The sequence below is a fragment of the Macrosteles quadrilineatus genome, unplaced genomic scaffold (assembly GCF_028750875.1).
Source record: "Macrosteles quadrilineatus isolate MER2022 unplaced genomic scaffold, UCM_ALF_1.0 Scaffold_2__2_contigs__length_208266976, whole genome shotgun sequence".
Lineage (NCBI taxonomy): Eukaryota > Metazoa > Arthropoda > Insecta > Hemiptera > Cicadellidae > Macrosteles > Macrosteles quadrilineatus.
The window spans coordinates 201,590,231-201,878,588 of record NW_026542595.1 but is presented as its reverse complement, the minus strand read 5'-3'; the positions used below and the strand labels follow the sequence as shown (position 1 = coordinate 201,878,588).

General features: G+C 33.3%; 2 protein-coding genes across 2 annotated transcripts; one reads left to right on the top strand and one right to left on the bottom strand.

The window, feature by feature from the left end:
- Positions 1–75,391: 75,391 nt before the first annotated feature.
- LOC128985280 (uncharacterized) lies at positions 75,392–211,687 on the bottom strand. The gene is made up of 5 exons (XM_054404671.1): positions 211,582–211,687; positions 206,138–206,203; positions 160,679–160,807; positions 95,842–95,977; positions 75,392–75,754 (listed from the first exon to the last, which is right to left on the bottom strand). Exons 3-5 carry the CDS (start codon positions 160,804–160,806, stop codon positions 75,392–75,394), a joined length of 627 nt encoding a protein of 208 aa, XP_054260646.1. The 5' UTR covers position 160,807; positions 206,138–206,203; positions 211,582–211,687.
- On the top strand, positions 161,567–171,525 carry LOC128985279 (uncharacterized). Its single transcript, XM_054404670.1, has 4 exons — positions 161,567–161,655; positions 164,183–164,405; positions 164,459–165,086; positions 171,464–171,525. The coding sequence occupies exons 1-4, from the start codon at positions 161,567–161,569 to the stop codon at positions 171,523–171,525; spliced, it is 1,002 nt and encodes a 333-aa protein (XP_054260645.1).
- Positions 211,688–288,358: the final 76,671 nt, after the last annotated feature.

The following is a 288,358-nucleotide window of genomic DNA, read 5'->3' as shown; positions in this document are numbered from 1 at the left end:
CATCAACCGAAAAGTATTTATCACAACAAACCACTATTATCCCTGAAGGATATAAATAATGAAGCGTGACAGGCGGGGATTCAGGCAATATGGTAATGTTGTCTCCCCTTCCTTGACAACATCCTTATCACCAGTTCTTATCAGTGTACGAAGACATCAGTTACACCACGGTCCCCTTCTGTAGGACCAAAGAAAATCCCTCATTTTATTTTTGCCAACAGCAACTATGAGGAGAAATTTTATATGGCCTTTGAATGTGTCCTCATTTTATGGTTTAAACAAAAACGTTAAAACCCCAAGAGTTCTGTTTACGTAGTTGGTCATCTATACAATAAAACTTAAATCTTTTAGGAAAAAAACAGAGATAAATTAACAATATCTAGATATAAAGATTAACACATTATACAATCAACATTGAAATATTTTAAGAATATCTACACTCCACTATTTAAAGTGTATTTATGATTTAGAGGACCACCAGATAATTCAGGATGAAGGCAGGCCTAAGTGTAATAAAACAGAACATATGTTACATGTATCCATTTTATACTATTTTTATCTATAACTAATATTCAATTTAGTAAAAGCAAAACATATAACCATGATCATGAAATTGTTGTGTATCTTGCTTGAGGAAATAATATATGAATAAATATTATTACACTTAATACCTTCGTACTAGAGCGATTAGTGATTTTTACTTTTGGATGATATAATAAATGAAATCATAACAAATTTTGACTTGTGATAGAAAAGCTACAATTTATATTAAAGATAAGTTAGGTTTACGATTGCCAAAGAATTGTCCTGTAACTAGTGACTATTTGGTACATAATCAATGCTACATCTTGAAAATATATTTAAATAAAAAAAAACTTAATGGTGATACCAGTGCAACTTGACAAAACACGTAACAATTAATAAACATAATTATATTTTACCAATGGCTCCAAAAAAGTTACTTTGAAACAATGCCTCACCGATCATCAGATTTGCGCCCCTTCTGCAGTTAAGGGATTCGGTTATTTAATTACTAAAAGCATCATTCCGCAATCAAAGGCACATTACTGAACCGGAAACCGGCAGCTGAGGCATCACTTCCGGTGGCGCGCCAACGCGGGAACCATCCCCTGGATAACGTCCTTATTTAATTCTTCTCCATTTATTTTACCACTTCCGTCCGATTTTATTTGAATATAGTATTCCTTGCAGGCGAAAATGTATATCTCAACAGGGTCGATTTTAATTTGTCTCTTACTAGTAAATTACACGTAGAGGAAATAAAATGAAAAAAATGTAGGAAATATTATCTAAATATAAAAAAAACTCCTAATTCCTCATCTGTTTTTGAACAAAAAAAAACACTATCTGCGTAAACGAAATTTCAATTCCTGGATAGAGCATGCGACAAACAAGTTAATTTATACAGTTTGATTTACCTATAAAATGAAGTTGAACGGTACTATAGACTAATATTACCATTGAAAACCTGTGAAATATATCCATTAGGCACAACAAACAGGACATATCTAAATTCCGCACACGTTGGGGCTGATTTTGTATTCAACGAAAGCCGAGACCAAAGCGAAATGGAAAGGCTTTCAGAGCTCTAGACCCTTAGCTTGACCCATTCCTGGATTATGAAAATAAACAAAAATATACATTTTTTGTGTGAAAAATTTAACGTCTATTGACTGACCTTTGATTTATATACTGTTTAATGTGTTTTTCCTAAATTGATTTTATTAAGAAACTTAAAGCAAAGTAAAATGCATTCACAAAAGAAAATATTTTGTGAAGTAACTAAAATGCAGGACGGTAGAAGTAGGCCTAACATCCTTGGGTAAATTTGTGAAAAATATTTAAAGTACTTTTCCTAAATAAACGTCCGTTAACACCCCAAGAGAGTTCCATAATTCAGTTTGGAAGGATTTGATTCGGGTATTTTTAGGGGATGTTAGAAAAAGAAACTATTATACATTTTCACCTAATTTGTCAAGATTAAGTTTTAACTATAGTATGCCTAGCCTTTCATCTATCTCGATATCTACGTGTGAATATTGTACAGCAGGATTTAACCAGGGTGAAATAAAAATATACTTAAGTTAAACCTATTGAATAATATTTACAATTTTTTATATTTTCGGTATGCAAAAAGAAGGTGAAGCATTGGATCGTCGTGAAACTTTACCACGTTCACCTAAGAAGTCCCAGTTTGCATGCGAAAACCCCCTAACAGGATCAAAGCCTGTATAACTCAAACAAAACATTTGAAAGGGTCCTGGGTCAACAAAGAGCCCCCGCCTACTTGATTACCTAGAAGAAGGAAACTGTGTAAAAGGCTACTTTCAATAGACTGGCCGTGCAGTGGAAATGCATTGTTTGGGGATTTAATAACTAAAAATTTTTTTAAAAATACGTGAAAAATTTAAAATAAATATATAATTTGGCATAGAAACCATTGGTGTAAATATATAATATTAATTGACTAACATATTAAAACACATGATTTGTCAAACTGGCTGAGACTTTACAAAAAAAATACATTATTCAAATAATTATTATTGTGAGAAAGACCACTGTTTTTTTAACCGATTAGTCACAATGAAACAAAGAGTATTACAATGAAAATATACATTGGAATCAATGAAAATGAAGTTTTAGTACAAAAAAGAAAGTTAAATTTTTCTAAAACAAATTTTTGTTTAAGTTTTTACCAAATAAAGTGATTACTTCACAATATCGAAACTAATGCACATTTAATTCACCCTGTCTATGGTTCATATCTAAAGCTTAACTTTTAACAGTCATATAAATTGATCACGTCAGTTTTTAGTCTAGGGAGAGTAGGAAATCAGTGTGCATATAAACTATATAAATAATCAGTATGAAACCTTTTTAATTCATCTTGTAAAAAATTTAAAAGGCCAAAATTATTATGTTTAACAGATGGAAAATGAGCTTTGCATATATAAGTTTAGTTTAACTGTGTACCTGAGATAAAAACAAATATTAACAAATGAAAAATGTAAGTAAAATAATCATTATAACAAAACTAAAAAAAAAAAACTAAATAAAAACATTGATGTTTGTAGTACTATTGATATTTGAAAAAAAAAATACATAGCAGTTTCACCAATTGACTAATTAAAGTTATTCGAAACTAAAATATGGTACAGACTAGCAGCATTTTCATTTCGTATTAAAATATAACCAATTATGTGTCTAACAGTATTTAAGAAGTAAAAAAATAAGCAAAAACATTTATATTATTTTAATATATATTTAAAAACTAAAATGTTATTTATACAAATCTATACCAGCAAAAATATTTTTTCATGATATAATCTACATGGTGGAATTCTACCAGAAATCTACTTTCGGTGTCTGAATTTGTGCAAACGTCACCCCAGGCTGTAACCTAAGATCTTATCAGTTCCTTATCAAAGAGCTTTCTTGTAACCCCTCTAGAATGTAAACTCTAACCCTAAAGCCTTCTGATTATAGTAAAGATCCTTTTACCTTTACAATTGGAATACGTAAGTAGATTCTTATCCATAGTAAAAAATAAATTAAAGGTGTCAAGGCTTATCAATTTGAAATTTGCAATAGGGTTGATGTGAGTTAGAATATAAAAATAAATCAACGGACGTACTTCTTCATAACATAAGACAGTGTTATGAAGGCAGTTGAATCGTATACTGGAACTAGGAATGTTTTAATCATAAACGTACTTACAAAATGCTGACTAAGACTGTTCAGATAAGCATGATTTTTCTTACCTGGAACAATAAGTATATCGTGAACATCAATAATATCATATAATTATCTATAAATAATTGGGTGTTGTGGTTAGATTATTGAGAGAAAACACAGTTATAATAAAATTTTTTTGTCCTACGATGCTAGGCACGAGTCTGGAGTTGTTTTTCCCATTACTTCAGGCTAGACCTAAGAGATACGGCATTATCACATAGATATAACCCATTGGTGAATTGACGGGATTTGAACCCGGGACCCCACGAACCGGAGTCCCGCGCTCTAACCACTAGACCAGCTCGCTCCCCCACAGATATACCTTACGACGTGTTTAAACATTTTCTTCAAACAGATTCATTCCGAGACACGGTAATGAATCAATTGAACAAAACTAAAATAATAATATAAGAACAGAATGTTTCTTGATGAAAATGTTACTACAAAAGAGTGCGTGAGAAATGAGTGACAAACGGACTGAGAGACTGAGACTGTGACAAATGTTGCGTTACAATCAGAGACTGATAACTACAAACATGTGGAATAGCGTGGAAACATGCGGTAATGGCGAACTATCGTGAACTTGTAGAGTGACCACGTTGAGTGAATGTAGAGTGAAATTAGTTCGAAATAAGTTAGAAACTATTAGACTGAGTGACTATTATTGAGACAAGTGCTAAGTTATAAATAGCGACTGATAACCATTTGCGTAATAATAGTGTGTAGAAGAAAGGACCAGTTGTAAAAGCTCCCTCTATCTCAAAATTCTTTTACCATTTAAGTGCGAAAATAGTTATAAACAGTTATACATAATACATCGACATTTCAAATACACATTATCAAGAACGATATTACGTACATTATTAATATAATTTCGTTGGCTACATTATGATTTGGTCAAAACTTCATTATGTATACTGAATCAAAACCGCTGGTTCAAAGTGTTAGAATTTCTAACTAAAACTAATTACGAATAGCAAAGAATATAATTTTCGCTAATGTACTTCTTTAACTATTGGGATCCGTGAAAGTAAAAATATTCCAATTTAGTTTCTAATAAGAATGAGCGTATGTTATGTGGAATTTACGTTCAAGAATTCACCGCCATAAAAGAATGAAGTAATTACTCCCAACGTGGTAACCGAAGGAATAAATTACTTAATTATTAAAAGTGATTATGGTGCAGCCGATTAGATTCTATATTTGACGAGCTTGTTTAGAGGCTTGTGGAAATGAGAGTTATTAAATTGTATGAGATACGCGTCAATTAGCATAATTGACAGAGCACTGGGCGCTATATATATAGCGCTGGTGAACCGATTGCAGCAACGTTTACAGCATACCAGAAATAGCATAGCAGAAATATTTGGGTAAAAAAAAATCATTGTAAGAAAGAAATGGTAATAAATAATGTAAGTTAAGTTAAAAATACCTTAATTGTAACAGTCGAAAAGCTTCATAACAGGTTGTAGGGCTATCGCTTTCTAGTGTTTCCTTGGTGAACATAATTTTATTTTCACAGAAAAATAGTTTATCACCTTTAAAAGATTATGAAATAAACATTTTCCAAGCATAATTATTACTCTTTCGCAACAGGGTGTTAAACTTGTAATGCAATTTACGTAGAAATAAACATTCACATAAAACGGATGAAAATATATATTAATGCTAATTTAAAAAAGTTTTGCGTAGTATAATCATGACAGTCTGAAATAGGCAGACATTCATGAAAATTGATATTTATTTATCACTATCAATTCTGAGTTTGAATTATTTAACAACTCATTCTAATTACTCTTAATTGTATGTACTCTAATTGTACTCTCTGTATGTATGTGTCATACATGTTTGCTTAACAAATACAATCATTTATTGAAACCAATTATTGAAACGAAATTAATATTTGTCCATGTAATTATTAATGTTACTATTGCAATTCTAATAAATATCAATTATTTACAATGCGTAGTTTTAGCGTAGTGATTACAAAACATTACAAAAAAATTATTTTTTAATAGGTTGATCGATGAAATTCAATTAGTTCTCATTAGTTTCACATCACACAAATTGTATTTCATATTATAACAATATTCGTGGACTTTACAACCCTCATACACATATCGTGCCAGACTGCTAAGCCATTAACGTTGTCATTAGGCTGTTACTTTTATGGTAGGGTTTATGAGAGTAATAATCTCCACAAAAAGCGGTGAGGCTTCACATTAAAGCCTAACAATGGGGCAAACAATATGAACAGTATTGTTGTACACAATTTTGCTGTAGTGGATTAATTTTTAACTCCACCAACGTTGAGGTCTTTCCCATGTTATTAAAAGAATATATCAGTTGACACAGTTTCATTTGTTACAATTAGTTTTCTTCTGACAAACACAGTCCTCACAGTCTACTTTTTTATGAGCTACGTTTGTCGTGAGTTCTTATACACAAAAAAATATTTAAGTTGTTCTAACTTCTAATTGTATTCAACTATCTATAAGTTCCTTTCAAGTACGATAGTAAAATTAACAATATAAATTCAGCTGAAGTAATAATTTGCCGTTTGGCATATATCACGCTTTGAAATTGGGTAATTTTCATTGCACATCTGTTAAATTTGATGGTATACTATCAATCACATGTCACTGTAGTTAGGTTCTATAAATCATTTGTTCATCATTCATCGTATTCTATCATTTGTTGGTTTCAATCATTTATCGTATTCATTCATAACTCTTATATAATGCTGTACGCAATGGGTAAAAAGTAAAAGTCCCAAGGGTTGAACTCATTAGTGTAAAATGATTAAAACTATTTTAGATGGGTAGAAGCGTGTTATCGACGTTGGATTTTGTGCTAAAGTTAGATTTTATATACTGGAGAGCAAGAAAGCTTTATGATAAGGAAAAGATAAGAACTTATGTTACATATAATGGTGGAAATTGTGCAAGAATCCGAAATCGAAATGAGATGTCTTGTAGAAATCTTTATCGCTGATTTTCATCGAACAACCTTTTGTCCTGCGACCAAAGCCCGATACGAGCAATTATTTATTCCATCTCGAGACATGAAGCTTGATTCCACAATTTATATTCATCTAACTTTTCCAACGAGGGATAACTGTTTCTATGTAATTATACATTGAAGTCAAATCGGATATCTACTGCACGGTAGTACTGTATATTGTTTTTCAAAATAGTAAGTTTATACAGGGTGAGTCTTCTAAGCTGTCCTAAACAGATTACAGACGAACGGCTTTACATACAGAGATTAAACAAAACTTTCCCCACTAATTCATACCTAAGAACAACGTAAAAATATGTTTACAATTTTTTAAATACAGGGTGTTCAAGAAACTGGGGGTCATGGGTTATAATCGCAGAGTTTCCAAACGTAAACATAAGCCATGTTATGCATTAAACTAGACGAACAATTTAGTGAAAACGAAACTCCTTGATCTTGGTCCGTTTCAAAATGGAAAATATTGATATTTACAAAATGCCCTGTATCTTGGAAACCACTAAACTTATTTTCGTTTTGTTTGAAAATTCTTTATTCTCGTCGTTTCAGCTTTAATTTTATATACGACAAGTCAAAATTTTAAAAACTAAATATTTTTCAATGATTTGAATTTTTTTTTAAGCTGGTAACCTTGTAAATGAAAAAATTTAAATGACAACATATGTAAAAAAATAAAATCATTGAAAAAATATTTAGTTTATGAAGTTTTGACTTGTCATATATCAAATTAAAGCTGAAAACACGAGGATTAAGAATTTTCAAACAGAACGAAAATAAGTTAAGTGGTTTCCAAGGTACGGGATATTCTGTAAATATCAACATTTTCCATAAAATGGCCGCCATTTTGAAACGGACAAAGATAAATGAGTTCCGTTTTCACTAAATTGTTTGTCTAGTCTAGAGCTTTAAAATGATGCATTACATGACATATGTTAACATATGAAAACTCTGAGATTCGAAACCATGACCCCCCGATTCTCGAACATCCTGTATTTTAAAAATGGTAAGAACATTTTTACGTTGTTCCTTGGGTATGAATTAATGGGGAAAAGTTTTGTTTCATCTCTGTGTGTCAAGCCATTCGTCTGTAATCTTTTTAGGGCAGCTTAGAAGACTCACCCTGTACACCAAGTACATCCATAAGTACTGATATTCTTACATACATTAAATATGTATAATCATTGTAACTATGTAGTTTTGTTTGATCACATGTAAAACTGACTTTTCTTGGATAAAACAACATCTTTGGAATTATTATGTATTGTTGGAGGAACTTTAGCATCCCAAACCGGCTTCGCCTCAAACGCGTATTTCGCTGTCACTCCAAAATTGACATAGAGGGCTGCGCGTATACCCCATGGCGTCAGTGAGGGTTAACTAAATATGTCAACACAGCACATCTCCTCGTATTTTGTTAGTACAATGTACAAAAAATATTGATCATTCATAAATACATGTGAGATTTAAAACCAATATAAAACATTCTATTGGAAATGTAGCATGTAATATTTTAATTTTCAATCAAATTATGAAATACTTATTATGAAAAATACATTTTTAACGGTGAAACATAGTTCGGTTTACGTTATTACCAGTATTAGGTTATTAAAAACGTTGTACAACTTCAAGTAAAGTGAGTAACAAAGCTGGAGACTCCAACATTATCTAAACTAACATAGGGTACTGGACGTACATAATATACCTCCTCTGCTGTACCGAACTTTGCTTCATACACTTGCTGATTTGTAGGCACTTATATGACCCGTTTGGGTGGTAGTAAAAGAGCAAGATCTTCTCCGTTCGAAATAATCTGAGGTTATGTTTTATGATTTGAAACTGGACCTAACTGGTGTATATTATTGCTCTGTGTATGATCAGTATTGCGTAAAAACTAGTCTTAATCAGTAACAACGTTACCATAAGAGTCTGACCTACTCTACAACGATTGTCATTCATATCTGGGTTTAAATTGAATTTGCACGTTAACATTTGTTAAACAGAAATGTTAATTCAACTTGTGAAGGTGAAATAATTTACAGGGAAAAATTAAATTATGTGATTAGTAGACGGCAACAATATGTGTCACTTAATACCATTAGCCTGGCAAGGTGGGACCCTGGTTTTATTGATGTCTTCGTACACTGATAAGAACGGGTGATAAGGATGTTGTCAAGGAAGGGTAGACAGCATTACCATATTGACTTTGTACCTTCCTAACGCTTCTTTATTTACATCCATTTATATTCTTTAGAGAGGATAACGATTATGAAAAAAACAATTTTGATTAGACATTTGCTTAAATCTTCTTTTAATGAATTAATATAACAAAACAATTAATTGTTTTATTTATTATTTACATTTTACATAAGTGGTAGGTGAGTTGTACAGCTTTTTTTTATGGACATGTGTATAAAATGCCCATGCATTTGATAATAACGTTCTAAAATGTATTAACTTCAAAAATATTAACTCTACCATTAACTTAATGCACCGTATACTAGATGATTTAAGGATATAAAACAATGGATTGTTCGGATTTCAACTGTACATCTAATTGATTCCAATCAAAATGCTTGACTCACTAAACTGAAAATACAGTTCTCTATATGGGATTACAAAAATGATTAACCATGTGGAACAGACAAATTTTATTTCACAGTACTGTACATCGTTACTATTCTGTTATTCAACGAGTTAAATAATTTTACAACTTATGTAGTGAAAAACACGAAATATATTTTTTTCATGTTAAGGAATTTTTAATCAGAATTAATAAGCCTTGTCATTCTGTCTCAAAGTTAATGAATGTTCTATAATGAATCTCAAAGCAGGCAAGCTTAATTTTCCCCACGTCCAAGCTGATTTTGTATTCAAGCAAAGGACGGTGGACCAAAGCAAAACGGAAAGACTCTAAAAGCTCAAAGGGCCTCATTGCCTCAGCGTAGTGAAGCTGAATCATAGTGAAAGGACCAATGTTATCAGCCAGAAATTAATCTTAATCAACATATTTAACAGCGTGGTTGCGTTTACTTCTTGGTTTAGTTAACGTTTTTCATCATACTCAATGATTGACTTAATAATTGGGATGTTGCCAACTTAACTTCGAAGAAAAGTTAAAGCTTTTGGATGATTGAAAACTAACCTAGATGTCCCACGCTATGTGGAATATCATTATTTTTAAATGGGGCTCGCGGCCTCTTTCATGTATCTCAAGTTTGTGTAAGAAGCTTATTAAACAAATCAAGAGGGCTGTCTGTTTAGTGTACCAACTGATAAATTACTAACTGACTGATATTTTAAATAGTGATATCACTACTTAGGATTCGCAGTTCATCGTGCTACCGACTAGCCAAAATGCCTTGCCGAAATAGTCTAAGCTGATTTAGGTCAGGAAAAATTAAAAGTTACCCGCAATCTGAATTTATATTGTGTTTAAAATAAGCATACATAACGTGATTTACGCTTTTGAAATCAATCGTAATAAAGATACGATCAGCAAATCTTTCGTCGGTTTCAAAAGTTATCTGAGTATGTTTTGCTTTCCTCGATCAGTAAACATTTCCGAATGAATTCAAATTCTCCACCGTATGACAGATTCCACTCCCTGGAGGTTTCAATGATTTAAATTGAGAAGACTTAACTCGTGGATTTTTGCCAGGGGTGTCTTTTTCCCCATGCCTAAAAACCGGAAGTAAATGGAACGAGTTGCGGGTTTCCCCTCTGCTAGGCGCAACTGATTTAGTTACTGATCCGTTTTAAATTACAATTTGAATTCCACTGGTGGAACAGACTACACATAAATATTTAGAGGAAATTACACTTGAAACTGCAATTAAATATTAGGTTTTAACTAACTTTCCCAGATAAGTAAAACAAAAAGTGTACTTAAAAACTCAGGCGTCGGACATTTGATTTATTACTTAACCAATACATTTTTTATACTGTATTTGAGAAATCATGTGTTTGGAAACTAATAAAGGACGTTTAATTGTAAAGTATTGTCAAGTACGAAACAAATCAGCAACAAATCATTGATAAAATAAAATTATTACCTTATCTAACCACAGTTGTTGGTATGACGACAAGTTTCATTCTTTAGGATTTCATCAGATCATTTTGTATGCAACCACATCATCAATGTATTATACATTGTGGCATGTGAATAGATTCTTCAAACCACTGTTACAATTACAATAATTGAAAATTGTCGTGTTGATAAAATAGTTAAAATGGAATAAAAATTGATAAAACTAATTATAACTGTACAGGCTGGCCAGCACTGTCTATCTCTGCATTAACAAAATAAAACTGACAGAATCATGATGTTTCTTCTTCTCTCCAGTGCCATCTGTATTTAAGTTTGTTTTGTTCTGCTTATTTTATTCTTTTTGATTTTAGTATCTTGTCAATATACGTATCGAATATAATATTGACTGGATAGAATTCTGATGGTATAAAATTTTACATAGATAGAGTTTTTTAACTTTGTAGATGATGAATTCTTCTTTAACATCGAGCTTAAACTTTTTGGTAATACTTCAACTATTTCCATTTTCTCAATAATAGATGTATAGTTGTGCGATTCCGATATTAAATGTATTAAATATATTAAATATATCAAACTACATACTATAATATTTATTAAAATACAACACCATCTAATTAATTGAGCGATTATTGTATTTTCTCACAAATGAACATATTAAGCTAATCAATATACTAATGTTAGCATCTTAAAATGAGTCAATAATACTTATCAATGCATGCAATTGCATTTGCAACAATAAAAACGCAAACATGTCAGATGCATATTTAAGTTATTTTCTACTTTATGGTTGTTTTAACGCGTTCGTACATTAATTTGCGTGAGGCATGGGTGACAGACGGACTGAGAGACTGTGACTGTGACAAATGTAGCGTTACAATCAGAGACTGATAACTAAATACATGTGGAATAGCGTGGAAACATGCGGTAATGGTCTATCGTGACATTTACATTTATCAAGCTATTAAGTGTTGATTCTCAGAAAAATGTACAAAAGCAAAGAAATCAACAAATGTTATTAACCTATAACCTGTTGAGTTAAATGCACTTTATAGTATTTTTTTACAAATAAAAGCTTTATCGGTTATGAGCCAAAGTTTTTTTTAAGGTTCACTTACAAAAATTTTAAAAATGTAATTAGGCCTTCATTTATACCTTATTTTGAAACAAAGCTAATACATAGAAAACTAAAATACTCAATATCTCTAAAATATAACCAGAGGATGTCTCCTGTTTGAGATCCTAAATTTTTATATTGTTAATGTGGCAGTGCTTTTGTAGGAAGATTCTTGTGATGAATGCTGTATCTATGGAAAATGTAATGATTTTAAGTCATTGATCTTACTTTAACAAAATTAACATTGTTTTAAAGCCATTTCTATTGAAATAATCATATTTAATTAGTTTTCCTTAACGGCTATAACGTATTTACAAATAATTGTTATCAAGGATATTTATTTTTATTCCCATAAAAATGGGACATAAGTCAATAATACCTGCTGTCTGAAGAAATATAAACACTTATAGTATCTCCAAATGTTTTCTCTTTCCCTTGTCCTACAGATCCTATATCTGTAGGATCTTGGTATAATCATTAAATCATATTAAAAAAAAATAAATACATATTAAACTTATTTTAAACCAAGTAATTATGAAAATTCTCGAGTTATACAGGTACCAGAACTAACAGTTCTGAAATACTAACAACACATTATAGTAACATCCAATAGTAACAGCTAATTTCAGTTTGTTTTAGCTAATACTGTATATTATATAGTAGAATAATAATTATTATTTTTAGACTCGACTTCCTCTGTTTATAGTCATTAACTGACTGAAATAGTAACAGCTGATTCAGTTTCAGTACTGTTAATTTGGGCTAATCTTGCTTTGGCTAATCTATATATTAATAGGCAAGCATGTTTCTTTAAAACCTTTTTTCTCAGCTCGTGTGTATCGTAGGGGAAATCTACGCATACCGTTAGAAAGCTATTTTCCTGTAGGTGTGCAGAATCCCTTTATAAATTAAAATAGGCTCAAAAATAAGCACAAAAAATGAATTTGAAATTTTAAAAAATTAACATGGGTCTTATGGGTTGCTATGGTGATGACGAAATAACAACAAAATATAAATAGAAATTCAAAACAAATGGAAGACATTCCAATCACATGTTTTATTTACAGTGTGTGGTGAAAATAGGGAAGTTTGCACCAAACATACTTTTGGTCGATTTTTCGACCACGGGGCGTGCTCTCGTAATATTGAATTTACACTTGCAAATATTTTTACTATTCAGCTATTGTACGTTTCGGCCACTCAAACTTTAGTATGTGAGGCAATCACGTGATGATAGCATGACGTCATCCATCATCTGTCACAGAAAGGGTGGAAGCGCACGCGACAACCACGAATATCATAACTAACAGCTGATCTTTAACGCACTGTATTAAGGAACGCGGCAGCGTTCCGCCCGAAACGGCACACGGAAGATTTCTCAGGTGCCGTTTGACGTCACTAACTGCTGACGTCACTTTGAGGGAACACCAATACCGCAACGATACGGATATGAGCCATCGGCCTCGGTGGTTTTGTGGTTAGCGTGGCGGGCTGATAATTCGGACGTGCCGGGTTCGAATCCCGCCAGTAGCACTAACTTTTGTCAACAATTTTTTTCATTTCAGCAAGTTTGGTTGGTTTGGTTAGGTTATGACAGTTTAATTTTATAATTTAAAAAAATATAAAATTGAATTTAAGGCATTTATCATTTTATTTTATGAACAAAACTATTTTTTAGATTAGTAGTGCTTCATTCGATTTTTCCTTTATCAGCACTTTTGGTTAGTTTGGTTAGGTTATGACAGTTTAATTTAATAATAGAAAAATTATAAAATTGTCTGTTTCTTCAGACGCAGCAGTTAGTGACGTCAGCAGTTAGTGACGTCAAACGGCACCTGAGAAATCTTCCGTGTGCCCCACCGGCGTTCCGCCCCGCCAAGTCCCCCAGCGGTACACAGCTGCTGCAGTGTATATATACATGACGTGACAAAGTGGCTTTTTTACTCGTCTATAGCTCTGAAGAAACAAAAGCTATTAAAATAATTGTTCATCCACTGGATAGGGGCAATCATTCTTGGCAAAATAAAAAAAAGAATTTAAAAAAAGGTTGTGTTTGAGCCAAGAAAAACTAGTTTGAAAATTCACAAATTTTCCGTGTTCTCCTTCTTCTCCTTAAATGTTGACGGACCTACAGCCCAAACCACTGGCTCAATTTTAATGTTTTTTATGTTGTTTGAAAGCCCTTAGCGTGTAGATGTGCCTTTTGAGGGTCACAAGTCGGTGCGTTGACCCATAAACCCTTGGCAAGCCCTCAAAGTACGATTTTGGCCCATTTAAATAACATGGGATTAAAATCAAAACAAAAGAAGGATCAGCTGCGATTAAATCTCAATTAATTTAAAATGTTAGAGAAATTCATAGGATCAGCTGAAAAATTATTTTAAAACTTTTATAAAGTATTTTTTTCAGGTATACCGAATGATTTGAGCTACTTACTATATAAAATTACTTAGAGCAGTGATATTCCCCGATACTTTCCATTGAAAAATGCAGTGTACCGATGGTACACTGGTACAGCAGCTCGTCATTTTTAACAGTTTAATACTACTTATCAAAACATATGAAACCTAGGAACTTGAAACTTAGTACTAGTACTAAGGTTAGTTTTAACATTGTTTCTTCATAATATTGCCAAAATTTATTTAACTAAATAAGGTTAGTTTTATGTTTTGATACACTAAAACAAATAAAACAATCGGGAAAATCCGTCTACGTATGTTAAACAAGCAAAAAAGTGAATGTAAAAAGTGATATGTAAATTTAGGATAAAAATGAGTTTTTCAATATTTGTTTTGCCTTATGCTATTTCTAACAAACCTAATCTGTTTGATTACATTTTTACTTCTCTAATAAGGGCTCAATTTACACTAGTCTTTAGATATACGGGTTTAATTATCGGAACACTTATGTAACACCAATGCATTTTATGTGTAGTTGTGCCCTGGTCTACAGGGTGATTGATATAAGTGTGCCAGCGGTTTTATTCGAAAACTATAAGAGATATCAAAAAAAGTTAAATGGTAAGTGCCTTGGATTTTTTATTAAAAAAATTATGGTCAAGTCAAAAAAAATATTTTATCCGCCATTTTTCCAATATGGCCGCCAACTTCGATTTTTCTTATGGAACACCCTGTATTTTATGATGTATTCTGGTAGAACAAGTTATTTTAAGACGATTTTATTCTTGTGATTTTTTTTATAAACCTAACCGTTTTAAAGATAATAATGGTTAAAGTTGTGAAATTTTGAATGGTTTTCGAGCAAAACAGCTGGCATGCTTTCTTAGGCCTTTATCGAAACTCTTTCTCATGCAGAAATTTCAAAACTTTAACCATTATTATCTTTAAAACGGTAAGGTTTATGAAAAAAATCACAAGAATAAAATCGTCTTAAAATTACCTTTTCTACCAGAATACATCATAAAATACAGGGTGTTCCGTAAGAAAAATCAAAGTTGGCGGCCATATTGGAAAAATGGCGGCTAAAATAAATTTTTTGACTTGACTACAATTTTTTAAATAAAAAATCCAAGGCACTTACCATTTAACTTTTTTTGATATCTCTTATAGTTTTTGAATAAAACGGCTGGCACACTTATATCAATCACCCTGTATATATAAGAGAAAAGAGGATTTTTATTTTAACTGTTAATTTTCTACAAAAATAAATACAATCTAACAAAAAACCACTAAGTGGTAACACTTCCCCCGCCAAGTCAGCAACCCAAAAAAGACAATAAATCACCACTTTTCCGCCAAGTAAAACAATGTAATGTATGTAAGTTTGGTCACTTGGCGGCAGACTTTTGCTTGATCACTTTAAAAAAAATACCATAAAATTAGTTTCATTGAGCAAGTATCTCTCCCAATAGTACATTGCTAGATGAGAGCTTATTTTACAAAATTTGACCTTATTTGTGTCACATTTCATAAAATCATAGTAGTGATGGTTTTATATTTACTGATTACCTCGAAATTATTATACTTAGTTGGACTAATTAATTAGAGAAGTTGATTTGTGAAATTATCCACCAACGTAACTTTAATAAAAAAAAAATAAAAAAACAAGCAAAAGTCTGCCGCCAAGTTGCCAAACTTACATACATTACATTGTTTTACTTGGCGGAAAAGTGGTGATTTATTGTCTTTTTTGGGTTGCTGACTTGGCGGGGGAAGTGTTACCACTTAGTGGTTGGTTTTTTGTTAGATAGTAAACACTGGATGTGCGCATTTGGCGTTAGTTGCAGAAAGTAGACTTATCAATCTGATTGTAAAATCTGAATACAGTGTTATGTGTGTTTTAAGTAGGATTAGGTTTTAGGACGCTGATGCTGACTAAATGTTTTCTAACTTGTTTTGAAATTTAATTAAGTGAGTTTCATGTTTTGCCAAGTCGAAGAACAATTTGTAGTTAACATATCAACGTTCGATTTGGTAATTATGATTTAAGTTGGTGAATTAATAAGAAAAGTAAACTACCTTAATCCAAACCATAGGGATAATAATCTACTAGAAGTATGTTAAATAGATGATAGAACCATTGACTATGCAGTATGAAGTCTATGATAGAACCATTGCTTTTAGATTTCGCAAGTTAAATTGTCCTTATTTTGTATTCTTACGCACGTTTTGATGGACGATTCATATATCCAGACGCTTTTGGATGCGATGATGATAATGACTAAATATAATTCTCATAATTGTGTTTCATCCTAATTGTTAGAGTAGACTCATTACTTATTTCAAAGAAGAAGTGGATGTTTACATATGGACAGGTTTATTTGGTGAGTATACTTTGTTTAGGAGTTGTTAAAATAAAAAGGTAAATATGTTAACAATCCAGTATTCACATATCAAACATAAATATACCTCAAGAGATATTTTTCTTCTTCTGATCCTTAATAAAACCATAAGGAAGAATGTATTATCTTATGGTGAAATTGAACTACAAAAGCATCGAGAGAAATGAAGTATTCACATATTCTTATGCCAAAGGGTTATATCGTTATATTGGTCAATTACGCTTTTGATACCTCAACGTGGTTCACTTTAGGGAATCAATTTATTTATACGTGAATAGTAAAAGAGTGAAATGAAACCCTGTTCATAACCAAATGTTGTCCTTTAATATAGAAAACGCCCTAAAACCCTGTCTGGAGTTGTTTATGACTTAATTGCCTACAATAGATCGCCATTACCGCATGTTTGCATGCTATTCCACATTTTTGTAACTATCGGTCTCGAATTATAACGCAACGTTTGTCAGAGTCTTATTCATTTAGTGCTCTGTCACTATTTACTGAAGAGTATTTATATTTACAAGTACTAGGGGCAAAGTTACTCAAATCTTGGTATTTTCTCGGTATGAAGGGATATTACTGGGGTTTTTAGAGCCTAGATAATTTGAAACAGGCTTTATAATATCATAGATTAAAGAGTGTCTACCCTCTGTTTTTACATGTTTTTAAGATGTTTTCTAAATAATATGAATCAAAATGAAATTGTTTGAGTACACGTTTTAGATATACTTTAATATACAAAGTTTAGATACTTAACTATTTAGAACTTAGTTTTTAAATATTCATGATTATTTTCCAAGAAAAACATTTTACCATGCCAATCCTTTTCCATCGAGACTAACAACAACGTGAAATAAAATATATGTTTAAGATAAAAGTGCCTTAGTACAACTTTAATTTTATTTGTACACTCAAAATTATCTCTTGGTACGAATTTCTTATATTATACGTTGTACACATTATCCAAACAGTACCAAAGCCATGTGAGTGTTATGGCAGAGCAGAAAGCTTTTAAGGTTAATTTGGCCTTGTGTTGGGTATTGGCCTCGGACCAAACTACATTACCAAGGGTCTTATCCACCTCTTGCAATGGGTCCTCCTAGTCATGTGCAATATTATAAATGTAAACTTCAATCTTTTACTTACTTTAATACTTTACTTGAAATGCGACCATATGAAAGTAGGTATTTTAAGCCAAATATGAAGGGAGATGAGTGTAGGATGAGTGGCGTGATCTCCTATAAGGCCAACAAGTTTCTTAGACAAGACTGTTAATTAATAGCCTATACAACAGCCTATACTAAGGGACCTACAGTTTATAGTGAAATCCGAACCAGATTTTTGCCTTGTAATTTACTAATTGGTCTAATAATTAGGATAGTACTGCGGATAGTCGTACGAATCACTATTACGTACGTTAATCCACACCAGAGAGTATCGCATCCACAGATCATGCCTATAAATATCCACAATTCGTGACCTCCAAGTAGCTGGATTACGAACACCACGGTCATACTCCGCCTACAAAACCATCAAGCCTCGGCACAATCGACACGTTTTAAGGATATAATAGGTGTTACCACAACAACCGCTAATTGTAGTTTCCTCAACGAGACTAATCCAAAAGTAGAAAAACAACCAAATTGTTTTCTTTAGAAAGTTAAATAGCCGTTTCCCTTTGCGAGTTGCTACAGCGCGGTTATTTATGGTATTTCTTGTGATAATTCGCGCCAGTTGGTCGTGCCAGCTTCAGTTAATTATCTGTAGTTTTGGAGATGTCGTTTGTTGTCTCGAATTTGCATCGAGCAACTTTGTGACTTACTTTAAGATTAATGCAAATCAAACGGTGCACGTCTGTTGAAAGGATAATTAAGTAGACATTTGCTTACTTTATCTTGCATAGAGACACCAAGTAAGAACAAAATAGTAAAGTAAATGAATAAAATAAGATGCTATACTATCAATTTCAACGAGTTAATGAAGTCTTTTGTTATTTCTTACTACACTGTTTTTATTAGCACACTTGTTTTTACAGACTGCCAGTTGACTGACATTGGATATACTCGTACACTATGAGGTAAATTGTTCACCTTTTTATGTAGAGAGCTGTCAACAATTAATCAGTATAAGTACTTAAGGTATTATTACTGTATTAGCAATACATTCTCTTGTGCACACTCACGTGCGAGGAAATCTTTAGGTACATGCAATTTTACAATGTTGTTACTGGCAGTATTCACTGTCGATAACAATACACAAATACAATAAATAATCATAGCATATAATATTACAACAATGGCAGAGCAATCTTTTTAACACATGCTACAAAGAACAATAAAATAATAACTCATTCAGTTACTTTTTTACTTAGAACTAGCAGTTAGCTACGTGGCATGGCAACAGAAAGTAATTTGAATAAGCCCTTTAAGGATACCTCACCTAAGTAAATTGGTATTTTTTAGGAATGTAAACAAACCGAACTAAGGAAAATTTTATTTTATTTTTGTTTTTGTAGGAACAATAGGTTTTTACTTTATAAACCTCTACTTGAGAACTTTCAAAGATCAGGTGGTAAAGTCGTTTAACGCGTAGTTCCATGCGTTAAGTATCAATCTTCATTATAAATGTTTTCATTATCGATCCAGTAGGTTTTGTGACTTTGAAAGACACAAAAAAAGACTTTCAAAAAAATTACGCCAATTTACCCATGGTAAATAAAAACTTCTGAAGGGTACATATTTTATAACAAACGACACGACAAAAATAACTGCATAAACGAAGATACATTTTGAAAATACTTTACTCCAGAACTTTGACTACTCGCATGTGGTTTCCACTCGTACTGCAGTTTTGATGGGTGCTGAAACCACTTTGTAAATGAAGTCATAAAAAGATGGTATGATAAGTTGCTGCCATCAGGCTCAGCTGAGAAAACGCATAACATAACACGTCGTACAGGAACTTTGGTACAATATCGGTGTTTAAGACTTGCTCTTTAAAAATCGTTATGTTCGAGGAAAACTCGCTGATAAAATATCCAGTTTCACAATTTATAATAATTAATAATAAGACGTTTTACAAAATATTGTCAAAATTATAATGTTGAACAGTAAAACTTAATTTAGATAGTTATTAGGTCATAATAACCTATACAGTTAGCCTAGCCTATACATGTTGTTTCACTGCTCGAGAAATTGAAGATATTCCATAGGAATTTTGTGAATTCACTTCGAAATATGTATCGCAGCTAAACACAAAAATGTATAATGAGTGATGTTGAAGATTATGATGAGTGAACAAACTATGAGTATTGAATGAATGAAATGGCAGCACTGTTACTGACCAAGATCAGCTGTTTATTAGTAATTGATTAGTCTTATAGAAATTTAATAATCTAGGACACATGGATCCAGTGTCACCAAATTACCACCATTTATGAAATTATGACTTCTCTCAGGATTGGATTAGTAACTACCCTGCTGTAATTTAGTACATCAAACATCAGACACTTGGAAATGGTTTTGGAATAATACTGTATGTACTTTTATTTGTGTGCTTAAATAATGACACAAATAACATTACCGATGAGGGTTGTACAGGTAACAAAAATTAGTTAACCAATAAGTCAATACGTAAAATAATGTTGACCACATGAACTATTTTATTAAACCAAAATTGCACTTTTTCCCAACAGGAATGTGAACCATATACGTTATCACTTACACACAATAAATGTTGTATGTAGGTTTATTTCACGACGCAAACTCATCCATTTACATTACCTTAAGCGAGAAGTGGCGTGCTAGAAGGGCGGTTCTAGATTACCGATAACAGGCTTATCACGAACATGTTATAGGGCTATAACAGTGCATAAACATTAAACAAGTTTTATTGAAATGTGGTCCTTTTGTTGTGGTCTTTACGTAAGCAAATAGTAGATTTTAATTAAAAAGGGGTATAAAGAAATGAATTTGATCTCATGAACTATGATAAGGTGCAAATGATATGCAAATGATAAGTGACGATAACATTAAAGTACGAAATAACGTTATAGACGTTTTATTACTGCATGGTGATGATAAATTTTATAAATGTTTGTTTCAAACATTTTTCAAACCAATATTGAACATTGTTTTGGTTACATTTCAAACTGCCCTTAACTGTACTCTATCAATTTTATCATCCTCAGGGGTCAGGTAAAGACGACAGTTTTTTTGTGTGATGTTTTGTTAATTGATGAGTCAAAACATTACACAATTTCGACTTGGTAAACAAATTTATTTAACCTTATACTTTTTATTGTAATTTAGCCAGTTAAAACAGTATTTTAACAACTATTGTATTGTAAACCAATATATTTTTTAAAGTATTTGCTCTTATGATGGTATTCTTCCTTTGTTGCACATGTCAGAATATAACACACCAATAAATAAAGTACACAATTTACCCTGGAATAACTAAAGATTGCAATCAGGGAATTATGACAACGACAGGGTGTCAAAAAAGTCCCGGAAGAGTGAAATATTATAATACTTGATAAGATTAGAGATACATTATTTACTGATGTAATACTGAGTTACCAAACATAAACGTTTGTTTATCACATTATTCAGTAATACCTTCCCAGAGCCGCTAGAAGTCACAAGAAAATGTTAAATGTAAGCATAGCGTTTATATGCCCATCAAATAAAAGAACCGTTTTGATAAAATATGATACCGCACACTTTAACTCAAACGGACAACAGAAACAAAAATAGCAGGCGTTCAAACGTTTATCTTATTTGAAATATGAGAAAATCATGGAAAGGGTTTTACAAAGATTGTAACCAAAGCAGAATTTATCCAAGCGTTGCAACGTTACCTGTTGTGTCGGTGATAAAAGTCACTTGCCTCTGTTGAACGGAAGGAAACAATGCGTGGTGACGCATAGAAACACTCTCATTTTGGCGGGAAATTGGCGGAAATATTGGCGGGATGTTTGCATCCGCGGGTATTACTTGGTGCCAAATGTCGCTCCTTCTGTCATATCATATGTAAGCTGTTTGAAACGTGCGGGTGTAAAAGTATTGTTATGGAAGACGTATCAGAATATAAATTAGTTAGAGTTTGAAGAAAAATGTTTCTTGTATTTTTATGGGAATTGTTTTTACCATATAACACAATTTAGTTGTTTCAAATTTATGATCACGAGAATTTCCAGTTTAAAACTAGGGAATTGTGTTTAAGTATATATTTTTGGGTGGCATTTATGTATTAGTTTATAAACATGTTTATGAATGCATCACTGGCAATCTTAATGTTATACTGTATAACGTATGGACAGTTTCACGGAATCACGGAAATCGGAGAAGCTGAATAACTCTATTTAAGTTTTAAAATGTCATTATTTCTATTTACTTGATACTTTATGCATAGATTAAAAGCTTGATGTCTTCATCTTTGACCAACGTAGCTGTATCGATTACGCGAGTTTTGTTAGCTGGAAAAGATCGCCAATGTTGCCTTCGAAATAATCTTTCAAAGAATAATAATCTCTAATAAAGGAACAGGGACTTAATATTGAATATATTTTTGAGATTCATGTATTTACGTACAAACATATAGTTCTTCTTATTTATAATTTTAGGACAAACAGTTATACATTTTTCGTGCCATTCAAAAATATTTATCAATATTTCTCTACTCAATTTTAGTTTGGAGTTCAATCTATTACACTTAATATAATTCAGAAGTCAAAAAAATGCTTTTGATATACCTCTGCCTTTACCATTGCGTGAGGCATGAGTGACAGACGGACTGAGAGACTGTGACTGTGACAAATGTAGCGTTACAATCAGAGACTGATAACTACAAACATGTGGAATAGCGTGGAAACATGCGGTAATGGCGATCTATCGTGAACTCACTTGTGGCTTTCCTATTTCCTTAGGCAAATGGTATTGCCTAATTTTATATGAAATTTAATTAAACCGGTTGGGTTGTTTACTAAATAAATGACAATGTTTACGAAGTTTTAATACAAAAGTAGATTCTTTGAGTGGCTATAATGTATTGAACAATTCTGTGTAACATTGTTGTTGACTATAATCAGCTGTTTAGTTAGTTAGGACCACAATTATTAATAGCCCGATGATCATCTATCGACGGGCTCAGCTTGTATCCGTCAAAAAGCTACTGTCTTTTTACAGGAACGATCCAACGACCTTTTGATTATTTGGTGAACACTGTAAACCCTTAAGATGTAAGCAAAAATTGATACAGTCTGTAGCACCCATAATATTCGATTCCATTCAACCCAAACACATTTTGTCAAAGGTTTTTTGTAAGTAATCTACTGTATTGCTTGCATTGATTTGAACGTGTGACATGTTCCCATACGCGTGTACAGTGCGTGTTAGCCTATAATTATTCTGTCTGTTACGGTAACTGCCTACAATAACTCCATCTCAACAGTCCACTGAGTCGAGATAAGAAGGCATTGTTAACGGCGTTCTTGTCCAAAGAGAGGAGGTCGTTAGAAATGAAATGTTTACGTTCAAAGCTGTAGGATGTTTAATTAGCTACAAATTGTTTTGCCTCAAGAGTGTATATGAAAGTGTAGAGAGAAATGAGTTTTGGGTTTTAAGAGGACATTTTGACTCGCTTATGTTTGAATTTGAAACATGCAACCAAAAATAATTTGAAATACAAATTATTTTTGGTTGTATGTAAAGTAGAAGATTGGTTTTTTGGGTCGAAGTAGACTTCGGGGGACTGTGTCGTATGTATAAGTCATTAGCCAACGTTTTGTATGTTGTAGCAAATCATATTTTTAAAGAACAAACATGAATAAGATATACAACTAATAACACTTGTAATAACATATTAACAATTACCCTTTTGACTAACGAGTCGGTAAATACATGTAAAAGATGTTAAGTTGCGATCGATTTATTTAGACACTCCAATCATCATCAGACCCAATAGGCAAATGCCTACTATACATTTGCCTATTGGGTCTGATAATGATGCCTACTATACATTTGCTTATTTGGTCTGATGATGATTGGAGTATCCAATCGAAATCTTATCACCACTTAACTTCTTTTACATGTATTTATACCGTCTTGTTAGTAAACAGTATAATTGTAAATATATTTTAAAAGTGTTTTTAGACATATATCTTTCTTTTTTTTGGAAATTTAATACTGTAACAAGTAGGATACTGATTAAGAAATTATTAAAAATATTTTTTTGACACACGCTACAATTTAAATTTATACATTTAAACATTTTCCCTCATCAAACTCATAAAACATTGAACTATTTTCAAGTATGTAAATTTTTACAAGGGCTGTTATAGTAACAGTATTTGATTATACATTTGAAATACAAACTTCACCAATATTTTTAGAATTTTTAATTTTATTGAGGCTTTTTGCGAACTACGCTGGCATCATCAGACACATCATACACATCACACAACTATTTATAATAAATATAAAAATATTTGATTAGCTCATTCTGTATAATACATGTAACAAGTTTTACTATTTATTTTTTTTAATTGCAAAAAAATATTATTGCACCAATCAATATCGTGAAAAAATTCTTTCATAATTATTGGTCGTAAATTGCCAAAGATACCTATAGTCTTTTACTCAATTCAGCTATATATCAAGATGCTTACTTGAATATCAATTATCAGAATCAAAATACCACCAGGAATGTTTTAATACGTGTAACTCATAAACACCTACACTAAACAACAAAAATTTACCTATGGCAGTTAAATTAAACATTTTATACTGTACATTTTATATTTTGGCAACATGCTAATACTATCAGAACAACAAAAACCAACTTGTGAACACGTGAATAGCTAAGCTACACAGAACACGGTGTATCAGTTTTATACAAACATCCAAACTTGCAGCTCATGAGAGTGTAATCATTCACCCTACACGACCCATGTTCCTCCCATTACGTGTGTTTAGGTGGTGACAGTGATGGATAGTGTATTCCTGAGATAGTCATTATTTTTCATGAAATCATAGCTTCAAGAATTTTAACAAAATGATTTTTCAGAAACTAAAACAATTTTGTTTTTACAGTGACTGAAACATTATAATATTTTAAATAATGGATATATTATGCTACATTTGAATGCATGAGAGCAGTTTCCGATTGATACTATTGAGAAACGAGGGTGCAATTAAGTCACACGGAATAATAATAGTCCTACGTCAATTTTTTCTACGGTCTTGATCTCGGTGGAAATAGTATTATTGTACAGGGTGTCTCAGACCACCCGGCCGGCTTGTATAGCTCCAATATGAAAGCAAATGGAAACCTAATTGCAACTGGAACCCCCTATTTTGACCCCAAGGAATTCAGCTAAATTATTTTCAACCCCAAAAAAACACCCCAAAGGGCAGATTTTGGGGGTTGGGGGTGGTTTTTGGGAAATTTTCAAATGTAAAGGGGGGTCATGTTATACCTCTTTTTAAAGGTCCTATAGTCCTGAGTATTTTAGTGGAAAAAGATTTAAATTATCTACATCCCTATTTACAGGGTGTTCAAAAACGTACAAAAAATAGACCTTTGAACTACTTTTCACTGTAAAGAGGTGGAATTTCGTGGGGAGTTCAAATTTTGATAACACTCTAATTGCTAAATGAGCTTTCAAAAAACTCTGGTTTCAACCCTTTTGCTATCTTTTTACTTATGTTACGCATTTTCAAACTTTTTGAAGTTTCAAAAGCTGTTATCTCAAAAATTTCAAACGGCAACATGGGTTTCATTACAAACCACATTGTAGCCCTTACAATTTGCTATAATTTTTGTATTTAATGTTTTTTGGTATCTTCATTGGTTGAAGAGATATAACGAAATTAGTGTATTTTAATGTTTTATTAAATGGTATTCAAAGTGTTTGCTGTTGCAAATGTACACCTCTAGGTCTCAATTAAAACAAATCTTGTCTAAAAAAATAAAATAGTACTCAGATTGTTGATCTTGGAAGAGTGATAAAGGTAAGAACACAACTGCAAATATTCTTAGTTATTTTACAATTCCATGGCTCTAATAGTGCTTTGAATGAATAATTTGTTTGAGTCAGCATTAATAGCCTACATACCGATGGACTTCTACAAATGCTTAAATTGCCTTCCATTTTGTTCCATGCAAACCCCAACTCTGTTTATGCACGTAGTACTTCTTCTCCACTATTATGGTACTGTATTGCTATTTTACTACCGCAGGTGCATTCACCTCTCGTACAGATCCAGTAAGTTCCTTATAATTTGTTTTATCTGATCAAACGTGACCAGTTTCACGCACACGCTCATTGATTTCATGATGATTTTTTTTTATTTACCAGTAGCATTTATAGACATTATTCATTCAAAGCACTATTAGAATTTTGTAAATAGTAAAATAACTAAGAATATTTGCAGTTGTGTTTTTTCCTTTATTAATCCTCCAAGTTTAACAATCTGGGTAGTATTTTAATTTTTTAACATAATTAGTTTTAATTGAGACCTAGAGGTGTACATTTGCAACAGCAAACACTTTGAATACCATTTAATAAAACATTAAAATACACTAATTTCGCTATATCTCTTTAACCAATGAAGATACCAAAAAACATTAAATACAAAAATTATTGCAAATTTCAAGGGCTACAATGTGGTTTGTAATGAAACCCATGTTGCCATTTGAAATTTTTGAGATAACAGCTTTTGAAACTTCAAAAAGTTTGAAAATGCGTAACATAAGTAAAAAGATAGCAAAAGGGTTAAAACCAGAGTTTTTTGAAAGCTCATTTATTAATTAAAGAGTTGTAAAAATTTGAACCCCCCACGAAATTCCACCTCTTTACAGTGAAAAGTAGTTCAAAGGTCTATTTTTTGTACGTTTTTGAACACCCTGTAAATAGGAATGAAGATAATTTAAATCTTTTTCCACAAAAATACTCAGGATTATAGGACCTTTAAAAAGAGGTATAACACGACCCCCCTTTACATTTGAAAATTTCCCAAAAACCACCCCCACCCCCCAAAATCTGCCCTTTGGGGTGTTTTTTTGGGGTTGAAAATAATTTAGCTGAACTCCTTGGGGTCAAAATAGGGGGTTCCAGTTGCAATTAGGTTTCCATTTGCTTTCATATTGGAGCTATACAAGCCGGCCGGGTGGTCTGAGACACCCTGTATTATTATTTGAAATATACATGTAACCGTTAATCTTGATGGTTCGTTTGATTTAGCAAAAACTTTCTCAAGTTCAAACACTTCATAATAGACTTAGGTTTCATCGCTAGACTAAAAGTTACACTTTGCATACAAGCTGAGGTTTAAACGGCGAGGCAAAGCTGAAGAAGACAATAAAAAAGGTTGGAAGACAGTGGTTATAACTTGTAGGCCATGTGTTTAAAAAATTTGTTTCGTCATAATGCATAATTTTTTGCACACCTCTTTACATCTGAAAATATCAGCTGATTTGTATCCAAACAATTTTTGTTAACTCTCATACGGCTTCCAATAGGGTCACTTTTTTAGCAATTGGCTGATGCAGAGATATTTGATTATTTCTTTAATATTTCTTTAGTTTATTATTATTTAGTAATTGTTAAGTTTTTTTCAAGCTCATTTCTTGTTATTAAAAAAAACAATAGGTTAAACAACTCTATGACTTTCTTAGACTCAAGTCATACCATAGACACCTCTACAGTAGACAGAGAAGAGATTTATTACAAGTGTTATTCTTCATGTTATATATATAAAAAAATCACCATTACTGTATAAGAAATCTCGAGGACATCATTAATATAATTGGCTCGATCCGGCGGCGGTGACAGAACTGATAAGCTTGAGTAATTGTTGCCGGATATGGAAATGAGAGAACATTGAACTTTAGACTAGTTGCTCTTATAAACACGGAGATGTTGTAGGTGTGTTACAAAGGTAAAGCTTCGTTATGAAACGTCTTAAACGTTTTTAATTCATCATTGCTCTTTAATAGTTTTGGTAAGTGGATCTTAGTAAACCCTCACATTTAACGTCACAACGATAAAAGTGCTCTCTATTTTAACAACAGTTTTTTTTTAGGTAGTTTTTATTCATTTTTTGATAACATTTCTGCCATTATAATTGTGCATTATAGTTTATAGTCATTGTATGTACAAAACGGGTTTCTTTTTCAAATCGAGCTATTGTCGTTAGTTTTGGATTTGTCATAATAAACTCAATTTTATTATATTTTATCTTTATAATTTAATTCATAATTTCACTGTTGCAGTTTCAGTAAATTCAGTTGTTAGAAAAGATGTACTCCGTTTCACTTACGAGTAAATTAGTACTGAACTTATATAATAGGTAATTAAGTAGTTAAATAATTATATAGTAAATAGTATAAGTGTAAATATATTATTACAGGTTTTATTAGACGTATATCTTTTAGTTTTTCCAGGTAATTTAATATCACGTACGATGTTGATCAACAAGTTATTCAATAAATAATTATGGTGGAAACTTATTTCTTCACAACAGACGCTTTTCAAGCATAGTACAGTAATTTGCTCCTCTTTGGTGTTTCCCCCACAGAATTTAGACCAAAGAAGTTTTTTTATCACTGTTTATACTAAACGACTCATTAACTTTATTTTCCGTAGAAGGTTCAGTCTCGTAGTCCTACGTTCATTGATTTTTTTTCAACAAAACCTTGAAACTTTATTTTTAACTTTTATTTTATTTCAAGAACTGAACAGAATACAAAACCTAAACCAAAACCTTGGCAGATTAATTTAAATCATTTAAATAATCAGCTGATAAAAGCAAGTAAAAACAATTTTAAATAAAGTAATTGACCAACAATACAGTACATATTTCAGTACCGAACAAAATGTACCCCGCAATATACGCCACTGCTAACAACCCCTATTATTTTTACCCTTAAATCAGTGGTTTTAACGGCCAATTTGACACAGTAGCTGACCAAACAACACGACAGAACATTGAATAACATTGTGCTGTCCTGCAACTGTAATCCCCCCTAATGTAGGGCTGTAATGTCCAAATTGACTGCACTGACCACCCTTGGGATAAAAACACTTTACATATTAAATAGATTAAGGGTACCGCTTTACTACTTATATTGGAGTGTTTTGTAATTTACGTCATGGATTTTGTGGATTACAGGATATTAATTAGTTGTAATATCACAAAGTATTTTAGTTCTAAAAAAATTATACAATTTGAAAGCTGTAATTTGACGAGTTTCCGCTTGAGCTCGTGTTTGGGGCAATGTAGGCCTATTCTGTTCATAAAGATCTTTGGTAATGAACCTATGCTTTCTTTTAACATTTTCCTTTAACTGTAAGCGGGATATATTTCCATAACCCGTATTCAAAATGTGTCTTCATACATTTTAATTCTACGAAAATCAAAGAATTTTTAAATTGCAAAAAGACACATAATTTTGATTTGATTCCTCATAAAATTGTTGAACGACCTAAAAGGATGCTTTGAATCATTGAAATTTTTGCACTACACATAAATGACCATGGTGTAAGTGAAATAAAGAAGTAGGGGACGTTATTTGAAAATAAAGACGGTTCAAAGTTTCAGTCTACCTTCACACTTGTACTGAGTCGATAAATGAATCTCTAATCCAAAGTGGTAAAAAAAGGTTAACTATTAATGTGAAGCGAGATCCTCGATGCGTAGAACCTGTAGGTATATATATTCAATGGTAGAACACCCCTCCCCCCTTTTTACTGATGTAAAGATATAATCGCAGTTTACAGTTTATATAAATGATAAGTTTGAAATGATTTCCACAAGTTATGTGCTTGTGTACGTTTCTCAGCAGATACTGCGTTTCTCACTGCTGATGTCTCGTTGCAAGTTGTACTTCCCCGGGACATTTCAATTAGCTTCTGCAACTGCACGCGATCTTACGAGTTATAGCTTACAGATGATTGCTTTTTGCTATCTTTACCTTGCAGTCGGTGCTTGCCTCATGTCATATTTTCTTACTAGTCCAAATGTTTTACCTGGCTTAGAAAACTGTTCACTAACAGGGCAATTATTTATTAATAAAATAAACAAATAAAAACGAACTCGATTTTTAGAATGTGTTGAAAACAAATAAAAACGAACTCGATTTTTAGAATGTGTTGAAAGTGTTACCCAACTTGTTTTTAGATCGTAAAGCACTCGTTTGAGTCATACTGCATTCGTATGCATTGCCCAATTAAGCTTAATTGCGTGTAAATATGTTCAATTCATAATTTATTTCATGTATTGTTACCTATCTTGAATGGAAATATTATAATTGGGACAAATATATTGATATGGAATTTTTTTCTGCTTTTAGCGAATATCCCATATAGGGATTAAGCTATTATCGTAGTACTCATGGTAAGCGACCTAGACCCGGGACCGATTTACTATTTCGTTTTGAGGTACCCATAATTCGAGCAAAAATAATCCAATTTTGATGAAATTTGGTATAAACGTGTAAACCTACATTTATTCGAACTAGTTCGCGAACCAGCATGATCGGACTATGGGAACGGGGGTTTGTGGGGTGGAAATAGGGTTTTCCCATTTTTGACCCTAAAAACACAAAATTTCACAATTTCTTTGTGAATCATTTTGTAGGGCTTAAAAATCAAATAACTTAGTATAATGAATCGTTATTGTGCGCCTAATGGTTACGGAGAAAATTCCAAAAAAATGTAAATTTAACATTCACATCTTTTTCTTATGGAGAATAAGTCAACTGTTGTAGTTTGCTTGTTTATGAACATATTTTGATCGAATTTGGAAAAAACATTCATATATTTATTTCTAACTATTAACATTTTACAAAAAATAAAAACACTTTTTACCCTCCATGTTGCAGCAAACCTAAGTCCTCAAACTAATTCTATTTAAATAGGGAATGGATTTGATATTTTAAAGGAGGCATTTTAGTGTAAATCCAATCAGGCTAATGGAAATTCGCTTAGTTTGCAGGATTGCTGCGTTGGGGGTATTTAGAATTTATAATTGGCTTGAGCTTCCGTCAAATTGCATCCTTAGCTTGATTGATTGAATGAACGAGTATTATTAATAAATTGCCATAAATGATAATTTATATCACAGTTAACTTATTTCCCACAACTTACTGGAATACACTTAACTTTTTTAATTCTTATAGTTTATTTTAGTTAATTCGTGGAAATTTATTTAAGTAGCACAAAATGTATTGAGAATTTTAATGATGTTAGCATGCATGCAACATCATTCATTAAAATATGTATGCATTGAATCCCTTACTAAAAGTTACAGTAGTAATATTTTTTTACGCAAAGAAATTATACAGAAATGTTATGGTTTGTTTTGAGTCAGCTATGGAATATTCAGAGGTCTGTACCTGGTTGTTACGTAAGACAACAACACTCCTTATTTCCCTTGGGCTCGTGTTTTTGGACGGAATTACGGTAAATTCATAAAATGTTCCTTACCTCTGAAACATGCAAGATATCCAATTATAGTTGTTAAATTGTAATACCTAATTACATTTATGGTGTGCAATAAATGTAAAAAAATTATTTTATGTTCAGGGTTAAAATGTAGGATCCCTTAAGGTAGCACAAGTAAGTACTGTGAACAATATCTTTGCAGGAAATATATCTATTAATAAAGGGCAGGTTAATTAAAAATGTATTTTTCCAAAATATAAACCACAATTTATTGATACTTTAATAGCCTAAAACGTAGATATAATATCACAGTAGTATCTTATAAATGAAACAGACTGTAAAATAATATTTTTATTTCCAGAGTCAGTCAACGGAGACAAAATTTATTATAAAATCCTCTTGCAATTGTTTCATTCAAGTAAGACAAATTAAGAGAAATGACAATAGGAAAATCACATGTAACAGGCGATTAATCTTGCATGCAGAAGTCCCGCCAATTTTATGCCATTTTCGCGCCAAAACGAGAGAGCTTCTATGTATTACTTTGATTTTGCTCCATTTTTCCCATGGAATCAGGTAAGAACATAAATTTATTGTGATTAGTATTTGCATAACTCAGTTATTAATTTATCATTAATATTTCAATGGGAAATACGCGTCTTTCGAGTTTGGCGATTTAGTAGATTGTCTTCTAGAAAGTATCTATAGTTAATGATTATATAACCCATTAGATGTAGTAAGTGTATTTTTAACAGTACAAGTAGTTTGTGTGCATCTGAACAGTTGTTTTTTCAGCAAATAATGTCATAGTCCTAATTATTAAGTCTACCATATAGGACAATCCTCAAATAAATTAGCTGATAAGAAATATTTAATAACCCATAGAACCCCAACATTTTAAATTAAAACTACTCATTTTTTTCCACCATTGACTATTGTATACAAAAGTTATATTAATATTAAGTTAATATTAATATTAAGTATAATTAAGTTGTATTTATTGTGGATGACTATTGTTGTATTAATAGTCAAAGATTCCACACAATTTAAGTTGGTATAGTCTTTTATCTGCTGTTTTTGTTTAAATGCCGTATTTTCGTTCACCTGTAAACCAATAGCTAATAAAGTATTGACAAAGGTTTCAAATTCATTTAAAAATATTGTGTTTTTTTATATAGCATATTATCTAAACATAGTCCTTTTAAAATAAATCAAAAATATACAGCTCGTTTTAAAACACATTGGGAATTCTTGACTAACTAAAGAAAAAAGTTTACACTTTCGCATATATTAAATTATTCCACTGCTGAGTAGTTAAACCGATTCTCTGTTTACATTTCAAATCCAGACAAGTTTACCAATGTTTTACAGTTCAATCCACATTCGCTTCATGTCCAATTTCATTTCCCACTACAGATTAAATCTACATTCACATACTTGCATACGCGAGTTCGCATGCACAACTGCAATACACCTCGTCATTACTCTGTTTCTTTTCTAGTTTCAGTAGTTTGTTAGCATGGGACGGTAATTGTTTTGATGTATTCGCAGAATACGTTAACTGATAGCCGTCCTATTTAACTGGAATGGGCAACGCTCGCTTAGTGATGATTTGAATAAATTTCCCCGTTCAGCATAAACTTTATTACGTTACTGATATTGTTATAGAGTTGAGTATCCGAAAGGAAATATCATTCTTGAATCATTCTCACTACAGCTTTAATCAGTTTAGTAGTATGATAAAGCGCTATCTTTAGAAATAACACGTCTGTATTTTAAGGAAAGTTTGAATATTTTGAAAAAAATGTCTCCCATAGAAAAGCGCTACGAACTAAGGTAGTATAGTTAGACACAGACCCGGGAACTATTAATATTTTCAATATGCGTTAAGATTTGTATATCAATGTTTAAAAGGTTTGTCGCCACACTATGCGGTAAGTAGCTTCTTTGTGAACGCTTTTCACCAGAGAGTCCTTGTTTACATAAAACGATAAATTTAGCTGGAATATGGTAAATTTTGCGGACAGCTTTGCAGCTCTCCAAGCACAACAATGCTACCTAACCCACGTACAGACTTGTTAACAGAAACAACGCAAATAATTTATTTCGTTAGCTTGACTTATTTCTATTGACGATTGCCATTTTGTAGAGTATTGCAATCGAACGAATTAATTTACTACAGAAGATGTATTGCAATAGAGAATTTGGTGAAATGTCAAATAGAAAAGCTTAGCTAAAATCTTCTGCAAGATAAATTCAAACTGGTAAAAGTATTCCCTTTTTGTGTAGTGAATTATTCGAAATATTACTAAGGTAATGTCAGTCCACATGTCTTAATTAGATAAAGACTAATTGTAAAATCTTGGTATGACGAAAATTATTTTACTCATTCTGGGAAGATTTACTGTACTAATATGAAATAACGTACCACAAACACCCAGTATATACCACGGCTTTGTAGTAAAAATCCGACAAACCGAGAGACTCAAGCACAACGTGCCGGAAGGTATTTACATAGACAGAACAGTACGCGGCGACATTAAACACAACTGTCAGCTGATCAGAGCCACTCAATATTGTCCGGTGATTGGAGGGAATGTCAAGGTCTCATCCTCTATTGTTGTAGATTCTCGGTTGAAGAAGCACAAGTCCCACGGTACTGACTCTGCCACTAGGAGGTCCTGATGACTGCAGAATTGGTCAGCGTCGCGTTTTTGACTCGGGATTTTACATGTGTTCTTCCATAGTTAACTCTAATGTGGGTATTCATATTAATTTGAGATGGGGTCGCCACGTATGTGCGTATTTTTTACCCAAATATGAGTGACGGATTAGTGTAGAATAGAGTGTGATGCCTTGTGTAATTTTGTTACTGACTATCAGCTGTTTCATTAGTCAGAACCATTATTGAAAGCATAACGGTCAAGGATAGCTGGGTTTAGTTTCGAACCATCAAAAAGCTAGGACACACTTTTCTAAGGATCGAACCGGCGACCTTTTGATTGCCAGGCGAGCACTCAGCTACCCAGCAATTTGCGTTCCACAATTGGGCAACTTCGTTAAGTCCTTACGCAAGTTTATAGCAAGATAGCATCGCCCAGAGTATTGCTACGCTAAGCTCCAACATCAGTTCTAGTAGGATATGGGGAGCGAGCTGGCGCAGTGGTTAGAACGCGGGACTTCAGTCCATGAGGTCCTGGGTTCGATCCCCGTCAAGTCACCAATTGGTTTTATCTAAGTGATAATGCCGCAACTCCTAGGTCTAGCCTGAAGTAATGTGACAAACAATCCCAGGCTCGTGCCTAGCGTCCTAGGACAAAAAAGTAGGACATTACACGTTATGTAGGAACGCCAGGTTCTAATCCAATAGTTTCTAGTAAAATAGTATATTCTAACTCCAGTTTATAGCACGATATTAAACGATGTACGATATTGCAACTTATGTTCTAACACATGCTTTCAGTACAATATCACCTAGGTAAGCTCGGTTACAACACAGTCAGTTCTGTTTCTAACACCTTCTAAGTTCTAACAACAAACAAGTTCTATGTTTCTAGGTCTGTTCTACACCACGGGGTTCTAGGTCTACAGTTGAGCTCGCAGACTGTAAACCTACTACTCGCACGTTTCAATTAACTAGACTCGGGAGTTATGGCCGAGGTCTGCAGGTTTATGAGTCGACAGGACATACTGTGACGGTTGTTACATGCCCTACCTGCCCCCGTCCACTACATGCTCCCGGCATGTTACATGCGCTGATGGCATGTCCACTGGATTTATCTCCAGAGTCGTTATGCTGACCAGGACTGTAACGTCCGTAGTTAGGTTTTGTAATGTGTTGAATTTTTAAAAGTTTTTGTTTACAATAGCTTACATCTAGTAGCATAAGTAATTACTTAAAATGTTGGAATTATTGTAAACTATTGATGTACAGAGAAAGAATTGTGGTTTGCAAAGGAATCATGGATATAAAACATGTAGTTAGTGTTTTTTTTTTTTTTTATTATAAATTTCAATTTTACAGACCAAGTACATCAACTATAAAGTGGAAATGGCCGAAATCGAGTTATTATTGATTAGTGATAAATAATGAAAACCGACTTAAAATGGGGTTTTCAATAAATTAAATCCATTTAATACGTTGTCAGGTTTTCTAATGTAAATTTAAGCGAATGTGTTAGTTTAAATGTTCACATACAAAATCCAATATCAGGTTCGACAAATTTAGCCTTTATAGAGTAAACAATACCGTTGACATTTTTAGAGATAAAAATAGATAATGTACTGTATATATTGTGAAATTTCTCTAATGACACAGAATATAAGGTATAATACTTTAGAAAAAGATTACCTGAATACCCACAAAACCCACCTATGATAGTTCATAACAAAAAAACTGCAATCATCTACGACTAGAACCAACATACTCGTATACCTACCATACCTCCCTACCCTGAAATGTATACATCCTGAATCACAATCCCCGAGCCAATCCTTGTGTTATGGAATGTAATATTACGAGCAGAGAGCAGGTAGAGACGGACCCGTTTTAATATGGGCCTGATTGAAAAGTATCGGTTCATTTCGGCCGGTGAATGCTCGTCCGATATTTCCTGATATGCTGTCATTAGACAAGCTAATATTGCCGGAATATTGCCCCTTCTCATGTGCAAACGTGTGTCTTTTGTGTGATTTTAAGGGGAAAATGAAATTCTCTGTGTATTTGTATTCTCCCACATTTGCCTTTTCAATGACTTAATTTTTTTCATAGAGGTTTTTGCATATTAGTTACGTATAAAAAGGTGAATAAATTGATGTAGTATAATCAATAAATTGTTTTAGGATGACGTAAATGAAAATATATATATTAATAATTCATAACACAATTCAATATCCGTTGAACTCCGAGAAACTGTATAGTGACCAAATTTGTCTGTGTGCCGAGTGGTTATTGAGCTCGCGTTCGAGTCTGATGTTCGATGGTTCGATCCCAAGAAAAATGAATTTTGTGCTCAGTTACCCTTTTTAATTTGGCTATTCGGTGCTAAAAAAAAAATTTAAGTTAGATTGCACGAGGAACATGTTGATTATACTACACACAGTAGAAAAAAAACACTGCAATACTAGGCAAACAGCTAGCAAAATTAGTCTGGCATAACTATGTGCACTGTTTTATTTTTTTCAAACAAGCCATTTAGTGCAAGCAGTAATACAACTTAAAACACGATTATAATTTAGGCTATCCTAAAAGACTAAATTCGAAGTGAAATATTACTTAATTAATTCAACAATCCGTACTACAAGGTTCCGAAAGCAATAAGTGAAATCGACAACAACCGACGAATCAATTCACATCTCAACGCGGTGTCTGCTAATCGGTTTTTTATTACAGCATTGTAAAACTGCCCATTACAAGCTTAGTGCCCTAAACAGCCGCTAAGGATATATGGCGCTGCTGTCGCAACCTAACCCATTCTCAGACCCAGATTACAGGGGCGTCTTATTGGTTTATGGTTGATCCCAAGATGAGTTATGGTGCAACAGGTATAATTGGGGGTTTTAATTCGGTTGGTTTTTTTATCGAGGTCTATGTTCGATGTTGGGAAGAGAAGAGGACTGGTAAACCTCAAAAACAAAATGTGTAGATTGGCTGCTGAATAGTGGCGAGTTGTCGGTAAATGTATCAATATGTTGTTTTAGGTTTAAAACAATCTTCTAAAGATATAAAAGTAAAAAAAGCTCTGACTAAACTTGTAATCTGACTCATTGATCAATTCTTCAACCTCCTGCCTAGTATTAATTATGCTTGTTCCTTTTCCGCGTTTTAATTCAAAAATAAATATTTTTCGACGTGCACTGTATTAATTAAGTGCACAAATCCTATAGGTACTAAAACTAGAGTTCGTAAACTTTACACTTAATTTTCTTGTACCTAATATTTATTCTATTCATTTCTGGCTGCATATCTATTCAAACGTACATTTTCAAACTCTTTTTTGCTCATGCATATACCAGTGGGATTTTTAAAAAAGTTAAACATTTTTTTTTTTAGGGAAATCGGTTCAAGCTCATTAAAATTTTAACAGCTATAAACGATTTTTAAGGAGTAACAATTTTATTTAAATTATATGAAAATGAACTCATAAGTATTAATAGAAAGTTTATTTTAAAACTAATTAATGCAGAGTTAATAATTTTTTTAATATAAGCCAAGATTTTACAGCCTGTAAGTAATATCTTTGATTATTAATAGATCCAAAAGTCTTTTGACTTAAGTATCCAAAGGGCAATTGTGACATAATATCAGGAAATACATTTAAAAAAGAAACTCATCATCCAATTTTCACAAATGTCCGCTGTCCAAACAAATTGTTGAACGTGCTGTAAGCAAGATTTTACCACTTCAAGACATCTTTAAAAGGCAGTGCATGGAAAAACGAGGGCGATTTTGATAAACAAGACAAGTCGGCAAAATAAACTTACTTCTAACAATGATTCCACCAATAATAAACATGGATTGAAAATTATTGAAATTAGGCAGTATTTAGATGAAAATTCCAAACTATGTAAAACTATTATTTTTGCATGACATTTCGTTTTATTGGAATCTTTTTATCCATGATGCAGTAAATGCTAACTTCATATAAAGTGTATGATGATCTATGAACCAAAACTTACATTTTGTGGTGCAAAGTTGTTGTCAAGCATACCTGAAACATACATAGTAATTACAAATTTCTGTACAGGAAATGTATATTATGATACATAGTTATTGTTTACCGTATATCTATACTAGAACTAAACAAAAGATTAACAAATAACGAAATACAGTAATACAATGTTATAACATTCCAAATATAAAGCATGTTGATTTATGCATGATAATCATAAAGGTTTGAGAATAAAATTAATGATATACGTCGTAGAAAACACCACCGTAAATAACTGAATAAAGTATAACCATTGTACAAAACTCTCCCAACGTTCCTTGACATTTGGGCAAAAACAAAGCACCCTTGACAATTTCCGAAATAACCAGTTTATCTTGAAAACTAATGCATCCCAATTCATCTCCGTTACATTTGAAAGGAAGTAATTACTTATTTCAAAAAACAACTGAACAGTGATAAAGAGTTTATTAATTGATGTCAGATGATGAGCGAGATCGGTCAACCTGAAGGTCAATCTGGGGTCAACTGAGCGTTGTTACTATGGTAACCGTTATCATAGATCCATTAATATCCGTCGATTAAACGACGGAACGTCAAAACATATTCATTAGCCGAGGGTGAAAATAGCCTTTTAATTAATGTTCACTGGGGTGAGGCGGGTTTCAATATAACTGAGGCTTTGCGTACTAATTGACTTGAAGTGACATGTTTGCGCGGGAAAATTGACAGGAAAAATGGCGGGTAACGGAGGTTCATCTGATAAAACGAGTATTTTCGCTTCGTGCGTGGGGTTGGCGCTTGTTGAAGTTTTGAACTAGGATTTGGGGTTAAAATGTTAATACAACTATTTGTTTTTAATGGAGATTTTTTTATTATGTTAAAGATTATCAATTAGAAATATTTGCTGTTTGAACCAGAGGAGTTTATTAATCAGACAGACAAAAGATTTAAGAATTGTAGTTCAGTTCATCGTTTTATTGAGCTTTAGCCTCCTGATCGCATAAAACTATAAATCGATGTAAATACCTGCCTTTATGTGATCTAGTTGCGTTACGGCAACTAGTTTCGACGCTACACTGGAGTTTTTAGGTCAGTACAGGCATTTGAGCATTAGTGATAATTGTAATAAATAAATGAAGGGAAACGATAAAATAGCTTGAAGATGACTCCAGTGTTGATTCAAAACTAGCTGTCATGACGCAACATCAAGATCACATAAATACATTTATTTACACCAATACAGGGTGATTGATATAAGTGAGCCAGCTGTTTTATTCGAGAACTATAAGAGATATAAAAATAAGTTAAAAGGTAAGTGCCTTGGATTTTTATTTTTTTTATTTTATTCAAGTCGAAAAAAAATATTTTAGCAGCCATTTTCCAATATGGCCACCAACATTGATGTTTCTTAAGGAACACCTTGTATTTTATTATGTATTCCGTCAGAAAATATAATTTTAAGACACTTTTGCTCTTGTGGTTTTTTTCATAAACCTAACCGTTTCAAAGATAGTAATGGTTTAAGTTTTGAAATTTCTGCATGAGAAAGAGTTTTGATAAAGGCCTAAGCAAGCATGCCAGCTGTTTTATTCGAAAACTATTCGAAATTTAAAAACTTAATCATTATTATCTTTAAAACGGTGAGGTTTATGAAAAAAAAAACACACAAGAGTAAAATTGTCTTAAAATTACATTTCCTACCGAAATACATAATAAAATACAGGGTGTTCCATAAGAAAAATCAAAGTTGGTGGCCATATTGGGAGAATGGCGGCTAAAATTTTTTTCGACTTGACTACAATTTTTAAAATAAAAAATCCAAGGCACTTACCATTTAACTTTTTTTTATATATCTTATGGTTTTTGAATAAAACAGCTGGCACGCTTATATCAATCACCCTAATTATGTAGTCGAGTAAAATCTACAAAGCTATAGAGAAATAATGCGGTGCATGCCATTGTTTGGTTGAGAGTGCCAAAGCAAAATTAACCAACTGAGTTGAAATCTTTAACAGAGGTAAATAAACCTCTGAAGCATGTACCCGATCAACACCATTAACAATTCCGATCCATAGAAGATAATAAGGTGGGTGGCCGCTGTACGATGTGCACTGTCATGTCTCCAATAATTCTTCATCGTGGTAAAATGTACTAATCAGGTGATTGTGGTAAATATGAGATCATAAAATATTGTTTAATGATTACTACGTCCACAAATAATTTTATAAATACTGTAATGTTCCAATCCTTTGTATTTGAGATCAAGAAATTGAAACATATTTTGGTATAGCAAATGAATAACTGCAACATGAACAAATTACTAAGTTAATATATTTTAAGCACCTATATACAAGAATAGTTTAAACCCCTCACAGTAAATGATCGTGTTAAGTAAACTCCTACAACTACAATGGTCGTATAGCTATGTAACTAACTATCCGTGAATTATTTTTATTCAATCTAATTTATTGAGTTTTGCGCAAATAGTTATACTGTCATATATTTTGAAAAACATACACCCCTTCCTAAACCAACACAATAACAACTGAGATTTAGATGATTGGTTTTTAGCTTATAGTTTTTGTTTCAGGTATTTTTTAGAGTTTCAAGATCCCATACTAGTATCTTTGAACCAATTTGACAACATTTCACAATAAACAGGACAATAAAGCAAAAGCATTATTATTGTGTTCAGCGGTGGAAGCGGCTTTGCATTTCGCTTCGACAGGTCATTTATCATTCACGTTACTGCTCCAATTTTATGATTCAGTCAGAGTTTTATGACTGCTGCATGTTGAAGTAGCGCAAGGTGCGATCCGAGACAGCAAACGACTCAATACAAACTGACTTCTTGGATGCGTAACTTGCAATTTATTGGACTTATCAAGGATAAGACTAAACGTAAAAGAATATATCTCTGAAATGTCTTTAACGCAGAAACCAGGATGTAATAATCTAGAACATGTAAATGCGTGTGCATGAATGTTTCTATATGCCTACACAACCAAATTGTCTGTGAAACTTCTATGTATGAAGTTCTATGTTTATGAAGTTATATATATATATGTATGGTTCTATGTTTGGTTTGATTCATGTCTTATTCTCGAATTTTGAAATCAAGGTCTCAGATCCTGGTGAATTCAAAATTATAGTGTTAGGCATTTGGAAATCATTTTCCTGTTTTTTTTTTCAAAATCGCAAGGATATTACAATTTAACCTCATTTTATATTCAAGCATTGCTTTTAAAGTCTAGAGTTCGATTTGCATGGGGTGTCTTAGTAACCAAGTAAGGTTACTAGGTAATATGGAAAAACTAAGTAAAACCATTGAATATTACTTTAGTATCCGAAAGTCAATGGTAAAACCAAGAGACTAGAACCATTGACTATATATAGTCAATGCTAGTACACAAGGAGAGTAGACTCAAATTAACACGAAATATAAGTTAAATAATTTGCTACACTAAAATTATGTTATACAGTACTTACTAAACATGACCTTAGTTTACATTTTACATTTGAAAAGTATATATAATTTACATCTTTCGACATTAATAACACATTATCCTCTTATCCACTATTGCCCAATAAAACTGGTTCGAGAGAAAACAGTCCCATTTTTTCAGGGATTTAACTATGTCAAAACACTATTGACTGCCTTTTAAGGAAAGTCCCTTTCCATTAAGAAATCCTAAGGCATTAACCCGGACGATATATTGCTTACGGAGATAATGATAGGTATTAGCTGGCCATATACGGGGACTATTTGTTAGCCGTGCTGGAGCCCGTAATTTTAGCGTGTAGAACACATCCGACCCTGTTAATAGGCTGGTGCATTTCCTTCACCTCTATCTTATCTGGGTCATAAGGTAATGTTGAATGATAGTTGCCTGCGTTGGCCTACGTGGACCACATGACCTTTTTAAAGCTAGGGTATACAGAATTGCTTTAAACACTGTCTTCTCATTTGAAGCGAACACCCTGTTTAAATATACGTTTTTGGGTTTTTTTTCACAAGGGAATAACTACTAGAGTGTATGACAACAGATGATTATTTCTTTCGCTTATACTTTTCGAGTCGTGGTAATCCAAATATTTGAATTCCTCGATAACAGCTGTTCGTTTGTAAAGATGACACAAAATGGATGTCATTTTTTGTTTACAGTGTCCATGAATATAAAATGGTTAAAACTCTTCTTGTTTTAATTAGTTAGCTTAAAAGACAGGAGAAATATGCGTTACGACGGCGAATCTGGTTTAAAAGCATCCCTATGACACTCGCTTACGATTCTGTGGAAAGGAGTAACTTGAGACCCTAGCAATAAATTATCCTATTGTATGATATGAAGAAATATTATACTGACAAATGCATGATAAGAATTTTAATAACCAAATGGACACAAGATTATCTATATATTGATACGCAAGCATGTTTCTTTAAAACCTTTTTCCTAAGCTCGTGTGCATCGCAGGGAAAATCTACGCGTACAGTTAGAAAGACGTTTGCCTGTAGATGTGCAGAATTCATTTATATATAAAAATAATAGCCTAAAAAATAAGCACGAAAAATTAATTTTTAATAAAAAAAATTAACATTGGCGTTATGGGTTGCCATGCTAGTGACAAACTAACAACTAAATATAAACAGAAAATCAAAACAAATTGAAGAAATTCCAATCACATGTTGTATTTACATTGTGGGTTGAGAAATAGAGAAGTCTGCACATTACAAATTTTGGTCGAGTTTTTACCCACTGGACGATCTCTAGTATTATTAAATATTTCCTGTATTAAAATAGGTTTTGAAATAACGTAACCAAAGGTAAAATATGACAAAGCTAAAACATAACTTTTACTTATAATTGTATCTCTCTCTATAAATATCAATTATTAGTAGAAAAATTGCTTACATTCCCTTTAAACGCGTATATTTATTGCAACCCTATCGTAGATAATAGATTACAGGAATAAAACGTTCTCTTTAACAAACGCTGGCCTCGAAACAAATAATAGTTTAACATAACATGTTTACAGACTGATTTTACTAATCCTCAATATGATTAAGTGCACTTTCAGCATTTCTACCAAATTTGTTTAGCATTATTTCTATGCATTCGTACAACATGTGATCTACACGATCACAACAGTAGTATGCTTAACTTTACATAGCATTTCTTTACTGACAAATGCATTCCTTTTTTACGCGTCGGTTAAGAGGCACTCGTTTAGCGCGTTGCATATTGCAACCCGACGGATAGTTTTACACATCCCGCTGTGATTTTACAGCCTCATATCCGAACCGGGTTTTACGATCAATACATTTTATAGTAGCCATAGGCTGATGTTCGGCCTGCAGCTAATACGAACTGACACTTGATGGTTCAGTTAGTCATGATATATGCGGCCAGACAAGACCTATCAAGGTTTCATTGGGAGTGCAGAGTGCACTGACGGTGTACACGGTATTAAAATACATAAATGTGAAACAACGATCTAGAATGTATGTATTTTGTGCGTTAGATGTACATTTGAACAGATATATAACATTTTGTTTACGTTTTAAGTAGTAACCTACCTGGTCAATTCAAGATGGCAGCTAAACATGCTAATGCTCCTAAACATGCCTCTCCGGTAGAAGCTCTCAACAATCTAAAACTAATTTGTTTCCAATGATTGTGTATTTCTTGCGCTCTTAACATATCAGAGCTTGCAATGGATGGAGATAAATTAATGTTTAACTATTATTTAGATGCTATAATGACATGTGAAAAAGACTAATTTACGGATTTTAAAATGATTTGTTAATACTTAAAGAAACAATTACGAAGTTTCAGTTCATACAGAGCATAGTTTGTATCGTTGTAAATATTTTACAGTTTATTTAAATTCGATAAACACTTAAATAATGCCACGATGTTCTTTTTTGTAGGGCCATGTTTACGTGGTAAACAGCTGATTCTCCTTGTACTAAAATAATTGTGTGTGTGTGTATATGCAACTATCGTGTGTTTTGTTTGCCCATATCCCAATGAAATCAAAGCAAAACACTTAAGCAAAGAGTGATGATAGATTTATTGTATTCATCCCTTAAGATACATCATTTTCTGCAACGTGTTCTAAGATTTAACAAGGCCTGGTTTTGACCAATCATTCCTTAGAAAAATCCCTATCTTATCTTCACCTTAAATACGCACTATGATGGTGCTGGATTACTCTCCTAATTCATACCTCAAAACTTTGACCACGCGGCACACCACCTCCAACTCCAACGCACGTAACCATTCAAATCCATTCATTGAGATACAATTTCCCCACTATGTAAACAACCAAGCCAATACCATATCTCATCCGATTGACCCGGTTCTATCGTTTATCCCAAGGTCGGCTCTGCTCCGCCTAGGTTATGAAAGTAACCAGTTTTCGCGGGTGTCGACACATGTGGATTACCGGTGAACTTTGAGCATATTTAGCCCCCGGTGCTGTAGCAGCAGCCACCGCCTTATATGGAGTTACTTTCGCTGCAAAGGTCGCAAACCTGTTGTGAGTTGTGAGAACGCTCATCGTCGATCTGTCGATTACACAATGAGCCCTTTCTAATGGTTTCCCTTATAAGTGATCAGGGGTATCGGTTGAAGAAGGTTGTAGTCGATGTTCCAATGGGATGGAAGGGGATAACTGGGTGTAAGATCTGTTTGTGTAGCAGAGTAAATGTGCGGTACAATCGTTCTCGTAAATAGCATCTAACTGTACCATAGGGAAACGTAAACTAGTAAAATCGATGCGTAAAAAAATATTTTTCATGTCAATGGGTTATTCATGAAATTACCTAGTAGTTAAACCTACGAATTTTCTGGCCAACGTTGTGTATGCATTTCAGTAATCCATGTTTTTTATTTTTTTTTAGCAAAGAAAAATTTTACTACGTTATTCAAGACTCACTGCGTTTAAGCTTGTCCGAAATGGACTACGTATTTACACCAGTTCAATGAAGCGGTATTTTTTCGAAAACTTCCATATCGTAGGACTTCCATATATAAAATATGGGATGGGATGAAATGCAATATTGTTTACAAGTGAAACGTGGTTAATTTTAAGAGAAGATTAATTTAAAACTGTTCCAGACTTTTTACATTATTACTTTAGCGTCTATAACATGGGGGAGATAATCTATTTGAATTTAAAATCCTTGAACGATTTCTAGTTCTTGGTTATCTTGATTGATATCGAACTAAACACGTTCGGTTGTAACTCAGTAAAGATTTGCCAAACCAGCCAAACGGTTCAAATTATAGGACATATTCGCACTTTTACAGCCAGACCTTGGTTTAAGTGATTCTGGGAGAATGTCCTGTCCAGTAATTGACTCTGAGAGCGATTCCTTGTCCACGCGACGTCCTGCCTTGACATGTTCGCTAGACCGTGACGACGGTGGCGCTTCTGGTGAGAACCTGTCACTATTGTGCCTCTGGGACCTTACTGTTGTCTCTCACATTTACCCAGGCCTAAAGGAATTATCTTTTGGTGCTCTACGGTCATCTGAGTCATAACTACTGTGTATTTGCCTTATATTTCAACTACTAGCAACCGCACTTGTCGAAAAATCTAGGGCCAAGATAGTGACCCTCATGTGATCCATGGGAATTCACGGATGAAGAGTCCTACAAAAAAATATAACTTAATATCAAAACAATATATTTTTCTCAAACAAAGTAGCAAAGCCGTTAGTTTGAACGTAAATCACATACAGTTTTAAAAGCTATTGTTTCATAAATGATTTTATCATATTTTAGGACAACAAACAATCTCGAGAAAAAAAATAATTTGGATATATACTGTTTAAAACAAATTTTTCTTCAAAAAAATTAATTTAAATGACTAAACACAAATTTAGGATTAATAATAGGGATCCATTAAGGTACTTATCAAAAAAATATTACAATGAGTAATTAATCTTAATTATTGATTCCCTTTACACATCGCACTTCTGTGTAAGTTTGATCTGGATTTTACAATCGTCAAGTAAATTCTTCTTACTTTCCCCTGTACGTATGTATATAAATTACTGTTCGATTAATTAATACACCAGTTTATACCTCAAAACTCAATCAATTGCCCCGATTGGTCACTGGTCAGTTTACAAATACACGTTTACATGACGTAACCACAGGCCAGGTCCAGTGTTGGCGTCTGAGGTCTGCGTTATTAACAACACCAGCAGTTGATAACAGCTGATTTACATAGTTTAATCGACGCTCGATAACTCTGTTCAGCGACTGACTGATGGACGACTATTAGTCAGAGATATCAGCTGATTGCTGATAGCCAACGGAGGGGTAATTATAAACTGCGACTATCAGCACGGGGGGAACTGGAGTCTGGAGTCAGTTACACATACATTAGCGTTGTCTAGGATAGGTTAGGTACTGATGGTTGAGTTTGTTGGCTATGAGTACATTGTGGTTTGAAACTATTTATTAGTTTTGAATATACATATGAATACATAAATGTACTTTTCCTGCAGTCAGCTGTGGGCTTCATTGCACTGATTATAGTACAGAAAGTTGCTAATTGCTGCATTTCCTTACTTTGACCCCACACCAGTATTTCAACCAAACAACAAAAACCGCGTTTTATTAAGCACGTAATGGGTGTACTCTTGAAAATAGTTTGGCAACAGATACAACAACTACGATCAGCTGGTGCACTTGTTTCCCATTTCGTTCAACGCTTGGATTTAACATAACCTAATCATGTTGTTTACTGTTTGAAAGACTATTTTTTCTAAGCTTTATAGAACTTTAGGAAAAATGAATGTGTAATAATGAGTGCCTTTGCTGCACTCGAGAAAATGTTCTTACACTTCTCGTATACCATGGTCAGTACTACAGAAAACCCTATAAAAATTAAGTATTTTTAAACATATTAGACATCATCTAATACCAAATTTACACAAGGAATCACATAATACAAACTTAACATTATCTTGGGGAGCCCTTAGGAAATTAAAGGCATGACGTCAGTAAGAAGTGACTTGACGAATTTTCGTTTATTTAAACAACTACAAAACTCAAAATTTAAATTTATGGACCGGATTTTCTAAAGATCAAATTTATGACATTCATCTTTACAAGAATGTTTTCTATTCTGATAAAGGTCTTCCTATTACATCCTGTCATCCTTAAAAAAACATGACCCTCATTAAATGTTCGCAAACTTCACCACCATAATCCTGGAAAAAGCTAGCAATAACCTAACCAATTTATAGCTACAACCCCGTCCTTGTTAACCGTCACTTAGTGACAGCACATGATTGCGACACCTTCAAGTGAGCTTCCACTAATAAGTTTAGGTGCAAAGGTGGAAGTTTACGATGCAAGACAGCTAACTAGAGCCCGTACTACTGACCTATCGCATTAACTGCAATAGTTTACTATCGGTCTGTAGTCTGTAGCCACGAGAGCGTTGAGACAGGGTAAAGTTGTAGTCTTCCTACGACCAGCCATAACGAGCTGTGAGGAAGCTATATGTTCAATTAAATATAATTGAGTAATATAGCAGTGGTGGTTGGTTGTTTAGTGGACTTTCAATCTCAAACAAAAGGTATATTATCCACTAGTCAGTACTCTCTTTGAGGTTTTTAGACGGTTCCTAAATGTAAATGTTTAAAAAGCTCAGATACCGGTGGATTTATTTTAATTGTGTTAGTAAAACTAAATCAAACATATCCTAAAGTATGGCCAAGGTATGGTGGACAGTCGGATTTAGTCTTTAGTTATGACCACGTCATTGAACTGAAGAATGGCTTTAGATCCGTTGCGGAAATCCACCTTTGGGGTAGCCATTTCATCAAAACCGTCACGTGGTATTTTCACAAGTTTAACGAAATATGCATTTTACCGAAGACAAACATGCGTAACATGTTTAACATAACATAAGGACATAACCTAGCATGAATAAAACATGAAAGAGTTGGGGGAATTAATCAGATTAATTTAAAGAGAAAAATTCAAAACAGCGAATCAAAACCACTCATTGATAATGCAGTGCCCAATTACTTACTATTGTCTAACATACGTTTTCTGGTGTGGATTTAAAATTAAATTAAACTTTTTTTTGGTGAGTCAAAATAAGCAAAATGTAAATTTACTAAAGTTAAATTAAATTATTAATTACAGTACAACGAACCTCCACATTGTAAAATTAATGTAAACACTGGGTCATATTATTTTGTTTATATGTTAAGACTTAATAAGCTACATCAGCATTTAATATATGTAACCAACCATAATACTAACGGATGAAACATGAAATATACTTAGTTTGGTACCTATTCCGAACACCTTTTACCTACCTCTTTTACCTTGGTCCTCTTCTCCGTAGTCGTAGAGACTAGGGAATCGTCATCTTCTTTTTTTGTTGTGTTAATGTGTGTGTGTATGGTGTAAAGTGGGTTTATTTTAAAGCCTATCTTTGTGGTGAGCAGTGTGCTCTTCAAAGAACTCATCTAATTTGTAGAATGGTTTCTGGACTAAATATTCTTTGAGTGATTTAAAAAAAGGTTTTGGAGATTTGATTTGTTTTATATGTTCTGGGAGAGCATTAAAGATTTTTGACCCCATGATTTGGGGTATTTTGCTGGTTTTTGACAATCTGTGTTGTTGGATATCGAAGTTTGTTTTTGTGTTTCTCAAGCTATATTTGTGGCAGTTTTCCCTAAGCTTTGGGGGGTTTAGTTTTAGGAGGTTTACAACTTCAAGGATGTATAGGTTTGGAACGGTAAGGATTTTGTTTTTAACGAAGTATGGTTTACAATGCTCTTGTGGTTGTAGGTTCTCAATGATTCTTAATGCCATTTTTTGAAGAATTTGGATTATGTAGATGTAACAATCCGCCGCTGTCCCCCAGGCTACTATTCCGAAGCGTAAGTGAGATTCGAAGAGTGCGTAGTAGGCTATTTTAGAAGTATTTTTATCAGTTATAGAGCGTATTCTTCGTATGGCAAAAAGTGAGGAAGATATTTTTTCCCAAGTTTTTCCAGGTGGTTATTCCAGGTCAGGTGTTGATCAATGGTTATGCCCAGGAAAGTTGTATGAGTTGCTGTTGTTATCAATGCTTCTTCGGTTGATAGTTCCTTTACGATAACTAGACTTGTTTGGCACACATAAAACAGCCAATCTGAAGATACAGTATCGGCTAGAACCAGTTCAATTCCCGACACCGTGACAGCTCACTCAAGAGGATTGAAACATGAACAGTTGAACACATCACATATACTCTGAACCTTATTACGCAGGGCTCACAGACGCTGGCGGCGCAACGCTGCGTGCTGCTTGCGCGATCCCTGCGCTGCGCTGTACTGCTGTTATTGCGCATGCGCTATAGTGTCATTATGTGCAGCCACGGCGCTATAATGTATGTAATCAATCTTGACCTCATACGGTACAAAATACTCGCAGATGCTTTTTGATCTTGCTGCCGTTCTGAATTTATATGCCTCTATGGTATTCGAGGTGAATTTAGACATGGTAATCGTTTGTGGGAGTATGGTTTAATTGTGATATGGTAACTGAAAGATCAATATTCGGTGGTCTTGTAATTTTTAATTCAATAACACCCTTCATGAACTATTGGACATCCTACCAAACTTCATTGTGACAAAAACTTCCCATTTTTACTAGTTATGTCAACATTTCAAATTTATCTAAAGATGATTTTTTTCTGTTTTGATGCTTCCATTGAGGCCAATGCCATCTTGAGCACATATTGAGGTGTTTGATACGCAATATTTCCATCATTTTATGAGCAACGTAACAAAACCTAAAAACTGTTACTATCCTTTTGCTATTGAATTATAATTATGTAGATGAGGCATAATCGAATAAATAATGATTTCGATCACATCATAGAAGCCTTTTGTGAAATATACCATAAATTTATAGGCCTACTGTAGAATCAAATAAATTAATTATATGCTCTATTAGATGTTATCACTATTTATTACATGTTTAAAATGCATTTTAACGATGTATAAAATCTGAGTTCTTTCCAGACAATAAAAGTAGACTGTTTTGCATTAGGATGGATCCAAACAGTAATTTATCATTTCATAGTTACGAAAGTCACCGGTTCTGTAAAAAAATGTGCATCTTGAGTAGTTTTAGGAAAATTCCGTTTAATTTGAATGTCCAAGTTTGAAATGTTTGTCAGAAGAAAACCAATTTCTTATGGCAAGCTTTATACAGTATAGTTTGAATATGTTGACAGTTCACATGATAAGAATGAAAAGTATCATGCCCCAGAGCTGCCTTAGTCTCTCTGCAAACAAATGTAAAGATCACATTTACGTCATATGTTAGTGTAAACTTGTTTGAAGAGTAAAAGATAATTGGAGTCTTATTTTCACACTGTCTTCCTTTGTATTTTTGATAATTATAAACTATATTGTTGCTAAATAACTCTGTTTTATCGTTATTGCTAAACAATACAGGAATACAATACTCAGGATTTATTGTTCCTTTACAAGATTTTAAATGGACTGGTGGATTGCAGTGAACTGCTCGGCAGGATAAACTTCCACGTACCAAAAGCAACTAGATCCAGGGACCTCTTTAGTAGACAGCACTCCAGTACAAACTATGCGCAGAACTCCACTATGGTCCGCATCCAAAGACTAGGGAATGTAGTTGCACCACAAGTTGATTTTTTCAATTCTAGTCATAAGTCTTTCAAAAACACTGTAAATGAGCTATTGTGGAAATCCTAGTTACTGGAGACATGTAGTTAGTTAATGTCAGTTGCTTTCTCAATGTTTTTCTCTTTTGTTTTGTTCAACACTATTGCATGTATTAATGTCATTGTAGTCAATTCTCAATTATTTTGTCTGTCTTGTTATATTTATTGCAATCATCACTATGTTCAATTTTCATATTGTATCCATTAAGCAAATATTTATCTTTTGTGTAGTTAAGCATGTACTAACACTATACATACATCTATTATTATCTATTGTAAAAATATGTCATGATGTTAACGCACAACACCAATGTTAGCCATCAAATTTTTCATACGTATTGTCTTGTTAGAATTTATAGCATATTAGCATATTATTGTAAATGGTTGTTACCGTCAAATAAATAAATAAATACAAAGTTTAACTGATTCTACACATACTTCTCCACTCGTTGAGAATGATTTATCCCGCAATCACTTGTACACTTCCCTATGGTGTAACCAGGAAGCTCCGTAGTATTTACCTACTCCGCTTCTCTGGAAGATAACTCCTCAACGTTGTGCGAAGCTTTCTCCCCTACTTGGTATCTTATCTTGGACAAGTCCTACCTGTTCTATTCCTGATCCATTATTTCTTAGACCAGCGCGATCCCAAGCCTGACGAACCGGCCTATAGATTTATCTATTGATAGTCAAGCATGTTGCCGTTACAGACCTGGATAATAATACCTTAGCGATCAGCTACTCAATAGTAGGATCAGAATGATCGGACTATGGGAACAGGTGTTTATGAAGGGTTTTATGGGGTAAAAATGTTTTTTTTTTCATTTTTCACCCTGAAAACATAAAATTTTACAATTTCTTTCCAAACCATTTCGTAGAGCTCAAAAAACAAATAATTTTGTATATTGAAGCATTGTTGTACGCCTAAAGGTTACGGAAAAAATTCCAAAAAAGTGTAAAGTTAAAATTATCATGTTATTCTTATGGAGAATAAATTAACTGTTGTAGCTTGTTTGTATATGGAAAATTTTTAACGATATTTTTAAATTTTGTTTACTTCATACTAAGCTATCAATACTGTATTTTAATAAAACCCCCCAATAGTTTCATCCTTTTAGCAGCAAACCTAAGTGTTCATTAAAATTAATGATATTTAAATAGGAAATAAATCTGAAAATTTTAAGGGAATAATTTTGTGGAATTCCAGCCAGGTAGATGGAAATTCGCTAAGTCTGCAGGTTTGCTGTGGTGGGGGTATTTTCTTCTCTTTTAGAAGTATTGCGTCTTCACTACCTATCATAAGAAGATGCATAAAGTACATTTAGCTATATGTGATTACAGTGAAGGAAAAACACAAAAATCATAATTACAAACTATACACGTACCTATCGGTAATCTGAAAACTGAATGGATTTAAAGAACTGAGATTGTTCTCCTACAAATTTACGTTATTTTGTTTAGTACATGCAACCAAGGAAAACATGGTATATTTACTTTAACAAATACAAAATAGTCCACCTACATTTCCACACTAAATCATCGTTCATAAACGCCATACAGTTTAATGTGGCGATCTTCCAATAATGAACTTAAATGAATTGTTCAACTCGGTGCTCTTAACTGTCGCACTTAAATATCAAGTTAGTTTATGTAAATAATTAGGACATTCTCAATTTTACCTAGAATATGTTTTCAATCTGGCTAAATAAAAATGCGTTTTCACCATAAAAATTACAAGTAGTTTGGCCTATATAATCGATGAATAAAAGTACGCATGCTTTTACTAAAAAGTAACCTAAACTATTAGGCAACTTTTCTAGAAGACTTTCCCACAATTTAACTCTAAAACAAAGTCGTCGTTTTATCTAAGATAAATTTTCTTACCTCAATAAGCCTCCTTAAAAAGTGGGAGTTTTGTATTGATCATCCTTCAAATTAAATTTAAGCCCTCGACCTAACGATTTCAACCATTGTACTGAAAGTTAACCTCCAACCTCACATCTTGTTTTAGTACAATCATTGAATTGAGTTTTGCCAAAACAATAATGGCTGTTAATGACTTATTGAGTGTTTGACCCATGGTGATTTCTATCTCGCCATTGTTCTAGCACCTTTGCTACCCTCGTCAGTTTCGACCGTGGCCTCTTGAGGTGTTTGCCCTTCCAATAGACGACCGCAGCGCTCTAGATTGCAGCGGTAGACTGGCGAGTTACGACGGATGCGACTGACATCTATATATCGGCCTAGTTGGGTATAAATCTACCCCTATCCGCTGCGAGGTGTAATAGGCTACGGTGTAAATAATGGGTACGAGAAAGTAGTACGAGGGCAAAGGTGTAAAATATATTGTAGTGCTGTTTTTCAACATTATTAGTACACCGATTTGATTTCTTGTTTGTTTTTTTTAATAGCAACTTTAACTACCTATTAGGCTATGAATTTTGTTATGTTTTTTTCACTGAAAATAAAACTCGAATAAGAAGTTCCGGGATGAGTTCCTTATGTTTCCTTAGGCCTCAGAGTTTGCATGGATACATGTTTTGAACTATAGTCGCCTAGAGGCTAATAGACCTAGTCATAAATGAAATATTGACTCAGAATTGGGGAAGCGATTTCGATAGGACTAGAAACATCTCCAAGATTGTAGGGTGTTGTTATATATTTTATTTTATTCATACAAAATTGTTCAAGCAACCAAATCGGAATAGTTATCAGCAAAATCTGCCGATACCGTGTATAACACGTCAAACCCAACGGTGTTATTATACATCTAGAACTATTCCCATAACCTTTGCTATAAAACTATATTTTATCTTTGCTTGTTTATATTGATTGTATAAAAAGTGAACGCAAAACTAAATAAAAATAAGATTTTCGTACTTGTACCTTTTTCTGTTCTGTTAATTTATTGTTGAAAATATACAGGTGATATGTAGATATATCTGTAAGTAAGATATGTTGATATCTCTGATATACACAATATGGAATGTCAGTGTATAATGCATACTACAATACACATTCTATGTTTTAGTTTCTACATATGCTACTAATACTACACATGTAATACAGTATTGTAAATTTCACAGGTTATCCAACGGTAGATGTATTAATGGTCTGTTAATTAATCGTAGGCTCTGTTATTATTATATGTCCAATTAATTCAGTTAGACAATTACGATTTCCATACAATACACAGAGAAAATTCAATGCTACAAAACATGCGGGGATAATTCTTTACCACATAACTAACTTAAGAGCTTTCATTTTATGCACAGAGCAGATGAGTGTGATGCCTCATTTCGAGGGGGAAGTCTGTATGAATGAGACAGGGTTGTAAAGCTAATGACTAATGAACAAGATGTATGACTCAACTAATCCTAATGATATTTCCCCAGTATCCTCCAGGCTACAAGATAGGACCTGTTTCGGCTCGTATTGGTCCCTGGAGCACGCTAATGGTTGAATCATTTACCTGGATACATAATATTATTATCTTGGTATTAATCTTTTAGAATAATGACTTAAGTCGGCTTTAGAGTTTGCCTAGATACACGTTTTGAACTTTAAAGTCTAGAGTCAAATGTATATTAACAAACTAAACAGGACCTAAGGTTTATTGGTGTACGAGTAATATTTTAGTAAATTATGCGATTTAATGGTTTGTACTCCTGTTATTTGCTGATGGTTAAAGTTTTGTTTAATGGTTTCCAATATAATAGGATATGGTTTGCAGTGGTGATATAGTGAGCAAAGTAGTACTTTAAGTGAGGGGAAGGATTTTACGCACGTGACTTGTTTTTTATGTTTATTTTAAACACATTACACGTATAGATTAATTTAATCCGCATAGGCTTTGTTGAATATTAATAAACTAAAATAAACTTAACCTAAATTTGGGATTTTTCATTGTCATCCAGGGAGAATAAAATGTAGGGGGCATAGTTTAACTATAACTTTGCTATAAACTAAATATCACAATTTGGGTTTTCAATATGTAAACCATTGGTTAACTGTTGCGTATAGTCTCCTATCACCAAAGAGCATATTAAATTATCAATAAAATAAAATGTAATTTCATTATCTTGATTAGATAATCACACCAGTTTATTACTGTGCCAGTAACTTAGCCAAATATTTTATTTCGCGTGCGAAATCAGACAGATGCACAACGCAGATTTGAAACTTTTATCGTCTCCATGATGCGAGCTGGAGTAAAAACAAATGTTTGTTTGCTTCAGATAATTGCTTGAGGGTGAGAAAAAGTTTTATCTCAAACCCACTAATGTTGGAAAAGTTTAATTTCCAGGGACAGCAAGCTTTAAATTAAACTGATAAAATGTGCGTATGTGGGGTATTTTATGCGTGTGATCTACGGTTTTTGAAATCTCTGAAATATAAGTTTTTATTGCAATATTTATTATTTGTTTTATGAGTTAATTTATTTGTTATTAATGTAAAACCCTGAATACGGATGTTTCATTCAATAAGTTTTGAAGTTAAAGTGGTGAAAATGGAATCAGGAAAAATAAAATTAATGGCCATAGACTACAGTTGTTTTTCCATTGTTAACTCTTCCGCTGATTTTAAGGGGGAAAAGATGCAATGTTTTTTTACGCACCTTAATATTGATTCATTTATTTATATACACATAATGCTATCTTACCTTTTTTAACTTCCAATCGTTGGTCGGTCTAAATCCAGTTGCAAGATTACCCTGTCATATTACAGAGGATGTTCTTATAACGGGTAGCTTCCCGTGCATTTTCTATCCGGAGCATAATTTGCTATTCACGTTTCGGTTTCCGGTTTCTCTCTGAATTTCCGCGTATCAAATTCGCCTAGGATTTATTTCAATAGACGTTGATCACGCTATAGCACTTGTAAAGTTATATTAGTTTTGCAAACCTTTTTTAAAGGAAGAAAATGGTATGATAACGTAGAATTCTATTCGCACAATTGCAAAAAGCAACGATCCATTATTTAGTCAGGTTGTTGAATTTTATAAAATAAATCTATCTTTTAATTTTTATTTAGCCTTTACACTACTCGGTGCTTTCACTAACTATTCAAAATCCTACCCTTTAACTGTAGAAGACGAATATGGCTTGGATGATAAATCATAATAGCGCATTACATGTAATACTAGAAACAATTTTAACTAAGTTCATTCAATACACGCATAATATAAAGACTGATAAAGTATTTATTTTATTTTTTGTAATACCTTACACTGTAGCAAACGAGAAAGACATTTTCTTGTGGGTTCCAAATTAGACATACTTTATTTTATTGTACATATTTTATTTATTGATTACAGTCTATTGTAACTCAAAAATTAAAATTATATCCATATACATTAGTTTACTCCATAAAATACTTGATGGCCGAACTAAACACTCCTTAAAAATACGATTTGTAGTATCGTTACTAAGTTAATATTAGTAACGTTACTAAAAATACGACTACTACTTTTTTGTGACGTTTTGTTTTTAGTTTTCGAAGTTAAATAGTCCCGCGCTCTACCACTAGACCAACTCGCTTCCCCAGTTCACCTAGTAGTAGGGCCATCCAGAAACTTATCTTATTGCTAATGTGATGTCGCCTCAGGCTTATTCTCACCTTCATAACTCGGAGATGACACAGGATACTAAACCTTTCACATTGCCTCCAGCCGCCATGAACTATTTCTAGCTATACATTTAAGGTCAGGGACGTTTAAAATGTTGCACACACCAATTAACATATGGGTCGATGAAGTAGTCAATCAGTCAATTGAGAATATGGCTGATACTTTAGACAACTTATAATGTACGTTTCTGGAAACATGCATGCAATAATCGAGAAACTCAGTTTTACTTTCTTGAAATCTGGTTAATAATAAGACCCATATAAAACAAAATTGGCGAATATTAACAGTTTGTTTACCTCTTTCTAACAGTGATTGGGAATCTTTGGAACCTTTGACATTCTGTTTTTCATCATTTAATATAAATGATCATCGCAAAACGAGAACAGCCCAAACAAGGCAGTTTTTGAGTGGCTAACCATTAGTCATGTGTAGCCTGAGCAAGGCCTGGCAGATTTCATCTTGGGCCACAAACTCCAACTATTATAACTGAACCAAGGCCTCAGAAGTTTAGTATAATTCTTGGCAATGAATTATTATTAGCTGTTTTACATCACTTATAAACAAATAAACTAGATTCATAAATTTAAAATGTAACCTAAACATTCTTATTTCATTTGGTTCAAATGTTGTATCATAGATGAACTCTTCCATTGTAGGGTTACACTTGCATCATTGTAGTGCTGAGGATTATAGGACACTGTTCTTAAAAAGCCTCCCAAAGAATATCCTTTAATATTTGGTTATTGGTTTTTATTTCAAATTCAGTATAGACTAGTTTTGGGTCATTTTTTTGTAAGAGTCGCTATATCGGTATATTTATACTCAAATAATATATATTTGATTAGATAAGTCAAACATAAGAACTAAAGCTGTTACATATTTTAGCCAAATCTGACTTATCTGTGTAATTAGGACCATTATTTATATACATTTTGTGTTGTTTTGTTGATTTATTGTCTCGTTGACTTTATGACTACCAACATCTACTTGCAGGATTATTTTTTAACGTTAACTCAACTAATATTCCCTAGCATTAAACAACAACATAAAATAAAAGCTACCAGTTGAGTTCAATCAATGCATAATGGAGATTACATTTCTTTAATTTCCAAGTTTGAAAGTTATGACAGAATCTCATAATTAACATGCTAAGATCATCAGTACTACCAATGGTATACAGCCTTATGTAATAACAACACCCCATTTATGGAGATATTTCGCCTACAAACGTGGCCAACCTGTTACGGGAAGCACCACTCACGAAGTGGCACAGGAAGTGATTGCTTAACAGTTGGTAGAACTGATACCGGCCGAGCAAAGAGTTGACCATCTACTAGAAAGTCTAGGCTGCCCCGAAATGTAGGTAACACATTTAAAATAGAGAAGAATTAATAGATATTATATTCTCATGTTCAAATCTTTAGCGAGTATTAGAATGAAAATGAATGAACTTCAGCCACATTAAATGAAATTAAATGAAATAATATTTATTTCCCAACTGAAAAATATGATTCGTGGTATTTTACATAATAAATTACACAAACCTTAACTTAAAAATAACTTACCAATATATATTATAACTAAATGGCACAAAGAAAAACAATACCTTATCAAATTATATGGAAATGGTCTACATAGGCAGGCTTGTGCGTAGACATGAGTTGCGGGTAATTTTTTAATGGGAAATTTATTTTTGGAAGTAATTGTTATCACGTTTGTATATAAATTTTGTCTTGCTTGAAACTGGACTACGATATTTTTTTCTAAAACTAAGGAGAAACTAAAGTGCTTCTCAAAAATCAAGTGATAGGTTAAGTGGAGAGGAGTGGTGAGGGGTGTATTAGTTAGTCATTGAAGGTGGTGTATCAGTGATTGTGAGTTGTAGTGTAGGGTCAACGGTCAAATGTCATGTTGTTCGGTTGTCCAAATAATTCCTGCGAGTAAAGAGTTACTTAAGCTCCAAAATGTTCTAATACGAATCTTAGATGTAGGTAACACTTTTGAAGGTAAAGAGTATTATACTGTATATATCCTATCCCCATGTCAACCAAGCTGCAAAGTTGGTGTTATGGCCAGTTTTGTAATGTAATTAAGTTTGTTATTTAGGACAATGACAGTGTGTGCTACTGCCAATTTCTTGTTTCTGTCGACACTAATTTTTTACCTAGCAGAACAAAAATTACTGCAAACTGTAGTACATTTTATACAGCATAAATTATTTAAGGGTTGACAACAATATGAGAATATCTAGTTTTAGAGAAGTGAAACCATTCAATTATCTATATTTCAATTATGTAGTGGCTACAGCAGGTAGGGCCTACATATAAATGTGATATAGTATCAGAATGTAGTTGATTATAGTGTTGAAAAAATGATTGTGTAATACTATAATTGATTATATGCACAAGCTTAATATAATCTAAGCGGTGATCTATAATATATTTCAATTTAAAATTTGCCACTGAAATGTAATTTTTACCGTAGTATCTCAAAGTCAATGAACCTTTCAAACCTCAACAAAATCTTTACCCTTAAAACTCAATGCGTTTACAACAAAAACATTTCTAACTTCCAATATTAAATCAATCCCTCACATTTAATTGCACCTTCACTTCGATGTAAACAAAAGATAACCACCTGCTACAGAGAAAGCGAGGGCGGACTAACCAATGAACCAGCACTAACGAAGACGCAAGTGTGAAAACGATCGAAATGATTAACGGGAACGTAGCCAACAGGTGGCTGCGTTACACAATCCATGTCACTTATATAAGTAATTAAACCCGTACACACTACATGCAGTCGCGGGTAGCGCGTTCGAACCTCGACCTAATTAAAATATGCAAAACCGGTCCGCGTCCCATATCGGGCGAACCGAGTCTACCTAATATTTACCTATCGACGTTTATCTCGAGCATGTAGCCACAAAGAGCAATGTTTACTAGACAATCTGTGTAATAGGTAGGCTATGAGTAGATGTATTGATGAGTATCTCATGGTGGGATAGTATCATGTGTTCAAGCTTTTCTTTCACACGCAATATCATAAGTACATAAGTACAGTAATGAAATAGCGTCCTAAAGGTATTAATAGTTTTAAATCCATATAGGCTATGTGAGTAATGCACATTTAAAAAATTCCATAAAAAAAATTTAAAATTTTTATAAGTAGTAGACGTAGTGTTGTTCAATTTTTGAGTAGTTACGTATGTAGACTGTAAGCTTTACATTTAAAATTATTATTGTCAGAAATTTTACAATTCTTTAAAGCGTCCCATCCTCATGTAGTAGATAAAAAAAATATATTTCTATCACAAGTAATACATTTTATGAACTATTAGAGTTTAGCGTTAAATAACATGCATTTTACGTTTTGGATTTTCAAATTAAGTACTGTCTCAAAACGCATTTGGCAAATTTTACTAGTCAATTTTGCATTATTATATTTTTATATTAATTAATGTATTACATTTTATGGAGAAGCTATCATCTCTACATTCAAGATTAATGTCTAATTCAGTACGTTCAAGAAGTAGGCCTAGTTTTAATTTGAGATTAATAAAGCTAATTTTAGCTTTGCATTCACCAGTTGAGCCACATGAAATATTTTTTACCTACGACCGTTTTTTAAAGTAGCCATTTCAGTTCAGTTCTTAGAATTGAAAAGTTTCACTTAACAGCTGTTTACTTTCATATCAGCATAGTTTCATTTCATATCAGCATAGTTTTTCTCATATCAACACAGGTAACGGACCAATGAGGTTCAAGTATTGAGAGAAAAGAATTAAAATTGTAATGCTTCGAACGTCAACTAATCAGCTGATCAGCTGATCAGTTGACCAATTTAATTGTTGATCTGACTTGTTCCTGTTGATACTCGCGTATTCTTAACCTAAGTTTGTGTAAGTTAAAGGAAGGTAGATTAAACTGATTTAATAATGTCAGTTAGTGAAAGTGAAGTTGACGAGTTGGAAATGAGAGAATAAACTGTTTATAATATTCTATAATATTCGATGCTGAATCTAACTGTAAATTAACTGTTTCACTATAATCATTCAGTTGTCAAAAACAAAATGCAAAATTTTCCTAATTGTACCTGATTCAGTATTTATGGTAAGAATGCTGCTAGCAGAACACATTCCCTGAAAAAGGTAACGTCTTTTTTTAACGAAGTTTTACAAACACGTAATTACAGGAAATCAGCTGATTTTACAATAAGTCGTTGCATCACTTTCCTTTCATTGGCACTGACAATAAACGAAAACATAACCTCTCTAAGAAGTAAAGAGTAGTGATTTTTAGTAATTAAAAACCAGATTGTTAGTAATTAAAAAACTGTCGTAGGTAAAGTAGTGTACGCAACTCGCGTTAATAGTCTTTACGACACTCGTAGAAGTTTTTAAGGCACTCGCCAAGGCTCGTGCCTTAAATTTTCTACTCGTGTCGTAAAGACTAACTTAACGCAATCGTTGCGTAAACTACTATTACGGTTACAAGTATAACAATAGTTTAATCAATAAAGAATTTAAATGCGAATCATAATTGCTGTAAAATATGTTTTAGAAGAGGGTAACATAGCTGTTCCGCCATTTCAATCTTTGCGAAAAAATATTTGTTATGTTTCAAACAAACGTCAATAGAGTTTGTTTCAATTTTAATCTAAAATTTCATTTAGCTGATCATAATATAAACAGTGTAACAAATTCTAGATACCAAAACGAGATAGATGTAAAACTCTGTTGGTAAAATATATACTTCAGGGGAAATATTGTTTTAAAATGTTGTGATGTTTGGTTAGCACAAAGTAGGAACAGAACGAATCAGCTGACAAGATGAATGGGCCACTGCAGGAACAGCGGGTGGTCATATGTTATGTTAATGGATTCCTTTGGAGATCTTCATCTAAATATGCCCAACAGTTCAATAACCAATATTTCTCCAATATGTAACATAGGTTTTATATTTATTGCCATGTTTATACAATTTTCAACCAATATGGAAATCTATTGACTTACCGTGTTTAATAAAAACATATTGTCTTTTGGGTATCTTATTAATATTAAACGTGTGTAAGTTTGTATGTTTGTTTGTTTGTTATGAATATAGCTCACGTTTCCGATTAACATATAGAGCACACAAAAGCTCCAAAACACAAAAGTAGAGCTCGCATAGAGCACAAAGGTTTAGAGTTAACCTTATTAACAAGTTTCTCATGTTAACCTTATGAGTATTCTTATTAAGAAGGAATTGTTTCAACTACTCAAGTAGGTTCTATGATATTAAATAGTATTATAAGGTTATAAAGATCACCAACAGGGTGCAGAACTATTTTTTTTTTATTTATGACAAAGCTAATTGAACCAAGAAGCAACAAAAAGCTGTGATACACAATGAGAATTTTACCTTTTTCTATTGTTTAGGTGCAGTGGTAGAACATTATAGTTATGGTAGATGTATTAAACTAAAGTAAACAGTAAATTAGAAGAACCAAATTTTCATAAACCGTGTCCTCTTCCATTGCAAACGCAAATCGCGAGTACTTACACGCCAACCCCGTGCGAAGGTCGAGTACTCTGCTGGTACCTGATAATTTTAAAAGTGATGGACGAGTAATAAATTGTAATTCCACTAAATCACAATGCCTTGCCATTTTTCTTTAAACACCCAAAACACGGCTTTGGTATTTCATTAAAAGATCGAACTAAATACATATTTTGACATACGCTGAGAACATTAGAAAGATGTATCCTAAAAACTGATCGTCCTAGAATACAACATACATTAGTGTTCAATTCGTTGAAAAAGTATTTGAGTAATTAAAATCTAATTTTAAACCTATCCCTTTTTGTAAAAATGGAAAACGACGGTCATTAACCAAATACAAGCTAAAACCACGAGTTCAAAACTATAAAATACTAGCTGTAACCCGCGGGCTTTGCCCCGTTTAACTTCCTAATTTTCAAGAATATCTCGTTCGCATGGCTCAATCACGTCCTGGTTGAAGTTTGTTCGCTACGCTCACTCACCTTTAGGTTGGAGCTCGTTCGCTGCGCTCACTTGCCTTCAGGTTAGCTCGTTCGCTACGCTAACTCGCCTCCAGGTTGAAGTTCGTTCGCTACGCTCACTCACCTTTTGGTTGCAAATTAGCTGTTGTCATAAATGTAAAAGAAATAATAGTGCTGCACCCTGTTGTAATCCTTGTAACTTTAATGCTATTGAACATCATAGAACAAAATCAACTTGGGTAATTGAAACAGCTGTTAAGATTCAATAATTCCATTTCTCATAAGGTTAACATGGGAAACTCCAGAGCCACTGGGGCGGAGCCCGAAAGGATTTTTGAAATAAGAATATGCCTATATGTTAATCGGGAATGTGAGCTATCATCATGCCAAATTTCAGCCCAATCCGACCAGTATTTTTCGCGTTCACTTGTCACAAACATACATCCATACATCCATACATCCAAACTTTCTCATTTATAATATTAGTAGGATTACTTAAATAAATGTATCAGTAAATCCTTACACTAAGTTATATTTTCTATAAACTATATTTACTCGTACATCAATCATTGTCCTAAGTTTATTTTAAAAGTTTCAATACAATAGATCAGTCGGTGTAATATTAAGTTATATAATTGATGTAATTTGTGTTTCCTATGTATATTTTTAATTTTAGAAAATCTTAACCATAAATAAATGCAATTTTTAAAACTAACTCAGTTTGCAAATTAGTGAACCCTTGCCCTAAATTATGTTCTATAGATTAGTGTACAACTGATGATATGGCCCATTAATCTCTACCCCAATTCAGCCTTATAATCTGCCTTAACATTTATAATATTTTTACTATAGGTAAGATTTTACTTACATTTGCCTGAAGGTGTGAAATATAGTTTATGCAATTGCAAAACGCGTGTTCTATGTATATTTCCGCGTGTGCATGTGTGTATATAAACTGTATATATTTGACAAACATCGTTTTATGAGATTTTTAACACAAGAATGCTGCTGAAGATGAGCTGTAAGTAGCTCGAAATGTGTACAGCATAAACTACGTTTGACACATTCAGGCAAAAGTAAGTAAAATCTGACCTATAGTAAAAATATTAGGTAAGTTTGCACTCAAAAACGTGTTTACTCTTAATAAATATTTATTTTTCTTATATATTAATTTAATTTGTACAATATGTTTCTAAATATATATACAAATATTTCTTCTTGAGTGCTAGGGAAGTATAAATATCAGACAATCTTCACTCAATAAAATTTGTCCAACATATTTAGTCAGTCTGTACAAAAGCAAATTAGTATTCTCTTATTACTCTTCCCTACATACTAGAACAATGTACTGTACATGTAATCAAATCAATTATCAATTAGTAAGGTTGGGTTTGGGTACCACATTGGTGCGCGTATTTTAAGCTAAATATGATTGAATGATGAATTTAGAATGTTGTGAGATGATTTGTGCAGCTTTGTTACAGACTAATATCAGCTGTTTCATCAGTCAGGATCATTAATTGATCAGGGATATCTAGATATCTGGGTCCAGTTTTGAACCATGAAAAAGCTACTGACTTTTCTCAGGACCAAAAACCGGCGAATCTAATCCTCATCCTAAGTCCAACAAACCTCGGTTTGCAATTCAATTGTAAAAACAGTTGGGAACAAACAACAGAATGCACAGGTCCAGTTAGACAAGATGACAAGCAACAGGTGTTTAAAGTCTTGGGTTTGAGGGGGAGGATTTATTATATGTAATTGTAGCCTGACCGGAGCAACTGTACCTACAATTAGATGAGCTTCCTCCCACTCACTCGCGAGTGTGAGAACCTGCGCGCCACGCGATCACGTTTTTTGTGTACTTCCATCACATCCTAGGACGCTAGACTGTAGTCCGGATCCGAAAACAATATTAAGGTGATGCTTAAAGGATTTTGGATCTTTAAAGCCTTTGGAGATTATTAGGGTTTGAACTAGGAACCTCGAATACCAAAGTCTCGTGCTTTGCTAGCGCGATTCCTACGATATTAGCTCTAGACCAATTATACAATATAATAAGATACAGAAATGTTTAAGTCCACGAAAGACACGAGTAGAAAGTTTAAGGCACAAGCCTTGGCGAGTGCCTTAAAAACTTCTACGAGTGTCGTAAAGACTATTAACGCGAGTTGCGTACACTACTTTACCTACGACCGTTTTTTAATTACTAAAAATCTGGTTTTATATTACCAACAAACACTACTCATAACTTCCTAGAGAGGTTATGTTTTCGTTTATTGTCATTGTCACTGAAACTGATGCAACGACTTATTGTATAATCAGCTGATTTCATGTAATTACGTGTTTGTAAAACTTTGTTAAATAATACGTTACATTTTCAGTCAATAGGTTCTGCTAGCAGCATTCTTATCATAAATACTGTATCAGGTACAATTAGGGAAATATTGCATATATTTTTTGACAACTGAATAATATAGTGAAACAGTTAATTTACAGTTAGATCTCAGCATCGAATATGGGGTCCACAACGAGTTGGGTGAAAAAGTGGTTAAGAGGTTTTCAAAATAAACCAGAAGAACATTTTCATTTATCAATTTAACCTTATTTTGTTTCGTCCATTTAATGAATTGCTGGTATGTAATTGCATACCTTTGTTTTGATTGTGGTGGCAAAAGATTAACACAAACAGTTTGTGTTCTCATTTCCATCTCGTCAACATCACTTTCACTAACTGATATTTTAAAATCAACCTTCATTTAACTTGCACCAACTTAGGTTAAGAATACGCGAGTATCAACAGGAACAAGCCGGATCAACAATTAAAATTGTCAACTGATCAGCTGATTAGTTGACGTTCGAAGTATTACAATTGTACTTCTTTTCTCTCAATCCTTGAACCTCATTGGTCCGTTACCCGTGTTGTTATGAGAAAAACTATGCTGTTATGAAATGAAACTATGCTGTTATGAAAACAAACAGCTGTTAAGTGACACTTTTCAATTCTAAGAACTGTACTGAAATGGCTACTTTAAAAAACGGTCGTAGGTAAAATGGTTTTAACACACAAGTTGTGGGTCTGAAGGTTTTTTGCCAATGGAATAAACAATTAGCTAGACTCTAGGAAATCACCTGTATATTCTTCACAATCATGCGAGAAGGCTGTCCAAATCAATACTCGGTTTGTACACATTTTTGGACACTTTTAACCGCATGTCCTAGCATTAATAAGATATACAGTTAATAATAAAATTCCACTTATGAGGTCCAAAACCAACAACTCAGCAGACGCGAGACTTCCCACGGTGTCGACGAGTTCGATACCCATTGTTTATAACTCATGGGTCTATTCCGGTTTTAATTGGAGTCGACGTTTTCACACATCCCCACTGGCAATTACAACTGGCAATTAATACCATCATAAATCTACAAACAAAAAATTAAAACCCAAATAGTATGATTTAAATTGGAAATAGCGTTGAATTAAGTCACCAGCGTGTAACGGTAAGTTGAAATACGTTTTGATTTTGTCATTGTATCCATCCAAGAAGGCAGTTGTAATCGCCTTCCATCCGTAAGGTTTTATAACTAGTGTTTGTCGCATTTTACATATTATTATGTTCCACATTAGGCCTACTACATTACTTATTTTTTTGGAAGAATTGTTTTACAAAATAAGGAAACTTCCTGATTGGCATTATATGTGTTATTGTGTCATTATGCTGGTAGCTAAGTGCTCGCCTAGTAGATAAAAGGTCGCCAGTTCGATTCTGGGAAAAGTGTGTAGCTTGTTCATGGTTCGAAACCAGACCTATCTCTGATCATTGGGATTTCAATTAATAATACTGACTATTGAAACAACTGATCTTAGTAAGTAACAAAGCTACAAGGCATCACGTTTTTCTAGTGGGGCCTTGCTCTAGTATACGTATGCATTGATTCTACACTAATCCATCACACATATTTGGGTTAAATACGCGCATAGGTGGCGTCCCCATCTCCTATGATAATAATAAATTTACGGAAAATAAATTCCATCCATTAATTTGTGATAAAAATAGTAATACAAAACTTGTAACCTGTTTTATTTCCCAAACCAAAGATATACGTAATGTATTATTGAATAAACCCAACCAAATAATTCGTCTTGTGTTCTGAGAATTCTGACTGTTGTCAAAATCATCAATGACATCAATGAAATCACATGACTTTGTGCCATAATAATGCCGAGACTAGGTGCTTCAGTGCCCAATGTAAGTCATATCTACCTTAAGCAGAAACGATAATTCTCAAAGATAGGGTGTGCTTACTTTGCATTAAAAAGCTTAAATTGACAGAACGCCATACGGTAACATGTAATTGTAATTTATCTGATTTAACAATTTAATCGATTATTGGTTTAGTGAATTTAATGTAAGAAATTTGCATAACTATACACGTACGGTAATTAAACCAAGTACAAAACTCAGATATTTTATTAAAGTAACTTAAGTAACTTAACAGATGAACCATAATTAAAATCACGTAACATACATACGTAATAATATAGGTTTGTTTTCGGAGACTAACAATACGTTGTAAATTTGATTTAATCACCTCGCTCTTGTATCACATAATACGGCGTGAATATTTTCTCACATTAATCACATACGTGTGAATGTTGCTGATTCGGCATGCTAATTAAAGCCTAATCTGCATATATTATGTGTGTCCCTTAATGGATTAATAAATTGAATTAATGAGGTGTGGAAAACGAGTGATGTGTTTGAATTACACAAAAATAATGTTTTCTGTTTGGACTGTGAATAAACAGGTTTATATTTTAACGAAAACCTAGATTTACCATTGAAGTAAAAATCTTACATTCTAAGACTACACGTCCAAATTTTCCGGTTGTATTTATTCATCAACGTAATATTTCCGTAATAAAACCATCTTTTACAAACATTTCCCATTATAATCTAAACAAATAAACTAAAAATCCAGTTATATCGCAATATGACTGCCTAAAATATTTTAACCACTGATGATTCTACAAATAATTTATGAACAATTGTTTTCGTTAGGATTTATGGTGAAAATAAGGAAAAAAACATCCCATCAGAACTACATTGGAAAAAGAATCTTTCAAATTCTTTATTTAGAGGCAACTTAGCCCCAAAACAAAATCAATCATTATTAAGTAGTATAATTTTTATAATTATTTGTTAGATGTTTAATCTAAGGCAAATAAATTTGGGAAAAAATAGCAAGGACCTTGAGACAACGTAAGTCAACGTATAATGTCAAACTACTTTAGTTCCATGACAAATAGGTAAAACAGAAACCTTATAACAAAACCAGTGTAGATGAACTATTAATTTGTTGTAACACAGGTACACAGATAGACTAATTCACATGTGTTTAGTGTTTTCCCCTATCTATTTAGCTAGTTTAGCTTAGTTTTCAACAGGAATTTATCATTGACGTCTCTACACTTGAACAGGGTTGCACAATATTTCTCCATCAACTATGGGAAGTTGGTCTGCTCTAGTATCGTGTTTACTATTTAAACAACTTACAGTCTAACCTGTTACTTTCAACCCCCCACCCCAAACTTAATAACAGACTAGTCTGCTATTTACTTTCAAACCCTCCAACTTCCGTGGGAACCAAAACAGTTATTTCATAAACACCCGATGCGTCCCTGTGTTTCTATTAACAGCTGACCCCGATCCCTCTAAACGGCGCTGAATCACCGCGATAACAGTGATCATCTAATCACCAGGATCAACCGTTGAATCGCGTATAAATCTCGTAAACGATCCTCACGAGAGCCAACGAGCCTCATTACATCGTTATGAGGAGGAGGAAATCTTTATGAGGGTCACAATCATAAAAGTAAAGTTTACCTTATACTGATTAAAACTTTCTGTTTATTTAGTAACGAGCACAGAGTAATCGTTGTAATTGGTATGGTTACCAGGACCTGAATCTAGATGTTGGTAAAGCTAGCGTTATGGTGTGGTGGTCACTTTTATACACACCTGCCAAATGTTCAACTTAATTGTGGTAAATATTATATTTTGTTTAAACAGCACTACGTACTAAAAACCGGCCTATAATACAGTATGTCTATATTCATAAGTTGACTAGGCCTAATTATTTTTGTTTTTGTTTTTAGGGAACACAATTAGTGAGGGTAGGGGGAAAGTATCATTCATTATTTGAGGTCAAACTCACGAAAGATACCCTTCCATTCAACTAAAAGTATAAACCAGAAGATTAATATAAGTATGTAGTAAATCAATGGGTGAGACAAAATAATCTTGTTGATTTACCTTTGTATTCTAGGACACTAGGATTAATGATTTTACTCATCATTTTAGGATAGGCTTGGAGGGTTGCGGCATTATTACACAGGCAAATTCATTGGTAAAAGTCGTGATAAAAACTATGACGTCTGCGATCTACCAAGCAGCTTGCTCATACAAAAACTAACTCAAATGATAACAGAGACGTGAACCCAAAACATTGTTGCCATATAATCCGTCGCAATACAGACCAACCACTCATTCACTATATTTATTTCAATTATTTTTTCAAAGTGTGTTTGAGCTAGTGTTTCGATGTGATATATGCATCTTGAATAGGAAACGCACACAGATATATTCCCAAATATCTACCAATTAACCGCATCGGAACTCAACCGGTTCCAACAATCGACCACGGCCAACCAACCGCATTAAGGATCGCGTCTGTTCTGTGATCGCGTGCGGTATTTCGCCGCGGCAGGTTGGCTTGATTCTGTGCAGCATTGTAATCAGCTGTCACAAACCTCTGATTCAACACATCAACATTCCCGCCACAACCTGTTCTTCCGTCTCCGGCTGTAATGAATGGGCGGGTAAAGTAAACGGAGATCGTACGGATAACCTCAACAAGCGCGGAGTAGGTGACTCTGAGAGATGTTAGAGAAATGGTTTGATTTATTTTTTATTATGTGATAACTTGCTTTTAAGTCAAATTGACATGATCCCAAACACTGAATGAGAGTTGGTTCACTTAGAATAATTTAAAATGCAACTGCTAAAATGTATAGTAAACCTAAACACCTTGATAAACTGTTATGTTCATGAAGTTGATAAGAGATCTTTTTTTTAATTTGAATATATACAAATCTATGTTTTTGCAAAGTTTCAATTTCGTATCTCTTACCATTTTTTAAAAAACAATTAATAAGCGAAAAAAACAAAATGGCGGCTGTGTGAGTAACTAAGGACTTTAATAGGTCAATTTAAATATGATATTTGGATTTGTTTCTTACCCGGGAACAATACCCTAAAATATCCGACACGAATTCTGAAACACCCTGTATTTAAGGTCCCAAAAATCCTAATAAGGAGTAAAATTAACAAAACTCTTTACTTAATCCGGTCCTCTTCTACCAATCGGTGTCGAACAATTAACAAAACTCAATGTATTTTATTTACAAGAATACTGAACTGTAATACACTAATTGTTTAAACTAACACACAACAGCTTATCCATATGTCCAATACAGGGCCTTTTTTAGTTATTATTGCATTCAGAAATACATTTAAAGAGTACAAAGTTTGCTCATGCAAGGCGCAAACACAGTTTTAGCATAGGTTGTAATAGTGCATAGTTAGCGAAATTAGCTATACATTTATTCCAGAGTGATGGTAGTTATAGCTGATGCATTGAAGCACAGCAATATTCCTTGGAAATCTTGGATTACAATCGTAGTGTGTTTTTTTCTCTCCTGAGAAAAGAAAATATACCAATTTACAATACCAAAAATATATCCGTGCAACAAATAAAATACATACATTATACTGGCAGTTTTCAACTATCGTGTAATATTATTCAAGACACTTTCATCTCCCAAACAAAGTAGTTTGAAACCCTATTAACTTTATTCACAAACACGGATCCCAAAATATTTTACACGAAACATTATACAAACAACGATTATAAGACAGTAATACATCAAAGCTGATCGGTTGGTCTAGTAAGATATTCCGGACACATCAATATGTTAATCCTCCGGATGTTATCCAGGACCACCAGTACGTCGGTCACAGTCGGTTACTTTATTGCTCATTGTTGTATATTAGATTGCAGCCATTCATACTCCATTCGTAAATTGATACGGTTCCCAGCAAAATAATTAACTAATTATCAATTAGGAAGTTTAGGGTTTTGTTACTGCATTGTCGGATTTCAAATTAAGATAGCGAACGAGTGATATGAGAGTAACAGAATGTAGCGTGCTAGTAAATTTATCTGTGCTTAATTTGGGTTGTAATTTTTAGGTGTGATTTTATTAAACAATTAGGTGTGTAGTTAATTTTTCGGTTAATAGAATAGAATATCTACGGAAATAGTCTTGGAAATATTTATCCAAATAAAATTTTTCGTGATTAAATAAAATATATAGGTTTTTATATACATCAGCGATGAATTTGTGAAGATTTTTGATAGTTTTATACATAGCCTAATTTGCCTCCAGGATTTATTTTTAATATAAAATGAGGTTACAAATCTGTTGTCGTGGATGACTATAGTTTCGGGGTTAAACCCAGATTTTCTAATCTTTCTTCTTCAGTCATCGATCAAAAATACTTCACACTTTAACACATAGGTTGGTATCCTCATTTTATGTCAACTTCGATCGTGTAAAGATTTACATGGTAGGTATTATAGTGTAACAAAATTACACATATCCAAAATATTCACGGTCAAGGTAAAAACTTAAAAGATAGGTCCAACTTTCCTTATTTTGTGTTTTATTACTGGGTTATCCACGTAAACATAATAGGCACCTTAAACTTTACATTAACCATATATAATCTTTTTGTTTCGGTAGCTCTTATTTCTCACCATCTCTTCATCATTAGGTCTTAAACAAGAATGCTTTTCTTCATTTTGCATCTCACAGTAAAAAAGCAACAAAATTTTACACACAAAAGAACAATGACTTGCCACATATAATTGAAAAGGGTATAGAAAGTCTTCTGGTGATATAATTCAAAAGCACACAATGCAGTATGTGAAACGACCAAATAATTTTGAAAATAGGTAAAAAAGCTATTCATCACCCCTTCCCACATTGGGGGTTTTCAACCACCAAATCGAAAATGTAGCAAAAAGAGCTTCTTCAATCTGTCGCCAACCGTCTAAGTGCTCTACAAAGTTTTCAACGAGCGTCGAACTTGTTTTACTACGAGATCGAATAAATCTACGTTAATTGGCAAACTTTATGTTCCCAAGATCAACATCCCTGTGTTGACAGGGTGGGAGTGGGGGGAGGGGGGGAATCAGGACATTTGCTACCCTTAGGATTCAGATTGTAAATAAATTGAACGTCCCATTGCGTTTGTAAACTATCCTGCTTGATTCTAGATGCTGTAGTATATTTTAAAAAAAATTAACGTGATATCTATATTATATTCACATTAAATGTGTCTTTTTGTTCGTGTGATGTGTAATATTATAAAATTAATTGAGACATATTTCACTCTAATATAACTTTTATAGAGAGGATTGGCCCACTAAAAAGCATATTCCCGTTTCGATATCGTCATAGGGTCAACGTTCTGGGATTGAGGTTACACATTTTTAATATCTTTTACTTTCATTGAAAACTAAAAAAAAAATTGAAATAATAACATTTTTGCTTGGTCTACGTTTGCTAAGGTTTTAAAAGCTTGAAAATGCCGATTTAAATAACATATTTCTTATAAATTTCTTTTATTATCCTACTGAGACACCATAGATTGCAAAACTTCGTTTTGTTCCGTAATCAGTGGTAATATAGTGTAAATGTATTTTTAAAGTAACTTCTCTATACAAACTTTTTTATCCGAAGTCATATCATGTTTTTTTAACAGTAAAGCTACTAGTACTAAATAAAAAAAAGGAGGAATACACTCGTAGAAATAGTTCAACTAGTGCATTATGTATCCATGTAATAAAACAGCCTCAGTCACGCAGGGTTTCAGCTCTGGATTGGAACATCACGAAGAAGGAGAAAAAAATTATAAGTTTTTTTTTGCGATTTAAACAATAGCTACAGCTGAACTCTATTAAGAGGTCATAATTTAAGAGATACTTACAGTGTGTTCACAAAATGTTTACTTTTTACACGTAATATTTTGACTATGCAGTATTTAAACATTTGCTAAATTAACTTTTTATAAAACAATGTTCTGTGTTCCGAAAATATCTATAACATTAACACGCACGTTGCACACGTCATATTTGAAAACAAAATTATTATCCAAGTAACCGGAATAGTAGGCCTATACAAAACTATAAATATTTTTAATAAATAACGAAAAACATCCAAAATCCAAACATTTGAGTCCTTGTATAATTTATTTCACTCATTCCCTATAGTAGTGAATGGATTAACCCAAAAAACTTCGTTTTAGTGAGGGATTATTTACATATTAATTTATAATTATAAAAATCACCTAAAATAATACAGATACGATTTATTACCTTTATTTATTCATTATCTCACCTTAAACAAACAACACACCTTACATTTATTAAACATAAAACATATTAAACAAAAAAATATTTTACATTTAAAAACTATCATAATCTATGTTTTGATCGTACAATCCCACTGTGCTACACAGTCTATACTTGCCATATATAATTATAATTGTATCCAGTCGTGTACTACAAGACTCCTAATGACTTAATCACCAACGCATCAGTAAAGTTAATCGCCTTACATTTGATTTTAATAAAGAAAACAAGCTTACATCAATGCACCTTTGGCAGCGCAGCGGTCGGTAGCTGCCCTAGGCGAGTACTGTAGATGTAAAGATCGATTTGAAAATTGACCATAATTAGTGGTAACAAGCCGATTTTGTGCCATGGTGGTCTCAGTGAGAAAGTACCAATAGGTAATTGTCTACCCGTTAACTCTATTGCACCACTGCCAACTATAGATGAGGACTCGGCTTAGTCTGAGATATTTAATAAAGAAATTGGGATGTTATAAACCTAACTGTAAGTAAATAAAGTGCCTAAATTAAATGAGTTGGAAACAAAATAGCAGAATAGTTAGTTAATGTTGGTGCGTAGTGATAAATAGATACCGGTATTATTATATTTTCTAAGTTTTCCGATTTTTTTTTTTTTTGGGTTATGTTAAACCTTCGTCAAAAATAAACCTAGGATATACGATGATTGTTTTAGTGCAGAAAACAAAAAAGAAATTACTTACGATTCAATTTAATAAAACTTAACGAATATAATACACGTATTTAAGTGCTACGTTGGATTTTTTTACCCACCATATAGGACAAAATTCTATGAATATGTATAACAGATAAATGTGCTGTACCTATTCTGTAGGCACCCAGCTAACTGTGTAGAGACAATGTTATCTCAGCCAGTAACAACAATGGATCTAATGAGGTGGTGATGATCTATATCTACAGTGGATGGACATTTCTCCTCAGGGAGTCCCTGGTGTTATACCGAGTCCATTTCCTAAGTATACATTATAAATATTGTTAATTGGATTTTAATATTGTTTACTGATAGAAAATTAAGAATTCTCAAATTTTCAGTAAGATTGCTATTAATTTAGAGGATATTTTGTTATTTTACGGAAATAATTTGTATTACACAAATAAAACACATTTCACGCTAGGAACACTATTTATGAGGAAACTTTGGTAATTACCCTGTGTTTATGTAAAATGTATACACCAATCGTATAAACACTGTATTTGTTACAGATTGTTTTGAACTATTTTAACCAAATAGATAGAATTAAGTAAAACAATAGTACTAAGAATTTTATTCATTTTACTTACAGATCATTTTAAATACATTTGTTTTAAAGATATGTCTTAAGGAATATAGCTCGAAAAAACTTGCAGATCGTTTATAAGACACATTTTAAACTCTCTTTTGAGATGAAAAATTTTATAAATGACAAAATTGTAACAATTGATTGTGTTTGATAAATAATGCGCTGTAAATATAAATGTCGAAAAAATAAAAACAGAACTTTTAGTAGCATGTAGTTTTCGCTTTTAACTTTTGGTTTCAGTATAGGCTTGAAATAACAAGTTTAGATTCATTGAACTTAACTTTAATAACAAAGATGTTTAAAAATTAATTTTGTTTTGTTATGACCGTATTGACCTCCGTACCTAGAATAACACGATAAACTCTGTAGGTAACATTTAATTGCATAACATCGACAAACACGTTTTCATCGGTATATTTGAAAAGTTAAAGCATGTAAAAATATATCCAGCTATATCCAGGATAGTAAATACCAACACTTTGAAAATATAAGATATTGAATAAAGTGTTAAGTAATTTCCGAGAATAATTTGGCAATCGTTTTGATTTGATCTAGCAACACGTTTAAATCAAAACATTGTATGGTGAAAACTTTTTGTATTTTATACTGAGATTAAAGTATAATCATTGTGAGCGTTTATTTATCGTAGTCTCTGGCAAATTTATACAACAATGTTGATGATTTAAATGACAGTTCATAAAAAATACGATGTTCAAAAATTGTCACGAAACATCACATTATTGGCATTTTGGAACCTTTCCTAAATAACTTTTCTAACATTCCTACGAAAACAGTCGAACATGGCTTATTTTGATAAGTTATTGCAGGCAGAAATCAATCAAAAGTTGTTGGGGTTTCTTCGCATATAAAGTACCTTTTTTTTCGAGAGTGTTCCCAGATCAACAACTGTACAATAGTAATTAAAAATTGTCTTTGAGTACGATTTAGTAACGCGATGATGACACCGTCACAATTCCAACTACGTATACATACGTCCAAAAACTAAACTGACATTTTGCTACGTTGCCGAAATAATTGTTCAAACTTCATTAATATGCAACAACAAAAAGATTTGCAGAAATGATTTGCAAAAGATTAAAATTGAATAAAAACCATACCCCCTTTATTAAAACCATTGAAGGTTAAAAACCTTATCGGCTAAGAAAGTTATTAAGTTAAACATAGATGTAGGATACACTCACATTTATTTGTTTACATTTTGGCAAATTTTATAATAAAATTACTCTAGACCATGATCTAAGTGTCAAAATGCATCAGTATTTTTTTTTTTAATTTTTAGCAAATATATACACATAATTATTATCACTTACCTGGCAAAGAAAGCGGCAGCAGCCGAAGCCTGCGCAGGGGTGCCTAGCTGGGTGTGCGACGGGGGCGGCTGACTAGAACTCCTCCTGCGGTCCACGGGCGGGAGTCCACTCAGGGGCCCGTCTATAAACACCTCCCCGACCACGGGCACCGCGCCGGTGATCAGTTGGTGTCGCGAGTACCGCTCCATGGTGGCGCGCGGCCGTCGTGGTTGCAGGTCCTCCACAGTCGGCGCACTACTGGCCGCGGGAGCGACGGGCGGTCGGCTCCTAGGAGGGGACCGGTACAGCTCGGGCTCTGGCGGGGGACGGTACACGCGGCCTAGGGGGAACTCCGGGGCCGTCACTGCGTCTGGGTTCACCTGCAAGTGATAAGAAATAGTAAACATAACATGAGAGTAGTTGGTTAGATTGATTCACCATAACTTGAATGCATCACTAAACCGCACGATCACCGAGTACCCACTTTAAGGTTTACTTTTATTTGTAGTTTATCCATGACACGACATTTTGTGATCTGGTCTATCTACCATCTATCGTTGCCGTTTCGTTTGATAGCCTTGATAGATAAATTGCAGCTGCGTCCAGAATTGAGTTCGTGCGGAATCGAACTAGCGTCTTACGATTTTGAGATGCGTTCCATGTAAACTATATGCCTTTGAAGGTTTCTGTCCTATTCCCGATCTTGAAATTTCTTACGGCTCTACCCTCGGAACTTACCGAATGTTTATTTTTTATTTGTAAAGCCTTCATATTTCTACCGTGCTTTATTTAAGACTGCCATGCAGATTATTAATGATGATTTGTCTAGATCAAAATGAAAATACTCGCTTAACTACATCACAGGCTGTGTTGACTTTCAAAACTATGCGTTTCTTTGTCTTTGATACCATGATAAGTATGATACGTATGAGATGATATGGTTCATGATGTCATCCTTTTTGCTCAGTTTAGTTAAAATATGGTGTATTCCTATTTCAATAATTGATAACAACCCACTTTGCCGGTGCCTCAGTTACTATAGTCAGTGGTAGCCTAAGATCAACATTATAAATGCTACCGTTAATTATATAAAAATATTTAAATCTCTATTATGACACTGTTTAGACAAATATTGAAAACTCCATCTTTGAAAAATCACTAGAAGATATTTCTGGATCAAAAAGCATGAGTTATTCCAGATTTTCACAACTTGTGAACCTACAAAAACTAAAAAACCTTCACAATTCTACCTGTTATAACTTTGTAACCATATTTTTTTCCCTTCAAAGGCATTCGAAACTAGAAAATCCAACGCATCTTCAGTACAAAGCACCACAATCGGTTCCCATGTCGTGGTCTCTGGTACGGAAATAGATGAGTATAATTACGTAGGTAATTAATAACACAGACACGGACAGACTACACGCTCGTGTCCATGAGTGATGACAACTAACTGCCATCGATCTCGTCCAACCTCACCCTCACACTCGCAATGTGTCCAGTAATCTTTAAAGAGGTAATGGGCAAATGAGGGAAATTGCATTTTACAAAAGGTGTATGCATAGGGTAAATAAAAGATTTGAATACTTTAACTTTAAACTTAAATGGTGACCATGCGAAGGGAAAATATTTTAACCCAAGTATGAATGTAGATGAGTGTAGGATGAGTGGCGCGATATTGTAGTCAAAAAGGGACCTACAGTTTATAGTGGAATTCGAACCACGTTTGCCTTGTAATTTATGAATTGGTCGAATTATAAGTATAGTACTGGGGATAGTCGTAGTACTCACGATTACGGACGTTAATCCACACCAGGGAGTATCACAATCAATTTTTAAAAATTATTATTTAATTGTCTTGATTCAAATACAACGGTTAAACATGATTAACTGCCAAAAAAGATCACAGGCACTGAATGAAACATTATTAACACGTTGGGTGCTGATGACGGGAATTCCCGCAATTGCTTAACATTGAAATAAATGCAACTTTTATGTTCAAACATGTCGATAGCACGAATAGTGTTAACAACGTTTTTGTACAAATGAAACATATTTTATTATTATTTTTCTTATTTAGCTGTCTTAAATTGCTACCTGAAAGGAAAATGTTTGTAAAATAATAGAATATACAAGTACAAATAAAGCTGATGAATCATTACATTATTTTAATGAACAATTAATGATTAAATAGCTTATATAGCTTTCAAATGTTTTATAGGCCTAATAGTATTGTTTTAATAATGTTCTTTATTTTTGTTTTTATATTTCCTTAAATAGGTAGTGTATTTTATATTTGAAAAAAAAAACTCTGGAAATAATGAAGTAGAGGTCAACCAGAAGGCCAAGGCTGGCCTTTATTCTTCACTGTGTAGAAGAATAAATTTATCTTTTCTAATTTTTTGACGAAAAATAAGATTTAAGTCCTCTCTAGTCCATCTTTTATGCACTAAGTACCTTTTTTGTAAACGTAAAACAACTTAATTGAAATTTTGAAAAAAATAATTATTATGAGACTAGGAATTATAATTAAGAAATATTTCAGCATCAAATGTAAATTTCAGAAAGTAAATAGATTAGTTCGATAATTTCATTTAAAAATAACGTTATGTAACTCTTAATATTTAGGTATTTTTTAGTCTTTAGATAACATTGAAAATGTTACAAATACACAAACAAAATGATATTAACATTAAACAACTTTTACTGTTACGTAATTTGTTTTCCAAAATAAACCATTTATATTATAAAAACGTTTAATAATTTTTATTTTCAGAAAAAATTACGGAAAATTAATTTTAAGTGCAACAGAAAGGCTATCAAGGGAGCTCAATTATAAAAGCCCTCTAATTGTCTTACGGCTGTAAGCCTCTTAGCTAGGGAAGAGTTTAAAGTTTTTCACTTAAATTGGATGGGAGATGTTGCAGAAGGTTTATTTTAAGAATTGCTGACTTCCAGCATTTCTTTGACGACTGATTGAGAATTACAGAGTGATATTTATTTTCTCTCTCATATTTATTCAATCCAATTTCGCAATACTAAAATATTAAAACATCCCAGAAATACAATTTATACATTATTTCGGCGCACCATAAAAAATAAATTGAAAATTAGTCATTAGTCCAGTCAATGAATGATCCAAAAGTAGGTGTAGAGTGCGTGAGCAGGTAACTAAGCGATTCCTTCAGAAACTTGTTCAGGGGGCTTAGGGTGTTAACATACCAAAAGTCCTGACTCCTAGGTGGTGAGCCAGGGGGTGGAGGGGGGGAAAAGGGGGGGGGAAAGGTACGCATTTTGGGTTTTTTGATTATATCTCAAAAACTATCAACTTTTTGTATACTATAGTAAATTATAAAATTGAAGAAGATTAAATTTTCTACAAGAAAAGTATATAATGTGTTTATTTTGGTTCAACAGATTACGAGTTATAACTTATTTAATTGATATCTTATTAAAATACTCCTTCCATAAGAAATACATGTAAATTAGTATGCGAAATGGGGCGAATCCTATCCGCCCAAAGGAAATATAACTGATATTCTGGAAATCTTGACCAAATTTCCAGTAATTTGACACTTAAATCATGAAATTTTGTCAAAAATTAAAGCGAGGGTGAGCGTTTAAAAATGGGATGATTTAAGGTTTTTTTTTATATTTCCAATAAAAAAACACCAAAACTCGACATTTTGTTACCTCGCCCTCGCCTTAATTTTGGATCAATTTTAATGATTAAAGTGTCAAATTACTGGAAATTTTGTCAAGATTTCCAGAATATCATTTATATTTCCTTTGGGCGGATAAGATTCGCCCTATTTCGCATACTAATTTACATGTATTTCTTATGGAAGGAGTATTTTAATAAGATATCAATTAAATAAGTTATAACTCGTAATCTGTTTGAACCAAAATAAACACATTATATACTTTTCTTGTAGAAAATTTAATCTTCTTCAATTTTATAATTTACTATAGTATACAAAAAGTTGATAGTTTTCGAGATATAATAAAAAAACCCAAAATGCGTACCTTTCTCCCCCCCTTTTTCCCCCCTCCACCCCCTGGCTCACCACCTAGGAGTCAGGACTTTTGGTATGTTAACACCCTAAGCCCCCTAAACAAGTTTCTGAAGGAATCGCTTAGTTACCTGCTCACGCACTCTACACCTCATTCCTTGACTGGACTACATCTTTCTAATCTATTCTCTATCAAGTTTCTTCTTTATCTATACTTATTTAATACGCAAGCACGATTTTTGTGACAATTACTCCTCCGAAACTACTGAACCGATTGGCATGTTTTTGGTGTCATTGGAAAGAGCGTAACGTGAAGTTGTGCAGGAAACTTTCTTTTTAGTTAAATAATTAAAGAATGCGGCCCTGGGGCCCTTTAAAGTTTCGCATTTCTCCTTAAGATTAACATGGGAAAAAAACATTGTTTTGAAACTCCAGCTGTTGTTAGAAATTAAATATTAAATAATTGGTCTCCATGGAAGCATGAGAAAATTCACAATGTTTACATTTGCTTTGACATTTTTTTGTAAACAATCAGAACTGTCAAATGTCTATTTCACAAATTCCGACAGCTGATCCAAAAAATGTATTTTCCTTCCACCATGTAAAACAACTATGTGGTAGGTTTATTTAATCTTAACCTTTATGATAGATTATTTATTATAAATCTATTTCAATGATTATGAAACAGATTTTTCCCGTTGCGAAGCAAAAATTAATTGTGAGAAGAAGAACATAATGTAAAACAGTCAATGTGTAAATTATCTATGTTGTATTAAAAATATGTTTAGTTTTGGATGTTGGTTTGTGTTAAATGATATCGGTTATTAGTTATTGCATTTTTATTCTAAGGATTTGGCATATGAGTAAGCCTATGATAAATAACACCATTTCAGAGTTCTGCCAGTTTTTGCCTAACTCTATCCTGTAGAGTTTAAAGTAGCCTACACCTTATTGTCTAGATATTGGCTAAACAACTTAGGTACGGTAATTTTTAAAAGCTGACGGCCTTTTTACGTTGACTTAAATTGTAAGCTTATCTTTTCCCGTACATGGGCAGATTGATTGTTAAAAATTAACCCTTTAAACTGGAATAGGACTGTCATGTAAATTGTGAGTATTTTTATCAGTTAATAATCTTTTAGTTGACTCTTTTAAAATCATCATAAATTATGAATGTAATTAGTTTTTAAACAAGTTATTTGTTTATAAATAACTCCTGTACTTCTTTGCAATTGCTCGATTTCGAGCAACATGTACACTAGTTATATTTAATAGCTAATTTTTTTATGTATCAATTTATCTTACAATTATTTGTGAGCCTAATTATCTAATTTAGTTTAATTACATCCAAAAGGTAATGTTGGTTTCAAAGAATGGTACGAAATTTTTACGGAGAAAGCTCATCAAAAATCACTTTTTACAGTGCAGGGACATTTTTTTAAGTAGCATTAACAATAGGCACTCATAAGATATTCAAATATTATATTAATTGATTGACTTTGCGTACTAAATTTAAAATTACAATATTTAGCGTTTATAGAAAATATAAGCACCCGAATATCCAATTCAACCAAATGTGACATTTTTTGTATTAACTTTTGCGTATTATTAAATTTTAACCTACTTGGGAGTAGGTGGTTGCTAAAATATTACTATTATCAATTATATATATTATTTAAGATAGGGATGCCACTCTGTGCGTATTTTAACCCAAATATGAGTGAAGGATGAGTGGCGTGATCAGGCTGACATATTCCTTAGACACACCTGTTAATTAATAGTCCATACAGCTAATGGCAACTAAGGGACCTACAGTTTATAGTGGAATCCGAATAACATTTTTCCCTTGGTATTAACAAATGTGTCTAATTATCAGGATAGTACTGTGGATAGTCGTAGGTATTGATAGGTATTAAACTACCATTTATAAAATTGTATACCGCTTAGTTTGTTAAATAATGAAAACATTATTTCTATCCAAACTGTCCAAACAATAACTACAATAAGCTTCTACCACTTATCACTTTAGCTCTAGCTTTAGGCGTAAATTAACAATACGCAAGTGCTAGGGTAAAATTAAGTGTCTTTAAACAAAACAAGTAGTGGATGAGTTCCAATTCCATCAATCAACAATTTGCATGCAACCGATTGTTTAAAATATTTTCCCATCTTTAATCAAGATTTAAGTAAAAAAGGAACAAAGTCTGGACGAGGGTTCAAATCCAAATTTAGCCCTCCGATCGCACATGTAAAAAGTAGATTGTTTTACGCGTATTCGTAGCATATTGTTACGCTGAGTCGTTTTAAACAATTACAAATCCTAATGATGTGAAGTAGCAAAATCATTCAGCTTTTATTTTAACTTGGTCTTTTATCCTCAACTTTGTTATTTCGATCAAATGTTTTATGAGATAGTGATGCCTTGATAACAGAAACATTGTGTTCCTGAGATTAACTACAACTCTGACCACATTTTTAAGTAGTGTATAATCGAAAAAGAATAAAAATAAATACTTTATTGATACACCTATATTTTGCAATTATCAAAGACATATATAAAGCAAATAAAAAAAAATGACATGGGTAAGTAATGAAACATAACCAAAACCCAGCTATAACAGAAGCAGTGGAGTCTGTAATCAGAAGGGCCGTAGACACTCTGGAGACTAAAATGTATTTGCAGGGAAGATGAGTCGTGAAATACAACTGTCAAGGCTTATCACGTTATTTGCAAAGGTTACTGCAAAATACCTCAAAAGTAATAATATCACAAATTTACACACAGTTACGTTTTCCAATAGAATATTTCTGAGAAAGCTATGAAAAATTACATTACGTTTCGAAAGGTTGTAAACAATGCCAAACACTTTAGAAAAAAAAGGGGCTGTTGCCAGAAGTAGAAATTAGATAAAATTATCAAAATTGCGTATTTTTATCACAATTTTCATGCTTACATTATTCACACTGACTATCAATCACCCTGTATATGAATCTTTGCAAGGGCTACGTAAAACCAGATACCTAAAGCCACATTGCTAATGGAAAATACAAACTACCATAAATTATGTCGGATATAATGTTTTAAATGCAGAACGTGTACTAGTATTCATCAAATGCATTACAATCCGCATATTTTATCTAGGAATCCTAATGCTCTGCTCTCAACCTCATGATCCGCCTCTGGAATGACATATCGCATATAAAACCCGCTATTCAATTGTTCTCTGACTGCAAATTGACGCATTGTTTGTTCTCAATAACTTCTCTACTTATCCGGACCGAAGATCAAAAGGATATCAAAGCTGTATAATTCCTCAACAAAAGCGCAGAAACATCCAACACCCTCCTGTGATCGAACTTCTGTTATGATAGAAATTTTCACGGAAAAGGAATCACACTCGTCTTGATTGAAAGTCAACGAGATTCCGTCTTTTGTATGCGGCAGGAACAAAAGAAGGGGAGGATAATCGAAAAGATGTGTTGAATAGGACTGCCATACACAACAACATTGCCGCAAGAAAACACAGAAGTAAATTTATGTTAAAAACTGAATAGTTTGAACTTTCCCAAAAAGTTTAAAACTTCAATAATGTTAGCAAAGGCTTGTCTAGTTATTAGGTCGCTGCAGAAATGAACCTTCCCAACGCCCCTCACCGATTGAATTAGTCATGCTGTCGTTAAGCCTTTATGACAGCGCAAACAGTTTAAAACAATTAAGGCGAATTAATTAACCATAGGGAGTAATTTTGACAACTTAGGGTGCTTGAAGAGATTGGGGTCTTAAGTACGTAATGGATCAAGTTTTAACTATTCTTACTTTACATAACTGTATAAAAAATCTCAAAGAAATGTGTCATATTTGTATACGATTTATCAGGTTTTGAAGTTAGGGTCCTTACCCAGATTTTTAGAAACGTAAAATTTTCACCATCTTGTCGAAAAAATATTTCAAACAATTCTTTTCGGAAATTTAATATTTTTCAGTGAACAATAATTGTTTCCATGCATAGGTTGAAAAACTAAATACCAATGACGTGGTCGATTGTAAATTCAAAATCATTGTAACTTGTGAGTATAAAAAAATCCGGTTAAAAGGAGATTTATCAAACCTACGTTTTAAATTACTAAATAATATATCATAGTAAGATTTTATAGACATAAAATAAGGTTCCACTAACAAATATTTGGTTTCGCTCCAAAAAGTACGCAACAATGAGTTTTACATTTTTAAATGAAAATAAATCTAATATTTGATCAGTAAACAAGTCAAAAAAACAAATATATAACCAGTATGAAACATTTTAATATCATCCCGTTGAGGATATAATAGCCATAATAGTTATAATGCCATAGGAGATGTTTCAAGATAAAACGTATAAACTAGGCTTGTCTGTTGTAAGAACCAAAGAATAATAGGAATACCAATCGTGCTCTTTAAATTAATAATTCATTTAAAATACCTACGATAAAGACTGATTGGCCGATTCGCTATTTGATAAAATAATACACATTTAACATTATAAACTAAAAATAATAATACATTGCAATAGTTCTGTGTACAGTTACACATAAAAAACCAGAAATAATGTTAAACGTCGTTGGATCGAGCCTGCTGCCTCTTTGTTTCCTTTGTGAATGTAAGTTTTCTCTGTACTTTGGCCTGGGCAGTCCGAGAGCTCATAATAAGGTTTCAACTGCCCGAAGTAACTCTCTTTGTTTTCCATTTCCACCTCTCTTTTTGGTAAAAGAGTTACAAAAATGTGTTTTATCTTTAAATTGCATCTTTTTATGCGTAAGTTCAAGATTATTGCGTCTTACAATAGTAATTGCCGAACTAAACAATTAACTTAATATTTTACCTTTAATATTTTATTTGGTTGTCGGCTTACTGTAATAAAATAACATTTTTACCATATATGTTACATTTTTGGTTTTTACAGTTTAAAGTTCAAAAGCAACATTGCAACAATTGTGTCCATACAATTTTCGTTATTTTTACTTTAAGAATGGGATGAAGGTTATTGTTTTTCAACGAAAATAAAACATTTTTATTAGTCTAAATCACAAGATATGGGTTACAAATACAACCCTGTCACTGAGATTTGACTTGTACTGCATTTTACCGCTTTAAACTGAGTTTACTAAAATATTGGTACGCGTTTTTTTGGGAATCAATGTTAGTTTATTTTTAACTTGATAAAACTCTGCTGCCGCCTTACCCCTTCATGCTAAAACCGTTAATAATTTCAAAATTATTCAGCGAGAATAAGAAAATCATTTGATGAATTTTACTCTATGAGTGAAATTAGTGCAAGTACACGTATGTTTTTAAATTTCAACTACGTAGTTTTTAAAATAATATTTTTTGTAATGGGCAAAATCTTTTTTTTTCTTTTGATAGCACGTGCATGTGTATAGTTTCTTGATTTATTAAAGGATTAGTTATTTATTGTTAGTAAATCTTATTAATATTGAACTAAGCCAAATTTCCGTTTATTTACAACCAGCAAATTAAATACAGCGTTCAATGTAGCAAAACTTCATTATTGATTTTTTGCAATTACTAAAACTAACATACATGTTACTATTAAAATAAATACAAGATTATTTTCCGATGATTTCACATTTAATACGATTTGTGTAGACGGAGTTTTGCATTATTTCCAACACACGCCATTATACAGCGGTCTTCGCTACACGTTGTCAGCTCAAATCCGATTATGGCTCGGCCTTTCTTTGTTTTTGTGACAAAGACTAATGCTACCTTAGTGAGGGGACCTCGGAATCCGAAACATATTTCTGCTTTCTGTGTGTATAAATAATTTATCACATAGTCATATTTTAAAGTCAACTAATTGGTATACATCAAATGTATAATCATTGACACTCAGAAAAAGATTATTTTCCCTGAACCTAACATAATATAGTATAATATGAATATAATCAGTCAATGGTTTAAAAATTGTCCGCCGAGTAGACCATGGTGATTGAATCGCGACTCCGACTCCGCCGACTCGGAATCGGGAGTTGAAGAACTGAAGAACGATGAATTAGAACAACTCAATTTCAAGAGTAGCTCAGAAGAACGGGAATAATAAGAGACATTTTTTTTGCCATAGAGTAAAAGCCTGTCGATAACCTGGGACTATTTCATTGTTGACAAAATGAAACTATTTCATTGTCGACGATATGCGACGTCGGTTATTTAGGATGTCGGTAAAGTGGGAATATTTCAGTGTCGACCAAATGGGAATAATATTCAGTTTCGATCAGTTTCTATGGTTGTCGATAAAATGGAACCCACCCACTGTAGATAGATTGTATAAAATATATACATTTTTATACAATTGTGAAGCTCACTGTTACCTCTGTTTCTCTGTAGAGGTAAAAGAAACTCACGAAAAATTTTCCTGACAAAATTTACTTCAAAGGGGGGGGGGGAGATTTAACTTAGTAGCTGCAGAGTACTCGCTAGATGGATGACCTCTAGGATCGTGGAATAAGTGAACACCAGTGCCAGTATGATATTATGATTTAATAAATCTACCTAAGTGTGCACACCCTGAATAAATACATTAAATAAAGATAATTGTTATATAGTGATATTATAAAAATTGAGAATGATAAAATAGTAAATAAAACAGAAATAATATGCTTGAATATGTACACCCTTTTTTAAATCTGTTTCTTATACACAGCTATTTAAAGACAGTTTCTCTTGACACTTAAATTGTATTTATAATATAATTTTGATAATATCATTATACTCCCAGAGGGTAAGGCGTGCCTCAGGTATCCATTTGCTGGTATGCGTTTGCTGATGGTATCCATTTGCTGGTATGCGTGTGATGGTATCCTCATATGCTGGTATGCGTGTGCTTTAATCCATATTCCGCTATCCATACTGGAGGTATCCATATGCCGTTATCCATGTAATGGTATCCATGCCGCTATCTATTTGCTGGTATCCTCAAGCACCACTTATCCTCTGGGAGCTCCGTTTCAATTACCTTTTATGTATACGTATGCCGATTACGAGGTTTACAAATAAAATTGGTTTTGAATAAGACATACAGCTTAGAAGAATTACAATGGACATGCTGAGCATAGCCAAGCATAGCTGTTGTCGATAGTTTTTTTTTTAGGTTTTAAGAAATATTAACGCAATTGAAAACTGTACAGTGTTCGTTTATGTTGTAAAAAGTGATATAATAGATGATTGAACGAAGTGAACGAATCTATGTATCGTGTATAGCGGAGTTGGAGAAAAGTTGTCCGCTTCCGCTTGTCTGTGAGTCCGTGAGCATCCGGTAGTGTGTTCGCATCAAAACTCAAGAACCGTTGCACTTATAGCATTCAAATTTTGCACAAAAAATTATGACACCAGTGGGAAGACACCATTAAAATTCTAGACGATTCCGCTCAGTAGTAATTATAAAACCCTAAAAATACATTTTTAAATTTGTCCCATAAGAATAACATTAGAAGCGCTACCTTATTCTTCTTTTTATTTGTTTAAGTTTTGCGACAAACAAATTTGTTGTAAGACAGAGAGAACGACTTTTACTCTAAGCTCTTTCATTCATGCAGTAAACAGTTTTGGCGTCTATGAATATATATAATTATAATTTAATAAATTTCAGAATAATAAATTGAATTTTACAATATTAGTCGGCAGTTATATACCGTTTATGTTTAGTATTAAAATTCACCTTTAAATTAAAAATATGTATACATTTAGAACTAAGCACTTTTTATAGGTATATAGTCAATGATATAATACAGAAAGCACACAGTTTAACTTATTGCAATATCTATTTTTAGTAGTCGTTATGTCACAAAAATATTTTTTTGAAAAATCTAAAAGATTTAATATTGTAAAAATGATGTAAGATATTGAAAAAAAGATACCTAAACGGTAAATAAAGTTAACTTATTAAAGTTTAACAATTCAGGATCAACGAATGTCACTGATACTTGAATGCTTATGTTGATCACTTAATTATTTATTGATAGATATTGTAAAATGCGGAACATAAGGTGCATGATCCAAGAAAGAAAACATATGAACCCTTGTAAAAATTTCATTTACCTACCGATGTAATCGTTTTTTACATCACAAATTATTGCCGCAAAATCTATACTGTAGTTTCAATTCAACGTCTCATTTGGTACAGTTGTTTTCTCACTGAATATCTTCATGCTCTCTACGGAAACCTATTTTTTTCCAACATGCTTACCGTTCAGTATCACAGCATTTTTATCTTAAATTAACATAAAAGCTATTTTACTAATTGTTTAAGAAAAATGTTTTCCTAGAGAGGTAGATCTTCAGATTTCTGCGGGCTCCGAACCCCCGGACATTATCACCTAGCTAAAAGCCGTTAGCGATTGCTGGGATTCAAACTCTGACCGTGAGGGAAGAAGTCCCGCGATCACTACAACAATCGCTTTCGTGCGATCACATTATTAAATTTAAAAAATTAGACTCCGTCCGTCAATTCCCCATACTACCGAGACGGCCTTTCACTACTTCACCCCCAACATCTTGATTAAAGACTCGAGACAGATGAGAAATGCCCGAGACAATCGGCTGCATACAAAGTGTTGATTGATAACGGTAAAAAACACCCTCCGCCCCTTTATCTCGAAAACTTCAAAGAATTCCAAGACTTTTGGCTTAAAAGCTTTCACTTGTAATGAACATGTCGAATAGTGAATTAAACCTTGGAAGAAAACTGGCTCGCCATTCAACGTTTGAAACAGTAGCTTTTGAATTAAGATTTGCGACTTGAATTAATATTTCCAAGAAAATTAAACGTTGCTTTGGCGACGAAGTCTCTTTTGTAAAAGGTAGATTCATCTGAAAACAATCATTAATTTTGTGCGTGTAGTTTCAGTCCAAATAATATAATTTAATAGATACATTAGGAAATACTCTTTTTACAACTGAACGATTTAAGAGTACAATTCCACTGACGAATTAATACCACGAAGCTATGAACATGTGTGACTTTTAGAAGTTGATAATTCGAAAATATTGGCAGCATTTTAATCGTACTATAAAATACCCCCGCCGCAGCAAACCTGCAGACTAAGCGAATTTCCGTTTGCCTGATTGGATTTACACTAAAATGTCTCCTAACAAATTTCACATTTATTACCTAGTTGAATAGAATTAGGTTAAAGAGTACTTAGGTTTTCTGCAAAAGGGAGGGTAAAAAGTGTGTTTTTTTGTAAAATATTAATAGTTTAGTAAGAAATGAATGTATTTTTCAAATTTGATTTAAATATGTTCATTAACAAGCAAACTATAACAGTTGACTTATTCTCCATAAGAATAACATGGGAATTTTAAATTAAATTTTTTTGGAAATTTTTCCGTAACCATTAGGGGCATAATAACGCTTTAATATACTAAATTATTTGTTTTTAAGCTCTACAAAATTGTTTGGAAAGAAATTGTGCAATTTTTTGGATTTAGGGTCAAAAATGGGAAAACCCTATTTTTACCCCATAAAACCCCCCATAATCCCCCGTTCCCATAGTCCGATCATGCTGGTTCGCGAACTCGTTCGAATAAATGTAGGTTTACACGTTTGTACCAAATTTCATCAAAATCGGATGTTTTTTGCTCGAGTTATCGCACTAACGGACACATATACACGGATGGTGTTTTTGGCCTCTAGGGACCTCAAAACGAAAAAGTAAATCGGTCCCGGGTCTAGGTCTTACCGTGCAACCTACGGTAATAGCTACTTCCCTATAGGGAAATTCGCTAAAAAAACAAAAACAAAACAAAAGTGCCCCTACTCCCCTACAGTCCCTAGCAAACAGTGTTGTGATGTCAGTTTGAGTTATGGTCTTACCACTCGAGGTCTGCGTAACTCGGTTCGATCCCTCGGATTTGAGCTCATTTTTTACTGTTGACAGACAATCTAAATTCAAATGGGGGCAGCTTGCTTAGTCACTCTTCAGGGGGTTTCTTTGGACGTCTTAGACTCCCTGGAAGAATATAAAAATATCGTGTTGAGATGTATATTTGGGTAAAAATCTTTGCGTGAAGGGATTATAGGAAAAGTGACCATAGTGAATAATGAAAATCGTAGACGAATTGCACCGGTAAAACATTGTATTATGTATTTTGTATGTTATTACTTTATCAAAATTTAAGCTAGTGATGGTTACAAAACATGTTCAAATCGACTATCGGTCATTTTTAACGGGGTTTATTTAAAGTACTAAAAAATGTAGGACTTATTGTAAATCTTACTGTAATTTAAAATCCATAATCATCAAACCTAGAAAGTCTCATACAGAGTCAAGACGATTAGCTACTTTATTACACTTCAGGTTTTAAATATATATACAATGACGTACATTTTATGATTAAACGCTTTATTGCGTGGCTTTTGTTAACTATCAAAAGAAACAGAGAAATAATTAAGAACTATCTTTACATTACCGCTGGTTGCTAAAACTAGAAATCATGTAATTAAAATATTTTCATAAAATACTTGCCATACCTTATTTCTATTAAAAATAATACTCAATCTTCAGTGATAATCTGAAAATATTTACACTGTTAATTGATTCATATTTACTTTGAGATATTTGGTAATCGTCTTTTGGAGGAATGCCCAAAAGTGTTTAAGTATTTTCCCATAATTTTTATCGCCCCCTTTTCAGATTCTGGATCCATTAGCTTCAGTAAATGTTCCTAGGATGACTCAGCCCACTTTTAATTTGGTTTTAATTGGGAAACACCCCTTCTCTGCGCGACGTTTAATAGCTGGGGAAGATCACAATGACTTGAAACTGTAAGATGGACGGGTGCGGTTCATACTTGAAATATCAAAGAATCAACACTAATTTTTAACAAAAGTTGTATTCGGTTGTACCAGATTAGGAATGTATGGCTCTGTATATGGCATGCTGTAACTATGAAAATTTATTTACTATAGCTATGAATATTAAAAAATATCACAAAAAGGGGCATTCCAAGATAAAGAATGGAGGCTAATTGCCATAAATTTAAGCTAATAATGGATTTTGAAAAATTTTTGTCAAAATAAAGATATGAAGATAGTTATCAGACGAGTTATTACTATTAATAATATTATTACTATTACCAATTGAGGGAATGCCACCTATGTGCGTATTTCAACCCAATAATATAAGTGAAGGATGTGTGTGGATTGGAGTGTGATGCCTTGTATGGCTTTGTTACTGACTAAGATCAGCTGTTTTATCAGCCATTTATTGAAAGCCCAATATACTTTAATAATACTTTAATACTTTACATTGAAATGGTGACTAATCCAATGATCAGGAACAGCTGGGTCCAGTTTCGAACCACAAAACTTCTCACAATTCTCAGGATCGAACCGGTGACCTTTTGATTACTAGGTGAGCACTGAGCTACCCGGCTATTGAATAGAGAGTCAATATATGTAGCAATGTTACCTCTGTATGAATTCTGCAACTAAATCAACTTTGAATGCTGCAGCGGTTTCCAGAAAAAAATCTAAACTTTTATTAGATAACTATTAATAAAAAACAAATGAGAAAAGTAAAATAGCTTATTCCCTGTATGGGAAGTTTGCTAATAAAGAAATTGAGAAAACCCGATGTAATCTTTTATTTCAGATTCAGCCGGTGAATTTGAAAAATGATCGCGGCGTCTGGATTGGGCCGGATCACAAGCGTCCCCCGCATCGTAACTCAACCTGTCAACGCTAATGTAAGGTGCATGCATCGTGCAGCGGCGATGGAACTGCTGTGAATCAGTCTTCATCTGTGACTGCTCAATATGCTTAATCATGTTAATAGGATGATCTTCGAACGGAATAGTTGTGTCAAGACTTAATATTGGGTGATATCTTTTGAATATATCGTATTAAGATTTGTACGCCTAAACTTTTATTTTTAAGTAGGCATCTAGTGATACAAAGTTGATCAGTTTATTACTGACCGGCTTTATTCCTGGTGTATTCAGTCTTATGTTACTTTTTAAGGATAGAATCAGTCCCAGCTTTCTATGAGACTGAAAAATGTGGCTGAAATGCGTAAAATAGTAATCAGGGACCCAATACCAATGATGAAATGATTGTTTACTATGGTTAGTAATGATTTATTTGAATATATATATATACACTATGTCAATCAGAAACGTCATTCTCGTTATTAGGTTGCTACCACTTGTGAATGAAGTTCATATTGTTTTTTACTTAGTAAAACTACTTATAACGGTAGGAGTATACTACAGTCAAATACAAACAGCATACTTTCCTTTTCTTTCACATAGTTTTTATACTCTTACTAAATGGACACGTGTCTTAAAGTGACTTTATGTTCCTATGAGCTTTTATAGTATGTAAAACAAATAAGGAAAATAGAAATCAGCGTAGCAAGGCCGTGAGACTCAAGTATAATCAATTATAAGGCTGGCTACAAATGGACAGCCTTATATACACATGGAATGACATAATATTAATTAACAATTAATATTAATTTATTTGTTTCTCATGTGACACTATGTTGGTTTACATAAAAAATATCGGATACCTAAAAGCAAACTAGATTTATATTGTAAATTAATTTTTCTTAAAGTGACTATTAATTTGTATGTCCCCCCCTCGCCTCTCTTTTGGAGGAGTAGAACTTTAAACTGTCACCATTCCATATTTCTAATAGGTAATTGTCTTCAGTAGGGATCGCTTTAATGTTAAGAGAACGTTTTATAAACATTCTTTATCCAGACGTTTACACGTTCGTTCATAAGATTTTCACAGCTGTAATATATTTTGTAATAGAACACGAAGAAAAATGTAAGATTCTGTCAAAATAAATGTATTAGGCTACTGACATCTTCCAAAATAGCCTTGTTGGACAGGGGGAATCGGATTACCTTATCGGACTTTGTTTCATAAGTCAAAGAAAAATAAAACCTCCCTCTTGCAAAGAGAAAGTAAACTCAACTTCCATCACAAGTGTTAGTTTGTTTTGATTGGCACCAAAGTAAAAAGATATTTTCAATTAATAATTAATTGTTTTATACGTAATTTCGTGTTATTGCCTACACATGTACACATCTGTAGGTTTTTTATAGAATAACTCTGGTTAAGGTATATGATCTATAATTGCATTTTGAACTAAAATTGTTTATGATTTATATATTCTATAGTTTAAAGTAAGTTGCCCTGTCAGTTTAGTATGGGTAAAAAATGTGCACCAGGAAGCTAACTGTTACCCAGCGGCAAACTTCATCAGTGAACTAAATAGTTTTTCCTAAACTGGCTAAAACTGAAAATTGGGAATAATTTATTTACTTTACAGTATTATATTAGTAAATAAAGGTATACTTTTCATTTTGTAGTCAGTTACAGCTGATGTAAATGGTATTGTCTTCTTGATAATACAACAAATCACACTTCATTGTAGGGGATTGTATGTTGAATTATAAAATAAATTATGCAATTTGTTAAATATCAAAAGCCATTTGTGTAATTTGTTCATGATCAAAACAATAAGTTAGCAAACAACGTTACTGATTTCGGAAATCCTGGCATTGGTAACTCCTTTGCATTATCATAGATAATAAATAAACTGTGGATCAGATTAAAGATATTGAAATATATTGTTTCACTTTTAAAAAACTAACACTTTCTACGTAAGCAAGTTATCTTCAGCAGTGCACACTGTAAATGCTTATCAAATTGTATACAGTTCCCGATAGCACCCTTTAATGCATAACTTTTTTGATTGTTTTGGATAAATTAATAGCCTACAACGAGGCAAAAAAATTAGATTCAACGAAAACATAACATAAGCGTAGATACTTGGTAACAACAACAGGAATTATTAATTATGACTAGTGCGATCCTTATAAATATAGGACTGTAGAAATAAAACAGCCAAAATTGTAAGTTGTAACTTACTCTGTGTCCTGAAAATAATACTCTTTTTAGCCACAAGAAAAAAAACGTGACCAAGTCAAAAGTATAAAAATTCAAACAGCAAGGATTTAATTAAACATGTTTTCATTTCAATAAAATATTTTGCATTACAAAACAGTCTAAAATGAATCATTAAAAAAATATTAGTAACACGATAAAATTGTCAAAACATTCCATGTTCCATGTGTACTCTCTAATAAGTATATTCAGTTCAATCATCATGTTAGGAGGCAAGAGTCGTTATTTCAGTTGTGTTGCTATCCACCTCGTTAATTTTAATAACGTAAGTGACTTTTAACTACAGAACAATCAATAACTCCTCCGCAAGTTTTCAATCACACTTCGCACCCTCCGTCATTCCAGTAAGTGGCAGAGCCGCTTCAATTAACGACAAATTATACAAAACGCACAAACACGGCCCTAGTTTGGGACCTCCCTGCGTCACTCCGTCTATACTGGTGAGGGTGGGTTGGTATAGTAGGCGCCTTCTAGAAAACACATATCTAGGGAGAAAGAACTTAAGTTTGATAAAGAATGTGTTTACTAAGTAACCAAAAAATCATGAGTTATTCACTTCATCGATAATCTTAATAATTGAATAAATTCATCGATTGGAAGCTGTGTTGAATTTGTAATCTGATGAAATTTTGTTATTGTGCTGTCAACCAATTAATTTTTTCTAATGAAATAGTGATGTTAAAGAGTATTGAAATGGAAATTCCAATAATGTGAAATCTTGTCCGATTGTAGGAAAATATAACTTTGCTTACACCTTCTGCGATCACCAATCCTAACGTAACCTTTCTGAACTGTCACCATCGTTGAGTAGCAGTAGCAGTAGACTACATTACCGTAGCACACTTTTAGACTTAATTGTAATTGAATCGATAAACAGTAAGAGAAAAGACGGAACATTACAAAACGAAACACAAAATAAAATACCTGCCTATGTAAAAAAATACTATCTGACGACCTACACTATTGAAATAATTATTTAAATTCAGGCCTATAGTGTTTAATTTTTACTTCCGAAAAATTTACTTTGTTTTATTCGTTTAAAATGGGACGATGGATTAAAATTATAGCTTCCTCACGTTTTAACAGTGTTGCATTACGAAAACTTTAAATCGTAGAGTATAAAAGATTATAAATACAATCTTTTCCAACAAATCCCATGGCTAATTCTGAATTGGGAAGATCAACCCTGATAAATATTGTTTCTTAGTTTCAACCGAAACACGAACAAAGACAATTTTCCGTGTTTCTACATCGTAAATCTAGAGTTCTTAATGACCGTCTGGAAAGAACGAGAAGTAAAAAACAAGATGCATAGTTCTTGCTAAATGCACGGGAATATTTCGCTATTCAGCAGCTCTGTTGGCATTTTCTTGCCCCTACCGTATTATTGCCCTTGTAATAAATCAAGCCATCGATTTCGGGGGTGGACAGAAGAAATAGGGAAGGAAATGAATTTGTCACACGTTGTCGCAAGCACAGCTGGCGCGGACCCCAATTTATGTTTTGGAAACGAGCAAATAATTTGATACATCTTGTCGCGAACTGATTGATTTTCTTTCGCACCATAGAGAAGGAACTGCTATCTTAGAGTTAGCATATTAAACTATTACAAACCACTAACTAACCATTAAACTATTATTCACGCCACTTACTGTAAATAGTGTACTATTTATTTGAAACAGCATAGAACGTGATAGATCATTTTGTAAGAGTGGAAAAGCCCCCCGAGGCTTCTCAAAGATGGTATTAAAATTCAATATGATTCGAGTTTGTTGAGATTAAGCGAAATAATATTCACGTGAGTAATTTAAATAAATCTAGGTTTTCCAGAAATTATAAATAATAAATAATATAACTACTAAACTTGTTAAAGTTATGAACAAGTGTTTAATTAAAATATTGTTTTCCAAAAGGACATTTAAGGAACCAATGAGACTTAGAAGAGAATTCAACTATCTCCCTTTTAGTCCCTTTTGAAGAATAGTTGGTATTTGAAAATAGCCTGCATTACTCTGAAATTGAAAATCTCATGGTGACGGATTAAGAATGTATAAGCTATTATAGTAAATATAAAACACTGTTTTAAAATAACTTGTAAACAAACAACTGTGTTTCATCCAGTTTGGGTAAATATTCAGCAAGGATCTAGGTAAGTCTTCATTGAGTTAAACAGCTCAGATTCTTTATCTGTTAGATTAGAAAAATTATCAAGTTTTTTATTATGGTATGCTATTATTTTTTACCCTGGGTATAGCTAGCCCATGGTTGACACCGGTACTTACCTGATATTTATGTATAAGCATTCAAGCACGTTGTCTAATCCAATAAATCCATTGTTTTTCGATTCCTTAAGCGAATAATCCTTGTTCCAGAAAAATCTTAAGAAATTGTCTTGCACACCTTTTAGCAATCTAAATAATAGACTCAATATTCAAATTGACTAATAAAGTAGCAGAGTCTGATTAGCAGTAGGATTACCTTAGAGAATATTCTTGGGTTTATCCAGGATTTCATTGGATCCGCTTCTTCCTGCAGGAGCTTCTCCGCCATTTGTGCCTTCAGGACTTTCCGTTGAACAGAGGATAGCGCCACCTCCACTCCTGCTTTGGGAGTCCTGAAACATGAGTTAGATATTTAATATTTAAAACTGTTGTTTTTATCTATCGATTTGTACAGGTGAACCCATAACTTATGTAACTACTGGGTTGAAATTTCAATCAAAGATGGATTAGAAATTCGGCCGACACGTGGGCTACGTCATTAACTTAGATTATTTGTCTTCATGGATTAGATGCACAAAATTACTATCAGTCATTTACGGTATGCGTAAAGTGCATTTTGTAGATTGCTATTTTATTTGTCATTGTAACAACTTTATAACTCTTTGGACGGAATAAAGCAATATGTTCCTAGGTATTATGTCCAAGATAGTAAAGATAAGATCATAACAGCTGATACAAAAAAAAAGAAAAAAAAGAAAAAAAACATAAGACAACATCGGTGCAACTGGGCACCACAACATATAACACTACTAGTACCGACTTAATATTTTACCATATGACGAGAGCTTTAATTGTGGTGTCCATAAATTGTGTAATCATACGGTGTCCATAAATTACACAAGTTAAGAAAAGAAAACGTTTTAACTCCATTAATTGCATTTAATTCTCACAATAAAGTTGTGTAGGCGAGCTTATCAGACCAGCAATAAGACGCTCTGTAAATATGCTTCTTAACAAAATTGCGCATAAAGAGGCATTAAGAGCAATTTTATATCTGGCAAATGTAGAGAACAAAACAAAGCATGCTCGTTATCATGCTTTATCTTGTGTTTTAATGTTCTGCAAGTAAACCCCATGAAATTGCTTTTAAAGGCTTTAACTTGCTAAAGTTCCCTATCTTTATACTTATTAGGTTTACTATGAGTGTTATCCTCTTTCCTTAATGAGCCTGCTTTACCGACAAAGGATTTTCTCGTTTAATTATGGATGATAAGAATTAACAGTAATTAATAATGGAAGCAAACAATGTTCTTTTGATTTTAGGCTAATTTGAAACAGTTAATCTAAGATTATGATTATGTAGTGTTTTTTCAAGGGGAAAATGCTTATTGTTACTTGTTTTTAATTAAAGTTGAAATGAAAATTTAATTCTACAATTTATTAAATTTTAAAATAATAGATTAGTTATGACAAAAGTTTAAACTAGGGGTGATCTTTACTTCCAAATTGTGTTCTTTGATAATCGTAAGCCCAGTATTTTTGTTAATATTTTCAATAATTTCAAATACATTTTTGTTATTGTAACAATTCAATATTTTTTTTTCCATAGAATAATTTAATTTTCACCAATTTTTTTTTCTTTTTATTTATATGTCAATCCATATCTTAATGCTCAATCCTCTTAAAACCATGTATACTAATTGTCCAAGCAGACTAATGAGTAAATGATTCAATATAATTTAATATAGGAAACAGCTTTTAATTAGTAAATTCAACTCCCCACTTTGTAAACTCTTATTGTAAATCCCCTTTTTCTACTATCAATTTTTGTACTGTTATTTAATAAAATTAAGTTTCTGTATTGTAAATTTGGAGTTCCCATTGTAGGCCTAAGAGTGATTATATTGTAAATCCCCACCTTGTAAAGAAACGACAAATTAGGTAGAAACAAGTTTACATACACGTGAAAATTGTAAGATAATTTAATCCAAAATTGCATGTGTAAAATTTGCTACTGCAATAGCACCCAACATAAAAATTCTAACAAAAACTAAAATATCTCCTAATTAGGTTAAACCAATCGCCAAATATGTAAATGTTAAACAAAATAGTCCCACAATCTGTATTTACCAAATCAAAAACCTATTATGAAATGTATTTAAAAAACACAAAAACCATGTTTATGTTAAAACGTCTGTACCCTCCTGCCTGAATTCTGACCTGTTTATAAATCTCCTGCAGTAACCAAGAAGAGTTTGAAGTGAATCTCCAGCCGACGTAATTACTTTTATTGCCTTTTTATGTGCGGGATTCCAAAGCTTTCAGAATCATTGCCAAGAACTGCGCTAGCATTGTCGCACGGCTGGACTGGAAATGTAGAGAATGCTCAGTTCTTAAGTAATTGAATTCTTGATACTACGACAATCCGGTCTGTAATATATAATCTGGATTTAATAGGTGTAACGTGAATTTAAAAGGGTACAATTTAATCATCATCAGATCAATGAGCCGAAGTAGGTCCGATTATTACAACGTGCTACTTTAGATGGACCGAAGAGGGTCCGATTATTATAACGTGCTACTTTAGATGGACTGAAGTGGGTCTGATTATCATAACGTGCTACTTTAGATGGGCCGAAGTGGTCCGATTATTATAACGTGCTACTTTAGATGGGCCGATGTGGGGTCCGATTATTATAACGTGCTACTTTAGTTGGGCCGAAGTGGGTCCGATTATTACAACGTGCTACTTTAGATGGGCCGAAGTGGGTCCGATTATCATAACGTGCTACTTTAGATGGGACGAAGTGGGTCCGATTATTATAACGTGTTACTTTATTTAGATGGGGCAGATTCAAAACAAACCATTAACTAATGCTGTGATACCATAACCGAGTGGTTCGGAGCCCAATTATAATAAAGTTACTTCTGTGCGGAGCACTATCACAATATTTGACATTTCCTCCCAAACTATAGTTTTTTTTTTCAATTTTAATTTTGTTGTTTTATTTTGACAATACTTTTTAAATTGTTATATACTTATTAACTTATTTTTAAAACAGTTTTAAACTGGCTTTTATCAACATTAGACAATTGTAAGTGATCACTTAGCCTTATATGTATAACCTCTATACTTAATATTTAGTGTATTTATTTGATTCATTATTCATTGGGGTTTGTTATATACGGCGTTTTATTACATTACTACATGGAGTTATGCAGACAGCTTATGCTAAATTTACATGTATTGTTTTCATCAAATATATTTATACTATTTCTTTTGTCTTCAAAATCAAATAATCGACCGAAAGTACTTTCACAGATTGAAAACTATGTTAATTGGGGGAGCGAGCTGGTCTTAGAGCGCGGGACATCAGTTCCTGAGGCCCGGGCTCAAATCCCACCAAATCTTGGATTTTATCTAAGTGATAGTTCCACAACCCCTAGGTCTAGCCTGAAGTAATGTAAAAAGGCAGTCCCGGACTTGTGCCTAACGTCCTAGGAAAAAAAACTATGTTCATTAGAACATTTTAAACATCCATAATAGTTTACAACTAAAAGAAATAGTGCTCGTTTTATGCAACTGTTAACAACACACATGATCTTCAGAAGCTATGGCCATACTCGTGTATATTTCAGTTGTAATAGACACATAACGGCTTCCAAGGGCATAATGGTAGTGTTGAAATGTGTTATGACCTGGGTATGCAGTAACTCAGACTGTAACACGTTACAACACCACCCTTAGTATTAACTCTTGCTCATGGAGAAGAGGATGACTATAATATTTCTTTGTAAAAATAAAAACATTTAATATAATTTTTCTACGCTAACGGCTAATTCTTGAGTTTCATTGCAAAGCAATCGTTTGAACACTATCATTGAGTATACGCGTTACGTGTATGTATACTCAATGACACTATCCAAAAATATAGAAGTCCTTTTCCAACGCCACTCGGTATATTTACACCTAGTCTATACCGTAATATTTCGAAAGATGTGGTGAATACGTGTGAATGAGAAAACCTTTTCCATTGGCTATAGAATTTGTCTAGTCACACCGTAAAAAATAACTATTTCCTAATCTCAGGGTTAGTGATAAGCGTGTGGTCGGATTTGTAATCGGTGAAAATTGTTTTCTATATGTCTACCTTCTTGTAAGAATATTATAACGGTGAATATATTGTATTTTTGGAAGACATTTATTATATCCATCAACAACAACACTTTACGCCAGTGGAGGAGTCTTCGAGACGACCATGTAGGAAAACGACAAAACCTACCACCAAAACCATCCAAAAACTATTACTAACTAACCAAGTTGGACATATAAAATAACTTGATGAACACCTGCTTCAAGGATTATTATTTACAACATTTTCAATTAGTTAAGGAAAGCTAACTTTACTTTGATGGCACTGCCCATGATTTAATACTGTTCTAGTATTATTATTATCTATAATTATTATTATTGTTTTACTATCGATCTTTAAATTATCATTATCAAGTTAAATGGTTGGTGAACAATGATTAATTTTAATGAACTGTAAAAAGGTTTAAGAGCAATATACTTTTTCAACCACCCTAATACCAAATCATATGTCAAGAATCAAATGATCGTTTGGAAATTGGAAAATGTAAAACCCATCCGGATTGTATTGTAATGATGTAAAATCGGATCTGCCTCCTCTCATTCCTGATGATTTGAAATTGTTATTTCATGATTAGATCCTTATACGACCGAGTATCTTGATGAATACACATGTTATAAATCAGTATTTTTTATAATTAAAAAAATGTATTACAATACAATATCAACCATTTCAAAAGTAATACACGTATTGACAAATTTATATTTTTGTACTGAAAATGAAATAATTTAATTGTGCATTTAAAATACTTATCTTTTAGGTAGTTTAAAGATTTTAGAAAACTATGCATCTTTCAATTCGAGGATATAATTGTCACTAATTAACTAAAAATTTACATCGTGTCTTATTTCCCTTAGAGAATGGTGGTATCAGTATTACATCGTTTTATTTGACTTAGACCAACAACTTTAAGACGAGACTAGGTTCGGGTCTATAAACGAGAATCAAGTCACCTGTGGGCTGTTTTGATAAATAATCATTTTCGTCCTAATGCACAAATTATGTAGATTGCATCACACGCTTCACATAAGTCATATTTTCCCTTTAAAAGTACATTTCCATCAAAAACATGGATTTCTATTGTACATATGATTACATTTTGTTTATAAATCGTAACATTAAAGTAGTTTACGCAACGATCGTGTAAAGATGGTCTTTAAGACACAAGTAGAAACTTATCGAGTAGAAAATTCTCGAGTAGAAAAAAACTTGCTTGGGTTAGCAGTTTAGGTCTATCGCTTGAAAACAACATTGAAAACAACCCCAAGCTCCTAAAATTAACGTTTTTATTTTCCTAACACTCCTTTGAATGATAAAACTTTTTCTAGGAAACAGCTATAGTTATATACATAATTTTAAAACTAATAGGTTATTAAAAATGATAAGTAACAAAAAAATCATTATTACAGATTTTAACTGTGCTATACCATAGCCGTCTGCTATACACAAGTTTGTTAGCGTGTTGATCTACGAAAAAAAGAAGCTATTCCTAAATTCAGTCTTGGGGGGGGGGGGGGGGGTCTTCGGAAAGTCTTTATGTCTAAATTCAACAAGGTAAACTCTAATATTCGTTCACAGACTAACTGTAAATTAATTATTCGGAAACGTTATTACAATGTTCATCCTACTAATATTATAAATGAGAAAGTTTAGATGTATGGATGTATGGATGGATGTATGGATGTATGTTTGTGACAAGTGAACGCGAAAAATACTGGTCGGATTGGGCTGAAATTTGGCATGATGATAGCTCACATTCCCGATTAACATATAGGCATATTCTTATTTCAAAAATCCTTTCGGGCTCCGCCCCAGTGGCTCTGGAGTTTCTCATGTTAACCTTATGAGAAATGGAATTATTGAATCTTAACAGCTGTTTCAATTAAACAAGTTGGTTCTGTTCTGTGATGTTCAATAGCATTAAAGTTACAAGGATTACCAACAGGGTGCAGCACTATTATTTCTTTTACATTTATGACAACAGCTGGAGGCGAGTTAGCGTAGCGAACGAGCTAACCTGAAGGCAAGTGAGCGCAGCGAACGAGCTCCAACCTAACGGTGAGTGAGCGTAGCGAACGAGCTCCAACCCAAAGGTGAGTGAGCGTAGCGAACAAACTTCAACCAGGACGTGATTGAGCCATGCGAACGAGATAATCTTGAAAATTAAGAAATTAAACGGGGCAAAGCCCGCGGGTTACAGCTAGTGGAATATATATTAAACATGTAAAAATACATAGACAAATTTTTCGAACGAAACCGACTGGCGAGTTTGGGACCCCTAGATGTTGTTTAAGGACATTATGTTAAAAAGAGGTAAAACATGGATATATTTTACTCATTTGATTCAGCCCAAATATACAAAAATAGTTGAATATTAAATAACTACTTAACTCCTTTAGACTGATTTGGTAGAGTAGAGTAATACATTATCTTCAAGGGTAAAAACTGAATAATATTACCTCTTAAGTATAAAAATTATTTTTAAAATTTGCTTTTTGCTTTTGAAAATAACAAAAAAACACCATATTTAAGTGTTTCTGGCGTCAACTAACGAAGCTGAGTGATCATTAAATATACTATTCTACTGGTATAAGATTAGTAATGAAAATTTACCACACTTACAACTTTCACGTAAAAAATCATTAGCAACTGTAAGGAAAACAAACAATCCCTACTTACATTTTTACTTACCCTCACTTTGTCGGGACTTCAAAGCATTCATTGTGTAAGGAAGTGTACAAATACATTCCCTTTGAAGTTTGCCTTAAGGGCTTAGAAAGCCCGAGCGTATTCAACAGTGATGCAGTGATAACTTTTAAACAATCAAAATATACAATGGATTCTTTAAGCGATAACTTGTGATTGGTTGTTTTGTGGACTTGATAATAATTAAAATACTCCTTACGCAGGAAATCTGCACACAATGCAAACGTCCATTTACCTGGCTAGATTTTCACTAAAATGCTCCCTTTAACTTGTCACCTTTATTTCCTTTTAGCATACATTTTAATGAGTACTTAGGTTTGCTGCTACAGGGTAAGATGGTGAGATTTTTTATTAAAATGTTGATAGGTAGCTTAGTATAAAATAAATATATTTGCAAAGCTTTATCAAAGTATATCTATAAACCATTAAACTTCAAAAGTTTTATTTTTTCTCCATAAAAATAACATGGAAATTTTAATTTACACTTTTTAGGAAATTTCTCCGTAACCATGAGGCACATAACAAAGCTTCTATATACTAAATTATGTCTTTTGTAGCACTACAAAATGATTTAAGAAGAAATTACAAAATTATATGTGTTTACGGTCAAAAATGGGAAAACACAATTTTTTCCCAATAAACCCCCGTTTCCATTGTCCGATCATGCTGGTTCGCGAACTCGTTTGAATAAACGTAGATCTACAAGCTTGCACCAAATTTGATCAAAATCTGATATTTTTTGTCGAGCTATTGCGCTAACGTACACATATATAATATTTATGAATGAACGGTGTTTTGGCCTCTGTGGAACTTAAAACAAAAAAGCAAATTGGTCCCAGGCCTATGTCTTACCATGAGACCTACGGTAATAGCTTATTCTGTATAGAAAATTTGATAAAACACGCTTTTTTACTTAACACATTGGGAGATCAGTTATGATTCAAGAATTATAAGCAACAGTAGTTATGGTACGTAACCATGAGGTTATAGGTTTACTGACACTAAACTTGCAATTTTAGTTTGAAATCAGTTGGAAATAAAATGTTAAAAGTAAAAAAATAATACGTCTTCAATGTTTCAAACATGTTATAGTCCAGAGTTTGTGCAATGAAATAAAACTAATTTACTGTTTACATGTAGGCCTAGGATTTATTACAATATAAAGTCGCATATTTAATTGGATTGACAATGACTCAATTTATATTAATACCAAAATAATGTAATCTTGTGTTCCGAGAATTTCAAAAAAGTAAAATGCAAGAGAGGGTTTATCTACATGCAATCTGAGTCCAAAAAACGTATTTCAATTGGCAAATCCTCTTAACTTAGAAACGCAATATGATGCGTGATTGACTTTTAGGGGTTCAAATGACGAGATTTCAGCTTGATTTGAGGGGAATATTGACTTCACATATGTGGTTTCTCGATTCACGAAAGTCCTGTTCGGCCAAATATAGTTTTATTGTTGTCAGTGATTTTGTTTGATCTCTTTTGTTAAAACAGTAATTCTAAAGAAAAAACTAATGTATATATTTTTTTGTATTTACTGTGTGTTGAGTAACGTGTGATTTCAGATAAGTAGAATTTTTAAATATGCCTGATATTGTTGACAAACTTTAAACATTTTTTGGTAATCTTAGACATATATTCTCTATCGTAAATTCAAACTAATTCCTACTATTATTAAAACTGATATACTAATCTAGATGTTTAGTGAGACTATTGTTTGTACTGATGATAGGTAATGAAGTAATGTTGTTTTATGTTTCTTAATAGAATTTCCTTAATAAGTTGTTTTATGTGTAATAAATAATATAAGGTTAGCTTACATAAGAAAATGGAATTTTGTATACAGTTGTTTAATGGATTTAGACACATACATTCAAACTATTTTTGTTACTCTGTTATATTGTTTTATGTTGTTACATACTAGCTGGCCCGACAGACGTCGTCCTGTCCTAATGTAGTTTTATGTCAAATGCTCGTTCATTTTCAAGATGAGCTCGTTCGCATCGCTCAATCACATCCTGGTTGAAGTTCGTTTGCTACGCTTACTCATCTTTAGGTTGGAGCTCATTCGCTGCGCTCACTTGCCTTCAGGTTTAGCTCGGTCGCTACGCTCATTCACCTTTGTTTGCAAATTGGCTGTTGTCATAAATTTAGAAAAATAATAGTGTTACGCCCTATTGGTGAACCTATTAACTTTTTAATGCTATTGAACATTACAGAATCCAATTGTTTATAAGAACCAGCTGTTAAGATTCTTTACATCCATTAAAAATAAGTAATCATAAGGTTAACATGGAAGACTGCAGAGCCACTGGGGCGAAGCCCTTTTGACGGATCTGCACAAAAATTCACACAAGCCATCCTTGAATAATGCTTAATAATGCCTGAAAGATTCATTACAATCTGTCGAGTGATTTCGGAGTCCATAACGTTCAAATATATATATATATATATATACAAACTTCCTCTTTTATAAATATAGATATTGTGTTTATTTTTATTTTCGAGGTTTTCTACACCTACCAACGTTTTTTTTAGATAACTGCAATTTTTTTAAGGAGGTTTCATAACCATGTGACTATACTTATTATTCTGGACTGGTTAGTCAGGATAGTCACTTCAAACCATTAAATTCCCTCGATTTCAAAAGGAGTGGCGGGTTTTCAATAATCCACATATCGATATTTCTCATTGCACCATTGTATGTATGGATGTTTGCTGCTATAGTCACAATATAAAAAAGATAACGACCAAAAAACCGGCATACAGAGTATCGCTTCAATCCTTGCCCGTAGGTACGGATCTACCTGATATCTCGTATCTAAAGTAGCAGTTGCTGACGTTTCGACGCACCTGCAGGCACCTAACATTACATTTTGTAGGCTATGCAAGATGTGCATTAAACGATAAAAACTCATTTCTTTAGGAATGAGATTTATAACACGATTATCGTTAATATCCTTCAAATTGCCATTTTAATAAGTTTACTACTATCCCTATCATAATGTTTAACCGATAATGTAGTATTGTTTCACAAATGCTACGTTAATAGTTTAAGACTCCACCACTGGAATATTTTATATAGATACATAAGTGTATTATCTCAGTAACAATCCTGATTTTTATGTCAAGAAGTAAAATAAGAGACCAGTGTATATTAAAGTTGACGACAGGTCTCGGACTTGTACACCAAATTGCATGTTTGCTATAATATACCATAACATATTCTCGTGTCATGAGAGTTTTACAACAGTTTTTGTGATTAAATAGAACGTTGGTAAAATAGTTGCAAATAGTTGAAAACACGTGATGTATGTGTCAATATAAAAAAAAGTTTAAAAACAAAAGAGGAATCAACAAAAAAAGGACATGGTTTGCATTTGCACAGTTTTATTTAACAGTACAACCTAGTCTGTTTATCTTTCATTATTTCTCTGTTTATTTTATGGAGATTCGTTGAAAGAAACTAAATTCTGAATGCATTTGATTCTTTCCACCTTTTTATTTGCAACAAAAATTACTTTATAGGGATATTTATCCTTAAATTATGCTGCATATTGTGTCCTTATTGAATCGCTTTGTTCCAAACTTAACAATTAAATGTCCTATTATTTCAAACAGTTCGATGAAAAACTAATAAGTTATACAAACTACAAAAAAGACACCTCTGTCTTTTTGTGATAAAAGGCATATTTACGTTGCACATAAGTAGCAGTGGACAGTTTGTAAGTCTGCTGCAAGTGCCAGAAAGGATTTGAAGTGAATCTCCAGCCAACGTAATTACTTTTATTGCCTTTTTATGTGCGGGATTCCAAAGCTTTCAGAATCATTGCCAAGAACTGCGCTAGCATTGTCGCACGGCTGGACTGGAAATGCAGAGAATGCTCAGTTCTTAAATGAATGAATTTTTGAGAAGTTAATAATTAATTCTAATCATGTAGTAATATATCAAAATACATAGCGAAAAGAGCAAACTATAGATCCAAAAAACTAAATGTCCATGAACTTAAGAGAGAGTCCGCAATTGAACTTTTAGTTGTTATTCCACTGTTCGAAAATTTCTCCACTGCATATTTTACCTAGGGGCCATTAATTTTAGTTTCTAAAGATTGACTTTTGTAAATGTATATGCCTCTTGTACGGTTAGGGACATCCAATTCAATTTTTTTAGATTCACTTTCAACTTTTATCCCAGCGGTCACATCAATTTTATATTTTTTTTTTAGTTTGGCTGCTTTATCGTGTTTAGAAATTGAGTTATGTCATTAAGTAGTTTAATTGTATACATATGCAAAACTAGCAGAGTACCCGTCCTTCGTACGGGGTTGGCATATAAGTGTAAAATGTTTATTGCAGTTATGCTCAAGCTTTCTGTTTGCTGGGGAAGGACACAGTTTGATAACATTTGCTTCTTTAAATTTAAGGTATACAATAGTACAAGAGTGGTAGGTACACATCTATCATGTTCTACCACTAAACAAATATCAAAAATTCGCAAAATATCACAAATTATTCATAAAATTAAAAACATAAACATAACTTTAATCAATCCTTCTTTGACAGTTCTCATTGCGTATCACAGTTTTTTTTCTGCTTAATTCAAATTATATAAGCTGTTTTCATAAGTGCAAAAAAATAGTGCTGCACTCTGTTGGTAAATCCTATAACTTTTTAATGTTTTTGCATATCATAGAACAAACCTTTTTATTTAAAACAGCTGACTAAATTCTTTTATTCCCTTTAAATACGAATACTCAGAAGGTTAACATGGGGAACTACAGAGCCACTGGGGCATAGCCCTAATGGATTTTTTTTAGATAAGAATATGCCTATTAAGTTAATCGGGAATGTTAGCTATCATCATGCCAAATTTCAGCCAAATCCGGTCAGTAGTTAATGCGTGATTGAACATCAAACAAACAAACAAACAATCAAACACACAAACTTTCACATTTATAATATTAGTAAGAAGTAAGATATATTCACCATAATAAATTTGAATATTTTTTATGTGCAATTGAAATAAATTGTATAAACAATGCTTACAATAATTTAGATTTTGAATTTAATTTTTGCTAACAATAGGAGATACCTTTAAAATAAATTTGAACCACATAATGTGTATTACTGTACAAAGACACCCTTACGAACGATCATTTAGTGCTTGGACCATGTTTCCTGCGAATGTTACCTGTTATTCCGAACTGTTTTCCAATATGATATTCCTCTATAAACATATTTCTAAGGAGGTTGATTGTGAAAATGAGGCACTAGAGTATGCTATGATTTTCCAAAGAAAGTGCACTAAGAAACAGCCTATACTCACGGGACGATGCTTTAATTTTATATAAGATCGACTTCCGGCTTTCTACCTTAGGCAACATTACGTAGGTAAAATACTCACCTTTGTAGCTCCTTTGTTCGTCCAGAATCTGCACAATATTTCTTCCGCATTTGTTTGAATGTGTTAATATAAACTATAAATATTCCTCAAAGTTGATTGGCACGCAAAATGTACAAAATTTACGCAAGTGTTTATTTTATAATAAACTTAGCACTTTTTGCTTCTCATATTATTTAACGTGAAATGCCTTCCGCTGGTAATGTTTCTTCGGTATTTTTGTAACAAGGATAGATCAATAGCTTAAAGCACGTGAAAAATTGAAAATCCTATCCTATACTCTATAACAAGCGCGTGTACGGGCAAATTTTATTTTCTTCCGAGGATTTTAGATTTTTTTTTGTTAAATATGAGTTATTTGGCCACGCTAAACCGAACCAGATCCAACCAGCTCACATCTCACCAAATCTCTCGTAACCACGGCAAAGTCACGCATTGAAGAATGAAAGTAGTAAATTTAGATCTTCTGGCCGAGCAATATGATGAACGACAGGCTGATCATTTTAAGCAGTAGAGTCAAATAATCGCTGCTCGCCGTCAGCGCAGTGAAGTCTGAAATTCCTCAAACCTATTAATTCGCCATGACTGTGGATTAGAGATATTTTATTGAATACGCTTTAGGCCTATGCACCAACATTGCAAGTGGTCAAATTCGAAAATTTTAAATACCGTGCTATTCTTGCTATACTTAATGCTGAAACTGTACAACAACAACAATAATGAACTTATTTGATCTCCTGGTAAACTTAACACTGCCATGACCCTTAACTAAGAAATTACTTACAACATATTTGACAGAATAAGTAGCATGTGATACTAGAATGATCATAGAAAATGTACAATTATCAAATTGTGTCATGTCCTAATGCCAAGTTTAAAAAAATGTTGTCTAAAAAGTCCTTTTTAAGATGAACTATTTTACTAGACAAACTTATACCTACTGTATTGTAAATTATTGTGGGGAGCAAGCTGGTCTAGTGGTAGAGCGCGGGAATGCAATCCCTGATGTCCCAGGTTCAAATCCCGCGAAATCACCAATGGATTTTATCAAAGTGATGATGCCGCAACTCCTAGATCTAGGCTGAAGTAATGTAAAAAAATCCCGGGCTCGTGCATAACGTCTTAGGACAAAGAAAATGTCAATGCCGGGCATAGTGTTTTCTAGTGGTGTAACTAATTAGGCTATCTTCAACTTTAAAATGAATATGATTACAAATATTTGTTGGTGTTTTTGGCGATACTTTTTGATCCCAAGACTACGCTGTTAGGTTAGCAAGATATGCTACCCACTTTTTACCTGCGTCAAATTAAAAAAAATATTATAATAAACATTTACACTTTCGAAAATTAAAACAATTAAGATTATAATGATAGGAAAAACTAAATATTTTCATCGTGAACAAGTTGTATTTACAAAATGTAATGAACACATTCCTAGCTTCCTAAAATTAAATTCTAACCCAGGACGACGGATACGTTTGGAATTCTCAATAACGACATTGTAAGTTGGGAAAGCTTATTGCCGGCACGCAACTGTTATAAGAAAATTTTCAACATCTCTTTATTGTATACAAGAGGTTAAGTTACCTTGATTCTGTCCAAGTAATCCTTAAGTCGTCATTAGTGCGACCGGTTTCGATGTCTATGGCATCATTGTCAAGCTGAACGTAAAAATCGCTCCTAGGAGGTCGTCATGAGTCTTGAAAAACACGTAACACATAACACGTACACAAACAAAAAACGATAAAATGCATGGCCACACAACTAATTTACAACACGGCGGCGGGTACAGGGTGTAGGTCTAGACTATCTCTTTATTACTCAAAATGTACAAGAGCTATGTTTTTGGAGTTAAATTAATTGTTAATTTTGAAAACCCAGGACAGCCTAGGCAGCCCAAGGATTGTATCCTGGCAATTACTATAGAATCTTGCTTGTTTCCCTAAGCAATGTCCATATCTATATATAAAATCCAATTCATGTTTGTTTGTATGTATGTATGTTTGTTTGTTTGTTTGTTTGTCCTTTATGGACTCCGAAACCACTCGACAGATTGTAATGAAACTTTCAGGCATTATTAAGCATTATTCAAGGATGGTTTGTGTGAAGTTTGGTGCAGATCTGTCAAAAGGGCTCCGCCCCAGTGGCTCTGAAGTTTCCAATATTAACCTTATGAGTACTCATATTTAAATGTAATTTAAGAATCTTAACAGCTGGTTAAACTAATCAATATGATTCTGTGGTTTTCAATAGTATTAAAAAGTTAATAGGTTTACCAACAGGGTGCAGCACTATTTTTTTTTTTATTTATGACAACAGCTGATTTGCAACTAAAAGGTGAGTGAGCGTAGCGAACGAACTTCAACCTGGAGGCGAGTTAGCGTAACGAACGAACTCCAACCTGGAGGCGAGTTAGCGTAGCGAACGAGCTAAGCTGCAGGCAAGTGAGCGCAGCGAACGAGCTCCAACCTAAAGGTGAGTGAGCGTAGCGAACGAACTTCAACCAGGACGTGATTGAGCCATGCGAACGAGCTCATCTTGAAAATGAACGAGCTTTTGACATAAACCCGCATTAGGGCAGGACGACGTCTGTCGGGTCAGTTACAGTTTTGTCACTACATTGCGTGGAATCATGAAGTCTTTTGGTTACTTTTACTTTAAGACAATCTAAGACAACCGAAGCGAGCGTATTGGGAAAAGTCTCAATTGCTGTCCTCTGTCTGCCATTGTGTCTGGGACGCAAAAATTCCAATTTACGTAGATCATGATTTAAATAGATTTATTGTATTTCGATAATTCGATGGATTCACTGGAGTGTCTTCAGCCATTATATTTCAGAAATCTATACTATTATATAAAAATCTAATGGTGTCTGTCTGTATGCGTATTACTAATAGGCGCAAAAACTACTGAACCAACTGGGCTTAAACTTTACAAAAATATAGCTACCATACCAAGGACCATTATAGGACTATTCACAATTCGACACTGATCGTTGGCTTTGCCCCTTTGGCTTTAAAGGTCTGAGGTGAGGATTTTAAAAGTAAATATTGATTGGTCTCCATGGCTGCCATGAGAACAAATACAATGTTTGCAATTTGCTATGCCACCCAAATGTAAACAAGCTGAACTGTCAAACCACATTAATTCAAAATTCCACAGCTGACTTATAAATAGTTATATAATATTGTATACAATCATGTGACATGTTTATTTATTCTTATATTTGATGGTTCATTGATTATTGATTTTATGAATTAAGTCAGATTGTATATCTGTTGCTGTATCTAACCCTAATTAATTATTTAAAATCTCGCTAATGTGAATAATGTATTGAAAGATTTTGGTGTACAAAATAGTGAAATTATTAAGTTTATATTTACTTCAATCATTTTAACATTTTTCTACAATTAACATGTGTTTAGAGTAGGGCACACACCTTAAAAATTTAAACTTTTTCTCAAGGAGATAATTAGTTGTATATTTTCACCATTTTGAGAGACATATTGTTCACACCATTTCCTTTTTCACAAATTTTTAAATCATAATTTCTTATTACTACCCATAGATTGGTAAGTTATGGTGTTTTCTAATCCAGAGGTAGCTACTACCTATCTATATTATAACTTTTAACACTTTCTGTAGATTTCACATTCTATTCTAATAATGAACAACTTTTTACAAGCGTTTCATGGTCATTACATGTATATTTTCAACCAAGTTCCTCTTAACCTAACCTACCCTCGACATAAACATTGTTTGAATGACGTTAAATTTCCTTATTCTAAGCTGATATACAAATATTTCAATTTAAAAACAACAATAAAAACCTAAGTTGTATATGCACTTGCCTTTGGTGCATGAATAGTAGGGCTAAGTATATTTCTGTTTGTTTTAGTAGTAAGAGTGTTGATGTTTTACTTTGTTCACATAGTATATAATGAGATATTTTTATAATCAATGCTTAGTGAGCAATGCTTTTTAGAAACAAGATCACATGTTTCATTTAATTCAAACTGTAATATTAACCAGATGTTGTAAATTATTGTTTGTCTATGTTTGATTTTATCATTTAGTAAAAGCTTTGAGTTTTTTATTTCTTTTATTGTTTGAAAATGTTTTTTTATGTAATTAGTAAGTTAAACGTTTTTGATAGGTACATTTATTGAAATTTAATCTTATTTTACTCTTTTTTTCATGTCAGATTTCATAAAGCACCATATACATCAACCCCGGACGAAGGACGGGTCCTCTGCTAGTAAAATATATTTAAATCCCCCAATGTTGTGGGTTTCTGTAAAGTTTACTCCTAATGTTTACTACATACGAAATTCGTGAAATACTAATCATCTGTTTGGATATGGATTCATTTTTCTAATTGCTACTGGTATGTTTACATCAAACATTTTCACAATTACTGCAACCATTTCCGATCACGTATGGTAAGCAAATCCAAATTCAAGTGAGATTATTAACCCGACTTAATAGTGGGTTTAATTTATTGCAAGTACAGTATAATAATGTGTAACGGTAAATTAAATTAAATAACAAGGCATCATCCAGGTCGGGAAGCGGATATTCTGTGTGTATCCAATTGTACCCAAGTTTTGACAACTGGTAAATACCGCGAATCATTGTGGTATAGAACTGGGAAACTTACATTGTTAATATCATCGTCACCTTTAATCGATGATCGAGATTTCCACTCATTAACGGCGTTTCGATGGTTTTTGTATCAAGTTAAAAATCAAAACAAGATCGCGGATGTTGCTGTGATCTAAAAAAATCTTTACGATATCGTCGTGATCTTAACTGAGGTTTGCTGTTGCAGCTAAACTCGCTTTTCTAATATGTCAATCGCTTTTGGTCTAACCAACGAGCACATAGACCTAATATAAATTAAACTGGCCCTGACCGCTATTGAGCTGCCATCGCTGAGCCGTATCACAAATAGGCCTATGGTCCATCTCATATTGGTGCAAAGGTCTTCCCAATTATCCATAACCACATTTCGACGACTATTCTCGGTACAGGTACCTTTACCAAGAACCAGTGATAGAAAGAGTCATTTCTACAACACTAGGCCTAACACACCACTACAATCATCTAATGTAGAACAAGCGCATGTACGGGCAAACTTTTTTTGTCCGAGGATTTTTATTTTTTTCCAATATGGGGTATTTAGCCATGATAAGATTTGAGTTGGTCACAAGGCTCGGAAAAATCCAGTTTCCGTCCTACAGCCCTTGAAAGATAATATCGTCAATACCTTTATAGCTGAAGATAACAGAACAGCTGATAAGATTATTTTTAGCGTCATCATTTTGATTTACGTGTAAACAAAAATAACTTTATTGGTTAGTTTGGATATATTCAATTTGGTTTACATACATTACTGTTAAATGTTTTCAAGGTGAATTTACAAGATTAAGAATGAAATGCGGAAGACCTCCGAAGCGAATATACATAAACCGAAAGGGAGAGAAGCTACAACCGATCGTCAGGAAACAAATTTCACCTCTTCGTCTACAACCGAGTCAGTTCCAACCAGCTCATACATCTCATCAAATGTCTCAAAACCTCGTTTTTTTTTGTCGCGCATCGAAGAATAATGATCATGTCGATCATCTTAAGCAGGAGTCAATGAATCGTCATCGCACTGCAATTCCTCAAGCCTCTAAAGTCGCCATGTCAGCGGATTATGGATATTCACGATTGGGACCGTTTGACGTTGCATGAATGCACATGACGTGTGTCCGAACTGATCCGCGGTCAAGCGTAGTTCTTCAACATCCAAACTGATCCAGAAATCTGGCAGATAAAAAATGGGATCGTTTGGTACCGTACACCCAGTTTGATCCGCCATGCGTTGGGATGGCTCTACTCCCCGTAGCCAAGGTACACACTAAGTATTAAACACACTATTCCGTAGCATTTCATATATATTTTTCATATATTTCAGCTATACTGCTTCAAGTAGTACAGCTTTAAGTTTCTGGTGTATATTTTATTTTAGATTAATCCTATCATGGGTTACATTTGGTAGAAGGCTAAAGAATAAACAAAACTATAATCGACTTGGAATTTATTACAGGTATAAACTTTTGTGCAATCAGGAATATAGTACTTTTCCTATTAACTCCTCAAAAGTAAGACTTATTTTTTGTGACGTACTTTCATCCTTGGATGTGAAGAATTTCATCATAATATTTATTTTTATAAAACAATGCAAAAAATCTTCAAATGATATGTAGCCATCTCTTGTCGCGTATTTTCGTATTAAGCAACCAAGTATCTTGAGGTCGAAATTAAAATCGAGTGCTTTCAAAGCTTTTTTAAAACCTGACGAATTTAAAAACCCTGTATCCTTATCGCTGTACAATTCATAAATTGATTCACACGTTTTAATCATATTCCACAAGGCTTGGAATTCATTATACCCCAGCTTTCCTGAATGGTCTGTATCCATTAGAGCCACCATACTTCTACACAGATCGTATGAATAACCACCCATTGTCTTTACTTGAACACTTTTTTTATTGGTTGTTCCGAAAACTTTGTTGTAAATCAAAGTTGCTGCGTCAAAAAGAAAATGGCCCCAGCCGTCATTATTATCCTCAGCGGGCAAAACTCTTTTCTTCGAGCCAAAATCTAAAATTTTCTTTAAATCTTTCCAATCAACTTCTTTGTTAGGGCCAGACAGCTTTAGAAAATATTTCGTAATTGATTGGTCAATTTTGAACTCTTTAATAGTTTCTAATGGCGTTCGTGACACTGGTGCATCACTGTCTAGCACTTCGTCCGGTGAAAGACCTATTTTAATAGTAGAATCTGAGTCCTTAATTAGCGGCTTCTTTTCAGTATAAATTCTCAATAGAAATTCTCCATTTACTCCGTCTTGCGTATAAGGAATCACGCAATATGCTCCTGGCTTAAACGCATACCTGCCTACTATTTCACGTCGATAGTTGTCTGGGGCGTAGGAGCAAACTGGTTGGTTGCTTTTCAAAAAGTCTTGGTCTAAAGCGGGTTGATTCAAGTTAGAAATACGGTAAACGTTAAACCCGAGTTCTACGTAACTACTGTCCAATGCGGGTGTTTTTCGTAGCAACGCAATCAGCATGGAACACTCGCCGTCGTTGTCACCGTCCAATTCGCTCAGCTTCAACCTTATTTGGGGATTCTCATGCAGGGATTTGGACCCTCCAGCTGTCACACCTTTTATCCAACTACCCTTGACCATATCCAAGTGCCACTGTCCAACTTCTGTGTTCTGTCCGTACGCGCTTAAATATACGTTAGGACTCAAATAGCAAATATCCATAACACCAAAGTTTGACATAAAGTCTGAATATTCCATCACAAATTCTCCATCATTTCGGTTAACCACTGCTAATTCTTTTTTGAGAGATTCAGGAACTTGTTCCCATTCCTTTGATCCGTCGCTCCATGCGCCGTTCCACTCGAAACGTCCCCAAGGATTTCTGAGACGAATCAAAAGAACTTCTCCACGCCCAGGAACACTTACGGTTCTTACGCCAGTTATCGCGTATGAGTGTTCCCTTTGTATATTTCCAGGAGTTGGTCCTTCTTTGGTGGAATCGCTAAGGATTCCACAACTAATGAGCGATCTTCTTGCAAATGCCTTGAGCAAAGTCTTGTCAAATCCTGTAAGGTCATTTCTAAGTCTAATTCGCTCTACTACGCCACCAGTAAAATGCTGCATAACTTCGTACTCTCTCCCCCCTTCGTTTACGTATGCGCCAAACATAAATTTTAAGTACGCCTTTTCTAAGAGAGCCGGCCACAAAACATTGTTTGGTGCTCTAGTTGACGCCAATTTTCCTTTCAGAATAGGGAGGCGGTCATCAATGACTACGTCGTACCATCTTCCGAATCTCCAGAACCGAAAGTGAAATATCCCTGCGTATTTATCATAAAAGCTCTGATCAAAAGGGACCACTTGGTTCACAAGTTCTGGGTGAACTCCCAAGCAAGTCATGGTAGCCTCAAAATGGCAGTTCCCAAATCCTCCTTGGAAGACATCGTGTTGAGTCGGTTCTCCATTGAACAGACAAGGTTCCTCCATTATCTTCCATGGTCGGTGCCACTCGTATTTCTCGTCATACTTGAAATGAGGATCGGAAAATATATAACCTCTTCTCAACAACCAATCTCTTATGTATACAAAATCCTGGTTGTGTAATTTGTATACTGTCTGATCGTCATTTTCTTGCATTTCTTGTTTTTTCCTGGTTATTTTAACTGGAAATGTAAAATTTACTACTTACAATTTTGTGTTTTGGAAACAATGTATTATGTAGGTTAATATGTTTACAGTTACATTTTTAACGTCAGCTGTGTGCTAAAACTGTGTTATCTAGGAAGCGTTTTAAAAACCTAACTTCTTTGCTTAAGGTTACTTAAACAACGGCTGTGTCATACTAATACCATACCACTATAATAACCTTGAACTTTTATTTGACGCTAATCTTAAAATAAATAAACATCCCACGTAGTTTTGCTAATATTACTTTTTTATTTGATTAAGCCAGTTGTGTGGCATTAGAAAATGAAACCATTTTGACGGTTCTGCTTGTTTACATTGAAATGTCATAGCAAAAACTAACATTGTGAGGTTTTTTCATTGCAGCCAGCTAAAGTATAACATACGTTATCTGTTCACGACATTTCCGTTTAGCGAACGCATATTGAAACCGAAGAAATTTTACCTGGAACGCTAAGTGGTGGCCCTACTAGTAGTAGCTTTTCAAGTTGGGTAGATATTTTTGGCCGCTTTTGAGTTTTGAGCATTATTGTTGTGGTTAACACGAATAATTATTTTCAATTTGCGCGTACACTGAAGGTAGTTGAAAGTTTCTATTTAGAGCTGCATAAACAAGACACGGTTACTACTTTCTAGGCATGCATTGTGGATGCGATACTCCCTGGTGTGGATTAACGTCCGCGAGTGAGTACTACGACTATCCGCAGTACTATCCTGATAATTAGACTAATTCGTTAATACCAAGGCAAAAATGTGGTTCGAATTCCACTATAACTGTGGATGCCTTAATTGCCGTTAGTTGTATGGGCTATTAATTAACAGCTGTTATGTCCACCTTAGTCACTAACGAGACTTCAAGATCGCACCACTCATCCTACACTCATCCTTCACTCATATTTGGGTTAAAATACGCACATAGTGGAGTCGCCATCTTATATAATTGAAAATTGATTTAGTTTAGCTTACATTTTACATATCTGTAAATGAAATCCCTCGAAGTTTGGATATTCAGGGGGTCTAACTTCCAATGATTGTTAGGGCCGTTGAAAATAATTAATGTTTGTAAATGAGTCAGTTACAATCATTTCTTCAGATACAATATTTTTTTAGAGTATTTGGAGTTTTCATTTGCAGTTTTTACTAACTATTTTGCCGAGTTTGTGTTTACACTTTAACTTATTTCTAAAGTGCCTAATAGTGTATCAATCCAAGCAGGTATATTCACCTTAATCGAACTAAGATTTATGTATACTAGTGTACCTGTTGCTCGAATTCGAGCAATTGCGAAGCATTACAGGCGTTATTTTAAAACGAATAACAGTCATAATTTCCGATGACTTTTTAAGAGTCGACTCAAAGATTATGGAAATAACTTACTCAAGATGTACACAGCAGTTAGATATAATCAAAATTTTTTGTAAATATCTTCTTTTTTTAAAGCTGACCTTGTTTTTTAGTGTTTTCTACAAATGTTTCCCCACTCATAGCCGCATTAGGTTGTCTAATAACGATTATAAATGAAAAAAAAACATTATTTCTATTTCTTCTACTGTACTTGGTTGTGTTCTATGACTTTCCTGTTTCCATTGTTTGCAAATCGGCTTTTTCAATTATTGCTCAAGAAATGTAGCACAGTGTTAATTCAGTTTTATTTTTAGTATATCAAATTGTCCAGTATTATTCACTTTTTCCATTGTAATTTTAAAAATTACACCAACCAAGTATCGTCTACTACAGATGCAATACGCCAAAGAATATCGTCTACGTCCAATCTCCAAGAAGTGGTAAAAAAGGCAGAAACCAACCCATACAATAGATATTAGTTAACTCCATAAAAAATAATTTTAAGAGTTACTGTGATATTAGGATTTTCCACCGATTTGGTAATAGAACATTATATTGCAAAACATGGCACGATTCAGAAGAAAATCGATTTTAAAATCAGAAAAAAACCATTGCAAATACTTCATTTTGACAAATTTAGTAAATCAGAATTTAAATATTAACAGCTGTTTCATTCAAAAGTAGTGTAAATGTGTGCATATGGTCGTAATGCAAACAAATCTGAAGAGGGAAATTTAAAGGCCTCCGGGGCAGAGCCCCAAGGGAATTTACCTTGTTTCTCTTTTGATGGCTCATCTACAGACCAAGACCTTTCTTTAGAGACCCCTACCAAGTTTCTACGCCCAGCCGTTCTCTGTAATTAGCTGTGACAAAAACCCCGTTTTTCCTCCATAAGAATAACATGGGATGGGAATTTAAAGGCCACTGGGGCAGAGCCCCAAGGGAATTTACCACGTTTCTCTTTTAATGGTTCATCTACAGACCAAGACCTTTCTTTAGAGACCCCTACCGAGTTTCTACACCCAGCCGTTCTCTCAAATTAGCTGTCACAAAGAAAAACAGTTTCAAATTAATATATAGATATCTGAAAAAATTGTGAAACTTGTATTCAACAACAAAAATACACGTATATATCTACAATTTTTCAGTCCATTGAATGTTTACTTTCCATCCTATTGAATACTTTATAAACTTTCGTTTGAACTACATTAAATCTTACATATTTTCCGTTTCTACGCAAAGAATTACACAAAGGAAAATATGTTACATTTTTATCTCCATACACATGAGGTATCAATACACCCCCAACACCTTAACTTAAGCAATTCAAACTTTTGTACTACCCTACTCTTTTAAAGTGAAAAGGAGTGAGTTTTTTTTCTTTTAGTATGTGTTTTACTATTAAGGGGCTATTTGATATTGAAGCTAATATGATAATACATTTCTTATATCTCCATTCATACTTGGATTAAAATACCTACTATGTATGGTCGCCATTTCATCGAACAGTATTAACAGTATTTGTTTTTTATGAATAGAATTACAATTACTTAAATCTATACATTTTCATTTGGTTTGTAACCAACGGGTTTGTACAGGTTGGTTGGGTAGGTTGGTTGGGTTGGTTGGGAGGCATATAATACATGTATGCTCTACTTTCATATGAGGTAAAGACACAGGCAGGTCACAGATACAAATAAAATTTTATTCGGTAATCGATCCTATGTAAACAAGTGAAACGACCTGTACGAACCAGCAACAACATTTCGATAAAACTATTCAAAATAAGGGTAGACTTCCATATCTGTTGGCACCAACAGCCGAATGAAAATATCGATCGATATATCGTTTTTTCGATATATCTTTAGGTTAGTTAGCTAAGGTTAACCTAACCTAACTAACCAAACAATATATCGAATGAAACAATCGAATAATCGATATTTTCATTCGGTTGTTTGTGCCAACAGGTACGGGATTTGTTCTGCTCTTCATTCTGTGTGGGATTTTTCAATATAAAATTACACTGACGTGGACACTAAAAATGAATAACCTGAGATTTAAATTTTCATCCAATTTACCAACGATTAATACTTCAGCTTAAATATGTTAGGACCACTTTCAAAAATGCCTTCCATAATATTTTGTGCCACCTTATTATTCAATAAAGTTACACTCAGAAGCTTAATAAAATGTACAATTCATGAAGTGCTCCCAGTCTCTATTGCTATTGTTTTACGGTTTATGCCTGCGCCAATGCTTGGAACTGTTTCAGTTCTCCAAGCACGTAAGGGCCACTTCAAAGAGAATGTGTTTATACCCTTTCTACACAATGCTTTGAAACTCAATAAAGAAAAGTCTAGGTACAATGCCAATGCTGTTCATGCATTGTGAGTAGTGGATACATAGGGCTGCTGAGGAGTGACGTCACAAGAGCCATGTGGTGCTTAATTGACGGTTAAGCATCTGGTGGTAATGGTGCGTGACCTAGCACGTGGTGTGGTGGGTTACGGTATGGTGACGTCATGCTGACGTGTCAGACCTAGGGTGGATCGATATTTTCAAGGTTATTGTTGTGGTTTAAAAAAAAATCAGCATATCGGTAAAGGGATAAGTACCGATATGCTGATTTTTAAATTCTTTATTGAAAAATCAAAATTGACATACGAGGAATATAATTGTTTTCAAACTTAAACCTAATACAGATCTAAGCTAAACTAAACATTTGGATCATAGAGTTAGGTCTACTACAGTAACAACAGTTGTCAAATTGTCATCCACACATGTCGCAAGCGAAACAGTGTTTGCATTGGTAAGAAGAGTAAATTACGATTTTTTTGTCCATGCATATTATACACTCAAAGTTTGCTTCTTTTATTGGAAACATAGTAGGAATTTTGTTAAATTTGAGAAATTAGCTATATATACGACATAAAACTGTTGGAGATAACTATTTGTACATGTTACCTTTGCAATGTTTGCGATATAATTTGTTGTTAATGAGATGTTGTCTTTAGCTAGTTCCACTACAGACTAATGAGAGACCCATCATACACATTCTTTTATGCTGTTTATGATTGCTATCTGGTATACAGCAAACATTCGCAATTGAAATATTTCCACTTTTGTCTTTGCATTTTATAAGATCGTCAAGTGAAAAGTTTGTTATTATGTACATATTACAAAAAGTGTTTGGATTTTTGGTTTGCAATGTTTCTGTGAGAAAACTTATTAAAAACCACTATTTTATTATGTCACCATTATAAACATAAATCCAGAACTAAACTAAAATATCACTTTAATCCTGCAAGGTGTATCAGCTATTTAACTGGTATGGAAAAGTAATGTACACAGTGTTTCTACTTCTTCGTGAACAGTTGGCGGTACATGCGGGCAGAGCATTGTTCCACTAATTACAACCATGTGCCACATTTGCAACATAGGGCTAGTACCTTATATTTCTAAGACTTGTTTATTCATTCAAATCGTTATGTTTTTGAATGATTTTTAAAATAACAAACATTTGGTATATTGCACATTGCTTAATGTTAGACGTACAAACGATCAAGCTATATAAAAACAAATTTCCCACTCTTTACCCTGTAATTTACTATTTATTTAAAGCAAATGTTAACTCTCATTAAATACTCTTGGTTGTATTGTAATCCAACGTATTTCTGTTTATCGTTTGTCCTTTTGTGAAACTGTTTAAATGTTTTTTTATTGCTATTTGTAGTACAGAAAACTATTCAATTTAACTAATTTCACTGTTAAATATGTTCAAATGTTAGGTAAGGCTTCTTTCACCGTCAACCAGTCTTTCTAGTATATCCATCAATTCCTTGCTAAATATGGATCTTTTTACACTAGATGATATTATATTTATTTGTTCTGGAATGTCTTGATGTAATGCTCTATTGTAGCTCAGATAAGGAATATTATCTGTAGTGGATGAAATAGTGTTATCTTGTATGTTGTTATTATTTAACTTTGAATTGTTGGATTCCATTTGTCTGTCTCTAGTGAAACCACTTTATGCGAGTTTACCAATCAAACAATATAGATGTATTGTTACATGTATTGTATAAACAACCAAGGTGTACAAAATAAAATCCCTTCCTTCAATACTGTTATCTACAATTAATTTTAAAGCAAATTAGCGTTTTTTAGCAAACAATCTTTTACATTATATAAACTTACTGCGAGATATTTATATTAACACTATCACGTAAGCTACATCGTGTCATCAAGAGGTTGTGTACAATCCCTAACAAAATTGTTGACTTGCAAATTGTTTGTTATTTTAAAACCAATTCGGAAAAATATCCTTTTAATTCAAATGAAAACAAAATGAATTGACAAAGCGTGTAGACCAAAACTAATACGGTTACTGGTAATTTCATTGTTTCAACGGTAGCTTCTCCAGTTAGTGAAGATCCCTGTAACGCCCGCATGTGTTTCAACGGTTCGTTCTTCGTGATGTTCCAATCCAGAGAGCTGAAACGTTCAATCACCCCACTGTCATTGAGAAAATACTCTTTACTTGGTTCTTTTACGTTGAAGTAAAACACATCGCAGCAAGCTAGATCTTTAAAGTTTTGTATTCAGAACGTTTCTATCTGGAACATTATAAGGTAAAACTATTTGACCATTGCAAACATTCATTAGTTAATTGTTAAATAGTGAAAGGATAGAAATACGTGGTCTATATGTTAAATCCAATGATTAAACTTAAAAAGCTTTATAGATCTAGATCTATGAGGCATTGTCCTAAGGTAAGCCTACAGTTGAAAGTTACTTCCCACAATGGTTAAAAGTATTTAAAGTACTACCTCAACCTCACAATCCACTTTATTAGGGTTGACATTTTCATTATCAAGGTGCTCTTGTCCTTTTCGTGACATTGAAAAATAAGGAAATTATTGCGTTACCAACAGACATACACACAAAAATACAGAACTTAGTGAGAGAATTTGCTACGTTTAAAGCATAACAAAGTATATATAAAATTTAGGCAAAATAGGCCACGAACTATTGATACATAAATAACGTAAATCGTAAACGATTCATGATGGTTTTCTGAACAAATGTGTTACTTAAATGAGTTATCATTTTCTTAGCATTAACTAACAATTTGGAATCTAGATATAAAAAGCAAAACTTATACAGTTAAGACATCAATTAAAATTGAATACGGTTGTAATACGACTGTATAAAATAAGGTGCAACACCGATGATAACTAATTTTTAAATTACAGTGATGTGTTGGTACGTAAAAATTATTCTTGCTGCTACCAACGATTATAAGGAAAAGAACAAGTACCAAAAACCAACGTTTATAGTTAAGAATTACGACCGACAAATGAAATGCGTTAATCAAGTCTCAAGGTTAGTAAATTCTTGGTTTCGGATTTTCTCGTAAAAGGTTATCAGCAAACAAAGTTATTTCCTATTAATTGCTTTATTCGTAAACAACTTTTAATGTAAACTTATTGATGTCAGTTTGAAAAAACCTTATACAAACAACTGTTTGTTATTTAATAGACTATGTATGTATGCATATTCTCTAAACAATGATTGGTATGTCTTTAAACATCAGAATGAAATATGACAAAAATCACAAAATGCTGGGTTTTTGGACGTTTGTAATTTAATTTCTTAAGTAGGGAGGCCGTGTATACTAGGGAAAAGTACCGGTATCAAGGATTGTCGTCGAAAAGGTTATTATGAATAATTTGGTACGCGTAAGTACCCGAGAGATATTGGTTATGGGCCTAATGGTTGTATGGTGCAGCGATTGCATCATACGGTGAGTATGAACAGAAATGACTAAACAGTTAAGGGTCCGCCAGTTCCTCCAAGTTTGATTGATAAACTTCAACCCGCATTATAGTTCTATCTTTGTCTAAAACCGTTGGCACATGTGCAACGGCCATTTTTCGCAATGGTCATTGTTTGGTTGTTCATTTGTCCAGCTTTTGCAGTGGTCATTGTTTGTCGTTAGTTTGTCCAGCGTATTCCAGTAACCGTTGTTTATGAGTGTATGATAAAACTATATTTTATTATTTATATTGTTTTGTAATTATCATTTTACTATGTTCTTTTAATAATTGTTTTTTAATTATTTATAGTCAGTTTATAATAAACAGTGTAAAGCAAAGTTATATAGTTAACTTGTTTGGAGATAGATTCAATTGTATACTTCAGTTTATAATTTCTGCAGTTCTCCAGACATTTCATTAACACAAGTAAATATTTGTTGTATATAAATAGACATAAGTTTAATAGTTAGATTTTCTTTTTTTTGCTAGAAGCTTTAATATTAAGGTTGGTTATTATTTATTCTACACAATCTAAATGTTATTATTATTATTGCAATGCAAATTTATATTTGAGTAACGAGCTTTTCACATGTTTATTTTTTGTAGCTCTATTCCCTCCTACTGAGTGAAGGTGATTTCTACGAAACACTACTCCTCCATTAATAATGAACGATTTTTTTACAAACGAAGTATCAAAATTAAGAATTTTTTGTGTAGACGCCCTATTTTACCAATTCCTGTAATAAAAGTGCTCAGGCTTAACCCCCACAGGTTATCAAAATCTCAATGTATTTCTTATGAAGAAAATATTATGTTTACTTAAACAGACGAATAATTTGTAATAACTAGCGCAAATGTTGCTCGAAATCGAGCAATTGCAAAGAAGTAAAGTAGTTACAGTATTTTAAAACAAATAACTTATTTAAAAACGAATAAAAGTTATAATTTCCGATGAGTTTAAAAAGACTCAACTCATAGATTACGTACCTAACAGTTCCACACAATCATCATTTCTTGTAAATATTTAATCATTTTTCAAAAGCTGATCTGGGTTTTTAGTGTATTCTACAAATCTTTCCCACTTATAGCCACATTAGGTTGTCCATGTTGATCTTTGTCAATAATAATGTAGTCTACATAGTCCTACCGTGGTACTACCCGTTGTCGTCAGTACGTTTACAAATTTCAGTCAATTTTTATAGCGATAACATTTTTTACAAAGTAGTAAAATATTTTAATTCAATCCTTTCTTTAATGTACCCAATGCGTTTTGTGGAATTGAAAAATAAATAACTTCAATTAAATTATACAGCTGATCAAAAAATGTAAACAATTATGTTCTTCATAAGGATAACACGGGGAACTTTAAAAAAAGCTACTGGGGCTGAGCCCAAGGGGGAATATTTACCAAAAAATGTAAGGCCAGTTTGTAAATCTACGCGACACGCTCTTTCCAATGAGACGTCAATGGATAAAATCGGTTTATAAATGGTTGAGGAGTTCAACCGACAAAAGTTTCATGTAGCGTATTTCGTATTAATTATATAATAATTACAGCTGTTTGTAGTAAACACATGATACACACAAAAACGTGTGTTTTCAGTTTTTGATAACAACTGTATCCGAGTGATTGATTACATCATTTTTGAGTTGGAAATTACGACTGTTATTCGTTTTAAATTAAGGCTTGGAATACATTGCAATTTCTCGAATTCTAGCAATAGGTAGGTACACTAGTATTATATAATATACTTAACATTTGACCGTCATTATTTAAACCTCCTGGTTCAAATGCAAACATATCATATATTTTATCGTTGCTATCATGGTAACTCACAAGTAAAGTTAAATTTCACTGTAAGATTAAGGTGCGCTATCTTTGTACCGGTATAATTTATTCTATGCAATCTTTAGGATTGTTATGCACACCATGCCCGCATTTCATTGGTTGAGTAGACCACGCCCACACCAATAGGGTGACCCTGCGCACTGAAGTGCCCCTCGCATTAATTAGTAAAACCACGCCTACTGTCTATAAAGAGACTGCGCAAGCCATCATTGTTACACAGTTCATCGTTTGATAGTTGAGGTCGAACATCAAAAGGTGAACTGTGTAAAATGTAAGAATTATTGCAATGTCTGACCAACATTGTAATACTTACTTACTATTTACCTGTTAAGTTTAATCGTAAAATATTTATGGCTAGGTTCTAAATTTAAATAATGGAATTGTACACGAAGCCATTCTATCTTAAAAGTTTACGTATATTAACAAATAATAGTGATAGATTATTAAACCTAAACCTTAAACCTAACTTAAACCTAATACAGATCTAAGCTAAACTAAACATTTGGATCATAGAGTTAGGTCTACTACAGTAACAACAGTTGTCAAATTGTCATCCACACATGTCGCAAGCGAAACAGTGTTTGCATTGGTAAGAAGAGTAAATTACGATTTTTTTGTCCATGCATATTATACACTCAAAGTTTGCTTCTTTTATTGGAAACATAGTAGGAATTTTGTTAAATTTGAGAAATTAGCTATATATACGACATAAAACTGTTGGAGATAACTATTTGTACATGTTACCTTTGCAATGTTTGCGATATAATTTGTTGTTAATGAGATGTTGTCTTTAGCTAGTTCCACTACAGACTAATGAGAGACCCATCATACACATTCTTTTATGCTGTTTATGATTGCTATCTGGTATACAGCAAACATTCGCAATTGAAATATTTCCACTTTTGTCTTTGCATTTTATAAGATCGTCAAGTGAAAAGTTTGTTATTATGTACATATTACAAAAAGTGTTTGGATTTTTGGTTTGCAATGTTTCTGTGAGAAAACTTATTAAAAACCACTATTTTATTATGTCACCATTATAAACATAAATCCAGAACTAAACTAAAATATCACTTTAATCCTGCAAGGTGTATCAGCTATTTAACTGGTATGGAAAAGTAATGTACACAGTGTTTCTACTTCTTCGTGAACAGTTGGCGGTACATGCGGGCAGAGCATTGTTCCACTAATTACAACCATGTGCCACATTTGCAACATAGGGCTAGTACCTTATATTTCTAAGACTTGTTTATTCATTCAAATCGTTATGTTTTTGAATGATTTTTAAAATAACAAACATTTGGTATATTGCACATTGCTTAATGTTAGACGTACAAACGATCAAGCTATATAAAAACAAATTTCCCACTCTTTACCCTGTAATTTACTATTTATTTAAAGCAAATGTTGACTCTCATTAAATACTCTTGGTTGTATTGTAATCCAACGTATTTCTGTTTATCGTTTGTCCTTTTGTGAAACTGTTTGAATGTTTTTTTATTGCTAGTTGTAGTACAGAAAACTATTCAATTTAACTAATTTCACTGTTAAATATGTACAAATGTTAGGTAAGCTTTCTTTCACCGTCTTCTAGTCTTTCTAATATATCTATCACTTCATTGCTGAACATGAATCTTTTTACACTGTATGATATTATATAAGCATCGGTTTATGACCTAGCACGTGACCTAGGACATGGTGTAGTGGGTTATGTCATGGTGGCGTGTCAGAGCTAGGGTGGATCGATATTTTCAAGGTCGTTGTTTGGGTTTAAAAAAAATCAGCATATCGGTAGTGGGATGAATACCGATATGCTGATTTTTGTTAATTCTTTATTGAAAATTTAAAATACACACAATATAAGGAATATAGCTGTTTTAAAAACTTAAACCTAATACAGATCTAAACTAAAAACACTTGGATCATAGAAATTATAGGAGCTCTACAGTAACAACAGTTATCGAATCTCCATCCGCATATGTCACAAGCGAAACAGTGTTTGCATGGCAAGAAGAGTAGATTACGATTTTTGTTCATGCATATTATACACTCGATGTTTGATTCTTCTATCGGTGGGGGTACAGCAATGTTGTTTGTTGGAATCCTTTTCTTTTGTAGGGCGTTTCTTTCGGTTCTGGATCTCATTTCGTTGACGAAATCTTGTCCTTTGTGTACCAATACGAACGGACACTTGGGAAACCATTTCGCGTGTTCTTCCCAAGGATCATCGATATCTTGCCAATGGTGTAGTCCACCACCGCAGTAAAAACAAATCGTTTGGTCCTTTTTTCCTGCGTAGAAGAATCCTGCTTCAGCGAGTTCGATTCTACATTCGCTAACAAAACTTCTCGTTCGGGCGTGTATGTACGAGTTGATCCTATCATTTTCTTTTGAATATTCAGGATGTTTTATACACCACGACATGTTACTTCGAGCTCCGATGAGAGTAAAGTGGATAGTAGTAGGTCTCGCATCGTCCTTTTATGCGGTAGGTACCTTATTTTCGTGGAATGAAAACCAGCTTCTGATTGGTTGATTACAGCAGACGTTGCAATGTTCAAGGTCATCCAAAGTAAATTTTAAAAAACAACATATCGGTATTGAAACAAAATACCGATACGATCTAGCTTTTATTTTTCCCATATTTATTTCAAACATTTAGATAAACATATTTACAATAAACATTATTTTGACTACGCTAAATTATTACATTTGCAAAAACTAAACCTAAGATACAAATCAAATGAAGGTGAGGTGTAATGAAGAGGGTTCCCGATGATGGTGGTGTAGAATGCTCCTGTTTTGACTTGTGGTCAGGTCGTAAATTTATGGAGTTATTTCGTACTGAAGGAGTAGATTGATTGTGTTTAGTCTCGTTGCAAAGATTAGGTGTAATGGTGTAGACTTCTGATTGTAGCGGTGGGGTAGAGCACTCCTCGTCGTAGTCAGACCCGTTGTAATCACTAAAGTTCATAAATGGTAAATATTGTCCATGCTCCTTTAAGAATATCCCCCTCGTTTGTTGATGTTCAAATATTAAATTCCAATCTAAATGATCTTTGTAGTTTTCGATAAAACTTTCAGAAAGGTTTTGATATTTACAAATTTCCTTCCAACAGCAGTTGTTGAAAGTAGGAATCATCTCTACGAGTATTTCTTCTGAGAACCGTTGTCTTTTTAAAACGTGAAACCAATTCACCCTGTGAAAGTACATCCTCAACATTTCTATAGTGAAAATGTAGTGCAAAGAAAGAAGTTCCCAGTCCATAAACGTGTCGAAACGTTGCACAAAACTATCGGATAACACTCCGTGAGGAAATCGAGGTTCTTGCGAGATTAAACTCCAAGCACTCACGTTGGTACCCATCGTGTTATCGTGAACCTTAGAGTGTGCAAACTGAACGCTGGAATACTGTGGCAACCCTTTTATGTGATTGTAACAAACTTAGGTGTAGTGATGTTTGCAGATTTAAATTTGAAAATTTAAACCTAGAGATATTTTTTTGTTATTCAGATGATCTGGTTTCATATGGTTTGAGAACCAAAGCTAGCTCATTAAGTAAACGTGTGATGTTACTTCTGTTTAAGCCAATGCTACAACAAACACAAGTATCGGGACCACAAGTTGCATCATCGTTTGACCATGGACATTCCTTATAATGCTCACCATATTTGGACTTTGTTTTTGCTGACAAACCATGCCTATCTATTTTTCTCTGGATTTCAATAATGTTTTTGATTATTCTTTCGAACTTCAGTACAGCTTCTAAATTCCAACTCACCAACCCTAGTGCAGGATGTGTTAAAACTCGATACAATTCGTTGTTCATGATGGGTTTCCTTTAGCTGGTTCTACTTCAGACTGATGAGCGACCGATGTTACACCCCCCTTTTATGTTGTAAAGTTCAAGGTCATCCAAATTTGTTAAAAAAAAACAGCATATCGGTATCAAAACAAATACCGATATGCTGTTTTTTTACTCTTTATTTATTTATTAAATCTTTTACAAAAGTACATTCTACAAACAGAACTTAAATCTAAGGACGTTGTGACATGTGAAGAGATAATTCTGTAGAGTTGTTTCCGCTTGACCCACGAGACACCAGGTACAGGGATCCGGGTTCGATGCTTCTCAGATCTTCATTTTGTAGTAGATGTACAAATCGTTTAGGTAGAAATACTTGAAACTTCGGTTCATCCCCCGAAGTAAATGGTGCATCACTTAAAGAAACCACGATGGCATCCCCGATGGAAGTGTCAATCTTCTTGATATTGTGAATTGTATAATGTTTGTTTTCTTTTAGTTCTGAACACTTTTTAGTAAGTAAACAGTTTGATTTGGACTGTGCGTTGAATTGATCAACAAACGTTTGTAGGAAATGTGAACTCATGATTTATTTAGTTCGTCGTTGTTGCTAGCTTGGAGTCTAGAGTAATACTCATGCATTGTCAAGGTTTGCTCTTCGTATTTATACCCATCGCTACCCCCACCACTCCTCATTGGCTCCAAAAAAGCTGCTAATCGGTATACATTTTTCAATGCGCACTGTGATTGTGTATGTTGTTTGTTTTTTACTAGTCGACATATATTTTCCAACTTGGGAGATTCGAAATTCTTATCCAATATCACGTCGTAAACTTGCCGAGTCGTATATGCTTGTATCCAATTACGTTTTTCTAATCCTCTTGTGTATACAGTTGTAAACTCATTACAAAAATGATACATAATATTTTCGAGACTCTTGTAGTTTGTAAACCCTTCACACCAATCGATACTATGGAAGTATCTCGTAGTCCATTTATTGGTTCTTTTCGTTTTACTGTTGAGATTATTAAATGCGAATGGAGGTTCAAATAGAAATGGAAAGACAATTCCTGTATTTAAATCTAGGAATACTAGTTCCTTTATGATATATTCATTTTTGTTTCCTCGAAAAGCTTGAAATTCCACTACACAAGGTTTTTCTTGAATCTCTTCAACTCTGTCAGCGAAGGAAATCTTCCTCTCCATATCGTTTTAAGATAACAACTGGTTTCCACACCACGGTAGATCCCTTTTTTATAGATCAGGCCGTACAGTTGTCAGCGCGTTGGTGTATATTTAACGTGGGCACCTTCCCCCCAGTAGGCCTACCCCACGTGATGTTAACATATTTGCTGTCCTGTTTACATCGGCTACAGCTTATCTGTTGTTTCCTTTTTTATTTCTTCTATTTTTCTCCGTCTTGCAAATTCATTACACCTTTAACATCACTCGTCTGTTCTGCTACTGTTGAAATTGTTTCGTGGTTTTCCTCCGTCACTTGTTCCTCCGTTACACTCACAGAACTAGATCCTTCTATCTTTTCTTCGTCGATGTTTTCCCTCTGTTCCAACGCGTTAACTTGTCTCCACATTTCCACCTCTTCTGGTATCCGGTTGAATATCGATGTATCCACAGGTCCATGCAATATCTGAACGTCGGGTTGTTTTTCCATCGTTTCCACTAAGTAATCTTTCACGACAGGGGAAGAAAAAACTAGCTGCCTCATGTATCTTGTTATCGATGATGTAGAACAACTCAATAAATAAAATTCAGAATTGGTAAGTAAAATTCTTTCATCGTGTTTGGTTAGCTCCCTAAATCTAACTTGCTGCTCCCCTCGCTGTTTAACAACATCTATCTCGATGTCGCAGTCTGAGAGCCTGATTGCAGTTTTTCTTCCAAACAGATTGTTCTCCAAATAACATTCTATCAAATGCAAATGTTTAATAAACGATTCCCAAGCATTTTCCGAAAACAACAAAGTTTTAGCACCATGGTTCAATAGCACTGTTGGAGAATAATCCAACGGTTTGTACATACCGATAGATATAATTTTTGTCATACATCTTGAAACTGGATATGATATACGAAGAAATACTTCTATCAACTTGTGTAGTGGCATTTCCTCTTCTTGTTTCCTCTTCCTTTTTCCGATTACCTTCGTTACGATGTTGGTGTTTACATCATTTTCTGTACGTGATTCTTCTTCGTTAAAAGATAAAAATTCAGATACTGCTTCTTTACATTGGTTTTTGTTTTTTTCATCTTTTAATAACATTGTTGTTGTTGTATCCGTTGCACACTGCGATGATCCCATCTTTGAAAGCGATGTTTTCCGTACTGAGAGTATGGATAAACTGAAGCTTTCCGATTACTCTGAGTTTTATTTATACCCTCCCGCAACGAGTGTTTCTATCTACAACACTACTTTTACAATTCCTTTTAGAGGTGTGTATGTTACAGTCTTATCATGCAGAATCAAACAATAAGCGGATATTCCTTCGTTTGTATTTTCATTCAACTCCAATTACAACTTTATATCCACGCTTGAAGATTTTACAGATTAATTTTGTTTGGAACAATCTATAACCACGACTGGAGCTTTTGAGACACCTAATTTGTTAGAGATCTTCTTCACTATCCACCACTACGGTCTTAAATTTTGATAGATTTTTTCTTTGTTCACCATCATACAAAGGTGTGATATAGCGTTTTTCCTCATTCCAAACAAACTTTGACCCCCTGTGTGTTATAAGCTTTCCACCAACTCGATATACGTGTGTGCGAAACTTGTAATCTCCACCACGATATGTTGCAAATCCACTCATACTTGTAGCTTTTGCTATTACTACAGGTTTTGAAGGACTATTTACAACCAAATCAAATTCAACATCACCACATTTAAATATATCTTTTTCGAAATCATATGTCAACGTTTGACTGACAGTGCTTACATCATCTTTGTTAATACCTTTGGCTACATGAGTAATTCTTTTATTTTTACCATCGTAGCAACATCCTTCTGGAGGAAAAACAGCTTCCTTGACTTCTTTTACTGTTAACTTAAGGTCATTATTGGAGGATTTCAAGTTTTCAGTTAATGTTGAAAAACCATTACTCATTTCCTGCAGTTTTTCCAACTTTTTATTTAGGTCACTAAGTCTTTCTTCCAATCCTTTCAATTCCAGTTTATTAATATAGTAACGGGTTAAATAACCTCTTGTTACTGCTTGACGTGCGGTTTCAGGATCCGACGAAACCCTAAACCGTTTAGTATCTTCATCGTCATAATCTTCGTATTCATCTTCCAAATCTTTTCTTTCTCGTTTTTGGGTGTACAGAGAGTGGCCAAACTTATCAATAATGTGATGTTTTATCATTGGAGATGTTTACTGTAGAGTATATGTAAACCAAATAAGTATAATCCGAGAACCTAGCAATACTTATACTCCAATAAAAATATTGGACAGATAAGAATGATTTTTCTACTTAAGCTATTTTTAATAAGTGTTTACTTGATCTTGTTCAAATGAAGACAAACTGTTATTCTCTCGTTTCTAAAATCAACTAGTCTGTTATCTTGATCCATAATTTTGAGCGTAATATTACTAATTGTCTGGGTTGTTAATGGCAAGTAAATGACAGGATTAGGTATTTCAACTAGTTTATAGCCGGGTGGTACAGCAGGAAAGAATTGATAAATCACATGAGATTGTTCGTTGTTTAGATATGAGCCTGTCGTTACATTACAAATAACTCTTATTGTGTTTACCTTAAAAATGTCTACAATGTTTTCAGAATAATAACTGATTCCGGGTTTAGCTACAATATTTCCAAATCCTAAAAGTTTTCCAATTGAATTAGGCATAGAAAAATCTACTTCCACAGTACATTTGATCATTGATTGTAAAGTATTGTTGTTAGTTCCTAGTTGAATGTAGTATTTCTTTTCCTTTGTTGTTATTTTGTGAAACTTCTCTTGTATGTAATCTCTTATATCCTGCACCTCATATGCACCTTTTGGAATAGTAATCACTTTATCACCATCAAAATGAAATTGGTTGTTTGTTTCATCAACGTTTGGTATTGAGTTGTACGATTCAAAACTAAGAAGACCTATTTCATATTCATCAATATTTCCTATTTCAATAGGTGGGAAATAATTTACGGAGAGCACTGAGCTCCTACCTGAAAGTGTCAGTGTCTTGGACATAACTGATGACTAATAAGCATAACAATATTTATTTATAGATGGCTAGTGCTTTTACTAAAAAAAATGAAACATAAATTACCACAGATCAACATATCATCTAGTGGTTGTTGTCTATTATAATTATAAAATACGTTCTTGACTGGTTTAAAGTATTTAGAAATATTTTCGAAGTTCCTTTGAAGTTACTGATAATTCTGCTGCTTTTTCTCAAATACTACCATTACTAGAGTAATTTACAAGTTTCCAAGCTTTCTTAGCGAGTAGTAGGGGGGGGGGGGGGTTTACATTCAACATTGTTATTTATAGCAAACAATGAGTGCACTCTACAATAGTTTTAATATTGTTTATTAACTTGGACTATATACATGCTGTTATTTTTACAACATTTCTCAATTTTAAACAATTATCCTCCGATTACGTAGTTTATCAACTAAAGCTACTCATTCGTTTTCCAAAAAAGTATGATCGGCTTCCATAGCTTCATGTATTAATCGCATTAAGTTAATTAATTTGTTTGCATTGTTGTATTATATATTATGTTAGTGTTAGAAGACTCTTTTTAAATAATCCTTCTCCAGAACGAGTTAAAGTCCGGTATCCTCTTTTCTTTTTTCTTCTATAAATTAGATCAATATCGACTTATTACATTGTTCTTCGTTTAACTCTTCTGACTTCTGATGTAAACATTCCAGATATGATATTTGTGTATTTTACAGATCTATTCCTAAGTATTGATAAATTTGAGTTATATGCTTTTTCTGTGAAGGTTTGTTCTACTACAGATATTCTTAAACAAAACTAAAAGACGAAAACAGATTTTATCGGAAATAGCCGAAACAATTATAATAAAGATTTAGTATGTTGTAGCTACCCTTTAAATTCTGAACAAAATAGTAGAACCTTTGATTATATGGGGTGTTTTTTTTAAGTGTGCCACCATTGGGATCTCAGTAACTAATGATTCTACAGCAAACTTTAAATGCGGAAGATTCCCTTGTTTTTAAAGACATTCAAAAATTATTTAATAATATTTTTTGTAAATGGTCACCATTTTCCAATATGGCGGTCAACTTTGAAATTTCTTATAGGACACCCCCCTATATTTTATCATGTCTTCGGATAGAACATGCAATTTAAAAACTTTATCATCATTGACATTTTTTCGATAAACCCACTTGTTTAGGAGTTAAAGCCTATGGAACAATAACTTCCGATGTACATTTTACATCATGTAGCTCCTAAACAAGTAGGTTTGTAGCGAAAATGCGAAGTGTAAGTAAGTCAAATAAGTCCTAAAACTGCACCCACATTCCATAAAGACCATAAAAAACGTTAAAAATATTCATTCTATTATTTCAAAAATGGCGACCATTTTTTGCAAAATGGTGACAAACTTGAAAAGTGGAAAACTGTGTATATTTTATGGTCTTATGTATTTTATGTATAGCATTAACTAATGTTATATGGTCAATGGTAGAACATCCATTCCTGTAACAATTACGGTCCATAAACTATTGTAACTTAAAATTATTATTTTCCTATAAAACTACATGAAATAAAAACAAAAAAAAATGGATTTTGATAAAAACCGTTTATGTTTGAATTACTACATTTGTGATCCTTATGGTATTTAAACAACATGGTGCAACTCCAACATAGTCGCTAGATGTCGATGTAATCGGTAGCAAAACGTATGTATATTTAAAAGAATAACTTATACAAACTGTTGACATTTTGTTTTTAAGACGCAAGAACTACAAAATGATCTATTCTCCACTCTGTATTTTTTTTTAGTCTAGTGTTTTCATAAAATTTATTCAGACGGTTTCGAAAGCAATAAAACGAAAACTATAATATTAGTCAATGTAAATAGTTCAATTTATTGGTAAAAACTGTTTCGGCCTAATTAGGCCTCATCAGGTGGAGATAGACAAACAGCTTAAATATATAAATTGTAAACTGTGTAAATATTGGAAGTTTACAATTTAACATTTAACAGCTGTAAAATGTCACTCACACGACAGTTTTTTTTTTTGTTTTTTTTTGTGTTTTTTGTGTTTTTTTTAATGTAATTGCGAACATAAACCAACAAATTATCTATTACCCGCTCTGCGTTCTTTTCGCTTTAACTTTAGTATCAGTTTTAATCATCATCTACAGTTAAGGATAACACTCCTATGAGTCCAGCATTGACAGTATCGATCATAAAAGTTTGGTATTCCATTAAATCCTCTCGGAGAGACGCATTATATATTCGATCTTCGAATATCGGAGATAATGTTTCTTCACTAAAAATGCCAAATCGAAATATGCATCCAAAAAAAGGAGAACCATGGACTGCCAGGTCAAAGAAACTCTCACATACACCATCCATATTGTAAATCATCTTGTTGATCTGCATTGTAGGTGTAGGTGCCAAAGGGAGAATGATATCATACAGTTTAAGCTGTGCTTTTATACGTAACAGTGGAAGAGAAGGGGGTTGAGAGGAAAATGGGGGGGGGGGGATTAATAGGTATATATGCTATGCAATTGGACGCAACAAGTTTTGCAACGTTTGATGATTTTTAATGCGTTTTACCACAGCTTTAAACTGTTTTAAAATATTTTTTCATTCCCGTATACGTACATTTTATTTGTAATTCAAAAATGGTGTGGTTTAAATAAATATTGTATAAGAAATGAACAACTAAATTTTTTAGGTTCTAATTCCATTTCTATCATCACTCAAAGAATACAAAACCAATACTTGCTAAGCATTTTTACTGCCATGTCAAAAGTAAAAACCCAAATCTTTAATTAAAATACCATCCTATAAAAAAATATCGGTTAAACGTTAATCCAGTATAATGATTCAATGCTTCACTAGAATTGTGATGTCAGTTAACAAAACCTGTATGACAATTATTAGTTATAACATCTTTTAATTAGATGACATACATCTGTCATTAGACCTTAAATGGTGAATGTAGTTTGGATTACTTAAATGTTATTTGTTCCTTTACTATATAAATAGATTCTAGGTCAAGAGTAGATTACTGGTCAAAATAGATTCAAACCAGACTAAAAAAATGTTGACCGAATGAGGTGAATCCATAACACGAACCACGGTGTTCCATCATTCGGTTAAATTTGCACTTACTTTTGCTGCATTAGCCTTACTTTTAACATGGGTATACAAATTATAAATGCTGCAGCAGCAAATGATTATTACTGTTAAAACAGCAAAAGAAAGTTCGACCAATGTCTCTTAATAATTAATTAAAAAATTGGTTAGTTTTTAAGTTACCTCTCTTAATACAAAATTTAAATAAGAATAGCAAACTCTTTCTGCAATATTGAAACACTCCTGATGTTAGTAAAAATTAATAAAAACAAATTTAAATGTTTCTTAAAAAATAGAAAAAATAAGATAAAATATATATGATTAGTCAACTTTTATAGATTAATTTATTGGTAAAAACTGTTTCGGCCTTTTTGGGCCTCTTCAGGCGGAGATAGACAAACAGCTTAAATATATAAATTGTAAACTGCGTAAAATATTGGAAGTTTACAATTTAACATTTAACAGCTGTAAAATGTCACTCACACGACAGTTTTTTTTTGTTTTTTTTGTTTTTTCTACTTTTTTTACATTTTTATACATTTTAAATATTTCATTCTAGTTTCTTGAATTGATTGGCAATCACTATTCAAATTTGAACTTATTATCATTTTTGTCATATTTAAATAATTTGTTTAATAGTTCGTTTGGTTCAGATGTTCTTAATGACTTCGGAAGCTTAATCCATACAGTTTTTTCTGCCGATTGAAATTTTGCATTACCATTTGCGTCGTAATTGACCAATTTATAGATAAAATTTTTATTTAGCTTGTGCAGCTTCTTTACTTTTTTCTGACTGTTATTTACAGCATTGTTTTGTGGAGTACTTGAAAGACTTGTATGTATCATTGTTAATTTTTTTTCAATTTCATTAATCTTCTTTTTCAAATCTTCATTATTGTTTTTAGTTCGAAGCAAATGCTCAACTTTTGACTCCAATTCTTGAGAATGAGTCTGAATGTTTCTTAAGTTTTCATCAATTTTGCTATAATTTGTTTTAGGTTTTTTCTCTTCTTCTTTTTTTGTGTGTATGGTACAGAATTCTCCTCTCGTCCAAGTTTGGCATCTTTCACCTTTCTTAGGTTTTTTCACATAGATGTATTTACAAAGATTTTTTGTTGGTTGAGGGGAAATTACAATAATTTTTCTTTTTTCTTCTACCGGTTTGTCTTTTTTTGAAATTTCATTTGCTTTTTCTTTAGCCCTTTCATTTGTGGATTTAACGTCATCTTCATCTTCAGAAGATGATGATAAAACGAACTCGTTACTTGTAAATTTAGATTTTTTTTTGTCTGATGGTTTTTCTTCTTCTATAGTTACTGCTTCCTCAACAATAATATCAAGTAAATTTTGCACTGATGTGCTAGTTTCTACATCACTAACTTCTAAATCTTCTTCTAATTGAGTTTTCTTCTTTTTAGGAATTGATTCTTCAGCTTGTTCTTGTAGCCTCTTCATTGGTGCTAATACTGGCCTGGGCAATGTTCTTTTTCTAAGGCATGGGTCTTCATCCATTTTTATCGAAATGGAACGCTCTGAAACACAGCACACAATGACAAGAGAGCTACCTATGCTGTGTTATATATGATTCCCTCACTCCCCCCACCCTCAACACAAAGGGTTTTTATAAAATGTAAGGATTAAAACTCACATATTTCAGAAATCATTGTTTATCAAAACATTAGAATTAACTTAACTTATTAACTTATGTAATAGTTTAGTTTATCATTATTTGTTTCTTTTGTCTATAAAATGAATCTAGGTCAAGGTCACTCCAGACTTAAAAAAATAAAACCCGAATGAGGTGGATCCGTAACACAAACCACCGTGTTCCTCATTCGGGTTAAAAGTATTCTTACTTTTGCTGATTTTAACTTTATTTTAAATGATAGTATAATAAACAAATGGTGCACCAGAAAATGTTAATTAACAGCAAAAGAAAGATTACTCAGTGCCCCTAAAAGACTAATATAATTTACTGTAACAGTCGTTTAGTTTTTATTAAATTAGGTAATTTAACTTTATTATATTCGATTTGGATATATAATGTTTTGATAATAGTAATTAAGTTATATCCAAAAGCATAAATGACTAGTATAAATTATATCAAAGAACGCGCATTTGTAAAATAATCCTGATGTTTTTTTATTTGAGAAATTTAAAATCTGTATTTTGTATTTCTAATTTTAGGGTTTTAGACAAGGATTAACACTGTTTCATTCAAAAATAATTTTACTTTTGATGTGAGTTGGAACTATTCATGTTTCAAAGATCACAGTTAACGTACAAACTGCTAGAGCTATGTTTCCACAGAATATTTGCCCACATGAATTATTGTTTTACTTTTTAATTTTGTTAAACAATTTCAAAGATATGTTAGTATTTCTCTATGTTGATAAACCACTGGTCACTAAAAATCGCTAAGGATTTTTTTTAGATCCGCTGGGTTTTAGACAAGGATTAACACTGTTTTACTTTTTAATTTTGTTAAACAATTTCAAAGATATGTTAGTATTTCTCCATGTTGATAAACCACTGGTCACTTAAAATCGCTAAGGATTTTTTTTTTTAGATCCGCTGGGTTTTAGACAAGGATTAACACTGTTTCATTCAAAAATAATTCTACTTTTGATGTGAGTTGGAACTATTCATGTTTCAAAGATCACAGTTAACGTACAAACTGCTAGAGCTACGTTTCCACAGAATATTTCTCACATGAATTATTGTTTTACTTTTTAATTTTGTTAAACAATTTCAAAGATATGTTAGTATTTCTCCATGTTGATAAACCACTGGTCACTTAAAATCGCTAAGGATTTTTTTAGATCCGCTGGGTTTTAGACAAGGATTAACACTGTTTTACTTTTTAATTTTGTTAAACAATTTCAAAGATATGTTAGTGTTTCACCATGTTGATAAACCGCTGGTCACTTAAAATCGCTAAGGATTTTTTTAGATCCGCTGGGTTTTAGACAAGGATTAACACTGTTTCATTCAAAAATAATTCTACTTTTGATGTGAGTTGGAACTATTCATGTTTCAAAGATCACAGTTAACGTACAAACTGCTAGAGCTACGTTTCCACAGAATATTTCTCACATGAATTATTGTTTTACTTTTTAATTTTGTTAAACAATTTCAAAGATATGTTAGTATTTCTCCATGTTGATAAACCACTGGTCACTTAAAATCGCTAAGGATTTTTTTAGATCCGCTGGGTTTTAGACAAGGATTAACACTGTTTTACTTTTTAATTTTGTTAAACAATTTCAAAGATATGTTAGTGTTTCACCATGTTGATAAACCACTGGTCACTTAAAATCGCTAAGGATTTTTTTAGATCCGCTGGGTTTTAGACAAGGATTAACACTGTTTTACTTTTTAATTTTGTTAAACAATTTCAAAGATATGTTAGTGTTTCACCATGTTGATAAACCACTGGTCACTTAAAATCGCTAAGGATTTTTTAGATCCGCTGGGTTTTAGACAAGGATTAACACTGTTTTACTTTTTAATTTTGTTAAACAATTTCAAAGATATGTTAGTATTTCTCCATGTTGATAAACCACTGGTCACTTAAAATCGCTAAGGATTTTTTTAGATCCGCTGGGTTTTAGACAAGGATTAACACTGTTTTACTTTTTAATTTTGTTAAACAATTTCAAAGATATGTTAGTGTTTCACCATGTTGATAAACCACTGGTCACTTAAAATCGCTAAGGATTTTTTTAGATCCGCTGGGTTTTAGACAAGGATTAACACTGTTTTACTTTTTAATTTTGTTAAACAATTTCAAAGATATGTTAGTGTTTCACCATGTTGATAAACCACTGGTCACTAAAAATCGCTAAGGATTTTTTTAGATCCGCTGGGTTTTAGACAAGGATTAACACTGTTTTACTTTTTAATTTTGTTAAACAATTTCAAAGATATGTTAGTGTTTCACCATGTTGATAAACCACTGGTCACTTAAAATCGCTAAGGATTTTTTAGATCCGCTGGGTTTTAGACAAGGATTAACACTGTTTTACTTTTTAATTTTGTTAAACAATTTCATAGATATGTTAGTGTTTCACCATGTTGATAAACCACTGGTCACTTAAAATCGCTAAGGATTTTTTTAGATCCGCTGGGTTTTAGACAAGGATTAACACTGTTTTACTTTTTAATTTAGTTAAACAATTTCAAAGATATGTTAGTATTTCTCCATGTTGATAAACCACTGGTCACTTAAAATCGCTAAGGATTTTTTTAGATCCGCTGGGTTTTAGACAAGGATTAACACTGTTTCATTCAAAAATAATTTAACTTTTGATATGAGTTGAAACTATTCATGTTTCAAAGATCATAGGTCATGTACAAGCTGCTAGAGCTACGTTTCCGCAAAATATTTTCCACATGAATTATAACATCCCTATGCTTTGAATTCTAAAGTTTAAATATTACTTAAACAATTGACATAACAAAAGTACTAATACTAAATAAACTATTAGAAAACCTCATATGCTAAATTAATGTTTGTAAAACATCTTAATAACATTTATAAACTAAACATAGCTTACTTAACTTAATATTACCCATACGATTATTTGTTAGTACTAGCTACCCAAGCACATGCTATCTACAATGCAACATGCAGCTAAGTGTACATTTAGATTTTGCGATCCTCCTTTAATGCTCCTGGTAGGGGAGGGACTTCACCTCAACCAATCAGGATCCAGTGTTTGATAATTATATATTTGTTTCACTATGAACGGTTATATTTTCGCAAATTTCAATTGTAAGACTTGATGAAACTAAACAAATTTTTGTTTGATAGCAATTTAGTTATAAATTCATTTAAAGCATTCTAATTTTTCCATGGGTTGAAGTCCAATCTATCACTATTATTTGTTAATATACGTAAACTTTTAAGATAGAATGGCTTCGTGTACAATTCCATTATTTAAATTTAGAACCTAGCCATAAATATTTTACGATTAAACTTAACAGGTAAATAGTAAGTAAGTATTACAATGTTGGTCAGACATTGCAATAATTCTTACATTTTACACAGTTCACCTTTTGATGTTCGACCTCAACTATCAAACGATGAACTGTGTAACAATGATGGCTTGCGCAGTCTCTTTATAGACAGTAGGCGTGGTTTTACTAATTAATGCGAGGGGCACTTCAGTGCGCAGGGTCACCCTATTGGTGTGGGCGTGGTCTACTCAACCAATGAAATGCGGGCATGGTGTGCATAACAATCCTAAAGATTGCATAGAATAAATTATACCGGTACAAAGATAGCGCACCTTAATCTTACAGTGAAATTTAACTTTACTTGTGAGTTACCATGATAGCAACGATAAAATATATGATATGTTTGCATTTGAACCAGGAGGTTTAAATAATGACGGTCAAATGTTAAGTATATTATATAATACTAGTGTACCTACCTATTGCTAGAATTCGAGAAATTGCAATGTATTCCAAGCCTTAATTTAAAACGAATAACAGTCGTAATTTCCAACTCAAAAATGATGTAATCAATCACTCGGATACAGTTGTTATCAAAAACTGAAAACACACGTTTTTGTGTGTATCATGTGTTTACTACAAACAGCTGTAATTATTATATAATTAATACGAAATACGCTACATGAAACTTTTGTCGGTTGAACTCCTCAACCATTTATAAACCGATTTTATCCATTGACGTCTCATTGGAAAGAGCGTGTCGCGTAGATTTACAAACTGGCCTTACATTTTTTGGTAAATATTCCCCCTTGGGCTCAGCCCCAGTAGCTTTTTTTAAAGTTCCCCGTGTTATCCTTATGAAGAACATAATTGTTTACATTTTTTGATCAGCTGTATAATTTAATTGAAGTTATTTATTTTTCAATTCCACAAAACGCATTGGGTACATTAAAGAAAGGATTGAATTAAAATATTTTACTACTTTGTAAAAAATGTTATCGCTATAAAAATTGACTGAAATTTGTAAACGTACTGACGACAACGGGTAGTACCACGGTAGGACTATGTAGACTACATTATTATTGACAAAGATCAACATGGACAACCTAATGTGGCTATAAGTGGGAAAGATTTGTAGAATACACTAAAAACCCAGATCAGCTTTTGAAAAATGATTAAATATTTACAAGAAATGATGATTGTGTGGAACTGTTAGGTACGTAATCTATGAGTTGAGTCTTTTTAAACTCATCGGAAATTATAACTTTTATTCGTTTTTAAATAAGTTATTTGTTTTAAAATACTGTAACTACTTTACTTCTTTGCAATTGCTCGATTTCGAGCAACATTTGCGCTAGTTATTACAAATTATTCGTCTGTTTAAGTAAACATAATATTTTCTTCATAAGAAATACATTGAGATTTTGATAACCTGTGGGGGTTAAGCCTGAGCACTTTTATTACAGGAATTGGTAAAATAGGGCGTCTACACAAAAAATTCTTAATTTTGATACTTCGTTTGTAAAAAAATCGTTCATTATTAATGGAGGAGTAGTGTTTCGTAGAAATCACCTTCACTCAGTAGGAGGGAATAGAGCTACAAAAAATAAACATGTGAAAAGCTCGTTACTCAAATATAAATTTGCATTGCAATAATAATAATAACATTTAGATTGTGTAGAATAAATAATAACCAACCTTAATATTAAAGCTTCTAGCAAAAAAAAGAAAATCTAACTATTAAACTTATGTCTATTTATATACAACAAATATTTACCTGTGTTAATGAAATGTCTGGAGAACTGCAGAAATTATAAACTGAAGTATACAATTGAATCTATCTCCAAACAAGTTAACTATATAACTTTGCTTTACACTGTTTATTATAAACTGACTATAAATAATTAAAAAACAATTATTAAAAGAACATAGTAAAATGATAATTACAAAACAATATAAATAATAAAATATAGTTTTATCATACACTCATAAACAACGGTTACTGGAATACGCTGGACAAACTAACGACAAACAATGACCACTGCAAAAGCTGGACAAATGAACAACCAAACAATGACCATTGCGAAAAATGGCCGTTGCACATGTGCCAACGGTTTTAGACAAAGATAGAACTATAATGCGGGTTGAAGTTTATCAATCAAACTTGGAGGAACTGGCGGACCCTTAACTGTTTAGTCATTTCTGTTCATACTCACCGTATGATGCAATCGCTGCACCATACAACCATTAGGCCCATAACCAATATCTCTCGGGTACTTACGCGTACCAAATTATTCATAATAACCTTTTCGACGACAATCCTTGATACCGGTACTTTTCCCTAGTATACACGGCCTCCCTACTTAAGAAATTAAATTACAAACGTCCAAAAACCCAGCATTTTGTGATTTTTGTCATATTTCATTCTGATGTTTAAAGACATACCAATCATTGTTTAGAGAATATGCATACATACATAGTCTATTAAATAACAAACAGTTGTTTGTATAAGGTTTTTTCAAACTGACATCAATAAGTTTACATTAAAAGTTGTTTACGAATAAAGCAATTAATAGGAAATAACTTTGTTTGCTGATAACCTTTTACGAGAAAATCCGAAACCAAGAATTTACTAACCTTGAGACTTGATTAACGCATTTCATTTGTCGGTCGTAATTCTTAACTATAAACGTTGGTTTTTGGTACTTGTTCTTTTCCTTATAATCGTTGGTAGCAGCAAGAATAATTTTTACGTACCAACACATCACTGTAATTTAAAAATTAGTTATCATCGGTGTTGCACCTTATTTTATACAGTCGTATTACAACCGTATTCAATTTTAATTGATGTCTTAACTGTATAAGTTTTGCTTTTTATATCTAGATTCCAAATTGTTAGTTAATGCTAAGAAAATGATAACTCATTTAAGTAACACATTTGTTCAGAAAACCATCATGAATCGTTTACGATTTACGTTATTTATGTATCAATAGTTCGTGGCCTATTTTGCCTAAATTTTATATATACTTTGTTATGCTTTAAACGTAGCAAATTCTCTCACTAAGTTCTGTATTTTTGTGTGTATGTCTGTTGGTAACGCAATAATTTCCTTATTTTTCAATGTCACGAAAAGGACAAGAGCACCTTGATAATGAAAATGTCAACCCTAATAAAGTGAATTGTGAGGTTGAGGTAGTACTTTAAATACTTTTAACCATTGTGGGAAGTAACTTTCAACTGTAGGCTTACCTTAGGACAATGCCTCATAGATCTAGATCTATAAAGCTTTTTAAGTTTAATCATTGGATTTAACATATAGACCACGTATTTCTATCCTTTCACTATTTAACAATTAACTAATGAATGTTTGCAATGGTCAAATAGTTTTACCTTATAATGTTCCAGATAGAAACGTTCTGAATACAAAACTTTAAAGATCTAGCTTGCTGCGATGTGTTTTACTTCAACGTAAAAGAACCAAGTAAAGAGTATTTTCTCAATGACAGTGGGGTGATTGAACGTTTCAGCTCTCTGGATTGGAACATCACGAAGAACGAACCGTTGAAACACATGCGGGCGTTACAGGGATCTTCACTAACTGGAGAAGCTACCGTTGAAACAATGAAATTACCAGTAACCGTATTAGTTTTGGTCTACACGCTTTGTCAATTCATTTTGTTTTCATTTGAATTAAAAGGATATTTTTCCGAATTGGTTTTAAAATAACAAACAATTTGCAAGTCAACAATTTTGTTAGGGATTGTACACAACCTCTTGATGACACGATGTAGCTTACGTGATAGTGTTAATATAAATATCTCGCAGTAAGTTTATATAATGTAAAAGATTGTTTGCTAAAAAACGCTAATTTGCTTTAAAATTAATTGTAGATAACAGTATTGAAGGAAGGGATTTTATTTTGTACACCTTGGTTGTTTATACAATACATGTAACAATACATCTATATTGTTTGATTGGTAAACTCGCATAAAGTGGTTTCACTAGAGACAGACAAATGGAATCCAACAATTCAAAGTTAAATAATAACAACATACAAGATAACACTATTTCATCCACTACAGATAATATTCCTTATCTGAGCTACAATAGAGCATTACATCAAGACATTCCAGAACAAATAAATATAATATCATCTAGTGTAAAAAGATCCATATTTAGCAAGGAATTGATGGATATACTAGAAAGACTGGTTGACGGTGAAAGAAGCCTTACCTAACATTTGAACATATTTAACAGTGAAATTAGTTAAATTGAATAGTTTTCTGTACTACAAATAGCAATAAAAAAACATTTAAACAGTTTCACAAAAGGACAAACGATAAACAGAAATACGTTGGATTACAATACAACCAAGAGTATTTAATGAGAGTTAACATTTGCTTTAAATAAATAGTAAATTACAGGGTAAAGAGTGGGAAATTTGTTTTTATATAGCTTGATCGTTTGTACGTCTAACATTAAGCAATGTGCAATATACCAAATGTTTGTTATTTTAAAAATCATTCAAAAACATAACGATTTGAATGAATAAACAAGTCTTAGAAATATAAGGTACTAGCCCTATGTTGCAAATGTGGCACATGGTTGTAATTAGTGGAACAATGCTCTGCCCGCATGTACCGCCAACTGTTCACGAAGAAGTAGAAACACTGTGTACATTACTTTTCCATACCAGTTAAATAGCTGATACACCTTGCAGGATTAAAGTGATATTTTAGTTTAGTTCTGGATTTATGTTTATAATGGTGACATAATAAAATAGTGGTTTTTAATAAGTTTTCTCACAGAAACATTGCAAACCAAAAATCCAAACACTTTTTGTAATATGTACATAATAACAAACTTTTCACTTGACGATCTTATAAAATGCAAAGACAAAAGTGGAAATATTTCAATTGCGAATGTTTGCTGTATACCAGATAGCAATCATAAACAGCATAAAAGAATGTGTATGATGGGTCTCTCATTAGTCTGTAGTGGAACTAGCTAAAGACAACATCTCATTAACAACAAATTATATCGCAAACATTGCAAAGGTAACATGTACAAATAGTTATCTCCAACAGTTTTATGTCGTATATATAGCTAATTTCTCAAATTTAACAAAATTCCTACTATGTTTCCAATAAAAGAAGCAAACTTTGAGTGTATAATATGCATGGACAAAAAAATCGTAATTTACTCTTCTTACCAATGCAAACACTGTTTCGCTTGCGACATGTGTGGATGACAATTTGACAACTGTTGTTACTGTAGTAGACCTAACTCTATGATCCAAATGTTTAGTTTAGCTTAGATCTGTATTAGGTTTAAGTTTGAAAACAATTATATTCCTCGTATGTCAATTTTGATTTTTCAATAAAGAATTTAAAAATCAGCATATCGGTACTTATCCCTTTACCGATATGCTGTTTTTTTTAAACCACAACAATAACCTTGAAAATATCGATCCACCTAACTTTCACACCTCAGCATGTCGTCATCATGACGTCACCATACCGTAACCCACCACACCACGTGCTAGGTCACGCACCATTACCACCAGATGCTTAACCGTCAATTAAGCACCACATGGCTCTTGTGACGTCACTCCCCAGCAGCCCTATGTATCCACTACTATTGTGAAGTAAATAAAAAAACGTTGTTTTAATAAAATTAAGAGTTTATAGCTAAATGGTTGATAAATGTTAAACACAACCTATGTAGGATATCACCACTATAACTAAACATTATATCAAGAATATGTGGTTTTCGTTTTAAGAATTCTTTGTAAATTACAGGTAGTTAAATTAGGTATTACATTCGGGACCACGTAAGTGTGCAGTCGAGGGAGGAGCCTATTTACCATATGGTTTTGAATTAACCAATGACAACCGTGCGGTGTTGCCAAATCTAATCATACCAGCTGAGTTGAAAATATTGCTAAGTATTTTAATTGGTGTTGTCAACAGGCGATGTGGCAACGTCGCACTAGCCTTGTATTGTGATTGGACATATATATCACAGTGATTATGGTGAGCTAAGCAAATCTTCGATCAATTAAGAAAATTTTTATTATGTACCTGCTTTCCTTAATTCGATTCGTCGGGACCACGTAAGTTTGCAGTTGGTGGCAGCCAACCACAAGACGAGGCTAGTGCGACGTTGTCACATCACCCATTGACAACACTAACTAAAATATACAAAGCTATATTTTCAAATCAGCTGGTATTGTTAGATTCGGCAACACCACACCGTTCTCACTGGTTCATTGAAAACCATTATGGTAAATAGGCTCCTCCCTCAACTGCAAACTTATGTGGTCCCGACTAATTATGTTTAGTCCCAATTTATTAATCATATAAATAGCGTACATGGATCTTAATGTTTTAAAAATTCTTTTTGCATACAATAAATGTTATTATATTTTATGCATTCGTCACTTTTTTTCTGTTTAGGAATTTATTTGAATATCTTATTTCTTTAGAAGTCAAAAGTCTTTAACAAATACACATTTCACTCATGTTTGATCGAACAAAATTTTAAATATCATTACTCCTCCGAAACTTGGTTTTTATTTAAAATATAGAAATTGTACAAACAACAAATACAATTCGTAAAACAGCTTAACCCCCCCCCCCCCCCCAACCTTTCGGCATCGGTGTCCTCAGCTTCACCCACGCCCGCGGCGCTACTCGGGTATATTTTGAAGGAATCCCAACTGAAACTGAGACTCTCCTAATGACATTCCCGACATCGCTGAAGTGACGAACGTATAATGTTACCTCGCCTAAGTATTGGCTTGGATTCTCGTTCCTGTGTATGTGTTTTATTGCACATGTCAACTAAATGTGTCTAGACATGTATGCAAATAATGTAATTTACGACATAGTCATGTGGTGGTTTGACTTGTACAATTTTGTCTGAGGGTTATGAGTCGAAGCTTAGTTATCAATCATATATATTTTATAAATACTGTTTTGATCGTTCCCCAACAAAAATTGTGGTTGAAACCTCACAACAAACTAAAACTGTGCAAATAAGATGTTTTTGTTTTTATTAGATTCAGTACTTAAAATTTTTATAGTTTTGTACTGAATGGATTTAAGATAGTAAAGACAATTGTTTAAAATTAGGTAACGGGGAATTTTAGATCAACAAGCTAGTGAAAATATAAAATATTAAAAATTTATTTTTTTAATCGCAATGTGACATAGATTTTTCTCATTTATGTGCACCTACAGATTCGTTGCCACGAAATCATGTCTTAGTTTGACATTGACGAATTACTGGACTTTAACCCGAGTTTACGAGATAAATGTCTCGCTCCCTTACAACTGTAGGCTGCACTCCAATTCATCTAGTATTCCGAATGTCAGAGGATTTTTTCCCAACCACTGCATGAAAATGATCACATTGTCATGTCTATAAACAGTACGCAAAATAGCTCATTTACGCTCTAGATCCGCTAATCAGCTGATTTTAACGTTGGTGTTTCTACACCCACCACAGCTATGGGTCCAGTACGTTAGCTAACAACCGCAAGCTATTTACATAACCTTAAAAATCAAACATCCAAAATGACATTTTATATACATCTGAAAAGTTAATCTGTGTGTTTGTATAAGTTAGTTATGGTGGTTGGAAAAATCGTGCGTGTATTACGAGCACGAACAGCGAAACGGCACACGGAAGATTTCTCAGGTGCCGTTTGACGTCACTAACTGCTGACGTCACTTTGAGGGAACACCAATACCGCAACGATACGGATTTGAGCCGTCGGCCTCGGTGGTATAGTGGATAGCAAGGAGGGCTGATAATCCGGACGTACCGGGTTCAAACCTCACCGGTATCACCAACTTTTTGTCGACAATTTTTTTTCATATCAGCAAGTTTGGTTGGTTTGGTTAGGTTATGACAGTTTAATTTTATAATTTAAACAATTATAAAATTGAATTTTAGGCATTTATAATTTTATTTTATGAACAAAACTATTTTTTTCGATTAGTAAACCTTCATTCGATTTTTCCTTTATCAGCACGTTTGGTTAGTTTGGTTAGGTTATGACAGTTTAATTTAACAATAGAAAAATTATAAAATTGTGTGTTTCTTCAGACGCAGCAGTTAGTGACGTCAAACGGCACCTGAGAAATCTTCCGTGTGCCCCACCGGCACAAACAGTCATTGGCCCTCCTGAATACTCATATAGTTATTTTCTCAAAGTTTCTTTTTTAAATTTATTTGTTCTTTGAAATCACCTAGCTAGTGAATAATTGAATTATGCAATAAGTGACAGGATGTACTACAATGAATTAAAATTTCAAACTATAACATAAACTACGATATAAATGATTACTAACCAATCCTTAAACCTCGTACATGAAATGTTTGCAGACACTGTTATGGATGCAACGACAAAGGGCGACATGTCTACATATGAAATCTGAATCGATTTAAAATTGAATTTGAATCGGAAATCCGCTTAACTTAGATAGCGGCCGCAATATGACGGGTGATTGACTTTTGGGAATCAGATGATGCGACTGTGACTTTACTTTGAGGGTAAATATTTGATTCTTGTGTAAGGATTTCCTCAATGTATTCGACTCACCATAAAACTACATTAAAAAGTATTTTCCTATAAGTACAATGTGTCACTTTGGATACTACAAGTGGACAGATGATCCCTTAGTAAAATATTACTATTTTTAGGCGTGTTTAACATCTAGCTACGATTGAGTGCACAGTAGTCCATCAAATATTTCTCAGTCAGGTTATATTTTAAAATAAATTATTACTTTTGGAAAAATACGAGAGAAAATTTTGGAGCTTACATACGAATGTATGTAGTAATTAAATATTTAAAAAATAACAACTTATAAATATTAAATATAAACGTAAAAAACTGTAATAAGCATTCATTTGATCTAGAAGGAGGTTGATGGATCTACAAGTCTGATTAATTTATGGTTAAAATGTATTGAATAATCAAACGGGTTTTGTTCTAGTATGTTTTGTGCTCCCATTTCTTTTACCTGTTTTTATTTTGATTATTATACATTGGCCTGTGCAAAAGTGTGAATGTATTTTGTTATGAGTCATTTTTCTAATTTAATCATAGCTTAAATAATTTAAATTATTTGCGGTAACCCACTAAACCACTGTTAATATTAATTTATGCGCAATAATTACCTTCTTAGTACCAGTAATACGTTAATAATGAATATTCTTAGTAAAATATAGATGAGTATAAAAGTATGAAGTAGTAAGTATCTAAACTGTATAATATATAGCTGTGACACTGACACATATATTTCTTAAGTCCATTCCACCGCCTACTGCGCCATATTCTGTAACAAAAAGTGCAAATGGCAAAGGTAGGTGTCCAATAGAGGAACAGGAAAGAAGTAAATATTTTATTCAGTTTCCATTTTAGGCTTTCCTTCCATTTGAGTCAGACTTTGCTACAGAAAAATGGGCGGAAAAACATCCACAAGTTATTTTTACTGTATTATCTACAAACAACTGAAAGTAAATACATTGGTATCAACATGTTGTATGTGTGGACTCATTTATGCTATTTAATGACAAAAAGTTCTTTAATTCACCTCATTTTATATTTATGACAAGTTCAAGCAGCGGTTCTACAAGTTAAACATATATTTCATATCACGGTGGTATTACAGCCTCCAAACTTAAGTTTGAGTTTCCAAGTTTGTTCAAACTGAAAGTTGGAATAATACTCAAGTTAAGTTTGGTAGAGTGTATTTCAATGATATCATAACCACGGCTGAAAGTTGGTTTAAGGTATATAGCTTAGCAGTGAACCGCATGCCAAAAGTTAGCAACATAAATGTTAAGCTACGTATATTTGAGACGAGTAATTTTATAAATTTCAACAACAACGATGATGAACTAAGTTTACTTCAGATTAAAATAGCTCTTTCCTTTTACTCTTTCCTTGGTAATGAACTTCAGTTTTATCCAAAAACAAAATTAAATGAAAAACTACAAATGGATGTCCGACAAAAGGTTGACTTGTACAACAATTTAAAACTCTTATTTAGGCGAAACCTATTCAATGCAATATAGTCCATAGCATTTCGCTTTAGCCACTTTCGTTTAACATAACAACAAATTATTTCCTCTAATACAGTTATTTCTTTTCACAAAGCAACAAAAGATCTGTGTGATAAATCTAGATACAAATCTTAAAAAGCTAAATCTTAAAGTGTACTTTTCACGAATACCATACTTAAATATATGTTATCTTTGAAAAGTTATTATTTTTGAATACACTTATGAATTTAAACCTTATGATTTGTCTCAATGACTAAAGAGACTAAGTCACTACAAAAAATTACAATAGTTTTATACGGAAAACCCATATTTTCAATTTATAACTCGACAACTAAACGAGATACGGATAAAGTATAAAATTGAAACTTGCTTGGAATTGTGCAATTAAAAATTTTCTACAATTTGACATACAAGACAGTTGGATGTTTTACTACGTGAGAATTTGTTTATTTGTTTATTTTGTTTTTGTACATTATTATATATTTGCATATAAAATTAAAGGTTAGCTCACAAGGAATGCTACATTTTAATCAGAGAATCTTACTAATCTTACTAATATTATAAATGTGAAAGTTTGTATGTTAGTTTGTTAGTTAGTTAGTTAGTTTGTTTGTTTGTTTGTTAAATCACGCATTAACTACTGGATGGATTGGGCTGAAATTTTAAATGATGATAGTTCACATTTTCGAATATAGAACAATGTAGAACAACAACAACAACAACCACAATACAACAACAACAATATAAAACAATATAGAACAATATAGAACAACAATATAGAACAATATAGAAGAATATAGGCATATTCTTATCTCAAAAATCCTTTCGGGCTCCGCCCCAGTAGCTCTGTAGTTCACCATGTTAACCTTATGAGTATTCATATTTAAAGAGAATTAAAGAATTTAGTCTGCTGTTTCAACTAAACATGTTGGTTTTATGATATGCAAAAGCATTAAAAATTTATAAGATTTACCAACAGGGTGCAAAGCTTGAGTATAACTGCTATAAGCATTTTATACTTAAAATGCCAACTCCGTATGAAGGATGGGTACTCTGTTAGTTATATATTTTTAATAACAAATTATTAGAGTATGTAAAAATACATTTTTAAGTACGCCTACCCTTAGTTGAACAAAGGTTACTTTTATGGATACATTGAAACCAATTATTCTACATTGCATTCTTCATCTTAAATAAGTGTTTGCCGACTTCAGCATTAATATAAGGATACCTGTTGAAGGAAACCATAGGAGGTCTACCTTGTTATCATTATGTTATTGTTTACGTTATGGAACTGTGAACGAGGAGCTTCGAGAAAACCAACACTGTAGCATTGTTGGTTTAGGACCTCACACTGATTAACAGGTAACTCTGTACAGTGAATCTACTGTAGCAAATATACAGTATATATATACCGTAGACCTACATTAAATACAAAAAAAGTTGAAATCAAAAATTAAAATAAGAGCATACGAAAGCTTTTTAGCCTTTTTTATTGCCCTGAGATTTAAAAACCCACATAAAACACTACCTATTAATTTTTTTTTACATTTTGTACACATTTTTTTTATATCTGGATAGCTGAGTGGTTAAAGTACTCGCCTAACGATAAACAAGTCGCCGGTTCGATCCTGAGAATCTCCACTCAAATTTGGATTAAAATACGCAATTAGGTGGCGTTCCATCTCAAAATGATAATGATAAAAATAATACCTGCAGTTTTAGTTTTTCATTTATTAAGTATAGTCAAATATGTATTTTAATTTAGTTTTAGCTTTTAAATGCTATTTCTTGAACGCAAATTGTTAAGTAGGATTACTACACACATGTGTTGCTTGACGGACGAAGGACTATATTTGTCAAGGTTAAACAAATAAAGTTTTAAAAACCAAGAAAAAGTATGAAGTAAAATATACAGAGATAGTAAAATGGCTAAAGCGAATTCGTTTATAAGCCTACTAATGTGAATCTCTAAATAATGAGTTATTAACAACTACAAGAACAACGAGCAAACATTCAAGTATCAAATTAATCAAAATACCGTTATAAACAACGTACGCCTTAGAACTTGGACGCACGTTAAAACTTGTAGGAGTGAAACAAATATCTGAAGGAGGCTGTATAAAGAAGCCAAATAAAATATTCAGACCTTTCCTGTCCCTTGTGGACACCCTGTGTATGCCCTCCCTTTGATGATAGTAAAGTTAAATTTAACCACAAATAGAAGCTGTATGGAGTCAAGAGGATTTTTAATATGTACGTTAAACAAAATTGTTCTAAGATTGCTTAGAATACGTTAGAAAGATGTATTTTAGAATACTTCCTAGGTAAAAAAAAAAATACTTTCGTATTATACCCTTACCTAAACTAAGGGTAATAACCAAACCTAAGGTTGTTTAGGTTATATTAGGAAGATTTTAGTATTTAAACTAATTAAAATCTTATTTGAAAGTCGATTTATCGGTGTGGTTTGTCTATTACGTAAGTAATAATAAGTACCAATTAATTTACTGATAGTGGCAACATAGGCAAACATTAAATTAACCAATGCTAACACGTTTGGCAACCAATTAATATTTTTTGCTATTTAACTGTTATTTAAAACTAATTTTATGTTTTAAATTATCAAAAGGGCCGTCAGGTATCTGGGATAACTATAAGTAGATGATGTTTTCATATTCAAATCAGGTTGATTTTTTTTTTACTCTTGTACGGCTCGTCGATGTATTTGGCCTGACTACAAATTGTATAAAGTTAGACTATATACATCAATGCAGCTTGGTATATTATAACTTGCAGTTTGCTAAGCTTTTTTGAAGCCGTTTGTTGATGGGGATTTATAAACCAATACGTTATCATTAAGTTAGGCTGAGTTTATGTTTATATTTATATTTAATACAAATTATTACATACGTTAAAAGTAGTAATTTAGTTTCAACAATATTTTTTTCTATATAGGTCTAGCCTGTAGTAATGTGAAAAACTATTCCAGGGTCGTGCCTAGCATCCTAGTAAAAAATATATATATATATATATATATATACATACAGTCACTAACGAACAGTCCATAGAGTATTTTGCTAAAGGTCCTTTCTCCTTTGAATATATGGATTATTTAAAGAACTCAACTAATTTTTTATGTAATTCGCATCAATAAAACGCAGGTTTTGTAAAAACGTGTACTACAATAATTTCCCGGGAATGGATTAAGAAAAAAAAACATCTACGATAGCAAACATTATTGAAAGCTAAGAAGGATTTAAAAGGCTTTTCTTGAAAAGTGTGTAATACTTGTTCAAATATTTTCAACGGCTGAAACGTCTGGCAAGAAAGTTATTTATTCATAGTTTAATAGTTTATCACATGCCCATCAAGAAGAAATTAATCAGGATAATAGGACTTATATATATAGGTTTATCCCAAATACATAGTACAAAATTTAGAAATTCTAGTACCTTTGACCATTAAAAATGTTTACCAATTAATGTTTATCCGCCCTTTTCGATAACGTGAGAACGAGACTAGAGCTGCTACCTAGCGACAGATTCCGGAACTGATCCCAGTATCGCCGCAGGCAGAACATCACTGTCCGTAAGCATAAAAACAACACACACCTAAGTTTTTATTTTAAACTGAATAGGTATAATGAAATATGATTGTAGAATTGAGTAGGATGAATTTTAACTGTGTATGTAAAGCATTGCATTGTAAGGGTTTTTACACGTATCCATTTAAAATATAAACTATTAACAATAGTATAGCCTAATTAAGTTATCCACCTTGACAAAAAACAGTCTAGACCAAAGTGGTTTAACTTATGAACAAAGATGTCTTCGAAGCCAGTATTACTAGATAATGTGACTTGGCCTTAAAGAATTTTATGGATCTTACTATGGCAATGATCGTGAAGTGCATAGTTTTTCTATGTCTTTGGGATATCTATATTTTTTTAAAATTTTCTATTGCATTTTTCGCTTGCCTGATGAATTAAAAATTGTATTAGTTTCCATGGTTATAAAACATTTCAGTTTTACGATTACCGTATATCTTGTATTAAGGTTTTCAAATTAAATTATTCTACTCTTAGACATACATAGCATATCTTAAAACGAAATTTTTTATATTTATTCTTTGGTCCAAAGTTTGATTATCTATGTAAATCAATAAGCTATTTCATATATGTTATTTGTTTAACTTAATTTATAAGTATTTTAAAATTAACTTTAAAGTAAAAGTTTTCTGTTATTTCTATATACCCGAGAGAAAATCACGGATAAAGTAGTTTGACAAAAATTACATATTTCGTTCGTGATATTTTTGTTATGCTCTGCTGTGCTTATGATTAAGTGTATACAATCGGGGAAAAGCTAATCTATTATTTTTATTAAAATTAAAAGTCATTAACTTTTATAAAAAGTCGTAGTTTAAAAGCATACTGAAAATGCTATTTAATAACATTCAAGGAGATGTTTTCCTTTAAGTATATTTGGCGATTAAACTCTTCTCCAAACCGTACAAGTGCTGCTCTGTTACGGCAACGCGGCGAACTACCGCGTTATCCTGGTATTGAAAGTACGTCGAATTTTTACCGAACAATAACCATAGAGCATAGAGCACACAGTATACAGGTTTTAATTAGGGTTTAATTTCACAGGTTTAACTTTTAACTTATTTTACTCGAAAACAGTTTTAGATTGAAAACCAATATAAAAAGATTTGGACAATTTGATTCCACACTACGATTTACAATTTTCACATCACATTTAAGATCTAATCGGTTCAGCGTATACAGACCTAAATATAAAGGAAATAGCTCCCCATCCTATCCCCCTGACATTTTTAATATGCAAAACCACGTCTCAGATGTGCATGGGGAACATCACACCATTATATGTAAAATTTGATGAATCTAGGTAGGTTAGGTTAGGAGATTATATTGTGGGATCTGTTAGTCAGTGGTATTTTCAATTTAAGTATAGAGATGATTTATTACTAATTTCTTTATAGATTCATCAGTACTACTGTTCTTTTAATTAGCTGAAAACAATGCTATTCTGTTCTGTGCACTGTTATGTATAAATGGGGTTTTGTTGTTTTCTGTTAATTTTTTTGCTATTTCAACAACTTTTGAAAATATTTACTTTATATGCTTTCATTCCAAAAAGAAACTACGTACAATATATACAATAAATAAATAAATAGGCCTAGCCGCTATCGTTCATTCAAACGTATTCGTTCATGAAAACACATCATAACAATCATCAGATTTTAAAACAAAAATTACGTTACCAAAGTCGACAAGGAAGAGATGGTTATTGTATGTTGCGTTGGTTTAAGGTTACAATATTATTGCCTGGTAATTAAATATTCTATAGCTGGAAAGAAATAATATATGGATCCGGCGACGAAAACCTTGAGTAGTCACTTTTAAATCAAAATATCAAATCTTTATTTACTAAAATGATCGGAGCAATTTTAGATATACAAATTCTGTGCGATTACTAAGTAAGTACATTACAAGTACAGTTACACTATAAGTAAAAGCACTAACAAATTTGCACCAACAATATCATGGCTCATAGACACTTCAAAACAAGAGATTATAGGGGTAGGGACACAGATTTTAACCTATTAACTAAGGCATTAGCTATGAATAATTTCGCTAACGATTGAAATGACGTGTCTTACGTTTCTAAGACGTTTTAAAACAAACATGAGTATTTTTAGTGACACAGTTTTGTGTATCTTCAGAAAAAGCTTCCGTTTCTGTCTACAATGAACCACACTAGTAAAGTAGCGTTTAAGTGAAAACTGGTGATGCAGAAGTAATGGTATTAACTTTCTTCGCAGAATTCTTTCTCCAATAATGTACTGCGAAGATATGTGTCTGGCAAGTATACAATCGATGCGAGTATAATATTTTACCTGTTTCGGAAATAGATTTGAAAAAGATACCACCTAAATATTAGTTTTTTGAACCTCTATCTACCTAAATATAATTTAACCTGAATACCGATTATAAGTATGCTTCTAAAGGTAGGTAAGTGAACCTCAAATCGCCCTTAAAAATCTCTCCAACGTATTTAACAGTAAATCAGATTTCTAATAATTTAGCAAGACACAGTTATAGTATAGAATAATAGCTCCTAAATCTTCTAGCCTACCAAACATACTAACTGAAGCTCCATGTACAAAAATTGATCCAAAGCTACATGTATTAACTTGAATCTTGAACCAAAGATATACTCCTCGTAGTACCTTCTTGGCCATTTCTTCGAACCTCCACAACCTAGTAAGCTATGCTCTAGGCGGAATTGATATGCACATTACCTCAGCCTTAAAGCCGAGAGGGTAACATAATTATCTCATAGTTAAAATCTATTGGAGATTGGCGGGATTTGAACCCGGGATATCTGGGGCCGAAAACTCACGCTCTACCACTTGACCATAATTCTCCCCAACTTTCTCAACAACAGCCACCCAACACCAACAACTTCAGCCCCTAAGCTAAACGAGCAACCCAGTAGCTAAACCACTGACAGCAGGGTTGCTATATATACCCCTGTCACTACCATTCACCCAGATCAGCGTCCGCGGCACCTCTCAGATCTCAGAATAGCCGTCGTTGTTGTTTGAGTTGCTCTGTTTGGTTCCATTATGTCAACTCTCAGGCCCGTGGGTCGGTCTGGTTCACTCCACTTTACACTTCCTAATGAACGCTGATGCCGACAGGAACACGGCGTTTCTAGGCTAAACACTTGGAAATTACGGTCGCTTGAAATAGCTCAAGTTAGGTAGTGTAGCTGTTGGTAGTGATACGAGTGGGAACGATCTAGATCCATGTGTTATTTGTTATTGGGCTGGCATATTGATGTTTTCTAATGAAATGTCAATGTTAGATATTAACAAGGCCGGGCAAAATAGGATCATGCCATTTTTTTTAGGGAGAGGAGGGAATATGCTTTTACGCACACAGGTAGCCAGCCTGTAGTGTGAGACTCCTGAATCTATCACAGACTACTCAATAAAAAAAACCCTCTACTCTGTTGGACACAGACCTGGAATTGTTTGTCACATTACTTCAAGTCAGGCCAACATGTGACCTAAGCCCCAGGGCCCTCAACATTTTTGGCATTTAGATACTTTATGACCTACACCGCATCTTGCCATTAAAAAGAACAACAGTTAAAAAAGTGAGCATTGTAAATGTCATGTACTCGTATTAAAGGCTCTGCAAATAATTGTAGGCACCCTTCAATTCATAACAACCACATAGCAGTGATTAATGGTACACGAACGAATTGACTTTTTTTATTTCTGATTTGGAATTGAAAAGGGGTGCTTAATTGAAAACCATCTCATGTAGCAAACTAACAATAAGGCACTATTTCCAAGAAGAAATTGGGGACTGTCACAAAATGTATTGATGATTAGCGAATATAACCTGTAAACATAAATTACGTCTGCTTATAACATGATAACCACAGAATGAAACGTACTGTCTGAAATTGTGTAAAAGAACTTAATGCGTTTTGTTGCGTCATTATCATCAGTTGTACAATAAACTATCTGTAAATTCCTCTAGACCAGAAAACATACCTACCTGTGAAATGAAAACTAAAATCTATGCTTACTGTTTTATATTTCATGCTGATAAATACGATGGGAATTTTATTAATAAATCCGGGAAAATCTGGTGTAAAAGTCAAACCGCTAAATATAAACCCAAGCCTATTATAACGCACCGTCGCTCCCCGAATTCTCTACGTTCCCAATAACTCAATTGGCTTCATTACACACCTCGTTCATTACCTTTTATCCCACTTCGTTCTATTTCAGAGCTGTTTTACCACGTGAAAAGAGCTTCAATTCCATACAGCGATGTCATTCCACCAGTTTTTGTTTAGTTTGAATTTCTAAAAGCTTAGCATAATTAACAAATAATTATTAAAAATATAAATTGTGAGAGAAAAAAACTATAACCGATAGTGAGAAGTAACTCGTGGAGTAAATATTAATTCATAACGAGATAGAAATATTAGGAATATTTTCAGTTTAGTAATAATTGCTTTGAGTCTCAACATATTTATATTTTGGCACTTCTAAACAAACAAAACAAAAATAATAGAAAAATTCAGGAAAGTAAATATGAAATGGAGCACAAATGAAGAAAATACCATGATTTAAGAGAGAAATCTTGAGATCTATGCTCATTCTTGATATATAACAGTGACTAATTTATATTACGACGATACCTTACATACCTGCCTGTATTACACAGTTCATGTATTAAAAAAAACAAGATTTGATTGGAGCATTATATAATGATAAAAATGTATGTTAAAAGTAGGACCAGGGCATGAAAATATGTTGGTTATGATCCCACAAATTAACTAGATATTCAAACCGATTCAAAAGCATGCAAGAATTATCGGGCGTGTACACTTGTACAGAATATATATAGAACACAAGAATACTTAAACAGAACCGGTATGGATCATAAAAATAAACAAATGGCGTGACTGGCCTGAAAGTAAACATTATTTAACATTGCTTAAAAGGAACTGTTCAAACCATGTTAATGCTATTAGTATAGGATTCGGGCCAGCAACGTCATTTCTTTATGTTTATTTTCATTCACTGTTTCTATACGCCAAATTCATTTTTTCTGTGAAGGAATTGTCTGAACTCAATAATTAATTATGTGAATCAAGAATGGGACATCCACGCAAGTAGTTTTAGTCAAGATCCTCCGAATCAACTAAATTGTACCAGTTTAAGCGGTGGACCAGAAACTTGTGTTTAAAACTCGCCTAGAAAAAAGTATAAACATTCTATATACTGCATGTGACAAACGCAATACCCTTGCTTCGCTACGGAAACTTTCAAATTGGTTGAAATTTGTGATAAATTATATTGTGCCACAATAAATTAGGTTAATGTCACAACTATGATGTTTATATGGTCCGAATTAACCATAGTTAACTTAATTTTTATTCTAACAGCTGATGATTAAATAAATTGCAGACAACTATTGTATTTTAAAATAGTTCTCATCTGCGATAGTGCAAACAAAAACCCAAAACAAATTATTCTTCCTATACGAACTCCATGCTAACTTTGACCTTCTGTGGGGGCGGGGCCCATTGGGAATTTTGTAAAATCGCTTCTTATTGTCTGCCTATGCTACGAGAGGAATATGTATGCAAAATCTCATTCTTCTAGGTGCTATGGTTTGTCCTGTGCGTTGATCGGAATTTCGCATTTATATATAGAGATATATAGTGATATAATATTTTCATTAGAAACTTTTCTAATGAAAAAAATTGTTTTAAGGTTCTTAAGGATGCTTAAGGACTTACCTAGTGTTTGGGGGCGGCATGGGCGAGGGAACCCTGGGAGGCAGGACGGGGATGGGGGTGCCTTTCCTGCGTATCCTTCCAACACCCGCCACCCCGCGCTGTACTCCGGGGGTCTCCACCTGGGCCATCCTGGAACATGACCAAGGACATTAGAATATGCTTCCTCAACAGACATGGAGGTTGAAGCAAACCTAATACCACAGACAACTACCCCACCATTTTATACTTGTAGTATCTTTCAATTACAACTCAAGGCTCTCACCCGAAAAGTTTTCACACATTACGTTGGAAATTCATTGGTGAATTAGTTGGGGAAATATTGGTGAATTCGGGAGTTGAACCTTAGGTTTGGGGGAGCAAAGCTCCGCTCTATACCCTAGACCAGCTCGACCCCTTCCCATGATGCACTATGGGAGAACATTCCATTTAAAGTTTTGGCCAGTTCGACAAAATAGAAAACCTAGTTTAGTTTAGACACCAAAAAATCTCCTCTTTTTTGGCTCGGCAAATATTAAATTTAGTTTTAAATACTGTATGGTAAAAAGTTTAAAATTAATTTATGGTATAACATTGCGAGTTTGAAAAATATACACATCTCTTGTCTGTTGACTTGAGGTTAAATCAGTAGATAGCCAACAAAGGGTCTTAGTACTGAAGTCAGACATCCGAATCTTAAATCTCGTCGTTGTTAGGCTCGTCACACACTGCGTCCGGTCCGGTAAAATCGGATCCGGTGTTTTTCACCGGATCCGGCAAATCTCCACACACTGCATCAGGCGTTCCAGTTCCGGCGACCAGTCAGTCTATGCGAGGACAGCGGTACTGTGAGTTGAAGAAGTTTTTAACCAACAACATAGTTTTAGTTTTGAACCAAATTTCCTTAAAGCAATGAGTGACAGTGACAGTGAAGAAGAGATCTTCGTAGTTGCAGCAGCTCTTGCTTCGGAAGAGGAAGAGCGTCTGCGACAGAAGAGGATGTGGGTGCACAGTATAAACGCGAGTAGAATAAATGAGGGAGAATTTCATACCTTGTTTCCACGTTTGATTGAGGACAACAAAAAGTTTTTTCAGTATTTTCGGATGAGTTATGAGAAATTTATGGAACTTCATTCTCTTATTGAATCATCAATCGTGAGAAAGGATACTAACTTCAGAAAGAGTATATCTACACAAGAGAGATTGGCAGTTACACTTAGGTAACTATATAAATATTAAATAATCCTTCATAAGTATTAAATAATGTACTGTATTTATAATATATTTGTGGAAGAAAATTTGAACTTTAAGGCGAGTATGCTATATTTGACACTTATTTTGTCTGAAATGATTTTAATTTTACAGTTTTGCCATTTAAATATTACTGTTATTCTTTTGTCTATTTCTAAAAATATGTGAAAATAGAGTTTAGGTTGAATGAATAAAGATATCTAGTAGTTAGTAAGTAATAGTTACATATTTATTTATTACAACAGTATCCATACGATTAGTATTGATTTGACTCAAGTAAACAAAGAGCTATAAAGGTTTAACAAAAAAAAATCAATATGATACTAAATTGATAATGTAAACAGAGATACTATCAAAAAACTTTACACGTTGTTGTCATTTAGCATCGTTAGCCACTGTCCAACATTTTCGGTCGTAGAAGGCCCAGGTGATGCCTGCTGTATTGGTCCATTTGAATTGCGGTTGTTGCGATGAATTGGGACGTTGTGCATGTTCATATCAAAACTTTTGGCAGAACTAGTAGTAACACCCGAAGCGGATGAGTTGTTTGAGTAAACAATAGGTTGAGCTCCAACTGATGCGACTGGCGTAAGATTTGTGTAAATATTTTCTCTGGATCGTTCCGCTTCAATCAGATTTTCCATCTCATATTTACTTAACAATGATGACATTTCTGCCTTAATTCGCACTTGATTGAATTTACTGAAAGTTCGGACTGTAGCCTCAGCAGATTTGAAAAACGTTGTCAAGTGATCATCTGCTTGTTTTACCGCTTTTTTCCCCTTATCAGCCAGATAACTCTGCAGTACTTGGGCAGTAGGAGAAGTTGTTATTTCAATTGTTTTCATCCTTTATGTTGCATTTCTGGAAGCTTCTGTGCCAATGTCACCACTGACATCGCTGTCTGAAATCACCTCTGCGGGGTTTAAATTCATTTGTTCTTCTTCGAAGTCATTGTCATCTTGAGTCATTTCCACTGTAGCTTCGCTTAAATTACTCTGCTGTTGGCGGCATAGAGTTAAGTGACCGGAGAGAAAAGACATTTGCTCCTCAAACTTCCAATTTTTTACAGATTTTGCAGCTTGGCCACTTTTAGTCTTCTTCTTCAGCAGAGATTTTCTATAGGAATCTCGTAGGTTATTCCATTTTTTCTTCAAGACATTTGCTGCAACCAATAAACTTCAGTTACGAGTTTTGTATTGAGTAAGTGCTAACCATATGCAAGGAAAAACTTTGTATGACAATTGACATAAGCTTTTAAAAAACGCTCTATTACAGTTATATTTTGTCCGATTTTTTTGATTTTGGTATCGTTTAATAGGGAATAAAAAAAATCTGAATAAAAGTGTTTTTGACATTTTTTCATAAAATTAGCCATTTTTGAGTAGGCCTAATTTAAGTTTAAAAAATTAAAATCGCCGCCAATTTGAAATTTTAAGTTGATTCAAGATGAACTTTTTTTCTAACACTGTTATCAACCTACATACCAATTTTTATAAGGATCGGTTGTAAAAATTCAAAAATAAAAATGTTTATGTAAAATATACAAAATGGCGGATATCTGGTAAACGAACCGATTTTGGAAAAAATATTATTCTTGATTTCCTCTTTATTTTGACCCATAGAACCGTTTCCCGGAGTTTGGCTGTTTACTTACGGGACCCTGTATATATATACAGGGTGATTCATATAAGTGTGCCAGCTGTTTTTTTCGATAACTATTCGAAATGTCACAACTTTAACCATTATTATCTTTGAAACGGTTAGGTTTATGAAAAAAAAAAACACAAGAGTAAAATTATCTTAAAATTATATTTTCTACCGGAATACATCATTAAATACAGGGCGTTTCATAAGAAAAATCAAATTTGGCGGCCGTATTGGAAAAATGGCGGAAAATTTTTTTTTCGACTTGACTACAATAAAAAAAATCCAGGCACTTACCATTTAACTTTTTTTGATATCACTTATAGTTTTCGAATAAAACAGCTGGCACACTAATATCAATCACCCTGTATATACATACATACAATACGTTGTCCTATGGGAATTTTTCACTGGAAAAAGTTATTCTACATGTTTGGATGTGGTTTTAATTTTATATATATATCAAAATTTGAACGAATAGTATAATTAGCCTCTAGGGACATCAAAATGAAAAAAGTATATCGGTCCCAGATTTTGCCATGCCACCTACGGTAATAGCTACTTCCCTACAGGGAAATTTGCTAAACCTTCAATTTTTTTAATATATTATAATAGGACCGTTTTTTTCAGGTTCCTTGGCCATGCGGGAACGTACAGAAGTGTTGCTTTCAGTTACAGGATGGGAGAATCTACAGTTGCGTCTATCGTACACTCCACTTGCAAAGCCATATGGGATGTGTTATCACCTTTTGTAATGCCTCAACCGACCCGTGAAAAGTGGGAAGAAGTGGAAAAAGGTTTTAACGAAAAATGGAACTATCCTAACTGTATTGGAGCGGTTGATGGGAAGCACGTGACTATGGAGAAACCAAAAAACAGTGGTTCTAAGTTTTACAATTTTATAAGAAAGGCTTCAGTGTTGTTTTGCTCGCGTTGGTAGACGCCAACTACAAATTTTTAACTGTTGACGTTGGTGCTTATGGGAAGAACAGCGATGGGGGAATTTTCAAAGAATCTGGGCTAGGGAAAAACTATTATGCTGGACTTTTAAATCTACCCCCTCCAAAACCACTGAACAACTCAAGAATCATCCTTCCTCATGTAATGGTGGCAGACGAAGCATTCCCCCTTCACGTGCATATTATGAGACCTTACCCTGGTACCCAGCTAGGAAATGTGGCAAACAAAGCATATAACTATAGACACAGCCGAGCCCGCAGGGTAGTGGAAAGTGCGTTTGGGATACTGGCGAAGAAGTTCAGAGTATATTCGCAAAAGCTTCAAGTTAACCCCGACCATGTTGATTTGATCGTGTTAGCAACAACATGCCTCCACAACTTCTTGCGAGGGGATGATGAGAATCTGTGGCGCCCAGGAGAACTTGAAGAAGTGGAAGAGTTTCACGGTCTTCAGCCTCTTACCAGAATAGGGTGCAACTCAGCTTTAGACACCTTTGAAATTAGAGATGGTTTCAGGAAATACTTTACTTCGAGAGAGGGGAAAGTGTCTTGGCAAGATGAGAAGATAAGTGCTGGTAAGATAAACTTATAAAACTGCGAGTGCGTGGTTAAAACAATGCCATTCAATACATTAAATAAAGTGGAAGAAGGATTGCCAAGTTTTAAATGGCAGTTTATAATTGTTACATTTTATAAGTAACAGTGACATAAAACTTGATGAAATTCCATGTCTGTAACAAAAATGTAGCTATTTTTAAAGTTAAGCCTTTAATAAACTATTTAACTTAAGCTTATTGCTTACCTGGTTCATTTAATTGTTCACTAATTTCTTCCCAAACATTTTCTTTCATCACAAGGTTGTAGTACTCCTTGTGGCCTAGGTCATATAAAACCGGGTACTCCTGCACTATCACAATCAACTTTTCCTCTAATGACATGCCGGATCCGATTTTACCGGACCGGACGCAGTGTGTGACGAGCCTTTATACTGCCTAGTCTGGTTGTCTGTAGAGTTCCCCCCCCCCCCCTCTGATAGGGGGACGATGTTTGTAAACACTGGCCACGTGCTGAGGTATACAACATATACACATGGCCCCATGCATGGTTCTTTGATACAACGTCACATCGCCCCCACATCAAATTACTTTATGTCACTTAAACATCACATCGCAGCGTGTCCAACGTATCACATATCATCGCACTAACGCCACATTGTACATGTGGCACATTGTACATCGCATAATATGGTAAAACTTATTAAATAACCTGGAATTCAATAAAATCACGTTGTTGATGTAAAGTGTCTCTTGCACTACGCTACAAACTTACTATCTCACTATATTGTAACATCTGAACCCATTCATGCCCATTCTGTCTGGGCATGTGATAGGGGGGAGCTGGTCTAGTTGTACAGCCCAGGGCTTTCGGACCCAAGGTCTCAGGTTCAAATCCCGCCAATCACCAATGTTTCGCGACACTCTCGAACTGGCCGGGAGTAATGTGTAAAAAGGTTCTGGGCTAGAACCAAGCGTCCCAGGATGATAAGGTGGATATTAAAACCCGTTTCTGGAAACATTAGAGAATATTTTTTTAGGATCCGATTTTATAGAATGATAGGTTCTATGTAGCTTAGAGGGGATAACCCTTTCAGGATAAAATGTATAATTAATAATGGAAACAGAACAAAGTGGCAAGTGTCTATCATATTTGCCGACAATCAATTGTAGAATTTTGCAGTTGAGGGTCAAGAGCTGGGCCTGAACATCTGGAGTTGAGAATCTATGTGGAGTTACCTTACCCCCTACGATCTTTGACTATTTTAAAACAGTAATGGGTCTAAATTTATGGATAAATAAAATTGTTGTACAAATATTTAAAAATAGTTTGTGTGACCTCTAAGTTTTAGAGATGTGTTGAACACATTTTGAGCTATAAATATTAAGGCCAACAATAGACTTACCTCTAACGTTAAATGGTAAAGAATGATGTCTAAAGATCACATTATTATTTATTTGACATATTTGACGTTTCAACTAAACAGCCCAGCACCGTATGTTCACGCCAAACCCGAATTTCAACACGAGTTTCAAGCAGATGTTTAGTCGCTGGCATCAGAATGCATCTCTTATCATCAGCTTGATGTCCCCAATCTGATGATCGTTTCCACTTGGATCACTTGAGCCCATCTCGCTAAGAGCTCTTTAAGTGATCTCTCGTCTCGGCGATTTTATAGCCTTAACACTCGGATAAGAGGGCTTTATTGTTTATATCACGCAAAGGCGTGTCCTTCGTGACAATGTTATGAGCCGTGATACAACAACGTTTCGATAAGAAAAGTGGTGTATTATTCAAACACAAATGTTGTGCATTATTTGCCAAATCAACTAGGTTTTAGTGCGTAGAAGCCTTCGTCTAAACTTTGTTAAATGAAATTAAAAAAATAAATGTCAAATGTAGAACAAGTTAAAAATATCAGACCTGTCTTTCCTGCAGCACCATATCAAGAAGTCTTGATTATACAAGATTACACAATTATAAAATGGAGGTTTTACAACAACGTGTTTTAACAAGTTTACGTTTTCATTTGACTATAGATAATCTTCATGTCCTCAGAACTAGCGTTATCTTCAACAACCCGTTGGGCAGTTAAATCTATACTCTTAATACAATTAGGGGGCTTCTCTGTAGCATATTTTTTTCAGCTGTCCTACCCAAACAATTTTCACGATTGATGTGTCATTTTAATGCTTAAAGATCCAGCCCCCCTGCGAATGGTAACGTAAAGGGTAACTTCTTTGTCCCCTTGCGTTTCAATTATTTCTAGAGTTCCCTTTCGAAGGTCTGGTTTCGCTGACAAACTTTCATTATAACGGTTTAAACATCGATTGTAATCTTACAGCTGATCCTTCAGTTGAATGTTTAACCACAGTCAGATTGTAAACAAGAGAATACGAGATCGTTTTTAATAGATTTTAAAAAGGATACAGAACAGTATTGATTATTGTAACCTGATTGGGGTAGGTCTACTATAGAGGTTAATAGAGGTTACTCTATTATGTAGATCTCAAATAAAATGTAATTGATTGTAAATTAGTTGTATTCCAAACAAACATAATCTTTGAAAAGTTAATGGGTAATATATTAAATATAGTTTTGAACTCTATGCACAATTAGCACACAAGTCCCAATTGTACCGATTTACTAGATACTTTCTACGGGTTTACAACTTATTCTGCACAACTTGTAACCCTGATTTATTCTCCAACACAAATCACTTGGTCTTCCCACTTCCTCGACTCCCCCAGTTCCTGTGACCAAGTAGCGTGGAGCAGAACGATCTGTCGGAGCCGCACGCGTGCTAGAGTGCGTAGCCGAATTATACACGCAGACGCGCCCACGCAGCTGGCCACACTTATAGACTAATGTAGCCTGAGATAAAGCCGCAGACGGAGCCTTCGCTGCGCAAGTTTATTGCGCTATAGCGTTATTGTGACGCGCGGTACAGTTTTCTGTAATGCGCAATAAATTTTGTAGACCTCACACGTTCATTGACAATTTATTGTCTACGTCACTGAAAGATTGTAATATGGTTGGAACATTGGTTAGTATAAAAGGTTCAAATTTTGCCGAGGTGTAAAATATCTCTTCGGTAAAATAACGTACTTTTAGTTATTCTTAGGTTAGGTTGAAGGCCAATAGATTTAATTTACAAATGGAGAGGGTTTTTTACAAATACCTTTTTTGTTCACGTTCTTTTCTTTTTGTCGAACACGTTTTGGCATTTTCCAGCTACTTGCGGTTCGTCATTGTTATAGACGGTACGAGAAAGACACATACAATATGAAACATATATTGTATTTCTTCTCACTACTATACTTAGTTCACAAAATTTAGGTGATTTTAGGGAAAGAAATGTATCCCCTCCACTTGAAACAATAGCTCAAAAACTGACGTTTTGCAAAATATCAATCAGCTCACATGTACATTGAGAAAAACACAACTAGGGGGGAACTTCCCTCAAATCTTCTAAATTTTGAGAACAGGCTATAGTAGCGAATATGTTGTCAAAAATGCTGTCAAACCTTGTAATTGGTCTTTTATGACAAAAGTGAACAACATTTTCCATCACGATGCAAATAATAACGATTTAGGCTTCTGTTGAGTACAAAAATGTTTGATTTGCACATAAAATTATTTGTATATAAAATTTGAGTACCCAAGACCATTTGAAGGATTAAAAAATAATAATTTAGTATATGTAAGCGTATTTTTACGGTTAATAATTAAGAAGTAAATTCAAAACAATTGTAAATTTTAAAAGTTATTCTTATGGGGAATATTGTTAAACTTTGTAGTTTGCTTGTTAATTGATATATTTTGACAAATCTTGGCACATTTATTTACTTTAAACTAACATATTAACGTAACATATTAACCTTACCTTATTTAAATAATTGAAAATCAATTTAAGCAAATTGAGATTCGCTTAGTCTACAGGTTTGCTGTCGGAGTATTTTAGAATCACGTTATCTAAATCACAACGTTCATCGTTTATAATTTTATTGATTCAGACATTTGACAGCTCATATTGTTTGGTGCCGAAGTGTAACCTTTCGCACGACCGATGAATCTGAAGGGCTCACTTTTGGAAATGGCGCGGTCGGGACAAAAGGCGCCTCCAAGGACCACATTAGGCCTAAGTAATTGTGGGTGAGAGGGAGAGTCTAATGATGTTCTTACACTTGAGAACGTGTGAATGTATGAACACTTGGGACGCGGGGCAACGCAGTGAAAGCTTGAGTTTAAAATGGAGTATTGTTTTCACGTAATAATTGTACGGGGTTGTTTCGGTTCCTTAGAGACCCCAGTTTTTGTGGGTTATTACGTTTAGTGAGATTTTGAGACAAAAAATGTACCTATTTACAATAATACATTAAGTATACATAGACGTAATACAGATAAGATTATAGTGTATCAATCGGCATAAGAACAGAATATACAATCATATTGTGACAATCAGGGCACGGACTGACTATAAAAATCATTATGTATCGATGAATTCTCGGACTAAAAAAAATCTTATTACGAATCAAAGATCAGTTCACGGTGTGACATAAATCGTGATGTATCGATGCACATGTAAAAAATACAAAAAAAGTATGTACAGTATAATTTTTTTTTTATTCTGTGACTGACACAGCTAACACTCTATAGCTAATCCATCCTAAATGAATCATGAATTCCATTTCATATTCGTTCGCAATTTGTCTTTGATTCCATATTATACCAATTTCTGAGGAAATAATTGAGAATATAAAGGGATTGATTTTTATTTCAAGAAAACCACTTGCTTGGAAACTACTTTAGTATAAAAGGTAAACATAAATAAGGTAAGCATAAATTGATGTAACATCAATTTAAAATCCAAAGTGGTTCTGTATATTTGATACGACAAAACCATAATGTGCCCACCAGCATCAAAGTACCATTCTAAGTTCCATAGTCGACCAGTTCCATAGTCCATTCTATTTGCTTATCATCTTCAGTTTCTTCATTTTCATTCTTTGATTGTCACGTAGCTTGTTAAAACTAATGTATAGTTTAGTAAACATAGTAGTACTAATGTTATGTTTGTTTATTGTTTTTTAATGTATGACTCAAGTTTAATTAATCTCCTACTTTTTATACCCACGCAAAAAGGGCGCAGCTACAAAAGACTTTTTGCATCGTCTACGTTCATATTCTTCTCCCCAAGGTTCATTAGCAAATGACTCAAGTGGTGTGATGTCTCTTGGGCAAAGCATTTACTTGGGAATATTTTAGACGCCTTTATTTCAACGCCAAGGAACCGAAACTTGTAACCGACTGCGATTGAAAAAACCTACAAGAACCAATTCAACAAATTGAGCCCTACTCTGAGAATATAAATTTCACATTATTTCTGCACCGACTAATTTCAGAAAATAGCCTCTTACTATTGCGTAGAGTGAGTGCGTTTTACAACTTTTAAAACTTTGCTTTAGTAGGCACAATTCGTAAAAATCTTATTTCTGTATCTCTCATCCTCCTATATTAAGACTAGTTTAGCTGTTTGTGTTAGCGTTTTATCACGTGATAGAGTGTTTAAATTAGTTGATAATTATTTCTTCTATGGTAGGTAGATCAAAATGGTTCTACCTTTGCCTAAACTACATAGCATTTTACGTTTTGATTATATCTTCTACAAAGGTGAAAAATACTTTACGTACATTAAAATATGAAGTGTTGTTAAAGAAGTGGGTATATGCACAGCTAAGCAATTTCTTCTTATTCAAAACTTAAAGTAAAACATTTAATCCGAATGTATTTCCATTGATCTGTCCTGTTCGATAAAGGGTTTTGTTTTTATCTATCACAAAACCGTTCCATATCTGACAACGTTTCACATAAAGGTCGTTATAACATAATCCTATTTTAACAAGATACGTGACCTTTTTGGAACCGGGTGGTTTAGCTTTTTCCTTAGTGGTTGTTTACAAATTGTAGTACATTACCGCCTTAGTATAACCTCAATCTCTTATCATAAAAAAGGGTTATTACAGTTTCTGTAAATAATTACTAGGTAACTTTTGTAGCCTATGTACGGCAAATTCGTACGGGCTGTATCAAAATGATAAAATAATTTTTTAAATTTTGAAATACATTTTTTTATCAAAATGATAAAATATTTTTTTCCATTTTTTCACTGATACATCCACGGTTTCAGTAATCAATTTCACAAAAACGTGTGACTTTGACAATATTCTATCAAAGACTGTACTATCGCAAGCCTTCATTTTGCAAAGTGATCAAAAGAAGTGTTCGGTCAAACGCCTTAAAAGCCAAGGTCAGTGACAAAGCTGCTGTCAGATTCTAAAGGTCACCTAGGGGTCAGCCACCCACTAAGATGACCTTTGATCTTGACGGCTGACAGCTCACAAGAAAGTAACGTTCAGCATAATGAGGAGCAAACGGTGCTTGGAGAAGACGTCTTGAGGTTGCGATGCCAAGAACAGTTTTATCGAATTGACTGTGGTATATATTTGTCCCTTTATATATATGTTTGAGTAAAACTGCATGACAGTTAGTACTAACTCTATGTCTTATATATAAACATTAAAACACGAAGAGAACGTTAAAACACATAAGATGAGTCACTTGAATTAGTGCTGGTACTGCAGAACAGCGTTGTCGGGTTCAAGTCCTGATGAACCCACTCAAAATAATTAGTACAGTACATTTTTGTATTGTTCCAGTTTTCACCCCACGGTTTTATTGACAAATACGCAAAAACCATAAAAACCAAGTGGATTGAGAATTTCAAGGAAAAATTGCAGCCAACCTAAAAAAAATTTCATTTACGCTTAGTCCAGGTGAACTGGTGGTATGTGGTATGTGAGATAGACCCGGACGACATAAAATACGTTGTGATCGAGATGTTTTATAAATTATGACCAGATGGGGTTCCCCCAGGGGTCGTAAGTAGGAATATTGTCGCCATTCCAGAAGCTGAGTCATATGATTATCATCTCCCACTTCACCCCCCCCCCTCACATAATCCACCCCTCCAACCACCCCTAACCCCTTTCTGTGATTTTATCTCCAATTAAACACATCGTGGCTATCACTCCAATGTTTGTACAGTCTGAGGTTTGCAATCGTCATAATTTTAATTTTCAATATTGATTTTGTTATGAATTTTTCGTGATTTAAAACATATTCGAGATGGATAAAAATCCACTACTAAACACTCAATTTCGGGGTAGGATCATTAAATTTTAAACTAAATATATCTCAAATAATTTTATCAACTACTTTACTGTTAGTATTCATTTGGACGAAGAAAAATTATTAAAAACAGATCCGTGTGATGAAAAAAATAAAAACAATATTTCTACACTATATATTTCTAAGCTCTTTTAAAACCTGTAATTAAAATCTGCAGTTCAAATAGTATCGGTAAATGAAAACTTTTTAAAATCAAAAACTTACTGGAACATGTTCGAAACAATTTAAGGAACGGTAAAAATAATGTACTATTCTCTCCTGGGTATGTATATTTTTTGTTAGATTTATATTAAGCCACCTAACCACCAAATTAACACGTCTAACTAAAACAATATCACAAATTAATAAGTCTACTTCCTAACACAGAGTCCTTATTCGTTCTAACTGAAAATACTATAATCTCTTCCTATGAAACAACAATTTAAAAATTATAATCTCATTTTAAGTATTACTGCAAAATCCTTGCATTAGTTCCAACTCCACTAAAGCTCTAGCAATCTTACTCCTTTAAATGCAATTAGTCCAATTGGCTGCTAATTGATAAAACCTACTAGGCTGCCGATTACTCCTTCAGCTCCATAGAGGACATCCTGTTTTTGTACATGACCCATTACATATCTCTTCAAGACAATTATTCACTTAGTTTCAAATTCACAGTTTGACATAGGCTTCGTAAAAAACATCCCATGCCTCTTAGAGAGAGAAAAGAGAGTTACAACAGTGCAAAACTAAATAAATAAATCCTAAAGTGCGTTTTATGAGAACACATTTAAAATTAATGTACCAGATTCATTAATAAACACTAATTATTTTCAACGGTCCTAACAATCTAATTTCATTAAAAAATTAATTCCACTGCATATCCACATTTCGAGGGGTTTCATTTATAGAGGTAAAACGTGTGTAAAACTAAACTACATCACTTTTGTACAGAATTTACAAGAGACTGGAACCGCTTTGTGAAAAATAATCCTACCATGAAAAAAATGCAGGATCATGTTTGCATATAAAATGAAGGTTGCCTCAGTGTTTCTAATATTTTTAATCAATTAGGCATTTTAAACTTTATAAAACTTTAACATACGTCATTAATCTCCCATTACCTTAGTTAAGACACACACCCACCAGTTACAGTCAGCATGCTTCACTTCAGAATTATGACGCACAACACGCTACTAAAGGGACCTCTAGTTTCACAAATCCCCTAAAAGATGTGGCATTTATGTTACCCTCTAAATAGTTCCACCAATGTAGTAACTATGGGCACAGTTATTCTTAGATTCGTGTTGACTCCAATGTATGCGGTTGTATCATTATACAACAGGATGGTTATAATAATTATATTCTATTTACAAGGTTGAAACAAGATGATTGACAGTCTAAAAAATACACACTTAACAATTAATTATTAATTAATTGTACAAAGCAAATGAGTTTAAACTTAGCCTATAGTTATTTTTACATTGTTAAGTAAACCAATAAATATTTACCGTTCAAAAGCAACACGTTGACTTTTTGAAGCTTGAGTGATGCAAGACGATATCAAATCGTGAATGTTAAAAAATTAACCCACAGTGAAATAACCATCACTGCGACTTTTTTAGTATCTGTCAAGTGTTTTTATTTAATACAAATCCAGGCAATTTAGTAAGTCTTAATTAGAGTAGTAAAAATCACAGTAAATCTTATCGAGTTGAAGAGTTACAAAACAAATAACTACGATTTGATTTAACAAAACAAAATTGTATAATATAGCTCAAAAATAACTTTGAAAAAAAAAGTGCAATCTTATCAAAATTAACTTCCACAGTGTATCGACTGGTTTTAGTATAGGTTTTTATCGGCACGACCTCCCCCACTAACTTCAGTATTTCACAAATACAGTACAAACGTTGTAAATCTTGGATATAAACAATCACGCCACGTATATTTCGCACATGTGTTTTTTAACTCAATCTCCATTTTTACCGTTTCTTTAGATAGCTGTCCTGGTCATTTCACTATCTAATGTTTCTTAATGTCGCCTTCCTGCAGAATCAAACCAGCAGCCTCAAAACTCTAAAGCGATCACTATAACCATCCAGAGTCCAAACAATGTAATACACATAATACATATACAATGTTACTATGTTACTACTATGTACTATGTTACTATGTTATGGATACATATACTATGTTTACTAGATCAAACCATAACACAAGTAACCTAAAGTGTGACTCAGTCCATATCTATGTTTTTTGTGCGGGGGTTTTGACCTTTATCAGTAAACAAACTTCAGTGACCCGTAGAACCGGTCTGGTACATGTCGTTAAAACCACTGTCATCAAAATAGTGACAGAATTGATATAGTTGATTTTTAACCGACTTTTATTAATAACCAAACTGATAAAGACACTCGAAACTTATCAGGCAGGCATAGAATTAATTTCGAAAAACCTATTGGAAATTAGACCTATAGCCTAAGTTTTTAACTATTTCGGGAACGCTTAAATTCTTATATTTATTTGTTTAAAAGCGTTACATCAATTACAAATGCACTTAGAAAGTACCATTTACACGTTACTGAAAACTGATTGACATTAACAGTGCAATCTCTATCTATAATGCGGCCACCTTCAGCATTGGTATACTACAAAAGATTGCACTGTAGATGTATTTTCTGTGATCATTAGCAAAATGTAAAACGTATTTTTTATTACACTACTATATACCAGAAAACAACTAAATCTGAACAGAATCAACGTATTATTAGTTTTTGTTTAGGACTATCAAAATAGCTTAAAATCTCCACAACATACAATGCGAGAAAAAATTAACTGTACATCCCTATGAATTCAAACTTTAACCCTGACAATAGCCTATAAACGTATACCTTAAAAACGTTAAGAGCTCCCTTATCACAGAAACTTCAGGAAATGGCAGAACCCAAACATTATGCACCAAGGTATACAAGTCTGATGACCTAGTTGTAGTGTTATCAACAACAAAGGAAAGCATAGTGTGAACAAAACATAATACTGTTCCTGAATGTAATTCAGAGTTTTAGTCGCCTCATTCGACCCCTAGAAGCATCGGTTCACCCAGATAAACAAAACATAATATTAGACATTGTTAAAATAATAATACAGCATATCGTTAATAATTGCACAATGCAATTTTGCTGTTCCAATATGAACATAAGTGTTAGTATAATGTGTTCACTGAATGCGAGAGATAAGGTTTAAACAACACGATCAGCAAATTAGTTAAATGTTCATATACAATTAGGTATATTGTGTCTGCCGTAACGAATAAATACCTAACCTCTTTACTTTTATCAACATGTAACTTTTCCATACTTGACTTATTGTACTTTAAAAACCATCTGGTGTACTATTTCTGTTACAACTTTTTGTGAATCATTTTTGATATTGTTTCCATTACATTAATGGTTACTTCACCATATTTTAGTTCATTTTATACGAAATTTGGAAAAACTCGGCGTTGCAATTAGTGTGTTTATAGAGTAAAAGAGTGTCAAGAAAATGGCCAAAACATCATTTGACCTAAAATCCATGCCATGTTCATTTTTTAGTTGTACGTAATCAAATATATTAAACAAAATTGGTGAAACTCAATTTTAATCGAAGCATGTGCACCATTAATTCCTATTTTACACGATTTCATTAACCGGGAAACAATAGTATCTAAGTAAACCTAGCCTCAACGATTAAGAGTTTACCCTGAACATCTTCGCTACACAATCCATTCTTTTTCCCGCCAAAACTGCAGCCCTCCCGCCTCGGCGCGTCGCTGCAATTATGATATTACACGACACATTTCCCTCTGGAACCAATGTAGTCCATCCACTCATGTCTTTTCAATCCCGTGACATTTCTAGAGGAAAATTTGAAAAGGCTGCATTGTGAAAAGGAATGAAAGCTCGTTCGATGCTGACTAAAGTTAGAGAGAATTTAAACTCACGTGAAAGAATCATCGTAGTGAAATAATACAATAGCCTAGTAATTTAATTTTGCTAAAAACAAGCAATATATCCAAAAATTAGACTTTTGCATTCTTATTTTCCAATGAATAACTATTCATAACGGAATTTATTTATGGTTTTCATGTTCCTAATGAAGTGAGCTAACGATTGACTGCATGGCATTTTTATTGGATTTTTAGTACAATTAAAGTATATTCATTCGCAATATGACTATAGCATTGCCTCTCTAATATTCCAAATCTGTAGGCAAGGTTAAAATAATATCCAATAAAATATCCAGTAGGTTTTATGAAAGAAAACCCCCTTTTATGTATACATTTACTAACTCTAATTCGGTACAGTATACGACAGGCACTTAAACAGGGTATACTGTTAAAATTCACCTCTTGGTAATAAAAAAAAGTTGTCTTAAGCAGAATCTGTGACATGTATTGATGATGGTACTATTTTTTATGGTAGATGTATTTTCGGTTCCCCTCGTAAGTACGCGAATGTTTTGTATAACAATACCAGTTTCAGCTGAAAAATTTTGAACAAGGCAGAAACAAAAACTAATTTCTTTACATCATAAATCTTTGCATTTACACAAGAAAAATACACTAAGCAATAAAGCAATGTAGAGAAGGTATCAATTTCAATTGTATAAACACCAGTACAGATCATACAAATAAATTTACACAATTCTACTAATGAACCGAACAACCTTAGTTAATGTCCAATACCCTAGAACACAAACATACACTTTGATACAAATACATATTACCTGTAACAAATACGCAAAGCACGGTAAATATACATCGGAAACGCTGTGCTTTGAGTGTGATAGCACGCTGTTTGTTTCAATTGACCGCAGCAAATACAATTTGGTCGAGTGTCCAAGTATAAAGCCGTGATCCCGGGGCTGTGACTGTGACGTCATCACTATTTATTGTTTCACATGTTAACAAAGAGTCAACAGTTCACATACGGTCGATATACGGCGTGATGGCGCGCACCTGCACTCAGACAAAAGAGTTCCTGGAAACAGGAAATGTACAGGCTGTTCCATATTTAAGTAAATCGAATCAATAAATTTCCTTGAAGAAGACTTTACAATTGTCAAACATGGATAGTTTTTGTTTTGTTCCACCTTCTCATACTTGGAGATGTTTCACATATTACTTAAGGCTAGTCCTAGAATATACATAAAGCAAGGGATTTCTAACCAAAGAAAATACAATTTTGTAGAATATAATATGTGCTGCTATGTTATAGCATAAATAGAATTAAATATATACCGTCAGCAGTGCTGCGGTTAGCATAAGTTCTGGCGTCCACCTCTGGGAGCGCCGTGTAGATACGTATCTCGTGCGCCACAACTACACTGCACTCCCAGCGGTGGATGCCAGAACTTATGCTAACCACAGCGATGCTGATGGTTTATATTTAATTCTATTTGTCTATGGTTATAGCATGCAGGGTACGATGCTTTTCGTACAATTGGTTAGAACCAAAACGTTGACAATTACTACGCTTACCACTAGCCTACATATATAATTTTAAGTCTGAAAATTCGAAGATGAATGGTTGCTACTTGAAAAGATTTCTCAAATATTGCAATACGTGGTGTAGGATCAAGTGTTCTCATCTCAACATGCTCTACTCTTCATTGATGAGTACATACGTTATGTCAGCCTCACATGCTTATGAAGCTATCGAAACGATCATTAAAATCAAGAGTTTGGTACGTTCTGGTAGCTTAAGAGATAGCCAGGGAGAACTTGTCAATGCTTTAGAAAATGCGTTAGAAAAAGATTGAAAAAATAATGTAGCCTAAACAGTTAAGTTAAACAACTCATTACCTTGAAATAAAACTTAACACCAAACGCAAAAAAGATTGTATTCATTGTTTATTGGTGTGTTTCGGTTTTTTATTCCGGTCTTTTCCGTCCATCGGAGATTAACTGGGTTGTACATGAATCTTTAAGGTTTTGAAATGCGTTTTTGGTCCAATTATGACAGAAAATAACCATAAGTTCAATTAATTTTATTATAGATGTCAAAAAAGGTTTAGTGTATAAAGACATATAAAATTAGTATAAAATTGGACATATTAATTGAGTGGACAAAGTGTTTGCCTAACAATCTGAAGTCACCGTTTTGATCCTAAGAAATGTCACTCGCTATTTGACGAATCGAAAGTTGACACAGCTGTACTTGATTATTAGGTAGATGACTAAAGAACAATCTAGTTTCGGTAACAAAGAAACAAATTCCATATCACTTTACTGTTAGTATTCTATACTAACAGTTCACGCATATTCATGAATACACAACAGTGTTCCTATGTTAATTCAGATGTACATCAATAATAATTATGATACAAAGTATAGCTATGAACACAACGCCAAAATACAAACCATGTTTTTTCATGATGACAAAATAAATTCTATGAAAGAAGCTAAAAATGGAAAAATGCATATAATGTTCCGACAAAAATCAGATTCCACAATTTCCATGCTATGTGGCTGTGTCAATAAAGTTAATAAGCGTAAACCACTTTTCTACGGCCTCGCTTAGGATAAATCCCTGTGGAACCCCAAAACCGTAAAGTAAAGTGTGATTGAAGGTTAAATCCACGGGATAAGACCCGAGGCTGACAAAACGATACACGATGAATACACTTCGTGGTGAACATGCCGAAGTGTCATCTTGTGGCGTCCCATGCTTTCTACACACAAAAAGATTGATTGATGAAATGTCTATATTATAAAATTTGTGACTGTATGTATGATTGAAAATTTAGGTGTGCAACATAGGTCAAACCTATTTTGAAAAGCATATAGATAAAATAATATTTGAATAGTTTTCAATACAAATAAAAACTATTAGTGTGAATTTTTGGTAAATTCATAAAGAAAACTAAAAGTAATTCCCAAGAAATATGGTTAAACCATCGATATTTATATATCGATGGTTTAAACAGCCTAGTAAAAACAGTAAAATTTGGTTAATAGTAGACTTACCCACTAATGGATGTTTTAGAGCCAAGTTTGTACACGAATATAAATCACATTTTGCCTATTGGATCTGATGATGATTGGCGTGACCAAACGAAAAATTTATCTCAGTAACATCTTTTATATAATTATATTTACCGCATAGTTAAAACAGAAAAATTGTAAATATATTTTTCTAGTGTTTTAAGAGATGTATTTTTATTTACTTTCCGGATAATGCAATCAATACTAGCCAATCTTATAGTCATATCATACTCTGAGGTATTACGCAAAAAGTTTATCTTCACAGTTAAAACCTATAATTCTCTAAAATTACTTCTAGTATTTTTAACAAGACCAGAAGAAGATTAAGTGATAGAGTCAAAGTACTTTGAAAAAATCTCATATCGGCATTAATTTGTATTTTAGGTTATTTAAACGTCTTTTGTAAAATTCTTTTACATATTCGTTCTGTTTTGTGTATATCTGTTCTGTTGTTCAGCAAACAAGCATCTTTACCAAACATGACACATTCGCTTGCACCCTCTGATCAGACCCCCCCCCCCCCCCAACAGCTGACGTCTCCCTCTCCTCCATCAATCAGATTAGGTTTAACTGACTAAAGCTAACTGGAAATCAAAACACACCCCCTCTCTTATCATTAACTAGTGCCATACAATGACTAATGTAATCACAGAGGCTGCCAGTACATCCACAATAGTGTAGCAATGGACCGTCTGGTTTCTCGGTAAACATGGCTAATTCAATTAGCACAAGAGCTTTTACAACAAGGTTTTTAAACAAGGTTCTGTGTAATTTAATTGGAACTAATATGACAATAAACACATAGGTAATAAATACAAATGTTACTACTAAAGATTGAATGGTAAAGTTCCTGATCTATTTCCGAACTCTGATCTACAAAATAATTAATTTACACAATTTACAAGATTTATAAACTAGAAACACGTCTCCCACTGTCAAAGTACACTTTACAATCTAATTATTCTGGAGATACATCATCAGGGGAAATTTAAGATTCCGAATAGTTGATAATTGATACTGTACAACTAAATTGGATAGCCCAGATCATTAATTGCTGCTACGAATCGTAAACGATGGTCTTTATATTCGTACCAACTCAAATCAAATCATTTATTGTCCATAAACATATATAAACAATGCATAGACAAAAGTCACAAATGTCAAAATAAAAGTCAAAAAGGAAAAGAATACAATTTCAATGTATATAAAACGATAAGTATGTATATATATATATATATATATATATATATATATATATAACAAACCAACTACACGAGCGGCCATGTAACAAAATATTTCATAACTTAATATTTGTAAAGCATTACCCAGTTATTTTATAGTTGTAATTGTAACACGTCATCAAAAAAGTTCCCAACCCTTGTTGAAAAAATTGCCATTCAATCGAGAATTTTGTGACAACTTAAGATTTTTTGTGACCAAAAAATAGTTTCTTTTTAATTGTGACAACTGGAAAAATTACAGAGAGGAAAAGCAATAAAACTGGTTCAAAGACGGAGCCCTGCGGTATACCAATGACCAAGTGAAGCATTCGCCTCGCTGTCAATACTGGCTGTTACTTCATTCTACCACATAAAACCACGTGCTTCACTATCCATTTATTTCTTATTTAGTATTTTTGTTTTTTAAATGTTAGGACGTTACTTAAAATATTATTTTAAATTACATGTTAATGTTTAGTATAGTAATACATATTATGTAAACACTGTGTTTTTGATCCTTAACGACATAAAATACCATAGATGTAACCGTGTATTATTATTTTTTCAATAAAATCAATCGACAGTTCGGTAATTTTGAAGTTTTGTCTATCACAATTAGTAGAATTTACGAAGACTTATTAGCGGCAATGCAGTAATGTAATGCATGTATAACAGTCACTTTCGAATCCCATAAAATATTGTGGTGAGTTGTAAGTCAGTACAGTGTACATTGTACATCTATATATTTGTTTACTGAATGTTTATTTTCATTGGGAACAAAGCTTATGTAAATAAAAATATGCGTGTTAATTGTTTTAATATAGTAAGTATCTTGAGGTATTTACCTACTTAAACATAATATCCAAATATGTTTTATTGGTCATTTATCTTTTTTCATAAATTAGTAGTTTATAAAATAACAGATGTAGTAGGGTATTACAATTCTTGGTATGGCAGAAAATATTAAATCAAGTTCCGTGCTTATTTGAATTTAATGAGTCTTACATTTTGCCGACAAATTTTTATGCGGAATGTCGATTAAAGCTTAACTTTTTGCTGCAAAGTTCCTAATTTTTATTTCCTGTTAAAAAAGATAGAAGTATTTTTTGTTATCAAAACACCACTGACTAAGGAATGTGCGATTCACTAGAGATTATATTTCTAAATACCAGATACCATATGAACATTTCAAGAACAACCCTGCATATAATTACTGTACTGAGATAAAAATAAAGTAATATAAGACTCAACGCCTCGCCATAGCTGCTGCACGTGTGTAGGCCACGCTCACATTTTTCGAAAGATATGCCCTCACAGTTGCTCTCAATTAAGCATTTTACGAGGGGCTATCACATTTCATATATGTCATACATAATTTTCTGTGATATTTAACGTGAGTTTATGGAGTATGTAAAGCGAGAACTAAAATAGAGACAAGACTTTTTTCTTGAGTGCTTCAGTACGTTTTTACAGCTACAAAAACTTCTTATCACAGTTTACCTACAAAGATAAATAAATAGGAACAAATATAAAGTGTACGTAAATTGTAATTTAGTTCATGGAGTGTTGAACTATTAATTTTATTTACACACATTTTATTTATACTATATCTTAAATATACTAACACTACGATGTATACATACAAATATCAAATTGAAAAAATTGTTTACCAATTTGTTGTATTTTTTTTTATTTTGCTAAAACAACGATTTTGCGAGAATTTCTTTTTCTAAAGAATTTGGTCACTATTAGTAATAGAGTTATAGTGACCAAATTATTCCGTAATGGATACGAACCGTTTACATATAACCTACTCCTCTAGTTTTTTTTTTCCTAGGACGCTAGGCACGAGCCCGGGATTGTTTTTTCACATTACTTCAGGCTGGACCTAGTGATAATGCACCCCATCACTTAGATAAAATCCATTGGTCACTTAGCGGGGATCGAACCCGGGACCTCAGGTCCTTACGCCAGCTCGCTCCCCCTACTCCTCTAGTGGAGCTAAAACTATACCTAGTAGCAAATATAAATTTGTCAGGTTTCCATGCCTCACTACAATTAAAGGTTTACAGGCATGCTGATATATAATTTTATATTTATATATTATTATTGTATGCGGAACTTTATAGCAACACAAATGTAAATGAGGTGATCTCAAAAACTGGTAATCATATAAAGCAATAATTAAGTTATTTAGGAGAATTATGCAACTAAAATATCGGAAACCTACTTTCTATTTTCAAAACTTTCGTGATAAAGAGCTTACAGTTTCCCGGCGGTGAGACAAAGGCCGAATACCTTCCGTGTAGACTGTGTCGTGCTGAACAGAAGCCAGTCTGATCCTGATCCTTGTACTTGTCATTCCCACGCTGAGATCAAGGATCACAGGAGCCGCGCTGTCCACGACTGTCCTCAGTTTGATCGTATACATTGATCTCTGACCATTTGGAGTTAATCCAATTATAGAGGGACGCTTTTTGCCCTGCTAGTTAAGTTGGACGCAGATTGTTTCTCGTGTTTGAAAAATTCCGTGACAAAATAGAACCTTAGTTTAAATCAATAAAAGTGTAATTTATATTTTTAGCAAAATAAATCTATTTTATTCATCCATTGGTAAGTTTCTTTTAAATTGTGTGCAAACTCATTAAGTTCACAATTAATATATAAATTTGAGTATTGTATCCAAACACTAAGTCACACTAATAATAAAGAAGGTGCGTCGTTGTGTAGATAGTCTACAGTCTGAGAAGCTGTATAGAAGAAATATTCGCGTCCTTGTTAGACCCAAGTTTCATGATGCTAACACGAAGAATGTTAAGTGAATAACAGGATAGCTTTGTTAGTGGTTAAGATCAGCTGTTTTTAGCCACAATTATTTATTTTCAGCTTAAATATTGCCAATTCCGACAAAGTTCTTCAACACACTTCACTCTTGTAACTGTTCATTCTTTGCTTTGACATATTCACTTCTTGCACAAGATTTATGCCCATGTGGACGGAAAAGTGAAAGAGTTAAAGAGGCCACCAACCTTTTAAAAAATATGCTAGCTTTTATGTAGGTCCCAGGAAGATGGAGGTTGGGGATCCAAACTGCATGCCAAAGTATTGGAGACATCTTCCAAAGTGAGCCCTTCGAAGACAGATTCCCTCCCTTAGCTTCTAGAAGTGGTACCGAGTCTGTCTTACCTTCAGTACATGGTGGACCAACCAGCAAGTTTACTCCCTAAATATTATAATACACTTTGCGATCATTTGGTTATTTTACGAAATTATCAAAGTGTTACCAAAAGATAAATGTTTGTTTTATTTACAGTATAAATATGTCTAGGGAGTAAAAAATAGACATGGTTTGATGGTGCATATGGTAGTTTGAACATATCTTTTGTACTTAAATAAGTCTGCAGTTGTTTCTAAATACTGCTGGTTAGTATGGAAATACATTTAAATATATTTATAGTGAGTTAACTCTTACATAATTTTGCATGGAGAGCATATTAGTATGGTTAAGAGGAACTGACTACGTTAAAAGAATTGATACAGCTGACTCAACAATTGATGCGATCAGACTTGCCGCAAAGGTCCGTCTTTAACCCGCTTTTATTACTCTCTCCCTACAATAAAAACGTTTATTATCTTAAAAGACGATTGCAAAGGGGATTTACTTTGAATCATCTGTCGTAACTGAGGAATTTTATTTCTAATTATTTTTAAAGACGTTTACTCTTTATCTCTTTAGTCTTTTTATTTTTAAGGCTGCTGGAACTGACCAAGACGTTGAACGAGTTACGAATTGTACCAATACGAAAATAACGAAACCGTATTTAAATCAAGTATCCCTTAAGACCAATCATTTTCTTTTGAGTTTCTGAGATTATTTTTGATAGTTTTAATATGTTATCTACAGGAAAAAGGTTTATTTAGTCAATCATATTTTTAAGTAGTAGTTTAAGTAGATGATTCTGTTAGTTTCTTGATTTGTAGTTTTAACAGTTAATCTGTTAAAACTAAAAAGTTTAGACCATAGTATTTTTAGTTAGTCTAATTACATAACCACTTCTCTGAGAGAAAAATACACATATTAAATGCACTGTATGAGGAACTAGCTGTTACCCACGGGCTTCACCCCGTTTGACTTCATAAGTATTAATAAAATTATTTATTGATTAAGTTAAGCTGAAATAAACAAAACAGAATACAGTAATACAAACAAATAAGTACAGCTGAGGTATTTTTAACATTAGGTATATGGAAAGTTCCTTTTAGAAAGGAATTACGACCTTAAAGGGCAATTTATGAAATAATGGATAGTTTTGCGCAATATTTCTCGTCATGACGAACATTTTAAGTATATGGTTTATGGGGGTGTGACTTCATGTGAAAGTTCATGGGTACTTTTGGCTTCATATATAGATTACAAGAAAATAGTATCAAACTCATTCCCAAAGTCGATAATTTAGCAACTTAAAGGTTCCTAAATTAGTGCTAATCAGTGATTAGCCAATAAACTTAAGACTTACAAAACATGGCTAGTGAAATGTATAAATTATCATTAAGTGTATTATGAAAGGTTTCTAGTTGAACATTACATTTTACAGAAATACTGTACTTTCTCTACAAGTTGGAAATAGTCAAATATTCGTGGCTACAACTCCCGTTGTATGAAATGTCCCGTAGGCCGTAAGTTTATGGGTATGTGTTGGCTTTACAGTTAGCTTCAGTCAATTGATCGTAATGTGATTGGCCGAGGGTTTAACTGAAAGGGACACCATATGTAGGGGTGTCTGGGGGGAGGCTAGTGTGAATGTGTCATCTTTGTTGGATACTGGCTACATAGGTATTTTCAACCAGTTTACAAAACAGTTTATATGATATTCTCTCAAGAACTAATTATTCGTATGGAGGATTTATTTGACTTGATTTCAGAATTTTGTCGATGGCGTCATTTTAAACCACTAAAACCGTTGAAAATGTCTGTTCTTCTGATCTTCTGTTGAAAATATAAACAAGTTACCTTAATCTGAGGTATCAGTATTATCATAGAACCCGCTTTAGAAATTTCGTGTTTGTAACTATTTTGGTACCCCTTCTTTTCGTTGGGGCATGTTTGCTACAGTATTTTTGTAACCTATGCTTGACAGTTATTGTAGATAGATAGATCGACAATGTAATATCGAACCTATCTTTAATGATTCTTCTTTTATAAATAACAATAGGCTTTTTAAAACCTATTAAATACATGCTAAAGAACTACTAAGGTATTTAGGTAGCTTATGTTGAATACTTTCTTCCAAGGAACACATTACAGAGTTTTATAAATTACCCTACTTAAACTTTAATATGTGTATGCTTAGTACGAAGGCAACGATTGTAGAAACTAGAACATTGGGTCTGGTATATCTAAAATTTATTTTGTGGAACTATAAAGTGTTTTTATACAAACCTATTATTACAGAACTAAATATCCCTCACAGAAAATTTAAAATATAACAAACATTTTAAGAATCCAAAGAATAAAATTTGTCTTTAAGCAAATTTTATTGCTGGAATATATGTTTGAAATCTTATCATTATGAAATTACAGCGAGAAATTCAACAATGATATTGATCCTTCCTTAGCGGTTCATTAACTTCTGCATGATCATTATACGCTCCAAGAGCACGAATTTCATCATAATTACAATTATCAGTCTGTCAATTAGAGATCAGGATTAATAGCTAATTATTGACTACGGTTAATATCGATTCCGCTTTTTAACCATATGACGTGACTGGATTAACTTAACTTGTTTATGATTGATCAGAAGTTAACTCAAGAGAAGGAAGCACATTGAAATTAAATAAAGATTTTGGTTAGGGGTAGAAAGTGTATCCCCAGGAATAAAAATATATGCTTTTCACACTAACGCGAATTCTTGTATTAAGGTTAAGTGGCGGAATGTATGTGGTGGTTATTTATGTTTCTATAGTCAGTAAGTGTAGTCAACGATATAACTGAGCGTAACTAAGTATTGGTTACTTTAACAATTAAAATTAAAATTACAATCGTAAATTAAAAGTACTTGATGACGAACGAATTAGGTATGAAGGAAAAAGATACCAGAGATATACCTTAGAACGTCTGTAGAAAATAGTTCTTATTAATATTAGTAATATAAAAATTGCAATATCTACATGAAGACAATCGTACCTTCAGATGTTAACGGTATGTTTAATGGTAAATAACAACGTAAAAAGACCTGCCTACGACTTTGTTTAAAAAAAAACCTATTTAATTCGTAAAATGAATTTTGCAGCAATTTAATCATTTAACACTTGTAAAGAGTAAATATGTTAACCAAACCTTCAAAAATGCATCCGTTTCATATTAATGAAAGTACGTACCTCATTTCAAGTGCCAGAAACTTAAATGTATTTTCATGAGACAATTGAACGTTTGTTGTGAATCCAAGAGTCTGTTTACTTTTATTACTTAAAGGTCATGATGGAAATGTACATGTAAGTATACTTATTTAACAAGTTTAATGCCACTAATTTGCTTAACGTTATAAGGTCAAACAAGTTATGTTTTCCAATTATATCTAATAACATTGTTATGTTTCAAATATATTTTTCAGAGTACGTGTACGAGTTATTTTTTTGTACACGCTTAGTGATAATACAGATTCAACGGTTTAAACACATAAGAACACATATGAATATTTTTTATCAAAGTTAAATACTTTGGCTTCGTTAAAAACAGAAAAATGTAAAAAATCTGCTCACGTGTAGTTACAAATTACCAGCGCTGACATCAATTTAATCAACGACTATAAACACAATTAGTCCACTAGTGGCGCAACTCCTCAAGAATCTCGCTCATTTCCCGTCCAGAATTAATTACCACTCTAGTAAAAGTCATTAATAAACGGGTTCTTTAAGAGTGGCCATTAGTTGAATATTGCTTTAATGGTATCGACAATCAAATGGGGCCCTTGAAAAAGTTGCGCTAGAGCATCACTATGATGTGGGGTCCATGGATGAAATAATATAATGCTATAGACGAAGAATTGTTCATATGTGGTGGGTGAGGTTTCACGGAAAATACATTTTGGGGGGTTTTAATAGGGCTATTTTGTTATTCTATAACGCCTGATCGTTAAAACATGCAGTACTTTTTTACTAGACTTATATAAATTTAAATGGTGTGATGATGATGGTGACCTACATAAGATTCAGTTACATATTATACGTTTGGTTAATTTTCCCCCAAAAAGATAATAACTTACATACAATTGCACATGCCATAACTTTTCCTACACTCAGCGAGTTCTCCGATATTTCTAATTCGTAAAATTACCTTTTTTGTTTATATTTATTTCATAAGTAAAAGCAATATGTATGCAGATAATACTTGTAATCTGGCTTCAAGAGCTTCTTAATATGAGTCACCCATAAAACAAAATGTTTTTGGTATTACTAGTATTACCTACAGCTAACACGGCATACGCTTTCACATTGAACTAAGAACTTGGGAAACTCCTATCCAATGCTAAATGGACTTACATACTAGAGCTTGGTTTTAGATTGCTTTTCACCCTATAATAATTTGCGTTAACGTTAAGTGAAGAATATCACCGCGAGTGAGCTTAACCAATTAATTCAATAAGCTTCTAATAACTTTTTATGAAAGGTATACTAGGTCAACAGCACAATTTAAGCTCCAAAAAGCTATTGGCCAAAAAAAATGGCCCATTGACAGGGGAATTTGTAATTTAATCGCACTTTTCATGGCTAAGAAACGCTTAAACAATCTTATTGACATTACTACAATTACGTGAAACACATAAGATGGGAATTTTAAAGCTAGATACGAATACAGGGTAAGTGTACAATGGGTTGCGACAGTATCTGTGTGTGTAGACTTAATAGTGGTGGTTCAATGAAGACCCTATGTCTCATGCTCGAGATCAGTTGGATCCGATGATGAACCATTTAAAAGCAATATCATTCTCAAGAACTGTCAACATTCTTTGACACGATAGCCAGTAAGCTACAGCTCGACTGTAGGTCTTCGTCAGACGACTTGTACTCGCTTGTGCGTGGGTCATAACTCGATGTACAATATAACACCCTAGTTTACATCACAAGCACATGTGTTGGTTTGTAAACAGTCGCCCGACTTCCAGCAACAGCTGCGGTTATTATTGCTGTATTTCCGGAATAGTTACCGGAAACATCAAAGTGACAATGCCCCTCGTCTTCGATTTTCTCGGGTTTGATTTTCCATTATTGTACTTGGGTTTGATTGTAATATGTATTGTGTTGGAATTGTTTTAGGTTTTAGCCTTTTTTGGTTGGTTCGGTATTACTACAACTCTTTAAATACTTTTTGACCCGTCAACTTTAATGTAGCTTAGTTATAAACAATACTTAGCATTCTTTTTACACAACCCAGCCTAAAACCGGCAAATAAACTAAGAAAGGGGACCTGATTAGCCTAGTTGAGGTATGACGATGTTACTAATAAATACGTTGTTTATAGAAAAACGTAACAATGGGAAGAGGTCCATATCATTTATAATTATCTCCTGATAAATATATTTATAGGTGCAAATGTAGCCTACTCTAGATAAAAAAAAATAAAACTAACGTATTTATTATTATTTTGGTGGCAATTATTCTCATCACATTGTGTATGAGTATACTTAAGGATCCTACTTAAAGGCACCAACATTTCTTGTATTTTGTTTGTAAGGCGTTAAAGTAAAATATAATTGTCAAAGTCATTTTACGTATTTGTACCATTGATTGTGTACACAATCAATGTATAGTCAATGGTTGCACATCAACAAGAAATTAGTCTGATGTAAAATGTATATGGACTAATGGTTAACCATTTCGAACATAGACTGTCAATTTTACTCGTCATAATATTCTTTTCCAATTACATTTCACTACAGTATACATATGAGGATTCTGTGGCAAACTAAGGTTCGTATAGAACACTGTTAAAAATCTTTTGTGACTATAGGATATAACTACAGTTGGAATGCCTAATCAACTAAAATTGAAGTAAACGTGATTAGCATACAGATAAACTATACTTATCATCATAATCATAATTATTGTTTACAATCATGCAACGTAAAAAATGTAATAACTGGTTAAACAGATTGCCATAATAATGTAAATACTAAACTAGCTGCATGATAATCTGAGTAATATACATTATGTAGTTATGATCTTAAGCCTTTATATGGTTTGATTATACAATCAAAGAGCTTATGGCAGGATTATTTAAAATTGTATTGATTTTTCTTTATGATTCAAGGTTAACCACTATATTGATAAATCTAAATTATTTAGATACAGGCCTAATGCTAATTCGTTTAAAGAATTGCGTATGGATCTTTCAGCCCGAGATAATTATAAAAAATAGAAAAAATCAGTAAATAATTCACTGTAGTCAATAATACGAAGTAATTTTAGTCAGTATGGTGATGTGTTGCACTAGATTGTCTTAAAATTAAGGGAACATAAAACAATATCCCTTAAAAATGCTAAACCCAATGTCATTGGTCATTGAAGTACAACAATATAGATATCTGGAAGACCAAAGAATCCATCAGGTCACACGTAATCGTGCGCTATCTAGACATAGAAGAAGGATTTGTATGGATATTTTTTGGAATTTTCAGCTTTCTTGGTTTTAGGTGGAGGCGGTAAAAGGCCCAATTGAGTTCGCAGTTTACGTGCCGTTTTTGGAACCTCTGGCTTAAGTCTAGGACATATTTGCCAGGCCAACTCCCCGTGAAAAATCTTCTTTCTTCCTAGGCTTCGCCCACTTTCAATCCTCGTCCAGACACACTATGTGTCCAAAACCCTAACAGCAACCCCTTACTACCCTAAGGGATAGGGATTCGCTCTAACCTTTCCCCCTTCATGGGGAAGTTTTCATTCCTTTATTTATTTGTTTTTGTTTGTTTCTTTGTTTCAATTTAAAAGCTTGTATGTATCATTGGTTCTTCCTTTTTCCCTTGTTACTTTCCTAAACGTGTCAGTGGACAGTTAATCAATACGTTTTTATTTTTATTTATTTATTTATTCCAACGGTTTCTCCATAAATACAATTTTGTCAAACTATAAACTATACATAAGTAGCAAATAATAAGTTAATATCAGTGGTTACACAAATCGTGCAATAATAATAAATAAGGAAGCCGGCAATAAATACATTAGTGGGACCTAAAAACTACAATAAATAAGAACAAGAAGACTATGCCTAGTAATAATGGTAACAAGTAACAAGCAGTAATGACGGTAACTTTACAACTAAATAACAACAACGATAAAATAAGACCAACAAAATAGACTATGGCAACAAAGATAACAAATTATAAACTGTGAAAATAATAACAAGAGACAGCAAAATATTACAGAAGTATTAACAAAAGTATAATTTGTGGGCGTGTGTGTGTGTGCATGCATGACATGGGAAGAACACTGTGCCAAACACCATACACCATGCTAAAAAGCACCAACTTTCATTTGTGGCCCTTTACGTGACTCGTGGTCTCTATTTTTTTTTGCGTAACTGCATAGTTCCTCTTTTACCGAGTTAGTCAGGCCACAGAGTTGTTATTTCCTACTTTAAAACATGGATGGCACTAACTACAACTATTGACATAAATAAATCAGTCATTCGTACAACATCTACCGCCAATCCATCTAGAGTAGTCTGATTTCCACACGTTTGCTATTTTAACAGCTGTAAATCGATAGCGTTTGTAACTTCTAACGTACTTCGTGTTTCCTATATTGCTAAAAAATCAGTCTTGGATTAAAACTGAGTATCAGTAAAAATTACTATATAGTATTATCAATAACTGTTTCTAAAGTAATCGCGTTGTTAGATTACATAATGTAGATACTTGCAACTTCCTTATCCTTCCTGATTGATCGCTAAAAATACGCTCAACTACTGTTCGATGACAACTGGATCATCAGTGAAAATTATTATTCCGTAATAGCAACGATGTAAAAGTAATCGGAAGATCAATCGACCACTCGACTACCCAGCAACAGGTGGCACTTTCCACTTGAAGCTGTCGCACTTTCCAATACACTTGTTTAAGTCCCTCGTAATTTCCCTATCGCTAAAAATCAGTTCAATGTTAACTGAATTCACAGTGAAAATTAGTATATCGTAATATCTTAGACCGTGTAGTTAATCGATAACCGATTACTCGACTACTCAGCAACAGGTGTTCTAAAGTCATTCCGCATTCCGTATCCTGTCAGATAACGTTTGACAAGTAGCCGTGGTCCAATCACACAGCGTATCTCCCCATATACGGCGCAACTTTCAGGATTGCAGTCGAGATTAGCATGAACTGACGAAACGGGGAATTGCTGGTCACTAACCGTTTGCTATTTCAATAGTTGGCACAGAGGAGTGTTAAAACTAGTTGTAATCATCTTAGGGATGTGTTTGTTCGAATGTCGAGAATCTTTGAGGTCTATAGAATAATGAGTGATTAACTAAACACTTACAGTTTAGTTCAAGAGTTCAACTAGCTAAAAGTCTCACTGTAGTTCAGTGTAATGTGAGTTCAATGAGGTCTCCAGGTTGTGTGTGTTAAAGATGCCGATTTTTTAACGCAAAGTATCTTCTGACTTTTATAACCCAACCTGTTATCTATTATATTTCACTTACGATTGACATAATAAATGGAATAATGAATATGGAGAATAGTTGTTATAAACACAATTATGTTTGTCACTTTTTAGGTCTTCCCAGATTCAAGAACTTAAACTACTACTAGCTAAAAAACTACTATCCCCCCTTAGTTCTTGATTTCGTACGATAACACCCGGGCTGGTATAGATGTACTATATAAAGGTAATAATTATTCATGTATTTGGGGAATTAAAAGGCTTTTTATTTATGTAATTCCCCCAAAATGTATCTAAAATTCAAATGTATTTGCATTGAAAAAAGAAACTTCGTAGTTGTAAATTAAAACCCAGCATATTATGTAGGAAAACTGGGAACGGAACGACCCTTAAAGTAGACCATGTTAGCTTTTATTGTTAAGTTTACGCAGCTAGTAGTGTCTTTAATTGTATTATTAAACTCATGGATAAGATTGTTTAATAACTTTATTTACCGTGGCATAAGAATATTTTGTGAAAAATATTGTTAATACAAAATTATAACCGACTTAAATCCTTAATCAACAAATACACATACAAATCTCGACCTATGCACAACAGATAAAATGAAGAATAACATTGGCGTTGACGTTAATTCTTTAATTCTACACAACTGCCACAACACAGACATTTCCACCCCCCACATGTGTTCCAAGTCGCGGGTGACTGCTTTAGTCTTGGGGCGATGTCTCGTCATAACTGAATTTATGGGATCGAGCGTGTTTTGGCTACGGCTGCAGACGCATCTTAAAATATCTGAAGCACCCACGAGAATTGATAACACACGCTATAATTATAATTATAATTATTATAGTGCTCGCCTTCAACTCTGAAGGCTGCTAGTTCGATCCCAAGTTATTTCAATCAAGTGAGGTGGACCCAAGGCTATTTATCATTGGGCTATTAATGACGCTATCTACCAAGTCGCTCGAAAACCAGGCTTTCATCTGTCGTCTTACAAAAACTTACACATGGTACAAGACACACTATGTTGCATAGATGTAGTATTGAAATCTGAAAGTAATAAATTTAACATATTTACTAGGATAAATAGTCTATTTAGTTAATGATCGGAACAAGTAATTCGAAGTCTTTAAAGTGTTATCTAGTGCTGTCCAGAAAAGAATCTACGTAGTTATTTCGGCACGAGGATAATTTTCACTGTCAATTATCAATTATCAATTAGTTAAGATGGGGACGCCACTATGTGCGTATTTTAACCCAAATATGAGTGAAGGATGAGTGGCGCGATCTTGTAGTCTTGTTAGTGACTAAGGCCGACATGTTCCTTAGACACAACTGTTAATTAATAGCCCATACAGCTAATGGCAACTAAGGGACCTACAGTTTATAGTGGAATCCGAACCACATTTTTCCTTGTAATTTACGAATTGGTCTAATTATCAGGATAGTACTGCGGATAGTCGTAGTACTCACTCGTGCCAACGTTAATCCACACCAGGGAGCATGGCATCCACAGTGCATCGCTATAAATATCCACAATTCGTGACCTCCTAGTAGCTGGATTACAGGACGACGCCACCCGCCCCAGTCATAATATATATTATGATATATTACTTAATACTGTGATTAAGTAAAAGCCATTCGATAGTAATAAATCACAAATATTTTTCTTGTACAATCGTCATTCCAGTAGTCTGTCAGTCTAAATATACTGGCAAGTCCACAGACCGCTTGGTTACTAGATGCATTTCTAATCAACCTACTTTTCCTCTAGGACTTCCAAGACTTCTTGTGTTCCACTCGTGTTGGGGCTTCGCCAATTAGTGACAAGACCTCGCTGGGCATCTGGCCATGCTGGAGAGAAAAGTAGCTTGTTCTACGCAACGGGTAGACATAAAGTCAACAAAGTATAGGAGAAAGCAGTTTGGTGCTGTAATTCCTAGAGCTGGGAAGCTATTTTTAACCGTTGGCGTTATAAATGAAAAGGGACGATAACTAAAATACAGCTTCTTGATGTGATTTGTATCATTTCATTATTTGTAATAGTTTTAGTAGGTATATATTAGCAGATTTTTCCAACCTTTAAAATAGGGGGAAATCACGGAATACATTGAGTTCCTTTTATGACGCTTCCATCCAAAGATTAACATATTATGTAACATTGATATTGCTTAAAAAAACAAATTTATCTTCACAAAACAAGGTGTTTCGTCAAAATAGTAAAATCTTTATTTGTTTTTTTTTTCGAATAAGCCATAGCCTTGGTTCAAACCAATCAATATGTAGGCTACTTCACAAAAACGATAAAGTTCTAGGGCCTAGCATTGTAATATTATTAATATGGAATTAATATTCCATAGTTATATTTGGTCTCAATAGTTAAAATATCTCGTGTGAACTAAAATTTTGCGTAGTGGTTTTACTAACTCCACTAATGCCTCTTTGTAATGATGTAGAGTAGGTTAATTTTGTAATGGTTTCATGCAGGTCCGTTGTTTTGGTTAAACAGCTGTTGCTTTTAGAATGGTTTACAAGATTTCCTTCTCAAATCCTTGTAAAGCAATGGGAGATATTGTGTAAAACATTACACTGAGAAACAATATCACATTACCAAGGGAACTTCTTTGTGATGATTTATAATAACGTAGGTTGCATAAATGTGATTGTAAAATTAAAACTGTTACGAAACAAATAATGAAAAATAAAGTGCTCGACGCATTACGATTGATAGTCCATCAAAATCGAACTTGATCATGAGAACAATAATTACTACTGCCATATAAAGTAGGTAAAACAAAACAAAATATTTAAAATCCCAGGTGATAAAAGCAACGATTCTTGGTATGGGATCCAACTTGCTATACAGCGATATACTATGTCTTCTATGGTTCGCCCTTTTTCACAAACATTAGAAATATTCTATATTTCCACAATTCAACGATTAGTTAAGTCTATGACTATTTATATTTCCAGCTTTAAAAAAAAATCTATAAATATATTTAGCTTGTTTTATATACGTAGTTATGCGTACGTAGTCTACTATTTCACCTTCTTGAAATAAATGTTGCCATAGCATTGAGCTAAATAAACGATTAAAATACAATACACTAACCATACTTTTCCCCTCTTTCTACACTGTCAATGTTAGCCTATCAAAATAAATAAATGGCAGGGCTGTAAACCGTCGTGACAAGCCGTATTTAGACAGCCATTCGGACGTGTATGCGGCGATACTGTTGGAAAGTACGCCGAAGTACCACAGGTCGTACAGGTCAGCCTAGCTATTGGAGCGATGCCAACAGTATGCACGGCTCGACCTGCTGCACTCCTTCGGTAATATCGTGCGTTATTTCGATTGGAAATTCTCGTAATAGCTTATCAGTCAGACCAAATCGCGTGGACACGTGCCAAAAGTAATATTCGTTCATTCTGTGGCTTTCACCTCTGAGTAAAATTGTTCTGCTGTTGAAGTTATCTTGAAATTGCTCCTTTTTTACTCTTTTGCCTAAACGTTCTTGGTGCATTTGTATTGTTCCCGGCTTTTTTCTGTGCGTTCAAATTACATCATAAATATAAAATTAAAATTAACCTTTCATCATTACATACGGTTTTATTTAAACATCGATTATAAAAGCAAAATTGAATTGCTTTCTTTTTGCAGGTTTAGTAGAGTCTACTATAGTTCTGAGGGTTTTCATTGAGTAAAATCGACACATGGTTTGCCACTTTGTTTGACGCTTTGTTTGCTGTGTAAATATTAGCCAATATCAGCATGGTTTGCAATGGTTAACATTTATATTTTATTTATATAATTTGATTTAATATATTTTTAGCATAGTTATTTGACGTTACCTATTGTTATCAATTACTCAGTGGTATAATACATCTTCTAAACATTAATCTAAACTAGGGGTCGAAAACTGGACCAAAAATACATACACATGTACATACATATGTATGTACATGTACATACACATGTATTTTCACCCCACGCTGTAAATAAAATATGTGATTGGAATTTCTTCTATTTTTTTTAGTTTCTGTTCATATTTTGTTGTTACTTCGTGACCAGCATGGCAACCCATAAGGCCCATGTTAGTTTATTTGTATTTTTAATCTATTTTGTGTTTATTTGTGTACCTATTTTAAATTATAAAGAGATTCTGCACATATGCAGGAAAATATATTTCTAACAGTGTGCGTAGATTTTAAGATTTTAATATCGAATTTGTATTAAATAAGTAAACTTTCTATTTAATCCAAAACATAAAGACAAATTACTGGTAGAGGCTATTGCGTCTAGTATGTCACATCAACTAACTATCAAAGCAACAAAAATGAAGGGAAAAATAGTTTTGTATAATGCAGCACATTCTGCTGTGGCTCATTCAAGGACACATTTTTAAATAACAACTGTTGGAATGTCTACATTAGTATCAAAAAGCTAATGCCTCCATAGAAATATTGAATTATTCAGAACTTTAAATTACTACAAATGTAATCATTTATGTTAAATTAAACTAAACCTAGATATATAAAAATACTGTTATGCTATTTTATTTTTGCAGCAATACCTATATACACTAGACTACTATTATAGGTCCTTAACTTACATTATAAGTAGTTTGACTACGCGAGCTAGTTATGTGTTTTGAAAACCGCAAACCAAACGTGAAACACTGCATATTAACAAATATATCAATACTCCGTAACACATGTTTAAGTGGGTCTGTCTGTAAAGTTCAGCTGACATACAGGTTAGGCAGCCTATCACTGCCAATGCAGCTGTCTGGAGATATGATAAGCTGAGACAAGCTGAACTGGTTACCATCAGATGCAAGTGTAAATCCTTGTATGGTGTTACTTTCTCAATCAATTCCTCTCAAAATACTATCGGTGGATGTGCGTGAAAGAGTTAGAATATACGATAACCTTTTACCGTAGTTTTGGTTTCAAAAAATAATCCAATAGAAACAACCTGTACTGGTTATTGTCAGATTAAAGTGTACTGAATATCCTTGAACTGGGTTACTTTTTAAATCGATTATTTTTGCTCGTTGTTCTTGGTAGGTACCGATTAAAAAATCTGACATTCTAAAACATTGGGTTGGTTAGAGTTTTTTTTTTATTCTGAAAACAATTCAAGGGTATTATTTTTCTGTGGTATTATCAAAACCAAAAGTTTATTTCCAGAGCCATCGGTATTTTTTTTTATTGTAGTGAAGGAACGACCCTAAATCTAGTCTGCTACCCTGGATACTATGAAATGGATGTGAAGTAGGCAGATAAACCTCAATCAGTATATTAATTATTTGATTAATACGGTTGTTAGAAGTTGCCGCCGGGCTGGGCAACTCCTTCTATCTTAAGGTCAATTCTTAGGTCATAATTGACCTATGTTAAACTATCTTTTAGGTCATGTGATACGTACTGTAATGAATATACATAACCTCACCCGAGAAAAAAGTCTTGGTTGTATATAGTTACTCTTTCGGCTTTGTTACAAGTGTTAACCTATAATTTGAATCTAACATTTAATTAAAAAGTTAGTTAATTTTGATGGGTAGCTTATAAGTAGACCTCATAAGACCTCATAGACCTCATAAATAGCTCGATTGCTTTCAATAGCCAAATGATCAATTTCCATAGCATACAAAATTTAACTATTTTCGGCTAGTTCAGAATGAAGCGTTCTTGAAAACTTTAGGGTTCCTTTTAAAGTTGTAATTTTGTTAGTAATTAGAAATGCGATTTAATTACCGATTACAAGAAATAGAGTAAAATGCATACCACAAGTTTTATTCACTGCTAAATAGTTTTTGAAGGTTCATAAATTTATAGCCTATATGGGAAATTACATTTGGAACTTGGAATGGATCCTGAACGGGATCAAATAATCAGCAGTGCCCAGAGGTTATAAGGTGAGCATTATAGCCACTTCGTTAACCAAAAACGTTTTCGTTTTGGGTAGTTTTTTGTAAATAATTTGTATTTAATCTTTCTATCAAAATATTTAAAAATAATTATTATTGTGTGGGATTATTGATCCAGTGTGTGCACAAAACATGGTAAAACCCATGCGCGCCAGAACTTATAGTGCTATTATTGCTCATAAAAAAATTCCTTTTAAACCAAATATTAAATCTAACAACGTGTATGAACAGCGAGCCTAACAAGGAAATAATACGGATTCCTTTCTATTAAAAACCCTACTGAACAGAATTGTTCCAAGAAAGAAAGCTATATTTCAAACAGTAGTAAAGAAAGCAATAAAACGGGTTCAAAGACGGAGCCCTGCGGTACACCAATGACCAAGCGAAGCGTTCACCGCGCTGTCAATACTGGCTGTTACTTCATTCTTCCACATGCAGCCACGGGCTTAAAAGCTCTTTCTTTCATGTGTATAAAAAATATATACTTTTAATATTTTCTAGTGTACTGTATGTAAACAACTCTAAAGAAACATCAGGAATTGTTGTTAAACATAACTTAAGTCCAGTACTACATCTATATTGTATGTTTCCGAGTTAACTGGATGTTACACTTACAGTTACACTTAATTAAATACTTGACTCCATTTATACCTACATTCGTATGGTCGCCATTCAAAATATAGTATTTAAGTATTCACACATAATTTTGCTGTGACCCGTGTAGTTCAGAATGCACCTTAAGATAAGTGTTTCAAGTACAAAAGTATGAGTTTATAAAAAACGGAACTGTAACTTTATTGGAAATCGGTTGAGCAATATAAACAAGCCTGTCTCTATAAAAACAAGAAGGCCTATGATACGTGCAAAATCAAAAATGTGTGTTTAATCATCAGTGCAAAACTTGATGCATACTAATTAAAACTATTTGTAAGTGAAAAAAGTTAACAAACTGCCACAACTTAGTGGTTCTATTCGAAGCCAGATTCGCCCTCCGCCATAACCTTCCTCTCACACATGGCCCAGTGTCACGGATGACGACTTTATAAGTGGCACATGGGGCGGAGTGGAGGAGTGTCACAACAGAATTTATGGGATCGGACAAGTTTTGGCTACGGTGTGCACAGTTGACTCATCGTGTCTGGGACCATCTTAGGGGTGTCTACTGTCTAGTCGATATGAACAAATATATCAATCTTACAATATCTCTTGCATTTTCTTGCATGATGTCTGATTGAGTGTCTTTCAGTAACACCCAAGATTGAGATTTACACAGTCTATTTAAGGAAACCTAGGAGGCAGAGTGTCCAGATTAAGATAACTTTTTATCATTGATTTAGAAACCTTCATAGAACGTTATTTGACCATTCAACGTCGACCTAAATTATTTTGAAATTTGATATAGTAATTTTCCAGCTTCGCGCTTCTTTGGACAAAGTTCTTCTAAGTTTTACCATAGATAGCATACAGGGAGTTTCCTTAAACTGTGGTCATACTACTTATGTTGTCCCTTAATTTTCGATCAGCTGTTTAAAGATGGATTCTACACAAAGCTAAAAACTGCCATTAATGGTTAAAATTGTACATTTATATTTTTACTTTTATTTGTTAGCAAACCGTATCAGTACGTTTTCTCACGATTCCTTTAATCATTTATCATTACAAGGTGTCTCAATATAACCAAATAATTGAATTATTTGCTCGTCCATGTAGATGATTGAATTATGACAATTAACCTGGTAATCTAACAAATAAATAAGCCATTAATAATAACACAGAGGAATCATGTAGAAGACATAATTAGCTTATTACTCGTATATATTACATTTTAAAGGATAACGTGGATTTTTAATTTATTTTATATCTTGAAAAAAAAATTACAAAACACATAATAAACTCAAAAAATTAAGAAGAGCACAATGTCTATTAAATATTTTAAGTTGTAATATTGTTTTGAACGTTTTATTTACCAGTTCACGAATAATATTGAATTTAATAGTGATATCACAGAATTGCCTCATCGGTAGATTAATAGTTAAAAAATAATCTTTTCTAAAACTTTCAGACTTTTTTCACAGTCCAAAAAAACACACAAAGCCAGTATTTTTTTTTTACTAAATTTAACAATAACACTTTTAACATTTAGTTTATAATTACATTATTATTTTCCAAACTAAAACTATCACACGTAACCTTTACATCAATTAATTATCTAGCTCTAATTGATAGGGATGTTTGAAGTAGCCGCCGAGCTGGTTAGGGTGAACCCCGTGTATCTAAAGGTCAACCCTTAAGATCGTAATCGACCTTTCAAACAATCTAAAGGTTACATGATAACATAATAATGAATATGTATAACCTCTCTTCTAAACCGACTATTGGGACCATTCAATCTTCTCTCTCAAGATGTTACTCTTTTATGATTTAACCGAAGTCTCAGATAGCTGATTTTATAACGTGAAACAAAGATTACGGAATTAATAAAGACAATCTCTTCATTCAGTGTTAAGAAGAAATGCTTAGTAAACCAAATACATATTTGAACTGGCCAATTGTAAGCAATGTCGTTGGTTAATTATCATTTATTTAATAAAATACTTAATACGATTTGATTTTGTAAATCTGAGGATCATTCGTGGCTAAAGTTAATCACATAAACAAACTATCCTTTAAAATGAAGAACAAACATAAGTTTTTACAAGCTAGAATTCAAGTTTTAAAAATTCAAAAAATACAATTGAAAATCCGTTTATTTAATACTATGAGCTTAACAAAAGAATTGTTCTGGTTTGTCCCATGACAATTTATTATTTGCCTTCGAATTACAGTAACAACTTGTCATTCACAATAATTCGTCACGCTTTGCAATCGTTCTAGGTCGGTACATGCATCATTTTAAAGTTTCTCTTGTGAAAATCATATTACAATATAATGTTGGCTGATATTTTACTTGTAAATTAAGTCACAGTTGAGTAAATAATTTGGAGACCTGTCCTATTGGACTTGTCAAGTTTTATTAAATGAAGTTAAATGAAATTTTTTTTCAGACAAAGTTAGGGCCACATTACTCTTTCTTACACTTAACCTGAAAATCTGAACCTGTTTAATTGAGTTATAGTCTTATATCATCGAAACCAATTTCTGGCAACTAAAAGTATTCTTAAAACAATAATAGCAGTAATAGTATATATTTTGAGCTGTTTTGTCTCTGGATCACAGAACAAACTATAAAAGGTATAAAATTACTTGAGTACTGCCAGAGTGACCCTGTTAGTCCTTACAGATATCCGTAATCCGTAAGGACTAACAGGATCACTCTGGCAGTACTCAGGTAATTTTATACCTTTTAAAATAGTATATAATTATAATAGTTATAATAAGTTTAGTGATAAACCTATATTTTATCCTAACGATAACATTTTTTTGAAAAACGATGGTACCTTCAGAAAGGTAGACATATTGTACTATCATGTTTAATCATTTATATACAAGTTTATATATTTTATTATTTTATATACATTTACAATTATTTTATTTTGTGTGCTTTAAATAATATAAATCACAAGAATAATATTTAAACGGAAATGGGAGACAAATACATATATTTCCGATTTAAACTGTAAATTTTTTGAACGAGATTTTTCACGAATGTTTCTAACATCGAAATGGAGCCTCCAGTCTCATAAGGTTTGCTAGATGTGATATGAAACAAACCCAGAACAGACCAGATGCTGAGATTTTATGGAACGAGATCCAATCTTTTAGGTTGGTCACACACACAATAGTACCCTTCCCAACCCCCAACACCAGTGTGCGTTATACTATTGTAAATAGGTAACACAAATTTAGTCCATGCAATGTAGGCAATTCTTCAGTATTTATTGTAATTCTCTTAGAACACAATTCAAAAACTATTTTACGATTTCAAAATGTAACCTATGATAAAACGATAACAACTTTTCTCTTTAGTGTTAAGTGTAAATTAAACATGATCAAATTTGAACCTTAAAGTTCTTGGAAATTTGAGATACTGAAGATATATTTTACCAAAGAGAAGTTTGTCAAATTTGCCACTTACTTTTTTAGGTATGCTACTTATACAGTTCTATATACCCCATTAATTGTTAGTATGATAGCTATTATAAGATGCTATAGTTTACGGTAATTGTATTTTTGCTTCAGTAAGAACTATGTTCAACAAAATTAGTGACCGACATCAGCGCACACTACGCGCACAATTCAACAATCTTCCCTTAAATTCAAGACTGGCTAAAACTTAACCATTGGCTGCGATGCGTCTATACATTCCATATGTTAAAAATATTCCACTAAAGGGCGCAACGATCGAAAACACCCCGAGCCTACGTTGATAAGCATTGTAGGCCAATGGGGGCAAATGGCCTATTGTCACCCGGCGTGGGGGAGGCACAATAGCACAGACCCTACAACACCCCCGCTACGTAACATGACCCAAACACGGGCTACGGCTTCGGCTCAGGTATCTGACTAATTAGAAAAAAACATTGTAACATGGAGTGTATCCGTTACTTCGGACGGTGGCCATACGTCCATGAGTTTCTGGTCACTGATTTTGAAATTGAGCCGCTAATAGTTTTGGTCCTTCCTAGTAAAGTGTAGGCTATTACACATGACAAGGTAAATGTATAAAACTTTTACGTAATCTAGTCTTCAATCGGTTGTCAAACGGCTTTTTTGGTCACTGTTTTTGTAAATAAGTCACTGCGCCTTGTAAAAATTTGACGGATATTTTTTAAATATACGCTGCCTCATAAATAGTCGTTTAAAAATAGTTTTGAGGTATGGCATCGAGTGTAGAACGTGTATCACTTGAGAAGTGGGATAAGTGCATGGAAATGTTATAAAAGTCTTGACTCGCCTCTTCTTAGTACCATTCAACGTATCATTTGCCTTTTGTATGATAAGGGGGATTAGTTTATTTAAAAAGATTCAAACACTACCATGACATGCTTTTGTCAGCTACCTGGCTGCTGAAATGAGTAGAAAACAGCTTGCATTTTTCTAGAACTACAAAACACCCGTGGTTCCCTTCTAGATATCGTGACAGACCGCAATTGCTGACTACAAAGTACAAGAATGTTAAAATGTTTTAATGGTCAATTATTTTAAGTCAATATTCTAAGAAAATCAATCTTATGTTATTTTTTCCCTTGCGATTTTTTTTAAAGGTTGTTTTTTAGAATTTAACTATTTAATAAACAATCATAAAAGTTACGATTTAGCAACGCCTTTCCAGTGTTGCACTTTTACTCGTAAGTTTTCTCTGGATACGAGCATCGAATCGTTGAATCAATGCATTATGACACTACCGACTGGCTAGGTTTGGACCCGAGACTCCAAGCTAGAAGGCTCGCTCTGCACCACTAGATCAGCTAAGAGGAATGTAAAGCAGAGATATGATGGCGCCACAGGGTATGTTCAACATTTGCTCACGATGCCAGCCCGCATACGAAGATCTGTTATTACACTAACATGTGTTTAAGATTTGTTAGTATAAACTAAACAGTGTATTAGTATTAGTGCGAGCAAACAGTGTTAGGAGGCTATGGCTGTGTGTGTTGTCGTTCTTTATTGTACCGCCAGTAAAGTAAACCTAATATGACCTTAGTTTTGTTACTATCAAACGTTAAATTTTTGTTATCTTAGTTGAAAGCCAATGACATCTGGGTGGAGAATTGAAACTGCTAGGGATCGAACCTGAAACCTCCATGTTTTGAGGTGAGTACAAATAAATACTCGACTACCCCTAGAGACAATTATTGCACTAAATAATCAAACGATGTGGATAAACACATTTCCAAACTACCAACACTTTCCTACCAAACCCGCTCCTTTCATGTTCCATCCCCAAAACGAGTGCCTCGATCACTTAAATCTTCTCCATTCGTCACTTCAAAGTGCTATTTTCTGATTGCATCATTACAAAAGATATAACGAAAACATCATTACAAACAGCGGTGGGTGCTGAGTGCATTACAACATAACGAAGATGCATTTACTTATCTCGAAAAGGGTGAATGCTTTTACCACCAGACTGATTACTAGGGGGAAGTCTCATTTGCATTGCGGGAAATATGTCTAATGTTGGGACAGTGTCGAAACATACGCAGGCGGGCTTAGAAGCTGATTGAAAAATACGCCTCCCGCACGACAACGGTATTTGGTTTTAATTAAAGTGGAAATATGCACTGTCATTTGATGTAAATGCAGTACTACTTCGTTTGCAAATGGAAAAGATGGTTAGTAAATTGTAAGTGATGAATTTCAGCTTGATAGTGGAATTACGTTTCGTTGTTGATGAAACTATGCGTAACTTGAGTATTTTTCTTACCTAATTTAATTTACTCATGAAACTATTGTCGTGCAATAGAGATTTTCTGCGCAGTTTTTTGGGTAGTTTTAGTTTACGTTTTTGTGTATCATATTTACTTTTACAAAAATGCCTTATTTAACGGTCTCACTCAGACGCAGACGTACATTATGGTATTCACTGTTTCTGAAAAAGAAAGCTGTACTTGTTACTTCGGTTTTCAAAATTTCAAAATTATATCGTGTAAAAAATATTTGTCGTTACTGTATTGCCTTTATTCCAAATCCCAAAATGTCCATGGGGTAATTTGTTTTTTAAGCTAAATGACATGAGACAAAACCTGACCTAGACATGGATGTCATGCTAATACCATCATTTTTCCACATGGCGAATGTTAGGATAGTGTAGGTTAGTACACTAAGATCTATTTGGGGTTCACCATTCCTCATTTCACCAAACAAAGGCTATTTCTTCCAAAAAATAATTCATCCTTACAAACACCTACAAATAACTAACGACTCTTCATATGTGTCATACGTTTCCAATATTGGACATTACGTAAGTGTAAAACAGTTATTTGTACAGCTTAATGAGTGTGTAAACGACACCTGGAGAGGGGAGAGGTAACCAAACACTGACTCTCTGTGGCTTCGTAGGCAAGGTCATGGTGGTCTCGATAACGGACTGATAAGGTGGGGTGACTCACCTGTCTGAAGGTCAAACAAAGTTCAAACATAGTAGTGAAGGTCATAACATACGTGTTATCTCGTATTACCATAGATTAAGCGTATGCTTAATCTAAAGGCCTACCCAGTGCAGGCACTTCACAAATTGCAGTGCTCCACTTTAATTTGTGCACGTTTTATTTTAAAGTTTATGCTAGGACTTAGTAAGGACTTTTTTTTATTGAATGTCCGAATAAACTATTTTATTTATCAGATACACCATTATTGGTGCTGAAAGTGACATATTGGTATTACAGAGAATTTTTGTACTACAAGAAGAGTAATTTTTGAACTTTGGGAATTGCTATTGATGAAGATAAACTGTCTCAAGCGTTTTAAATTTAAATACGAATTTGTTGCATGTGTCTACCCCAGTGGCGTTTGTAATTAATTCAAGTAATTTTACACACACACTTTTACGAGAAAGTGGTTTAAACCATGTTCAAATCCATTAAAGTTTTGTGAATGTGTGACGCATCGAACACGCCCTTCCCGCACCGAAGTCCAAGACGCTACACACCCAATTTACATCACCGTTTTACCATCGAGTAGTAAAAAATACTACAATATAAACACCAATCGCATTTTTTTTTCAGTTTGGTTTGTCAAGTATTGTTTACTTTACATCTAGATGCAGTTAAGTAGATTTTCCATCGAATATGTACAAAAGTTTAAATTAAATCATTTCCATTCGACTATTTACAAACGAGCTTATATTGAAAAAACCTCCTAGCAAAAGGGTACAAAATATACCAAATAGCTGGATCAATAGACAAATTATTATTCTTATCTTTTTTAACGTCAAGATATAAAATAATAGATAAATTTGACGGTAAAAAACTCATTATTGCTACGACTAAAAGTCTCGTATTAAGTTATCTAGTTTTAAATATTGGCAGCGTAAGGACAATAAAAGGCATTCAACTTACTTCTCATGCGAAGGTGCAGCCCCCACGATGGTAGTTTGCTGTCTACATCCCTGGGTTTATATTATTCTGAAACAAAAACAAAACTCGTTATAATATAGCTTTCCCCGGTGTCACAGTGTATTTAACGTTTTGGATATCCAGTTTAACATATCATGGAAATCGTTCTGTTCCAATAAATATGAGTTTGAATAACTTGTTAATTTAACCGCAGGAAGTTTAATACTTAGACAGGGCTGTAATGAAAGTAAGTCAAAACTATTTCATCAGTATATTTATAGTTTGAGCATAATAGTTGCAAAACTAGGGCTATTACAGAGCTTATAACGGCTGTTTGGATATGGTATAGCAATTTGTTATTGTGGCTTACTGAATCATTAAAAAAAATAAATTACATACAAATTCCTCTATATTAGTTACGTTCATTTAATTTGCTCTGAAATTTGCTTGAATTTCACTTTGTTCATAAATAATAGGAAAGACTAATTTTACAGTTCTTTGGACGCAAAATATACTACTACGCCATCACAACAATATATTTATTTTTTAATTGATTAAATAAAGGGTGCGCCAAAAAAACCTGACGGTTTTTGTTTTGTGATAAGTCAGTTGTTATACTAGCTAGAGACCTCGTTGTTGTAGTGAACGATTGCTTACGTTATGCCATTTTTAGGTTATGTTTGGTGAAACATCACTTCGTCGAAAGAAAGTTACTGTCTAGTGTGGTGTGGCACGGTTTGGAGTCATCGGACCATATGTTTTTGAGGATGAAAGTGAGAACACCCCCTATCACTGTAAACTCGGAACGCTATGTGGAAATACTGAGGGGGTTTTTGGTTCCGCAACTATGAATGTTAGGAGGGATAGACATTACCAAAACATGGTTTCAACAGGACGGTGCAACTTGTCATACAACCAATTATTCAATGGCAGTTTCGCGTGAACTCTTTCCCGGTAAAGTGATCTCTTGGTTTGGTGATGTGCTGTGGTCAGCTCGATCCCCAGACTTAATTTCGTGTGACAGTTGGCTATGGGAACACTTAAAAAGCAAAGTGGTGGTTCCGAAATTTCGAACTATCCCTGAACAAGCAGTGTATCCGGGAAGAGATTGTTTCTATTCATCAGGCGAAGGTGACTGCAAATTTGCAAAAAGAAAATTAAAGCCTGCGTTTAGGAGAAGGACATCACCTAAATGATATAATTTTTCATAAGTGAAAATGGCATAATAGTGTGTACAATATAACATTATTTAATATATAAAATTGTATTTTGTTCTTGAGTTATTTAGTATTAAAAACTGTCACGTTATTTTGGCGCACCCTGTATGTATATTACATCTATCTTAAACACTATAAAGGCCAAAGAGTACTAAATTTGGAGATACGAGAATGCTATTATTAATCGGAACTATTTGCATATGCAAATTCAGGATTTTAAACTAAAAATAATTTAGCTATTTTTCGTTCTAGGGATAAAACTATTGGGGTCTGCTTAATCTCGGCGACTCATGTATGTACGAAAACGGACTATTTTTTGCTTTAGTATAACAACCTTTTTCCAGTTTTGACGTTATTGCTGGTAGCAGACATTTCGCAGACGCCCTCATGCCAACCTCACGCCAGCACGTCAGTGTGGTGACGTATGTTTACAGCTAGTTAATTGTTTGTTCTTCCCGTTTCCGGCAAACCACGGCGGTCCATCAATCCAGGAGGTCTTCAAACAAATCTCGACTTAAACGTAGAGGTAATCCATGATATTAGTTTAAATATTTAAGTAATTAGCATAAGTACAGTGGTTTTTTTTTAGTTTATTAAGGGAATATTTTAGTTTTGAAAACATTTAGTTTTCAATGAGATGCATACCCGTTTTACAATAACAACTTGTAAATGACGTTTTTAACTTAACCCAATAATTACGATGGTAGCTCCGTGTCCTATCATATACTTTATTACCGATCAGATGATATGCATTGTTGAATTGTTTCATATGTGGATTAGTGTTACAGGGAGACTCCAAAATAAATTCCCAATAAGACTAAAGCTTGTAGACGACACACAGCTTTTTGACAGTGAAGTAAAGAAACCAGGGATACTTAATTAGGAGCTGACTTTGTCAGTGTATCTTGGTACCTGTAATTTAGGTGGTATTAATAAAAAACACAAAAAGTCACATACAAATTACATTTTCTGTTTGAATTATTTTGACGATAAATCTCTTTAGTGTTTGATACTGATATTTATATAGCTCGTCAACTTGTTACCTCTAGTTTAAAAATGTCAAAATATAATTTAACATTTACAACATAATGTATTGTGTCTGAAATTGGAAGAAGATTAGCCTAACAAAAAATAATAATGAAAAGGATTAATAATTTGAAAGATTATTTACACAAATTTACTGCCATCATGAACGGTCGCATTTAACCATAATTAGTCCTACAGGGTATAGTCATCACTGAGGAAAAACCTTTCCACTCTTTGGTAAGAGATAAATATTTTTCATTTTTGGGTTCCCATCGATGTAAGTAAACTTCAAAAGGCAATCTAAAACAGACTGAGCTAATGTGTTGCCATTTCTCAATATGCGCCCTAATTCAATAATAAATAGGAAAGAAAAATGTAATAATTTTGATTATGATGTACCTATTACTTGCACTTATGTTATGTATTGTTAGTATGTTGAGGGTGGACTTTGGCAGATTCAAACGGTTGAATTAAAATTGATCCCTGGTTAATCACGTGATAAAGTGCCTGAAAGCCAGTCAGTTAGTGACCTATACGGTGTACATTGAACCACAGACAATGGAATAAACCATTGAACGATTTATTATACAAGCGTATAGGAGGAGGAGTTTGATTGTACTCAACGACTTCACTCCAATTGGAAAAAAAACTTTCAAATAAGCTTTACAGCAGATGAAAAGAGAGTTAACAACATAAGAAACACCTATAAGGGCAATTGCCCAAAACATTTTTTTGTATATACCAGGGATTTGACCCACCTCTCCAAAGACATCTACAAGGCCCAGCATTCTCAAATTATTGGCTAGGAACACAGGAAAGCATTGGATAAAGATGTAGACTTTTTAATATATAAAGGAAAGTGGAATTTACAAATTTAAAAGATTAAACACTTTTAAGGGATAGTGGGTTAAAATTTGTAAAATGTTTGTAGACATACTTGTGATCGGACCTGTTTCTCTCACACACAAAAAACGAAAGCCAGGGCCAGAAACACGTCACATCTTGGGATAACTAAATCTAGCGTCAAGTCTGTTGTTTCTTAAAACAGATATTGATTATTATTTGATGAATATACATCGTCATAGAATGTCTCCGTCTCCCTGTGTCGGGTAGGGACGAAGACAGCTTGTTATACCCCGGCTACTGTTCTCCCTCCTCTTACATCAAGTGTAGGGGAATCTGGCTTGTTACCCGCGAAAACATCTCACAGTTTCCCTCGCAAAGAGCGGCCTACTCTCCTACTCTGCATTGAGAGCGCGGCGTCCTGACTGGGGCGAATACCATTGACTATAGATACTTAAATTGTTATCCTATTGTATTAGCTACCTATTTTGATAAGTGATTCATTTTGGATTACGTTTGAGCCCACTGATGTCAACTGTGTTTTTGTTTAAGCTTATATTCCCAATGCAAAATCCGTTAAATGTGCAAACAATTTATGCATATCAAAGGACTGGCATAATCTAGCCTGACCAAATTTTTATTTAAATGAGTTAGAGGTGAAGAATCTTAAACGGTAATTATATTTGTTCAAAATAATTATAAAGCTGGTGGAACGTCAAAAATAAAAAAATAAACACACACTTTATATATTGAGATGAAACAAATATAAAAAAACCCTTGATTAACACGGATGAACAATGTTTTGAATCTGTGGTCCCGAATACATGTTGTATAGTTTTATATTTCATTAAGAAGTTCTAAAAACGTAATTTTACACTCTCAAAGTGTAGCTACAGCTCAAGTTCTGTTTTAAACTACCTAAATCACTACTCTATGCCAACATCTAACACTATTGTCATTGAATAGTTGATATTGAAAACCAATAGACGTTGATTATGAGCCTGAGACTACTTAAATTTTGCGTACTCAGGGACCACTACCACTAATCGTTAAATTTTATAATGGGTAACGGAAATAACATAGTTAAAAGTGTGGTTTAACATTTGGTGGTAGCATTATATACTTTTTATTTCATTCCATACGCTATACTCTACACTGCGCTTATTTAATCCGATCTTTTGATTCAGCCTCAAATTTTAAGTGGGTTAAAATCACCTCGTTACCAACTAATAAATGATTCAGCATTTACAATTAGCATGATTCGAAACCAGGACTCCGATATCAACACCATACCTACCCACTTCTCAACACCATATACACCCAGATAGCAAGCAGTGAGACCGTCTAGCATAGCCACTCAACCGATGAATAAGGGCGAGGGTGACTGCTTCTTGAGTTCTTGAATGAACCGTAGGAAAGCGATAAGAATATGAAAGGTCAGGAACTGAAGAGCTGAAGAGGGAGTGAGGAACTTAAAGGGGAATGAAAAATCATAGCATAACACAAAAGACAGGATTTACACTCCGACAACTCAAGGGTGATTTCTCTTCACGCCTGGCCATGATTAAGTATTTTGACATTTCCTATTCTCACCTTTGGTTCTCGTACGTGGAGTTAAACGGTAAAGTCGTGACTTGGGTCCATGTAGATGGTGAGCGCAAAACTAGTTCATGCTAAACTTCGAGATAAATCACGGGGAATAAAATTTAGCTGGCTTAGAATTACTCGCACAGGTACAAATACATTACCCGCATTGTAAAGGGATTTTTTTCAATGTGTAGAAAACTGTGGTGAACCTGTTGTTTCTGTTGATAGAGAGGTTGATGAAGACACTTTGGTTATATGTTGTATTTTATTTAACAAATATATAGCGGATATTTTGTTAAAAAATCAAGTTTTATACAAACTCTGTGTCTGTCTCTTGAAATCGGTTCAGTACACATGCATTCCCACTGTTTTAATTTATCTTCAGGAATGCTGATGCCTCAAATTAGTCAAATTGTTATAATGTTTAATTACACTTTAAAAAGCTATTGTTTTTATTTTTAAATTGAGTTATAATTAAATTGAGGGTATTAGGCTTGTGTTCGTCATTTGAATATATAAATAAATAAAAATTCTTAAGCAAATTATACCTAGCCAATGATGCTTGATTCCTAGTTTTAAAATTTTTTAACAACTAAAGTAAGTATAAATTCACCATCACTTAAGAGTTACATGAGTTACATGATCTTCTGCTAAAAATCTTAGTTAACGATTAATTTTAATAAACAATACGAAACTCTTTACAGCCAAGTAAAATCCAACAAATATTTATCATCAGTTAACCAAATGGACATTTCATAATTACAACATACTTACGTAAATAGCAATCCAATAGTCCATAACACTACAAGCAGTCCAGATGTTAAACCATGTCTAAAACACGCAATAGAAACGAACAACACTTTACAACACCGAACCGATAGGCTAGCGCACCACGGACCGACTGAAGCCTGAAGCCGAAAGCGATCTCCAACAATGCATTGAGCAGCTGGCATGAGTGGAGAGGGGGAAACAGCTGATCCGATTGTTGTAGTCCACTAAACACTAAACAACCAAAAACAGAGACACTTATATAGTTTAATACTTGTCATTGTGAGCTTGTTGATGGTTTAGCTGCCAATGTAACGATATAAATTATCTCTTGTACAAAATTCGACTATATTTTGTTTGTATAAAATTTTCCTTAAAGAAAATATTTTCAAATCAAGAACTAATAATAAACTTCAGTAACTTACTTTAGCAAAATAATTCACCTGGGAGTATCAAATAATGTATTTGCAGTGACTATTTTAGATCTTCGGGACATATACTGTAAGACTTAATTGTATGTTAGGAAATATAGATGAGATGTTATCAATTTAATATCTATTGAAAAAATTGTGCTGATAGGGAATAAAGGGAACATATTACAACTTCTCCATATAATCACAAATAATACTAAAAGAGAACATTTTATGACGTAATATTGTTGTAATATTGAGTACAAAATATTAAATAATATTCACTATTTTATTTTTAAAATTGACGATTTGAGCAAAAGAAGAGAAATAATGTGAACCCTTGAGTTCCTAAATCAAGAAATTAATTTCCCACTACTTTCAAAATTTAAAACCTATGTTGTGTGAAGCCGAATCATTCGAGCTCTATGGCCTGCTTAGCTATTAATTAATTATCTACAATACATGGTACGGGCAATGTTGCGGTTAAAGGAAACCCCTGAAACACAAAATACGTTTAATGTAATTCAATCCTACTTAAATCGTGGTTTATTTTTAGGGGATTACTGGTATACAATGCTTAATCCGACAAATCAGGACGATAAGTTTTTACAATTTAATTTAATATATATTTTTCTCAGTTATAATTAGCTATGACTGATTCGGGTGAGGTTCATAACTCCAAGTTTTCATAACTCCAAGTACTTTTAAATACAACATTTCATAACTCCAAGTAAAATTATGTCCAAGTAAATTAAAACCAAAATATCATAAGACCAAGTTTCATAACTCCAAGCGTTCATAACTCCAAGATTCATAAGTCCAAGTTAAAATAAAACCAAGTAAATTAAAATACAAAATTTCATAACTCCAAACGTACAGATTTGCAAGGACCACAAGTCCAAGTTTCAAAACTCCAAGGGTTCATAACACCAAGTTTCATAACTCCAAGTGACAATGGGTACAGTCTGTGCAGGAAGCGATAACGTACGCACACACACGCACCCATTACACACACACATGCTGGAAGAGAGTTTCCGATGTTGGCGAGATTATTCGAAGTGGTGCGTTCCCTGTCGCTTTGCACGTTCGTCTAAATTGTAATACAAATAGTGAGAGGATGAAATTTACATATTTAAATTCTGCGTAAACTGATGTTTAATACTATGTAAATACAATTTAGTTCGTGCAGATGATTAATGTTTAATAATGGAAAATATGAAAAGGTTGTTCAATGTAAACATGAAAAAGTAAGTGAGCGAGGATTTTTTTTATTTTTTGGTCAGATGAAAACTTTCAGCGAGAAAAGTATAGATAATAAGATGTTCTTCAATTTTTGTTCCAAACATTTTTTCGTAAGACTTTTAGTTTGTCCAATAATCGACTTAGATGACCACCATGAGGTGAATGAATTAGTTTACGCGCACAGTATTTTAGCAATTGCCGTCTTCCAACAACAATATTAAGGAAATACAGTATTAGTTCACGTTTTAAAATTTCTAAACTATGAAAAATATTTAGTCTTAACTTCTTAAGCTGTATGTACGAAATTTCGAAATTTTTTTCTACATAATATTCGTGGTGCACAACGCAAATAAGTCGTAGTGCCTTTTTTTCCACTATTTTTCATCTCCTATTTTCGGAAAAAATTTAAACAGTATTAATCCAGGTTAAGGTTTCATCTTGTAGCATTCATTTGTAAATATAAAATTTGATTATAGTTACAATTACTTGTTCCCTCATAAATCTTTATTCCGTAACAAATATGAGAGTGTATGTTAGCAAAGTAAATTGTACGCAAAATGTCTGTAGTGCATAATGGGTTTAATAAAAAAATACCATATTTAAAATTTTAAAAATACTATCTAGACTTGTATGATCCAAACAAGAGGATATAATCTATAGATAGGTCTAAACATTTGGATTTCGTGACTAAATTATCATAGAAATAGGTTTTTGAGTAAATACATCTATACCTAATACCAGATTGTTTTATTTGAGTTAAATAGAAGGTATTTATCATTTAGGTATTATTGAAGTACCTTAATGAGTTAAGTACTTTAATATAAGAATTGATGTCGTCCAGTGGTCAAAACTCGACCACAATCCAAATAAAATATGAACTTATCTATATTCATCCCACGCTGAAAATCAAACATGTGATGATTGTGTACCAGTCTTCAATTTGTTTTGATTTTCTGTATATTTATCGTTGTTATTGCGTCACCAGAATTTTAACTCATAATCCAAATGTTAGTTTTTTGTTTGTGTTAAATTCGTTGTCGTACTTATTTTTCATCAAATTGTCTGTCACAATTTTATTTGTTCAATTGGTGTATTTTTTATTTAGTTGCAATAACGTTAATTATATTTACCTGAGAAATGCAAAGTTAAAGACCTTCTGTTGTTCAGATGATTTTTGTTTCCCTTAGCATCTATAATATTAAAACGAAACAGTGTTTTTTTATTTCGCGATTTTGAATCAACCACTCGACGGATTTTCATGATTTTTGTGTTGAAAGAAAGATAATTTTGAGAACTAGGGAATGTCGAAGCCATAATTTTAGTTTAGGGCCTCAGTTTTTTAGAAATTAAGTTTTAATTTTTAAAAAGTCTAGCAGCCGACGCTAAGATTCTAAACTAGCTTCTGGCATAAAATAATTTGCTTAACATAACAGCTGTAAACATTCAGCTTTTGTGTCACAAATTCAGCATTTGGATAAAAATGTAAAGACATACATAGGGTTGACTTATTTATACTATGTGTAATGCTAATCATTGATACGTTCAATTCTTCTGTAAGAGGATGACAGATTAATTAAATTATACATAGTAAAATACTAGGATGTTCAAATTATTTTTTTAAAGCAATGTTTGCAATCTTCGATTTGTTTTAGAGCAATATAATCTGTTTTAACTAACAGCTGGTTAAATATAAACTATGGAACTATGAGGTTATTATATTTACTCTTATTTTGTCATTGATTATAGGAAATGAGTAGCCTAAGATTAGTAGAGATAATTAGACCACAGTTTAAAATAGTTTAGACCAAAATTAATTAAACCACAAATCGAGGCTCTGTACACGAGTCTTAATAAAAAAGGATAAATGCAAATTATTTTACTACTCCACTTTTCAAGGAAAGAATAGAAAAATAACAATGTTTACATGTTTTAATTCTTCATGGTAGCTTTTTGTTTACAATTAATGTTTGTCTGCTTTAACTTTGTTTGGATTAGGCCCGGAAATATTGATGTCATAAAAATAAGATCAAGAATAATCAGGAATCACGATTTTAAATTACCACCACAACCTCAGCCGGGTTTTATACAAAGATAAACAGATGGATGACATAGATTGAACACAACGTCAACATTGACCTAGGATACTGCAATTAGACAAACCATCCTTTAATGAAATCGTGTTCAGTTGTGGTTACGTTTCGGGGCGCCTATATCAGCGCCCCCAAACGTGAAAATATCACTTTTATTTCAACTATGAATATATTGTAGTTTAAATTAACTAATATGGGAAATTACGATGTACATTTATTCAATGAGGGTGGGTAATTATCAAGGATAGAACTGATAACGGTATGGATAATAAACATTGACAATTACGTCTTTAGCTTTACTAGCGTGTTTACTTTTTATATTCCTGCTACATGTGACCAGTTCTTTTATAGTCCAGGAGCAAACTGCACATATCCAGCTTCCGTGGGATTTTTTGTGAAGGGAATGTGTGACTATGTGGAATCTCTTTACTATATGTCACATAATGGTGTAGTACCGGGTGTTTACCCTCAAATTGCGGGGTTTGGTTTTTATGACGTCGTAAATCCAAGATGGCCGCCATGTGTGACATCTATTCATTAAATTAATAATAACTCTTTTCAGAGTAAAATAATCGAATTTTAATTTACACCATTGAATTTAGCTAAAAAAATCAAACAATTTAGTGTTTTGAATCATTGCTCTGTGACCATTGGTTACCGAGATATTGAAGGCGGTAAACACAGAACATTGTCCCCATGTTATCCTTATGGGGAAAAAATAAAATTGTATATCTAGCTTATTACTCAGCATATATTTAATAATAATTGGTATGTGGCTTCATTTATTAGAGATCTACTTGATTATGGCCTAAAATCCCCCATTTTTACATTCCCGTGGCAGCAAACCTGCATACTAACTTCCAATGTTATTCTTATGGATAATTTTTTGCATGCTTGTTTATGAACATACGTGTTGAGAAATGTTATTGAGTGGCCCCATTTTAATTATTTATTGAAGCATTTGCAATTCGTTGAGTATACAGGTCTGCTGCTACGGGTAGGTATGCTATAAACTAATTACAGGTATTAGAAAATAAAATAAATTAGACTATAGTTGTGAGGCATATCTAATTTTGTAGGATTTTGAAGCAATTGTATGATTGTTGGCGATAGATAGGTAATGACATGTAGAACCGTGTACTACCGAGTATTTTGTCTGAAAGTGTGGCCAGGCTGGTGTTTTTGGCCGCCATATTGGATACGAATAACTTTTTTATGCAATGCTAGTGTTGCGACACATCATTATGAACTAGATTTTCACGCTGATTTCAATGCTGAAATATGTTTTTAAATATATTGTTTTGTTTGGATGATATATTAAAAAAAAAACTCTCCCCCATACATTTCTTACGGACGTTTCGTACTTCGGACATTTTTAAGATAATTTTTCTTATATCTCCAGTTCCTATTAACGTTTGCAGTTCGTTCTAGTCTTCAGATATTCGGTGATGTATGAGCTTTCATTTGAGCTATTGATCTTTAAATTCGGTCGAGTTAGAGCGTTAGAGTCGAGCTACGAACCCTAACACAATATTAAATTTAACTTATTACAAATCCGTTGTTATTAAAAGATGTATATCTCGGGTTGTTAATACGTCACTAAGTTCTTCCTGGTCTCAAATTACTTGGTTAATGTTTGATTTTACATTTTATTAATCACTGAATGAAATCTGACTAAGTTATTTTTAAATGAGTCATGAAACAATAAATTATTTAACATTAAATTATTTTTATGTCCAAAACTTTCTTTGGTTAAAGACATACAGGGCTGGTCATCAGTGTTACAATTTTTAGACGTGGAACCTCTTAGTCTTATATGCCTCATCACACATCATTTACTTTGTACTCACACCAAACAAATGTTGTAACCCTGATGACCAGCCCTGTATGTCTTTATTTGCTTTAACCAAAGACAAATTTCAAAATAAAAATAATTATTAATGTTAAATAAAGACCCATGACTAATTTTCAATTAGTCAGATTTCATTAAGTGATTAATAAAATTTTAAACCAAACATTTACTGAGTAATTTGAGACCAGAATGAACCTTTTGCCGTATTAACAACCCGAGATATAAATATTTTAATAAAAACTGATTTGGAAAAAGTTAAATTTAATATTTTGTTGTAGTGCATAGCTCAACTCTAACTCGTCCGATTTTAATTATCGATAGCTTAAATAAAAGCCCTTACATCACTAAATACTTTAAGACTATAACGAATTGCAAGCGATAATAAGAACTGGATATATGAGAAAAATAATCTGAAAAATTATCAAAGTACGAAACGTCCGTAAAAAATGGGGGGAGTTTTCATTTCAATATATCTTCGAAATGAAAAACGATATTTACACGGTTTTTGGAATTGAAATTAGCGTAAACATCTATAGTTTATAATAATGAGTCACAACACCAGCATTACATTAAAAAAAAATTATATTAATATCCAATATGGTGGATCCAAGACGGCGGGCCAAAAACACCAGCTTGGCCACACTTTCAGACAAAACACCCGGTAGTACACGATTCTATATGTCATTACCTATCTATCACCACCAATCATACAATCACACGAAATTACATATGAACCAAAACTATAGTCTACCTATTTTATTTTATTTGATTCCTATAATTTGTGAGATTTTTTATAGCTACAATACCCCCGTAGCAGCTGACCTGTATACTCAACGAATTGCAAATGCTTCAATAAATAATTAAAATGGGGCTACACATCATCATTTCTCAAAGTATGTTCATGAACAAGCATGCAAAAAATTGCCCATAAGAATAACATTGGAAGTTAGTATGCAGGTTTGCTGCCACGGGAATGTAAAAATGGGGGATTTTAGGCCATAATCAAGTAGATCTCTACTAAATGAAGCCACATACCAATTATTATTAAAGATATGCTGAGTAATAAGCTAGATATACAATTTTATTTTTTCCCCATAAGGATAACATGGGGACAATGTTCTGTGTTTACCGCCTTCAATATCTCGGTAACAAATGGTCACAGAGCAATGATTCAAAACACCAAATTGTTTGATTTTTTTAGCTAAATTCAATGGTGTAAATTAAAATTCGATTATTTTACTCTGAAAAGAGTTATTATTAATTTAATGAATATATGTCACACATGGTGGCCATCTTGGATTTACTACGTCATAAAAACCAAACCCCGCAATTTGAGGGTAAACACCCGGTACTACACCATTATGTGACATATAATAAAGAGATTCCACATAGTCACACATTCCCTTCACAAAAAATCCCACAGAATACAGTTTGCCCCCCGACTATTAGTAATCGTGAGTTCTTTTTTCAAACGAATGTTATTTGGACCAAACAGCTGTTTCAAAACAAACTGTTATTGTTTTTACTTTTCTTTGTTTACACTTATTTATTTAGCAATTAATTTTTTTTTTCTTTATCACAATTTTATTTACAATCTGTTCATTTTTAGAACAGTACCTGGGGACCGAGCTTTGTTTGGGGAAAATCATTAGTCCACTCTGAAAGCAGTCTAAGTACTGTATTGGAGACACATAGATCCGTTCCCAAACTCCACACGGCTCGCCTTTACTACGTCCTACACCATTTCCTACGTCATGGACCTGTTTCCCTCCATTTCCATAGCACTTTAGGATTGTAGATACCTTAATCTAATCGTTATTAACAGTTCCCACACTCCGGACAGCTCGTCTTTACTACGTCCTACACCATTTCCTACGCCATTGACCTGTTTCCCTCCCTTCCCATAGCATTTCAGAATTGCAGAAACCTTAATCTAATCGTCATAAACAGTTCCCACACTACGGACAGCTCGCCTTGACTACTTCCTTCGCCACTTCCTACGTCGCGGACCTGTTTTCCTCCCTTCCCATAGCATTTTAGGATTATAGATACCTTAATCTAATCGTCATAAACAGTTCCCACACTCCGGACAGCTCGCCTTTGACTACATCCTTCACCACTTCCTACGTCGCGGACCTGTTTTCCTCCCTTCCCATAGCATTTTAGGATTGTAGAAACCTTAATCTAATCGTCATAAACAGTTCCCACACTCCGGACTACTCGCCTTGACTACTTCCTTCACCACTTCCTACGTCGCGGACCTGTTTTCCTCCCTTTCCATAGCATTTTTGGATTGCCCATACCCTTATCTAATCGTCATAAACAGTTCCCACACTCCGGACTACTCGCCTTGACTACTTCCTTCACCACTTCCTACGTCGCGGACCTGTTTCCCTCCCTTCCCATAGCATTTTAGGATTGCCCATACCCTTATCTAATCGTCATAAACAGTTCCCACACTCCGGACAGCTCGCCTTGACTACTTCCTTCACCACTTCCTACGTCACGGACCTGTTTCCCTCCCTTCCCATAGCATTTTAGGATTGCCCATACCCTTATCTAATCGTCATAAACAGATCCCAGACTTCTCACTGCTACCCTTGACTACAATGTATCGAGTAATCTTCAGTATAATCTTTGCTAAATGATGTTTTTCCTTTTGTACTGTATTTGTAATTTGCTAGTATACTGTGGGTAGTTGGCTTATTACGAACACATGCTACAACTTCAAGTTTTTTGTTTACTTTTTCCTTGTTATTTAATTCGCCAACAAGGTTACCTAGCAACCCATAAGACTAATGTTAAAAAAATGTGATTTTCAGTTTCATTTTTCTACGTAATTAGATTTTTGTTGGCAGTTCTAACTGCAGTAAACTCGTTTTTAGGCCAGAATTAAACTATTTACAACATTTGAAGAAAATCGTCGGAACCGTTTTCGAGATCTTTGTGCAAGCAAGCATACATACATACATACATACATACATACATACATACAAGCAAACATTGCTCGTATTAGAGTATAGGATTTAGCAAATACAATAACAACTTTTAATAAAACGTTAGTTAATCTCTGTCCATTGACAGAGCTAACTTAAAAATATTTCAATGAAAAAATAAATATGTAAATAAACAAGGGAAATTAAATTGTTCAAACAAAACGTGTGGTTAGATCCAAAACATGAATCCTTTTTAGCCTGTATATACTGGTACGGTACTGTTGTCCAAGAGGTTTAGAGCCAGGTGATTAGGGTGATTTTCAAGTTTCTTTAGATATTTTACACTAAATTTGGTTATTTCCTCTTTAACCGTAGGAATTTTCAAAACAAACTGTTATTGTTTTTACTTTTCTTTGTTTACACTTATTTATTTAGCAATTAATGCAGTGAAATTTATATAAAGGATAGGTGTGACGATTAGTTTTGATGTTAGGACACCAAAGTTAAATTATGTGTACTGTGAATTTTATTGAATATTATCGTTTTATTTTAGGTTGTTTCTATTCAGACCTACTGGAAATTGTGTATAGTTATTGTGGGGATAATAATTATGGAAGAGGCAGGTATGCTATGGAAGGTGGTATCGTTGACTAGGTCTATACACTTCTCAACTGACTATTACCAGTCTCTCTACTGTAGGCTACTTATAATCAGTGTGCGTCTGTGCGAATCGGATGCAAATCACACTTCAACGCTTTTCACATCGTAAAAATTGCAGAATTGCTGTTTTATTGTAAAATTATTGGATTTAAAATGCATACCCGTATAGGCCTATGATGGAACAAAAACATATTTGGTCACACAACATTTGTTGACAAGATGATTTTTCACATTAAAACTGCAAGAAACTTTGTCTTTATATGTGTAAACTAGCTGATCTGAATTGTACACGGTTTTAACTGACTACTGAATTCCCGTACGTAGGACGGGCTAACACCTCGTATGAATAATAATTAAAAGCCTTCAGTAAAATGTTGGTAAGGGGCTCTTGGATATTTTCATAGGCTATTATTAAAATTGCTTGACTTTTATGAAAACATAGATTAATGTCATTGACGTACCAGATTTATTTGGCTTTAGAGGGCTTTCCTCTGCAATGATTACAAAGTTAAGTCCATGTTTCCTAATAAAATTTGTAGCACTTCGGCTAACATCCTCGTTCATAGTTTGTAGGAATCTGAATCTTGTAGGTGTTCTTCATTTTATTTGTAATGTATACAGTAATGAAATATAAATAGGCATGATTCAAATTGAAGAAATGTCATAAAACATCTTATAGTACAGGGTGTTTTTAAAAGAATGCCGGAATTTTAAACGGTCGTTGCTCGGGGACTATTCAAGATAATTAAACGATTTAAACGTCAAATTGAAGGAAAAAGAACAAAGTTTTTTCCTCATTCTTTGATACAATTTGGATTGATTTAATAAAATTCAGATTTTCATCAATCTTATATGAGCGTAAAACTGGCAAAGTCTGTACGATTAGGGTGATCGGCAGGTTTATCTGATCTCTTCAACGAATCCTTTTAGGCACAAAGACTCTATCTTTTACAGAAAACATCATAAAGTGACCAATTTAGCTTTGTTCAACTGAAGACTTCGTCAGGCAATTGATTTTTTTGGGTTTCTGATGCAGAATTGTCGGATTTCTTCGACTATGGCATTGCTTGTTTTTAGCTGGCCAGGTGAATGTCTTTTCAAAACACTACGGTGCTACAAAACTCATTAAACCAGCTTCAAGTTTCTTTATCATCAAGTAGATTTAAATTTATTTTAATTTAGTAATTGATATAAACTCTGCGAACCACAGATTACAATCTGTGCCTTCTGTTGCGCCGTAAACGTCATACTGGCGACTGGCGTCAAGCGTATGAGTCACAATAGCGGCCTACCACCGCGCACCTGTTTTGCTCATGCCAAGGTCAAAATTTCCTCCCTTGCTACACGGGAAACAAAACTTAGTTGTTTTAACTTCAATTTGACAAATATTTAGTTACCTTGAATAGTACTCAATCAATCATTACTTAAAATCCCGGCATTCTTTTAAAAACACCCTGTATTTTCTGTGGACACCTGCATTCCATCTTTTCCACTCATATTGGTTATTCATCGTTTAAAAAGCGTCCTCAGCAATTACTGTTTTTTTCGTTTGGCATTCACCCAGCCACAGATGTGTAATTATAATTAATTAATTATTGTCCAATGTTTCACTACATTTAAAAACTTTCTTGGCAATTTATAAAGAGTATTCGAATATCCATATATATGACACAAAACCAATAACAAGGATACAACTGGAAAAAGAATATACATATCTATTTAATATTTATATGTATATATGCGACATTTTCTTTTTGCCACCCTACACAGTGGTGAACACAACGTTGTAGGCTACCAGTTTTTCTTGTCAATGTTGGAAGAAAACCAGTGGCTCTCTAAAGTGATAATCTAACTATTATAATTGTAAGAAAATTGCAATATAATAATAACATCTTAAATATAGTATTACTTTTCAAAATTAATCCAAAGAAAATCAAAATTACTGTGGCAAGTGTCATTTATGTGAATTAACCAGCTGTACATTATTTCAACAATGGACATGGACTTCCAGAACTTCAACCCTTGCCTCTACACAGATCCTGCCAACTCTTTGCAGTGTTAACATCACTTTATAGGACATTGTGCTTGACTTAAATTAAATTCATCTCAAAGTGTAATCTAAATTTTAAATTGTTTTAAATCAAAAGTATTAGGGACAAGTGCCTTGAAAAGTACCAAATTTTAACCAACCCCTATTTTATTTATTGCATGTGGTACAAAGGTGAAGACAGAGACTCCAAATTGGTAACCATCATCCATCTCGTTTAAATCACTAACTAAGGTCAAATCGTCATTGGACATTTTGAATCAGCATAGCCTAATAGGTCCAATTATAACTTAAACTCATCAAGATCTACATATTTCAAATTTAACCTTTATTCCAAATTTACACACACATATATTGTATACAGTACAGCATATGAGTTTGAATGAAGTGTGTATTGTCCTCTGGGGCTCTTAAAATGAAGATAAAAATCGGTTCCGGGTTTAGGTCTTACCATGAGATCTACGGTAATAGATTATTCCTTATTATGGGAATTTCGTTAAAAGTCTCAATTAGAGGTGACGGTATCCCTGGTTTTATGTAGTAGTACCTGGGAACCAAGCCATGACAGGGTAGTGGTATTGGTTTATTTCCATTGAACCCCTACATTGAGTAATCTTCAGTGTAATCTTTGCTCAATAGTAACAACTGGTGTTTTCCCCTTTGCACTGCATTCGTTAATTTGCTCGTAAAACCTTGGTGAACATAACAACACACAACAACTTAAAATAGTTCTATTAGTCTATGGTCATGGTTACTTGGAAACCAATGAGGCCAATGTTAAAAATTATAGACTTTCAATTCAATTTTGTTGCGTAGTTAGTTTTTTGCTAGCAGTTTTAACTGCAGTAAACACGTTTTTAGGCCAGATATAAATTATTTATCAAATTAGAAGGAAATCGTATTAGCCGTTTTCGATATATAGAGGATTAACAACCATTAGTAATTGAACGGCGCAAAGCGAAGCTCTTATACTACTCTCCTCTTTTTGTTTTACAAATACCTCCTGAACGGCTGAGGCGATCTACACGAAATTTAGCACGATCATAGTAACCAACCATGGGAATGTATAAATCTTAAATGGTACAAATTGGACCACAGGGCTTTTCCCTACGTGATTTTTTTTTTTTTTTTTTTTTTTAATTTAACATGGGCCTTATGGGTTCATTGGTTGCTATGACTTTATTTGCGAGATAACACTAAAAAGATAAACAAGAGTTGCCACATATGTTAGTCAAAGAATCGTTTAAAAAGTACATTACCGTATAGGACACAGAAAAAGGGAAGAACAATAAGATTAATATCATTGAGCATAATTTACTACAACATGAAAACAACCAATAATTATGGTCGCCAGAATAAGGCTGAAACACCTTTGACTTTAAATAATCTAAATATCCATTACATTTTAACCAAATATAAGCCTACCATTGAGTTATATTTCCATTTAACTTGCAATTCCAAGTAGGCTTTCCATTTCAGTGAACTAGACTTACAATTAAATAATGCAGACTTTGAATAGGTACTGCAATAATTAGGACTTCCATTAATATGAACCGAAGATACCACTGAGTTTAGATGCTGCAAGTAGACATCCCATTGACGTGAACCAGACGTAACATTATTTCTCATTTTTGTGAAGCTGGCGTACTATTGATTTAGGATACTGCTACTGCAAATAGACATTTAATTTATGCGAACCAGATGACACATATATACTTTGAGGTAGACAATACATTTAATTGAACCAGACTTGTAATTGACTTTGAATAACGAAATTATACATTGCATTCATTTGAAACAAAATATATACTAATGAGATTGGATACTGCAAGTATACATTTCATTTACGAGAAACATATGTAACATTAACTTTAGAAATTATTTGATTATTATGTCTGCTATCTGCTCAATGTTGCAAGCAGACAACTGCATTGTACACTTAGTGTAAATTACCTGAAATGTAAAGTTAAAACTGTGAAACACAGGAACGTGTCTCTTCCAAAGTCCCCGTGCGATCTCTAGTGTTCACTTGGTAATACATGTGTATTACAAAGTATAGGGTGTTTTCAACTCCCCACGTGAGTGTTAACGTTTCGTAAAAAGTACAAGTTCCTGTATAAGGTAATGTTGTTCTTTTTGCGAAAGACTCTAAAAGTAATGAAAGGACATTTTTTATTTACATTTATTTCGATAACAAACAAGTGTTTTTGACATATAAGTAAATTTGTTTGCACAAAACTTGTGTGTATTACGATCCCCCCCCCCCTAAAAACTGTTTTTTAGTAGTACATTTTAGGGAAAAATAATACCTTTACCATTCACAGACATATTATAATCTTTTAAAAATTATATATTTTCCGGGTAGTACATGCTAGTTATTCAATATCAAACAGTTCAATGACAAAATACATATTTTTTAATACAACAAATGGTTTATATGCAAAACTTGACCAAATACACACACAAACTGCAGTTGGTAAAAGAAATATATTATTTACATTATATAACTTAAAATAAATAACTTTTTCATATTGGAAACAGTATACAGTAAAATGAAAACAAGCCCATGGGGCGTAGCCCAAGGGAAATATGAAAATTAAATGATATTATATTGCATTGTCTTCCATTTGTGGGCTATGTTTCAAGTTTCAAGTCTCTAGCTCATCGGGAAGTTAGTATAAAATTGATTGCAAAATTTGTACCGGACAAGAAAGCGAGCTAATAAAAACGTTTTAATAAACTTAAATAACAACAAAAAATGTTATTTACCAATTATTAGTGTTAATACAATTAATTATAACAAATATGTAATAACGGGGTGTCAAAAACACCCCACGCGAGTACATACGTTAGTAAAACCCGCGCGAGTAGTTAAAGGTTAAAGTACCTTTAGCATAGAAGTAAGAAGTATATCAATTAATTAATCTGTAAGTATATAACAAAATTACATAATCGTTTGACAGGCGACGGTAGGTATATGGATACAATGATGCGGCAAAGGCTGCTGACAGTATTACAGCGGAGCGGACAGCGCAGGAACTTGTGGCGCTGACTGTACTACACATTCCACTTGGAGATATGAGACTCGACTCAACTTTTGGAGTTATGACACTCTGCTTTAATTTTTACTTGGACTTATGAAACTTTGGAGTTATGATATCTTGGACTTATGAAACTTTGGAGTTATGATCACTTGCACTTATATTTTTCTTGGAGTAATGAAATTATCCCTTTTCGGGTACTTGTAGTTTTGAAACTTTGGATTAAATATAATTTGGAGTTATGATCTCTTGGACTTATGAAACTTTGGAGTTATGATCACTTGGAGTTATGAAACCTTGGAGTTATGAGATGATCCCACTGATTCATATATTATTAATATTTTTGAGAATTGTTTACTCAACACTATCACGAGCTTACAGATCTAAATTTCTCTTAAAACCCCTACCTAAGTCTTTGCTAAGAACATTTCTACGCTCATTATTGCAAACGGAATTTATTATTAGCAGATCAAAAAGATTGGAAATATTGATAAATGTTCAAGAAAAAATAACATGAAAGCGCCGTATAGACAGACTATTGAAAGTATCGAAAGACCATATGTTCGTGATGTGTAGGAAAAGGTTCGCAGTGTTCTGTTATAAATACGAGGGTTGCCGTTTGGATTTTTATAACGGTTAATGTAGACTTACTAGTTCATACTCAATGGCCATTAATTAAAATAGTCTATAGAATTATTGGTAGCAATAAATCAGGATACTCGACTTCAGGTATTGTATCGCTTCCTAATAAAATACCATACATACACTTAGGCCTACAAACAAATGACAAATATATTTGGATGCTGAATGATGCAACAAAATCATCCCTTAACTCGTTACAAAGAGAAAATTGTTATTTGTGTAACTAGTGGGCATTTTTCCTATAGTTACTATAAATAATATAAATAATTAGTCTTTCAAACACTGTATAACACGTTTTTAGGTAAGGTTAAATCCAAACATGAACGAAAAGAAAAGTGAAACGCTAATCGTAACTAATTTTCAAGCGTACACGGATTACGTGCACAATAAAATCACGTGGTTTTGTGTTGTTAGGTTGGAAAACTGGTGTGCGCCAAAGTAAAAACTGTTCGCCAAAGAAAGGCTTTCTGTACTATAATCTGTGCAAGGAAGCCCACTTTGTCGGGTGACTGTAGGAAAGTAATAGTGTTTACTCTTTCTAGGAATTTTTCAAAATTGAATCAGTGATAAAAGTTCAATGCATAAAAATATTCATTCTGGGGGCTTAAGTCTATCTCTTCGCTCAAAAAAAGTAGGCCCCATTTTATAATTTATTAAGGTCATAGAGACAGCAGTAATCTTCTTCAGTAAGCTTTATTTGTAAGTGTTCTCTCTATCACCTTTATAAATTCCATGATGTTGCTTTATGCCATCGCTAAAATACAATTAGTCTTCATAACGGTTGAAACAAATCCCGTTGAAACCGATATATACAATCCTACCTAACTGACGCAATCACACATTGCACAATTGATCGCATGTTAATCCTGACAATACAAATCTCTAAGACAAAGCACGCACAGCGGGACATTCTGCATTTCCCTGACAAGAAACAGGTTCCGCAGTCGGTGTAACGTGTTGACAGCGCGAACTGTGTCGTTGTTGATGCAAATCACGGTACCGGGAACCGGTTGTCACTGTCTGGCGTGGTCCGACATCGGCTACGTCATGCGGACTATGGGAAAAGCTGGGAACCGTGGAATGGGGATTGGAAACAAGGAATTGATGTGATTGTTGAGTGTAAAGACATCGTTGTTGTCATTTTGGTTTCTTATTCAAACAAATTTACCCAAGAACGATTGGCTACCTCTACATATCTTGAGTCTGCCATCAGCTACGACTTGAACCCTATGGGAAAAGCTAGGAACCGTGGAATTGCATGTGGATTGGAAACTGTAAAGGAATTGATGTTTTTGGTCTGGATCACGGTGGTTTCTTATACAATTGACAAAGTTACCCAAGAACGTTTGGCCGCCTCTATATTGAGTCTGCCATCAGACACGACTTGAAGACTATAGGAAAAGCTGGGAAGCATGGAATTGCATGTGGATTGGAGACTGTAAAGGAATTTAAGTTTTTGTTGAGTGTAAAGGCATTCAGTTGTACTGCTGGATCATTTTCGTTTCTTATTCAATTAACGAAGTTACCCTAGAACGTTTGGCCACCTCTATCCTGAGTCTGCTAACAGCTACGTCTGGAAGACTATCGGAAAACACAGAGAAGCGTGAAATTCCATTATTGGAAACTGTTAGATGTTTCCGTTCAGTGTAATGTGTCGTCATATCTACATATCTTAATTGAAATTCCTTTTATGATCGGATATATAAATATTTCTGTAAAATTAAACGTAGATAAATTATATCCCAAATCTCTTTGATGTGACGGATTAAAACTATTCACGAATACTTACATAAATTTCAATCACGCAAAGACGAATTTAAGGACTGTGGGTTTGACATCATTCCATTTATATTTCTTTTAAATTAAATAATGACAGTTAAATGCCTATTACAGAGATTTATAAAATTAAGACCGTTGTTAATACTAAATTTGGTGGGAAATGAGCTGGTCTTTTGGTAAAGTGTGGCCCTAATTTCCCGAAGCTCTAACACCGCCGATTGCCTATGGATTTTATCTATGTGATAAATGACCACGACCTTCTAGGGCTAGCCTGTTAGTAATGTGATACACTGTTATGAAATAGAGTCTAGCGTCATAGGATGTGAAAGTAGAGTAAAGAAAAATTGAACAACCACTGTATCAAGAAACCAACCAAAAAATACATCGTGAAATTAAACATAAAAATCATTATAAGACAATATCAATAAAGCCTACACAGGGAATAAGTATTAATTTCGTACACACATTAGAATACACGGATTACTACATCTCTGTAGTAAAAGCAAACATTTAGAACCTGCAAGACATCTCGGAATACTTATAGCGTGAATTTGTTACTTATAGCATTGGATATACAACCAACCTGTAATGTATACGCTATAAAACTCAGCGATACGCTGGAAACGTAGGCGAGAAACGTTATAGCGTGAATTTGTTACTTATAGCATTGGATATACAACCAACCTGTAATGTATACGCTATAAAACTCAGCGATACGCTGGAAACGTAGGCGAGAAACGTTATGCAAATTAAACACAGAGACTTGGACTAGAGACCAGTCGATGTCAACGGGATTTGGCTTGACCTAACCTCACAACACGATAGTAACACCTGCTATACATATAACTTAAATAATAATTTGACACAAGGTCTTATTGTATGTGTCTTGTATTAAGTTTAGATAGAAACTGCTAATTGAAGTTAGCTCAAGATTCGCATTACACCAAGCTTTTAAATTGATAAAAATCAAAGGCATATGATTTTATATGGTATTTGATTAGAGTTTAGTCTAAGGCCTTCAAATTTATGAGAGGAGCCTTTAAATTAATTGACTGCTCTTCGTAGTATCCACCCTAAAGTTAAATCAGGTACTGATATTTTCAAAGTCAAAAGGTTGATCAACATGTTTGTTTAGACCTTTGACTTAAATAAGGAGTTGTCAACACCACATGATTACTATAATTGTTTTGCAATGTTTATGTCTATGAATGAAATGAGTTGTGCATCTTCGTGTGCCTTGTTTAATATATTTTAAGGACTTGATATCTGGCGACGGGGAAATCCAAAATGGAGTCAACGTTACATCACGTTAAAAAGTTCTAAAATATTAGAACACCAATCAAGGCATAATTGACTAAGTTAACAAACAAGTTGAACTATCGTGGAACTGATCCTAGGCAAGTTAACGACCGTCTAGAACATCTGGACATGGACTAAATTTCTTGAAGTACTGTACAAGACAAAGTAATTCTAAGTACAATGACACAGAACTGGATGAAGAAATACTTTACAAAATGGACAATGAATAGTTGAAGAGATTCAAGTACATTGAGATCAAGATTATGTTGAGACGGTTGAAATATATTCCACTTTCGAGTTCAGTTCAGGAAATTCCTAGCAATTAAGCTTCAACATCCCATATTTCATTTGTACCTTTCATTGAAGACGAATATGTTGACAATTTTCCAAAAAAGACTATGTATCTATATATGTATCAGACGAAAGTTTTGGTAACTTACCTTTTTAGCAGAGTCTATTCATTAATAGGCCTAATTAGTTTAATTCTTGATCAAGAAAAAATAAAAAGACCATTAAGTATTTATTCTCAACAACTACAATCAATACATTTCAACATAATAACAAAAAAATTTCATCTGTTTAACTATTTACAGTCAGTTAGGGAATATATTTTACAGGTTTTATGCAATGAGTTGTGCATCATCTTGTGTCTTGTGGACTTGATAGGCGTGCTTCCAAAGTTTTGTCCAGTATGAGCTCAAAAATGAGCAAGTAACAAAGGCCGTTTTAAAAAGTGCCCATCGTTAAACTATGTACAGCGAATTCCATCACGTGTTCAAAACTTCAGTTCAAAATGTCCTACGAAATTAGCAAATGCAGGACACAAAACCCTCTACTGTTCCATGGGTGCCTTAAAGCATATATTTGATATTCCAACAAACTGGAAACTGAACATGTGGAAGTCATAAACCAGAGGTTAAATTTGAACTTATAGACTGGAATTCTCCGAATAGTTTCATTTGGAGAATTCTCTTCCGCTAATGAGGCATATGCCGAACGTCGGTTCTAAAACTAGAATGCCAAGCGTGTGCCATTACGGGCGAAGCACGCCGACAATCTGGTTTGATGAATGGTTCATTGATACGACGCCGACAGAACAGAAGAGGCCCAACATCCGGCCCTGGGGAACACCGTAGACGCGACCTACGTGACAACGTGGCTTTGGCTTTGGGAATTAAAATCACTTGAAGGATACTATCTGAAAGTGCTAAGCTTACTCTTACTCTTACTCCCATGGCCATTTGCACCCCAAGTGGTACTTGGCCTCACCAAAACACTGCCTCCATGTCACCCTGTCTCTTACGGTATCCTCATTGACTTCCATCCTGGCCATATCTTTCTTTACTTCATCCGTCCAGCGTTTCATCGGTCTCCCTCCCAGTGGGTCACTTTTCCATATTTGATAAAGTGTGCTTTCCTCTCTTCTAATGAAACTGCTAAGCTAGATTTGATTAAATCAACAGTCTCCATTATAACTCACTATGCACTTCCATCGTTTGGTGAATGTCTACTCTTGAATTTAGAGTTCTTCTTATGTGGAGGCAAAACCGAACCCAAGGTTCGTTTTCAATCTGACGAAGTTTGAACATATATCTGCCTATCACAAACAGGCTACGGTTTGGACAAGCAGTGTTTTTTCCAAACTGTTTCGATTGTTCACAAGACCCTGTCTTCTAATTTGCCTCCTTATTTGAAAAGGAAACGTATGCCTTAAACATCAGTTACGAAGTGCTATGCAGGACAGCTTGCTTGGCATGCCTAGTGGCATACAACACTTTCCCCAGAAACATGAAAGGTCTGTCATGTAATTCGTTTTAGGCCAAATTAAAGTTTGTTTAGCTTCACTAACCACGTCTTGTACTGTTTGTAATTTTTGCACAATGTATTGTTTGTGACTTGTGTTGTCTTGAAACTCAGTTTTTACTGAAGACCGCTTTCAATAAAGGCTATATTTATTTGTTTAATTTAAAAGACTGCACTACATAGTAGATTAGTCCAGTAGGGCCTAGTTAGGTAATCATGGGTAACTGGTTCAAACGTACGAGTCGTCAATAGCTTTTGCACGGTTCAAGGGGCTCGGTGATGCTACTTTACCTGTAAACATTTGGCTAAGGGGGTCGAAAATTGTAATAGAAAGTTTGGGTATCTAAGTGACAGGTTGATCATAATTGACCGATCTAATCCTAGGGTGACAGTAGTTTTTGATGGTTCACCCTGATGGCTCAACGTGGCTCCACCTAGTGTATATACTCAGTTTGGCTGCGACAATACTTAAAATAATGGTAACTAGAGGAGGGGTTAAGTTATCATAGGTAAACAGGTTGATCCTTAAAGACGTCAGTTAATTTTTTACTCAACTCTGGTCCGATTTGTCTTCTCAGTCTCTTCATAGTTTAACTCTGACGAATAACTTGTGATGAGTTGGGTAACTATGAGCTGAAGTCTTAATGCGGTTGATCGTGAATGGTACGTCAGTAGCTTCACGAAGGTTAAAATCTGTAATTAACAGACCTTTATCATCCCTGTATTTATTATTCCGACTATTATCACTATCTCTTCTTAACATTAGTTTTTTTTAGCAATAAAGATGAATGAAGGGTGTGAACAGACGATGAGGACGATGCATTAAAGAGCAAAGAGAACACTGCACCAAGAACATCAATAGGCCTATATGAAATAAATATTTAAGAAGCTTATTAGTTGAGTACTCGCTTAAGGCACCCATGGTCTCTACCATGGGTAGGTACCTTAAAGGGTGGACTAAAATGTTATAAAACAATACAAACAATACCAAGACAAAGGTACATTATTAGTTTAGGTGGAAGAAAAATTCCAAGGACTTCAGCTCAACTTGGGTATAAACAGAGAGTTTATTTCCTGCATTTCAAGTCAGCCTACTTATCTTCAACCAACACGGAACCGTTTACTTCCAAGAGCACCCACAATGGTACATAATGAATAAACTGTAGTCCTTAAAAGAATAAACATGGTGAACAAAAGTGCTGATAAAACTTGTAAGGGAGAAGCAGATAACGACAAGTGGCAATGAAAATGTTATGATCCATCAAACCAGACTTGGTGTTCTGCTAAAGAGATTCCAGCTTTACTGCATTGCTCTAGTTGTCGTTGCAGTTTGTTTTGTGGCGTTGAAATAAAATAGTTCAAATAATGACAAATGCAATGTGTTATTAGCGGTGGGACGACCCAATTAACACAAGGAAACATCCAAAATCCAAAATGAGAAGGAAAACAGTTAAACTGAAATAATAAGAAAACAAAATCTTAGACTGGTTGATTACTCATGGTAGATTTTTGTTAAAATACAAGTAAATGAGTATTTAAACCTGCCTCTGTTGCTATATAATATGAACAAGAAGTTCAAAAACTACAAAAATGGTCTTGATACATTGAATTTTGTGTTCATACATATAAACTATGCAAATTTTGACAAAAAACGGTATCAGCAAACTGACGCATACTTTCTTCTATTAGCTTATCAACAACCCGCGGTGGGCGTAGTTTTGTTATGGTGAAAATCGCAACCGATTCAATAACTTTTAAGTGTAATCTTTACAGAATTATGGGTTGTACCACTTTGTTTTAATTTAAAAGGGCTATAAAATACTAAATTATAATCAAAATAGTCTGGGTCTTTTTTTTGAAAATCACAATTTAAAATGCCTTTAATATACCCATACAGGGTGTTGAAAATGTCTGGAACCAACATTATATCTGGTGAGTGGTTAAAGAAAAGCAACTGATATTTTGTGTACGGATATACTATGGTTTTACCTATCTTTTGGTGCCTTATGAAAATGTTTACCACTTATAGGGAATGTCCTGTGGAGGATGCAGTAAAAAGTTTTAATCGAAGCCTATGGTAAATGATACATCATTTTAAAGGCCACTTTTTTCTGAGTAAGGAGCCACAAGTTTCATCTCAAAAGGACCACCCTAGCAAAAATGGCGACTGTTTGAAATTAAAAAAAAAAAACACTTATAGGGAACGTCCTGTGGAGGATGCAGTAAAAAGTTTTAATGGAAGCCTATGGTAAATGACACATAAATTTTAAAGGCCATTTTTTTCTGAGTAAGGAGCCACAAGTTTCATCTCAAAAGGACCACCCTAGCAAAAATGGCGACTGTTTGAAATTTAAAAATTCCGTTCCCTATAAGTGGTTTTTTAAATTTCAAACAATCGCCATTTTTGCTAGGGTGGTCCTTTTGAGATGAAACTTGTGGCTCCTTACCCAGAAAAAAATGGCCTTTAAAATGATGTATCATTTACCATAGGCTTCCATTAAAACTTTTTACTGCATCCTCCACAGGACGTTCCCTATAAGTGGTAAAAATTTTCATAAGGCACCAAAAGATAGGTAAAACCATAGTATATCCGTACACAAAATATCAGTTGTTTTTCTTTAACCACTCACCAGATATAATGTTGGTTCCAGACATTTTCAACACCCTGTATACAACATGTTCTATGTTGAAATAGAAGTCTAGAAAAATGCAGAAAATTGAAATATTATCAGACGATAAAAATAGCACTTTTCAAACATATTTACAGCTTATTAAGGTTCTATCCGATTTAAAATTTTTATAAACAACCAAAATCAAATTCATCTGTGCGTGTGTAATGTTACCTATGAACTAGTGACTAGTTAATTAGCCTATGCAATATAACTAGTTAATTGATTTTCACATATTAATTACACTGCAATAAACCAATTAATTGACTATTATTAACAATCATTCCCAAAAAATAAATATACTGAGAATTGTTTAATGAAGATCCTTAAAAGTAAAAAATATCGGAATTTTTCAAGAGTGTGAAATTTTTCTAAACCTTGCTTCATAGTTTTCCTTTTCATGTAGGCAATTTTATGTATAGGTCCACACAAAACAGATATTAAGTCTTTATAAGTATCCCCACCGATATATTCAATATTAGCCCTCATTCTTTTCTGTGTACAATTGATCGTATGATAAAACAAAATCAAAACAAACTTCCAATATTAAGAATTCCCTGTCATCTGTGAAAGAGATGAAAGAGGGGTTGTGAAGTTCCGATAAAGCTTGTGAATGGGCGAAGAGATAAAGCCAAGAGGCTATGAAAAAGGTTATGATCCATCAGGCTGGAAAAGAGATCGTCCAAGTGAACAAAATCCAGTTTTACTGTTCAAGTCTGAATATTATCGTTTTGCACGACTCACAATTGAAGATAACATTCGTCTGAGGTCGCTTTACTACCCTTAAACACTTTTTCTTGTCATTTGAGGGGTTTCATTTATTCATTGCGATCATAAATTTTAGTAATCGTGTTCCAGGTTAGTCATGTATGAAAAAAATTAATGGTTTGTGAATTTTCTTCCTTCTGTGCATTTTCTTGGAGCCTTTAAGAAGCTAGCTGGATAGTATAAATATTTATATAATACTAGAGGTCGTCCAGTGGTCGAAAACTCGACCAAAAATATTAAATGTACAGACTTCTCTATTTTCACCCTACGCTTTAAATAAACACGCGATTTGAATGTCTTCCTTTTGTTTTGATTTTCTGTTTATATTGTGTTGTTATTTCATCACCAGCATGGCAACCCAAGGCCCGAGTTAATTTTTGTTCATATTTTTGAGCCTATTTCAATTTATGAAGGAATTCTGCACATCTACAGGAAAATATCTTCCCAGTATGCGTAGGTTTTCCCTGCGAAGCACACGAGCTGAGAAAACAGGTTTTACAGAAATATGCTTTCCAAAACATAAAGTAAAAAGAATTTCTGAACCAAAACTGCCTTCAAAAATTTTTGTGATCATGAGATTGTTCTAATAATATAGCACTGTTCCTGTTGGTTATGATTCAATATGAATGTCTTTTTCTATTTGTTAATTTCGATTGGGCAGCATAATTAAAAATTGAAACACATTTCATAAGACAACGTGTGTATTGAAATGTCTGAAAAACAATTCAAGTAGGTTCCTGTACTAAAAACATACAGTAAAAATTTAATATACACCAACCTCCAAAATATATATATATAATATATCTTGGGTATGCTGGATGCCACTTTAAAATTTATAACCTTTTTATGGTTCGAAACTAGATCCACATATCCTTGATGATTATACTTTTGGTATGGTGACATTTTCACTTTTTTCTGGTTGAAGAAATAAACGTGATCAGTAAAATCACTACACATCATGCCACACACATCATGTGTGTTGATCATCTCACTCCATTCTGCTTTCACCTTTAAATTATTTTTAGTTCAGAAAGGCGTAATCCTAATCCAACAAAATCTTAGTAATTCACAAACACATACACACATTACATTAAAAGCAATAAGTTAACCGTGTCAAGTCCCAGATAGGTTTTACTTAACCACATTTTTTGCTGCTGAACCAGTTGTAGCACACCACCCTAGACATATGTTTGACATTTGTAGACCAATTAGTTGACTTGGAAATGTGATTTGGAGCAAACTGAGCCAGGACATCACTCAGGACCACCTCAAAGAATCGGTTAAGAACGAGGCGTGATTAATTATACCCATTTACGAGTATACGTGTCTTTATAGCTACAATTGAAGTGTATAATTTTATGCATATCAACTATTAGTTCTTTACTGTTTAAGAGTACACTAGCTGTGTGCCCGTTCTACGTACGGGGATCTTATAGTAGTCAGTTGAAAGTGACAAAAACCACACAATGTTGGGTTTTGGACATTTGTCATTTTATTTCTTAAGTTGGTAGGCCAGGTATTCTATGGAAAAGTACTGGTATCAAGGATCGTCGTCGAAAAGGTTGTTTAGGTGCACGTACCCAAGAGATGGGCTATGGTCCTATTGGCTGTATGGTCCAGCGATTGCATTACACGGTGAGTAGAAACAGAAAGTGACACATTGGAAGAGCGAGTTTAGCATCATCCGTAAACCACTGTTTCAATCACCCACTGCAGTTGTGATTTTTTACTTTACACTTTACACAATCGCCATTGAAGCGCCGTCAATGAGTAGAAACCTTGTTTATTGTAAGCTATTGGCGACGATCATTAAGTGTCCCAGCCATATAAAACACTGATTCAAGTTCTTTTTCTTGTTATAAAAACACAAAAACAATTTTATACATAAAGAATTTCTGGTTCCTGCCCTGGATAATGCCTAGATATTTAATTTCATTTACGGTTACACTATGATATTGCACATGCGATTAATTAAATCCGTTATGTAAGAAAAACGTTTTTAATCTCACTTTGTTGGGATTTGCCTTCAAAACGTGATTCGAAATGGTTGCGTTATTTGTAAACAACATTTGTAAACAAATCAGTGACAGCTAGAAAAAATAATCTTGATCCGATCAGCTGTTCGTTATTTCATAGACGAATATTTGCGATAAAAATTGAACGAAAATCTGACAAAAATCGCACAAAACTGCATTTTTGAACGTCCGTAATTTTATTTACAAAGTAGTGAGGCCATAATTTAATCGCTAAAGACACTCTCGCCAATCCAGTGAATACATTAAAATGACTTGGATATTGATAGGTACTGTCGTTTTCACGGAGAAGATTGCGTAAAATGCCATCTTGAGTGTTACAGACAGACAGACAGACAGACAGAAATAGAGATAAGACTTGTTTCTGCTTCTTTAATATATAAAACGTAAAAATAACCTATAAATATATAATTCTGAGCAATGTACAGACGCCCCGGTGGCTCTGGAGTTTCCCATGCGAACGAGCTCATCTTGAAAATGATCGAGCATTTGACATAAAACCACATTAGGACAGGACGACGTCTGTCGGGCCAGCTAGTAAACAATATAAAGTAAAAACGAAATTATTTGAAACTTGACTAATTACCACCCTTTTATTCAGGTTATCAATTTTTGATAAGGTTTATTTAGGCTTATTCAGAGTTTATATCAAGCCAAACATTAGTGCTAAGAATTGTCAAACAGACGTTTCAGTCCAGTATAGGGTTGATATAATATATTTGGTTCAGTAGTTTTTCAATAGTTCGTATACCGTATGCACGTTATATAGATATTTTTTCATGTTAAAGTTTGAACAGTATTTACATGATCGATGTTGACAAGTTACCACGCAAATAACATTTAATGCGAATTAATAGTCGTCAAATTAACTTCACATGTTCCAGTTGGCAGTTCAGTCACGAAGTTGATATCTTTTGAAGTATTTTACTCATCCAAATTAAAGAGTTTGTGTGTGTTATTTAATATAAATCTTTCTGTGAATTACTACAAAGTGATGTTGAGTATTTGCGTGTTGGTGTCGGCGACGGTGTTTGCAGCAGTGACCGACGACTCGCCGGCGAAATTTCTCCAAAACTTTCTGGAAATAGAATACATAGCAAAGACAGATGAAAAATATGTCGTCACTATTGCGAAGGCAATGGGCATGCCGTACTACGAACGATACTTATTAACTAAGGTATTTCACAAACATGTGTTTAAATTTGTTGAGGACACAGAAGGAAACCTTTTTATTGACACACGCGTTTGTACAAAACTGACTACCTTTCTGTCTCGTTACGAGAGTCTTCGTAAACACTTCGAGAGTAAGGTAATGGTAAACTTCGAGCCAATGGAGGATATTGAACACGGAGTTCTCGCCAAATACTCTGTAGAAAGCAACCAGTTGGTCTACAATGTGTGGTTGGCAAGTGAGAAAGCATATGCATACGATTATCACGTAAAGGCAACTGGAACATTCTCTATGGACGAAATGGACGTTGTTGTGGAGTATAGGGAAAAGAAAGATAAAACAAAGAACTTTAAAACCAAGATAAAATTCAAGAAGAAAGCAGAAGATGAATGTTGAGGTCAGCCTATCACAAAGGGTCTCGAGGATTATAAAAGAGGTATCTAAGCAATGCATTATGTTACCAATAAACAAAGTTTGTTTAGTTTGTATGTCTTATTGTTCTGCATACCTGTAAGATGACTTATCGATTAGCATTAATTTGTCACTAGACGGTACTTTCCTGTCAAAGGGAACATTCATTATCATCTATGTTTTTTTTCGATATATCGAAATGTTACTTTTTGATCCAACATATCGATATGAACGGATTAAAAAATAAACATATCAGCCGACCACTACGATAAATAAACATTTACAAGCTGCTATACCCGTGCTTTGTAACGGGAAGTAAATGTGACCTAGAGAGTCAAAGTCAAAGTCAAAGTCAAAATTATTTATTCCATAAAATAAAAACAATATTACAATACATTGTAGTAAGTAAAAGGAATTATTCCCCCGAATAGACTGTTGATCCGTGATCGGGGGAAGAGTTAACAATATCATCAGTCTATGGGTATTGTAAAATTGTTCGAGTCACTGCACTTTTTTATTTTAAACACATAAACTAAATAAATCTAAGCTCTAAACTAAATAACTGTATTTTAAATGCTAACAAAATTTTAATTCTAAAATGAGGTGAATTACTTTTTAACATTAAACACAACGTCGCACTACCCTGTACAAGATTCAGTCCATTGTATTTATTCCAACACAATGGGCTGAATCCCATACAGAAACAATATGGATTACAATGTTTTACAAGTAAAATATAAAAAAATATATATATATAAATATAAAAAATATGATCGATGACTGAATCATGACAATATCAGACGTTTGGAATATAGACCGACTGGATCAAAGCCTCTGCAGCAGCCCGCCCGATGTGCGCGAGCCACTCGCCGATCATCCGCTTATAAACAGCAACACTGCAACTCTCAGCCTCAATAATGTTTGTTGGAAGATTACGGTACAGGACGTGAGCAATATAAAATGAATTTTTGTTAGTGGTCGTAAGAATAGATTTTGGGCAACTGAAGCCAAAGTTTAAACGATTTCTTGTAGGGTACCTATGGTGAATCTCAGAAAATATTTGTTCTTTATTGGATTTAATGAATAATAATAATGTTCTTATGAAAAGCTGTCTGACGTTTAGTACTGGAAAGTCAAGGAAAAGCTGGTCTGTTGAGTAACGGAAAGGTTTTTTAAGAATTTTTTTAATCAATGATTTTTGTGAGATGAATAAGGGCTCTAACACAGCTGACGAGACGCCACCCCATGCCAGGACACCGTATTGTAACACCGACTGCACATAGGCATAATACACCATCCTGCAGTGATCCACCGTCAGCACCTGGCCCAGCTGATCGAATGCATATACTAATTTTCTAAGCCTCTGCTTGACATACCACACGTGAGGAACCCAGCTTAATTTTTCGTCCATAATTATGCCCAAATATTTGTATTGTGACACACGTTCGATGACGTTACAATCACAGTCACGTGACGACGGATCACCACAGGAGTGCAAACGTAAATGACGCGGGCTCGGATCACTCTCCTTCTTTAAAAAAATTTGAAGACATTTAGTTTTTAATACGTTTAAAGTTAAAGAATTATGATCCAACCAATTTTTCAACTTAAGTAAGTCGGACGATGCCCGCTCATACACCTCATCCCACGTGCAGCCTGTAGTCACCATTGCCGTATCATCTGCAAACAAGAATAATTTGCTTCTTGTTTCTAGTTTTGATATATTATTTATATAAACCAGGAAGAGCAAAGGCCCAAGATTGCTTCCCTGGACCACACCGAATTCAATGTTTCTTTTATTACTTGTGACACCATCGATTGTAACAACTTGCACTCGGTCTTCTAAATAACTTCTAAACCAGTCAAGGGAGAGCTTGTCTAGTCCACAAAATTCCAATTTGTTGATAAGTTTATGTCTGTCAATAGAGTCAAAGGCTTTTGCTAAATCTAAAAAGAGAGCTATTAAAGTTATTCTGATACGTGTTTTAAAATACGGCAACTCTATGATTTACATTAGTTTGAAAATATAAACTGATTTAAAAGTGTAAACCTACTTACTTTCAACCCCTACACTTTTTTTGTTAATAGATCCAAAAGAATGACAACATACCTTAGTGTAGCAATAACATAAATAGCTTCATATGGATGCTTCACGAATGACATGTTCTACCATAATGTATTCTTCAACTTAAGTCAAGCCTCTTTCCATTTAGCTTACTATATAAATTACAAAATGAAACTTTGAGCAATACTTTACAAAACGTAATACAACCTTTCTTTAAAACCAAACATAACCCTCCTAAATCTACATAAAGCGCCACAAACATCTTTTTCGGGTAAATAAACAAACACCACGTCATTGTACTCAGTACAGTTGAGCTGGTACAGTACTGACCAGCTGTTTCATTAACTGAATTAAATTAAATCATGTAAACTTTGGAAGCATGCCAGGCGTAGCCCTTTGGAAATCAGCCTGTGGGGCAGGAAGTTCGTCCATATAAATACTTTTCGGCAAATCTACACACTCTAAGCTTAATTTTGATGTGCCATACGCCTATATATTTATTTGGTAAATGGCCTTAACCGTTTACATAAAATTTCATTGTATCACTTTAATAATATAATAGATATTAACTAGGAGTACTGATTGGGAGTGTATACTATCTAGGACTATCCAGACAGTATTTACACATAATTGCTGTCTGTAAGGGGTATTGAATAGGAGTACTGCCTAAGAGGTGTTTATCTGAGAAAATATATTTTTCTCTACACTACTTTGAAAAATCACCGGTTTTCGTTATATTTTATCGCCTACGAAAATTCATCATCACTAGGTAGACTAAGGGAAGCAAGCTAGTCCACTTCACAAGTAGTAGTAGACTGCAGAGATCGTGGATTCGAATCCAATGACTGTAAAATGCCGCAACTCTCTAAGCCTGTCTTGAGGTAATGTGTAAACTAGCTATTGCCTTTTGTTCCTAGATGTTGAGGTAGGACATTAAAAAGTGTGAGATGCATTTAGCCGGGAATCCATAATCGCTAGAATTATAAATAAGACAACCATAGATTACAATCTAATAGTATTTGACTAGGACTACCCATCCTACCTTACAAAAAAACATTACTCGATCACAATCCCAAGTGAGTCACAGGTTCGAGGAGTTCAGTTGCACAAGTGGACACAAAGGTATTGCGTTCGCCATATTTGGTGTAGAGGTTTCGCGACTGGAGATACATTCAGCTCATTACCACTAGGGTGGCAGCCGCTGCCATCGTCTTGTTAGTTACTGGACACTCTAACAATCGACCAGCAGCTCACATCGCTTATTTATCACCAGTAGCTACTAGGCGGCTGACCTTGCTGTCGCTGCAGTCGCCTGCATCCATGCCTCCGATCGCAGAGCGTCTTGGGGAAGATGCATCTGACACTGTGTTAGCGTCAAAAAGTTGACTATTTGGTTTATGCATGGAGTAGACCTCTCTTATATCTCTTTAATCTGTGGTTTATTCTATTATGAGATTAAAAAATTACCGAAAATTAAGATTTGTGATTAAAACCCTTCATTTACGTGATCGGAAGGGTATCGGGGATCCACTAAACATAACGTTATCACTAAAAATAGCATTTAAGACAAGCCTAGCTACCTGAGTATGGATAATAACTAATTACTATTTGGAATTTAGATGCAAATTACCGATTTGGTCTTCAATACAAAATGATAGTTACATAAAGTGAATAAAATATTGAGATGTACATACATCGGTCGATGGCAAATTTACTTCTGCATTAAATCGGTGAGTTTTCGAACTAGCTGAAATCCAAACAAATTCGATCACAGGAGTACATTTTCGATTGAACCATTTACATGAGAAACATTGAAATTAGTCAGAATTTTAATCGGAGATAATAATCGTGCTTCAAAACATCGACTTTATATGTATGTGTTTAGTTTTTTTCTCTAAAAAACTAGTTGTGTATAAAACATTTCACTACCTTACGATTGAGAAAATACTGAATATTGGCATGTAACTTTAGAAATTAATAATGTATTATAGGTTAAACATATTTACTTATTACTATACAGCCATTTAGTAGCACTGCGTGTAGCCTGTGCACCAACTATAGACCAAGGTTTGCTAGTCATGTTCCGGACCAACGCTACAGACACCATTCAGTTGACTACAAACGCGACGAGATGGGAAAACAATTCCTCCCAGATAAACATTGACTGACGATGTACTTTTGTTCGTTTGTTACAACAATGAATCGTACGGCTACGCACAAAATTTTCAATTGTGAGGGCGGATTATTAATTTAAAATGTATTTTAATTCTACACTAGATAGTAAGTGTCATGTACTGGAGTTGCATATTTTGACTCAGACTGGGGTATTGAGTGACGAACTTTCTGAAATGGGTAAGAGTGTAACATTAAGGGGTGTTGGGTAACACGTTTTCCCTTGCATTCTATAATTTGACAGCTTATGTGGTTTTTATCTTGACCAAGCAATATAATATCACATGCTTAAAATTAAATAGGTGTATTTAAAATATATTAAACAATATTTTGGTATCCATGATAATTTACTGCGTCCCCATATTGCTTCCACTAAACGGGAACATCTCAACCAAACAATTGACCACCCAATCAAAGTCAAAAAAGTAATAAATATCTTTTCTGTCCATGGTCCAAGGACACCTGAGCATATAGAAACCCTTAAAAGAGAATACGGTGTTAAGAAAGACCTAAATTAGATCCAGCTTCGGCCAAAATCAGTAAAAAATTAATGATAAATATTTAAGATAAATAAATAAAAAGGATAAGTAACTGAGTAAAGGTTATTCCTCTTAAGAAGTCAAAAGTCAATAATTGGTTATTGTTCAAATCAAACTTTTAATGTAATTAATTATGTCACTTATAGTATACATTATACTTAAACCTATTGTTTATTGAATAAACTCATCTAACAATAAAGAAACTAAAACCAATGAATAAATTGTATGAAAGGCCTAAATAAGTCAATTTTTGCCAATGCGATATTTTATATGGTTATTGTAAAATCCATCGGATAACGATCCCATTTGGCATCGTTAATATTTAAAGAATGCTGACTTCTTTTTCAGATCGCTTATTATCATTGCATATTTTATTATTTTAACAAACATTTACGTTAACGGATTACCAAAATTAAAATATTTTCAATTCATGTATCGCACAAGAAAAATATTCTGATGTGTTTTTAACAGCAATTAATTTGGTTTAATGTAAGAAGCTGAGCAAACATTTTATTGTAATTACAATACTTTTGATCAGGTTGATCCCATTGAAAGCTGATCTTATTCCAAACTTACATCTTTAATACAGTGATTTGATAATATCACTGTCTTAAAATATTGAGTAGTTCAAACGGTTGTACCAACGATTAGGGATTTTGTTTTATCTAAATACGTTCTAGGTTCTTTCTTAGTAACCTTGGGAAAAATAAGAAGATAAAGCTAAGATGAAAACAAAATCAAGTTGGTAATGTGTATTTAATATTTCTTAAGATCATGAAAATAATTTAGGCGTAGTTTCAGGGATGGTCATAAACTTATTTACTCGTATTTTGTTGAAAATAAAAGTAGGCCTGTTAGATATGTGGATTGGCAGAGGTAGCCCAATAGACCTGTCTCAAAGGATCCCAAATATAATCAGTGTGGTTTTCCTTTCTTGCAGAACTAAATATTTAGCTCAACTAAGAAACCTATCGGCATACAGTCTCAACTTTTACATGGCAATTATTGTTAATGTGTGGGCTAAGATGATATAGTATATATACAGGGTGATTGAAAAGTCTGGGTACGGCTTAATATTTTTCAAAATATTAAGCCGTACCCAGACTTTTCAATCACCCTGTATATTGAATCATATAAAATGTGTAGCCTACATAATAATCCTTACCAGGCAAAACGTCATAAATATAATATTTCAACATTTTCGCTTTCGTCTGATTTAATAACAAAATCCACCTATAGGCCTATATTACAAACACCCTGCAAAAATACTCTTTATTTACGTTTTACCAAACCCTCATGTCAAATTACATGAATCGCAAGTGAATATTACATTCCAAGATGAATATTACATTTGAAAACCTAGGTAAGTAACGGGATGAATAGGAGGGTAGACGACAAAAGTGGGATTGTTTCATTAATATCTGTAATGAGGGCGTCTACAGCTGAAGGGCAGGTTCTTCACTTCCCGCTGAAAACATCGTTAATTGTAAATTCACTTTCGTCTCCCTTGTCTCACAATGTGTGTAAATAGAAGCCGCGATGTGGAAACACGAAAACTTGGTGTGACAAGTAGGTAAAGAAAATATACTTGAATATATTTCGTGTTTTTAGTTTTATCTGCATTGAGCAATGAAAACAAGAAACTGCAATTAGAGTGGATTTATTTATTTCATGTTTTTGAAATTCTGAAATTTTTTTCTGGATTTTTCAAGGGTTTCCTTTTGATAGAAAATTCTAGTTATTTTGGCCATTCCAAATTCAGTTGATCAATTTAGTTCTTTTGTTTACTGTGTGTGTTTTTGAATCCAGTTTCTTTGTTGAACGTGCAGTAGCCTAAGTATAGTTAATGGCATCCAGGTGGTTCGGAACCGACTTTAAACTTTCATATTTCTTAAAATACAAGGAAATAGATTTTTTCATTTCAAACAATATACTAAAGAATCAGCAATCAAGTAAACGTTTTAATTCGTGTAATGCTTTAGTTCAACTTGTATACAACTGTGTACAGTTTCAAGGTGTGATATCAATGATACAGTAGTTCACGAAGACTTTTAAATTGTTATCAACACTTTTTGTAAACTTTCCTTAAAATGTAATAAAAATCCAACAAAAGTGTAAAACTCAAAGTGAAGGATGCAATATGCAAAATCTACTAAGGTCAATCTATCTCACAATAGACTTTATTCCAAGGCTCGTATTTTAGAGGGGAAAGCGTAGAAAATCAAACAAATACTGATTCTGCATAATATTTTCCGGTTGTTCTACCAAAAAGCACAATAGTCTACGTTACAAAGAGCGAAGGACGGTAGCTGAGTCATAAGCTCTAGCTAAATTTCCACTTCCGGTAGCAAAAGTTAATGAAATCTGCATACCTGAAATGTATTAACTGAAAGATCTTTTGTCAACAATTAACACAAGATTACCCATTGCTTCTCCAATAAGTACAATTAACGTCTGATTATTACTATTGATTAAGTCACTATCACTTTTACTACTAAATAAAGAGCAAAACACTGAAGATTAATTCCATAAAGCTATTCATTCGATAAAGATTAATTCACTTTTCAGTGCTATTATAAAATAGCCCCATAACAAAATAAACCAACGCTAAAAATCCTAGATCTGAGGAAAGAACCACTCAATAGTGTACAATTTATCACAAACACAGTACACAATGTATGGACACACACACACGCACACACACGTCGTGTGCATGTGTCATATGATGTAGTCCTCAAGCTCAAGAGCTGGGGAGACGGTTGTTACAGACCCTTTCGTTTCGTTGTGAGTTAAAGAACAACGAAACTGTCGGTGAGATTTGACCTACAACGGGGTATTAAAATATTTTATACCATAAACGTGACGTCACAGATGCATGTGGACTCCAACCTAGTAAATTTTAATCTATAGTAAAACCAATAACAGTAGTTGAGTGTGTTGCTAGCCCAGTGGTTAGCGTCTCGGACTTCTGTGCGGGAGGGACGGGTTCAATTCCTGGCATATCCACAAAACACTTAATTTAATTGGACCACTTTCCATAAAAAGTGCGTGACTTTACTTAGTTACTAAAATTCTACTGTCATAGATGACGAAAGTTAATAGAAAACAAGTTGTACCTTAGAAAGGCGTATTTAAATTATTAATAGAATTGTTAGTAAAGAATCAATTGTTAATGAAAGAAATTACTATAAACAACTTACAATTGGAGTTAAATAGGACTAATAAAAACCTGGTGAGTCATTAAGTCTGTAATAAAACAGTTAACGAAATCAATAAGTTAGCATTAGAAACTGGCAGGGTAGCTGAGTGGTTGTAGTGCTTGTCAAACTATCAAAAGGGCGCTAGTTCGATCCTGAGAAAAGTCAGTAGGTGATGGCTTTTTGATGGCTCAAAACTGGACCCAGCTGTCCCTGATCAATGGGGTTTCAATAAATTATCCTGACTAGAAACAGCTATCAGTAGCAACTACAAAGCTACACAGATCATTACACACCATTCTCCACACTGCTTTCACTCATTTTTGGGTTAAAATACGCACCCAATTTGCGTCTTATCTCAATAAATTTATTGATCGATTAAACCAATCTGTGTGTAGTATTTTAAAGCAAATAAATGCCTAGTTAAACCAACAACAGTTTGGACAAACTAGTACTTGGATATGGCGAAACCAATCTAGATCTAGGAACCAACATTTATTTCAAGGCCCACTAAAATGAATAGTACCTATATTTAATCCAATGTAGAGACATTAATAATGTGTAACAATAAGATAAGTTGATTAGATTTCACTCTTATCCGTAGGCTGACGTACCCCAACAACTTCACAATAACATACAGCTTATTTATACAATAACCATAGATGAAGTACTATAATATAATTATATTATATTGTACTATAATATATTATATTATAATTTTATTATCTTTATTACAGTAGCGTACTTTATCTATGCTATAACTATGTATCAGAATACAACAAACATTATGAAATGACTGTTTGCAGCCCCTTTGATAAAAAAATAAGTAAAAATAATTATTTCCAGCTAATGTTTATTGTTATTGGAATTAGTAAAAGCACATCTTAAAACATGTTTCAAATGAACCCAATGTAAAAATATGCTGTGACCATTAAGAACATTTTGTTTACCCTCCAGTAATTTAAAATACTAACTATAATTGAAAATTAAATACAGTAAAACTTTAACTTTATTTTAGTCGTAGAAGTGGACTAGGTTTATGTTTTGCCAATTTTTTACAAACCAAGAAATTATTTTACAAAGTTATTATAATGGTTAGGGTTCTTTAAATTAGTATTACCTACATTATTTTCACCAGAAAAATATATAAAGATTAGTAAAAATTTTATTATTCATATACTACTATAAAAAAATAAGAACACAACGTAGGCCTACACGAAATTAATTAGCCTTCATAAACTTACCAAATAAAAACAAAACCGGAAGTCTCCACAATATTAATATTCCACTATCACATGTTCACAGTCGCACATTCACAAGAGGAACACGATACATTCGACGGACGCGCGCGAAACAGACTGAAACGAAACAGAAACACAACAATGCGTTCAACCCAGGCGTTGCAGGGAGGGAAATAGTGGGGGGAGGGGAACAGCTGATTGTCTACAATCATCTGATATGCTGCACTTGACAACAATGCACCCTCCCCCACTCCACACTGAAAAATACCCTTGATGCCCACCCTTTCATTTTACACACCTTTGGTAGAGAGTACCTTTTAGCTACATTAGGTTATGATTCTAGTACTGTATTTGCTAATTGAATGATAAACCTTGCTAAATTGGTTTAGTTGGTGGCCTATATTGGGCCATATTGATTGATGATAGTTCAATAGACTTTTATTTGAGTTTAGTGATTGATTTTCTCATAAATTACTAGTAGCCAATTTGTGCAATTCGTGTAAGCACAATACCTATAGTTTAGATACCTTAAGCTTAAAACACCAAAGGGTTTTATTTATGTTTTGCTTACAAATGTATCATTATATTATTTCATAGTGAAGACTTTCTTTTAAAATCATTTTTCCTTAATGAATTCTTAAATATCCGTAAATTTTATCAAATAATAACTGAACCATAAAAACGTATTAGCTTTTCTAGGACAATCTCATATTATACAAAGAGATATTTATGAGTAACATCATAATTTTGCACAATAGTGTATAAGTGCATGAATGTTCAATATATAAAATAGTTTCAATTAAGTTTGTGTTGTTTTTTACTTATTTTCAAGAGAGATATTGTGTCAATTTTGTTTTTTAATCACTCATTAGTGCTACTGTTGTCACACATTACTAAGAATCCCTTCTGTTCAAGGTCCAACTTAATCCACTTCAACAAAAGGAAATACTTTTTTATTATTTTAAATAAATTATTGTACCAGCTTAATCTGAATCTGTTTGCTTTGAAACAACCACAGCAAGTCTGATTGAATTTCCACTCAGCCGTTGAGACAGGATAAAGGTCGCACAGGCTCATAAAAGCGGTTAGTGGCAAAAGCTAATCAGATTAATTAATTAGGCAAGACTAATGTTTTAGACTCTGACTCTTGTTGGGGGAGCTTAAGCGTGCTTTTACTGATCAGTGAACCAATCAGAGAGCTTGGTTCCAAATGTCGTTTAATTCTACTTTTGTTTTTGACATTAACATTGATTTTTGAAATGGTTTATAATAATTTTAGCTAATTTGATTATAACGAGGGCTTAAAACATGTAAAAATTAAGATGGAGAGACAGAAGTATTTTAAATGTGGTTGAGTACCTATATAAACTTATATAATTTGAAAATATCGATATTTGAATTGTAATTTATTAAACCGATGAAAACGTGCTTCATTTATAAATAACATGTCAAACCAGTGATATTGAAGAATATTTACGCAGTGCTACAGTTTCTGAGTGGTAAGTATTTATGTTTTGCAAATCGTTATTCATTTACAGCAATGATAAATATTTCACTGAGCAGGTACGTGACTCATTGAACTTCGGCAGCTAAATGTTTACATAGCTAAAATGAAAGATAAATTTGGGAGGTTTGTAACACTTAATAAATTATTAATAAATTGACTCTTAATAATAAATTGACTGTTCAGTTCTGGTCACTTAGTTCCAAACTCATTCCCTTGTTTGTGCTTAGACATAATACTTAACAACATTAACAAGAACAACATCAATACAACTTTTAAACCTCACCCATCCCCTAATATGACATACTTTATTTTGAATACTATTCAATCTACCAAAATCAATCCAAATTTGACATATATAAACAACGCCAAACCACATCAAACCTGCAGACTAAGCGATTTTCCATTTGTCAGAATTGATTTTCAATTAAATCTTTTTAAATAATATTAGGTTTACAAGTATTAACTTATTACTGCTACAAGGAAACTAATAAAGTGTGGTTTTTAGTCAAATATTAATACCTTAGAATTAAATAAATAAATTTGAGAAGTTTGATCAAAATATATCCATAAACAAGTAAACTACAACTATTTACAACATTCTCCACAAGAATAACATGGACATTTTAAATTTACAATTTTTTTTTAATTTTCTCCATTGCCAATAACCGAACAAAATCTCTTTGATATACTAAATTATTTGTTTTATAAAGCTTTTTAAAAATGTCTAGAGAGAAATTGGGAAATTTTATGTTTTAAGGGTGAAAAATTAGAAAACCCAATTTTTTCCCCCATAAAACCCCCCGTAAAAACTTATTCCCATGATCCGATCTTGCTGGTTAACAAACACATCCAAGTTTATCCTTCCTTACACCTCCAAACCAAATTTCATTAAAATCGGACGAAAATTACTCAAGATATCGCGTTCACGGACACACATTATATACATATATAAAGATTAGAACGAATGGTGTTTTTGGCATCTGGTGACATCAAAATGAAAAAGTAAATCGATCCCGGGCTTAGGTCTTACCGTGCCATCTACGGTAATAGCTACTTCCCTAAAGAGAAATTCGCTAAACGCTTATGTATCTATTAACACAATCATTGAAATGGCACAAATACAATGGTTGAAATGTTGGTTATAATCACTCTGTATTGGTTGAACGCTGATTTTAACATCCTTCTATTCTTCTGTAACATCACCATATTAAGAAGAAAGTCAATTTGAGCGGTGACTGAAAAAGGTATAAACAAAGTTTATATTTTCTGAATTAGCTTAAAAATATACCATCACACAACCAAATATGTGTCTATGACCCAGGTCCAAAAGGTCGTTATTTAATTTGAGGCCATTTTAAAACCATACACTTTGGCCCCTAGAGATGAAATAACTAAATTGAATTTAAATAACTAATCAGCAAAAAATAATCTTCCAGAGGACAATATTTTGATCTCTAAACTAGAAGGAAATCTTTTAGAAGAATCTAATCAGGTAAATAACATAACAAATTATGTCTGTTTTGTATAACTAGTGAAACAGGTTCATGTTCTACACTACATTATATGACGGAAAGCACAAAGCCACAAACTACAGAACAAGCAATCGATAACTACGAATAGCATCATCGACATCCAACAATACTTGGATGTTGCATTCAAGTATCATTGAACAACTAGTTACCGTTGTTTGGTTTAAGTTGCCTCGCTGATTTGGTTTAAACCAATGTTTTTGCTTTACATTGTAAGTTGATTTCCGTTCAAAGTTAGCAACTTAAATGCATTTGATCATCATAAAGTTGTTTTAAAGTCACGTAGTAGTTATATTTCGCAGATAAATATCTCATATCCTGATTATGATCATTATCATCATCATAATTTTTATTGAGAGCTGAACACAATATTGCGAACTTTAAGATATATCTTGTGTGGCTTTGTAGCCAATATCAACTATTTTTAGGCAGGACCATGTATACAAATTGTTAGGACGACTGGGACAAGTTTGCTACTAATTTTCACAGGATCGAACCGGCAATCCTCTGATTACTAGAGTAGAATGATAATGATTATGCAACAATGTTTAGCCAATAAAACTTGCTAAGTATCATTTATTCAGTCCCATATGTTCCTCTGTCAATGGTAGGTCAAAATTTATGGGTTTGGTTTTTCAATTTGATCAAGATATTGTCTAATACATTACTGGTTTCTTTACGCAATGGGTTAAAGACTCATAAGGGAATGACGTGATTTTTTAAACCTACTGATGAAAGGTTATATGCCCACCATTGATTATAAAATGTCGAATATACATTTACAAACTAAGTACTTAATCGAAATGTAAAACCTCAGACTCATTAATGGTCCATAGTCTGTGGTAAAACATAGGGGTTTATTTTTTAATCTTTGTCACTTATCAATAATTACTTCCAAAAACTCTACCACCAAACATTGGGGCTAGCCCGAGGAGAAGAAGTATATACAACTAATAGAAGAAGTATTGACCTGTGTTGTGTTAATGATTTATCTTAAATCGAGCTGAGTAAGTTTGTAGGATTGTTTTTGTGCGATCTGCGTTAGACTCTAACAGATACCAGCTCTACAATAAACTAGGTGTACAATACAGTTGTCTGCTTGCAATATTGAGCGGAGCTAGCATATTCATTCTATGACAATGATATATTTGGTTTGCATTTTAAATAGAATTCCTATTTGCAGTAGGTATCCAAAGTCAATTATAAGTCGGGAAGTGAATGAATTGTCTACTTGCAGGAACCTATAGTAAGTACAAGTATAACCAAATTCTATGTTTCATCTGGTTCTCATAAATTAAACGTCTACTTGTAGTATCCCATGCCAATGATATATTTGGTTCGCACAAATGGTATGCCTATTTACAGATTCTAAAGTCAATGATACGTCTGGTTCACGTAAACGGATTGTTTACTTGCCGTATCCAAACTTAATGGTACATTTGGTTCATGTAAATGAATAGTCTACTTGCAGTAGCCTATTTTAAATCAATGGTCAATTTATTTGGTTCACATAAATACAATGCCTAATTGCACTATCCAAAGTCTATGGTAGGCTAACTTTTGCTTCACTTAAATGGAATGTACATTTGCAGTATTCATACCAACGATACGTTGGGTTCAAGTAAACGAATTGTCTACTTGCAGTATCGTAACTCAATGTTATATTTGGTTCACATTAATGGAACTCCTATTTTCAGATTAAATTTTAATGTTTGCAGACTGCAAATAGGAATTGCAGTACATATTCAAAGTGTACATTAATGGTACGTCTTGCTCACATAAATTGGAAGTCTTTTACAGTATTCAAACGCAATGGTAGGCCTATATTTGGTTCACATAAATGTAAAGGCTATTTGGAGTAAGTATTTAAAGTCAATGGTGCGTCAGCCTAATTCCGGCGACCCTCATTATTGATTATTCATTTTGTTGTAAAGTATGCTTGATGATATTAATCCGATTGTTCTTCTCTTTTTCTCTGTACGGTTTGTAATGAGCTATTTTAGATGATTCGTTGACTAACATATGTTTTGGCTCTTGTTTACCTTTTTATTGCCATCTCGCAAATAATGCCATGACAACCAACTAATCCATAAGGCCCATGTTAAATTTCTAAAAGTTTAAATTCACGTAGGGAAAAGCCCTGTGGTCCGATTTGTACCATTTCAGATTTATACCTTCCCATGGTTGATTACTATGACTGTACTAAATTTCGTGCAGATCGCTTCAGGCCGTTCAGGAGGCGTATTGGTACTTATGGATTAAACGGAGGCCACATTTTGTCAGCACGCTGCGGCGGTTATGTTAGGTTGGGTTATCATAATAGAAAGTACTCGTCTGGTATCGTTCGATTCATAACGAAGCGAGGAAAGTCCTACACACATAATATTTACAATAACCCAACCTAACATAACCGCCGCAGCGCGCTGACAAAATGTGGCCTCCGTTTAATCCATAAGTACCGGAGTGTTTGTAAAACAAAAGCAGGAGTGTAGTATAAGAGCTTCGCTCGCTTAGCTTCGTTCCGCTCAACTAGTAAACATTTTATACGCCTTATTTTTTTCGTTTGAACTATAGCGACATCAAAAGACTATTAAATAGTTCAACTCAATGAAACCACTTTTTCAAGTGTACAAAATAAGGATATGGCTAGTGTTTACATAACAACCTATTTAACACTTGTGCCAACAATCCATATAAACCTCAGGCCGTTCAACTAGAAAGATTACATCAAATTAATTATCTGTCTGTCTGTCTACAGACTGGTCTTACCATATCTGGTAGAGTACCTGGCTCAGTCCGTGCACGCTTCGATGGCTTCACCGATCAAATCTAGGATTAAATTGTTATTGCTATGTCAGTACGGTGCTTGTGACCACTTCAGAAATACACTGCAACAAGAAGGTAGAAATATTGCTTGAGTGATGTATTTTATTTTCTATGAGTCATTTATAACACATAGCGAGAGTCAAAATCGTAAGTTTGTAAAATATGTTTAGAAAATTACTCAGTTTTCCTTTTTTATTTGTAGATAGTTATTGAAATAAAAAAGTTATGCCATTTGAAAATACGCAGCAATTTTAAAATATCCACTGGTTCATTCGTTATAAAATGTTATATGAAATTCTAAAAAAAAAAAAACAACAACAAAACGAGTAACCAGTAGTTAGATCAAGAAAATACCTTCCTGTTAAATATTTCGAGTCAGAATACTATGAGCTATGTAAAGAGGCGACTTTCATAAAAACACACTATGGAAAGTTTGGACATGGTATTTTGTTGCTTACATAAAATGTTCGAATAATGTTTTTTTACACTTGAAGATTTTTTGTAATAATTATTTTCTTTAATTGGCCCCATAATATAGGATGTAGATAAAAACAATATTTTGTCTCCGTTTACTACTATGGAAAGCCTTCTTCATCAAGAAATACCACAACAACTGAAAGAAAACGTTTGTGTGCCAGAATTTACTACTATCGAATCACACAAAATTCCTCCTAAAGTGGTTCATTTAACAAACGACTCATATAAAACGTCACTGTACACAATATACAACTACGAATATTAACAAATTCTTCATCAGAAAAATTACTTCTTCATGTAAAACAAGCTTTATCAGAATTTATTAAATTTACTCCAATAAATCTACTACAGTGGGTTCAACCACCGCTTTGATTTACAAGTGTACTGAAATAGCAGCTTTTTTGCCGAATACCTTAACTTGACAAGGTGAATTTATGTTTTCGAGTGAATGTGAATTCACCTGTCTCGAAGACGCATTCTCAAACCAGGCCCAGTCGTAAAGATCAGTACAGACGCTGCCATAGGTTTGCAATGCAAATGTCCGAATCTTGAAGAAGGTGAATTAATGTGGACCCTCGAATCGGCGACTGTCGATGGATTGATTGTGATAAAAACTGACAGGGCCACCGGTGTGCAAAAACGTAGGACTTGTGGAAGTCGGTTCTGCGAATGCCATGGTTTCATGTAAGTTATTTTTAATGCCCAATATCGGTTAAGTAAAGAGTAATACGCCATTTATTTTATTATTAAAGAATGTATAAATTGTTAAACATCTCTATTTCTAATCCTAAACATAAAGTACATCTTTACATATTTTAAATCATTGCCTAGCATCAAATTGGTTAAACTATTTTGCCAAAATATGTCACTATACTTTTTGTTAAACTGTCCGGAAGAACTTCCATTTAGTGTACCGTACAGGAAAAAAAGCTAGTTTATTCTTCGCCAGAAAAGTAATTATTGCCATCACTTTCACTCGAGCTGTTGGTCGCTGTACTGAAGTAGAAGTTAAGCAATAAAACCTTATTGACCAGAACTAATTGTTAGTTTTCAGCAGCAGTAAGGAAGTAGGTCGAACCTCGCCAGGATTTGTATATCTTTACTTTTTTAAATCTTTGTCATTTATTTTTCATGTCACTTTTAAGTAGAAAAGGGTTTAGTGTGTTTTTTCGTAACTGTTTGGAGGGTTGGGTTCAGTCGTACTTTGAAAACAAGCCAAATTATGTGTACAGTTTTCGTAATTTTATTGAATGCAGCTGTCCTTCAACCATGTTTTAAAATACAAATGTTGTTAAAGTTTTTTTTTATAGTTTAAAATGACACCAAAAAAATCATACTGTTAATACTGTCCAACGAAATGGCGACCATACATAGTAGGTATATAGCCAAGTATGAATGGAGATGAGTGTAGGATGAGTGGCGCGATTTTGTAGTCTTGTTAGTGACTAAGGCCGACATTCCTTAGACACAGCTGTTAATTAATAGCCCATACAGCTAATGGTAACTAAGGGACCTACAGTTTATAGTGAAAGCCGAACCACATTTATCCCTGGTATATACGAATTGGTCTAATTATCAGGATCGTACTGCGGTCAGTCGTAGTACTCACTCGTGCGGACGTAAATCCACACCAGGGAGTATCGCATCCACAGTGCATGCCTATAAATATCCACAATTCATGACCTCCTAGTAGCTGTATTACAGGACGACGCCACCCGTCCCAGTCATGACATCACCTTAATAGTAATGATATCACAATCGATCAAATTCTTGCTATGCGATGATGCTGCATTATGGTTTACTTTTTTTAAGCCTGAATATCTTACATCAAACTGATGAAGCGGTATGTAAATAACGTGTTTAAGATTTTAATCCATCTTATTATTTGTTTGATTCTTAAGACTTCTAGTTTTATATCAACTATATTTTTTATACTATCAACTTACAGTAGGGCTGCAGGTCCAAAACAATAAAATAAATATTTAAAGGCTTTATAAATGTGACAAATCCCAAAATGAATTTTGAGAAGTATATTTTTTGTACGAATTATCTATCTAAATGAATGCGAAGTTGCAACCTTCGATGGTTGCAACCTGTCGTTGTACAGTAAATGTATTGATGTGAAACCAATAACTTACTGGTATTGCATACTGTAATTTTAAATCTTAGCAAAACATAAAAAATTACAGACTGTAGTCAAATACACTTTAAGAAATGATGACTCTTACTATACCGTAGACATACTGTGTCTTAATTTCCGTTAGAAGTACCAGAAAAGTATATAGGTATATCACCAGCTAGAAATTTGTTTCACTAAACTAACGTTACTATAAATCATGCACTTCGATAATTTTTCATTTCAGCCTACCTACTCAAAAACACAACACATAAAGGCAAGTCTCCGAATGAAATTGCACATAGAACATAAAAGGCCAAATCCGTTTATTTGAGAAACACATGTTCAAGTTCGCCTTAATTAATCGTGAACTTGTCGTAAAACTGCATTGAGAACGACAGTACAAATTACTTTCTCCGCAGTAAAACGGATCGTTCAACCTCCAGCCGGCAACGCTACGGTAGTTCATAGCTTGACGTTTATATACAGCAATCAACCGATCAACCGTCTGAGATAGTAACTGCCCAAAATTATTTATTTTTCATTCGCCTTTTTGATATTTGTATCAAAACCTTTTAAAACAAAACAAATAGTAAAAACAACCCCTACTTTTAGTCAGAATTCTGTGTAAAATGGCTTTTACAGGACGATTTTATTTTTTCATTTATTGAATGTTCTATTTGATTACTTGTAAGTATGAAGGATTCGTACAATAATAGTACTTTTGACTTAATATTCAAGATATTAATGTTAGTTATGATATGGATTTTAAAGGGTTTTAGGGTTCTTTAAAAAGCGTGGTCATCCTATCTAAAGCGTAGGTCGTCCTATCTAAAGCGTAGGTCAGCCTATTTAAAACGTAGGTCAGCCTATCTAAAACGTAGGTCAGTCTATTTAAATTACGCTTTACCTAGGATGGCCTACGTTTCAGATATGCTGCCCTACGTTTTAAATAAGCTGACCTACGCTTTACAAAAGATGACCTACGCTTTAGATATGCTGATAAGTAGACTCAATACAAGCAAATATAAATTCACCAATGGTTCAAGGATACATTCTAAAATACAGACGGCACTGTTGCATAGTTAAAATCCATTGGCGATTAACCGAATTCGGTTTTGAGTCTTGAGACCTGAAGTTTTGTTGGCCGATGCAGCCAATGATAGCGAACTAGGTACTAATATTTTACCGCAGTTAAAGTTACTGTCGTTCGTAGAAACTAATTTTTAAAAGTGCTCTGCTTATGCCAGAACCCACAGTAGTCTATCATCTTTACAGCTCTCAATAACAGTAATTATCTCATGCAATGTTCTTTTCTGTCAATATCTTGTTAGAAAATTAGAAAATCCTTTACATCAAGCTTATGTATCTGTATTTTCTGCATGCTTAACATCATTGAATTCAAATAATTATATTTTTGATTGAAAGTCAGACTCCTTAGTTGATTAGTTAATTAGAAATTTTATATTTAAATTGTACCTTTGCTTACATCATTTGAAGAAATTATCTAATGTATGGTTGTACCTATATGCTACAAAAAGGAGGGTTTTGGGAATTTCTCTTTACAGCTCTATTTTCCCATAAAAGGTAAATACATCAGTTTATTAAACAAATCTAGTGAACTTCAGCCATATAAAATGGGCCAATACATATCATTTATCATGTTATTTTAATATAATTTCGTTCGTATTCAAACAAGTAAATTAGTTCCCATACTTTTAAACAAACATTGTTACAGATCAAACTTATTCCGTCCAATTTCCCCATCCATCAGTCATGTCTCTTGTGATCTTTACTTGACACGTCACTCTAGTACAGTCTGGGTATATTTCACACTGTCTGGGTATATGTCACACAGTCTGGGTATATGTCACAAGCAGCTCGGATTGATTTCTGTCACACGCTGTTCCCAATTACGACTTAGGCAGAACTAATTGGGCTACAAATGTGAACAAATGGGCCCACGCGAGGCACATGTTCCCGCTATACCTAGTCTGCTACGATCACGTGGTTTGTCCCAGCTGTGGATTGATGAAGGGATATGATATTAGTCTGATGGAAGCAGTATCTATCGACAAACTATTACTTACTTCTGTACTTCCCACTTATTACTGTAAGGAGAGTTCTCCAACACATAGAGTATTCTTGTCACCTGAGATACATAAATACTTTTTAGTTTACCAAATGAGTCGAACTGATCTACCAGGTTGCTTTATTGTAAAATAATTAAAGCCATCCAGGGATTGGCATTTGAATCTGGGACTTCAGTTACTTAGACACTCTAGTACAAACGTTCAGTCAATTTTTAAATTACAAAATGTTACATTATATCATAACAAACCAGTTTTAATACGACGTGAGTATGGGTTTACGCACTTGCTACACAATCTATGAATATTATTGACACGATGAAAAAAATGTCTACGCAATTGCTACACAATCTATGAATACTATTGACTCGATGAAAAAATTTACATTTAAATAAATAGTTACTAGTGTATTTAATTGGTTTAAGTAAGATGCTGGGTTAGGAAGAGCATCAATTAATTAGTACAGAACCCACAGGCAGTTAGGGCCCGCTTGGGTACTTTTATCGAGTACTTGGCTATAACTGCCTGGACCTCCGGGTCAATTTGAAATCATTAACCGCTTTCGTAGCTCAATACCTATATTGAAATACACCAGTACAAAATTAAATTTAGAGGTTGTCCTAAAGAAAAATATAAGTTATTTTAATCTAAAAAAAAAATGTTATTTCATTACAATTTTTTTTTATTGATACACCGTGCCAAAAATTAAATATTAAAATTTCATAATGGGTTACCCTCTAGTAGAGGCAATATACGGGTTTAACGCCACTTTAGGCACGTTTTCCCCATAAGAATAACATGGTGAGCTTTTTTTGACCACTTTTTTAAAAATCCAGCTCTCGGCCTATACAAGCCTATATAAATGTTCAATACCATTGTATAATACTATTAAAATTTCAAATCCACATCCATTCTCAAAATCATCAACTTGACAGTGCGAGGTTTGTACGCGAACTCGGGCGTGCTCCCGGCTCATGGCGCGCTCCCTTGGACATCCTTAGTGGAAATCCATGAATTCTGGCTACTTGGGAACCCAAGCCATTTGACATATAATAAATCACCTTTTCTCCTAATAACCTTTTCTATCAAATACATGTCTTTATACTTGGTTTTTAACAACTCCTCTGTATAGAAGCCTCCCCTGATTATATTACCATTTTCATCTTTCAAGATATAAGTCACGGGCTTTGTATTCTTTACTTCTGCTATTGTAAATAGCTCCCCTGTCCAATTTGGGGTATATCCTTTACTAAAAACATGTTTATACTTGGAAATTCTCACACTATCACCTACCTTATATCTTGCCTTTTTAACTTGCACTACTTTAGAAGTCAACCTCTCATGCACATATTTACTGTTCTTAATATTCACTTGGTTAGGCTTCATTCCTATAGATCTATGCACCTTATTATTATATTTTCGAATTAACTTTGGAAGTAAATCCAACCATTTATAACTCCCCTGAGCACTAAATTCTCTATATAACCAATTCTTTAAAGTTCTCTGAAACCTCTCTACAATTGCAGCCTTAGTTGTAGAAAATGTGTGATAGTGATTAATATTTAATTTTTTCATTAGTTTGGTAAAATATTGATTAAAAAATTCTTTTCCATTGTCGGATTGAATGTTTTTAACCCCCTTGGGTAGAATGGTTTTAATGGCTTCTGTAACCACCAACCCTGTCTTATTTTTTAGCGGAGCAGCATAAGCTTTTTTAGAAAATGTATCTATTAAAGTTAAAATATATTTATTGCCAGAATTCTCTCTAGCATAGTTTTGCATATCAATTAAATCTATTTGTACAGTTTCGTTTATACCTTATACTTTAAAAGACCTTCTAATGAAATTCTTTCTTGCAGGCTTATGAAGTTCGTATGCAATTTCATTCATTTTTTATAACATCATTCTTTCCTTGTACTGTAAATATATTACCATTAGCCCCAATCAATAGATTATCTTCCATTCTTTTAAATACATAGTTTTCTGGTATATATGGTCTATTATCTATATACTTAAATCCGCTCAAAGATGTAGGGTCGGCAACTAATAAATCAGGATTGTATTCCATCAAATTAAATTTTCTTCCTGCATATACAAATTTTGATCCGTCATAATACATAGCTTGTGACATTAAACAAATATCATCTAAATATTCCCCCATTGGTAGATTTCTTATATATTGTTTTTTGGCATCCCAACATTTTTCTTTTTTATCAAAAGTTATAGTCTGTTCTTTTGTAACACAGTCAGTGTCATCAATGGCAGGTTTAACACATACTAACCTTTTATTATTAAAATCCCAATAGCCTGCTTCCATTTTTGGAACTTGTGAAACATTCACAGCATCTTTACTATCTGTACCTTCCATTAAATCGCTAAGTTTCTGTTTCTTAGCATTCCAAACACCATTCTCTGATTCTAAAAATTCATAATTATTATCGTCTTGTACAAATTTACCATCTTCTTTTCGTATTAAAGTCTGTTGTAAAGTGGGCACATCATCTAAACTTTCACCCTTTTCCACATTAGTAATTTTCTGTTTTTTAGCATTCCAATTTTTATTCTTAGATTCTAAAAACTCATATTTAGTTTTACCTTGTAAAAAGACATCACCTTTTCTAGTTAATGTCTGTCCCAAAGTTGATACATCATCTACAATCTCCCCATCTTTAACATTACCAATTTTACGGTTTAAACAATTCCAACTATCGTCTTTTAAATTTAAAGTAGGTTCATGACTAGCCCTGGGTTCTGCAGGCTTATTATATGGATTATATAAACGATAAAATTTATCTATAAACATATTTTTATTTAATAAATAATACCACTTTCTCTCAATTCCTCAATAATGGAATCTATTTCATTATCCACTCCTGAGTTACCGGCTTGGCGACTTAGCCAAAGAAGTCTTAACCTATCTACAAGCTCATTAGGATCATCCCAATAAATATAGTCTATTTTATTACCAGTCACTTGTCTCAAACCTTCACCAACAGATTTAAATAGAGGTTTAATTATATTAAGATATTTAGTATGTCTATTACTTGAAATTGGTGCACCATCTTTGTAACTCTTTAAATGTCCATTTGTAGCTTCCAAAATTTCTTTATAATTTTGCAAATCAGACGGAGTATAATCCTCAGGTTCTTTTAAAGTTAACAACTGCCACAAGCCTCTTGTCCCCTTGTAAGTCTTATTTTCAACTGTAACATCATCATTGGCAATATCAACTTCCTTATTTCCAATAAAAAATTTATTTGCTTCTCGTCTAATACCATATGTAGTGTCTGTCATACTACTTTTACTGAGGTAATTTCCTAAATAGTCTGATGCTAAAAGACCAAAATCTAATTTCTGTGGGGTGGATGGTTGTAATGGTTGTAATCTTGGTATCATTGATATTCTAGATGGAGTCATTGGGAGAATCTCCATTCGAGGTCTCTCTGTTTTGGCGATTTTTCTTAATTCTTGTAATGGCTCTATTAAAGGTTGGAATGTTTGGAACCTCTCTTCAGCCTCTAGAAACTTGCCATGTTTTAAAGCTCTATATTTCTCTCGTATTTGATTTGCAGAGTCAACCAATTCTTGTTGAATGTTTTTCATCTTTTATTTACATTTTATTTATCTCATTTGACAAAGGATTATACTCAAACACTTTATCGTGTATTATCAAACAATATGCAGATGTATTTGCTGGCACATTTTCTGCAGTTTCAATCTCTAATTTAATATCAACAATTCCTTCCTTCACTGTTTCGTTCTGTCTAGAACAGTCTATTACAATTAGTGGATATTTCTTCATAAACTCAGCCCTACTAATCATAGGATCTGGGATAGTATTATAGTAAGTCTCTCTAAACCTCATAAACATCTCATAAGCTTTAGAGACATCTCCATTTTCAAAGTCGAGATTTAAATCACTATAAGGATAATATTCAGAGTTTAGAAATACTTTGAGATTTTTTAATTTACAGTGATCAAATTCATCAGTTCTTTTTCGTGCACTATTATCCCTAGCTGTTTGGAAACCAAATATAATATACCTAGGCTTCTCCAAACTTGAAGATGTCTTTACTGACCATGTATGTCTTGTGGTATTGGGATATGATGGAAGTTCATGCAGCTCTAAACTTCTAAATGCAATTTGCAAATTTTTATTTTGCAATAACATCTTTTGTAATTGTAACTTCTCCCCATCTGATGGTATTACATGTGGCATAACCCATTGAATTGAGTTAAGTGTAATTTTGGGAATCATATCAGCAGTGCCACTGGCTGGAGCACTAGTGGTTGTTAATATACAATTTAAATCATTTTTGGATCTTTTCAATACCAATTCTTGTTTGACATTTACTAATACCTTATTAAAATCCTCGAATACACCCATTAACAGCTCTAATGGCAAACATGTACTAAACTTGCCACCTTTATGGAACTCTTTTAAATTTGTGTCAGAATCAAATGCTACATTTGACAATTTAGTTGTTTTATTGTAAGAGCTCAATATTTTCATGAGACTAGAAATTCCTGGGTTTCTTACAATGTCTATTTCTTTACCTGCGACTTCGTATCTAATTTCATCAAATAAGAACGCAAATGCATTATTTATAAAATGACCTTTATCATGATTCTCAATTTCTCCCTTAATATACAGATAACTTCTACATGGGAGAGTTAGCAAATCTTGATTATTAATACATATTCGAATTTCATCAGAATTATTTATTGCTAAAGTGTTGTGGGGAACATAGGAGTGATTTGTAATTTTAACCACACTATCGTCGAATTGGGATTTCCCTGTAACGTCTAGAAAATCTTCCATTTTTATTAATAGAAAATTTTAACTTTAGTCCTATTGACTTTAGGAACCTAGCATTTTGTACACTTATAGATAAATTCTTATAAATTCTCATATCTTTTTTATATGACAAGTAATTGTAGTTTCTTCTCCATTGAAGTCAATTGCTTTGTCATGCTGATCGGCAAATGTAATACTGACAACATCTAAACTTCTCTTATTTACAGGAAAATATATAATATTTCTTGGAACTTCAATAATTTTGTAGCCAGGAGGAGCTTCTGGATAAAAGCTATGTATGGTGTGTGATTTGTTGCCATTTAAATAGGACCCGTTTGCAATATTACATTTTACTCTAATCACATTTACATTATTAATGTTTATTTTATTTGTAGATTCAAACTGAACACCAGGAGTAGAAATACCTTTAAATCCCAATAAAACAGACCCTAAACATGGTTTTGTAAAATCAAACACGTGGCTAGAAAGTAATGTCGCTTTCATAGTTTTATTATTAGCTGTAAGGAAAAAGTCTGGGATTTGCTTTTGAATTTCCTTTGCAAGCTCAACCACCTCATATGTTCCTTCAGAAATTTCTATTGTAACTGGAGCATTGTGGTCATAATAGAAAACATCATCACCTTCTCCAATGGTTAATTTGTTGCCTTTAAGTTGATTTAATTTTGGAATAAGCCCTTTGAATAAAAGTTTGAATTTAGAATTAATTAATGCTTCTCCATTTTTATCTATTATAACTTTAAGTTTACCATTTAATAACTGGTTTAAATCATCAACTGAGATCTCTCCCTTTGGTAATGTTTTTTTCTCTACTTTGTAATATGTTAAAGTATTTAGAGGTTTTTTAACATTAAATATAGAATTATAACTTTGAAAATCTACTAATCCAATTACATAATCATCATTTAATTCTATGGGAGGAAAGAACACTGACTTTAGCTCTGGCTCTGTACCCGAAAATGTTATAGTAAATGAATCCATTTTTATAAAGAAATATTTTTTATGAATGATAAACATAAAATTCCACAAATGGAACTATTTAAATCTTGTATTTGATCGGTTGTATAGAAGATTTTATATCCCTCAAAATATTTAATTACTTCTTTTGGAGGTTGGATTCCAAATGGGTCAAAATAAATTACAATATCTTTATTTTTACGATATGCTGTCCAATGTGTACCAGATGAGCTATCTAAATTAACTATTCCGCACTCTTTTACTCTTGGTTTTAGATTTTTTAGCTCGTTTTTTAGGTACACCCCCCTGAAGTGAGGCACGTCTTTTGCGGCCTCTAACAGCTGGTAGTTGTCCATCTTTTTTATTAAATTTTAATCCCATTCCCATTTTTGCTTTTGCCTTCATCAAATTTGTCACGGCATAAGCAGCTGCTCTTTCAGCAAGATTTGCGTCCTTGGCCGTTACTCTAGTCCAAGCTAAGTCTGCTAATCTCATGTCTGCTTTGTTCCGAGCAGCGGTATCAGGATTATTCATGTAGAATATGTCATGCTCTTTACAATAAGAGTCTAGTTTATTTTTTGGAGGTACATTTTTAGCTAAATTCTCACGTACATTCGTCCCAGGTCCACAGTACTGATAAGATGGTATTTGAAGTGGAAATGGAAGGTTATTTATAAGAGTATTTAATAACCCTCGACCCCTGTAAGGTTTTAAGAATAAACCTTTCCCCTTTTTACATGTTTTCTTATTATCATTTTTTACCATTTTTATTATATAAAAAATGTCTTTTATTCAACAAAAACACAAATTTAGAATAGTACATACTAAGGAAAATATACCAAAGAAGTTGGGTCTATTTCCTACCAATATTAGATGTGTTATTTGTGGTCCAAGTGGAAGTGGGAAGACGGTTGTAATTTATAATTTAATTGTAAGAAAGGAAGGATTAAAATTTACAAACTTATATTTAATATCTAAATCTTTAGAACAAGAAAAATATAAAAAAAATAATTGAAATATTTAGTTTGTGTGATGAAGTGAAATTACACACGTTTACTGACTGTGAAATCACACCAAATGATGTAAAATCACAGTCAGTTGTTGTATTTGATGACATAAATAGTCAAAATATTACACAATTTTTCTCAATGGGTCGACATAAAAATATTAACTGTTTTTACTTGTGTCAATCTTACAGCAAAGTACACAAACATTTACGTGATAATGTAAATTTCCTTATATTATTTAAACAAGATGATTTAAATTTAAAACATGTATATAACAATCATGTTGGTAATGACTTTTCATTTAACCAATTTAAACATCTCTGTCATCAATGTTGGGATAAAACTAAATATGGCTTTTTCGTAATAGACAAAGAAAGGTCAAAGAATAATGGCAAATATAGATTTATGTTTGACCAATTCTATCAAGAGGATGGTAAGGGTAAATAAATAAAAGACTGGAGTTTTTTAACATTTGTATTTATTATATATCTACACATACAATTCATGTTTGATCAATTTTATAATGACCAAGAGCAAGAGTATTGATGCCATCTTCCAGAATAAACCTCTTGTCATCGTCAAAGGATAGTACTTTCTTGTTCATGGTCAAGGTTTGAAGATGATGATTTGTAGATTTTATCCTTGTCACATTCTCATAGTAATCTTGCCCAGTTGCAAGGCAGTTCAAATAATGTTGATGTCTGAGGAGATGTTTAACTGTGGCACCATCGGCTCCTTTAGCTTTCTTCACCTCTAAAGCTTGTTTGTCTTCTTCATATAACCATTTTAGAGGAATGTAAGAATATAACTTTGGTCTTAAACCACAATATTCATACATAATATGACCATCTAATTCATCTTTAAACTTGCCAGTGACTTTTTTATTTTTATCAGAGTATAAGAAATGGTCTTTACTATATCCAGATGTATCAAAATAGTGCAAGTCATGTTCTATTTCCTTGTAAAAATCCTGTGTAACAATAGAATACATTAAAGAATCTGTATCTGTCATTAGAAATCTTTTATTCTTAAATTTTGACATATAATTATAGTGGAAATCATACATTATTACTTTACTAATATCTAAAATGGTCATTCCCAAATATATCGGTTTATTAAACTTTACAACTAATTTATTTAAATGTATAGCATGTAAATTGTTATCAAACTTTTTGCTACAATCAAACCTTGGATTAGTGACATATTTTGTTAATAGTGACTCATCCTTGAGATATATATCACGAAACTTGCGTTGGTTCATGATTGTTCGACCAAAGAGACTATTATTTAGCAATTTGTAAAAGTCTTTTTCAAAATCATTTTTAGCCCATTTTAGTTTTTCAATATTAAAATTAATATAGGGTGCAAGCCATTTTGATTGTCTAAATTTTAAAATTCTATGGTATTTTGTAACAACCAAACCTAATTCCTCATATTTTTGTAATGCTTTATAATGTAAAATATATTTAGTTTTGTCATTTAAATTAGGTATTAATTTGCCATTCATTTTCTCAGGTGCTAATGGATAGTCATTATGTAAATCATGTAAGCTTTTATCATATTTTAAATCAACTTCTAAAATGTATCCAAACTCATCATTTTGATTATATTTGTAGTCTATCTCATTAGTCCAACGGAATTCGTCCACAGGCAGTGGCTCGCACATAGCTGTGGAGTATAGCGAGTTACAATCTAAATATATTAAATACACACTCTCTTGATTGGGATCATAATGTTCGCCCATATATCTATTATTGGCTTTAGCGTAACGTGTAGAAATCATACTGACTCCTCCTCTGATTGCACTTTCTATGAACAAATGCATGTCAATATCTTGAAATAATTGTAATTTTATACCAGTCATTCTAAGACAGGCCTCCCATGTAAGTCCTGGAAGTGAATACATATGTACGGGGTCAAGTTTATAATCCTTTAAACACAGGTCTCTAAATGTCTCAAACACATCAGCCAACAGCAATACATCTGTTTTAAGATATAAATCATGATATTCTTGTAAATGATTTATATTAAAATGGGACCATACATTTTTAGCATGTTCATATTCATTGGGAGAGATATGTTCTTTAGTAAGAGTACTGTAAAATGCTTCTTTTGGAGGTAGAGACTCTGCAAACTTATCTGGTCCCGTCATATATTCATAGGGATATACACCTTTACGTTGTAGTAGTGGATTTTGTATGAATCTAAATGTGTTTAAATTGGAAGCCAATTTATATAATGGAAGGGACAGAAAGTTGTATGAATCTAAAAATACTAAATCATCTACAGAGAATGATATATATTTTTCCATATCTTTAGCTATACAATTTAATTTACGTTTATTAAACTTTCCCAAATGTTGCATTATTAAATGTCCATCATAATTTTTTAAGTTATGGAAGAATATTGGGATTTTCTTTGTTACTTTATAGTTTAAATTACAATCATTGTGGGCAGCTCCACGGTAGTGACCATTTGAATGACAATGATCTCTCACCCTATCAAAATATAGGGGCTTTTCACAAATGTGACAATGTGTTGAGTTTTGGAAAGATGCCTCTTGTTCAGGAGTCATTACAAGAGGAATATATATAGCCATTTGACTTTTAATGAAGTCATAAGTCTCAAATAACCTTTTGAAAAACATGTCCATAACATTTTCGCCACTATACAACTCTTCAGAAATAATTGTAGAATCTTTTACTACAACAAATGCAAATCCAGATGGAGTATGGTTGTTAGAGTTTATAAAGCATTCAAAATCTGCATAAATCACAAATGGGGCTTTAAGTTGATATTTATAATTTTTAAATTGTAATGTATCTTGTTTAGACATTTCCACTCGTTGGGCATTAAAGTTTTTACAATATGTTTTGTGACGTTCTAATTTATCATTAGTATAAAAATGTTGTAAACACAACTTGCAAAAATGCTTCTTATTATTATCTTTTGTAGAGTGGAACATTAACCTATTAAAATCACGAATTAAACAGTAATGTGATTTACGACCTTGTTGTAATAATAATAAATCTACATGAGTATCACTATTTAGTTTGGTTGTTCTTAATGGATATATGAATTTCTGGTCTTCAACCCCAAATACATTAACACTTATATTATTTTGTCTTTCAAATTTATCTATAATAGATATTTTTACGGGATACTTTATGTTTGTCATATTTAACTGACTTTCATGGGGTAGATAATTAGAGACTCTATTAGCATGTTCATTAGAATTCTGTGGATATAAAGCTGCTAAAATTGACCAAAGGAAGCATTTATTATCAACATTTTTTATATTTAAAACTGCATGTTTCGATTTAATACTCTCTGGTGTGGGAATGTATGACTTTGGAGTTAATGGTTTATACTTGTAAACATGCAACTGCCAATATTTAGTATGGTCATATATCCATCCACTGCCCTGAGATTGGTATTTGTGCATGGAAGCGTCAATCTTTAAAAGAGCATTTTCAATTTGGGGTATTAAATCTCTTTTCTCAATAGTTAAGGTGGTAAGGCTTCTAAAATCTGCAATACATTCTTTTTCATTAACTAATTGTCCATTTTGATCCATTGAATATTTTATAAATTTAATTCTCCTTACTAAAGTCCATTTTATCGGCAGAGGACAAGACTGAAGATTATTTTTAAGTTCATTTCTAATCGATTCACCAACAAATTCAATCATTGTATATGGACAATTATTACAAGAATTGACATGTCTTTTAAAATGACCAACCACATTTTTCTTACAAAAATTACAATTCTTATGAATTTGTAATATATGCGATTTTAGAACCACATTATCATCACAGATTAAATCACATACCTTGCACAGTTTCACCTTCATTTGATGTACTAGCTTGTAGTGGTGGACCAAATTGCTCTTCTTGGAGAGCGAGGCAGCGCAGTGTTGACAGGTCGGCATCACGCACGAGAATGAAATATCACCCAGATGCCACTTCTATATATAGGCTCGTCCCCAGTGACGTCACCACCTGGGGATTCCCCAGTCGCATGACCGCTTCACTTGGCCCTTGTGGCAGTGCCCGTAAAACTATCTAAAAACGCTTATATATCGAAAACGGCTTGAGATACGGCAAAACGGTTGAAATTCTGGCAAACGTAGTGGGTGTCAACTTTTGATTATAAACAATATTACAACATAAAAAAATCAAAAAGTAAGAAAAAAATTTAACATTATTTTATATGGGTACAAATAAAATTTACCATGAAAAATCGTCTAAGTCTGTAAAACTGTCTAAAAACGCTTATATCTCGAAAACGGCTTGAGATACGGCAAAACGGTTGAAATTCTGGCAAACGTAGTGGGTGTCAACTTTTGATTATAAACAATATTACAACATAAAAAAATCAAAAAGTAAGAAAAAAATTTAACATTATTTTATATGGGTACAAATAAAATTTACCATGAAAAATCGTCTAAGTCCGTAAAACTATCTAAAAACGCTTATATCTCGAAAACGGCTTGAGATACGGCAAAACGGTTGAAATTCTGGCAAACGTGGTGGGTGTAAACTTTTGATTATAAACAATATTACAACATAAAAAAATCAAAAAGTAAGAAAAAATTTAACATTATTTTATATGGGTACAAATAAAATTTACCATGAAAAATCGTCTAAGTCCGTAAAACTATCTAAAAACGCTTATATCTCGAAAACGGCTTGAGATACGGCAAAACGGTTGAAATTCTGGCAAACGTAGTGGGTGTAAACTTTTGATTATAAACAATATTACAACATAAAAAAATCAAAAAGTAAGAAAAAAATTTAACATTATTTTATATGGGTACAAATAAAATTTACCATGAAAAATCGTCTAAGTCCGTAAAACTATCTAAAAACGCTTATATCTCGAAAACGGCTTGAGATACGGCAAAACGGTTGAAATTCTGGCAAACGTAGTGGGTGTAAACTTTTGATTATAAACAATATTACAACATAAAAAAATCAAAAAGTAAGAAAAAAATTTAACATTATTTTATATGGGTACAAATAAAATTTACCATGAAAAATCGTCTAAGTCCGTAAAACTATCTAAAAACGCTTATATCTCGAAAACGGCTTGAGATACGGCAAAACGGTTGAAATTCTGGCAAACGTAGTGGGTGTAAACTTTTGATTATAAACAATATTACAACATAAAAAAATCAAAAAGTAAGAAAAAAATTTAACATTATTTTATATGGGTACAAATAAAATTTACCATGAAAAATCGTCTAAGTCCGTAAAACTATCTAAAAACGCTTATATCTCGAAAACGGCTTGAGATACGGCAAAACGGTTGAAATTCTGGCAAACGTAGTGGGTGTCAACTTTTGATTATAAACAATATTACAACTTAAAAAATCAAAAAGTAAGAAAAAAATTTAACATTATTTTATATGGGTACAAATAAAATTTACCATGAAAAATCGTCTAAGTCCGTAAAACTATCTAAAAACGCTTATATCTCGAAAACGGCTTGAGATACGGCAAAACGGTTGAAATTCTGGCAAACGTAGTGGGTGTCAACTTTTGATTATAAACAATATTACAACATAAAAAAATCAAAAAGTAAGAAAAAAACTTAACATTATTTTATATGGGTAGCATGCATTTTATATGGGGGAGCGTGTCCAAGTTCGCGTACAAACCTCGATCGATTTTGAGAATGGATGTGGATTTGAAATTTTAATAGTATTATACAATGGTATTGAACATTTATATAGGCTTGTATAGGCCGAGAGCTGGATTTTTAAAAAATTGGTCAAAAAAAGCTCACCATGTTATTCTTATGGGGAAAACGTGCCTAAAGTGGCGTTAAACCCGTATATTGCCTCTACTCCCTCTGGATCGAAAATTGCAATATGAAAGGTTTACAATCAAGGATCGTTTGAAGCAAAAGGTAACGTAAACCATGTTATATTTAAATATTTAAAAAAACTTTTTAAAAACTGTTTACTACAGACACTGCATATTATATGTCAAGGAATTGGATTCGATCCCTACAGTTAGAAAAGAATACGACTAAGCTAGAATATTAAAAAGATTAGTGAGATTGACAGTATAGTTCATTAATTTAATAATTTATTGTCAATGTTTCTTTTTGAGCATTCAAAATTACAAAAAAAGAACGTTTTTTGTTATATGCCTACATATTTAAGCTAGTTTATTAATATACTTTATTATGAAAACCTGCGATAAATTTAAGCTAATTCATTAATCCAAATATATTAAAGAAATCTAGTTGGTATAAAGCATCACAAACAATTCAACTGGTCTAAATGAACGTAATTGATAAGCAAAAATTACCTTTTACCTAAAAATAGTATCAATTTAAGTTTTAAACTAAGTACAAAAAGAAAACTTGATAAATTGTAAAGTATATGTTAAAATATTTGACATGGTTAAGATGTAAATTAATTTACTTAAATGTTACCTCTTTTGGTTGAAAATTAAATTTTTCATTAATTGAACAAGATGTTGAATTTCGACTCATTTTAGATACGTTTGTGTGAAATATTTTCAATTTTAAGGTAGTAGATTATTAACACAGTTTCAAGTTTTTACAATGCAACATAGACAGCCCAATGGGTGAACATGTTTTAACAGCCAATTCACAATGATCTCGTCCATAATTTCAACACTGAAAACGAGTCTCGTTGATATTCCAAAGATATTTGGAAAGCAATAAACCGGTTTCAAAGAATACAAATTCGTTTTCTGGGAACAAAAGCGAGTTAACTGCCTATAAATGTGAAGTGCCTCTGGACCAGTGGCATTCTACACGGGCTACAGCTGTTCGGTTAGAAAACACTACTACAAATTAAGTGATTGCAGTTTCCCAATTTAAAAAATATACAACGTCCTCAAAATTAACATGTAAACTATCTCCATTGTATTTTGTGAGACCACAAACAAATTCTCATCCTGTTGATTAGCATTTCGTTAGATACAATTTGAATGTTACTCAATGTATCTAGATAGCTTAGTATATTGATTACATGAAAAACAGGAGACCGATCATATACTAAGAAAAAATAAAAACTTTATAAAAATTCAAACTAAATGTCCTTGAATTATTTAAAATTTTAATCAAACTGGTTAAGACACACAAGTTATATCACTCCATTCTACTCTTCACCCAAATAAATGTTGTCAAAAAGTACGAAAACAATGTACAGTATATTGCTTTTATAGAAAATCTCTCTGAGATAGAGGTTTGTAATAAAACTAGCTGTTACCCACGGGTCTCGCCCCGTTTGACTTCATAGATTGGTTAAGTTAAGCTGAAATAAACAAAACGGAATGCAGTAATACAAACAAATAATCACGCCTGATTTTAATAAGGTAATAAATTGAAAAATAACAAACAAATATGTTCAGCTGAGGTATTTTTAACATAAGATGGAAAGTTCTTTTTAAAAAGGAATTACGATCTGAAATAACGGATAGTTTTGCGCACGGTTTCTCGTCATGACGAACATTTTAAGTATATGGTTTATGGGGGTGTGACTTGTAGTTTTCTCAACAGTTCATGGGTACTTAGGGATTTATATATGGATAATGGACATGCCGGATTAAAGTTAATTACTAATTTAATATTTCAATGGATTCCAAACACATTCATTTTAGACTATTATCTACATGTACATTTTTATATTATCTTTACGATATGGTAAATCGTTGACCATACACCTTTAAAGTAAGTACGATCATAGTATAGATTAAATGAAAATTAGTATGTGGTTTGGACTGTAAAAAAAATTTAAAACGTGTTAGCCTTCTTTCACACCAGAGCTGTGACGAAGCTGTTTAGACTATTGAATCATATGGGAGCTTTCACACCAGTGCGGGTTGACCCGGACAGACCTAATAGAGTTATTATTTTGCATATTTATACAATTGTTACTACAGTTATCGCGTCTTTGTACGGTACCGGCATTCTTAATAAAACTTTTGTAAATATGCATAAATAATACTGATTGTAAATAAATTATATTATTAATGTATGGTACATTAATCATACACAATAAGATTGATTAATACATCATAATTAACCGACAATAGGTATACATCTACCCAGTCCTGTACTAGTTTATTGTGACGACAAAATGCATTAACAGCTTAACTATTTCATTCACGTTGGGCGGAAAATCTATCGATTTATGATCAGTTTGAGGAAGGTGTCAGTCGTAACACTGTACAACATTAAACGGAAACGAGCGTTTAGACATAAAACTAGTCAATTACTTTCGTAACAGTGTTTTCTATCGGATGAGAATGAAAACAAAAAATACCCAACTTCATGAGCAATTGAGCAAAACAAATTTTTGCTAGGGGTGAACATTTGTGAACATTAAGTAGAGTTCTGTTACACAGTTAAGGTTCTTCCATTCAAGATAGATCTTTTTTCTAGAATTCACAATTGAAGATGGGACTATAAACACGTGACATTACCATGAATAAAAACTGTATGTGATTAGTATGATTTGAACCAGGGACATCGAAGGTAGAAGTCGTGCTGTTCAACCCATGAGCCCGATGGGAACGACGAATGTCGAAAAAGAATAGGGTGGTACAGTTGACGTTTGTGGACAAATAGTTGTATCGGTAACATTCTTCAAAATTCTCCTGATTAACAATAGTTATTTTTTTATTTACCCATTGACTAACCTTGTAAATTTTTGTACAAATTTTCGATTAAATAGGTTTTGTAAAATGATAAATTATTAGACAAAATTGGGTATAATCTGTCAAAAAGAAGAAAATTAATTATTAATTATTTTTCACCACGCTATGATGTTTTTAGCTGTTTTATATACGTTAATTGGTGGCTGAAAGTTACGTTTTGCTGGCCATGCCAGCTGTCATCGTCATTTGGGGACCGAGCAGGCTTTTACATCCCTAGGGCCGCAAAATCAGCTACTCTACTTCCTGAAAACATGAATGCATATTAAATACACAATCAGTATTCATAGCATTGCAATATAATTGTTTTATTGTCACCGCTGCCTAGCAACGATTTATTATTATTTTTTACTGATTCCTCTAATTTTTTTCTTCACATAACCTTAAAGTTTTAGTTGTGTTTGACTATCAATGTGCATTATTATTGTGGTGAATAGTTTATAGTGTGGTGAAAAATAGAGTTCGTACCACGGACCGAAATGGTTTTGCAGCTCTCGATCGTTCGAACTTAATACCTTATTCCCTATATGGGAAATTCGCTAAAAACTATCTCGAGCCGGCAAAACCTCATTTTTGGCCCTAGGTATTAAATATACCATTAACATCTAGTGATTACAAAGATTTATAAATTAGAAGATCACTTATGTAAAGAAATACTTTTTGAAAAACTCCTGTAAGATTTAAATTAATTTGGACTTAAATGTGCATTTTTTGTGAGTTGTATTCTTATACCATTTTGTTTTAATTATATGTTGCATGTCTAAATGTTTTTCAATGAAGGTATTGAGCCTCAAAGAGGTTAATCAATTACAACTGCCAGGTTCAGTTATAGCCAAGTGTTCGATAAAAGAACCAAAGCGGACCCCAACTATGGGTTTCTGTACTAATTAATTGATGCTCTAACCAACACCACATCATACTTAGACAAATTAAATTGACTACTAAAATGTTACATCAATTTTAAATTGTTTTATTACTCGACCATAACAATCTGTTTAGGTTCGATTATGATCGCAAATGCTAGTTGTCACTACTAAAAACTAAATAGGGAAATTGGCTAAAAAAACACTATGATTTCTAATAAATAACGAGCTTACAACGTAAATCATGTTTTTGTTACAGCCAATAGGTTGTTTCATGTCCCATATAACAGTATTAGTATGTATCAGCTGTCCTGAACACCGTGTGAGAATTGTCAACGACTGGAAGTATCTCAAGAAACATCAACGCTCCAGAACTGCTCCTTGGGGAACCCCTTTATGTGTTTTTGAAATCACCTCTCACCTCTACTCGGAATTATTTAGTGGATCTGTATCCATAGCGAACAGTTTTTATGATCAGATATGTTTGGTAGCCTATATTGAATTTAGTTGTACAATGGTATAGAGATCTGGAGCGAGTACTAGTATCATCAACATAAATCAAATCTAATAATATTAGTCTTGTAATTTGTAAAACTGAAATTCTGTTTCACAACAGAAAATACTCATTTACAAGTTACAAGCTGTAAATAACAAAATATTAGTAAATTTTCATAATTTTAATAGTTAGTCTTTTTGTTTCATAATGTTTACTAATATTATTTAGGGGTAAAATGTTGGTAAATGTTAATTATATTGTTGCAAAGGTTTAACTAGTAGTTTGGTTTAGTTAAAATTAGAGGCATTTAGGCAATTGAAGGTTTGCTATTTTCTGAAGGAAATAGATTGTGTTTTTAATTGAAATGACCTCATTTGATTTAGGAGATAAGAACCAAGAGTTTAAAACAAATCGATTGATTTATGGAGACGTGTTGAAGGACTATTTTACTATATTTGTATGGTCATGTAATAGTATTCTTGTGTTAATATCACAAGGAACTAGAGTTACGACTCACAGGGACTAGACAACTACCTGTAATGCTATAGTGCTACGGACTTAAGTACCTAGTCTTAGTACTTTCACGTTTTGTAGTATCGAACGATCGTCTGCTAAGATTGTATTGTATCATTGACTATATATACCACGTGACCAGACTAAAGTCTCACTATTGATAGAAAGTCGGTGTGAAAGTGACGAAGATCTTAAAACTGTGATAACATTAATGTAGTGAAATTATGCAGGATAGCTCACTGACTAAGATCAGCTGTTTATGTAGTCAGGACCAATTATTTTGGCTCAGTGATCAAGGACAGATGTGCACACTAGTGATATATACGTCTAATTATTTATATTTATCAGTTGTATTCAATGAAATAATAGGTTTTTATCAGTAGTATTTGTAGATCAGTATGGTATTTAATTACTTAAGCTACTAGCTACTCATTATTTAGGTACAGTTCTAAATAAAATCTTTTACTTGACTTTCTTATTGCAAAACGCGTACTGTTTTTACTAAGCAAAATATTTAGCCAATAATAAACTCCAAGAGCATAGGAGGTAAACCCGTAGGCCTATTTATAAAAATAAAATGTATGTAAATAATCACTTCCGCTTGCAAGGTGTTAACATTCATGTTAGGTCCAACAAATTAAGACTAAAAATCACCTACATACCAATACCACTATAATGATGCGTCAATTCTTGTATTAATTGAATATAAAAAAATACATAATTGAAATGAATGTATACAAAATTAATAAAATACAATCGTTGAACTATTTAGTTAAACATATTTTCGAAGGGTGGGAGATTACAAAACATTTCAAAATGTGATGTTTTCTTTTATGTTAAAACATATTCAAAAGAAGTGGTTAAAATATGCATTACTACAACCTAAGTTCTTAAAAATCTATACAACTATGATAGTTCTGTCAGGTAAAACATATTACGTCTACTTACTTTTCCTATGAAATCTATCAATCATTAATAACAAAACGTTTCGCACCCCGCAAACGTGAACATGAAAGAACAAACGCTAATTCTACACAGGCTGTATGCGTTCGCAACAATTAGGCAAACAGCTGGTAGACTTTGCAATCAGCTGTTGTTAACGCTACTATACGTGTATAGTTTTATTTTATTTTATTTTCATGCTTCAATACAGTATACACCATTTACATTGAAGCAGTTCATGCACTTATAATAATTTCTTCAGTGGGTTTCTTCTTGTCCATTCACTTCAATCTAACTTACACTTTCATACCATGCAATAACAACATAAAAAATAAAATTTTCAATAACTATAACAACAATATAATATGATAGTTGTGGCTACTCGGTAAAATTAAATTGTTCAATGAACATTTTATTGAAAGGGAATATGATTTATAAACTCTAATTACACGTTCCTATTGAGCTAGATAATTTATTGATAATGGTGTATTCTTAAACGCATTTTAAAACTCTTACTGTAAATAAAGGCGTATATAAAGCTTTACAATTTATTTTCACGTACACTATTACACAAAACTACAAATTCACAGTAATATTAAATTGAATATTACTGAAAAATATAAAACCACCAACACTTCATGACGCTGAAAAGCATTTTCAAACTAAGCGAATTCTGACGATTCTTTTATTGCAAATGGGTAGGGAATTGTAGCTATGGTTTATAGCCTTTCCAAAGGTCTGTAAAACTTGACTGCATTTGACATGTTTTACAACTGGAAGTTACTGTATAACTTATTGTATCGTAACTTAAATCGACTGTTTAAGATTACTGAATAAGTTATAGTGTGTTTGTAATATAAATAATTTATAAATAAAAAACTTGTTTAAAGCAAAACGTTTTTAAATGCATTAAAAAGTAGAAAATAATTTATAAATATGTGGAGAGTATAAATACTTGTAAGATTTAAAACAAAAAACGTGGGGTGCATGCAATAGATAATTTACAAGTACCTTCACCTATTGAACTAATGTATTATTATCAATTGCATGCACCCCACGTTTTTAGTTTTAAATCTTACAAGTATTTATACTCTACACATATTTATAAATTATTTTCTACTTTTTAATGTATTTTAAAACTTTTTGCTTTAAACAAGTTTTTTTATTTATAAATTATTTTCTAGTTTTTAGTTTTTAATGTGTGTGGATGTTAAATCTATTTCATGCATCTATATCAGATTAGGACAGAGGCATGTGGGAAATCTAAGGAATTCATATTACGCTAGTAAAGTTTCGTGAAAATTGGCGAAAATATTAGGTTTACTGCAGTAGAAGTAGGTGTAATATGTGTAAATCTATGACATGAGGAAAACAATTGGTTCGGACGGTATTTATGTAAAAACTAAATTGCTGTTACCATGTATACTACAGCAACAGCTTCTTTTCTACAAGAAAAATCAATTAAATAGAAATAAAACAATATAAATATAATAAACCATAGAGCTTCGTGGATATATTTTTGCAAACTACCATCTTCATTTCAAACACTTATCTAGAATTATTATAAAATATCCACATGCCTTTAACTAACATTTTCTACGTTTAAAATTCAACACGTTTCGGTTATATTTTACAATAAACTATAAGAATTGCAAAAAGTAACTATTTAAATTTTTTAGTAACTCTTTTTGCTACAAACGCCATAAAAGGCCAATCAGTGAATTTCTGCGAAGACTATCATTGACCATAATTGACTGTACAAAGACCAGCTGATTGACTTCCAAGACCAGAGGAGCCTCTCACTTCAGTCCTCTCTGTTCTGACCACTGTTCTCTTGCTTCTGATTGGTTGTAAGTGCTCTTCACTGCCTTGTGATTGGTTCTTTGACAGACAATAGTTATTAGTTTATCGCATTGTTGGAGAGTGCAAACAAAAAGTTTGGTCATTACCTATACTCACATGGTTGATGACTTTCTTAGGCCTCTAAGTAAGTAAGTAATGTCGATGTATACTTCTTACTGGTAACTACTAAATACATGGTTTTTGTTTTATGTTCTGTGTTTCCTACGCAAATGAAACTTTTTACGGAATACAGAATAAAAGAATACAGAGTACTTTATTCGTGAGCATCAAGCACAGAATGGTGTCAATACAATTGTTTTTTCTTCTTTATTTTATTTATTATTTTTATTTATTTATTTATTTATTTATTTTTACGATATGAAAGGGAACGGTTTAAACCTTAGGTTTGTTACTTAACGGTCAACCTTAAGCATAATTAATTAATAGAAAAATGAGTCAATGACAAATGGAATTTGGGTCTGGAAACGATCTAGCTTAGAATCTATTCAGTGGCCTCTTGATTTGAAGGCGAGTCCTATAACCACTCTGATTTAAGTGTTTTCTGCTATGTTTTAACTACTATCTGTTACTTTTGATTGTTTTAGTTCTATTTATTCCTAAGTTATAGCTTGAAAGCAGGAATAAAGCCTACTTCACATTTTTTTTGCATTTATAGTTAATTGTGATTGTTGCATGTGCATGCGCCACGGTAACTGCTTTCTACATATTAGAAATAAGTAATAGGTTCCGGTAAGTAACCATATATTACATGACTGGTGCACTAACTGTTAATTACTTGCTCCAGTTAGTTGCAGTATCAACTAATTTTAATTAATTTAAAATATGCATACGAAAACTTAAATGCTGCAATAGTTTATGACAAAAATGTAAGCTAAAACCAGTCAACAAAGACAGATTTCTAGCTAATATTCGTGGATAAATATTTGGTTGTAAACCATTTGAATATTTGAAATGATATGATAAAATGAGTTTCACTTTATTTAAAGATTAAAACCGTATCCCTTTACCTGATTTTACAAAATTTCAATTGCCAAAGTAAATAAAATGTGTTGTTTAAATTAGTGTATAAAACACTATTGAGTACAAATTAAAGTGATAACAGGTCTTTTATGAATCTTAAATGCATGCCAAACAAGATTTTAAAAAACCTGTAGGTCTTATAACTTTTATTTTGAGAAAAGTGAGTAGTAGCCTAAGGTCACTCCTATCGCACCACCTGTCAGGGCAGGTGGGGTGAATTAATTGAGTTTAAAGCCCATCAGGCGGAAATGGTTGCTTCCGGTGCTACGTCACTTTGTGACGTCATAGGTGATGTGTAATTGGGGGGGGGGGGGGGGGGGGTATGAGGGTGATCATATGGTTTTCAAGGTCATAGGTTTGTGTTTTAAAAAAAGGAAGCTATTCTACACTTGTAGTGTAGGATAGCTTCCTTGTTTTGTTTATTGTTTATTTGTATAAAACATGAGGGATGACAATAACTTACATACTATTACAATTAATAAGGAAAACATGTGCGAACGTACGTATCTAGAGTGAGCGTCTGCTAAAGTGTAAAACGAATGAGTTTATTGGTGGCCTTTATAAAGGCCGTTTTGTGTAGTTCGGCGACGCGTGTGTACTTGGATGTTTACTTCTTCAACTCCTCTATTGTATTATGGAGCTCTTTCCATCTTGCCATGTCTGCATTGTGCTCGGCCCATTCGATGTTGTCTCGAGGCTGAGCGCACCAAACACGATCAAATTTGCGTCGAATCTCTTTCTCCTCCTCTAGCAGTTGAAGTAGTTTTTTTTCCTTTCGTTTTCGCTCCTGCTCTTCTGCTTCGATGCATGCTTGGTGTAGGTCAGAGTCTTCAATATCACTTGTCCACTGTTGTTGTTGTTGTTGTTGTTGTTGTTGTAGGTTGGCCATCTTGTGCAAAGTAAACGAGAAAGGTTGAGTTGACTGGTGAAGAGCTGGATGCGAAGTGACTGTTGCGTGTAAAGAAGTGCAGGTCCCTGACGAAGTGGGCGGAGCTAAAGCAGTAGAGGTGGGGGAAAGTAGTAGAGGTGGGGGAGAGCATCATGAGGGCATCATTCCATCCGTTTTAAAAGTATTTTGATTCTACGTCCCTTGTCTTGTGAGTGATGTTTCCGTTTTTCTTGATACGTTTTACAATTACATTGACAATAGGAGAACGATTCACATTTTTTACAAGCCATTCCATCTACTTGACATTCAGGTGTTTTGAAACACTTTAGATTACAACAATAGTATTTTAAATCGTATTCCGATTTGGGATCAAAAGATGAATTGGAATTACACTGTGACATGTTGCTCGACTGAATTCTAAAACAAGAATGAAAAGCAATGTGTTGTGAGCTGCTATTTATAGTGCAAGAGTCAGCAGCTCTCATGCATCTGTCACAAGTTAGTCTACATTTTTCCATAGTAGGTTAACCATTTGTGTTAGATCGTGTATGTAATTTTGATGCTTGTCTTGATATGTTTTACACCTACATTTGCAATAGCCAACAGACTCACATTTTTTACAAGCTTTTCCATCAACTTTACTTTCAGGCTTTCTAAAACATTTTAAATTACAACAATAGTTATCCAAATCGTATTTGGATTTGTAAACAAAAGGTAAATTGTATTTACGCTGTGACATGATGCTCGGTGAATTGTTAAAACAAGACTGAGAGCAACTGCGTGTAAGACCTGTTATTTATAGTAAAAAAGTTCAAGGTCATTTGTTTGAATTTTAAAAAAAGAAACAACATATCAGCATATAGAATTAATTATATGCTGATATGTTGTTTCCTCTTTTAATTTTTTTATTTATTTTTTTTAATGACAAAAACATTTAACAAACATATGTACATAGATGGTTATTTACAGAAAAAAACTTAAAACTAACATTGATGGGTGATGTGTAGAGATAGTTCAGTGGAATTGTTTCCGCAAACTCCGTGTGATACCAAATAGAGGGATCCTGGTTGAATACCTCGCAGGTCTTCGTTTTGTAGTTGCTGTACAAATCGTCTTGGAAGATAAACTTGAAATTTCGGTTCATCACCTGGTGAAAACGGTGCCTCGCTCAGTGATGCTAAAATTGCGTCTCCATGTGAAGTTTCTGTCTTCTTCAGCTCGTGAACGATGTAGTGTTTGTGTTCCTTCAATTCGTGACATTTCTTAGTACTTAGAATGCTGGATTTGGACTGGGTGTTGAACTGATCCACCAAAGACTGGAGAAACTGTTGTGAAGCCATTTTCTTGATTAGGACTACCCTGTGAGATGTTGCCTCTGCGATGTCTGGAGTAATACTGATGAGGATCCTGAGACTGTCCACTGTATTTATAGCACACGTTCCCCCCTCCACTGCTATTTCCTTCGTAATACTTCCACTGTTGCTGTTTGAATTTATTTTTGTCCCAATAGTGAAGAACTAGAAAATTAGCTAATCGGTATGCGTTTTGTAGTGCACATTGTGTTACTGTGCGATAAGAGTGATCTGTTAAAGTACAAATAGGTCCATAATTAATTTGATGATCCTTGTCCATTCTTATGTCGAAAACATCGTGATATGTATATTGTTGTATCCATTGTCTTTTTTCCGATCCTCTTGTATAAATATGGGAAAACTTGTTAGAAAAATGATACATGATATTGTTCAAGTGCTTATAGCTTATCAATCCTTCGTTCCACTGAATATGGTGAAAATGTTTGGTTATCCATTTGTTTGTTCTTCTTGCTTTGTCATTCAATTGGTTTACTGAAAATGGAGCTTCAAATATAAACGGGTATACGACATGTGTAATCAAATCTAAAATCACTAATTCTTTTATCACAAATTCATCTTTGTTATCACGAAATGCTTGAAATTCTATTACACAGGGTTTTATATCCATAATGTTTAACCCTATCTACACACCACCACGTATAGTGTTCAACTGAATTCACACCGCGCCTTGGTCACTCTTTTATACTGTTTTTCTTTAATTACACTTCTTGGGTTGCTGGTTCTTCTTGGTTTATAGTTTCATATTCTTCAACAGCTTCTATCGCTTCTTCATCAATTGATTCGAAGTTCCTTAACTGTCTCCACATACCAACTTCATGAGGCAATCTATTAAAAATAGATGTATCCACGTGTCCGTATAATATGGTGCTTTCCGGTTGTTTTTCCAGTGTATCAATTAAATACTCTTTGATGATTGAACTTGAGAATACAAGTTGTTTCATATATCTAGAGATAGGAGACGTTGCATGCATTAAAATGTAGAATTCTTCACGTGAGAGTAAAATTTTACTTTCATGTTGAGTTAAATCTCTAAATCGTACTTGTAGTGTTCCACGATTCTTTACTATGTCAATTTCATTGTCAGAATCCAAAAGTCGAATATTAGTTTTCCTTCCGCAAACATTAGTATTTAAGTAACATTCAATTAGATTTAAATGTTTTAGAAAAGATTCCCATGCCGTTTCAGAAAATATAACCATTTTTGTACCATGCTGCAAGATTACTGTAGGTGTATATTCCGAAGATTTCATTAGTCCAGCTGTTACACTTTTACCCAAACATAGTGAGATAGGATAGTAAATGCGTAGGAAAACTTCTTTCAAAATATTAATTGGGATTGTATCTTCATCTTTCCGCTTCCTTTTAGTGCCATTTTTTTTAGTTTTTTCTTCTTTTTCTTCCTTGTCCTCCTTGTCTTCTTGTTTTCGAAACTTTAAAAACTCTTCTATTTCATTGACGATTTCTTGATGGTTTTCTTGATCCAATAATGCTGCTTCCTCTGCATCCTTTTGTACGACTGATGGAGAACTCATTTTACTCATGATGTAGTGTAGGATGTTACCCATTCAACGAACGAGCAAAGACTGATTGGTGGTGTGCGAAGCTCCTCCTTTTATAGCCGACTGGTGGTTGTGGTGAAACTCATTTACAACACTGTTTTGACTAATCCCGTCAATGGTGTGTACGTTACAATTTTATCATGCAAAATTAAACAATATGCAGATGTTGCATCAGGAACGTTCTCTTCAAACTCCATTTCTATTTTTATATCCACACTTGATGACTTTACAGATTCGTTTTGTTTTGAACAATCTATTACAATTATTGGAGCTTTTGATTCGTACTGCTCGGGAGACAGTATCGGGGTGTTTGTTTTCCCGTAGTATGAACTTTGGAATCTAGCGTACATATCATACAAAACAGTGTACCTCTTCTTAGTGAAAGAAATATTAAAGTTGTCGTAAGGGAAAAATTGTGAATTAAGAAACACTTTACAATTTGTTAGTTTGCAATGATCGAAATGACCGGCATTAGCTAGTATATTATTCCTTTTTTTTGTTTGTAGTGCAAATATTACATATCTTGCTTTTTCCAAATGAGTAGATGTTTTTACAGTCCATGTATGTCTTTGTGTTTTAGGTAAAACTGGATATTCATGAAATTCCCAACTTCTGAATGGTATTACAATATCTCTATCTGATTTCAGTTGTCTCAACAGTGTTATTCTATGTTCGTCATTTAATCGCACATGTGGTACTCTCCAAACGATTTTGTCCAAAGTTAAATTCCAGTCTAAATTTGCATCAGTGGTTCCAGTTGCTGCGCAAATAGTATCCTTATCATTTGATGATCTTAATAACACTAATTCCTGTTTCACATTTATTATTACTCTTCTGTAATCTTCAGCAAAGCCTAGAAATAATTTCAATGGTATGTAGAAATCAAAGTTCCCTGCAGAATCAGGGGTGATTGTGTCGTTATCGGGTGCAACCCATCCTCCAATTCTTAACAAATTCTTCTCGTTTTGTGTCAAAGATGCTAATCCTTTTAATGTGCTTGTTAAACCTACTTTCTTTGTAGAATCCACAGTTACTCCAGATATTTCATATCTAATTTCATCAAATAAAAATGCCATTGGATTATTGATAAAAGGAACGGTGGTTCCAGCTGTTCCATCTTTTTTTGTTACTCTTCCTTCAATATATAGATAACTTTCGCACGGAAGAGTGTAAATATCCTGTTGTTGTATAGGAATTCTAATTTCATCATTATTATTCAATTTTGACGAAGCGTAGGGGTTGTGCGTGTGATACTCCTTTTCCCATAAAGTCTCGTCGAATGTCGGTCCTTGTGCTATATCCAGTATTTCCATTTTCAATGAGTTTTAATCCAATATCCTGTAAAAACCGAATGTTTTCAGTAGTTAATCCTTTTGCAGATGATGAGCTAGTTAGGTGTTTACCCGACAACTCTCTCTTCTTGAATGACAATCCCATGGTTTAGGTTGATGCTTTTATGTGAATCCTGATCGTAATACGTTCTTCTCTGAAGTCTATGAGGTTTCCGTCTTGATCTAGTATGTTCAACACGATGTCTGAAACCACACTGGTGTTTAAGGGAAGGTACACCAAGTTTTGTGGCTTTTCCACAATCTTAAAACCTGGGGCGACTGTCGGATAGAATGTGTGCAATATATGACTATTCTCTCCATCTCTGTATGATCCTTGTATAATGTTACATGTAATGTCTATCGTATTAACTTTCAGTATTGTTACAGTTTTATCACCAGAATAGGTCTTTTTAGGTTCTAGTATTGGAGTTGTTTCAGAAAATCCCAATAATCCTCCAATTGAATGTTTTTGAGTAAAATCAATATAATAGGAAGAAGTTATTTCAGCTTTCATGGTATTGTTATTTCCTCTTATTGTTATATATTCTTTTTCTGATTCCTTTTGAACAAGTTCGTTAAGTTCTTCGTTTTTCATTTGTTTTTGTATAAATTCGTTAATATGGTCTATTTCGTAAGATCCTGTCGGTAAACTAATTTCTTTCATTGGTGTTAATTCTCCCAAATTATTTTTGCTTTTGTAATAGTGTAATTTGTTATTGACTCCTTCAGAAATATTTGGAATAGAATTGTATGTTGTTAAATCCAATAATGCAGCTTCCCATAATCTTCCTTTTTGCAATCGTAGAGCTGGAAATAGAATACTGCGCAGAGTTGATGAAGTGCCGGTCAATGAGACCGTATAGGAAGACATCTTAAAGTTGACTAACGCTTCTAGCTAAAAAATCTAAACATAAGTGTCCGCAAATTGTTGTATCGTCAGGTTGTTCTCTGTTATAGTTGTAAAATACTTCTTTTGCTGTGCGAAAGTAACGTTGAAGCTCTTTAGGTGGTGGCATATTACCGTAACTATCGAAATAATAAATAATTCGATCAAGTTTTTTATAACATATCCAATGAGTGCCAGGACCTTCACTGTTTTCTAAATTAACTATTCCAGTCTCATTTTTCCATATTTTACCGGGCAATGCATCTTTCATAAACACTCCTCTAAAAAATGGTATTTTCATACAAGAAGCGTATATAATTAATTCTTTATTTGTCAACTCTTTGTTTGGAATTAGTATTTGTTTTTTCTTGTTTAATACACACGGTATGGTCTTAAGTATAATCCTCCTCCTTTTTTTATCATTGACCATATTGTTGGTTTCTTGTTTTTTTTATTTTGATTATTCCTTCTTTTCCTTTTAATACTACCTCCTTGCTTTTTAACCGTTCGTTTTCGGCCTTTCCTCCTCTTTCCTCCTCCAAACGTAGTTTTTGTCTTCATTGCTGCTGTTACTGCCAAAGCTGCTGCTTTTTCACCAAAACTTGCGTCACTAGATTTTACTCTTTGCCAAGCCTTTTTCAGCAAGCGCTCTATCCGCTATGGATCTATTTTTTGTATCTGCAAACTTTGAATATGCTATATCGTGCTGTTTGCAAGCTTGATCTAGTTTATTTATTCCAGAATCTCCTCTTTCCAGACGTTTTTTCAATTTTGTTCCAGGTCCACAGTATTGATATCCTCCAGGCAAATGCAGTTCTACTGGTAGTAAATCTATTGTTTTGTTAACAATTGCTCCAATTGGTTTAGATAATAGAGAAACTGCTGATGATGTCAATCCTCTTCCTCTCTTCAAGCTCTCTATATCACGACTGATGTGCTTAACCTTTAACATCTCTATTTATAGGGGAATGTACCCACATCGGCTTCACTCCTCAAGTGTTTGACAATGAATGTTTCATTTACGAATTGATTTCTTATTATGTACCTTTATCAATCCATATTATACTTTTTTGTATTTTCATCTTCTTTGTTATATTTTGAATATGTTGTATCATTACGTCATGTGTGTACTTCTTCATTTTGTTCATCTTTTATTAACACTTGCTTTTTTATATTATCTTTCATCTAATCCAAAGTCACCGCTTCGTGAGGTAAAACTGCATTGTAAACATTTTTCTAATGGTGAAATCTTTCTACAGGTTTAGTTCTAAGCATCTTTGTTCTGCTAGACATAAAATATTGCTTCATAATAACCCTATCAATCCATTGATCTCTTTGATCTGGATGCACTTTGTTATGTCCTGGATATGCTGGTATCATATTGTGAAAATCAAACATTACAGTACCCAAAAGTCTAGCAAGATAGTTTACATTGACAGCATTATCCATTTGTTGTGGATCTTCAAGATTTGTAATTCTTTTATTATTACATGTGTATATTTCTTCATTTTGTTCATCTTTTATTATACACTGGCTTTTTATATGATCTTTCATCTGATCCAAAGTTACCGCTTCGTGAGGTAAAACTGCATTATGAACATTTGCTAATGGTAAGTTTTTACAATCAAAAGTGGTGGTCTTTATATTATTATGTTTATATTCATCGGTTATTACAGGAACTTGTTTAAAAACTACCACATCTTCAGGATTTACTCCACCTTTTACATTAGTTATCTTTTTGTTCTCAGCATGCCAATTTCCATTCTTTTGTAACATGATTTGACTTACAGTGGCAGCATCTGTTGGTTTTAATCCTTCTTTAACCTTATGTAATATTTTACCTTTGCAATCAATTTGTTCACTATCGTGAATAATACAATTATCTTTAACATATTTGAGGTTAACTGCGTCCGAATCTTCTTTAGGGTATCCTATATCATTTATAACAAAGTTATAAAAAGAGAATCTATCTTCTTTTCTTTCAGGGATTATAGAATGTAAATATCCTTTATTGACTGAATCTTGACTATCGACAGGATCAGCTAAGTTTGTAACTCTTCTGTTTTTAACATCGTAAACTTCATTATTAACTTGTAAAGTATTTGACAGTTTTGAAAGTAAATAATCTTTGGTGACGGAATCGGAGTTTTCTATTGGTTCACCAACATTTGTTATTCTATGAGACTTGGCATTATAAGAGTCGTTTTGAAGTTGTAAGCTCAACAATTTTTCACTTTTTAAAGTTTTCAAATTTATTGCATCATTATCATCTTCTGGATCTTTTACAAACTTCAATCGTTTGCTGCTTATGTTATAATCTCCTTCAGCTGTTAATGGTAAACTATATCTTTTACCATTGGGTTTTGGTTTTTCTCCAAAATTGGAATACCTTCCAAACTTGTCCACGCTCATGATTCAACTGAGTTCCCTCGATTCTTGTCCTCCTTTTATATGCGATGATTAAGCAATAATCCTTCGATTTCGTAGTTCATCGATTAAAGCTACCCATTCATTGTCCAATCCGGTATGACCGGCTTCCATGGCTTCATATAATAATCTCATTCGATCAACCAGCTTATTGACATCATTATAATATATTATGTTGGTATTGTATAGACTTTTTAATAATCCTTTCCCTGAAGATGTAGGTTCGTTGGTTCTTGGTCTTTTGTGTAACACATTTAATTCAGCTGTAGATATAGCTCTTCTTTTAAGTTGAGATTTTTTCACTTGTGTTGGAAAAAGATCAGCTATGACACTTGTGTATTTTATTGATCGATTTCGATAAATGGGCAAATCTTTGGAATACTGCTTTTTATGTGCATTTGTATCATTTAGTATATTTTTAAACACTGATAGGTCTTTTTTGGTATATTTACCAGGTTTGTTTTTAAAAATAAGTTCAAACAGTCCTGTTGTACCTTTATATTTTTGGTTACCAATAAGGATGTTATCGT

Excerpts from the sequence above, each read along its gene's own strand:
- LOC128985280 (XM_054404671.1), bottom strand. The coding sequence starts at position 160,806 with ATGGCCCAGGTGGAGACCCCCGGAGTACAGCGCGGGGTGGCGGGTGTT. Across the intron at positions 95,978-160,678 it reads ATGCCGCCCCCAAACACTAG|GACTCCCAAAGCAGGAGTGG; the intron begins GTAAGTCCTTAA and ends CTCATGTTTCAG. Across the intron at positions 75,755-95,841 it reads ACCCAAGAATATTCTCTAAG|GTGAACCCAGACGCAGTGAC; the intron begins GTAATCCTACTG and ends TATCACTTGCAG.
- LOC128985279 (XM_054404670.1), top strand. The coding sequence starts at position 161,567 with ATGAGTGACAGTGACAGTGAAGAAGAGATCTTCGTAGTTGCAGCAGCT. Across the intron at positions 161,656-164,182 it reads CGTCTGCGACAGAAGAGGAT|GTTCCTTGGCCATGCGGGAA; the intron begins GTGGGTGCACAG and ends CGTTTTTTTCAG. Across the intron at positions 165,087-171,463 it reads AGATGAGAAGATAAGTGCTG|CTCACAAGAAAGTAACGTTC; the intron begins GTAAGATAAACT and ends GACGGCTGACAG.